Raw genomic sequence first — 288358 nt, forward strand, 5'->3', positions numbered from 1 at the left:
CTCCCCAGGGAACCGCCAGCCACACTAGTCTGTCCACCAGTACTTCTGCAACCGAACCCCCCCCCCCCTTGAGTCCTCCGTCTCCAACACCTGGCATTTTTGCATGGTATTATGTTTGTTTCTGCTATCTCCCCTCCAGGCTGCTCCAGACGTGACCCTCCATATTGGATCCTCCTCCAGCCTTCCTTCCCACTGGAAGCTTCACCTTTGGTAAGTGCACTGGACTGACTTGCTAGTTGCTTCATGAATTGCAAAGTAGATTGTGTACTGGTCCCTGGTAATGCTCCCTGGGCAGACGGCTCCTGCTGCCCAAAACCCTGCATCAACATGCTTCTCCACTCGTTTTCTCTATGCCCTTCAAAGCTTGCTCTGACCCAGTCTTTATAGGGGCCCTTGGAACATGAGCCTGCCATCCTTTCTAAATTAACATACAGTTCTTTCAAAGGATTTGGATCTGGGCCCTTTTTCAATCTGTTCAATAAAAGGTTCTTTAGACTGCAACATCTTTGTTAATCTGCCTTCCTCTTCTCATACATCTTCCTGTGCTGTCCTGGGGCAAACTTACACAACGTTTTTGGCCATCTTCAAACGTTTCCCCAGTTCCCCCACTTCCCTCTCCACCAGCTTAATACGCTTCACCCATGTTCACACCACCCTGCTGGCTGGATCATCCGGATCATAACTAATTCAAGCAAATCCTCCTCCTCTTCTGAGGAGTCCTATCCTCGCTGGCTTCTCTTCGGACTCTGACAGCATTTCTTGACTAACTTCCATAGCCTTCTCGCTCTTTGTTTCTGCAGACCTCTCTTCCCGGGCCTTCACCAGCTCTCCTCCCCCCCCTCACCTTCTAGACTTTGCCAGGGCATTGGGGGGGGGGGGGGGGTACCGGACTGGCTACCTCCCTTGGATGTCCGCTCCCGTCCTGTCCAGAGGACTTCTTTCCCCTCTTCTCCAGCGCTCGACCAGACCGGGAACTGCTCCTACAGGCCTTCTGGTCCCTCTTGGCCTCAGCCAGCCCGATGGCCTGGGCCTTGCCTGAGGCCCTCTCCCCAGGGCCCTTCCTCATCCTTGGGGAAGGAGCTAGGCCGCACTCCCTTCCCCCTGGAAACCTGCAGAGCTTCTAGCAGCACTTCCTCCTCCTGCCAAATCTGAACAGCAACTGACTTGGATGCCCTCCCCGCGGGAGGTGGTGGAGATGAAAACGGTAGCGGAATTCAAGCATGCATGGGATAAACATAAAGGAATCCTGTGCAGAAGGAATGGATCCTCAGAACTTAGCAGAGATTGGGAGGCGGGGCTGGTGTTTGGGTGGTGGGGCTAGTTCTGGGCAAGACTTCTACGGTCTGTGTCCTGATAATGGCAGATACAAATCAAGGTAAGGTATACACAAGAAGTAGCACATATGAGTTTATCTTGTTGGGCAGACTAGATGGACCGTGCAGGTCTTTTTTCTGCCATCATCTACTATGTTACTATATAATTGCATTCACTCTGCAGCTCCTCAGTACCATCTCCACTCATCTCGCCCTACACCTCCTCCCCGGGAACTCCGCTCACTGGGCAATATCTCTTATTGAGGCAGTGGGCATAATTATATACATATATAAGAAGCCATATTAATTCTGTTTAAAGTTTGGTGGTTAAATTCTGTTTTAACTTTTCAGTCCTGCAAGTGAAGGAATGACAGCTGGATTTAATTACTTAGAAAGTTTTGGCTAAGCTAAGGTTAGAAAGGTCAGAGACAGGAATTTCTTTCACCCCTTGTGATTGATGGATTGCTAATGCAAACACATAGGTACAGTGGTGGAAATAGTATTTGATCCCTTGCTGATTTTGTAAGTTTGCCCACTGACAAAGACATGAGCAGCCCATAATTGAAGGGTAGGTTATTGGTAACAGTGAGAGATAGCACATCACAAATTAAATCCGGAAAATCACATTGTGGAAAGTAGATGAATTTATTTGCATTCTGCAGAGGAAATAAGTATTTATCCCCCACCAACCAGTAAGAGATCTGGCCCCTACAGACCAGGTAGATGCTCCAAATCAACTCGTTACCCTGCATGACAGACAGCTGTCGGCAATGGTCACCTGTATGAAAGACACCTGTCCACAGACTCAGTGAAATCAGTCCAGACTCTAACCTCTACAAAATGGCCAAGAGCAAGGAGCTGTCTAAGGATGTCAGGGACAAGATCATACACCTGCACAAGGCTGGAATGGGCTACAAAACCATCAGTAAGACGCTGGGCGAGAAGGAGACAACTGTTGGTGCCATAGTAAGAAAATGGAAGAAGTACAAAATGACTGTCAATCGACAAAGATCTGGGGCTCCACGCAAAATCTCACCTCGTGGGGTATCCTTGATCATGAGGAAGGTTAGAAATCAGCCTACAACTACAAGGGGGGAACTTGTCAATGATCTCAAGGCAGCTGGGACCACTGTCACCACGAAAACCATTGGTAACACATTACGACATAACGGATTGCAATCCTGCAGTGCCCGCAAGGTCCCCCTGCTCCGGAAGGCACATGTGACGGCCCGTCTGAAGTTTGCCAGTGAACACCTGGATGATGCCGAGAGTGATTGGGAGAAGGTGCTGTGGTCAGATGAGACAAAAATTGAGCTCTTTGGCATGAACTCAACTCGCCGTGTTTGGAGGAAGAGAAATGCTGCCTATAACCCAAAGAACACCGTCCCCACTGTCAAGCATGGAGGTGGAAATGTTATGTTTTGGGGGTGTTTCTCTGCTAAGGGCACAGGACTACTTCACCGCATCATGGGAGAATGGATGGGGCCATGTACCGTACAATTCTGAGTGACAACCTCCTTCCCTCCGCCAGGGCCTTAAAAATGGGTCGTGGCTGGGTCTTCCAGCACGACAATGACCCAAAACATACAGCCAAGGCAACAAAGGAGGGGCTCAGGAAGAAGCACATTAGGGTCATGGAGTGGCCTAGCCAGTCACCAGACCTTAATCCCATTGAAAACTTATGGAGGAGCTGAAGCTGCGAGTTGCCAAGCGACAGCCCAGAACTCTTAATGATTTAGAGATGATCTGCAAAGAGGAGTGGACCAAAATTCCTCCTGACATGTGTGCAAACCTCATCATCAACTACAGAAGACGTCTGACCGATGTGCTTGCCAACAAGGGTTTTGCCACCAAGTATTAGGTCTTGTTTGCCAGAGGGATTAAATACTTATTTCCCTCTGCAGAATGCAAATAAATTCATATACTTTCCACAATGTGATTTTCCAGATTTAATTTGTGATGTGCTATCTCTCACTGTTACCAATACCTACCCTTCAATTATGGGCTGCTCATGTCTTTGTCAGTGGGCAAACTTACAAAATCAGCAAGGGATCAAATACTTATTTCCACCACTGTATACTATTATGAATGAACAAGCATGAGCCAGACATACTGTAGTTTAAAGCTGGTTAAATAATTCTAGATGTTCTTGATATTTAGAATTGTAGATTCTAGATATTCTTGAATTCTGATTTCTGTGTATTTTAATATGTTTTTCTGTGTAATTCATATGTAGAATATCCTTTCAATCCAGTGTTACATATTTGCCTGACTCTTTAAAGTGAGCCTTTGTCTGCTGTTTAAGAGGTCAAGCATCTGGTTTGACTTAGCCACAGTCCTAGCTAGTTCTGTGAAGGAGTTAATAGGTGAAAAGAGGTCAAGAAAAGTCTTGATTAATTATAGGTAAATGTAGGACTGGGCTTTCTGAAAGAAATAACAAATTACGTATGTGTGCCATTAAGTAAGACTGGCCCTTGACCCCTTAATGAATGCCAGAACCCAGTTAGTATGAAGTTGACTAGGAATATGAGAATGTCCCTTAGTCCCTAAATGATTTAGTTAAGCTATAGCTGAGAAATTAATCATAATAAAATGCCAAGAGAGGGGAGCCAAAATGTCTGGTCTGAGAGGCCCAGGTCATGGGTCAGTTTGAGAAATATTAACCTATGTAACTGATATTTTTAGAGTATATGTATGGTAATAATTAGTTCAGACAGGGTAATTAAATCTATTCTTTACCATCTGGAGAGTAAGGGGGGCTAGGAGGGGGCTTAGGACTGTATTTAAGTGGGAGCAGAAGCAGCTTACGTCAGAAAGAGAGCAGAAGGAACAGACAGAGGAGAAGAGAGCTGAAGAAGACAGACAGCAGAAGAGAAGCAGCTGAGACAGAAGCCATAACATCCAGAGAGCTGAGTGAGGAGAGAAGAGAGCTAGAACTGATGTCCTGCTTTGTTTGCTGGCAAATAAAGAAGATTTCTCCCTCACTCTGGTGTGTGCTGTTTTGACTCCTGAAGTACCACAAGATTCTGCTAACAATAGGGGTAATTCATGCATCCATTCCTGCAACAATTCTTGGTGTCAGAAGTGGGATTTCGAACCCTGCAGCGATTTCTGACACCCAACTGACTGAGAAACATTTGCCGGGTATGTAATTCTGTATTCTGTATTGTAATCCTAGCTAGGAAACTGTAAACCAGCCCCTCAAAAATTGAGGGAAGGGGAGTCTGATCACTCTCAGCGAAGGGCCTTAGTAACTTTTAGTCTAGTGGAGATTAAGAAGCGAAACCGCTTGAGCTTATCTGTATCTGAGAAATTTGAAATTGTTGGGTGGATTTTCTGTATGGAATGTGTGATGCTTGAATGATTAACTGAGTGCGGACTTCTTATAGCTGCATTTCCAATTACCGCGAGTTCAATTGGCCAGCGACAGGAAGGAAGCGATTGTGTTTGTGTTACCTAGTGTCTCGAGAGTGTAGACCCCTTACTGCACTTCAAAAAAACTCCCTCCCTTTTGTGTGTGAACTGTAAGCATTATGGAGGGAAATCGTCTAGACAAATTGATACTCCCCTAGATTGTATGCTTAAGAATTTCAAAAAAGGGTTTTTAATTAATGATTATGGACAGACTTTAAGCTCAAGTACTCTAAGAACCTTGTGTGAAGTTGAGTGGCCATCTATGGGAGTGGGGTGGCCCCCTAGTGGCAGCTTAGATATTGAAGTAATCCGGAAGGTTACAGCATAATTAGTAGGAGAACCAGAATATTCTGAACAACTCCCTATATAGATTCCTGGGACAGCCTTGTGACTGACCCTCCCTCGTGGTTGAAAACTTATATGGGATCCCCAGTAAAATTCATGTTAGGGCCGTGTTCAAAGAAGATTAGAAAATCTAAACTAGAAGAGGGAAAGAGCCCCAGGAAAGCCTACCACCCAATCGTGGCTTCCGCCCCTACCCTGTCCGAGAAAACCCATACTCTCTGATGACCCCTCAGACCTTGAGCCACCACCTTATGGCCCATTGTTGGGGTTCCGTGCCACCCCCTAGAGATCCACGCCGCCCAGCCAAGCCTCTCCAGCACAGGCTTCTTCCGGATAGTTCCTCTTCTGTGCAAACCCCACCACATCCTAGGGTGGACTTTCACCTGGCCTCTACCCTCTGTGCCACATCCTCTCCTGTTAACCTCCGAAGACCCGCTTTGGGCTGCCACTCCCTGACTCCTCAACTCCTGACAGCCCAGCCTCTCCCTCTAGCACCCTACCCACTCATTAGGGGCCCGGCATCCCTTCAATGGACTGAATCACCTGTGACCACCTCTCAGTCTATGAGTACCCCTCCCCATCCCTCAGGGTTCACACACCTCCACTGAATGGGTTAGACCTGCTGCAATCACCTTTGAGCATGATAGGAGGGTAGCTCCTAGCTCTACCTCAGGTTCCATTCCCACCTCCTCGAGAGTTCTGCCACTTCGTCAGGTAACTACCACTCGACCGGATCCTAATAATGCAGGGTCAGGTTATACAGGCACAGGCCTACCAGTATGTACCCTTCACAACCACCGATCTCCTGAATTGGAAGACGCATTACCCCTCTTATACTGAAAAGCCTCAGGCAGTGGTGGACCTAGTGACTAGCATTATGGCCACCCATAACCCAACCTGGACTGATTGTCAACAACTTCTCCTGACCCTCTTCACAACTGAGGAGAGGCGGAAGATTTTGCAAAATGCTGAGGCCATCACGCGAGAGCGTGTCCCCGGAGAGGACACAGGACCTAGAGGAATGGGTTAGAGCTCGGTTCCCTCGCGCAGCTCCAGCTTGGGATCCAAATGATGAGCAGCACTATGAACTGTTGTCTGCTATTGCCGGGACTTGCTGGAAGGTATGAGGAAAGGCATAAAGAGGCCCATTAATCTGGCAAAGGTCTCTGAAATTCTCCAAGGGGCAACTGAATCCCCTGGGGCCTTTTAGAGCGACTAATTGAAGCCTACAGAACATACACCCCATTTGACCCTGAGCACTAAGAAAATCAGAGAATGGTGAATAGCGCATTGGTGGCCCAGAGTATGCCAGATATCCGAAGAAGTTGCAGCGTCAGGAGGGATTCGCAGGGATGAATACCACCCAGCTAATTGAGATCGCAACTAAGGTTTTCATTAATAGAGATCAGGAGGTGCGCCGAGAGGCTGACCGGAAGATGCAGAAGAAGGGCCGACCTTTAGCGGCAGCCATTACTAATTCCAACCCTTAACCGAGGTCGACCTCTAGCTATGGGAAGCCAAAGTGGGATCCCGGACCACCAGCCAGGCCCCGAGATTCCTTCAATCAATCCCGGCTAAGGTGGGAGAATCCCAGACCAAGATTGGAGAGGGACCAGTGTGCCTATTGTAAGGAAAGAGGGCACTGGAAAGATGAATGCCCCCAGAGGCGCCAGGGACTGAGAAGGGGACCAGGAGATCGAGGAAGCCGAGGCCCGAGTTCGAGAGGGAAGATATGAGCCTCCTGAATCTGACATCATCGGGATAGCCGAGATGGCAGAATGGGACGAATAGGACAGACCGGGTTCCTACAAACTGGGCTCCCAGGAACCTATGGTCAGCTTAACTATAGGGAGCCGCTCAATTCCATTCATGATTGATACAGGAGCTGAACATTCTGTTGTGACGGAGCGATTAGCGCCTGTGTCTGGAAAAACTGTCCGAGTGGTGGGGAGCCACGGGGGTGCAGAACCGGAGGCCCTTTCTGACAACCCGTAGATGCCAATTAGGCTCCACACATGTCACTCATGAATTCCTGTATATGCCAGACTGTCCAATCCCTTTGTTAGGTCGAGACCTGCTGTCCAAGCTTAGGGCCCAAATTTCCTTTGACTCTGATGGCCAGACTTCAGTCTCCTTTCGGCCCCCATATCCAGCCCTAAGGGTATATTGAGTTTCTGCTGCCCTCTTGAAGAAGAATGGCGGCTGCATCAGTCGCAGGGCCAGTTGACCTACCCCTGGCAGACAGCTTTCAGGTCAGTGGGGTATGGGCAGAAGATAATCCCCCAGGGTTGGCCCGAAATATTCCTCCTGTCCATGTAGATTACTTCCAAGTGCCCAGCCAATCCATCTTCGCCAATACCCAATTCCCAGAAAGGCTCTGGAAGGGATTCAAGCACACTTGAATCGTCTGTTATCCCATGGAATTATTCGTCCTTGCCAGTCTCCATGGAATACGCCACTAGTTGCCAGTCAGAAGCCAGGGACTGAGGACTATCCGGCCAGTCCAAGACTTACGAGTGGTCAACAAATCCACTATCTCATTACACCCTGTAGTGCCTAATCCATATGTCCTGCTAGGATTGATACCTTCTGGAGCTACCCATTTCACAACACTAGATCTAAAAGATGCCTTCTTTTGTATTCGGGTGGCCCCAGCCAGTCAATTGCTTTTTGCCTTTCAATGGGAAAACCCAGTAACAGGAAGGAAGCTTCAGTATACATGGACCCGCCTGCCACAGGGGTTCAAGAATTCCCCCACCATTTTTGGGACAGCCCTAGGGCAAGACCTTAAGACTTTTAAATCTGAGCCTTCCAGGCGAGTTTACTCCAGTATTAGATGACCTCCTGATTGCAGCAGTGACCTCAGGAAGAGTGTTTTGAGGCTACCAGAGAATTGCTGGAGCTACTCTTGGATGCAGGCTATAAGGTCTCAACGCTCAAAGGCCCAACTTTGTCAGTCAGAAGTGAAGTATCTGGGCTTTTGCATTTCCCAGGGAAGTCGGAGACTGGATGCTAGTAGGAAGCAAGCAGTTGCTGCAATTCCCCAACCCAAGTCCAGAAGGGAAGTTAGGGAATTTCTGGGAGCAGCCGGATTCTGCAGAATTTGGATTCCAAATTTTGCATTGATGGCGAAACCCCTTTACCAGGCCACAAAGGGGGGTGAAAAGGAACCATTTGAATGGGGACCTACTGCTCAACAATCCTTCATTGCCATAAAGAAAGCCCTACTCCAAGCCCCTGCGTTAGGCCTTCCTGATGTGGAGAAACCTTTCTCATTGTATGTCCATGAGCGACAGGGGGTTGCTCTGGGTGTGCTGACCCAGATGATGGGATCCTGGCAGAGGCCTGTTGCATACCTGTCTAAACAGCTGGATGGAGTGGCTAAGGATGGCCAGCCTGCATGAGGGCCATTGCAGCAACAGCCTTACTGGTCCAGGAAGCTGATAGTTGACCTTGGGGCAAGAACTGGTTGTTAAAGTCCCCCATGCAGTTCTCACCCTCATGGAGTATAAGGGCAACCACTGGTTTACAAATAACCGCATGGTTAAGTACCAAGCTAGCTTGTGTGAGAATCCACTGGATACACCTGGAAACAGTGGCTACATTCAATCCTGCCACTCTTTTGCCAGCATCTGAGGGACCACCGGATCATGACTGTATCCAAACCATGGATGAAGTGTACTCCACTCGACCAGATCTTAAAGATGTTCCTTGGAGGGACCCAGATGTAATTATTTCACAGATGGAAGCAGTTATGTGGAGAACTCCAAGCGATTGGCAGGCTATGCTGTGGTGACAGAGGACAAGGTGATAGAAGCAAGAGCCCTGCCCCAAGGAACTTCAGCCCAGAAAGCAGAACTTGTGGCCCTCATACGAGCTCTGGAGCTAGCAGCAGGACTGGTAACTAACATTTATACTGATTCCAAGTATGCCTTCACAACTCTACATGCTCATGGAGCTTTGTATAAGGAAAAGGGACTCATAAATGCTGCAGGCCAACCTGTTAAGTATGGACCCTGAAATACTTCAGCTGCTAGAGGCTGTGTGGGCCCCTAAGAAGGTAGCTGTCATTCACTTGCAGGGGACACCAAAGGAATAGATACTCCAGTGGCCCGAGGGAATCGCCATGCTGATCGGGGTGGCCAAGGAAGCTGCTCGAGGACCCCTTAGCAAGTACTGTGACTCCCCTGTTCCAAATCGACTGCAAGAATGGACACCTATGTATACCCAAATGGAAGAGAATGGGCTCAAGAAGGAAGGTGCAGTAAGGAGACCTGATGGCTGGTTACATCTCCCTGATACCAGAGTTCTGGTGCCACGCCACCTAGCTTGGCCTGTAGTGTCTCAAGCTCATGACCTATCACACTTAGGGAAAACAGCACTAGCTCGCCTACTCAGTCGAGTAGTGGTGCTGGAAGGATGGATAGTCTGGTTGCCACTGCCTCTGCCCGATGTACTCTCTGTGCCCAGAATAATGCCGTCAGGGACCCCGTATTCACCAGGAGTTCAGTCCTAGAGGACTAACACCCTTGAGTCTCTAGTTATAGACTTCACAGAAATGCCCAGGAGCGGTAGGCTCCGATACCTCTTGGTCATGGTCTGTACCTTTTCTGGGTGGGTGGAAGCATATCCTACAGTCACTGAGAAAGCCACAGAAGTAGCTCGAGCCCTCCTTAGGGATGTCATCCCCAGGTATGGACTGCCCCTTGCCATAGGTTCAGATAATGGTCCCGCCTTTGTTGAAGCTACACTTCAGGCCCTGTCCCGCATGCGCATTACCTGGAAATTGCATTGTGCCTATCGTCCCCAGAGTTCAGGGCAGGTTGAGCGAGCAAACAGAACCTTGAAAAATAGCCTAGCAAAGATTTGTCAGGAAAACCCAACTGAAATGGCCACAGGCACTGCCACTAGCCCTCTTCCGCCTCCGATGCACCCCAACTAAAGAACAGCCCTCTCTCCCTTTGAAATTGTGTATGGGAAGCCCCCAGCCATTTTGCAGGGAATTAAGGGAGACATAGGGATTTTAGGGTCTAGCTCAGGTGCAGGAGCAGGTAGCCCTCTTGGGCAGGATAATTTCTGAGCTTCAGTCTTATGTGAGAGAAATAAACCCTGTCCCCTTCCAGGCTCAGGTACATTCCTTTCTGCCAGGGGATAGAGTTTGGGTGAAAGACTGGAGGCTCCAGCCTTTGTGGCCCCGGTGGAAAGGACCTTTTACTGTTTTGCTTTCTACCCCTACAGCTGTGAAGGTCGCAGGGATACTCCATGGGTCCATTAGTCTCGAATTAAGTCTGCTGACCAGACTGAGCCCAGCATGGATCAGACGGAGCCTAAACAGTGGAGAGCAGAAAGTGATCCAGCGGAGCCATTGAAGTTGCGCTTGACCCGAACCAAAGAATCTACTAGCTGAAAAGAAGGGTCAACTGTCATACTGCAGGAGCTGCTGAACTTCGGCTTCACACTGAGACTCTTTCTTGTCCAGATTCTGGCTTTCTTGGAATTTGAGAGCTTGATCCTTGTCAGTTGAGGGTCTATCCCAACTGGTATAAGAACTCAAAGACTGAGAACATTATATTAGAGTAATCTGTGACTAGCACAGACTGTTGGAATATTATTGCTTAATTAGTTTGCTGTATTTGTTTTAGATTAGGAAGAAAGAAAATGTTAGTAGTTTGGATGCTTTTGTTGTTTTCTACTCCTTGCCTCCTTGTTCCTAGTACCCCAACTCGCTCCAACCTTTGGTTACACTCTGTCCAGGAACTAATTAGCCAGGCAAAGATTACTTCCCCTTGTATTGTGTGTTCCCGATTTTCTCCTTATACTACAGATGTCCCAGCTGTTACCTGTCCCTGTGCAACTCCCAGCTCTTATACCTCCCTACTTTTCGAGTTCAGGTCCTTGGAGCCAGGATTATACTTGGTGGTCCTTTTATAATGCTACTTCCCCCTCTGAATCTTCTCTAAGGACCAGTCTTTTACGTCTCCCTATCCAGCTTCTGGAGTGTTTTGTTTAACAAGAAGCATCTCAACTGTTCTTCCCATTCCCTGTAACTATACTAATGTTCTCCCAGAAAAAGGAGAATCTGTGTGGGTAGTTCTCCAGGTACTCCTATGTGCCCTACTACCGTACCTGCAGATTATGACCAAGGTGATTATCTGGCTCCTAACCTTACTACTGAGAAGACTATAGTGTCCAGGCCTATTTTCTACTTTCATAAGTCCCCGGGGTATGAAGGGTTTGCACCATATGAGCAGCCTGTCACAATCGGGGATTGCCCCTATGGTGTACAAAGTCTCCATTTCGTCTTAGTTCCCCCTGGGATAGGGGCTCGCATTATGGGCATCCTAGTGTCCATCCTGTGCCAACATTTATTGGGACTTTCCTCGCCCTCTCCTTGGTCATTACTGGCTCTGTGATATGTCCTCCACATGATTCTTCCCCCCACATATGATTTTGTGTATTGGTAACTTTGAATTATTTCCTAAAGTTATTCCTCTCCTCAGGCCACCATCCCCGCACCGTTCTAAGCGAGAGGCCTTGTCCTTACCTTCCTCCGTTGCCACAGAGGATGAGGCGATTGAATTAGCTCTCCAGTATATCAACTCTACTTATCCTCTGACTAAAAAGAGACTTGTAGCCCTTTCTGCCACGGCCTGGATTCCAATTGGGGGCCCGGTAGCGGGTATTACTGAACTAGGCATGGCTACCCGGAGACTTCATCCCTACTCCATGTTTTAGTTCATGAGCTGAACGTGGTAGTCAATGCATTGCAGGATCAAATTAATGATTAAGTATAGTTTCTCGGTATAACCGTATGGGTCTTGACTTATCTCTTTGCAGCCCAGGGTGGCCTCTGCACAGTGCTAAATTCTTCAGAGTGCTGTACTATTGTCATAAATAGGACGCATGTAGTTAGGCATGCCAATGGATAAAGTCCTACAGTTGGCCTAGCCTTAATGTGGAGGATTACCGAGGAGGATTAGACCTTACCTCCTGGTGGTGGTCATTGACCTCATGGATACGTCCCTTGTTCATTTCCCTAATAGTCTTAGTTTTAGCAGGGTTGTTGTTTTGTTTCCTGGCCTCATGTGCTTCGGCAGTATGCCGTCGGACCTTAACAAGTAGGGTAATGGGTGATTCACAAGCCTATTCTTAGTTAGGATCACTATAATCGCCAGAGTTTGAGTTGTGAGACTTATCTCTGCATAAGCTGATTTTAGTCTCAAAGGGGGGAATGAGGCAGTGGGCATAATTATACATATATAAGAAGCCATATTAATTCTGTTTAAAGTTTGGTGGTTAAATTCTGTTTTAACTTTCAGTCCTGCAAGTGAAGGAATGACAGCTGGATTTAATTACTTAGAAAGTTTTGGCTAGCTAAGGTTAGAAAGGTCAGAGACAGGAATTTCTTTCACCCCTTGTGATTGATGGATTGCTAATGCAAACACATATGTATACTATTATGAATGAACAAAGCATGAGCCAGACATACTGTAGTTTAAAGCTGGTTAAATAATTCTAGATGTTCTTGATATTTAGAATATGTAGATTCTAGATATTCTTGAATTCTGATTTCTGTGTATTTTAGAATATGTTTTTCTGTGTAATTAATATGTAGAATATCCTTTCAATCCAGTGTTACATATTTGCCTGACTCTTTAAAGTGAGCCTTTGTCTGCTGTTTAAGAGGTCAAGCATCTGTTTGACTAGCCACAGTCCTAGCTAGTTCTGTGAAGGAAGTTAATAGGTGAAAAGAGGTCAAGAAAGTCTTGATTAATTATAGGTAAATGTAGGACTGGGCTTTCTGAAAGAAATAACAAATTACGTATGTGTGCCATTAAGTAAGACTGGCCCTTGACCCCTTAATGAATGCCAGAACCCAGTTAGTATGAAGTTGACTAGGAATATGAGAATGTCCCTTAGTCCTAAATGAATTTAGTTTAAGCTATAGCTGAGAAATTAATCATAATAAAATGCATTTCACGCTATCCAAAATACTAGGACTAGAGGGCATGAGTTGAAGCTACAGTGTGGTAAATTTAAAACGAATCGGAGAAAATTTTTCTTCACCCAACGTGTAATTAGACTCTGGAATTGTTTGCCGGAGAACGTGGTACGGGCGGTTAGCTTGACGGAGTTTAAAAGGGGTTAGATAGATTCCTAAAGGACAAGTCCATAGACCGCTATTAAATGGACTTGGAAAAATTCCGCATTTTTAGGTATAACTTGTCTGGAATGTTTTTACGTTTGGGGAGCGTGCCAGGTGCCCTTGACCTGGATTAGCCACTGTCGGTGACAGGATGCTGGGCTAGATGGACCTTTGGTCTTCCCAGTATGGCACTACTTATGTACTTAAGTACTTATAAATGTCTGGTCCTGAGAGGCCCCAGGTCATGGGTCAGTTTGAGAAATATTAAACCTATGTAACTGATATTTTTAGAGTATATGTATGGTAATAATTAGTTCAGACAGGGTATTAATCTATTCTTTACCATCTGGAGAGTAAGGGGGGCTAGGAGGGGGCTTAGGACGTATTTAAGTGGGAGCAGAAGCAGCTTACGTCAGAAAGAGAGCAGAAGGAACAGACAGAGAGAAGAGAGCTGAAGGAAGACAGACAGCAGAAGAGAAGCAGCTGAGACAGAAGCCATAACATCCAGAGAGCTGAGTGAGAGAGAAGAGAGCTAGAACTGATGTCCTGCTTTGTTTGCTGGCAATAAAGAAGATTTCTCCCTCACTCTGGTTGTGCTGTTTGACTCCTGAAGTACCACAGATTCTGCTAACAATAGGGGTAATTCATGCATCCATTCCTGCAACATTATCTCCACCCTTCTCCTCCACCGCTAACTCCAGACTCCGTTCCTTCTACCTTGCTGCACCATATGCCTGGAAATACACTTCCTGAGCCGGTACGCCAAGCCTCATCTCTGCCATCTTCAAATCCTAAGCTAAAAACCCATCTCTTCGATGCTGTTTTTAACTCCTAAACCTAACCCTTCAACTGTCCCCTATCCCTGATATGTCCTGTCTGTCCTAACCCTTATCCCTTACTTGTCCTGTCTGTCTGTCATAATTAGATTGTAAGCTCTATCGAGCAGGACTGTCTCTCCATGTTCAAGTGTGAAGCGCTGCGTACGTCCGGTAGCGCTATAGAAATAAGTAGTAGTAGGATCAAAACAGTGTGTTCTGTAAGAGACTAGGATTCAGTTTACAGACACATTAATATATGTTGAATAGATTTGCACCTCTATTGCTTGTAGTTGATTGCACAAACAAGTTATTCTTCTTAGTTGTTGGATGGCTGGAGTATTTTCTTATGAGGCTGATGTATTACTTGGCTGCTTTCACCTATATAGTAGGATCAGCTTTGAGTTTCTGGTGCTAAGGAGAGTAGAAGTATGTTTGGGTGTTGAGTTGTCATGGCTAAAGTTGCTAAGATACAATGTTACCATATTCACATTCTACCATAGTGATCAGAATCTCTTAACTAGAAGCAACTAAAGCTCTCTAGTAAGTTTGGCAGTGCACATAGCCTGTGCACATAAGATTTTCCACTGCTGTAGGGGTTTCTTCATCAAAGATACATGACACTGGATTACTGGGGGAAATTAGGCAGGTAAGAGCTAGCACTGCTTGTTGGAGACAGGTCCAAAAATGTGGTTAAAGTGCCTCTGCTAATATCAATCATAAGTGATTTATATGTCTGGTTTTTGGTTTTCATTCTTAAGGTATTTCTGATTTGGTCAGTCTGGGGTTTCCATGTTTGTCTTTTCACTGCCTAAACTGAAAGAAAAAGAATCTAGAAGCACATATTGGATCGAAGAAAAAAAAAGCAGTTGCATTCATGGATTGCCTAAGGGTATCTGATACCTTGGCATGGTTTTAGAGAAGAATTGATGGACCCCCAGGGACAGCCACAGAAAGCAATGAAGGGATCTCTGAGTGTGTAAAGTATATTATCAAATACTATGTACATCTGTGCAACAGAGGAAGAAGACATACAACAGTATGTGCAATGAGGGGGGGGGGGGGGGGCGACAAGCCACTTTTAGATGTGTTAGTGATAGAAGGAAGTGCAAAAGTGGAATTGTGAGACACATGGGTGAAGGCTGACTTGCTTAACAAACATTTCTATCTGTGTTCATAGCTAAAGGGCCGGGAAAAGGACCTCAAAACACTAACACAAAATAAATGGAGATGTGATAGACCCTGAACATCTGCTCACACTTTCCCATGCACTAAAAAAAAAACTTTTATTTTTTAGCATTGGGGATATGTTTGGGAGGCACAGAGTAGGCATGCCCAGTGCTAATCAGTTAGGGCAGCCACATTGTTGCATGCCTACCAATTAGTGCATGGTTAGCACATGAACCCTTTCCACCTACTAAATACGTGTCAATAAGGACTCACATGCTAATTGCCACGTGCTAATTAGGAAATTAGGACGTGACCATTAATTGAGGAAATGAAAATTGGCCATTTTACAGCTGCACTACAAGTGGCTTCGGTTCACAGGGAAACCCACACGCTAGACACAGTGCAGGCCACATTTTAGTGCAGCTTAGTAAAAGGACTCCTATGTCTGGCAGTGGAAAAAGTTCCTTATTCTACACCCATTGTTAAGGGTGTTTCTGTGGAAACAACATATATATACAGAATTTGAGGTGTGCAAAGTATATTGGAGTGTCCCATCCTGTATAGACCACTCCCACCTAGAAGTGATTAAATTTGCCACTGAATCATTTTAAAGGTAGTTTTTACTGAGTGACTGAAATTTGGCTGGAAGGTAGAAGGCCCCTGAAACATATTGTTGCAGTGTCTTTATAGCCAATTTAAAGTACCCCTCCACCCCCATCCCAAATTAAATGGCCTAGGTAAAGACTCTCTCTGAGATTAAGTGATTAGATATCCATAGCCCTTTAACTTAGTTTGACTTGATGAGTTTATTGCATCTATCAAATTTGCTGAGGCTGAGTGCAACAATTGTGAAGGTGGGCCAAAATTATGAAATTAATTGCCTCACAATATACGTTCAATGAAATCTCTTGATATGTTTAAAAAGCTTTTGAAACATTTTTATTTCAGCAGGCCTTTGGTAACAGTCTGACTTCTGTTAAAAATATCTCTTGAAATTAAATGAGTTTTTTTAATGCAATGCAAATTGTGAATTTTGTGTGATAATTTTAGTTTTGTAATTTGTATTGTTTGCATGTATATACTATGCTATATTTTATTTTTATGTATGTGATTTTTAAAATCTGTTTAGCATCCTCAGATAATGCAGAATAGAAAATTTATAAATAAAAAAATAATAGGGAGGTGAAATTTCTTGATGAAATCAAGGACAGCTTCATGGAACAGCTGGCTCAGGAGCCCACAAGAGAAGGAAAAATACTAGACTTAGTCATTACTGGAGCTCATGATCTGGTGCGGGGGGGGTAACGGTGCGAGGGCCGCTTGATAACAGTGATCATAATATGATCAGTTTTGATATGGCATTGAAGTAAGTGAACTTAGGAAATCAAATACACTAGCGTTTAACTTTAGAAAGGTGATTACGACAAAATGAGAAAAACAGTTAAAAAAAAACTGAAAGGAGCAGCTCACAGGGTTAAAAAACTTGCATCAGGCGTGGATGCTGTTTAAAACACCATCCTGGAGGTACAGGACAAATATATTCCGCATATTAGAAAAAAGGGGAAAAAAAAGACCAAACGTCAGCCGGCGTTGCTAAATAGTAAGGTAAAGGAAGTCAGTAGAACCAAAAAACAATCCTTCAGAAAGTGGAGAAGAGAACCGACTAAAAGTAACAAGATGAAACATAAGGAATGCCAAGCCAAATACAAAGCGGAGATAAGGAGGGCAAAAAGGACTTTGAAAAAAAGTTAACGTTAAAGCAAAAATACATAGTAAATTTTTTTAGATACATTAAAAGCAGGAAGCCGGCTAAAGAATCGGTTGGGCCGCTGGACGAAAATGGGTGTTAAAGGGACGATCAAGGAAGACCAAGCCATAGTGGAGAAATTAAATGAATTCTTTGCTTCGGTCTTCACCGAGGAGGATTTGGGAGGGACACTGGTGCTGGAAAGCGTATTTGAAGCAGGCGAGTCGGAGAAACTAAACGAATTCTCTGTAAACTGGAGGATGTAATGGGTCAGTTCTGCGAACTGAAGAATAGTAAATCACCAGGACCTGATGGTATTCATCCCAGAGTATTAATAGAACTGAAAAATGAATTTGTAGAGCAATCTATCTCTAAAATCGAGTGTGGCACCGGAAGACTGGAGAGTAGCCAATGTTACGCCGATTTTAAAAAAGGTTCCAGAGGAGATCTGGGAAATTTATAGATTGGTGAGTCTGACGTCGGTACTGGGCAAAATGGTAGAGGCTATTATTAAGAATAAAATTACAGAGCACATACAAAAACATAGGCTGATGAGACAAAGTCAGCATGGATTTAGTGAAGGGAAGTCTTGCCTCACCAATCTACTGCATTTTTTGAGGGGGTGAACAAACGTGGACAATGGGGAGCTAGTGGATATTGTGTATCTGGATTTTCAATAGGCATTTGACAAAGTGCCTCATGAAAGACTCCTGAGGAAACTGGAGAGTCATGGGATCGGAGGTAGGGTATTACTACGGATTAAGAACTGGTTGAAAGATAGGAAGCAAAGAGTAGGGTTGAATGGCCAGTATTCTCAGTGGAGAAGGGTAGTTAGTGTGGTCCCTCAGGGGTCTGTGCTGGGACCGCTGCTTTTTAACATATTTATAAATGACCTTAGGATGGGAGTAACTAGTGAGGTAATTAAATTTGCAGATGACACAAAACCTATTCAGGGTCGTCAAGTCGCAGGAGGAGTGTGAAAGATTACAGGAGGACCTCGCGAGACTGGGGGTTGGGCGTCCAAGTGGCAGATGAAGTTCAGTGTTGACAAGTGTAAAGTGATGCATGTGGGTAAGAGGAACCCGAATTCATGTCATGCAAGGTTCCGCTTTAGGAGTCACCGATCTAGAAAAGGGATCTGGGAGTTCATCGTTGATAAGACGTTAAAAACTTCTGCTCAGTGTGCTGCTGCGGCTAAGAAAGCACACAATGTTGAGTATTATTAGGAAAGGGATGGAAAACAAACACGAGGATGTTATTAATGCCGTTGTATCGCTCCATGGTGCGACCGCACCTCGAGTATTGTGTCTAATTTCTGGTCGCCGCATCTCAAAAAAGATATAATGGAATTAGAGAAGGTGCAGAGAAGGGTGATAAAAATTATAAAGGGAATGGAACGACTTCCCTATGAGGAAAGGCTGAGAAGGTTAGGGCTCTTCACCTTGTAGAAAAGGTGGCTGAGGGGTGATATGAAAGAAGTCTACAAGATAATGAGCGGATTAGAGCGAACAGATGTGAAGCGTTTGTTTACACTTCAAACAACAACAAAACCAGGGGCCACAAGATGAAGCTAGAATATGGTAGATTTAAAACAAATAGGAGAAAGTTTTTCTTTACTCAGCGGTGTAGTTAGACTCTAGAACTTGTTGCCGGAGAATGTAGTGACAGCAGCTGGCCTTATGGAATTTAAAGGAGGTTTGGGACAGATTCCTGAGGGAAAAGTCCATTGAACATTATTAAAAAAAAATTTTTTTTTTTTTTTTGGGGGGGTTTGCCAGGTTCTTGAAGCCTGGATTGGCCGCTGTCAGAGACAGGATGCTGGGCTTGATGGATCCTTGGTCTTTTCCCAATATGTGGTGCTTATGTACTTATGTAAATACATGTATATTGAAACATAGAAACTGATGGCAGATAAAGGCCATATGACCCATCCAGTCTGCCCATCCTCTGTAACCCCTAACTCTTCCTTTTCCTAAGTGATCCCACATGCTTATCTCATGCCTTTTTAATTCTGGAACAGTTCTTGACTCCACAACCTCCTCCAGGAGACCATTTCATGTCTCCACCACCCTTTTTGTGAAATAGTACTTCCTTAGATTACTCTTAAGCCTATTCCTTCTTAACTTCATTATATGCCCCCTCATTCCAGAGCATTCCTTCAGTTGAAAAAGGCTCTCTTCCTGAACATAAAGCCCTTGAGATATTTAAACATCTCTATCATGTCTCCTCTCTCCCTCCTCTCTTCCAGCGTATACATGTTGAGGTTCATAAGCCTGTCTCTATAATTTTTGCATTCAAGACCGCATATAAAATTTGTAGCCGCCCTCTGGACGACTCCACCCTGTTTATATCTTTCCGTAGGTGCGGTCTCCAGAACTGCATGCAGTACTCCAAATGGGGCCTCACTAGAGACTTATACAATGGCACTATCACCTCCTTTTTCCTGCTGGCATGCCTCTCTTTATGCACCCAAACATCCTTCTGGCTTTGGACCGTTGCTTTTTCTACCTGTTTGGATGCTTTAAGGTCATCAGACACAATCACCTGCAAGTCTCGCTCTTCCTTCATACACTGAAGCACTTCACCCCCTATACTGTACCGTTCCCTCGGATTCTTGCGGACCCAGAGCAAGACCCTACATTTTTTGGGATTAAACCTTAGTTGTCAAATATTGGTCCATTCCTCCAGTTTCACTAGGTCCTTCCTCATGTCATTCATGCCCCTCTAGGGTGTCCACCTGTGCAGAGTTTGGTATCATCCACAAAGAGACAAATTAAAATTCAATGCGAAGAAATGCAAGTGATGCATTTAGGGAGTAGAAACCCACGAGAGAGACTTATGTGTAGGCGGGGAGAGTCTGATAGGTACTGAGGGGGAGAGGGATCTTGGGTGTGATAGTATCCGAGGATCTTGAAGGCGACGAAACAGTGTGACAGGGCGGTGGGCCGTAGCGGAAGGTTGCTAGGCTGTATAGAGAGAGGTTGTGATCAGCAGAAGAAAGGAAGTGTTGATGCCCCTGTACAAGTCGTTGGTTGAGGCCCCACCTGGAGTATTGTGTTCAGTTTTGGAGGCCGTACCTTGCGAAGGATGTTAAAAAAATGGAAGCGGTGCAAAGAAAAAGCTACGAGAATGGTATGGGATTTGCGTTCCAAGACGTATGACCAAAGACTTGCTGACCTGAACATGTATACCCTGGAGGAAAGGAGGAAACAGGGGTGATATGATACAGACGTTCAAATACTTGAAAGGTATTAATCCGCAAAAAAATCTTTTCCGGAATGGAAGGGCGGTAGAACGAGAGGACATGAAATGAGATGAAGGGGGGCAGACTCAAAAAGATGTCGGGAAGTATTTTTCACGGAGAGGGTGGTGGATGCTTGGAAATGCCCTCCCGCGGGAGGTGGTGGAGATGAAAACAGTAACGGAATTCAAACATGCGTGGGATATGCATAAAGGAATCCTGTGCAGCAGAATGGATCCTCAGAAGCTAGCTGAAATTGGGTGGCGGAGCAGGTGGGGGGAAGAGGGGTTGGTGGTTGGAGGCTAGGATAGGGGAGGGCAGACTTGTACGGTCTGTACCAGAGCCGGTGATGGGAGACGGGACTGGTGGTTGGGAGGCAGGAAATACTGCTGGGCAGACTTATACGGTCTGTGCCCTGAAAAAGACAGGTACAAATTCAAGATATGAGTTTATCTTGGCAGACTAGAGGACCATGCAGGTCTTTTTTCTGCCGTCATCTACTATGTTACTATGTTACCATAGACCGTTATTAAATGGACTTGGGGAAAATCCACTATTTCTGGGATAAGCAGTATAAAATGTTTTGTACATTTTTGGATCTTGCCGGGTATTGTGACCTGGATTGGCCACTGTTGGGAACAGGATGCTAGGCTCAATGGACCTTTGGGTCTTTCCCAGTATGGCAATACTTATGTCTTATGTCAGCCTTCCGCAATATTGCTCACAAAGCGTTAAAAGAGCCAGCCCTAGGACCGATCCCTGCGGTACTCCACTGACAACATCCTTTTTCTTCAGAGCAAGCTCCATTTACACTACCCTCTGTCTCCTTCAACCAATTTTTAAACCTATCAGTTACTCTAGGTCCCATTACCGAGGGCACCAATCTATTTATCAGTCGCCTGTGCAGAACTGTGTCAAAGGCTTTGCTGAAAACCAAGTATACAACATCAAGCGCCCCTCCCATGTCCAACTGTTGGTCACCCAGTTGAAGAAGACAGATTTGACTGACACGACCTGCCACTAGTGAAGCCATGCTGCCTCGGGTCCCGCATTCCATTTAGTTCAAGAAATGTCACAATCTTCCTCTTTAGAAGCGTTTCCATTAGCTTCTCACCACTGAGATCAGATTGGACAGGTCTGTAATTCCCAACCTCCTCCTTCCACTCTTGTGCAAAGCAACCACATCCGCCTTCTCCAGGCCACCGGGACCACTCCAGTTTCTAAGGAAGCATTGAAGAGGTCCATCAGTGGAGTTCCTGAGCACCCTCGGATGTATCCCATCTGGCCCCATCACTCCGTCTGGGAACATGTTATGGCATACTACTTAATGGCAGGTACGCATGTACTGTATGTTTAAGCATGTGCATACTTTCCCCTTAGAAAATTAGTATAACCTAAGCACACACAACTGCCTCCAGTTTAGGAAACATGTTATATAATCTCCCCAAAGTGTCTGGCAGTGGAGTGAGGTTGTGTTGCCCTTATTGAGGTGACACCACTCATCTTTTCCATGGTTATTTGCAAAAGAGAATATTAATGTGCCTTGTTTTCAGGGAAATTTCTCTGGATGTATCTTCTATTGCATTTGTACAGAGGGGGCATAATCGAACTGGGCGCCCATCGTTACAGGTGCCCCGGCGAAGGGCGGGGCATCCCATATTATCAAAACAAGATGGGTGTCCATCTTTCATTTAGATTTTGTCCTTCCCTAACTCATCACAATGTTACCCATAATCGTATTGTAACAAATTGTACTTCCATCATTCACAATGTATTGTAAGCCACACTGAGCCCGCAAATAGGTGGGAAAATGTGGGATACAAATGCAATAAATAAATAAAATAAATAAATAAATAAATGTGGGTCGAGGTCGGCCAAATCTCAACATTTTAGGTCGACCGAAATTTTGAGATTCGCCACCTTAGAGATGGGCGGCCTCGGTTTCGCCTATAATGCAAACCGAGGACGCCCATCTCAAAAAATGAACCAAATTCAAGGCTTTTGGTCATGGGAGGAGCCAGCATTGGTAGGGCACTGGTCCCCCTCACATGCCACGACACCAACCGGTGCACCCTAGGGGCCTCTGCAGTGGACATCCAAATTGCTTCCAGCTGCATAGCTCCCTTACCTTGTGTGCTGAGCCCCCCAAAACCCACTACCCACAACTCTACACCACTACCACAGCCCTTAGGGATGAAGGGGGGCACCTACATGTGGGTACAATGGTTTTTGGGTCAGTTTTGGAGGGCTCACATTTACCACCACAAAGTGTAACAGGTGGGGGGGGGGGGTGCCTGGGTCCACCTGTCTGAAGTGCACTGCACCCACTAAAAACTGCTCCAGGGGACTTGCATACTGCTGTGATGGAGCTGGGTGATATTTGAGGCTGGCATAGAGGCTGGCAAAAAATGTTTTTTAAATTGCTTTTTTTTTGGGTGGGAGGGGGTGGTGACCACTTGGGGGAGTAAGGGGGAGGTCATCCTCGATTCCCTCCGGCTGGTCATCTGGTCAGTTTCGGGCACCTTTTTGAGGCTTGGTCGTGAAACAAAAGGGACCAAGTAAAGTCGACCAAATGGCTCGTCAGAGACCCCTTCTTTTTTCCATTATCAGCCAAGGATGGCCATCTCTTAACCACGCCCCGTCCCGCCTTCGGTACACTGGCGACACGCCCCCTTGTACTTTGGCCGTCCCCATGACGGAAAGCAGTTGAGGGTGGGCCAAAATCAGCTTTCGATTATAATGCAATTGGCCGGCCCTGAGAGAAGGACTCCATCTCCCGATTGTGTCGGAAGATGGGCGCCCTTCTCTTTAGAAAATGAGCTGGATGGACTCCAGATTTCACTCCCATGTAGCAGATAGCTTGAATGAGGTTATTCAATATTGTATAATTGTGAGTTTTTACTGGTGGGCTCAAACTAATGTATTTTATAGCCTATTTAAAGGTGGGGGATGGATACAATGTGTGGAAATGTCAGTTTGACTTACCGCCTCCATATGTAGGTTGCCCCCCCCCCCCCCCATTGCTTTCCCAATTCTTTTGTCTAGAGATGCACTGTTTCCATAGTGGCTGAATCATTTATTGTTTTATACTTCCAGGATAAAAATAAGTCCTGTTGGTTCACATTATAAAAGCAGAAAAATAACTCCGAATAGGAAGAAAGAAAGAAAGAAAGAAACAAACACATTTTTAAAAGACACCCAATCATGCAACAAAGTACATCAAATACTATGAATCATCAGGTACACTCCACTAGTCTCCATTCCTCACCTCCTTATTCAATCCTAAGTGCCATAAACACAAACAAAAATATGAGTCTTTAATACAATTTTAAATTTTTTCAATAAAGTCAGCATGAGTGGGAATCTGTAGCTACTCCACAACATAGGGCTCACCAAAAAAAAAAAATGCGTTTGCCTGTCTGATTCCTTTCGGTCTTACAAGAGAAGGTTACACAAACCTGTGATCTGGCCTGATGAGCAAAGTAATCTACCAGGAATATAGGGAGCCACAAATGTGGTATGATAAGATGGAGTATTTTCATATATCATCACTACATGTATAGTAACATAGTAATATAGTAGATGACGACAGATAAAGACCTGTACGGTCCATCTAGTCTGCCCAACAAGATAAACTGGTATGTCATACTTCATATGTATACCTGGTCTTTATTTGTCCTTGCCAATTTTCAGGGCATAGACCATAGACATCTGCCCAGCACTGTCCCTGTCTCCAACTTCTGAAACTGAAGCTGAATCTGTCCAGCCACGATCAGAGCACATACCGTAAAAGTTTGCCCAATACTAGCTTTGCTTCCCAGTTACCGGTGTTGCTTCCTAATCTCTGCTAAGCTTCTTTGGACCCATTCCCTTCTAAACAGGATTCCTTTGTGTTTATCCCACACATTTTTGAATTCTGTTATCATTTTCATCTCTACCACCTCCTGCGGGAGGGCAAATCCAGGTACATACCACCCTTTCCATGAAAAAAATACTTCTGACATTATGCCTGAGCCTGCCCCCTTTCAGCCTCAATTCATGTTCTCTAGTTCTAGCACCTTCCTGTCTCAGGAAAAGGTTTATTTGCAAGATTAATATCTTTCAAATATTTGAACATATGTATCATATCACCCCTGCTTCTCCTTTCCTCCAGGGTATACATGTTCAGGTCAGTAAGTCTGTCCTTGTACATCTTGCAACACAAATCCCATACCACTTTCATCACTTTTCTTTGCATTGCTTCGAGTCTTTTTACATCCTTAGTAAGATACAGCCTCCAAAACTGAACACAATTCTCCAAGTGGGGACTAACCAATGACTTGTAGAGGGGGCATCAACACCTCCTTTCTTCAACCCCTCTCTATGCAGCCTAGCATCCTTCTGGCTATGGCCACTGTCTTATTGCATTGTTTTGTCACCTTGAGATTCCTCAAGACACCCATCACCCCAAGGTCAGTCTTCTAAACCGAGCTTATCAATCTCTCCCTTCCTGTCTGGCACAACTCTTTTGGATTTCTTCACCTCATGGGCATTACTCTGGACTTCCTGGCATTAATTTTAACTGCCAGACCCTTGACATCTTCCAATGTTTGGAGATCGCTTCTCATAGTTTCTACTCCCTCCAGGGTATCCTCTCTGTTGGCTATCGTTGAGTCAGATGCAAAAGGCAAACGTTTTCCTTCCAATCCTTCAGTAATGTCGCTCACAAATATATTTCTTCCAATGTTGAGAGCGCTTCTCATAGTTTTCTACTCCCTCCAGGGTATCCTCTCTGTTGGCTATCTTTGAGTCAGATGCAAAAAGGCAAACTTTTCCTTCCAATCCTTCAGTAATGTCTCTCACAATATAATTAGACAGAATCAGCCCCAGCACCGACCCCTCAGAGCATTAGAGAGATTTTTGGTGACCGTAGAGACATATATTTATCCGTGGCCACTAACTTAAATCCCTTTGGTTCTGGTTGTTTTTATTTTTGGGTGGAAAACAAACAAGCAGATTCAGTATAATATCCAAAAAAACTTTATTGAAGATACCGTGTATAAGACAATGCCCGATACAGGCCGTGTTTCACCCAATGATAGGGCTGCATCAGGGGCTAGTCTGTATCTTTCTCAAATAAGAGCGGTATCAAATAATATAACAGGACAAGGAATTTGCTTCATAAAAAACCAGCATGAGCAGCTCAAAATAGCATATCCTGCAGACTATTATCCATTATCATGGTGTCACGCAGGATATGTTATTTTGAGCTGCTCATGCTGTTTTTTTTATGAAGCAAATTCCTTGTATCCTTGTCCTGTTATATTATTGAGAAAGATACAGACTAGCCCCTGACGCACCCCTATCGTTGGGCGAAACACGGCCTGTTTCGGGCATTTGTCTTATACACGGTATCTTCAATAAAGTTTTTTGGGGATATTATACTGATCTGCTGTTTGTTTTCCACGTTGGATTTGCAGATTGGTTGCCTTGCTGTTTTCTGGGACCCTGTTTTTTATTTTTGTACACTGCCATGGGCCTTTTATGAATATGTGGTTAGAATATAAAGAATAAATAACTGTACTCTTATTTGGATATGATACATTATGTTTATTGCATTGTTAAGTGTGACAAAATAGAGGATTTATGTGCTGCCTGATAAAACTTTCCATGCAATCTTTGAACTGACAGGCAGGTGGCAGCCTAAAACCTATCCTCTAGGCTTGCTTGTAGGTTTTTTTGCACCTGCAAAACTGTAACTCAGAGAGAGTCCTGACTATAGACATAGGTTGACTATTTAATTTGGGTGGGGTGGAAGGGTACTTTAAATTGGCTATAAAGACACTGCAATAAAATGTTTGAGGGCCCTTCTACCTCCCTGCCAATTTCAATCACTCAGCAAAAACTACTTTTAAAATGATTTAATCATTTCTAGGTGGGAGTGAAGTCTGGGTTCTATACAGGATGGGACAGAACTCCAATATACCTCTCACACCTCAAATTCTGTACATATACGTTGTGTTCCCAGAAACACCCTTAACAATGGGTGCAGAATAAGGAACTTCCTCCACTGCCAGACATAGGGGCGCTTTTACTAAGCTGCGCTAAAAGGTGGCCTGCACTATGACTAGCGTGTGGGTTTCCCTGTGTGCTGAGGCCACTTTTAGCGCAGCTGTAAAATGGCCAATTTTTATTTCCTCAATTAGTGGCCATGTGCTAATTTCCCTTATGACATTTATTTAGTAGGTGGAGAGGGCTCATGCGCTAACTATGCACTAATTGGCAGGTTGCGACATGTGGCTGTGCTGATTCTCCGAGGACAAGGAGGCTGGACATCACCACACATGGGTCGTTGTCCGCGACGGCCCAGGAGCTCCGGAAATTAAAAAATACTTCTAGAAGCAGCGCGACGGGTGCGGGGACAACGCACCGTGCATGCGCGAGTGACTTCCTGCCCGCGATGCCCACGCGCTTATCTCAGTTTCCATTTTCTGCTTCGCGAAGAAGGGTTGTTTTTCTGCTGCTCCTCACTTTGTTTGGGCCCAGGAGATGTTTTAGCTTCGCGTTTACGCGCTCCGGTTCTTCTTTTTGCCCTTTTTTTCTTCTTAGTCGAAAAAAAAACCCCCATTCTTATTTTTATTGTTTTTTCGACTTGGTAAGTTTTCTTTCTCCCATCGGCGGCGGTCACCTTTAGGCTGCCCGGTCGAGTACCTTCCTTTTTTGTGCCTTTTCATCGGCACCATTGAGCCGTTTGATTTTTCGTCCGCTATTTTTCCTCCCATGTCATCGAGGACTCCCAGCGGCTTCAAACGCTGTTCCCGCTGCAACCGGACCATCTCGTCGACCGATCCTCACACTTGGTTTCTCCAGTGCCTCAGGCCCAACCATTTACCTGCTTCATGTAAGCTTTGTAAATTAATGAAAAAGCGGACCCAGGTGTCTCGAGAGGCTCAGCGTGAGAAGCTTTTTCCAGATCGGTCCGGACCTTCAACGTTGGCATCGACATTGGTACCGAGGTCGACGGCATCGAGATCGGCGTCGAGGGAAGCGACATCGAGAGTCCAGGTAATGGCTGCAGAGAGACCTGTTACCGCTGGGAGCAGCGAGGCATTGAGTGGGTCTCCACCCGTCTTGAGGCCTACTGCTATGCAGGCCCCCCGGGACCACTCTGAGTCGGACCTGGCCCCGAAGAGGCGTGGGGGTTCCACGTCCTCTTCATCGGTACCGAGGAGTGTCGATGATGGGCGTTGGGCGCAGGCTAAGAAGCGTCACCATCAATCTCCCTCCCGTCACGGTACCGAGAGCTCCAGGGAGCCGAGGGAGTCGGCACCCGAGAAGCGTCGGCACCGGGTACCGCTTGCGGTGCCTGAGCCGGCTGCCACCCGGGTGGACTGTCCCTCGACATCGGTGGAGGAAGCTTCGCCGGAGTCCAGGCAGGGGTCTACTTCGGTCTGCTCTTTGAGAGCTATTGTCCGATACTGAACAGGTGCGCTCATGGAGTGAGGAGGAAGACCCCAGATATTTTTCGGAGGAAGATTCTCAGGGGCTTCTGTCTGATCCCACTCCACCTACTGAGGTTAGGCAATCTCCACCTGAGTGTCTCTCCTTTTCATCTTTTGTGGGGGAAATGTCTAGGGACATTCCTTTTCCCACGGAGGCTGTGGATGAGCCCAGGGCCGAGATGTTCGAGGTCCTGGATTATCCTTCTCCACCAAAGAGGTTGTAATGGCCCCCCTGCACAATACACTCAGGGAAGTGATGTTGCGGAATTGGTCTTGCCCTCTATCTAATTCAGTTGTCAACAAGAAGTCCGAGTCCCAGTACAGAGTCCATGGTGAGCCTGTGATGGTGAAGGCCCAACTTCCTCACGATTCCATGGTGGTGGACTCTGCTCTCAGAAGATCCAAGAGTACTAGGGACTATGCTTCGGCGCCCCAGGGCAGAGAGTCTAGGACCTTGGATTCTTTTGGGAGGCGTACGTATCAGGCCGGAATGCTCGCCGCCAAGATTCAAACATACCAGCTGTCTACCAGCATCCACTTACGGAACTCGATAAAGCAACTGTCCAGTTTAGTTGAAGCTCTTCCTCCTGAGCTTGCCGAGCCTTTTCACCAGGTGGTCAGGCAGCAGAAGGCGTGTCGCAAATTCCTGGCCAGGGGAGCTTTTGATTCTTTTGACGCTGCATCCCGGGCGGCTGCTCAAGGTATTGTGATGCGCAGACTCCCCTGGCTGCGTGTCTCGGACCTGGATCAGAAGACCCAGCACCCTATGGCGGATGTTCCTTGCTGGGGGGAACAATCTCTTTGGAGAGAAGGTTGAGGATATGGTTGATTCCCTCAAAAAGCATCATGATGCTATGGATTCTCTTGCCTGCCGGATGCTTTCTGCTACTACCTCCTCCTCTAGGAGGTTTTTTGGAGGGAGGCGGAGTGCTCCCTATTCCTCTGGCAGGCGTAGGTACACTCCTGCCTCCAGACAGCCTGTTCAGGCTCGGCCCCAGCAACCCCGCTCTCGTCAGCGACGTGCGCCTCAGGCCCCTGCGGCTCCCCAGCAAAAGCAGGGACGCGCTTTTGACTGGCTCCAGAGAAGCATAGCCGACATCAAGGTATTGGTGCCGGACGATCTTCCTGTCGGACGGAGGCTTATATTTTTTCACCAAAGGTGGCCTCTGATAACCTCCGACAGGTGGGTTCTTCAAATAGTCCGGTCCAGATACGCTCTCAATCTGGAATCAATACCTCCAAATTGTCCACCGGGAGCTCAATCCTTCAGTTCCCACCACAAGCAGGTAGTTGCAGAGGAACTCTCCGCCCTTCTCAGCGCCAATGCGGTCGAGCCCATTCCACCCAGGCAAGAAGGGCTGGGATTCTAATCCAGGTACTTCCTTGTGGAAAAGAAAACAGGGGGGATGCGTCCCATCCTAGACCTAAGGGGCCTGAACAAATTCCTGGTCCGAGAAAAGTTCAGGATGCTTTCCCTAGGCACCCTTCTCCCCATGATTCAGGAAAATGACTGGCTATGCTCACTGGACTTGAAGGACGCCTACACTCACATCTCTGTGCTTCCAGCTCACAGGCAGTATCTCAGGTTTCGCTTGGGAACTCAGCATTTTCAGTACTGCGTACTGCCCTTTGGTCTTGCATCTGCGCCCAGGGTATTCACAAAATGCTTGGCAATTGTCACAGCATCGCTACGCAGACTGGGAGTGCATGTGTTCCCTTACCTCGACGATTGGCTGGTAAAGAACATCTCGGAGGCAGGAGCTCTGCAATCCATGCGGTTCACTATCCAACTGCTGGAACTTCTGGGGTTTGTCATCAATTATCCCAAGTCCCATCTGGTTCCCGTTCAGAAATTGGAGTTTATAGGAGCTCTGTTGAACACACAGATGTCTCGAGCCTATCTACCCCAGGTGAGGGCAGACAACCTTCTGTCCCTAGTGTCCTTGACTTGAGCGTCGCAACAGATCACAGCTCGGCAGATGTTGAGACTTCTCGGCCATATGGCCTCCACAGTTCATGTGACTCCCATGGCACGACTACACATGAGATCAGCTCAGTGGACCCTAGCTTCCCAGTGGTGTCAGGCTACGGGGAATCTAGAGGATGTCATCCATCTTTCCACCGAATTTTGCAATTCCCTTTACTGGTGGACCATTCGCTCCAATTTGGTCTTGGGACGCCCATTCCAAATTCCTCAGCCACAAAAGGTGCTGACAACGGATGCATCCCTTCTAGGGTGGGGAGCTCATGTCGATGGGCTTCACACTCAAGGAGTTTGGTCCTTCCAGGAAACGCATCTTCAGATCAACCTCTTGGAATTACGAGCGATCTGGAATGCACTGAAGACTTTCAAAGATCGGCTGTCCAATCAAATTATCCTAATTCAGACAGACAATCAGGTTGCCATGTATTACACGAACAAGCAGGGGGGCACCGGATCTTGCCCTCTGTGTCAGGAAGCCGTCAGGATGTGGCTTTGGGCTCGCCAGCACGGCATGCTTCTCCAGGCCACATATCTGGCAGGCGTAAACAACAGTCTGGCCGACAGGTTGAGCAGGATAATGCAACCTCACGAGTGGTCTTTGAACATGGACGTTGTCCGCAAGATCTTCCGAGCGTGGGGCACCCCCTCAGTGGATCCTTTTGCCACTCAGTACAATCACAAGGTTCTTCAATTCTGTTCCAGGCTTCAGGCCCACGGCAGACTGGCATCGGATGCCTTTCTCCTTCATTGGGGAGGGGTCTCATGTACGTGTTTCTTTAGTAGGGAAAACTCTGCTGAAACTCAAACAAGACTGCGGAACCATGATTCTGATAGCACCTTTCTGGCCCCGTCAGATATGGTTCCCTCTTCTTCTGGACTTGTCACTCGAGAACTAGGGTCACTTCTACATCCCAACCTCCAGCTCCTGGCTCTCATGGCCTGGATGTTGGGAGCTTAGAAGTGCCTCTTTAAGGCCTCTCAGAGGGTGTCTCCCGAGTCTTGCTTGCTTCCAAGAAAGATTCCACGAAAAGGAATTATGGTTTTAATGGAGGAGGTTTGCCGTCTGGGTGACAGCAAGGCCCTAGATCCTTTCTCTGTCCTACACGGACCCTGCTTGAATACCTTCTACACTTATCAGAGTCTGGTCTTAAGACTAACTCAGTAAGAATTCACCTGAGTGCAATCAGTGCTTATCATCACCGTGTAGAAGGTCAGCCTATCTCTGGACAGCCTTTAGTTCGTTTTACTGAGAGGTTTGCTTTTGTCAAAGCCCCCTGTCAAACCTCCACAGTGTCATGGGATCTCAAATGTTGTTCTCACCCAGCTGATGAAACCTCCTTTTGAGCCCTGAATTCCTGCCATCTGAAGTACTTGACCTGGAAGGTCATTTTTCTTGGTGGCTGTTACTTCAGCTCGTAGAGTCAGTGAGCTCCAAGCCCTAGTGGTTCAGGCTCCCTACATTAAATTTCATCATAACAGGGTAGTTCTCCGTACTCATCCTAAGTTCCTGCCGAAGGTGGCGTCGGAGTTCATCTGACCCAGTTCAAATTGTCTTGCCAACATTTTTTCCCCAATTTCATACCTGCCCTGGTGAGGACAAGTTGCATACCTTGGACTGTAAGAGAGCATTGGCCTTTTACGTGGAACGGACTAAGCCCTACAGACAGTCCGCCCAGTTGTTTGTTTTGTTTGATCCCAACAGGATGGGGGTTGCCATCGGAAAACGCACAATCTCCAATTGGCTAGCAGATTGCATTTCCTTCACTTATGCCCAAGCCGAACTGACCTTGGAGGGCCATGTCACGGCTCATAATGTTAAAGCCATGGCTGCGTCAGTGGCTAACTTAAAGTCAGCTTCCATTGAAGAGATTTGCAAGGCTGCGACATGGTCATCAGTCCACACATTCACATGCCATTACTGCCTTCAGCAAGATACCCGACGCGACAGTCGGTTTGGGCAGTCAGTGTTACAGAATCTGTTTGGGGTTTAGAATCCAACTCCAGCCTCCTAGGCCCATTTCTGTTCTGTTCCAGGCTGCACTCTCACTTAGTTGTTTGTTTTCAGGTCAATCTCAGTTATGTCCTCGCCGTTGCGAGGCCCAATTGACCACTGTTCATTGTTTTGAGTGAGCCTGGGTGCTAGGGATACCCCATGCGTGGTGATGTCCAGCCTGCTTGTCCTCGGAGAAAATGAAGATACTTACCTGTAGCAGGTATTCTCCGAGGACAGCAGGCTGGACATCACCACAACCCTCCCTCCTCTCCTTAGGAGTTGTTCTGTTGTAGTTTGCTTGTTATATAACTGAGGGAAGCGCGCGGGTGTCGCGGGTGGGAAGTCACTCGTGCATGCGCGGTGCATTGTCCCTGCGCCCGTCGCGCTGCTTCTAGAAGTTTTTTTTGTTAATCACCCATGCGTGGTGATGTCCAGCCTGCTGTCCTCGGAGAATACCTGCTACAGGTAAGTATCTTCATTTTAGCGCTGGGCATGCCTACTCTATGACCCCCAAACATACCCCCCAGTGCTAAAAAATAAAAAGCATTTTTTAGTGTGTGGGAAGAGTGTGCAGATGCCAACACTACCGCAGGACTCCTGAGTACACCCCGCAGTAGTGCATTTTCCCACATGGTAAGCACGCGTTAATGCTTACCGCCACTTACTATAAGGGCCCCATAGTATGAGATAATACAAAACTCTATCACTACAGGTTTCTATGAACACACTCTTAAACAAAGGAAACCTCAAACCTCCCAGTAGGGGATTTTAAATTAAATAATTTACCCTCTACTATATTAAGAGTCCAGTCCTATCACTGGTTTCAAATCCGAAGGCAAAACGAATCAACAGAAAAAAAATTCTCCATGAGAGAAAAATAATTGATTTCAAAAGAACCCTCTGATGTTATTTAACGCAGAATACCTCAGTGAATGTGCTTAACATAAAACCAAAAGATCCAAAGTGCAATTATCCCACACATACAAATTGAAATAAAAAATCAGCAGTATTGCTATAATATTAAAAATGCTACTTAGCTGCCCATAAGAAACCCGGGATTCTCATCTTCCTTCCAGCTCTATATTTATCTATTTCTCCATCGGGACCATACAGTTCCATTCGTATTCAAGCATGAAGGTGCGTTGAAGACAGAAGAAAGGTTATATTGAGTGCATTGGTATTTATTTCTAAAATTTGGTTGTTTCTGGATTTTTCTTTTCTTGTCATAGTGTAGAACCTATTCCTTAGTTATATTTAGAATGCAATATTTTCAAATTGTTATAAATAAATAATAAATAAATACAAATAATAAAAAAAATAATTTTATCTGTAGCCCCAGAAAAGTTCTTCAAACAGATGTTCGTGGGGGGGGGGGGGGGGGGGGGTTCCGCAACATCAAAATAGCATTAGCTCTTAGGATTCAAAACCCAACAACCCTAACTAGGAAAAAGCAACACTGAACTTGCAAGTATTACAATGGGCTCTAGAACATCAAAACATTCTGGGAAAACAGAGTGCGCTAGAACCACACACAGAAACTACACATTAGAAGAATCTCTCACCCCAGTCACACATGCAGAATACAAACCAGGATCAGAGTAAGGGATCAGATTATTAGAAATAGGTAGAGAAAAAGTAAACTAGAAATCCTATAAAAACTGCTTTTGTATGCAGTTCAATGCTGAAGAAGAAAAATACAAAATAAACAGATAACATATGTATATTCCCAAATCTGATATACTCTATTCACCAAACTAAAAATATTTTTCTACCTCTGTTGTCTGGGTATCTTGTTTTTCTAACTGTGTTGATTCCAGTCTCTCTTTTCTATGTTTTTCATCTGTCTTTTCCCAAGATCTTGATAATTTGTGTTTCTTTTCTCTCCTCCTGTCTTCTCCCTCAACAACTTCACATCCACATGTGGGTGGATATGATGCAATTTTCCCCTTGTCTAAGTTGGAGACAGACAAGAATAACCAATTATTAACAGTCCAATCTCTTATCTGTCTACTAGCTTTCCATATCCCACTATCACCTTCTTCTTAGCTCACTCCCCTGCTGCTCCACTCCTTCCCCAGTCTCCCATTCTCCATCCCACCCTTTATACTCATCTCCTTTCCAATCCTCAAATACTTTCTCTGCTTCTAATCCATTCACCAGTAATAGCTCCCTTTCCTACCTCTAGGCTCTTTTTTTCTGTCTTTTATCCCTTATCAACCCTCCTAGTACCCCTTTTTCATTTCCTCCCCAGCCCCATTCCTACCCTTTCTCATTCCTTTCCTTTCTAACCCGCCTATAGTGCTTTCATCTTGTTACATTGCTTCTTAATCTTTTCCCAGTCCTCTGTCATTCATTCCACCTCAACCCCACTCCATCTCTTTTACCCTCACTCATACCTCTATCCCATCTACCCCTCTTGTATCCACCCAATTGCCAAGTTCCCCTTCCCTCCCCTAAATCCTCACTCAGTTTCTGATTCCTAATTCTCTTTGTACCCAAGTTCCTTCTCTGTTCTCCCAGCCTACCTTTAGGTCCCCAGGCTCCTCTTAGGCCCTGAGCCTCCATCATTCTTACTCTGTTTTTCTGTCCAGCATGCATGACAATGCTGTCTCCTTAATCTGTAACACTTATTTATTCTTCTTTCCCCTTCTTTGCCCACTGTCCTTCAAATCCCTAATTCCTTGCTCTATCTAGCTCAAGTGCAAAGTGATGCATGTGGGAAAGAGGAATCCGAACTATAGCTACGTCATGCAAGGTTCAGCGTTAGGAGTCACGGAACGAGAAAGGGACCTGGGAGTCATCATTGATGATACGTTGAAATCTTCTGCTCAGTGTGCTGCTGCGGCTAAGAAAGCAAATAGAATGTTAGGTATTATTAGGATAGGGATGGAAAACAAAAATGAGGATATTATAATGCCACTGTATCGGTCCATGGTGCGACCGCACCTAGAGTATTGTGTTCAATTATGGTCGCTGCACCTAAAAAAAGATATAGTGGAATTGGAAAAGGTGCAGAGAAGGGCGACAAAGATGATTAAGGGGATGGGACAACTTTCCTATGAGGAAAGGCTAAAGCGGCTGGGGCTCCTTAGCTTGGAGAAAAGGCGACTGAGGGGTGATACGATAGAGGTATATAAAATAATGAGTGGAGTGGAAAAGATAGATATGGAGCGTCTGTTTACGCTTTCAAAAAATACTAGGACAAGGGGGCATGCGATGAAGTTGGAGTGCAGTAAGTTTAAAACAAATAAGAGAAAATGTTTCTTTACGCAGCGCTTAATTCGACTCTCGAATTCGTTGCCGGAGAATGTGGTTAAGGCGGTTAGCTTAGCAGAGTTCAAGAAAGGTTTGGACGACTTCCTGAAGGAAAAGGCCATAGAATGTTATTAAATGGACGTAGGGGAAAATTCATTATTCCTGGGACAAGCAGTACAAAATGCTTTGCTCCGTGGATCTTGTCGGGTGATTGTGACCTGGATTGGCCACTGTCGGAGACAGGGTGCTGCACTAGATGGACCTTTGGTCTGTCCCAGTGTGGCGATGCTTATATCTTATCTCTTGTTTTAAGTTCCTCTGCTCCCCCTTTCTCTTCCCTTGGACCTTCCACAGGCACTAGCTAAAGTAAATCCTAAGTAGCTAGTCTTTATTGTACAATGCCCTTTTCATTCTCTTTTTGTTGATAGCTGTTATAACTTTTACAGTTCACTTTAATATTTTTCCGTAAAAACTTGTTTAGTTTGTTAGCCCTGAGTCTATGTCTGATCAGTGATCCCAGCATTATGTTTTTGTATTTGGTCTCTAGGTGCATTTCTAGGAAATGATCCCTGAGGTTCATGTAGATTTCAGGGAGACAATAGGGAATAACTTGTAGGGCAGGCTACTTGTCCAGAAACAATCCAGTTGGGGGGTGTGGGGGCGAGTATAGTGTAGGTGCACATATATAGATGCAGGTGGGGCATGAGAAAACATAAGCCACACTGGGTCAGACCAATGGTTCCAAACAGTGGCCAAACCAGGTCACAAGTATCTGGCAGAAACCCAGTTAGCAGCAACATTCCATGCTACCAATCCCGGGGCAAGCAGTTGCTTCCTTATGTCTGTCTCAATAGCAGACTATGCACTTTTCCTCCATGAATTTGTCCACCTTTTTTAAACCCAGATACGCTAACCTCTGTTACCACATCCTCCAACAATGAGTTCCAGAGCTTAACTATTCATTGAGTGAAAAAATATTTCCTCCTATTTGTTTATAAGTATTTCCATGTACAGTGGTGGAAATAAGTATTTGATCCCTTGCTGATTTTGTAAGTTTGCCCACTGACAAAGACATGAGCAGCCCATAATTGAAGGGTAGGTTATTGGTAACAGTGAGAGATAGCACATCACAAATTAAATCCGGAAAATCACATTGTGGAAAGTATATGAATTTATTTGCATTCTGCAGAGGGAAATAAGTATTTAATCCCTCTGGCAAACAAGACCTAATACTTGGTGGCAAAACCCTTGTTGGCAAGCACAGCGGTCAGACGTCTTCTGTAGTTGATGATGAGGTTTGCACACATGTCAGGAGGAATTTTGGTCCACTCCTCTTTGCAGATCATCTCTAAATCATTAAGAGTTCTGGGCTGTCGCTTGGCAACTCGCAGCTTCAGCTCCCTCCATAAGTTTTCAATGGGATTAAGGTCTGGTGACTGGCTAGGCCACTCCATGACCCTAATGTGCTTCTTCCTGAGCCACTCCTTTGTTGCCTTGGCTGTATGTTTTGGGTCATTATCGTGCTGGAAGACCCAGCCACGACCCATTTTTAAGGCCCTGGCGGAGGGAAGGAGGTTGTCACTCAGAATTGTACGGTACATGGCCCCATCCATTCTCCCATTGATGCGGTGAAGTAGTCCTGTGCCCTTAGCAGAGAAACACCCCCAAAACATAACATTTCCACCTCCATGCTTGACAGTGGGGACGGTGTTCTTTGGGTCATAGGCAGCATTTCTCTTCCTCCAAACACGGTGAGTTGAGTTCATGCCAAAGAGCTCAATTTTTGTCTCATCTGACCACAGCACCTTCTCCCAATCACTCTCGGCATCATCCAGGTGTTCACTGGCAAACTTCAGACGGGCCGTCACATGTGCCTTCCGGAGCAGGGGGACCTTGCGGGCACTGCAGGATTGCAATCCGTTATGTCGTAATGTGTTACCAATGGTTTTCGTGGTGACAGTGGTCCCAGCTGCCTTGAGATCATTGACAAGTTCCCCCCTTGTAGTTGTAGGCTGATTTCTAACCTTCCTCATGATCAAGGATACCCTACGAGGTGAGATTTTGCATGGAGCCCCAGATCTTTGTCGATTGACAGTCATTTTGTACTTCTTCCATTTTCTTACTATGGCACCAACAGTTGTCTCCTTCTCGCCCAGCGTCTTACTGATGGTTTTGTAGCCCATTCCAGCCTTGTGCAGGTGTATGATCTTGTCCCTGACATCCTTAGACAGCTCCTTGCTCTTGGCCATTTTGTAGAGGTTAGAGTCTGACTGATTCACTGAGTCTGTGGACAGGTGTCTTTCATACAGGTGACCATTGCCGACAGCTGTCTGTCATGCAGGTAACGAGTTGATTTGGAGCATCTACCTGGTCTGTAGGGGCCAGATCTCTTACTGGTTGGTGGGGGATCAAATACTTATTTCCCTCTGCAGAATGCAAATAAATTCATATACTTTCCACAATGTGATTTTCCGGATTTAATTTGTGATGTGCTATCTCTCACTGTTACCAATAACCTACCCTTCAATTATGGGCTGCTCATGTCTTTGTCAGTGGGCAAACTTACAAAATCAGCAAGGGATCAAATACTTATTTCCACCACTGTAAGTTCTTCGAGTGTTCCCTAGTCTTTGTACTTTTGGAACGAGTAAAAAATCGATGTACTTCTACTCGCTCTACACCACTCAGGATTTTGTAGACCTCAATCATATCGCCCCTCATCCGTCTGTTTTCCAGGCTGCTTGTTCTCACAACTGGGTTGACGTCCACGGCAGCCCCCTCCAACCGGAAAAAAACTTTGCGGGAGGTCCCGCACGCAGGGCACGCCTACCGCACATGCGCGGCCGTCTTCCTGCCTGTGCGCGACCGCTCCCGCTCAGTTTTTTCCTTTCCGCGCTGGAGAGAGACGCTTTTTCGTCCCTCTCCTAGTCAGCCCCGGAAACCGGATTGCGGCCTAGCCCGTGTTTCTTTTCTTGTTGTTATGCGTTCGCTTTTCTTTTAGTGTTAAAAAAAAAAAATAGTAAAGAAGTTTTCCCCTCGTCTTTCTTTAGTTCGCGAGGTCGCATCGTCGTGGCCTTGTGGCCGCGCAGTCTTTTCTTTTCTTTCTTCTGGTGTGCTTTTCACCGCCACCATCGACGATTTTGACTTCGCTGACGCGATTTTTCCGTCGATGTCCTCAAAGGTCCCGAGCAGATTCAAGAAGTGTGGTCGGTGCGGCCGGCAGATCTCGCAGACCGATACTCACTCTTGGTGCCTCCAGTGCCTCGGCCCGGAGCATAATTCCAAGACATGCACCTTGTGTCTCGGCTTACGGAACCAGATGCAGGTGGCGAGGCAAGTTCTTCGGGACCGTCTTTTTGGAACTTGCGCCGGCCCTTCGACGTCAACCTCGACGGCATCGGTGTCGACGGCTGGGTCTTCGGTACCGATGTCGATGGCGTCGGCGCCAACTATGGCATCGATCCCAGGAGCACAGGTTCCCTTGGCCCGATGACCTGCCAGCAACGGCGGTGGTGAGCGGCCGCGTGGGCAGTCTGCCCCGGCCACTCCCGCTGCTCAGGGCCATCGGGACCCAAACCCTGTCAGATCCGATACCTCGAGGCCGTGGGGACTCCACCTCCTCCTCGTCCCTTCCGCGGAGCGCTGATGACGGACATCAGAAGAAAGCCAAAAAGCACCATCATCGGTCCCCCACGGCACATGGGACTGGCCGCTCTGGGACATCGAGAGAGGACTCGACCCCCCAGGAAGCGGCAGTGCCGGGAGGAGCGCTCTCCCTCGGTCGAAGAGGTGTCGATGCGCAGGTCGTCGGGTACCCTCGGTACCGTCTCCTGGACCCGGGCAGCTTCCAGTACCGACGCCACAACAGGCCCCCCTGCCTTTCCCGACAGCGGGCCTAGACGAGTGCCTCCGAGCCATCCTTCCGGGGATTCTGGAGGGCTGATGCGCCAGGCTCTGCCGGCACCGGGGGTGCTTGCGCCCTCAGTGCCGTAGATGGAGGCACCGGTGGGCTCTGGTCCGATGATGAGGCCTCCGACGCCACTTGCGGCACCGGTGTCGACTGCCACTCAAGTGGAGTCCCATCGACGTCGATGGAGGAAGCTTCGTCCCCGCCGGCGCGGGAGTCCACCTCTCGACGCCATCATTGAGGACGTGGTTCCTCGCAGTCGAGACGGGCCCGGTTGCGGTCTGAGCTGAGAGAGCTCATGTCCGACACCGAGGAGGAGGCCTCGTGGGGGGAGGAGGAGGACCCCAGATATTTCTCCTCAGAGGAGTCTGTGGGCCTTTCCTCCGACCCCACTCCTTTACCGGAGAGGAAGCTCTCGCCTCCTGAGAGCCTCTCCTTTGCCTCTTTTGTCAGGGATATGACTATCAGCATTCCCTTCCCAGTGGTTACTGTGGATGAGCCGAGGGCGGAGATGCTCAAAGTCCTCGACTATCCATCACCACCTAGAGAGTCTTCCACGGTACCGTTGCACAATGTCCTTAAAGAGACATTGCTTCGGAACTGGTTGAAGCCACTATCTAATCCCACCATCCCCAAGAAAGCGGAGTCCCAATACAGAATCCACTCAGACCCAGAGTTGATGCGGCCACAATTACCTCATGACTCGACGGGCGGGAGTCTCGCACTCTGGACTCATTTGGGAGGAAGGCCTACCAATCTTCCATGCTCGTGACCAGAATCCAATCATACCAGCTCTATATGAGCATCCACATGCGGAACAATGTGCGACAACTGGCGGACCTGGTCGACAAGCTCCCTCCGGAGCAGTCCAGGCCATTTCAGGAGGTGGTCAGGCAGCTGAAGGCGTGCAGAAAGTTCCTGTCCAGGGGTATCTATGACACCTGTGATGTGGCATCCCAAGCTGCGGCCCAAGGTATAGTGATGCACAGACTCTCCTGGCTGCATGCCTCTGACCTGGACAACCATACTCAGCAGCGGTTGGCGGATGTCCCTTGCCGGGGGAATAACATTTTTGGCGAGAAGGTTGAGCAGTTGGTGGACCAATACACCAGCGGGAAACCGCTCTCGACAAGCTCTCCCACCGGGCGCCTTCAGCATCCACCTCCGCATGGTGGACGTTTTTCCCGGGCCTGGCAGGCTGCACCCTACGCCTACAGCAAGCGTAGGTACACCCAGCCGGCCCGAAGGCCTCCTCAGGCACAGGGACAGTCCCAGCGCGCTCGTTCCCGTCAACAGCGTGCGTCTAAGCAGCCCCCTGCGCCTTCACAGCAAAAGCAGGGGACGAGCTTTTGACTGGATCCATGGGAACATAGCCGCCATCAAAGTAGCCGTGCCGGACGGCCCTGCGGTCAGGGGAAGTTGCAAGTTTTTCACCAAAGGTGGCCTTTCATAACCTCCGACCAGTGGGTTCTCCAAATAATGCGGTGCGGATACACCCTGAAGTTGGTCTCCACCCCACCAAATTGTCCACCGAGAGCTCAATCCTTCAGCTCCCATCACAAGCAGGTACTTGCAGAACTCTCCGCCCTTCTCAGCGCCAATGCGGTCGAGCCCGTGCCACCCGGGCAGGAAGGGCAGGGATTCTATTCCAGGTACTTCCTTGTGGAGAAGAAAACAGGGGGGATGCGCGCCCCATCCTAGACCTGAGAGGCCTGAACAAGTATCTGGTGCGAGAAAAGTTCAGGATGCTTTCCTTGGGCACCCTTCTACCCATGATTCAGAAAGACGATTGGCTATGTTCCCTGGATTTAAAGGATGCTTATACTCACATCCCGATACTGCCAGCCCAGAGACAGTATCTCCGATTCCGTCTGGGGACACGTCACTTTCAGTATTGTGTGCAGCCCTTTGGGCTCGCCTCTGCACCACGGGTGTTCACGAAATGTCTCGTGGTGGTTGCGGCGTACTTATGCAAGCTGGGGGTGCATGTGTTCCCGTATATCGACGATTGGCTAGTGAAGAGCACCTCAAAGGCAGGAGCTCATCGGTCCATGCAGTGCACTATTCAACTTCTGGAGCTGCTGGGGTTTGTGATAAATTACCCGAAGTCCCATCTCCAGCCAGTCCAATCTCTGGAATTCATAGGAGCTCTGTTGAATTCACAGACGGCTCAGGCCTATCTTCCCGAGGCGAGAGCTCAGAATCTTCTGTCCCTCGCTTCCCAGACCAGAGCGTCTCAGCAGATCACAGCTCGGCAGATGTTGAGACTCCTGGGCCATATGGCCTCTACAGTCCATGGACTCCCATGGCTCGTCTTCACATGAGATCGGTCTCAATGGACCCTGGCTTCCAGTGGTGCCAAGCCACCGGGAATCTAGAAGATGTCATCTGCCTGTCCATCAGTTGCCGCAATTTGCTGCGCTGGTGAACAGTCCGGACCAATTTGACCCTGGGACGCCCATTCCAAATTCCCCAGCCCACAAAGTGCTGACGACGGATGCATCTCGCCTGGGGTGGGGAGCTCATGTCGATGGGTTCACACCCAGGGGTGTGGTCCCCCAGGAACAAGATCTTCAGATCAACCTCCTGGAGCTCCGAGCGGTCTGGAACGCACTGAAGGCCTTCAGGGATCGGCTGTCCTACCACATTATCCAAATTCGGACAGACAATCAGGTTGCAATGTATTACATCAACAAGCGGGGGGCACCGGATCTCTGTGTCAGGAAGCCGTCAGGATGTGGCGTTGGGCATGCCAGTTTGGCATGCTTCTCCAAGCCACATACCTGGCAGGCATAAACAACAGTCTAGCCGACAGGCTGAGCAGAGTCATGCAACCGCACGAGTGGTCGCTCCATTCCAGAGTGGTACACAAGATCTTCCGAGAGTGGGGCACCCCCTCGGTGGACCTTTTCGCCTCCCAGACCAATCACAAGCTGCCTCTGTTCTGTTCCAGACTGCAGGCACACGGCAGACTGGCGTCGGATGCCTTTCTCCTCCATTGGGGGACCGGCCTCCTGTATGCTTATCCTCCCATACCTTTGGTGGGGAAGACCTTACTGAAGCTCAAGCAAGACCACGGCACCATGATTCTGATTGCGGCTTTTTTGCCCCGTCAGATCTGGTTCCCTCTTCTTCTGGAGTTGTCCTCCGAATAACCGTGGAGATTGGAGTGTTTCCCAACTCTCATTTCGCAGAACGACGGAGCGCTTCTGCACCCCAACCTTTAGTCTCTGGCTCTCACGGCCTGGATGTTGAGGGCGTAGATTTTGCTTCGTTGGATCTGTCTGAGGGAGTCTCCCATGTCTTGCTTGCCTCTAGGAAGGATTCCACTAAAAAGAGTTACTTTTTCAAGTGGAGGAGGTTTGTCATTTGGTGTGAGAGCAAGGCCCTAGAACCTCGTTCTTGTCCTGCACAGAACCTGCTTGAATACCTTCTGCACTTATCAGAGTCTGGTCTCAAGACCAACTCAGTAAGGAATCAACTTAGTGCAATTAGTGCTTACCATTATTGTGTAGAGGGTAAAGCCATCTCTGGAGAGCCTTTAGTCGTTTGATTCATGAGAGGTTTGCTTTTGTCAAAGCCCCCTGTCAAGCCTCCTGCAGTGTCATGGGATCTCAACGTCATCCTCACCCAGCTGATGAAACCTCCTTTTGAGCCACTGAACTCATGCCATCTGAAGTACTTGACCTGGAAGGTCGTTTTCTTGGTGGCAGTTACTTCAGCTCATAGAGTCAGTGAGCTTCAAGTCCTGGTAGCTCATGCTCCGTATATTAAATTTCATCATAACAGAGTAGTGCTCCTCACTCACCCTAAGTTCCTGCCAAAGGTGGTGTCGGAGTTCCATCTTAACCAGTCAATCGTCTTGCCAACATTTTTTCCCAGACCGCATACCCGCCCTGCTGAACGTCCGTTGCACACCTTGGACTGCAAGCGAGCGTTGGCCTTCTATCTGGAGCGGACACAGCCCCACAGACAGTCCGCCCAATTGTTTATTTCTTTCAACCCCAATAGGAAGGGGGTCGCTGTTGGGAAACGCACCATCTCCAATTGGCTAGCAGATTGCATTTCCTTCACTTACGCCCAGGCTGGGCTGGCTCTTGAGGGTCAAGTCACGGCTCATAGTGTTCGAGCCATGGCAGCGTCAGTGGCCCACTTGAAAGCCACTATTGAAGAGATTTGCAAGGTTGCATCGTGGTCATCGGTCCACACATTCACATCACATTACTGCCTCCAGCAGGATACCCGGCGCGACAGTCGGTTCGGGCAGTCGGTGCTACAGAATCTGTTTGGGGTTTGAATCCAACTCCACCCTCCAGGACCCGATTTTATTCTGTTCAGGCTGCACTCTTAGTTAGTTGTTCTTCGTAGGTCAATTTCCGTTATGCCCTCGCCGTTGCGAGGTTCAATTGACCTGGGTTCTTGTTTTGAGTGAGCCTGAGAGCTAGGGATGCCCCAGTCGTGAGAACAAGCAGCCTGCTTGTCCTTGGAGAAAGCGAATGTTCTCCGAGGACAGCAGGCTGATTGTTCTCACCTACCCTCCCTCCTCCCCTTTGGAGTTGCGTTTTCCTCATTGTTTGCTTGTCATTCAACTGAGCGGGAACGGTCGCGCACGGGTGGGAAGATGGCCGTGCATGCGCGGTGGGCGTGCCCTGCGTGCGGGACCTCCCGTGAAGTTTTTTTCCAGTTGGAGGGGGCTGCCGTGGACGTCAACCCAGTCGTGAGAACAATCAGCCTGCTGTCCTTGGAGAACACCTGCTACAGGTATGTATTATTCGCTTTCTCAGGAGTCTCTCATGAGGAACTTTATCAAAAGCTTCCTGAAAATCTAGATACCCTACATCAACCGGCTCACCTTTATCCACATGTTTATTCACACCTTCAAAGAAATGAAGTAAATTGGTGAGGCAAGACTTCCTTTGCTGAACCCATGCTGACTCTGTCCCATTAAACCATGTTTGCCTATGTGTTCTGTAATTTTATTCTTTATAATAGTTTCCACTCTTTTGCCTGGCACCATGTCAGGCATACCGGTCTGTAATTTCCTGGATCACCATGAGAACCCTTTTTAAAAATTGGTGTTACATTGGTCACCCTCCAATCTTCAGGTACTATGGACGATTTTAACAACAGGTTACATATTACTAACAGCAGATCATCAATTTCATGCTTGAGTTCTTTGAGTACCCTTGGATGTATGCCATCCGGTCCAGGTGATTTACTACTCTTTAATTTGTCAATTTGGATCAGTACATCTTCCAGGTTCACTGAGATTTCTTTTAATTCCTCCGCATCATCACCCTTGAAAACCATTTCTGATAAAGGCAGATCTCTTACATCTTCTTCTGTAAAGACTGAAGCAAAGAATTCATTCAGTTTCTCTGCTATGGCCTTGTCCTCCCTGAGTGCTCCTTTGGCTACTTTGTGATCTAATGGTCCCACGGATTCTCTCGCAGGCTTTCTGCTTCTGATGTACCTGAAAAAGTTGTTACTGTGAGTTTTAGCATCTGCAGCAAGTTTTTCTTCATGTTCTCTTTTAGCCTTCTTTATTAATGCTTTGCATCTGACTTGCCAGTGCTTATGTTGCTTCTTATTTTCTTCATTTGGATCCTTTTTCCATTCTTTGAAGGACAATCTTATGACTATAATAGCCTCTTTTACTTCACCTTTTAATCATGCTGGCTGTCATTTTCTCTTCTTTCCACCTTTGCAAATACATGGAATGCATCTGGACTAGGCTTCCAAGATGATATTTTTGAATAATGTCCATGCCTGATTTAGTGTCCTAACCTTAGCAGCTGATCCTTTTAGCTTCTTTTTAACCATTTTGCTTATTTTATTATAGTCAACCTTTTGAAAATTAAATGCAGCTACAGTAGATTTCCTTTGTGGATTCATCCCAGATAGTAACTTGATCATTTTATGATCATTGTTTCCCAGGGGACCCAACACCACCACCTCTCGCACAATGCCCTGCACGTCTCTAAGGACCAGATCCAAAATGGCTCCCCCTCTCGTCGGGTCCTGGACCAGTTGCTCCAAGAAGCAGTTGTTTGTTACATTTAGAAATGCTATCTCCCTGGTACTCCTTGATGTAATATTTTTTCCAGTCAGTATCGGGGTAATTGAAATCACCCATTATTATAGTGTTGCCCAATTTGCCAGCTTTCCTAATCTCTATAAACATTTCTTCATCTGTCTGTTTTTTCTGTCCCGGTGGACAGAAGTACAGCCCTACAAGAATAATCCTTCTCTTCACACATGGAATTTCTATCCATAATGAATCCACGCTGCTGTTTGATGTGGAATGTTTATTTTATTTGACTCAATTCCCTCTTTAACATATAGCGCAACCCCCCCCCCCCATCCAATTTGTACCCTGTTAACACAGTGTCCCATTGATTGTCCTCTTTCCACCAAGTTTCTGAGATGTCTATTATATCTACCTCATTCACTTCTTATTTTTTAGGCTTCTAGCATTTGTATACAGGCACTTCAAATTGTGCTTTTTCATTTAATCTACAAGCAGCTTAGAAGTTGAAGGGGGATAATGTGCATCCTTTATTCTGCTCTCTCAGTAAGCATACCTGGCTTACTTTCAGCATTGTTGAAACCTCTCTACTGGGATTCCCTAAATGTCCTGTTTCAATAGTATCATTACTTTCAGCATTGTTGAAACCTCTCTACTGGGATTCCCTAAATGTCCTGTTTCAATAGTATCATTCAAGGATAATCCACACCAAACCATGTGCTCCAGGGCGACTGTCAGCACCCCCCCCCCCCCCAGTTTAAAAGCTGCTCTATCTGTTTTTTAAAAGTTAGCACCAGCAGCCTGGTTCCATCCCAGTTAAGGTATAGTCCATCCTTTCGGAACAGTCTCCCCTTTCCCAGAATGTTGCCTAGTTCCTAACAAATCTAAATCCCTCATCCCTGCTCGTCTCAACCACACATTGAGACCTTAGAGCTCTGCCTGCCTTTTGGGTCCTACACATGGAATGGGGAGCATCTCTGAAAATGCTACCTTGGAGGATATGGACTTCAGTTTTGTATCTAAGAGCCTAAATTTGGCTTCCCTCCAACATTTTCCTATGCCATTGGTACCCACATGTACCAAGACAGCCGGCTCCTTCCCAGCACTATCTATGATCCTCTCTAGGTGATGCATGAGGTCCGCTACCTTCACACCAGACAGGTAAGTGACCAGGCAATCCTCAGGTCTATCAGTCACCCAGCTATCTACATGCCTAATGACTACTACTATTTAGCATTTCTATAGCGCTACAAGGCGTACTCAGCGCTGCACAAACATAGAAGAAAGACAGTCCCTGCTCAAAGAGCTTACAATCTAATAGACAAAAAATAAATAAAGTAAGCAAATCAAATCAATTAATGTGAACGGGAAGGAAGAGAGGAGGGTAGGTGGAGGCAAGTGGTTACGAGTCAAAAGCGAGTGGTTACGAGTCAAAAGCAATGTTAAAGAGGTGAGCTTTCAGTCTAGATTTAAAGGTGGCCAAGGATGGGGCAAGACGTAGGGGCTCAGGAAGTTTATTCCAGGCGTAGGGTGCAGCGAGACAGAAGGCGCGAAGTCTGGAGTTGGCAGTAGTGGAGAAAGGAACAGATAAGAAGGATTTATCCATGGAGCGGAGTGCACGGGAAGGGGTGTAGGGAAGGACGAGTGTGGAGAGATACAGGGGAGCAGCAGAGTGAGTACATTTATAGGTTAGTAGAAGAAGTTTGAACAGGATGCGAAAACGGATAGGGAGCCAGTGAAGGGTCTTGAGGAGAGGGGTAGTATGAGTAAAGCGACCCTGGCGGAAGACGAGACGGGCAGCAGAGTTTTGAACCGATTGGAGAGGGGAGAGGTGACTAAGTGGGAGGCCAGCAAGAAGCAGATTGTAGTAGTCTAAACGAGAGGTGACAAGGGTGTGGATGAGGGTTTTGGTAGAGTGCTCGGAAAGAAAGGGGCGGATTGAATCACTGACTACAACAGCTGTCCTAACCCTTCCCACCTGGGCATAAGTTCTTGGAGACATATCCTCAGCGAGAGAGGATAATACATCCTCTGATGGGCAGGTTCTGGCTACAGGAGTACTTCCTACTTCACCAGGGTGATGCTTTCCTTCTAGAAGACCTCCCTCCTGCAAGGCAGCACGGGCTGCCAGACTGGAGGTGGGACTTCTCTACACTGTCCCTGTGTTATGATTCTGCTAGATAGGCAGGGGAAGGTTTGGAACACACTCCTGATTGGCTTGTCAGGGGCTGAGCCAGAAGACATCAGAAGCCTGATCCATTTAAGCCTGCCTCTTCCCTGCAATCATTGCTTTGGCGTTGATTACTTTGCTGAAGCCAGCCTGTATTTTGGCGCCTTTATTCACATTGGAGTATTAGCCTTTCACCTCTCGCTTGCTGATTCTGTGTGTGCTGGGTATTCCCAGCATGAGCCTGATTGCCTCACTTCCCCCACCTGGCTTGCTTCTCCTGTTCTAACGCTGTGCTGTCTGGGGTAAGCTGTTGCCTTGAGTTGTTTCAGTTTATTTTTTTAGCCTTCTCTCCCTCGGTGTTCCCTTTGTTGTGCTGAGCTGCTGCTCTGCTCCCTGTGGCTTTGCCTTCCCCTGTCCTTGTATTTTGCTCCTGTTTGTTTTAGTTCTCTTTTGTTTGATGTAGCTGTCTCCTGTGTTCATAAGAGTAGCCATACTGGGTCAGACCAGTGGTCCATCTAGCCCAGTATACTGTTTTCCAAACAGTAGCCAAGCCAGGTCACAAGTACCTGGCAGAAACCCAAATCGTGGCAACATTCCATGTAGAACCCCAAAGAACAGCAAGATTCTGGAATCCTAAAGAGTGACAAGATTCCATGCAGAATCTCAAAGAGTAGCAACACTCCATGTAGAACCCCAAAGAATAGCAAGATTCTGGAATCCTAAAGATCATCTACACTTTTCATTGGACAGGAATCAAAATATTTTTTCAGATTGGTAAGAGAAATCCCACAACTTCTAACAGGAGTTATCATCTGAAAGGCTGAGATCACACTCAACATACCGAGTTGAGTGTGGTTCACTCGTGTTATGGTATTGCAGTGTGTATTTGGAGAGCAGCATTCCTGTTCTGGTCTGTGTGTGTCAAGGCAGCTTCCTCTGTTTGTTTATTCTCCCCTTATCCTTGTCTACTGAGTAGTACTCCCCTGTTCTTTCCCTTTAGCAGTTCCTTTTTCCCTTGGGGGTTGTGGGGCCAGTTTGTGTATTCCTTAGGTAGTTCTCCCTTTTCCTTTATGTGCTGTAAGTGCAGCCTTGCTCCCTTGTGTGCTGATTGGTTCTGCCTAGAGTATATTCCTATAGTTGGTTTCCTTTTTCCCTGAGTGCTGTGTTGTTTCAGCCTAGAGTATATTCCTATAGTTGGTTTCCTTTTCCCTGAGTGCTGTGCTGTTTAAGCCTAGAGTGTTTCTTTCTGGGGCTTCCTGTATTCTTGTTCGCCTGTGGCACAGCTTTGTTTTCCTGTAGAGGCTTCTGCCTTTTCTCTGTGGATTTACCCTGCATTGTGTGCACTGCAGTTCTGTGTGGAACCCTTTTTATTCTTTCCCCCTTCCCAGAGTGTGACTCGGTTCCCAGTCTGTCGTGAGGCCCGCTTGCTTGGTCTCTGTGTGAGTGCGTTCCCGATAGGCCACGAGGCCCACCTGAATGCTCTATCTTCCCCTTTCTTGTGGTACCTGTTGGTTATTGCGAGTGTGCGGGGTTTGGTGGCTGGGGTGGTGCATAGGGCCTGTTCAGTCTACCCTAGGCCTTGGCCTAAATTCTATACTTCCCTACACCCTTCCCTACACCCTTCCCTACACCCCTTCCCGTGCACTCCGCTCCATGGATAAATCCTTCTTATCTGTTCCCTTCTCCACTACTGCCAACTCCAGACTTCGCGCCTTCTATCTCGCTGCACCCTACGCCTGGAATAAACTTCCTGAGCCCCTACGTCTTGCCCCATCCTTGGCCACCTTTAAATCTAGACTGAAAACCCACCTCTTTAACATTGCTTTTGACTCGTAACCACTTGTAACCACTCGCCTCCACCTACCCTCCTCTCTTCCTTCCCGTTCACATTAATTGATTTGATTTGCTTACTTTATTTATTTTTTGTCTATTAGATTGTAAGCTCTTTGAGCAGGGACTGTCTTTCTTCTATGTTTGTACAGCGCTGCGTATGCCTTGTAGCGCTATAGAAATGCTAAATAGTAGTAGTAGTAGTAGTAGTATACTAGGCCTCGGCCTGGGCTCAAGGGCTCACGTCCAGAGAACAGAACGCCAAAGCCATGAGCTCGACTGAACCCTCCACTACGCAGTTACTCCAGCAACTGCATGCTCAGATTCACCAGGTTATGGGAGCCGATGCGCTTAATCATCTGGTAGACACTCTTACTGCTACTGGGACTAGTGGGAACCCTTCAACCCCTAGGCCACAGGGTCCTGTGTTGGGTGGCCTGGGCATTCAGGTAGCCCAGCCCCCTTGTTATGATGGCAATAGTAGGACTTGTCGGGGCTTTATAAATCAATGCCAAATTGTTTTTGAGCTACAGACCCAGGATTTCCCTTCAGATCGAGCACCGCCATACTGGGAAAAGACCAAGGGTCCATCAAGCCCAGCAACCTGTCTCCGACAGCGGCCAATCCAGGCTTCAAGAACCTGGCAACCCCCCCCCCCCCCCCAAAAAAAAAAAAAAACAATAAATTTTTTAAATAATGTTCAATGGACTTTTCCTTCAGGAATCTGTCCAAACCCCCCTTAAATTCTGTAAGGCCAGCTGCTGTCACTACATTCTCTGGCAACAAGTTCCTGAGTCTAACTACACGCTGAGTAAAGAAAAACTTTCTCCTATTTGTTTTAAATCTACCATATTCTAGCTTCATCTTGTGTCCCCTGGTTCTATTATTGTTTGAAGGTGTAAACAAACGCTTCACATATGTCTGCTCTACTCCGCTCATTATCTTGTTGACTTCTATCATATCACCCCTCAGCCACCTTTTCTCCAAGCTGAAGAGCCCTAACCTTCTCAGCCTTTCCTCATAGGGAAGTCGTTCCATCCCTTTTATAATTTTCGTCGCCCTTCTCTGCACCTTCTCCAATTCCTTTATATCTTTTTTGAGATGTGGCGACTAGAATTGGACACAATATTCAAGGTGCGGTCACACCATGGAGCGATACAACGGCATTATAACATCCTCGTGTTTGTTTTCCATCCCTTTCCTAATAATACTCAACATTCTATGCGCTTTCTTAGCTGCCGCAGCACACTGAGCAGAAGTTTTCAACTTCTTATCAATGATGACTTCCAGATCCCTTTCTAAGTCTGTGACTCCTAACGCGGAACCTTGCATGACATAGCTGTAATTCAGGTTTCTCTTATCCACATGCATCACTTTGCACTTGTCAACATTGAACTTCATCTGCCACTTGCTGTTCCAGTCCGTCTGCTCCAGCTGCTCCAGTCCATCAGTTCCAGCTGCTCCAGTCCGTCTGTCCCAGCTTGTTCCAGTCCATCCGTCTCAGCAAGTCAAGTCCGTCTGTTTCTACTTGTTCCAGTCCATCTGCACCTGCTTGTTCCAATCCGTCTGTACCAGCTTCATCTAGTCGTCTGTTCCAGCTTCTTCCGGCTTGTTCCAGCTTCCTCCAGTCCGTCTGCTCCAACTTCTTCCGGCTTGTTCCAGCTTCCTCCAGTCCGCTTGTTCCAGCTTCCTCCAGTCCGCCTGTTCCAGCTTCTTCCGGCTTGTTCCAGCTTCCTCCAGTCCGCCTGTTCCAGCTTCTTCCGGCTTGCTCCAGTCCGCCCATTCCAGCTTGTTCCTGTCCTTCTGCTCCAGCTTGTTCCAGTCCGTTTGTTCCAGTTTGTTCTGCTTGTCAGTCCATCAACTTGCCAGTCCATCAACTTGCCTGCCTATCAGCAACCAACCTACCTACCAGCAACCAACCTGCCTGCCTGCCTGTCCATCAACTTGCCTGCTTATCAACCCACTAACTACCTCCCTGCCATCTAGCCTGCTCAACCACCTAACTGCCTCCCGCCTGTCACCTGCCTTCAAGCCTGCACAACTATCTGACTGCCTCCCCGCCTCCCAGCTTACCAGCCCATTAACCCACCTGTCTACCAGCTCACCCATCACCTGCCTGCCTACCTGACCATGGCCCCTATACACATTCTCTTCATCGCCCTATCCCTTCCTAATCTTTTCCCCCTCCCCCCACCGCTGTCTACCGTAGGAACTCACTGCCCATCCATGTCCTCTCCCATTCTGCTCACTACTGCATTACCCTACCCACCCCGTCCCTCACCACCCCACCATCTCTCCTATCCTCCCCCTCCCTCCTAGCTCTCTACATTCAACACTTCCTCCCTGCCATTAGCCTATCCCCATTCCTACTAAGCTCATCCCGTCTTCGTCGCCTTCGTCACCCTACCTCCCCCGCCCTCCTCTGCACTCTCTTGCTCCTCCTCCTACTCTCTGCTGGAAACATCAATCCCAATCCAGGCCCCCCACACACGTCCTCCTCCTATCCATGCAAACGATTCCGTGATGTCTCCAATCTCATCTCTGTTCCCCTCCTTCCCCCCTCTTCCCTTCCCTTCTCATGTGCCCTGTGGAATGCCCACTCGGTCTGCAACAAACTGCCCTTCACCCACGATCTCTTCCTCTCTCATTCCCTTCAACTGCTCGCCCTAACTGAAACCTGGCTCTCCCCAGACGACTCTGCCTCAGTCGCTGCCCTTTGCCATGGAGATTATCTCATCTCCCACACTCCCCGCCCAGTTGGCCGCGGCGGAGGCGTCGGGCTACTACTCTCGCCCTCCTGTAGCTTCCAACCCCTCCTCCTACCGCAGTCTCACTGCTTCTCATCCTTTGAAGCACACTCCATCCGGCTATTCTACCCATTGCCACTCAGAGTGGCAGTCATTTACCGCCCCCCTAATAAATCCCTCCCTTCCTTCCTCACCAACTTCGATGCCTGGCTTTCCGTTTTTCTTGAACCCTCATCTCCGTCCCTCATTCTCGGAGACTTTAACATACACGTTGATGACCAATCCGACCCTCACGCTTCCCAGTTCCTCACTCTAACATCCTCTTTCAACCTCCAGCTATGCTCCACCACCCCTACTCACCGAGACGGCCATTGTCTTGACCTCATCCTCTTCTCTACCGGCTCTCCCTCCAATTTCCACGCTTCAGCTCTTCCTCTCTCCAATCATCACCTGATCACCTTCACACTTCGTCACCCCCCCCCCCCCAGCCCCATCCAACTTTAACCACTACTTCCAGAAATCTCCAGGCTATTGACCCCCTCACCTTATCCTCTAGTATTTCTAATCTCCTCCCCTCCATCGTGTCCTCCGAGTCTGTCGACAAGGCTGTCTCCGCTTACAATGCCACTCTCTCCTCTGCTCTGGACACCCTCGCACCATCCATCTCCCGTCCCACAAAGCGTACTAATCCCCAGCCTTGGCTGACCCCTTGCATCCGTTACCTTCGCTCCTGCGCCCGATCTGCTGAATGCCTCTGGAGGAAATCTCGCACCCACTCAGATTTCCTTCACTACAAATTCATGCTATCCTCCTTCCACTCCTCCCTATTCCTTGCAAAACAGGACTATTACACCCAATTGACCAATTCTCTCAGCTCCAACCCCCGTCGTCTCTTTGCCACCCTTAACTCCCTCCTCAAAGTGCCGTCCGCTCCCACCCCCCCTCGCTCTCTCCTCAATCACTGGCCAATTACTTCCGCGACAAGGTGCAAAAGATCAACCTTGAGTTTACTACCAAGCTATCTCCTCCTCCTCTTCACCCTTCAACCCTCTGCAACCAACCAACCCAGGCCTCCTTCTCCTCCTTTCCTGACATCACCGAAGAGGAAACCGCTCGCCTTCTTTCCTCCTCGAAATGCACCACCTGTTCCTCTGACCCCATCCCCACCAACTTACTTAACACCATCTCTCATACTGTCACCCCCTCCATCTGTCATATCCTCAACCTCTCTCTCTCCACTGCAACTGTCCCTGACACCTTCAAGCACGCCGTAGTCACACCTCTCCTCAAAAAAACATCACTTGACCCTACCTGTCCCTCCAACTACCGACCCATCTCCCTACTACCCTTCCTCTCCAAAATACTTGAGCGTGCCGTCCACAGCCACTGCCTTGATTTTCTCTCCTCTCATGCCATCCTTGATCCACTTCAATCCGGTTTTCGCCCTCTACACTCGACAGAAACAGCACTCTCTAAAGTCTGTAATGACCTGTTCCTTGCCAAATCCAGAGGCCACTACTCCATCCTCATCCTCCTCGATCTATCCGCCGCTTTTGACACTGTCAATCATGATTTACTTCTTGCCACACTGTCCTCATTTGGGTTCCAGGGCTCTGTCCTCTCCTGGTTCTCCTCCTACCTCTCCCACCGCACCTTCAGAGTTCACTCTCATGGATCTTCCTCCACACCCATCCCCCTACCTGTTGGCATTCCCCAGGGATCTGTCCTTGGACCCCTTCTCTTCTCAATCTACACCTCTTCCCTGGGCTCCCTGATCTCATCTCATGGCTTCCAGTATCATCTTTATGCTGATGACACCCAGCTGTATCTCTCCACACCTGATATCACCGCAGAGACGCAGGCAAAGGTATCGGCCTGCTTATCCGACATTGCTGCCTAGATGTCCAACCGCCACCTGAAACTGAACATGTCCAAGACCGAGCTCATCGTCTTTCCACCAAAACCCACTTCTCCTCTTCCCCCACTTTCTATCTCAGTTGATAACACCCTCATCCTCCCCGTCTCATCTGCCCGCAACCTTGGAGTCATCTTCGACTCCTCCCTCTCCTTCTCTGCGCATATCCAGCAGATAGCCAAGACCTGTCGCTTCTTCCTCTTTAACATCAGCAAAATTCGCCCTCTCCTCTCTGAACATACCACCCGAACTCTCGTCCACGCTCTCATTACCTCACGCCTTGATATTTGCAACTTACTCCTCACCGGCCACCCACTTAGCCATCTATCCCCCCTTCAATCTGTTCAGAAGGGGGGATAGATATTCCGCCAGAACCGTTATACTCATATCACCCCCCCCCCTCCTCAGGTCACTTCACTGGCTTCCAATCAGATAGCGCATTCAGTTCAAGCTCCTCCTTCTTACCTACAAATGCACTCAGTCTGCTGCCCCTTGCTACCTCTCTACCCTCATCTCCCCTTACGTTCCCGCCCGAAACCTCTGCTCACAAGACAAATCCCTCCTCTCAGTGCCCTTCTCCACCACCGCCAACGCCAGGCTCCGCTCATTCTGCCTCGCCTCACCCTATGCTTGGAACAACCTTCCTGAGCCCTTACGCCAAGCCCCCTCCCTACCCATATTCAAGTCTTTGCTGAAAGCCCACCTCTTCAGTGGTGCTTTCGGCACCTAACTCTTACCTTTCAGGAAATCCAGACTGCCCAATTTGACGGCTCCTATCGGACTGACTGTTCATTTGTACTTTAGATTGTAAGCTCTTTGAGCAGGGATTGTCTTTCTATGTTAAATTGTACAGCGCTGCTTAACCCTAGCAGCGCTTTAGAAATGTCAAGTAGTAGTAGTAGTACTTGGACGCCCAATCCCCCAGTCTCGCGAGGTCCTCCTGTAATCTTTCACACTCCTCCTGCGACTTGATGACCCTGAATAACTTTGTGTCATCTGTGAATTTAATTACCTCACTAGTTACTCCCATCTCTAGGTCATTTATAAATATGTTAAAAAGCAGCGGTCCCAGCACAGGCCCCTGAGGGACCCTACTAACTACCCTTCTCCATTGAGAATACTGACCATTCAATCCTACTCTCTGCTTCCTATCTTTCAAGCAGCTCTAAATCCATTGTAATACCCTACCTCCAATCCCATGACTCTTCAGTTTCCTCTGTAGTCTTTCATGAGGTACTTTGTCAAACGCCTATTGAAAATCCAGATACACAATATCCACTAGCTCCCCACTGTCCACATGTTTGTTCACCCCCTCAAAAAAATGCAGTAGATTGGTGAGGCAAGACTTCCCTTCACTAAATCTGTGCTGACTTTGTCTCATCAGTCCATGTTTTTGTATGTGCTCTGTAATTTTATTCTTAATAATAGCCTCTACCATTTTTCCCGGTACCAACGTCAGACTCACCGATCTATAATTTCCCGGATCTCCTCTGGAACCTTTTTTAAAAATCGGCGTAGCATTGGCTACCCTCCAGTCTTTCGGTACCACACCTGATTTTAGGGATAGATTGCATATTACTAATAGTAGCTCTTTCCCTCTCCCAAACATCATTATTCATTCTTCTTTAATTTACAACACACTATCCCAATTTACACACTCTTCCCACTTCCTCCTCTACCATCTTCCTCTCTCTTACCCATCTTACTTACCCACTTTTATTGTTCACCTCTTTATTTACTATATTTAGCTGTTTTATCCTTTTTGTGTTTTCTTGTAAACCTATTATATATTATGTAAGCCGCATTGAGCCTGCTAATAAGTGGGAAAGCACGGGGTATAAATGTTACAATACAATGCAATACAAGTTCATTTTTCAGTTCTATTAATACTCTGTGATGAATACCATCTGGTCCTGGTGATTTACTACTCTTCAGTTTGCAGAACTGACCCATTACATCCTCCAAGTTTACAGAGAATTTGTTTAGTTTCTCTGACTCGCCTGCTTCAAATACCCTTTCTGGCACCGGTGTCCCTCCCAAATCCTCCTTGGTGAAGACCAAAGCAAAGAATTCATTTAATTTCTCCACTATGGCTATGTCTTCCCTGATCGCCCCTTTAACACCAATTTCATCCAGCGGCCCAACCGATTCTATAGCCGGCTTCCTGCTTTTAATGTATCTAAAAAATGTTTTACTATGTATTTTCACTTCTAACTTTTTTTCAAAGTCCTTTTTTGCCCTCCTCATCTCCGCTTTCCATTTGACTCGGCATCCCTTATGTTTTATCTTATTATTTTCAGTCGTTCTCGTCTCCATTTTTTTAAGGATTGTGTTTTGGCTCTAATGGCTTCTTTTACCTTACTGTTTAGCCACGCCGGCTGACGTTTGGTCTTTTTTCCTCTTTTTCCAATACGCGGAATATATTTGTCCTGTACCTCTAGGATGGTGTTTTTGAACAGCATCCACGCCTGATGTGAGTTTTTTACCCTGTGAGCTGCTCCTTTCAGTCTTTTTTTCACAGTTTTTCTCATTTTATCGTAATCACCTTTTCTAAAGTTAAACGCTAGTGTATTTGATTTCCTAAGTTCACTTCCTTCAATGCCAATATCAAAACTGATCATATTATGATCACTGTTATCAAGTGGCCCTTGCATCGTTACCCCCCACCCCCCGCACTAGGTCATGAGCTCCACTAAGGACTAAGTCTAGTATTTTTCCTTCTCTTGTGGGCTCCTGAACTCAGCTGTTCCATGAAGCTGTCCTTGATTTCATCAAGAAATTTTATCTCCCTGGCGTGTACCGATGTTACATTAACCCAGTCTATATCCAGATAATTGAAATCACCCATTATTATTACATTGCCCATTTTATTTGCTTCCTTAATTTCCTTTGACATTGTTGCCTCCGTCTGCTCGTCCTGGCCATGCGGATGGTAGTACACTCCTATCACCATTTTTTTCCCCTTTTCACGTGGAATTTCGATCCACAAAGATTCCAATAGGGGTTTTGTATCCTATCTGAGTAAAGGTTCTCATTAATATACAGTGCTACCCCTCCTCCAATCCTATCTACCCTATCTCTACGATATAATTTGTAGCCCGGTATGACTGTGTCCCACTGGTTATCTTCCTTCCACCAGGTCTCGGAGATGCCTATAATATCCAATTTTTCATTGTGTGCAATGTATTCCAGCTCTCCCATCTTATGTCTCAGGCTCCTTGCATTTGTGTATAGACATTTCAATGTATGCTTGTTGCTCAGTTTTATATCATGTTTAATACATGGCGTTATTAATATGTTATCTTCTGTCTGGTTATTATTAATTTTACTTAAGGCCATCTGATCCACTATGGTTTCTTTGACATCCTTACTTACAAGGAACTTTTTCTTCCCTGTTTGGGTGATTTCCTCAAAAGATACCTTATCCTGAACCATGTGCTTTTGAGCGACTGTCGGCCTTCCCCCCCGTTTCTAGTTTAAGAGCTGTTCTAGTTCCTTTTTAAATGTTGACACCAGCAGCCTGGTCCCACTCTTGTTAAGGTGAAGCTCATCAGATCGGAATAGGCTCTCCCTTCCCCAGAATGCTGCCCAGTTCCTGACAAATCCAAAACCCTCATCCCTGCACCACCTTCTCATCCATGCATTGAGACTCCGGATCTCTTCCTGTCGCTTGGGCCCTGCGCGTGGAACAGTTAGTATTTCAGAAAATGGTACCCTAGAGGATCTGGATTTGAGCTTCCTTCCTAAAAGCCTAAATTTGGCTTCCAGAACCTCTCGCCCACATTTTCCTACGTCGTTTTTTCTTTTTTAAATGAAAATAGTTACAGAACAATGCTTTATAGAGGGATCGCTTTGCTCTAAGAGTGTTAACCTAAGAAACATTGTGTAAAAATACATGCCAAAATTATGAGTACAATGCAAATAGGCACAATAATAAAACACATGAAAAAACATTTTTGAGTACATTAGACAAGATGTGTGGAAATAATCAGTAGCTGTATGGCAGTGTGCTGAAATTTTGAACCACAACCCGTTTATCATATATAACCCTTTCGATTTTTTAAGCACATGACTTTCTATGCTCCATTGGACTTTGTTCCTGACAATCCCTTTTTGCTGGATGGATATTTTTGTTTGTACAGCCGTTATTGCCCTTGGATTGTAATCCATAACCAGCTCCTTTAGACTGCAAAAAATTATTTTTTCGCTGTTTTCACTGTTAAGTGTAATTTCTTTTACCTTCAGGCGGGTCTCCTCATTGGAAAACCTATACTTTTATGTTTTGGGCTGGCCGAGACAAACTGTTACCCTTAGGGATCTCGCTTGTTAATTCACCTAAATAATCTCCCAACAGAGGATTCCACTCACCCTCCTTGCTCACAAAAATCACAGAGTCTGTGACATGTACAGCTCCGGACGTGCGTGCGTGGTTGTACAAGAACCTGTGAAGATGTTCAAAGATAAGATCCATTCAAAGTTGTCAAAATACATGTGGATTGTGAAAAATTGCAGGACAACTATAGGAAACTGGAAGACTGAGCATCCAAATGGCAGATGAAATTTAATGTGGACAAATCTAAAGTGAAGCACATTGGGAAGAATAATCCAAATCATAGTTACCTGATGGTAGAGTCTACCTTAGGAGTCAGCACTCAAGAAAAAGATGTAGGTTTAACTTGTATACAATACATTAAAATCTTTTGCCCAGTGTATGGCGGCAGCCAAAAAAGCAAACAGGATTTTAGCAATTATTAAGAAAGGGATGCAAAATAAGACCAATATTATAATGCTTCTGTATTGCTCCATGGTGTGACATCACTTTGAGTATTGTGTTCAATTCTGGTCGCTGTATCTCAAAAAAGATATAGTAGAATTAGAAAAAGTTCAAAAAAGAGTGACCAAAATGATAAAGGGGATGAAACTCCTCCCATATGAGGATAGGCTCAAGATGTTAGGGCTCTTCAGCTTGGAAAAGAGACAGTTGAAGTGGGGATATGATTGAGGTCTATAAAATCCTGAGTGTTTTAGAACAGGTAAAAGTGAATCGATTTTTCATGCTTTCAAAAAGTACAAAGACTAGGGGAGACACAATGAATTTACATGGAAATACCTTAAAAACATATAGGAGGAAATATTTTTTCACTCAAAGAATAGTTAAGCTGTGGAACTCGCTTCCGGAAGATGTGGTAACCGCAGTTAGCATATCTGGGTTTGAGAAAGGTTTGGACAAGTTCCTGGAGGAAAGGTTCATTGTCTGTTATTGAGATGAACAGGGGGGAAGCCACTGCTTGCCCTGGGATTGGTAGAATGGGATGCTGCTTCTAATCGGGCTTCTGCCAGGTACTTGTAGCCTGGATTGGCCACTGTTGGAAGCAGGATACTGTGCAAGATGGACCCAGTATAGCTGTTCTTATGTTCTTAAGTACATTCACTCCACACTTGACACAAACTCAAAACTCAAGAGAGGCTTCCCACTTGACATAAGCTAAATGGCCAAAAGCCTAAGCCTTGAGCACATACTCAATAATAAACAATCCACCACCAAAATCACTCCACACACACACTTGGGTAGGGCTTCCCAAACCAGTTCTGGGGGCCCCACAGCCAGTCAGGTTTTCAGGATATCTACAATGAATTTTCATGAGATCAATTTGCATGCACTAGGTCTCAATATTTGCAAATCAACCTCATGCATTTCTCATTGTCAATATTTTGAAAGTCCACCTGGCTCTGGAGTCCCCAAGTCAGGTTTGGGAAGCAGGGAGTGTCTGACTTAAATAAAGGTGGACAGAACAACTATAACCATTCCATAATGGGAATGCTGTAACCAAATTATACACACTTCCTTTCTACATTGGTTGATGATGGGCAGCCCAAAAAGTCCGTTCTTTGCAGCATTGTTTTGTTTTGCTTAATCTTCATTTTTGTTTGATTTGCAATGTCATTAAAAGTTTGCCCTCTTTGCAAATAGTGCACACCAAAGAAGTAGAGGATGACTCACGACTTTCACATGTGAATGGAGAACAGAAGATCTTTACTGAAGCACAAGATCAAGACCCAAGGTCTTCATTTGGTGCTTCAATAAAGATCTTCTGTTCTCCATTCACATGTGGAAGTTGTGAATCATTGCAAACACCATCCCATCCCTACTTTTGGTATGATCCTGAATGCAGAAGCATACTGGGCTAGTGAGGGTCCTGAAAGAATCTTACATATGCATGACAGAGATTTGTATGTGACGGAAGTAGTAGTCATGCAAATCCTTCTCATTGAATTCATTAGGGATATCCTGAAAACCTGTCTTGCTGGTGAATCTTAAGGACTGGGAGTGAATATCAAGGCCTTTGACTATGCTTTTCTTAATGATGCAATGATGGCAAAAAAAACAAAAACTACTCAACTTCCTTACATTTTCAGAGATGGCCTTACCATCAAATGATCTGAGGACTGGAACAGCAGGCTGTTTTCTCATGTAAAAACCTGAAGGTCTAAGTTACAGCTGACCTTCACAAGCAAATGGTCTTTGTTGACTTTTGGGCTTCTTGTCTTAAAATTCGCATTTTGTATAATTTATCCTTTGGCACACTTCAGACCATATCTTGGCTCACAAGATTTACCTGCTCCTTTATGTCTCTCTTGCTTCTGTAGCTTATTTCATTGAATCTTTGCCTCAGTGATTAGTCCAGGAACACAATGGGGCGACTTCCTATGGGCTGTGTCTCACCGTATGTGAAGACAAGTACTGGAGGGAAGGTAAACCCTCTGAGATTCTACTCCACCACCTACTGTGTATCGTATGGTGAGTGCAACAGTGGTGGACTATCTAATCATTTGTGTTTTTTATTTGATGTAGTACTCTGGTCAAGTTACACAGGCAATGACTGAGCACCCTCATGTTAAGGACCTTCTTGCTGCCCCATGAGCAAGTCAGGCAACACCACACTCTATTGTTCTCATTCCCTTTATACTTCCCCATCTTTCTCTCACCCTATTCATGTTCTTATGTTTGTTTTCTCACTCATCTCAATTTTCATGGGATTTTGCCTGATGATTGCTGTCAGGTTTGGACATGAAGCCTCCATATTTGAACCATTAAAAGTATCTGTAGGATTTGTGCTACAGAAGCAATTGTAATTCCTCTATCCAGGCTTAAGCGTATCACCTGTCCAGAAGTATATTTGTTGGTTTCTGTCTGAAACATAGTCCATTTAAGAATATAGAAATTTAGATGGTGGTGCATATTTAACCTATGCTTTCTTCTGTCAGGCCAAGAAGGGTTCAAGCCCCGAGGCGTCTCCTGCTCTGGTACAGGTTACCAATCCAATTTGCGACCTATGGCTTGTTATGATCCCAGTCTGGACAGGCTTGATAATCCTGCCATGGGGTAAGTAAAGTTTGCTGGTTGAGTGTGGGAAGAGGGGGAAGAGTTTTCACTTTAGTGCCCTTGATATGGGCACTAAAGTGTCTGACTGGGTTAAAAACTGGTTAAGTGTAAGGAGACAGAAGGTAATGGTAAATGGAGTTTGCTCTGAGGAAAAGGATGTTATCAGTGGTGTATTGCAGGGATCGGTCCTTGGGCCAGCTCTTTTTAACATATTTGTGAGTGATATTGCGGAAGGACTGTCTGGTAAGTTCTGTTTCTTTACGGACAATACCAAACTCTGTATTGGATAGACATCTCAGAGGGTTTGGATAGCATGTGGAGGGATCTGGCGAAGCTTGAAGAATGGTCCAGTAATAGGCAACTCAGATTTAATGCTAAAAAATGCAGGGTCATACACTTAGGGAATGGTATAGTATAGGGGAAGAAGTACTTCTATGTATGAAAGAAGAGCGGGACTTGGGGGTGATTGTATCTGATGATTTCAAGGTGGCCAAACAGGTAGAAAAGGCAATGATCAAAGCCAGAAGGATGATCGGGTGCATAGGGAGAGGTATGGCCAGCAGGAAAAAAGAGGTGATAGTGCCCTTGAATAAGTCTCTGGTTAGGCCCCATTTTGAAACTGTGTGCAATTCTGGAGATCGCACCTTCGAAAAGATATAAACAGGATGGAGTTGGTCTACAGGGTGGCTATAAAGTTGGTCAGTGGTTTCTGTCATAAAGAGTATGGGGACATAAGTACATAAGTATTGCCATACTGGGAAAGACCAAAGTTCAGTCGAGCCCAGCATCCTGTTTCCAACAGTGGCCAATCCAGGTCACAAATACCCGGCAAGATCCCCAAAATGTACAAAACATTTTATACTGCTTATCCCAGAAACAGTGGATTTTCCCCAAGTCCATTTAATAACGGTCTATGGACTTTTCCTTTAGGAAGCCGTCCAAACCTTTTTAAAACTCTGCTAAGCTAACTGCCTTCACCACATTCTCTGGCAACGAATTCCAGAGTTTAATTACACGTTGACTGAAGAAACATTTTCTCCGATTCGTTTTAAATTTACTACATTGTAGCTTCATCGCATGCTCCCTAGTCCTCCTAGTATTTTTGGAAAGCATGAACAGACGCTTCACATCTACCCATTCCACTCCACTCATTATTTTATAGACCTCTATCATATCTCCCCTCAGCCGCCTTTTCTCCAAGTTGAAGAGCCCTAGCCACTTTAGCCTTTCCTCATAGGGAAGTCGTCCCATCCCCTTTATCATTTTCGTTGCCCTTCTCTGCACCTTTTCTAATTTCACTATATCTTTTTTTGAGATGTGGCAACCAGAATTGAACATAATATTCGAGGTGCGGTTGCACCGTGGAGCGATACAAAGGCATTATAACATCCTCATTTTTGTTTTCCATTCCTTTCCTAATAATACCTAACATTCTATTTGCTTTCTTAGCCGCAGCAGCACACTGAGCAGAAGGTTTCAACGTATCGTCAACGACGACACCTAGATCCCTTTCTTGGTCTGTGACTCCTAACGTGGAACCTTGCATGACGTAGCTATAATTCGGGTTCCTCTTTCCCACATGCATCACTTTGCACTTGCTCACATTAAATGTCATCTGCCATTTAGACGCCCAGTCTCCCAGTCTCGTAAGGTCCTCTTGTAATTTTTCACAATCCTCCTGCGATTTAACGACTTTGAATAACTTTGTGTCATCAGCAAATTTAATTACCTCGCTAGTTACTCCCATCTCTAGGTCATTTATAAATATGTTAAAAAGCAGCGGTCCCAGCACAGAGCCCTGGGGAACCCCACTAACTACCCTTTTCCATTGAGAATACTGACCATTTAACCCTACTCTCTGTTTCTATCTTTTAACCAGTTTTTAATCCACAATAGAACACTACCTCCTATCCCATGACTCTCCAATTTCCTCTGGAGTCTTTCATGAGGTACTTTGTCAAGTGCCTTCTCAAAATCCAGATACACAATATCAACCGGCTCCCCTTTATCCACATGTTTGTTCACCCCTTCAAAGAAATGTAGTAGATTGGTGAGGCAAGATTTCCCTTCACTAAATCCATGTTGACTTTGTCTCATTAATACATGCTTTTGAATATGCTCTGTAATTTTGTGTTTAATAATAGTCTCTACCATTTTGCCCGGCACCGACGTCAGACTCACCGGTCTATAATTTCCCGGATCTCCTCTGGAACCTTTTTAAAAAATCGGCATTACATTGGCCACCCTCCAATCTTCGGTACCACGCTTGATTTTAAAGGATAAATTACATATTTCTAACAATAGCTCCGCAAGCTCATTTTTCAGTTCTATGGATCTCAATATGTATACTTTGGAAGAAAGACGGGAGAGAGGGAACATAATAGAAATGTTTAAATACCTCTGTGGCATTAATGTACAGGACGTGAGCTTCTTTCAAATGGAATGAGAGGGCACAGGATGAACTTAAGAGGAAATAGGCTCAAGAGTAATCTAAGGAAATACATTTTTATGGAAAGGGTGGTGGATGCATGGAATCGCCTCCCGGTGGAGGTGGTGGAGACGAGGACTGGGTCTGAATTTAAGAAAGCATTGGACAGGCTCATGGGATCACTTAGAGAAAGGAGGAGATAGTGGTTGCTGTGGATGGGTAAATTGGATGGGCCATTTGTGTATTATCTGCTATCATGTTTCTATGTTTCACAGCATCATGTGGTGGAGGCAGGAGAAAAAAAGGCTGTTATTAAGGCTAGGAACATATTATCATAGTAAACCATATTCCAGGTTATGCTCGGTGTTATAGTCATACCCAATGGATAGGACTGTTCCATTTTTCATATTCCAGTTTTAAACTAATTTTCTTATGTTACAGCCTCCTTCTTCAGGATAGTCACCTATCCATTACCAGCAAACATTTCACACCCCCTGAGGTTCCCAATGGCACTGAGGCACTGCCATCAAGACTGCATCAGACAGGAAGTGGATTCAGGAAAAGCACACCTGTTACTCTCCCTTACCGTAGAGTGGTAAGGGGTCTAATGAGAGCTACCCAGTCATAAGAATGCTCATAAAACCAGGGAATGTATTTGCAATAGTATGACTGCAGGAGGAAAGATATGAGAGTGAGTCAATGGAAGTTCGACCTGGGCTATAAGGGGCGTGCATTCGTTAGTGCACCATAAAAATGTAGTGCATGCTAAATAGATTTAATACACACTAATCAGCTTAGCACTCCTTAATTTGCCTGTGTGTGTTAAATGAATGTTGGCATGCACTACAAATTCCCTATTAGAATTAGAATATTTATTTATACATCGCCTTTATCCAAGGCGGAAATTCAAAGATAATATGCATAATAAAAATACAAACAAGGACGTATTCAGGCAGTAAAGGACCATTGTAACATTGGCAAGAATACCAGTTTGAAGTGAGTCCTTGAGTTCATAAAACAACAAAATCAAGAAGGTGCAAAAAACTGTCAAAGTGCATAATCCCTCAAAGTTTTCTTAAAAGAGGCAAGCCTTGATTCAACCGTCATTCATAAAGACAACTTGTTCCATTTCACAGGCACTATAACAGAAAATGCACCAGATCTTGTTAAATCCAAATTAAAATATTGTAAAGCAGGTACCACAAGATTACGTTGCTTTCGCGATTGCAACATATGTGGCCAAAACTAACTGAAAAAAACACCCCAAAACTGGGAAAAATTTGTGATAAAAATGAAAACCAATTTTTTCTTGCCTATGCACATTCCTCTGAGTTATGATTTCATATGTCTAATGTGCATATATAAGTAATCCATGTGTGTCTACATATATAATTTGTATTCATGTCTCAGTGTCTGTCCCAGTACAGTGCCTGCAGTCTCAGTTCCTTGTCCTATGCAAGTCCTGTCTTTATTGAATTCAAGGTTTCAAGGTTTATTCAGAATTTGCTATCCCATATATCAATAATCAATGTCTATGCGGCTTATAATGATATAACATTTAGGGAACAAAAAGAGATTAGAAACAGAAAGGAAAAGAGGGGATAGATCAGGGAGGGGTAGAAAAGGAACTTCATTATCAAATAGTAAAGAAAAGTAAATATGACATGGAGGGGATAAAGGGGGCATGTCTATACTGATCCATCAATCTCAATATATTGGACAGTGTTTAGGATGACAGAAAAGCATCTTTGAATAAAAAGGTTTTAAGAGCTATTTTAAAATGTGTCATTGAGGTCTGTGATCTGAGCAATAGTGGCAATGCATTCCAGAGGGTAGGACCAGCAACAGAAAAACTGGTGTCTCTGGTGGCCTCATGTCTAATATGACGAAAAGATGGAACAATCAGGAGGTGTTGATCAGCTGAGCAAAGGGCACATGTAGGAGCATAAAGGGTTAGTAGTCTTGCTAAGAAAGGAGGTGATCCAGAGAGTATTATTTTAAAACCCAAAAGGAGAATTTTATAGGTAATGCAGTGCATGAGCAGTAGCCAGTGTGCATTTTTGAGAAGAGGTGTTACATGGTCAAATTTCCACAAAACTGTAATTAATTTTATTGATGTGTTCTGTATCATTTGTATATGCCATAGTTCTTTCAGTCTCAAACCTTTATAGAGCTTGTTACAATGAGTGAGTTTAGATATAACTAGGGAATGGACAAGAATGTTGAGGGCTGAGGAATGTAGGAGTGAGCTGATGGAGTGAATCATATGTAATTGGAAAAAACAGCATTTTATAAGAGAGGAAAGTTGTGGTTGAAAATTTAGGGTATCATCAATGAATACTCTCAGTAGTTTCATAGAGGTGACTAGTGGAATTTGCATTCCAGAAAGCAAAATTGGACTTGATAATTGGGGGTTTTTTATTTGGAAAAAGCGAGAATACATACATACATCAATGTCAATGTACATGTTTTTATATGTACCCCTTGATGTTTAGTGTTTTTCCGAGACCTCTATGTAATCTTTTAGGAGGGCTTAGGTTGCATTATAGAATATATACTGATGATATTCAATTTTTCTTTAAATTTGAATCAACTGTTGAGGAAAATTTTGAATTACTGTGTCTCCATTTGCGAACAATTGGTTGTTGGTTGAAAGCAAACCGTTTAAAGTTGAATGCTTCCAAAACACAGGTTATGTTTCTAGCTTCCTATCCTGTATACCTACATCGTTTTCTTTGAATGGAGTAATCATTGAGTTGATTAAGGTGATTAAATCTCTTGGTGTGATTCTTGATCCTGTGTTGACAATGAGGGATCAAGTATGTAAGACTGTAGGTCTTATTTTTCAAAGCTGAAATTAATAAGACGTTTGAAAGATTATCTTATTGTTGAGAATTTTAGATTGGTTGTACTGAATATAATAGCCCTGAATTTTGATTATTATAATAGTTTATTACTTGGCTTGCCTACAAAAGCTTTATGATGTTTATAGATAGCACACAAATCAACTGCGACTATTATGTGGCTTATCTAGGTTTGAGCTTATCTGGTGTTTATCAAACTTCACCAATTACCTATTGAGTTTCATTTTCAATATAAAATACTATAGCTGGTTTTAAAGTATTATCCAGTAAAGTATCTGTAGTGATTGCATCAGCTCTACACCTACATCAACCTACTCGATCTTTACGGTCAGGTGCTATGAATCTGTTGGATGTTCTATCTTTTCAGTCTGTGTACGCAGATGAATATAGGTCATCAATTTTTTTCATAGCTGGGCTTATATTATAGAATGCTCTGCCATTGCAACTTAGAGTATTGGGATAGGTAGAAGACTGTAAAAAGGGTTTGAAGACCTTTAGTGCACCTTTAGAGAGGAACAATGAGTTTTAGAGCTTATTTTCAAATCTGTGTTCTTGTTGTTTTGCATTGTAAGTTTACAAATGTTGTTTTATCTATTTTAAATGATTGTGTATATATTTTTGTAGTCTGCCTAGAATGGTAAATAGAGTAGAATAAATTTTAAAAATAAATAAATGTGCACATTTGCACTCGCTTTGATTCTTTTCTGTATGTACCCTCACATTCATGCTTCCCTGCATACAGGTATCTTGAAGTCTTTACACCTAAATGCCTATATTTGTGTTTGTGTTTATATATATATATATATATATATATATATATATATATATATATATATATATATTAACAGCTGGCAATAATGACCATGCGGCTTCTTCATTACAGGTAAAGAATGTCCATTTTGACACCCAAGACCATGGACCTTATGCCATAGCTGGGCTCACACCTAAGCATCAACCCCTTCTTTTCCAAGCTAAAGAGAAGGGATTTGAGGAACAAGAGAATTTTCGATATGTGAGTGAAATGCAGTCCAGCTATTCTTTTGTACCTTCCATGTTTAGGCAGGATATGAACTTTTACACAAGTTAGGGAATTCTATATATGGCACCTAACGTTATGCACTATTTCTGCAAAAATTTATCATTGTGGAAAAGAGTTATAACAGAAGCAAGGCACCGAAATGGGCCAAAAATGGCAGATCAGTGCAGAACTACACTTATGCACACAGTTATAGAACAGTGCCTAAGTGTGTTTCCATGCAGATCTGAAAAGGGGGCATAATGATGGAAGGGACATGGGCAGGTCAGGGGCATTTCCTTAAAATGGGTGCAGTGTTATAGCATTAGGGAGATTCGTGCCTAATTTGCATGTTTGGATTTATACCTGGTTTCAGGTGGGATAAATCATTGTACCCAAAGTTGGGTGCAGATTCCAGCGCTATCCCCTGGATTCCATGTAGCACACCTAGAGATCTGCATCAAAATCCAGGTGGATTCTATAACAACATATGTAACTTAATTAGCTTAAGAAGCTAATTATCGTTGATAACAGAACCTAACATGCAATAATGAGCACTAATTGGCAATAATTAGACTTTATGCGCACAACTCGCTAAGTGTATTCTGTAACGCACTGCACCTAACTTCTAATGTGCCCAGACATAAGGGGGCATGGTTAGGGGAGAGGAAATGGGCGTTTCGTGGGCAATCTGAAATTTACGCGCATAGTTATAGAATATGGCCCTCTGTGCCTAAATCTATATGCTGGGATTTACGCCATGTTTTCGTTGGTGTAAATGGACGTGTGTAGTTTTAGGTGCTGGGATATCAACTAAGCATATTCTATGTACCGTGCCTAAATGTAGGCGCCACATATAGAATATGCTTAGACAAAAATGTTTTCCTTGTAGATTTTTTAGGTGCCATATATAGAATCCCCTCTATGCGCTATTCTATAAAGAGCGCCTATCCATAGATGCCCTTTATAAAATACCATTTAGTGCTGATTTTTTGGCACTATATACTGAATCTAGCCCAAGATCATTTTCTTCTTTTTGCTGTATGCATAGGTAATCTGTTTTCTCATGATTCTTGGAGATTGCTCATTAAATTGCTTCATTTGTTTTGTGGTTTCTTAGGGACCATATTACATGTCAACAGATTATAAAACAAAGTTCAGAATGGACCCTCCAGTTCTGTCAGGTAGAGTAAAATAAATACACAGGACTTTATACTAATTTGAATGCTCCTGTTCCTAACTCTGTAGACCTACCTCTTCATCTTCATGGAGCAGGGAGCAAGGAAGGGAGAAGGAATTGGGGGAAGGGATTAAGGAGATTGTGAAGGACAAATGAAGATGGAAGAATTTCATAGTGAAACATTAGATTTTTCTGTAACCCCCTTATGTTTCAGTACAGTCAGAATCGGTTATGAATATCTCCATACACAGATGACAGGAAAACTGAATGTTTTGGGAAATGGGAGTAGAATGTATGTGGGAGAAGAAAGGAAATGCATAAAGAGAGGTTTTACAAACTGAGGCAAGTGCCTCTTTTTGCTCCTTTTTCTTTACTCTCATCTTCTTTCTTTCTCTTTGTCCTTTTTCCTTTATGTCTCTCTCTTATCCCTCCCATTTTTCTCTCCTCAACCATTCTCCAGGATTTTTACAGGGAAAGTCTGTTGGAGCTTTGGAAGATACTGGGTTCACTGAAGGTTCAGACTTGGAGCCAATAACATATCTACCACCATCACAATATCGTCAGGACATTCCTGTGAGTATAACATCTGCCATTTACTAGCGAAACCCACAGACATCGTAACACAGATACACACACCTTCCACCATCTGAGGCTCATCAAGACTTTTTATGAGTAAAGCCTTTTTGAAGTCACTAAAATATTTGCACCTACACAAACAGAGTATATCAAGTACTTTTCCTTTTCCCCCTTTTTTTAGCAATTCAGAATGAATAAATATTTGTTTTGTAAATAGAAAACAAATCTTTTTCTAGCTTGATTATTTCTTTGTTCCAGTCCTTTCGTTAAGCTGCTCTGTTTGTAATGGCTGTATTCACAGGCATGTTATTTCCAGTCGAGTAATCCTGGTAGTTTGCTGTAAGACATAGTTCACTTTACACATTAATCTCTTGCCAGTTATCACTGTTTACATGAGACGATTCTTGTGATACAGTGATGGTAAAAGGTACAAGACTGCATGTTGCTAGGGTGTATGCATTGTGGGTGACTGAAGTTCCCTGGCAATACTATGATGATGGAAACTATCCCCCTGGGCATGCCTTACTATGCAGCTGAGGGGTCAAGTGCCAATATATAGATAAGGACAAGTTGAATAATGCAGAGTCAACTGGGATAAATAGAAGGGTGGCTAAACCCCCTCCAAATCACAGCTCCTCCTACATTGCTCCACTTTTGTAAATAGGCAACACTACTCAAACCACTTTTAAAGATATCTATTAAGACAAACCTTGATTCAGGCTGATTTGAACTCAAATTGTTGCATGAAAATTCCAAAGGTAAAGCATTCCATAGCTCCGGTCCTGCAATATAATAGACTGAAGATTTGTATTCATCCAGTCTGACATGATGGAATTCATCCATTGTGCTTTACCTTTGGAACTGTGCAGCAAACAATTAAAGGCTTATTTTTTTGAAAAAGCCTTTAATTGATTGAGGGTCCTGTTTACTAAGGTGTGCTAGCATGTTTAACGCACACTAAAATTAGCACGCGCTAAATGCTAGAGTCATCCATATATTTCTATGGATGACTTTCCTGAATCAGGAATATCTACAGTTATATTGCATAATATTTGGCCTTGTATGTAAGTATGAATATTTGTGTCCAAAGAGTTTTGTGATATTTATTTATTTTTTGTTTTATTTTATGTTGATTTTATTGTGTATGTTTTATCATGAACTGCTTAGAGTTTTAAGATAATTTATAGCCCAAACTATTTAAATACATAAATAAATAAATAAACATTTTAATGGCTTCCTGATGCTATGGATGTCATAGAGGGGCATAATCAAACGGCGCCGGCCATCTATATGGCCGGCAATCTATATGGCTGGCACTGCAAACAGCGGTTCTGAACCGTATTATCGAAAAAGATGGCCGGCCATCTTTCGTTTCGATAATACGGTTGGGGCTGGCCAAATGTTTGAGATGGCCGGCATCGGTTTTCGCCAATAATGGAAACTGATGCCGGCCATCTCAAACCCGGCCAAATCCAAGGCATTTGGTCGTGGGAGGAGCCAGCATTTGTAGTGCACTGGTGGTCTCCCTCACATGGCAGGAGACCAACCGGGCACCCTAGGGGGCACTGCAGTGGACTTCAAAAATTGCTCCCAGGTGCATACCTCCCTTACCTTGGGTGCTGAGCCCCACAACCCCCCCCCCAAAACCCACTACCCACAACTGTACAACACTACCATAGCCCTAAGGGGTGAAGGGTGGCACCTACATGTGGGTACAGCACCCAAGGTAAGGGAGGTATGCACCTGGGAGCAATTTTTGAAGTCCACTGCAGTGCCCCCTAGGGTGCCCGGTTGGTGTCCTGGCATTTGAGAGAGACCACCAGTGCACTACAAATGCTGGCTCCTCCCATTTACCACCACAAGTGTAACGGGTAGGGAGGGATGGGCCTGGGTCCACCTGCCTGAAGTGCACTGCACCCACTAAAAACTGCTCCAGGGACCTGCATACTGCTGTCATGGAGCTGGGTATGACATTTGAGGATGGCAAAAAAATGATTTTTAATTTTTTTTTTTTTTTTTTTTTTGGATAGGAGGGGGTTGGTGACCACTGGGGGAGTAAGGGGAGGTGATCCCTGATTCCCTCCAGTGGTCATCTGCTCAGTTGGGGCACTTTTTTGAGTCTTGGTCCTAAAAATAAATGGACCAAGTGAAGCCGGCGAAGTGCTTGTCAGAGCTGGCCTTCTTTTTTCCATTATCGGCCGAAGCCGGCCATCTCGTAACCACGCCTCCGTTCCGCCTTCCATAGCCTGCCGAAACGTCCCCTTTAACTTTGGCCGGCTCTGCGACGGAAAGCAGTTGAAGCCGACGAAAATCGGCTTTCGATTATACCGATTTCACCGGCTTCAGGAGATGACTGGCCATCTCCCGATTTGTGTCGGAAGATCGCCAGCCTTCTTGTTCGAAAATAAGCTGGATAGTTTCTCAAATAAAATCCTCTTTTTCTATTACAGGTTAGTCCCATTCACTGCTTGAAAGGAGTCAGTATTACCAAGACAGATTATTTACCTACTGTCGGCCCAAATGTAAGTTCTCCATCCTCAGCTGGGACAGATCTTGAACAATACGTGATGGCGAAGAACAAAATAATATAAACTAAGAACTATACAACCAAAAATGATGAAAACAAAGTGTCCTCAATACAACAGAAATTGCCTCATGCTCTCATTGAAGGGGACTCACTGTTACCCAGCCACCTAGCTTCTCTTGTGGTAGGGAAAAATGTCTATTATTTCCTCAGTCAAGAGGATCTATTTTCTTCCCAGTTGTTCAGAAGGGGTTGTTAGTATGGATGGTTTGGATTTGGTGTTGATAACATTGACAGTGCCCATTGTTTTCTCACCAGGGGAGCGAGTACATGCCTACCATAGCTGGGAACTCAGAGCGTGATGGTGGGTTTTGGCAACAAATGGACAAGCATATTATTCCTGCTGTAAGCTGCATCTCTCTCTTCATTTCTTTATGTCTCTCTCTCTCTCTCTTTCTTTCTCCCTCCTTCTGTTTCTGATACCATATTTTACATTTCCAATTAGGAAAAGCTGAGGACACAGATGCGTAAGAGTGAGATGCATGACAAGTTTGAGGGACTATACAGGGAGAGGAGGACACATTTGGACCTCCTAGACAGACATCACATTGGGGAGAAGGTAGGTTTGGCTCACTGACAGTTCCCATGACATGAGAGGGGGATCACTGCATCAGATGTACCTCTTCTCTCCTTGTAGGACCCGACTGGTTACAGTACTAACAATAAACCATTGCATTTGACTCCAGCTCGTCTTCCTGAAGGGTCTGACCACTTCTTGACAAATTACAAACTCTGGTAAGTTTCTTCTGCCATGTTCTGATGATCCTTTCTACAAGTATTCTGAGATAACCGCCTCTTTCATGGCATTTTCTTATGGTTCATTCTTCTGGCAGTCTGAGGTATTCTTTTCTTATTCTGTAATAGCCACCTTCCCTCTCAGCACTCTCTGACCTATGTCCCTTTCTTAGAGTGTTCTCTAGCAGTCAGCTCTCATCTTGCACTCCTTCAAATATCTTCCTGCCCTAGTAGCGTCTGGTTTGTGCCTCTTGCAATGTGCTGACTGGCATGTTGTGATACTTCTATCTCTGACACTGCCCTTTCTCTCGTGGCACTCTTCTTGAAGTTCAGCTCTCTTTCTCATGGCACTGTCATATTTACCTCCTTTCTGGCACACATTAATGGCCCTATTCTTTTAGCATCTTAAAACATTCTCATTTTCCCACTTGACACTCTTTATCATATAGCTTACCTCTTTGGTGGAGGCTAAAATGATTTAATTTAAACTAAACAGACATTTATATGCCATATGTACCCCATCACTAGGATTTAAAACTGTTTATATTTATGTTTATTTAGGTATCTACCAACATTTGATTATACACATCACCATAAAGGTCGAGAAAGCGTGGGATACACACAGATGATCCTGAGTTGCATAGAGTAGAGAGACAGCAGAGGCACATATTTAAAATGTTTTTTATGAGCAATTCAGCAATGAGTATTAAGGGGTAAATTAAAGAAAGGGTGCCAAAATTTAGGCGCCAGGATGATCTGCACTAATGCCAGATTCTGTATAGCGTGCCTAGCATTCCGTGCTGAAATTTAAACGTATTCCATAACAATGCATGTAACTTAATTGGCTTAACAAGCTAATCCTTTCCTGAAGTTACTATAGAGGAAACTACACTTCTCCTTTCTTCCTCAAAATGTACCACCTGTTCCTCTGATCCCATTCCCACCCACCTTCTTAATGCCATCTCACCTGCACTTATTCCTTTTATCTGTCACATTCTCAACCTCTCACTTTCCACTGCAACTGTCCCTACTGCCTTTAAACATGCTGTGGTCACACCTCTCCTTAAGAAGCCTTCACTCAACCCTACTTGTCCCTCTTTTTTTTTTTTTGAAAATATCTTTATTATTAGAAGAAAAGACATGTAACATTTGAACATCACATTTCGGCTCAATGAAGCCAACTAATTCCAATATTTCCAATATCTAGCAGCCGATAATAACCTATAAATACAATGAATACATTGACTATATGTGTCAGCTAACAAACCTTGTTGTATAACCTTAACATAATACAACTATCAAAATGAGGCCATTTTAAACATAAATATATCTCTTCTGCCCTTCCCTCTAACTTTTTAGTTTATACCCGTCTAACCCCCACCCCCCTCCCCGCTCCTGGAGATTCCTTCTTTGCAGAATACAGTACCTCAAACAGCTTCCATAAAGAACCATATGCCTGACCTCTCCCTCCAGTGGACTTACTGCGTTCCGTTTCCCATCTAGCCATCTGCAGCATTCTAGTCCACCACTGGTTGATAGCCGGCGGGTCTTCCAAAATCCAGTGTGCTAATACCGTTTTTCGTGCCAGCATCAGCGCTACACATACAAACCGGACCTGAGATGGCTGCAACCCCTGTTCTCGCAACTGAGACTCATCCCCCAACAGCAAAATCCGGTAGGACCACTCTACAGCCTGTGCCAACAAATGCTCCAACACTTGCAGCACCCCTTTCCAGAATACATACAACTCAGTACACTCCAAAAAGGTATGTACTAAGGTGCCTTTGCTGTGTTTACATCTTATGCAAGTGTCATCTTCCCAAAGCCCCATCCGCTTTCCTTTCTCTCTTGTTATAAAAGCACCATGTAGCAACCGAAACTGCATCTCCTGCAAATTTGCACTAGTTGTCAATTTAAATGACGCTGCAAAGTAGGTTGCCAACATGTTACCCGTGATTTCCTCCCCCACTTGTTCACCCCACCATTTTGCCAGGCCAGCAATGAAGAAGTCCTCCTTTTGCTCCCTTCCTATAGAATACCATACCGCCAATTTGTTTGCAGCGTTCGGCATCTGACAAAACATCTTATCCAGCCGCGAAAAACTAGGCCCCCCCTCTTTCCTAGAAGACAAGGTCGCACAATAGTGCTTCAATTGAAGAAAAGGGAAATAATCTTCCTGTCCCAAGCTCCAAGAATTCCGAGCCTGCTCAAATGTGGGGAATATCCCCTGTCCCTCCACCGTAAAATGTCCCACATAACGACACCCATTTTTGGCCCACACTTTGAACCGCGACGCCCCCTGACCCGCTGGAAATGAGGGGTTATCTACTACTGTCAGAAACGGAGATGGTCCTGTGGCCTTTCCCAGTCCACCCCGCCACCAATTCCAGGCCTTTCTCAGAGGCTGAAGCAAACACTGGAGGTCTCCTTTCGAGCTTCCCTGTACTTGTAAACTATTAAACACTGAATACGGCAGCACCTCACCTTGCCAGATACCTTTTGGGGCATATTTAGCAGACCCAGAATGGAGCTCAAAAATCCACCTAAGTAGCGCTGCCACATTGTATAACCGCAGGTCCGGAAGATTTAATCCTCCCTTATTCCTAGCAATCGTCAATTTAGCAAAACTTATCCTGGCCCGCTTTCCCGCCCAAAGAAAAGTACCAATAAACCCCTTATAGTATAGTTCATCTTTTCGTGTTATCCAAAATGGCATCATCTGTAAGGGGTATAGAATCTTGGGCAACATAACCATTTTTACTAACGCTACACGCCCCAATAAAGAAAGGGGCAAATCTCTCCATCTGTGGCACAATTTTTTAATACCATCTAGCTTGTCCTGTATATTGCGACGATATACCACTCTCATATCCGCGTGCAAATACACTCCTAAATATTTTAAAGTTCCGGTTGACCAAGCTAAGGGAAACGTGTGGAGCTGCCTACACGCACAAGGGGAGGACACCGGCAAAGCCTCAGACTTATCAAAATTAATACATAGACCAGAGAAAGACCCAAATTGGACAATTAAGTCTATAAGAATAGGAACAGTCACGGATGCTCTATCTAGATATATAAGCATGTCATCTGCAAACAGATTAATTTTAAATTCTTGGGATCCCATTTTAATTCCCTGAACTTTGTCCGTCTGTCGAATTTTGATAGCAAAGGGTTCTAAGGACAGCACAAATAGCATCGGGGAGAGCGGGCACCCTTGCCGTGTGCCCCGCTTTAAGGAAAAGACAGATGACAATGCTCCATTTATTAATATCTGAGCTGTGGGATGGCTATATAAAGCGCGGATTCCTCCTAAGAAAGCTCCCATGATACCAAATTGCGGTAACACCCAAAATAGATAGTCCCACAAGATCTTATCAAATGCTTTTTCCGCGTCCAAACTTGTAATGATCGCATCTCCGGGTTTGCCCCCCCCTTTCTGCAACACTGTCAAGGCTCTCATAATATTGGAAGATGCATATCGGCCTGGCACAAATCCCGCCTGATCCGAGTGAACCAGGCCAGGTAAGACCCTCCCCAACCTATTTGCCATAATATTGGCAAAAAGCTTTATGTCTTGATTAAGGAGTGATATGGGCCTGTAGGAACCCAGCAATTCCTCATCTCGCCCAGGCTTAGGGAGTACCACTATGTGTGCATGTGTAAGTCTACCGCCCGCCTCCCCAGTTGTGCAGAGATGATGACATAATTCTTGAAAAGGGGGTCCTACGTTGGCACCTAATATCTTATAAAATTCAGGCCCTAGGCCGTCCGGACCGGGGGCCTTAGCCAACTTAAGGCGTTTCACTGCCTGAAGTACTTCCTCTCCCTTCACCGGCACATTTAACTGATCTCTCTGCTCCTGCGATAACTGCGGTAAAGGAAGATTCTGAAAAAATAATTCCCGCTGGGTCCGATCTGTCTCTCCTGCATTATACAGTGCCTGATAGAATTTGACAAACTCTTCCTGGATGCCCTCAGATGTGGCCACTACCTGCCCTCCAGGAGATCTCACCTTCGTTATAATTTTTTTGGCCCCTCTGCCTTTTACCAGGGTCGACATCAATCTCCCCGCCTTATTCCCCCATCTATACAAATTAAATTTATACAAGCTGATATCCTGAGCCGCCCGCGCATTCAAAATATCATTAATTTGCCGGCGAGTGTCCAAATATTCCTTTTTTATCTCGTCTTCCCTCTGCCGTACATGCCTCCCCCTCAACTGTTGCAGATGGCTCGATAAGGCAATTAATCTACTATTACGCTCCCTGTTTAATTTTGCCCCATAGGCGATAATATGCCCCCGCATCACGGCCTTCCCCGCTTCCCAATAAGTTATAGGGTCTACTGATTCCGGGTTATTTTCCATTAGATAATTGTCCCACATCTTCAACAAAAAACTACGAAACTCAGGCTCCAAATACAACGTTGGATTCATACGCCACATCCTTGATGCACTGCCTTGGTGCCACTGGATGTCTGCCCAAATCAAACAATGATCCGACACTGCCCCGTCCACTATATCTGCCGCCTGCACTTTCGACATAAGGGTTGCATCAACTAGTAAATAATCGAGCCGTGCATATACCCCATGTACCTGAGAAAAAAAAGTGTAGTCATATGATTCTGGATGTAAGATCCGCCAGATATCCAGGAGCCCTAGCTCTTGTACTAGAAAGTTAATCCCTTTATCTTTCCATGCTGGAGGCCGCGGCTTTGCTGGCTTGCAATCTATCAAGGGGTCTGCAGTAATATTAAAATCTCCCCCCAGCACCAATTTGTACCCACTAACTGATACCAAATGAGCTAAAAGACCAGAAAAGAAAGAGTGGGAATATACATTTGGCGCATATATGGAGCATAAGGCCACCCTCTGCCCTGCAACCTCTCCCCACCATATGACAAACCGACCCTCTGGGTCTTGTACTAATTTATGCATGCTAACATGGTGCCTTCTATGGAATAATATAACCACCCCCCTTTGTCTGTTATTAAAGGAAGATGACACTATCTCTCCAACCCACCCTTTTTGTAACTTCCGATGTTCTTGTTGTGAGAGATGAGTCTCCTGTAAAAACATCACATCAACTTTCATTTTATTACAGTATGCCAAAATTTTAGTCCGCTTAACCGGTGAGTGAATACCATCAACATTTAATGATCCTATTCTCAAACTACCCATCTGTCAGATCGAAAGGCGATATGCAGCCTTATGTCCGAGAACAAGGGGTGATGTCCCAGCTCACCACCCCCTCCCTTTCCAGGTGTTGCCTCGGTACCAATCTCCTCCATGTAACAGTATTCCTTATTTCTCCAGGAGCCTTCCCCCCACCCCAGCCCCTCCCCCTCCCCTCCCTCTCTTTCCCATCCCTGTCCCTCCCTTCGTTTGCTACATCCACACTCTGTGTACCATTCACTCCATCCAGTCAAATAGCTCCTTCCTCCCACTTCTCCCCTCCCATGTCCCTTCCCACCCTCCCCTTTAGAACAACCAGTGTTACAACCCTCTCCTAAGAGAAAGCTACTCCCCTCCCTTCCTCCCCCCCCCCCCCCCCCCCGAAAAGGACCTTCAGCTTGCCTGAGCGCTGCATTTCCCTTTCTTAAACACCCACCACCCATTTCAACATTTTCCCTTCAACTCCCCCAATACGACAGCAGAAAAGTAAAACGATCCCATCAGAGGCAAATTATACAAATAACAGTACCCCTCCAAACTTGTTCAAACTATAGTCCATTGTGTTCCTTTATTTTCTCTCTCTCTACCTCGTGCAGCCTATAAAAAAAGAACACAGGCTTCACTGCAACAAGCCTCTTTAAATTACAAATCGTCCCCAGGCAACTCACAACTTCCCCACTGAGTCTTCAGTCTTCTAGCTGGCATCCAGATAAAGCTGGGAAGAAAAAAAAAAAAAAAAACCACAAACAGCCTCTCCTTCCAAATCAACAATGTCTCCCGTTTAAGAATGCCCCGGGCTCCACTCCTTGTTGTTTACAGTAATCAATCTTTAATGGTTCTGCTGCTTGCAATCCCCTGCACCTCAAAAATAACAAGAAATAAATCCTAGCCTGCCTGGCATAATGTCTCCGGCGGCTCTCCACGTGTCATCAAAGGTGTTTTCAAGCCGGCTCCCTTCAACCACTCTAACATTGCACTCTATCACTGCAACCGCTCCAGAAATGAGCGCAATTCTTCTGGCTGCTCCATGAATAGAACACGACCTTCATGCAGCACTCTCACCTTTGCTGGGTATTGCAGCGAGAACCGGATCCCTTTGTTGTAGAGCTGAGAGCAGTATGGAGACACTCGTTTTCTTAGCTCTGACACCCGCGGCGAGAAATCTTGAAACATCAGCACGCCTGTCCCCTGATCAGTCAGGGTTCTCTTCTGGCGATACTTTTCCATCAGCTGGGCTTTCTCAGCATAGTTGAGAATACGAGCAATTACCGGGCATGACTTACTGCTATGTTCTTTAAGCGCTCCGATCCGATGCACCCGCTCTGCTTTGAGACGTTGCCCTTCTGACTCAATCCCAAGCTCTTTCGGCAGCCAGACTTCTACCAAGTCCCAGAGCTCTTTATCTTTGACCGATTCCGGTATTCCCACCAGCCTGATATTATTCCGCCTGCTCCGGTTCTCATGATCTTCTACCCGCTCTTCCAGCAGTTTACACCTCTTCTCCAGAGCAGACATTTGAGAACTCACATTATTCACCAGATCCTCTTGCTGTGATATTCGTTCCTCTGCCAGTTGTATGCGGGTGCTTTGTGCCGCCATGCTTTCTTTCATCTCGTCCATAAAGACATGCAGCGCCGACAGCTTGTCATCCAGAACTGCTGCCATGTGCTTCATTATCTCTTGTATCGCTGCGTCTTGTATGGCTACCACCGGCAGATCCTGACTCTGGGTCGCCTCTCCTTTCTCCTTTCCAGACGCCATCTTAGCCACGTGGGGGGTTCCGCGCCCTTTCTGAGTACGCGGGGTCTTTGCCGGCATACCCTGAAAGCAGCTTCTGATCTTTCTCCTTTATTGCTCAATCGATGCAGCCCACGCTACCTTGTACTGGACGATGTTTTGAGGGACCAGATCGGGGGTTTGAGCACATTAAATCAGCTGATTTATAAGCGATGAGGAGGAGAGCAGCCTCGAGACGTCCGTCTAGGCTCCTGCCATCACGTGACCCCCCTACTTGTCCCTCTAATTACCGACCCATCTCCCTCCTCTCTTTTCTCTCCAAATTACTTGAGCGTGCTGTTCACCACCGCTGCCTTGATTTTTCTCTCCTCACATGCTATTCTTGACCCACTACAATCTGGTTTTCACCCTCTCCACTCAACCGAAACTGAGCTTACTAAAGTCTCCAATGACCTATTACTGGCTAAATCCAGAGGTCAATATTCCATCCTCATTCTTCTTGATCTTTCCGCTGCTTTTGACACTGTCGATCACAGCATACTTCTCGATACCCTGTCCTCACTTGGATTCCAGGGCTCTGTCCTTTCCTGTTTCTCTTCCTACCTCTCCCTCCGCACCTTTAGTGTTCACTCTGGTGGATCCTCTTCTACTTCTATCCCTCTGCCTGTCGGCGTACCTCAGGGTTCTGTTCTTGGTCCCCTCCTCTTTTCTATCTACACTTCTTCCCTTGGTTCATTAATCTCATCCCATGGCTTTTCCTACCATCTCTATGCTGATGACTCCCAAATCTACCTTTCTACCCCTGATATCTCACCTTGCATCCAAACCAAAGTTTCAGCGTGCTTGTCTGACATTGCTCTCTGGATGTCTCAACGCCACCTGAAATTAAACATGACCAAAACCGAGCTTCTCATTTTTCCCCCCAAACCCACCTCCCCACTCCCCCCGTTTTCTATTTCTGTTGATGGCTCTCTCATTCTCCCTGTCTCCTCAGCTCGAAACCTTGGGGTCATCTTTGACTCTTCTCTCTCCTTCTCTGCTCATATCCAGCAGATCGCCAAGACCTGTCGTTTCTTTCTTTACAACATCTGTAAAATCTGCCCCTTTCTTTCCGAGCACTCTACCAAAACCCTCATCCACACCCTTGTCACCTCTCGTTTAGACTACTGCAATCTGCTTCTTGCTGGCCTCCCACTTAGTCGCCTCTCCCCTCTCCAATCGGTTCAAAACTCTGCTGCCCGTCTCATCTTCTGCCAGGATCGCTTTACTCATACTACCCCTCTCCTCAAGTCGCTTCACTGGCTCCCTATCCGTTTTTGCATCCTGTTCAAACTTCTTCTACTAACCTATAAATGTACTCACTCTGCTGCTCCCCAGTATCTCTCCACACTCGTCCTTCCCTACACCCCTTCCCATGCACTCCGCTCCATGGATAAATCCTTCTTATCTGTTCCCTTCTCCACTACTGCCAACTCCAGACTTCGCGCCTTCTGTCTCGCTGCACCCTACGCCTGGAATAAACTTCCTGAGCCCCTACGTCTTGCCCCATCATTGGCCACCTTTAAATCTAGACTGAAAGCCCACCTCTTTAACATTGCTTTTGACTCGTAACCACTTGCCTCCACCTACCCTCCTCTCCTCCGTCCTGTACACATTAATTGATTTGATTTGCTTACTTAATTTTTTGTCTATTAGATTGTAAGCTCTTTGAGCAGGGACTGTCTTTCTCTATGTTTGTGCAGCGCTGCGTACGCCTTGTAGCGCTATAGAAATGCTAAATAGTAGTAGTAGTGATAACAGTACCTAACAAGCAATAATGAGCACTGATTGGCAATAATTAAAATTTACATGCACAACTTGCTAAGCGTATTCTATAATGTATTGCGACTAAATTTTAATACACGAATTTCAAAAGGGGTATGGTTATGGGCGGGAAAATGGGTGTTTCATAGGCGTTCCAAAATTTATGCACATACTTATAGAATATGGCTCAGTGTGCATAAATGTACGCATAGGGATTTACGACACATTTTTGTTGGTGTAAATGGAGGTGCGTAGTTTTAGGCACTGGGATATCAACTAAATGTATTCTATATACCGTGCGTAAATCTAGGTGCTGCTTATAGATTATGCTGAGCTGGAAATGTTTACCGCGTGGATTTTTTAGGCGCCTTATATGGAATCTGGCCCTAAGCATGAATTCTATAATTGTAGTTTCGCACAGACCTGCTGTTATAGAATACTAGTGAAATCTGCAGTTCTGTGCCCAACTGTGGGTGCATGAATTTACACCATCTAAAAGGCTGATGTAAATGCTGGCACTGAACTGTAGGCAGTTAGGCATCTAAGTGATAGTTTCTATAACCCATGTATGTAACTCCTGGGCATACCTCTGACCCATCCAAGCATCTTCCAGGTCCATATTTCCCTTGCAGTTATGGACCCAGTCGATAGAATACCGATTAAGGTCAGTTATGTACCTAACTGCCAATTAGAGCCAATTAACACCAATAATTGGCAATTATTGGTTGTTAAAGCTAATTAGCAGTTCATCAAACCATTAAGTTAGGTGTGAAACTGCCCTTATTCTATAAATTGTGTGCACAATTTTGTGTGCTAAACCCCAGATTCTATATATGGTGCCTAAAATTGGTTGTAATCTGATTTGTACCCCGCGCTTTCCCACTCATGGCAGGCTCAATGCGGCGGTTAGCTTAACAAGCCAATCAGCGCTGATAATTGCCATTTAACAAGTAATTATTGACATTAATTGGCATTAATTAGAATTTACATGCAGAACTAAGCGTTTTCTATAACCTGATGCACATAAATTCTAAGTCGCATAGTTGAAAAGGGGGCGTGGCCATGGGTATTTCTAAAATCTATGTACGTTGTTATAGAATACACCTGGTCTGTGCCTAATTTAGGGGTCAGCATTTACACCAAGTTTTACTTAGCATAACTGCCTGTGACTAAATTTAGTTGTGTGGACAGGCGCTCAGTGCATTCTATAAACTACCGTATTTTTCGGACTATAAGATGCACTTTTTTTCCTCCCAAATTTAGAAGGAAAATGTTGGTGCGTCTTATAGTCCGAATTTAGCCCCCCTTCCCCGTTACAGGCACCTCCCTCACTCCGTTACAGGCTCCCTCCCAACCTCCCTCCGTTACAGGCACCCCTCTCTCCCTCCATTGGAATTTTAAAACTCCTCACTTCGTCGGTGTGACTCGCGGTAGCAGCAGCGCTTCAGCGTGCACATCGCTCTTCACTCAGCCTTCTCTCTCTCAGCTCTCTGGTCCCGCCCACAACAGCTCTCTGGTCGGGCGGGACAAGAGAGCTTAGAGAGAGAAGGCTGAGTGAAGAGCGACGTGCACGCTGAAGCGCTGCTGCTACCGCGAGTCACACCGACGAGGTGAGGAGTTTTAAAATTTCAATGAAGGGAGAGAGGGGTGCCTGTAACGGAGGGAGGGAGGGAGCCTGTAACAGAGGGAGGGAGGGAGCCTGTAATGGAGGGAGTAAGGGAGTGCCTGTAATGGAGGGAGTGCATGCCTGTAACGGAGGGAGGGTGCCTGGAACAGGGAGGGGGCCTGTAACTATTTTTCGGACTATAAGATGCACTTTTTTTTTCCTCCAAATTTGGTAGGAAAACCTAGGTGCGTCTTATAGTCCGAAAAATACGGTATGTGGAAATTTAGGCCTATTCCATAAATTATGCCTAAATTTTAAATCAAGGCACTTTGTATTATCTTCGTTCTTTATATACAGTGAATCTGCATGATTGTTAAGTAAATACTTTTCTACAGTAGTAGCACTATATCCACATCCCCTATGTGCTTTTGAGAAGAATATTGTTTTGCCTCTCTCACCTTCTTTTCCAAATATCTTCACAATGGTGATTGTTTTTTCTTATATGTCTGTTGTTCACCCTGATTACCATTTACAGGATGGCTACTCTGTTTCTACAGTGTCTCCACATCAATGTAGTTATTTTTAACTCATCCTAATACCTTTATTTTTTCTGGTATCCAGACTACTTAGATGATCCTCTAGTGACTATTCCTTTAATCGATTTCCTATCACTACAATTAAACACAGTTACTAGACGCATTGACAATTCCTGGTGAGTCATGCCCATTCCATTCATCATCTATACCAATGTCCACTTCCAGCATAATTTAGGGCACTAGGCCGTATTAGCTGTTTTTCCCATTCATCCTTATTGGCATGATTTGCATCATATTTCCTTGAATTGATCTTAAGTACGTATAGACATTTTTTTTATCCTTTATTCAATTGTCCATTTACCAGTCCATTTAATATAATTCCACTATGATCATTCATCCATTTATCTTTTTATTTATTTTTCACTTCATTCTTTTAATACATACATAGTAACATAGTAGATAATGGCAGAAAAAGACCTGCATGGTCCATCCAGTCTGCCCAACAAGATAAACTCATATGTGCTACTTTTTATGTATACCTTACCTTGATTTGTACCTGTCCTTTTCAGGGCACAGATCGTGTAAGTCTACCCAGCACTATCCCCGCCTCGCAACCACCAGCCCCGCTTCCCACCACCAGTTCTGGCACAGAACATATAAGTCTGCCCAGCACTATCCCCGCCTCCCGCCACCGGCTCTGCCACCCAATCTCGGCTAAGCTCCTTAGGATCCATTCCTTCTGAACAGGATTCCTTTATGTTTATCCCATGCGTGCTTGAATTCTGTTACCGTTTTCCTTTCCACCACCTCCCGCGGGAGGGCATTCCAAGCATCCACTACTCTCTCCGTGAAAAAATACTTCCTGACATTTTCTTGAGTCTGCCCCCCTTCAATCTCATTTCATGTCCTCTCGTTCTACCTCCTTCGCATCTCCAGAAAAGGTTCGTTTGCGGATTAATACTTTTCAAATATTTGAACGTCTGTATCATATCACCCCTGTTTCTCCTTTCTTCCAGAGGATACATGTTCAGGTCATCAAGTCTCTCCTCATACGTCTTGTAACGCAAATCCCTTACCATTCTCGTAGCTTTTCTTTGCACCGCTTCAATTCTTTTTACATCCTTCGCAAGGTACGGCCTCCAAAACTGAACACAATACTCTAGGTGGAGCCTCACCAACGACTTATACAGGGGCATCAACACCCCCTTTCTTCTGCTGGTCACACCTCTCTCTATACAGCCTAACAACCTTCTAGTTACGGCCACCACCTTGTCACACTGTTTCGTTGCCTTCAGATCCTCAGATACTATCACCCCAAGATCCCTCTCCCCGTCCGTTCCTATCAGACTCTCCCCACCTAACACATACGTCTCCCAAGGATTTCTATTCCCTAAGTGCATCACTTTGCATTTCTTCGCATTGAATTTTAATTGCCAAACCTTAGACCATTCTTCTAGCTTCCTCAGATCCTTTTTCATGTTTTCCACTCCCTCCCGGGTATCCACTCTGTTACAGATCTTAGTATCATCCGCAAATAGGCAAACTTTACCTTCTAACCCTTCGGCAATGTCACTCACAAATATATTGAACAGAATCGGTCCCAGCACCGATCCTTGAGGCACACCACTACTCACCTTTCCCTCCTCCGAGCGAATTCCATTCACCACCATCCTCTGGCTTCTGTCCGTCACTACTACTACTACTATTTAAAATTTCTAAAGCGCTACTAGGGTTACGCAGCGCTGTACAATTTAACATAGAAGGACAGTCCCTGCTCAAAGAGCTTACAATCTAATGGACAAATGTACAGTCAGTCAAGTAGGGGCAATCAAATTGGGGCAGTCTAGATTTCCTGAAAGGTATAAGGTTAGGTGCCAAAAGCAACATAGAAGAGGTGGGCTTTGAGCAAGGATTTGAAGATGGGTAGGGAGGGGGCTTGGCGTAGGGGCTCAGGAAGTTTATTCCACTCATAGGGAGAGGTGAGGCAAAATGGGCGGAGCCTGGAGTTGGTAGTGGTGGAGAAGGGTACTGAGAGGAGGGATTTGTCCTGTGAGCGGAGGTTTCGGGTGGGAACGTAAGGGGAGATGAGGGTAGAGAGGTAATGAGGGGCTGCAGACTGAGTGCATTTGTAGGTAAGAAGGAGAAGCTTGAACTGTATGCGGTATCTGATTGGAAGCCAGTGAAGCGACCTGAGGAGAGGGGTGATATGAGTATATCGGTTCAGGCGGAATATAAGACGTGCAGCAGAGTTCTGAACGGATTGAAGGGGGGATAGATGGCTAAGTGGGAAGCCAGTGAGGAGTAGGTTGCAGTAATCAAGGTGAGAGGTAATGAGAGCGTGGATGAGAGTTCGGGTGGTGTGCTCAGAGAGGAAAGGGTGAATTTTGCTGATGTTAAAGAGGAAGAAGCGACAGGTCTTGGCTGTCTGCTGGATATGCGCAGAGAAGGAGAGGGAGGAGTCGAAGATGACTCCGAGGTTGCGGGCAGATGAGACAGGGAGGATGAGGGTGTTATCAACTGAGATAGAGAGCGGAGGAAGAGGAGAAGTGGGTTTTGGTGGAAAGACGATAAGCTCGATCTTGGCCATGTTCAGTTTCAGGTGGCGGTTGGACATCCATGCAGCAATGTCTGATAAGCAGGCCGATACCTTGGTCTGGGTCTCCACGGTGATGTCTGGTGTGGAGAGATACAGCTGGGTGTCATCAGCATAAAGATGCACAACTTGTTCCTCAGTTCACCACTTCGGGTCCTATCTTCAGCCCATCCAGTTTATTTAAGAGCCTCCTGTGGGGAACCGTGTCAAAAGCTTTGCTGAAATCTAAGTAGATTACGTCTATAGCTCGTCCCTGATTCAATTCTCCTGTCACCCAATCAAAGAATTCAATGAGATTCGTTTGGCACGATTTCCCTTTGGTAAAACCATATTGTCTTGGATCTTGCAACTTATTGGCTTCCAGGAAATTCACTATCCTTTCTTTCAGCATCGCTTCCATTACTTTTCCAATAATCGAAGTGAGGCTTACCGACCTGTAGTTTCTTTTTTTTTTTTAACTGTTTTTTTTATTAAGTTCCAATTTTACAAAACAATGCTCTCATTTACATCTTATCATTCACAACATAATGCTGAACTTCTATGCCAACTCTTGCTATTATTCCTTCTCCCCCCTCTCCCCCCCCCCCCCCCCCCGTATCATGGTGGTGCTATTGTCTGTTCATGTAAGTGTTCATATGGTTGCCACACTTTGTTAAAGGCTCCCATTTGCCCTCTTCTCATAGCTGTCAGTTTTGCCATCTGGTATAGGAAGTCCACTCGTTGCAGGACCCTCCTCATCTCAGGCGGCTGTGGGTTTTTCCAGTCTCTGGCTATAGCAAGTTTGGCTGCCACCAAATATTGTGTGGCTAGCTTGTGCTGAGGCCCTGTCGTTGAAGCCGGTTTGAAATGAAGAAGGCAATGCGCCGGCATGCAGGGGTAGGGGCATTGAAGAACTGTCGTTATCAATGTAATCACATTCTTCCAATAGTCTATTATCTTGGAGCATTCCCACCAAATGTGCATAAATGTGCCTCTAGCCCCACACTGTCGCCAGCAGTCTCCTGATGTCTCTGGGTATATTTGCTGTAATCTGTCTGGCGTATAGTACCACCAGTAGTAAATTTTAAATCCATTTTCAATTGCATTTTGGGCCATAGAGGGTTTAAACAGATAGCGATAGCCCCTTTTCCAGCACTCCCTTGAGAATGTACCCTGCAATACTCCTTCCCATCTATTAATATAAGTTCTTTGGGGATCTGTGCGCTGGAGTAGTGCTAGATATATGCGTGATACACTTCCCCTTCCCCCTCCTTTCCCCAGCGCTAATTCCAAAGATGTTTCCCCCAATTCCAGCTCTTCTCGGGCCTTGGTCTGCATGTAGTTACGTATACAACAGTAAAACACCTGATCTCTAGCCTGCAACCCATATTCCTCCTGTAGTTCTGTAAAGCTTATTATCTTGTCAGCATCCCACAGTTGGCCCACCTTATGGAGCCCCGCCCGTGCCCAGTGTTTGAAGGTTATCTCAGTGGCCCCTAATGGAAAACCTGGCGCCCTGCAAATTCCTGTCTGATGGAAGTATGTGCGTTCCGGGAACCACTGTTTCCTAATTTGGTACCAGGTGAATAAAATGTGCCTAAGTCCAATGGGTATTCTTCGCCCTATATTCCTCAGTTCCTTACTTGGTATCCATAGGAGATCCCCCACCTCTCTCATCCCAAGCCAGGCCCTTTCCCAGTGTAACCATTTTTTATTAACTGCTGGATGCCAATCGGCAAGGATTCTTAATTGGGCCGCCTGGTAATATAAAAAGAAGTTGGGGACTCCCATCCCACCCTTCTCTTGTGGTTGAAACAGTATAGCATGCCTCACCCGTGGGGGCCTTTTCCTCCATATAAAAGCAAACATCTTTCTATTGAGGCGTGTAAAGAAACTCCGAGGGATAGGAATAGGGAGCGCCATAAACAGATATAACATTTTAGGCAGCAGCATCATTTTAACGGCGCTAATGCGACCCTTCCACGAAATATTTACACCTTCCCACCTATCAAGTTCAGCTATTAGCTCTGCTATTTTCATCGGGAAATTTGCCTCATAGATATCCTCTACTTTAGAGGTGATCTGTATCCCCAGATACTTAATAGATTTTGTGGCCCACACAAACGGGAATGCCGCCCTCATCTGCTCTATCTCATGGTCAGGTACTGTAATATTAAGTAGCTCTGTCTTATTAATATTCACCTTAAATCTCGACCTTTCCCCATATTGTGTCATTAATTCTATAGCCCGCCGCACCGATGGTTCAGGGTTCGTCAATGTCATCAGCACATCATATGCAAACAGCATTAGCTTATGTTCCCTCTTTCCTCGTACTACTCCTTTTACTCCTGTATCCGCTCTTATAATACAGGCCAGTGGTTCAATTGTTAGGGGAAACAATAGTGGTGAAACTGCACAGCCCTGTCTTGTACCTCTTTGGAGTTTAATAGGCTCTGAATTGGAACCATTGACTTTTAATACCGCCAATGGAGCCTGGTAAAGTAATTCTCCGAGGACAAGCAGGCTGCTTGTTCTCACTGATAGGGTGACGTCCACGGCAGCCCCTCCAATCCGGAATCTTCACTAGCAAAGTCTTTGCTAGCCCTCGCGCATGCGCGGCCGTCTTCTCGCCCGAAACCGGCTCGTGCCGGCCAGTCTTCTTTTGTCCGCGCTCGGTACGGTCGTGTTTCGCCGTTCGCGCCCCTAAAGTTGACCTCGCGCGTCTCCTTTTTTGGTTTCGCTACAAAAAAAAAAAAGATTTGGAAGAGGACCTTTCCGGTCTTTTTCCCTTCCCGCTACTTCCAGTTTTTGCCCCGGTAAGTTTTCTTTCGTCTTCGGGGTAGGCCTTTTTTCAGGCCTCGGGTCGAATTTTTTCTTCCCCTCATTTTTGGTGCCTACCGCAATTACGAGTTTCGATTTCGCCGGCGAGATTTTTCCGCCCATGTCATCGAAGTCTCCCAGCGGCTTCAAGAAGTGCACCCAGTGCGCCTGGGTAATATCGCTCACTGACAGGCACGCGTCGTGTCTTCAGTGTCTGGGGGCTGGGCACCGCCCGCAGGCCTGTAGTCTCTGCGCCCTTTTACAAAAGCGGACTCAGGTAGCGAGATTGGCCCAGTGGAACGTTTTGTTCTCGGGCTCTTCGTCGGCATCGGCACCGGGGGTATCGAGTGCATCGACGTCTCCAGCGTCCAGACCTTCATCCTCGGCCGCCAGTGCATCGAGGCATCGACCCTCTGCATCGGCGCTGAGACATCGGACGACTGTGTCGACGTCGGTGGTACCGGGACCTCGTCTGCTGATGTCGTCGGACGGTGGTGCTTCGTCTGGAGTGCAGGTGAGGGCTGTCCATTCCCCTGCTGGTGGCGGTGAGCCTTCGGGTGGGTCTCCCCCTACCCTGAGGGCTCCTGCGGTACAGCCCCCCCGAGACCGACCTTCTTCGGCCTCGGCCCCGAGGAAGCGACGGCTGGATTCTACGTCCTCCTCGTCGGTGCCGGGAAGCTCCAGTGACGTGCTTCGTCCCAAGAAGTCGAAGAAGCATCGACACCGGTCCCCTTCCCGTGTCGGCACCGAGAGCTCTGGGTTGCCGAGGGAGTCGGCACCCAGCAGGCATCGGCACCGAGAGGACCGCTCACCCTCTGTTCAGGAGGTGTCGATGCGCTCCACTCTGGACAGCCCGGAACAGCCTCCACGCCCGGAACAGACTCTGACATCGACACCTGCATCGGCTTCCACGTCTTACTCCACAGCCGCTCTGCACGAGAGTCTCCGGGCCGTTCTCCCAGAGATTCTGGGAGAGCTGTTGCGCCCTTCCCCTCCGGTACCGGGGGTGCTTGCGCCCCCGGTACCGTCGAGTGAGGCGCCGGCTGGCCCCTTGCCCGGGGTGAGGTCTCCGACATCGGTGCCGTTTGCGGTACCGACTGCGGTCGCCTCCCAGGAAGGCTCCCCGACTACGTCGGCGGAGGGAGCTTCGCCGGTGCGGGCGCGGGAGTCTACCTCTTGACGCTCCCACCGTGGCCGGGGTTCCACGGAGTCGAGCCGGGCACGGCTTCAGACACAGGTTCGTGAACTTGTGTCTGATACCGATGGTGAAGCCTCGTGGGAGGAAGAGGAGGACATCAGATATTTCTCTGACGAGGAGTCTGATGGTCTTCCCTCTGATCCCACTCCCTCTCCTGAAAGGCAGCTTTCTCCTCCCGAGAGTCTGTCTTTCGCTTCCTTTGTCCGGGAGATGTCTACGGCCATCCCCTTCCCGGTGGTTGTGGAGGACGAGCCCAGGGCTGAAATGTTTGAGCTCCTGGACTATCCTTCTCCACCTAAGGAAGCGTCCACAGTACCCATGCATCATGTCCTCAAAAAGACATTGCTGGCGAACTGGACCAAGCCATTAACTAACCCCCACATTCCCAAGAAGATCGAGTCCCAGTACCGGATCCATGGGGACCCAGAGCTGATGCGCACTCAGTTGCTTCACGACTCTGGAGTTGTGGATTTGGCCCTAAAGAAGGCTAAGAGTTCTAGGGAGCATGCTTCGGCGCCCCCGGGCAAAGACTCTAGAACCTTAGACTCCTTTGGGAGGAAGGCCTACCATTCCTCTATGCTCGTGGCCAAAATTCAGTCGTACCAGCTCTACACGAGCATACACATGCGGAACAATGTGCGGAAGTTGGCGGGCTTGGTGGACAAGCTCCCCCCTGAGCAAGCCAAGCCTTTTCAGGAGGTGGTCAGGCAGCTGAAGGCGTGCAGAAAATTCCTGGCCAGAGGGGTGTATGACACCTTTGATGTTGCGTCCAGGGCCGCTGCTCAAGGTGTGGTGATGCACAGACTCTCATAGCTGCGTGCCTCCGACCTGGAGAATAGACTCCAGCAGCGGATTGCGGACTCGCCTTGCCGTGCGGATAACATTTTTGGAGAGAAAGTCAAGCAGGTGGAAGAGCAGCTCCACCAGCGGGATACCGCTTTCGACAAGTTCTCCCGTCGGCAGCCTTCAGCTTCTACCTCTACAGGTAGACGATTTTTTGGGGGAAGGAGGACTGGTCCCTACTCTTCTGGTAAGCGTAGGTACAATCCTCCTTCTCGACAGCCTGCGGCCCAGGCTAAGCCCCAGCGCGCTCGCTCTCGTCAGCAGCGTGCGCCTCAGCAAAGCCCCTCGGCTCCCCAGCAAAAGCAAGGGACGAGCTTTTGACTGGCTCCAGCAGAGCATAGCCGACATCCAAGTGTCAGTGCCGGGCGACCTGCCAGTCGGAGGGAGGTTGAAAGCTTTTCACCAAAGGTGGCCTCTCATAACCTCCGATCAGTGGGTTCTCCAAATAGTCCGGCAAGGATACACCCTCAATTTGGCCTCAAAACCTCCAAATTGTCCACCGGGAGCTCAGTCTTACAGCTTCCAGCACAAGCAGGTACTTGCAGAGGAACTCTCCGCCCTTCTCAGCGCCAATGCGGTCGAGCCCGTGCCATCCGGGCAAGAAGGGCTGGGATTCTATTCCAGGTACTTCCTTGTGGAAAAGAAAACAGGGGGGATGCGTCCCATCCTAGACCTAAGGGCCCTGAACAAATATCTGGTCAAAGAAAAGTTCAGGATGCTTTCCCTGGGCACCCTTCTCCCCATGATTCAGGAAAACGATTGGCTATGCTCTCTGGACTTGAAGGACGCCTACACGCACATCCCGATACTGCCAGCTCACAGACAGTATCTGCGATTTCAGCTGGGCACACGTCACTTCCAGTATTGTGTGCTACCCTTTGGGCTCGCCTCTGCGCCCAGAGTGTTCACGAAGTGCTTGGCTGTAGTAGCAGCGGCACTTCGCAGACTGGGGGTAGACGTGTTCCCATATCTCGATGATTGGCTGGTGAAGAACACATCCGAGGCAGGAGCTCTACAGTCCATGCAGATGACTATTCGCCTCCTGGAGCTACTGGGGTTTGTGATAAATTATCCAAAGTCCCATCTTCTCCCAGTGCAGAAACTCGAATTCATAGGAGCTCTGCTGGATTCTCGGACGGCTCGCGCCTATCTCCCAGAGACGAGAGCCAACAACTTGTTGTCCATCGTCTCGCGGGTGCGAGCGTCCAAGCAGATCACAGCTCGGCAGATGTTGAGATTGCTGGGCCACATGGCCTCCACAGTTCATGTGACTCCCATGGCCCGCCTTCACATGAGATCTGCTCAATGGACCCTAGCTTCCCAGTGGTTTCAGGCTGCTGGGGATCTAGAAGACGTGATCCACCTGTCCACGAGTTTTCTCAAATCCCTGTATTGGTGGACGATTTGGTCCAATTTGACTCTGGGACGTCCTTTCCAAATTCCTCAGCCACAAAAAGTGCTGACCACGGATGCGTCTCTCCTGGGGTGGGGAGCTCATGTCGATGGGCTTCACACCCAAGGAAGCTGGTCCCTCCAGGAACGCGATCTGCAGATCAATCTTCTGGAGTTACGAGCGGTCTGGAACGCTCTGAAGGCTTTCAGAGATCGGCTGTCCCACCAAATTATCCAAATTCAGACAGACAACCAGGTTGCCATGTATTACATCAACAAGCAGGGGGGCACCGGATCTAGCCCCCTGTGTCAGGAAGCCGTCAGCATGTGGCTCTGGGCTCGCCGTCACGGCATGGTGCTCCAAGCCACATATCTGGCAGGCGTAAACAACAGTCTGGCCGACAGGTTGAGCAGGATTATGCAACCTCACGAGTGGTCGCTCAATTCCCGTGTAGTGCGACAGATCTTCCAGGTGTGGGGCACCCCCTTGGTAGATCTCTTCGCATCTCGAGCCAACCACAAAGTCCCTCAGTTCTGTTCCAGGCTTCAGGCCCACGGCAGACTGGCATCGGATGCCTTCCTCCTGGACTGGGGGGGGGGGGAGGGTCTGATGTATGCTTATCTTCCCATACCTCTGGTGGGGAAGACTTTGTTGAAACTCAAGCAAGACCGAGGCACCATGATTCTGATTGCTCCTTTTTGGCCGCGTCAGATCTGGTTCCCTCTTCTTCTGGAGTTGTCCTCCGAAGAACCGTGGAGATTGGAGTGTTTTCCGACCCTCATCACACAGGACGAAGGGGCGCTTCTGCATCCCAACCTCCGGTCCCTGGCTCTCACGGCCTGGATGTTGAGAGCGTAGACTTTGCCTCTTTGGGTCTGTCAGAGGGTGTCTCCCGCATCTTGCTTGCTTCCAGGAAAGATTCCACTAAGAGGAGTTACTTCTTTCTGTGGAGGAGGTTTGCCGTCTGGTGTGACAGCAAGGCCCTAGATCCTCGCTCTTGTCCTACACAGACCCTGCTTGAATACCTTCTGCACTTGTCTGAGTCTGGTCTCAAGACCAACTCTGTAAGGGTTCACCTTAGTGCGATCAGTGCATACCATTACCGTGTGGAAGGTAAGCCGATCTCGGGACAGCCTTTAGTTGTTCTCTTCATGAGAGGTTTGCTTTTGTCAAAGCCCCCTGTCAAGCCTCCTACAGTGTCATGGGATCTCAATGTCGTTCTCACCCAGCTGATGAAACCTCCTTTTGAGCCACTGAATTCCTGCCATCTGAAGTACTTGACCTGGAAGGTCATTTTCTTGGTGGCAGTTACTTCAGCTCGTAGAGTCAGTGAGGGTCTAGGCAGGCAGCAAAACAGTGGGTAGTCAAGTTCAGTTCAGTAGTCAGGTAAGCAGGGAAGTAATAGCAAAACACACGATAACGAGCACCAAACCTCTAAAGTAATAGAAGCCGAAGCAAAGATGGTGACTCAGGCCAGCTCTTAAATAGGCCTCCAATCAGAGGATCCTGGTCTCAGCTGTGAGGCAAGAGCTCCCATAGGGCACGCCCAAAAGATACTCAAGATGGCTGCCTCCTAGTGAGCTACCTAAGATGGCTGCTCCTCAAATGATCCTTCCAAGATGGCTGCCCCTCAGATGATCTTCCCAAGATGGCTGCCCCTCAGATGATCTTCCCAAGATGGTTGCTGCTTAGATGATCCTTCCAATATGGTCGCCGCCAGACGAACAAGGTAGGGTTGCAACACCCAGACTGGATTATTGTAATGCACTCTACACTGGTCTGATTACAAAGGGTTTGTACCAGCTCCAATTGATTCAGAATACTGCAGAAAGACTAATAGAAGTTTGTAAGTGATGTGACCACATCACACCTTTTTTGCATAAACTTCACTGGCTACCAGTTCAACATAGAACCAAATTTAAAACTCTGTGTTTGACTTTCAAGGCCCTTAAACGAAATGACCCAGAGTACTTGAAAAACAGGATCTCCCTCTACACACCTTCAAAGTTACTAAGGTCCTCCCAAGGAGTTTCTCTAACCACACCCTCTCCAAAGGACATCACACAATGTGATACCTGCAAGCGAGCCTTCTCCGGATTAGCCCCCACGCTCTGGAATGCACTCCATGAAAGGCTTCGCTTTTCAACCAGGCCTTTAACAGAAGAAGTAAATGACACTGGCTGCACAAATTATAGCAGGACAATTTTATCCACTCCTACCCTAGTGAGGATAATGTTCAAGCACCTTTCTGACCTCATTTGCAACTCTTTAGCTAGTCCCTTATTTTCTTACTCCTGTCACTCTATCTAATCTATCTATATGTTCCATCTTTGCTTATACCCTATGCTGTCTATTAAAATGCTTTATTGTGTATTGTATTGGCATTGTAATGTAGCATACTATGCCATACTTTGTATTGTTGTTTGAATATTTTTACTGCTGTAATTGTCTATTGCTTATGTTTGATTTATTCTTGCTGTACACTGCCTTGAGTGAATTCCTTTAAAAAGGCGGTAAATAAATCCTAATAAATAAATTTCTAAAGCCCGTTGGGGGTCTACTTGTTCAAGTAGTATCTTTAGTCTTGCTCCTGTTTTATGGAAAAATCTTCCTAAATAGATTCGCCAGGAAATTAATTTTAAGAAATTCAAGATTTTATTGAAAACTAATTTTTTTATAATAGCATTTTGTATTTTTCCTGGAGATGAAAAAAATATATATTGATGAGTCTGTGAAACTTGATATGAATATATTACAAGCAATTCATTTTTTTAAGAGGATGAATTATTCTTCAGTGTGGAATGTTCAAGTAGTCAAAGTTCAAGGTTCAATTTTATTTCATATACTGTGTATTCTAATAAAAAAACATAGCACATACATAAAGACAGAGACATCACAGAAACAATCTCAGAAGGAATAATAAAATTACAAAATAATCATATAAAAATAAGGCTTAAAAATAAAAATTCATTCACATAAATAAAAGAAATATAAGGAAGAGAAAGAGTAAGATGTTTATCCTGGCTCTTCTCCAAACAAACAAACAAAAAAAAAAAACAGCACCACGGGCCTTTAAAAATGGAACACAGTTCTTTAATGAATGAGCCTTGACAAAAAGACCCAACACGGGCCGTGTTTCGGTGACTAGCACCTGCGTCAGGGGTCACAGTGATGACGTGGAAAACTTGGGGAATAACTCGAATATATTCTTCTACAATATATTATTCCTTACCCCACGTCTCATGTAGTAAAAGCTACAAAGCACCAAGGCACTTTCACTTTCTGTATCCAAATGGATGCAGAAAGTGAAAGTGCCTTGGTGCTTTGTTATTCCCCAAGTTTTCCACGTCATCACTGTGACCCCTGACGCAGGTGCTAGTCACCGAAACACGGCCCGTGTCGGGTCTTTTTGTCAAGGCTCATTCATTAAAGAACTGTGTTCCATTTTTAAAGGCTCGTGGTGCTGTTTTTTTTGTTTGGACTTTAGTTTGTACTTCGTTCCCTCTCTTTTGTTATATCCTGGCTCTTCTCTCCATTTTGCAGGTTCTATAATAAAAATCCTTTGGGAATAGATAGAGAAGGCTGGACTCGTACTGGGATTCAGAAGCATACATCCAGCAGTTTCTCAGTAAACAATTCATCTAGCAAGCTGACCATGCCTATAGATGTTAAGGAGACACTGAGGAATGCCCATCCACATGTAGGCAGGTAAGGTCTGCATCTCACTTCTGCCCCTCTCCTCATGTACACCTGCACTTTCTTGCTGCCTGTTCAGATCTCTGGCCTATCTGCTTCTGTCTGGGTTCACATCTCAGCACCTGTCTCTTTCCCCTTAGTTTGTCTCAGTCTCTTTCTTTGCAAAACTGTGTGCTTCTTCATTCTCTTTCTGCACAGGACAATAAAAGCAGCTGATCTATTCTATGATGACAAGCGAAACAAGTTATTGAACCCTGCCCAGCTTGCTATGTAACTGGGTAAGTAGCATTGTTCAGAACTCTTCCTACTGGGACATGACGGGGTAAGAAAAGCCCAGTTCCTGAGAGCTGTTGATCAGAGCATTAAAAAACATAGAGGCCAAAGCTGATATCAGAATGCAAATCCTCCTCATTTCAAATGTTAGTGCTGAAACCAGTAGGAACTATGGAGCATTACTTTATTTTCATGGTAATAATTATTATCATCATCTTGGCTGGCAGCTAGTGAATAATATACTTCCCTATTTGTGCCAAATATCTGAATGAATATCTCAATTCTCACCATACTGGAAGAAGCCAGGTTTGGGGTAGAGCAAGGTTGGGTCGAAAAACTATCCAAATAAGAGCCCTCATGCTGATACAACTTATATGTTTAGTTCAGGGCTTCTGAACAGCAGGCCTAAACTAAATGGATAGTGCTGGCATGGTGACCACACTGCACATATATTCAGCATTTCTATCTATACATTTTCCCTCCAATTTAAATACCCCCTCCACCCCAATATTTGGCCAAGTGATGGTCAGTACTGGCACTGAATATTGGGGGCTATAAGTGGGTGGGCTGGGCAGTGGAGCATATGCAAGCCCAGCCAATATTCAGTCGGGGCCCTCATAGCAGTCCAGGACCCAAATAAGCCTTTAAAAAAAAACTTGGAGCCCCCCCCCCCCCAAGCCTTGATGCTTCCCCCTGCCCCCAGCCCATGGCCGCAAGCTACTACCACTCCCCTCTTCCTTCCTCCCCAACTTCCAACACCTCAGTACTTCAGGTAGGCCCCCCAGGCCTACCTTGATCCCTGGTGGTCCAGTGCTGGTTGTTGGAGGCAGAAGCAGAGCCCCCTCACTCCTACCCCTTGCAGCACCTTTGCAGAATGTCTACCATGACCTCTAGTGGCAGCTTGCAGTAGTACCATAAGCTGCCACAAGAGGTCATGGCAGTCATTTTGGGAAGCTGTTGCAAGGGGCCACTAGGGATCAAGGTAGGCCCCGGGGGGGGGGGGGGGGGCACCTGAACTACTGAGGGACAGGGGGTTTCAGGGGGAGTGGCTTGTAGCCATGGGCTAGGAGAGGGGGAGAGGTGGATGCATAGGGAGTTTGGGGGGGGGGGGGGGGGAGAACTCCAATTTAAGAAAAAAAGCTCATGTGGATCCTGGGCCGATATTCAGCCGAGGCCCACATAAGCTAGGGAGGGACAGGCAGGTTCCCTGGAGTTCTGTAGAGCTTGCCTGCTCTCACTATTGAAAATATGATAGTGAAACAGCACACCCCACTGGCAGGACTATAGGTGGAGGATTCCTGCACAACTTAGAGGGAACAGTGAGTGAAAGTATAAATATAGGGGTCCTTTTACTAAGCTGCAGCAAAACCTGGGCTTAGCACATGCTAATGTGGGACTTTCTGGCATGCTCAGTCCATTTTAATGCAGCAGTATTGAGGCCATTTTAAATATTATTTTTGCAGGTCCTGTGCTATTTTTTCCATTAGCAAATGGGACTGCCAAAAAATTAATGTGGGAGTACTTACTGCCTCCTATTTGGGAGGTGCTAAGTGCTCCCACATTAATTTAGTATTTTCCAGTTAGCATGTGCTAATGTGAACACACTGGCTGGATAACACTTCCATACCCATACCCCCACGCATGAAACACTTCCTCCCAAGAAATTCAATAGCGTGCAACTGGCGTACGCTGACAAATTGCTACAAAACACTTTAACATGTTTTGCAGTAGCCCGCAGATTCTATATATGGAGACTAAAGTTGCAGGTGGAAATTAGAAAGTATAGCCGATTCACACATGCAACTTAATTGTTTAATAGCAAACAATTATTGACACTAATTGGCACTAATTATAATTTATGCATGCAACTGTCTAAGTGTATTCTGTAAAGTGGTGCGCGTAAATCCTAATGTGCAGATCACAAAAGGGGGTGTGGCCATGGGTGGGTCATGTGCATCCCTGAAATTTATGCACACTCTTACAGAATATGCCTGATCCGTGCCTAAATAAGACATGGGCATTTACACCAGGTTTTGGTTGGTGTAAATGGCTTTGCCTAAATTTTAGTCACGGGGACAGCTGCTACGTGTATTCTATAAACCGTGCCTAACCGTAGGTGAGGTTTCTAGAATACTGCTAAGCATGTTTTTTTCACACCCATTTTTCTGGCACCATATATTGAATCTGGCACTAAACCTTTTTTAAATGCCTTTTAGTGAAAGAGCCCCAAAGGAAGTACTGTAGTCTGACTCTCAGCTTTGAAGTGACTTTCCCAGCTTTTTCAGCAGCAGGCCATGTGATCAAAAGTGAAATGGACGTAAAAGGGAATTGAAGTCAGACACAGTCCACAGTGGTTTTATAATGGTACCTGTATTTTAAAAAAGCAGCTTCATTGTTGTGATTTGCCTCTGTTTATTTTTACTTTTTGGACTGTCATGAATTTTCTTAGTGTGCTATAACATGATTCACACTCATCTACATCTGTTAATCTCCCCTGACACTGTGACTTCATCTCCACCAAATTGTTGTACAGTTCCATCAACTGTGCTAGCTAATTAGCTGAAAAGATTTTGCTAAAATTCTAAAGCAGGCCTCATGCCAAAGTTCAGATGGGCCACATTTAATTTACAGGTTGAACACGACACCCATGTTTTAAGAGCTGTACAGAGATGGATGGAGCTGGTAACCATCCTTGGGAATGTCTAGGGGCTTCAACCTCACTACTGATATAAAATCAGAAGCGTAGCCAGATTGTGATGCCAAGGGGAGCAGAGAGTGGACTGCGTAGGTGCATGCGCGCACTACGTAGATTTGACAGACTGCTGAAAAATAGGCACTGTCGCCATCAGAAGTCTGTGGCGCCTCACCTCTGTACCAAATGTCTTCATGTCATGAGCGATGGGATGAATTGGTTCTTGTTTTCCTATGGACTCATGGTTAATAAGAAAGTCAGAACTATAAAGTCATACTTTCGATGGAACAAAACCAGGACTAGGACTGGTTCAACCTCTTCTCAAAGCATGAAGTTATTTGATGTGCCCATCCACAGCTGTTCAGTCTAAGCACTGTTATACTGCCAGCTCTATGCAATGGGCTAGATTCTTTAATTGGCACTGGAAATTCGGTATAACTTATAACCTTATAAAAATGGACTCTATTTGTAAATCCCCAAGTCTACAAAATAGATCATACATCACCTTGGGCTAAACAATTTTTTTTTAAATTTTCGCTTAATGCAATTTAAAAATAAATCTACACACACAAAAAATTTTTAGTGTATCAAAATGTGCTCAGTCCATTTATACTACTACTACTACTTAACATTTCTAAAGTGCTACTAGGGTTACGCAGCGCTGTACAATTTCACAAAGAGAGACAGTCCCTGCTCAAAGAGCTTACAATCTAATAGACAGGAAGAATATGTGGTCATATCACAGTTGGAACCATCACTGCACATTCGATGTTCCACCTCCCTATTGTATGTACATACATCCAGACCAGATGTAAGGCCTTCACCATATATTGGATAATGTAATAAACTTAGATTAACACATTTTTATATTTATCAGAAAGAAACATTACCCAGCTAAAACCCTGCTAACACAATCTTATACTAAATATATGGAGGTACATGCATATTCAGTGACACTAATGTAGCTGACCACAACCCAAACAATCAGAGTTGTACAAAACAATATGCACAGAAAAATAATATAAACACTTCCCTTGAGGATATCTCGTGCCCATGTTGGTGCTAAAAACATACTCATACATTCATCCACTCTTTCTCACGATCTCAATGCATCTTCCCTTTAATTCTGGCCGAGTTTCACACATCTTCATCAGAAAGGGAAATCATAACAAACCCATTCTAAACCTGTAGCGGACATCAACCCCGAGTGGGTTCGCGTCTGGAAACTTCCCAGGGTGTGGGGGTTTCCAGACGCGAACCCACTCGGGGTTGATGTCCGTTACAGGTTTAGAATGGGTTTGTTATGATTTCCCTTTCTGATGAAGATGTGTGAAACTTGGCCAGAGTTAAAGGGAAGATGCATTGAGATCGTGAGAAAGAGTGGATGAATGTATGAGTATGTTTTTGAGCACCAACACGGACACGAGATATCCTCATGTGAAGTGTTTATGTTTAATAATTTTTTTATTGAATGCATATGTGAAACAATTCCATGCCAATCGGTATAACTTTGGTAATAAACATTTCAAACCTATGCTAATACAGCTAAACAGCTATCATCAACATTTTCTTTTGTTTCCCCCCTAACCTTCCCCTCCCTTCTCCCCTCCCCCCCTTCCTTATTAATATATTGATTAACTTTGGCATATATATGCAGAAGTGCTGTACATAACTATTGTCAAGAAATCTATATAGTGACTTTGAAATGTATCAAGTAGCAACCTGAGCATTTATTCAACAATTTTTTTTTAAATAAAATGTAGACTGCTGACAACATTCTGTGGTCTTGGTTTTGTATTTCATTGCTCTACTAATTTCATTTCTTCCCTGCCCTATACTGTAATTCTGCCAATCAACAATATCATACACTAACCGGGAGAAACACATCGCATCCGTGTGGTGCCACTATCTCTGTCCCACCTCCCAGAAGCTTCCCCCCCTCTATACTGTGCCTACTCTCTCATCCTTCCCCCCTTCCAACCCCCCCTAAGGTATCTTCCATAGATAACCAACCTATAACCTACGCCCGCCTCCTTCAAAATCAAAGGGAATTTAGTACCAGACTTCTACCTCTTGTATGTAGCGACTGAATGTATGGGCCTCAAATGTCCAAGAAAGTCTTCCTCCTCCTAGAGGAGCCTCTTACTCCCCGGCATTCACAAAGCATCAGCTCATGAAATCTATTTCTCCAGTGCCAGAAGTCCAGGAGACCCATTGACAAAGTAGCAACCTCTTACCCACCAAACAGGCCTTACGGATCAGATGCCTCCCGGATGTGCTCTGTAAGACAAAGACCTCATGTCTATCCAGCAGTACACCCATCGGAGAGCATACAATTTTAGAGCCCAGTAAAAATGACAAATATTGCAAAACAGCTGTCCAAAAATGCTGTACCTGAAAGCATTCCCACAAACAGTGGAATAGATAGCCTGGCAATCTCCCACACTTTTCACACAACAGGTCTTCCACCCCTCCCATCTGAAAAAGCTGGGTTTTTGTGAGGTATGCTCTATGAAGAATTCGGTATTGGCATTCATGGAGGCCTGCATTACCGGTCATCTCCGGAATCCGAGAAATCAGTATATCAAAATCTAAGGATAGTCCCGGCCTGGCTAAGTCTCTAGCCCAACGCATTCTAATTAACTCTCTGTCCTTCTTAAGTGGCAGCTTCCCCAATAACTTATACAACTTCGAGACTGAAAGCCAATCCGTTCCCCCTCCTTCCAAGAATTGTCTCATTCGATGACAATGCCTGTCTCTCAAAGCCTCCAAGTCTAAGGACCTCACATAGTGTGTTATTTGATGATAGGCAAAAATGTTGTTCATATCATAACCAATACCTAAAGCTCCCAAATTTAACAGCATCCCTTGCTTATTTAACAGATGCTCCAGACGACTAATGCCTAAGTGCCCCCAAACCTGAAATGTCCTATTATCCATCCCAGGCTTAAAAGATAAGTTTCCACATATGGGTAACATATCCGACGTGTTTTTCGATAGGCCCCAAATACCCATCAGGTCTTTCCAGAGAGACCGCAAAGATGTCAGCAGCAAGCTATTCCTCAGATGTTCCAGAACGCTAGCCCTAGGCGCTTGTAATAGAAAATAAAAATGACAAGGGGCAAAGAACTGACCCTCTATTTTACAGGGTGTATAATCTTCACGGTCAAAAAACCAGTCACCAAAATGCCTCAATAAGCATGCCCTATTATACCATTTCAGGTCTGGTAAGCCCAGTCCTCCCTCCTTCCAGTGGCCCATCAACAGAGGCAGCGGCAATTTGGCCTCCCCCCCCCCCCCCCCCACAACAATACCGTCTAAGCAAGCGATATAATACTTTAAAATCTCGGTGGTAAATAAGGACGGGCAATAACCTTATACAATAAAGCCACCTAGGGAATTCCACCATCCGAAATAACTGAATGCGCCCATAGAGTGTAAGGGGCAAGGTCACCCAACTCTTCAGCCGTGTCTCCGTAGCGCCTAGCAGTCTATTCACATTCAATCGATATATATCAGCCGAGTTCATAGACAGCCAAACCCCCAAATAACAAAACGATCCTTGCGCCCACCGGAGTGGAAAATTCTGCCCCCACTCCCCCTTCTGCTCCTCTGAGGAGGCCAGTGCCAAAGATTTCATATAGTTAAGCTTGAACCCTGCATAATCACCAAATTCTTGAAAGAGTTCTAACAGAGCTGGGAGTGACTGGGAGGGCTGTGTCAAATGTACCAGTAAATCATCCGCAAAGGCCGACAACAAGAACAGCGAGACACTTATCGGCACTCCTTTGATCTCTGGATGGGTTTGTATCGCTCTAACCAGTGGATCTAAGGACAACACAAACAATAGAGGAGAGAGCAGACACCCCTGCCTAGTGCCTCGAAAGATGTTAAATGAGCGGGAGCGAACCCCATTTACCCAGACATAAGCCAAAGGCTCCAGATACAACACCTGAATCGCATCTAGAAAGAACCCCTGAATACCATATTGCTTCAAAGTCTCAAACAGATAGGGCCATCACACCCTGTCAAAAGCTTTCTCTGCATCAAAACTGATTAACAGAGAAGCCAGACGCTTATGTTGCACCGTCTCTAAAGAGGCCAATATAGCACGGAGGTTCCGAACCGCTGTCTTCCCCCTCACAAACCCCACTTGAGCTTCTTCTACCAACTCTGGGAGTACCCGAGCTAGCCAATTTGCCAAAATCTTAGCATACAATTTGGCATCCACGTTAAGAAGGGAAATTGGTCTATATGATCCAGGATCTGCCATATCCTTACCCGTCTTCGGGATACGGGATAACTACAATCTGAGCTACCTTCATCGTTTCCGGCACGGTCCGCTCCTCTACCATGGAATTAAACAAGGCCAAAAGCGGTTTCTTAAGATTTTCATAGAACTGCTTGTAAAACTCCATACGATAGCCATCCGTACCCGGTGTTTTATGAGAAGCACTTTGCTGCAGTGCTAACATAAGATCTCCCTCCACCATGGGCTATTTAACCTCTGCAACTGCCGAGGGGACAATTTAGGGAGCTCTACCGAATCTAAAAACATTTCAGCATTCAGCCCCTCCTCTTCCGGCCTAGCATATAGGGTTTCATAAAACTGGCTAAAACGGTCTGCTATGCTCTGATCTGTTCTCAATAACTGTCCATTTAAAGCCTTCAGTTGCAGAACTCTGGAGGCTCCCCTTTTACTCCGCACCATGTTCGCCAACAATTTCCCTGCCTTGTTGCCATATTGGAATAGTTTATATTTATAATAAAACTGGGACTTGACTGCTCTTTGATGCAACAATTCATTGAGTTCTTTTTGCGCACTCAAAAGCAATGACTTATTCTCATCAGTAGTATTCCGGCCATATAGCTTCCTATAGTTGCGAACCTGCAACTCTAAACGTAAAATCTCCTTATCTCAAAGCCTCCGAGTTCTAGCACAATAAGAAATAATATCCCCTCGCAAGACAGCTTTCTCTGTTTCCCAAAAAAGGGTTGGCTGCTCTCTGTGAATATCATTATGAAATTCATAATCTGCCATCCTCTCTGTTAGAAATATCTGGAATTTCTAATCTCCAATATGTCCAATAAAAAAGGTATCAGCTTATTTTCTTTTCCATGTTTTATTTTGTTTGATTTCTATTGATCTCCTACTAAATCTAAGGGATATCTCCAAAGGCCCATTCCACCCCCCTTCATGGGTCTCCTCCATCTTAGCCATATCAGGGCATGATCTGAAACCTCATAAGGACCAATCTCTGCCTGCACCATCTGCGAGAAGAGAGGGCCCGAGACAAGTAATCTATGCGAGATTGGTACGCATGGGCTCTGGAAAGGTGAGTAAAGTCTCTATCCGATGGGTGTAAAATACACCACACATCCACAAGATCCAATGCCTCACAAAGCAGGGATAAGGCCCGAGCACCCCCTCCCGAACTCCCAGCACCAGAGCCTGATCTATCAAGCCGGGGATTGACCACAAGGTTAAAATCTCCTCCCATGATAATATTCCCTCCTTTGAACTTGGTTAATTTGGATATCAACCCCTGACAAAACTTTTTATCAAACACATTTGGGGCATACACATTCTCCGAGGACAAGCAGGCTGCTTGTTCTCACGACTGGGTTAACATCCACGGCAGCCCCCTCCGACCGGAAAAAAACTTTGCAGGAGGTCCCGCACGCAGGGCACGCCCACCGCGCATGCGCAGCTGTCTTCCCACCCATGCGCGACCGTTCCCACTCAGTTTTTTTCCTTTCCATGCTGGAGAGAGACGTGTCTTCGTCCCTCTCCTAGTCAGCCCCGGAAACCGGATTGTGGCCTAGCCCGCATTTTTCTTTTCTTGTTGTACGCGTTCGCGTTCTCTTTTCTTGTTAAAAAAAAAAAAAAAGAAAGAGAAGTTTTCCTCGTCGTTCTTAGTCGCGAGGGCGCGTCGTCGCGGCCTTGTGGCCGCGCGGTCGTTTCTTCTTTTTCGGGTGTGCTTTTCACCACCACCATCGACGATTTTGACTTTGCCGACGTGATTTTTCCGTTGATGTCCTCTAAGGTCCCGAGCGGATTCAAGAAGTGTGGTCGGTGCGGCCGGCAGATCTCGCAGACCGATACTCACGCTTAGTGTCTCCAGTGCCTCGGCCTGGATCATAATTCCAAGACGTGCACCTTGTGTCTTGGCTTACGGAAGCAGACGCAGGTAGCGAGGCAAGTTCTGCGGGACCGTCTTTTTGGAACTTGTGCCGGCCCCTCGACATCGACCTTGACGGCATCGGTGTCAATGGCCGGGTCTTCGGTGCCGGTACCAATTGTCGATGGTGTCGGCGTCGACTATGGCATCGACCCCAGGAGCACAGGTACCTTTGGCCCACCGGCCTGCCAGCGTCGGCGGTGGTGAGCGGCCGCACGGGCAGTCTGCCCCGGCCACTCCTGCTGTTCAGGGCCATCGGGACCAAACCCTGTCGGATCCGATACCTCGAGGCCATGGGGGCTCCACCTCCTCCTAGTTCCTTCCGCGGAGCGCCGATGACGGACATCGGAAGAAAGCCAAAAAACACCGTCATCGGTCGCCCACGACTCACGGGACTGGCAGCTCTGGGACATCGAGGGACGACTCGACATCCAGGAAGCGGCAATGCCAGGAGGAGCGTTCCCCCTCGGTCGAAGAGGTGTCGCTGCGCCGGTCCTCGGGTATCTCGGTACCGTCTCCTGGACCCGAGCAGCTTCCAGCACCAGCGCCCACACTGGCCCCCCTACCTTTCCCGACAGCGGGCCTAGACGAGTGCCTCCGAGCCATCCTTCCGGGGATCTTGGAAGGGCTGATGCGCCAGGCTCTGCCGGCACCGGGGGTGCTTGTGCCCTCGGTGCCGTTGATGGAGGTGCTGGTGGGCTCTCTGGCCCGGTGATGAAGCCGCCGACGCCGCTTGCGGCACCGGTGTCGATCGCCACTCAGGTGGAGTCCCCGTCGATGGAGGGAGCTTCGTCCCCGCCGGCGCGGGAGTCCACCGCTCGACGCCATTATCGAGGACGTGGTTCCTCTCATTTGAGACGGGCCCGGTTGCAGTCTGAGCTTAGAGAGCTCATGTCCGACACTGAGGAGGAGGCCTCGTGGGGGGGGGGAGGAGGAGGACCCCAGATATTTCTCCTCAGAGGAGTCTGTGGGCCTTCCCTCCGACCCCACTCCTTCACCGGAGAGGAAGCTCTCGCCTCCTGAGAGCCTCTCCTTTGCCTCCTTTGTCAGGGATATGTCTATCAGCATTCCCTTCCCAGTGGTTACTGTGGATGAGCCGAGGGCGGAGATGCTCGAAGTCCTCGACTATCCATCACCACCTAGAGAGTCTTCCACGGCACAATGTCCTTAAGGAGACACTGCTTCGGACCTGGTTGAAGCCACTATCTAATCCCACCATCCCCAAGAAAACGGAGTCCCAATACAGAATCCACTCAGACCCAGAGTTGATGTGGCCTCAATTGCCTCATGACTCGGCGGTCGTGGACTCTGCTCTCAAGAGAGCACTGATTTCGAGGGATACCACCTCGGCGCCCCCTGGGCGGGAGTCTCGCACTCTGGACTCGTTTGGGAGGAAGGCCTACCAATCTTTCATGCTCGTGACCAGAATCCAATCATACCAGCTCTACACGAGCATCCACATGCGGAACAATGTGCGACAACTGGCGGACCTGGTCGACAAGCTCCCTCCGGAGCAGTCCAGGCCATTTCAGGAGGTGGTCAGGCAGCTGAAGGCTTGCAGAAAGTTCCTGTCCAGGGGTATCTATGACACCTGTGATGTGGCATCTCGAGCTGCGGCCCAAGGTATAGTGATGCGCAGAATCTCCTGGCTGCGTGCCTCTGACCTGGACAACCGCACCCAGCAGCGGCTGGCGGATATCCCTTGCCGGGGGGATAACATTTTTGGCGAGAAGGTCGAGCAGTTGGTGGACCAACTACACCAGCGGGAAACCGCTCTCGACAAGCTCTCCCACCGGGCGCCTTCAGCATCCACATCCGCAGGTGGATGTTTTTCCCGGGCCCAGCAGGCTGCTCCCTACGCCAACAGCAAGTGTAGGTACACCCAGCCAGCCCGAAGGCCTCCTCAGGCACAGGGACAGTCCCAGCGCGTGCCTAAGCAGCCCCTTGCACCTCCACAGCAAAAGCAGGGGACGAGCTTTTGACTGGATCCATGGGAACATAGCCACCATCAAAGTAGCCGTGTCGGACGATCTGCCGGTCGGGGGGAGGTTGCAAGTTTTTCACCAAAGGTGGCCTCTCATAACCTCCGACCAGTGGGTTCTCCAAATAGTGCGGTGCGGTTACACCCTGAAGTTGGTCTCCACCCCACCAAATTGTCCACCGGGAGCTCAATCCTTCAACTCCCATCACAAGCAGGTACTTGCAGAGGAACTCTCCGCCCTTCTCAGCGCCAATGTGGTCGAGCCCGTGCCACCCGGGCAGGAAGGGCAGGGATTCTATTCTAGGTACTTCCTTGTGGAAAAGAAAACAGGGGGGATGCGTCCCATCCTAGACCTGAGAGGCCTGAACAAGTATCTGGTGCGAGAAAAGTTCAGGATGCTTTCCTTGGGCACCCTTCTACCCATGATTCAGAAAAACAATTGGCTATGTACCCTAGATTTAAAGAATGCTTATACTCGCATCCCGATACTGCCAGCTCACAGACAGTATCTCCGATTCCGTCTGGACACGTCACTTTCAGTATTGTGTGCTGCCCTTTGGTCTCACCTCTGCACCACGGGTGTTTACGAAGTGTCTCGTGGTGGTTGCAGCGTACCTATGCAAGCTGGGGGTGCACGTGTTCCCGTATCTCGACGATTGGCTGGTGAAGAGCACCTCAGAGGCAGGAGCTCTTCGGTCCATGCAGTGCACTATTCAACTTCTGGAGCTGCTGGGGTTTGTGATAAATTACCCGAAGTCCCATCTCCAGCCAGTCCAATCTCTGGAATTCATAGGAGCTCTGCTGAATTCACAGACTGCACAGGCCTATCTTCCCGAGGCGAGAGCTCAGAATCTCCTGTCCCTCACTTCCCAGACCAGAGCGTCTCAGCAGATCACAGCTCGGCAGATGTTGAGACTCCTGGGCCATATGGCCTCTACAGTCCATGTGACTCCCATGGCTCGTCTTCACATGAGATCTGCTCAATGGACCCTAGCTTCCCAGTGGTGCCAAGCCACTGGGAATCTAGAAGATGTCATCCGCCTGTCCATCAGTTGCCGCAGTTCGCTGCGCTGGTGGACAAATCAGACCAATTTGACCCTGGGACGTCCATTCCAAATTCCGCAGCCCACAAAAGTGCTGATGGCGGATGCATCTCGCCTGGGGTGGGGAGCTCATGTCGATGGGCTCCACACCCAGGGGGTGTGGTCCCCCCAGGAACAAGATCTTCAGATCAACCTCCTGGAGCTCCGAGCGGTCTGGAACGCACTGAAGGCCTTCAGGGATCGGCTGTCCTACCAAATCATCCAAATTCGGACAGACAATCAGGTTGCAATGTATTACATCAACAAGCAGGGGGGCACCGGATCTCGCCCTCTGTGTCAGGAAGCCGTCAAGATGTGGCGTTGGGCATGCCAGTTTGGCATGCTTCTCCAAGCCATATACCTGGCAGGCATAAACAGTCTGGCCGACAGGCTGAGCAGAGTCATGCAACCACACGAGTGGTCGCTCCATTCCAGAGTGGTACGCAAGATCTTCCGAGAGTGGGGCACCCCCTCGGTGGACCTTTATGCCTCTCAGACCAATCACAAGCTGCCTCTGTTCTGTTCCAGACTACAGGCACACGGCAGACTGGCGTTGGATGCCTTTCTCCTCCATTGGGGGAACGGCCTCCTATATGCTTATCCTCCCATACCTTTGGTGGGGAAGACCTTACTGAAGCTCAAGCAAGACCACGGCACTATGATTCTGATAGCGCCTTTTTGGCCCCGTCAGATCTGGTTCCCTCTTCTTCTGGAGTTGTCCTCCGAAGACCCGTGGAGATTGGAGTGTTTTCCGACTCTCATTTCGCAGAACGACGGAGCACTTCTGCACCCCAACCTTCAGTCTCTGGCTCTCACGGCCTGGATGTTGAGGGCATAGATTTTGCTTCGTTGGGTCTGTCTGAGGGGGGTCTCCCGTGTCTTGCTTGCTTCTCGAAAGGATTCCACTAAAAAGAGTTACTTTTTCAAGTGGAGGAGGTTTGTCGTTTGGTGTGAGAGCCAGGCCCTAGAACCTTGTTTTTGTCTTGCACAGAACCTGCTTGAATACCTTCTGCACTTATCAGAGTCTGGTCTCAAGACCAACTCAGTAAGGAATCACCTTAGTGCAATTAGTGCTTACCATTATCGTGCAGAGGGTAAAGCCATCTCTGGAGAGCCTTTAGTCGTTCGATTCATGAGAGGTTTGCTTTTGTCAAAGCCCCCTGTCAAGCCTCCTGCAGTGTCATGGGATCTCAACGTCGTCCTCACCCAGCTGATGAAACCTCCTTTTGAGCCACTGAATTCATGCCATCTGAAGTACTTGACCTGGAAGGTCATTTTCTTGGTGGCAGTTACTTCAGCTCGTAGAGTCAGTGAGCTTCAAGCCCTGGTAGCTCATGCTCCTTATACTAAATTTCATCATAACAGAGTAGTCCTCCGCACTCACCCTAAGTTCCTGCCAAAGGTGGTGTCTGAGTTCCATCTTAACCAGTCAATCATTTTGCCAACATTCTTTCCCAGACTGCATACCCGCCCTGCTGAATGTCAGTTGCACACATTGGACTGCAAGCGAGCGTTGGCCTTCTATCTGGAGCGGACGCAGCCCCACAGACAGTCCGCCCAATTGTTTGTTTCTTTCGACCCCAATAGGAAGGGGGTCGCTGTCGGGAAACGCACCATCTCCAACTGGCTAGCAGATTGCATTTCCTTCACTTACGCCCAGGCTGGGCTGGCTCTTGAGGGTCATGTCACGGCTCATAGTGTTCGAGCCATGGCAGCGTCAGTGGCCCACTTGAAGTCAGCCACTATTGAAGAGATTTGCAAGGCTGCGACGTGGTCATCTGTCCACACATTCACATCACATTACTGCCTCCAGCAGGATACCCGACGCGACAGTTGGTTCGGGCAGTTGGTGCTGCAGAATCTGTTTGGGGTTTGAATCCAACTCCACCCTCCAGGACCCGATTTTATTCTGTTCAGGCTGCACTCTCAGTTAGTTGTTCTTCGTAGGTCAATTTCTGTTATGCCCTCGCCGTTGCGAGGTTCAATTGACCTGGGTTCTTGTTTTGAGTGAGCCTGGGAGCTAGGGATACCCCAGTCGTGAGAACAAGCAGCCTGCTTGTCCTCAGAGAAAGCGAATGATACATACCTGTAGCAGGTGTTCTCCGAGGACAGCAGGCTGATTGTTCTCACCTACCCTCCCTCCTCCCCTTTGGAGTTGTGTTTTTTCCTCATTCCTTTGCTTGTCATTCAACTGAGCGGGAACAGTCGCACACGGGCGGGAAGACGGCCGCGCATGCGCGGTGGGCGTGCCCTGTGTGCGGGACCTCCTGAGAAGTTTTTTTTCCGGTCGGAGGGGGCTGCCGTTGACGTCAACCCAGTCGTGAGAACAATCAGCCTGCTGTCCTCGGAGAACACCTGCTACAGGTATGTATCATTCGCTTTGCAGAGCACCAGTTGCTGGCCCTCAATTTCCATCTGTGCCACAATATAACGGCCCTCCGAACTCCTTAATGTGGAGGTGATCTTTGTTTGTAAACCTTTCCTAAAGAGAATTAGTACTCCGGCCTTCCTCCCTACCGCTGGTGCTTCTAACAAGGATCCTACCCATCCTGTCTTAAATTTTAAATGTTCCCCTGATGACAGATGTGTCTCCTGCAATAGAGCTATATCCACTTGTTGTCTTTTCAACGCCTGAAGCACTTTTGTCCGCTTTATGGGGGACGAAACTCCCCCAATATTCCAAGAGACAATTTTAAGTGACCCTAGTGCACCAGAAATCTAATATCAACATAAAAAAGGTTATACATCTGAACAACATGAGAGAAACCCTCCCAGCCCATGGGGTTCCCCTCTTCAATCCCCTTTGACTCTGTCCCTGAAAACAAAACTCTTTCAGATACCTCCCTCTCACTCCTATCCCCCTCCCCCCCTCCCTACCCTCGAACTTCTCCACTGTGCCACCATGGCCTAGGTTCACGTGAGCTCCCCCCCCCCACCGACACCTCCCTCTATCTTCTACCCAGTATGATACTTTCTTAAGGAACCCCCCTCCCCACTATATCGCAGCATTGAACTCTCTATTAACCCGTTGCCTGTGTTAACCCACAATTACACTATAAAATCCTCCAACCTTAGTTAGCATAACAGACCCTTTTTTCCCTGACATCAGGATCCCACCATCAGTTTTAATAGCACAAATTGTAAAACAATGCCTCTTTCCCTTAAAGTGTAGGTCTTATGCCCCAACCAAACAGTTAACATTTGAAACACTAACAATAAACACATTTGAGCCTTTTCTGCCACTCCACGGTCTGCAGCATGCTACCACACTCTGGGTCACAAAATTACCCAACTTTGCCTCGACTGCATGGTATGTGTGCTCTATTGTGGCTCTCAGGGATCACCATCCTCAATGTTCCATCAAGTCTTCCTCGGACGCCTGTTCCGATATGATCTTCCGCAATCAAGTCTCATTTTATAAATTGCATAGCCTCCATAATTTTCCAGTCCTTTAAGAAGCTGCAGCTCCCTGAGCCATTGAGTATACCGGTCTCTGTCAGAAAAACGTCCTAGTTGTTCAGCTCCACTGCAGTCTCCAGGAATCGCGCTCCTCCAGCAGCCCATCCTACGCCAACTCACGCTGATCCTTCAGCCGCCAAATCTCGCTTCACGAATTTTAGAGCCTTTGTCGCCGAGGAGAACATGGTCTGCTTCCCATCATGCCAGATCTTTAAACGGGCCGGGTATAACAAAGCAAACTGTATTTTCTTGGCAAATAACAGTTGACATACCTCTCGAAAAGCTCGCCGCTGCATCAACACCCCAGCCGAAAAGTCCTGGAAGCAACGCACCGTAGCGTTCTCATATTGCACAGTCCCTGCTTTCCGAAAGGCTCTGAAAATTTCTTGCTTATGAGCAAAATTGAGGACTTTGAAGATAACCACTCGGGGGCATGGGTCTTTCGGGTTTCCAGGCCCCAGCCGGTGAGCGCGCTCCACTCTTAAGGGCGCAGTCAGCGATTGCAACTGTAAAGTTTTAGGGAGCCAGCTTTCCAAAAAGTCTCTCAGTTCTGAATCTTTAATCTTTTCAGGCAGGCCTACCATTCTGATGTTACTTCTGCGGGCCCGGTTCTCCAGATCCTCTATTTTACTTTCCAGTCTTTCCATTTTGCTTTTCAAGTCCTGTTGTGTGGTCTCATGCTGCTGAACTCGATCCTCCACATCTGAGAGCCTCTGCTTATAGAGGGAGAACTCCGATTGTATATTCTCCAGCTTTGCATCAATGCCTCCTAGCTGCTCTGTGATCTTCTGCAGCTTGGTGTCCACCGAGGTGCCCAACATAGCAGAGACCTCCGCTGCCACCTCCGCTGCCCACACGGAGCTTATCGAATTTGGGCCCTCTCCTCCATCCGCCATCTTTGTTTCAGCAGCGTGACTCCATGTCACGTCTTTCTTCGCCTATTTAGCGGCCATCGCCTGCACTTTTGGCTTCGCGCTTTCCTCCAGCGATTCTCCACGCTATCCGCTCTCCCTTGATCTGCGTTCCGCTTATCAAAGCGGCGAAGGTAAGGTTTCTTTTTGCGAAAACAGACGCGAGGGAGGCGGGAGCTCAGCACGACGACACCCGCTCTCTAGCTGTGCATCACGTGATCTCCAAGGGAAGTGTTTATATTATTTTTCTGTGCATATTGTTTTGTACAACTCTGATTGTTTGGGTTGTGGTCAGCTACATTAGTGTCATTGAATATGCATGTACCTCCATATATTTAGTATAAGATTGTGTTAGCAGGGTTTTGGCTGGGTAATGTTTCTTTCTGGTAAATATAAAAATGTGTTAATCTAAGTTTATTACATTATCCAATATATGGTGAAGGCCTTACATCTGGTCTGGATGTATGTACATACAATAGGGAGGTGGAACATCGAATGTGCAGTGATGGTTCCAACTGTGATATGACCACATATTCTTCCTGAGGATATAATGGTTGCACCAGGCACGGACTGAGCACATTTTGATACACTAAAATTTTTTTGTATGAACTGAAAATTCAGTGCCAATAAAATTTGGTACTCAATGCTATTCTATAAAGGCTGCTTTGAGATTATTACTCTTTACAGAATAGTGTTGAGCACTAATCCATCATGACTTCTACTTCCTAGTATCATCCATTCGTTTTTAGTCTCATGCATTACACCATTGGTCTCTAATGTTTCTCATACCTCACACTAACACTACCTGCTTTTGTCTCACCTAGAATGTAAACCGCACTGAACTCTGGAAAGGGGATATTAGCGGAAGAATTGAATTGGGCACTCAGCTTTGGGTGCAAGGACTTACACTAGCTGAAACCCGGTTTAAATCCTGGCACACAGTTTGAGTGTGGATCCCTGCCATTCTGTAACACTGCGCCCATGTTTTGTGAATGCCCCTCCTTTGGCCACACTCCTTTTGGAGTTGCACACGATCCAGTTTAGGGGCCATTGTTACTGAATAGCGAGTAGTCAGATCGGCACCTAAATCATAATTAGTGCCAATTAAGTGCTTGTTAGCTCCAATCATTAAATTGTTGGAGCTCATTAACTAATTATTTGAGCAACCTTTACAAAATCCAGGAGAATATACCCAATATTTTATACCCACGTCTTAATATTCCAAGAGGAGTGCTCAGTGTAATGGCTTCAAACTGCTCACACAAACCAGTAGAGATTCTCATATCTTGCACTAGCTCCCTAAAAGTCTCATCTCCAAACCCTGCCCACTTCAGCACTGCCAAATAACTCAAAGTAGCAAAGAGAAAGATTCACCATAGACAATCAGATTATATCAACTGTGAAGCAGGACAGACATTTGGAAATGGTTTATATGTACAGAATTAAGCACTGTAAAATCTACTGGCACACAAACGAGTCTAGATTCTATAAATGGTGCCTAAAAAATCAGCACCGAAAAACCTGCGCTTAGTGGTATTCTATAAACCTTGCCGGCCATCCTCGCAACTACAATTTAGGCATGACCATTTACACCAGTTAAAACCTGATGTAAATGCCCGTGCCTAATTTAGGCGCAGATCAGGCGTATTCTATAACAGTGCACATAATTTTTAGGATCAGTGAAGACCCGTCCATGTCCCTCCCATGGTCATGACCCTTTTGTGACCCACACATTAGTAACATAGTAGATGATGGCAGAAAAAGACCTGCACGGTCCATCCAGTCTACCCAAGAAATGTGCCACTTTTTTGTGTATACCTTACCTTGATTTGTACCTGTCTTTTTCAGGGCACAGACCGTACAAGTCTGCCCAGCTCTATCCCCGCCTCCCACCATTGGCTCTGGCTCAGACCGTATAAGTCTGCCCGGCACTATCCCCGCCTCCCAACCACCAGCCCCACCTCCCACTACCGGCTCTGTTATCCAATCTCGGCTAAGCTCCTGAGGATCCATTTCTAGAATTTATGTGCGTCACTTTACAGAATGCACTTAGAAAGTTGCGCATGTAAATTCTAATTAGTGGCAATTAGTGCTGGCAATTGCATGTTAGTGGCCAATTATTGCTGCTGATTAGCTTCTTAAGCAATTAAATTGCACTCGTAAATCAGCTACACGCGCTGATTTGCATGTGCAACTGTAGTCACTGTTTATAGAATCCAGGGGATGATTTAGATTTTCCCTTTATTTCTTAGATGGTGGGTTTATTATCTTTAATTGAAATACTGTATTTTGAGAACCACTGATGTGGAGACCTCAGTTTTTTTCAGCATGACTTGCACTTCCTCCTCATCTCTCTGATCCTAAGCAATTCAGTTGTTAAACCACAAATATTCTTAAGGCTGCAAGAGGGTTGGCAAGAAAACACTGACATCAAACTTACTCTGAGGGGTCTTTTCAGCATTTACATTAATCCTTTCCAAAAGCTTGAACTTAGGTATAAAAAAACTCAGGGCCCTGTATTTAAAGGATTTATGGTCCTAACTTTGAGAGTTATGTTCATAAATTGGCCTCTGTGAAAATTTACTAGAGCTGCATGCCTAAGTTTATACACAAAGGGCCTGATATTCAGCCGGTGGTGATCAGTATTTTGCTGACTGCCGCAGATGTTACACCTGTGTCTGGGCACCAGCATTGAATTTTTGGGTTTCTGGAGCTGCGATATTCAGCACTTAACTCGGGCCAGGTTCTGCTTGGCAGCTGGACAACCCCAGGTTTCACCTGCGCTGACCGCCATTCCCCAGAGGTTGAGCCCCTAGGTGCGGGCGGCCTGCAGGCTTACGGATGGAGCGGAAGCAGGGTAATGAATGTATCGGCCAGGCAGGCAGCAGGTCAAGAGAGTAATCCAGGTATAAGCGGGCAGTCAGTAGGCAGGCGGCAGGCAAGATAGTAATCCAGGTACAGGCAAAAGTCTAGTGACAGGTGGCAGGCAGAGAGTAATACAGATGCAGGCGAAAGTCAGTAGGCAGGCGGGTTCTCAGAAGGGTTGAAGGCCCTGGATAGGGCATCAGCTTGCGTATTTTTCTCGGCTGGTTGGAACACCAAGTGGAAGTTAAAACGGGCAAAGAATAATGACAGCCGTGCCTGCCGTTGGTTCAACCTTTTGGCTTCCTGAAGGTCTAGGAGATTCTTGTGATCTGTGATTACCGTAATGGGGTGCAAAGCACCTTCCAGGAGGTAGCGCCATTCTTGAAAAGCCAATTTAGGGGCCAATAGTTCCCGGTCTCTGACGGTATAATTTTGTTTGGCTGGAGAAAATTTTTTAGAGAAGAAAAAACAGGGATGACGTTTGCCAGATTCTGAGGCTTGAGAAAGAAGAGCTCCTGCCCCAAGGGAAGAGGCATCAACCTCCATAACGAGCAGTCTTTTAACATCAGGACTTCGGAGTACTGGGGTGGACAGAAAAGCTCGTTTAATGGTGGTGAAGGCATCTAGGGCTTTCGGTGTCCAGTTCTTCACATCTGCCCCTTTCCTGGTCAACGTGGTGAGAGGGGCAGTGATGATGGAATATCAATGGATAAACTGCCGGTAGTAGTTAGCAAAGCCCAAAAATCGCTGCAAGGCCTGGAGACCCTGGGGCATGGGCCAATCTCGGATGGCTTGGAGTTTAGCAGGGTCCATTTGGAGGCCACTCGAGGAGACGATATATCCCAAGAATGGGATAGACTGTTGATGAAACGAGCACTTCTCCAGCTTGGCGAATAGGCGGTGGCTCCGGAGGCGCTGCGGGATCATACGCACATGATGGACATGGTCCTTAACAGAAGTAGAGAAAACCAGGATGTCATCCAAGTAAACTATGACTGAGGAGTACAGAAGATCTTGAAAAATAAAATTGATGAATTCATGAAACACCGCAGATGCGTTGCAAAGGCCAAACGGCATAACTAAATTCTCAAAATGTCCCTCATGGGTATTAAAAGTGATCTTCCATTCGTCCCCATGGTGAATTCGGACTATGTTGTATGCCCCTCGAGATCTAACTTGGTAAAGATAGATACACCTTGCAGACAGTCGAAAAGTTCTGGAATGAGGGGAAGCGGATACCGATTCTTGATGGTTATTTCGTTCAGACCTCGGTAGACAATGCAGGGTCGCAACGAGCCATCCTTCTTAGAAACAAAAAAGAACCCTGCCCCCACCCGGGATGAAGAGGGTCTGATGATGCCCTTATGGAGGTTTTCTTGAATATATTCCCGCATGGTATTAGAGTCCTCCCGAGAAAGGGTGTCGAGCCAGCCCCAAGGAGGCATTTTGCCTGGGAGTAGCTCAATGGGGCAGTCAAAAGGGCGATGAGGAGGAAGAGAGTCCGCCTCCTGTGCATTAAAGATGTCTTGGAAATCACGATATTCCTTGGGGAGAGAAGCATCACCCGGGATCAAGACCCCCAGGGAGGCCGCAATAGTCCTTGGGGAAGGCACCACCAGCGTGAGACATGTAGCGAAACATTGAGGAACCCCAACTGCCGATATCACCCGTAGACCAGTTGATACTTGGTGTGGTGTAGCCATAACCAGGGTAGGCCCAAAATAACGGGATGAATGGCCGGGGAAGCACCAGAAATGGAATTTCCTTCCTTACGCAAAATTCCAACGCAACATGAGTGATGGAGTAAGGAAGAGTTAAACCTTGAATAGAGGTCACTTGTAGCGTAGGTTTGCAAAGAATTGAAGGAACTCCTAGTTGGTTCAGGAGACAAGCGTCAATAAAATTTCCTCCTGCTCCTGAATCGATCAAAGCCACAGTGTTAATACTGAGTTCCTTCCAGCGCAGGGAAATTGAGATGGAGACAAGATTATCCAGAAGAGGTGAAAAACGACCCAGGGCCACCCCCTTCAGTGGACCCTGGGTCATGGCATTTTCTGGGTTTATTTGGACAATGTCTTAGGAAAGTGGCCGGCCTGCCCACAGTAGAGGCAAAGACGGTGAGCCTCTCCTTCTTAGAGAGGCGATGCTGTCCGATAACCATTGGCTCTTCAGGGAGAAGAAGGGTGCAGCGTCTGGGGAGATGGTCTCTGAGAACAGCGCTGAGCAGAGCGTTCCAGTGACCTTTCTTGAAACCGTACGTCGATACGGACATAGAGGGTGATCAGAGGCATCCAAAGCATTCGGAAGTTCCCGGCTGGGCCAGTTCATCTTTGATCCGGTCCGTTGAGTCTTGCTAGAAAATGGCTGTAAGGGCCTCTTGGTTCCATCTTACCTCTGAAGCTAGGTTCCGAAAGTGAATGCATAGCACCACAGAACAATTGCCTGTTGAACTCATAGAAGTCTGCTGCTGCAGAGGAGGGCTGTCCTGGCACATCGAAAACTAAACGGAAGCGGCAAAGAAATTCTCCAAAATCAGTGAGTAAAGGGTCCCTTTGCTCCCAGAGAGGAGAGGCCCAAGCAAAGTGGATCCAGAGAGTAGAGAGATGATATAGGTTATCTTGAGACTATCCATAGAAAAGGCTGCTGGTTGCATTTCAAACAGCATAAGACATTGGTTGAAGAACCCTTGCAAGCAGAAGGGGTGCCGTAGAACCAGGGAGGCTCAGGAAGCCGCAACCCTGGAGTAGGTAACATGGATTCAGATACGCAGCATGAGGCTGTCGTTGAGATTGAAGGTTTGACATCTTGGAACACACCTCCTGTAGAACTCCGGACAGACAGTTTAGCTTGGGCCTGTTGCTGCTGAAGAACTGGGCCAACTCAGAGCAGTTCGGGTTTGTCCGGCGAACTCATGGCTTCGGCTTACTGTCAGCTTGTGAGTTCTTGACCAAGTAGAGCGCTGCTGAGTCTGGTACTCAGGCTATGTTCTGCTTGGCGGCTGGACCAACCCCCGGGGTTCACCTGCGCTGACCGGTACGTTCCCCAGAGGTTGAGGCCCCTAGGTGTGGGCGGCCTGCAGGACTTATGGGATGGAGCTGGAAGCGGGGTAATGAATGTATCGGCCAGGCAGGCAGCAGGTCAAGAGAGTAATCCAGGTACAGTGGCAGTCAGTAGGGCAGGCGGGCAGGCAGATAGTAATCCAAGTACAGGCAAGTCAGTAGGCAGGCAGCAGGCAAGAGAGTAATCCAGATGCAGGCAAAAGTCAGTAGGCAGGCGGCAGGCAAGAGAGTAATCCAGATGCAGGCAAAAGTCAGTAGGCAGGCGGCAGGCAAGAGAGTAATCCAGATGCAGTCGAAAGTCAGTAGGCAGGCGGCAGGCAAGAGAGTAATCCAGATGCAGGCAAACGTTAGTAGGCAGGCGGCAGGTAGAGGGGTAATCCAGGTACAGGCAAAGTAAGCAATGAGGGACCAGTAGATAAGAAGCAGACTACAGAGTTAGAAACACCTACCAAAGTAGAAGCCGAAGCATGGAGTCCAGGGAGAGCTGAGCTGATAAAGTGCTGGCGTCTGACATCAGCAGGGAGAAGGGACACAGTCATAGGACAAGAGCAGGGGAAGGAGGAACCAGAAGACCAATAGGAGAGAAGCAAGGGAAGCCAGGCAAAGGAAGAGCAGACCCATGTGGGTGGAAGCAAAGCAATCAAGGAGTCTGGAAGCCAGGCAGAGAGAGAGAGCAGAAACAGGTGCATGGAAGCAAAGAAATTAAGGAGACTGCAACCACCGCTCTCTGAACCAACCCAAGAGGACTACACACACAATGGCTCAGGTAGTGCCAGTCAAGTGTGCGGTGTCGACGGGACTCCGCGCAGGCCCAAGGACGCCACTTGCCTTAAGGTAGGGGACATGACACAGTGGTCCCAAACCTAGTCTTGGAGGCCCCCTAGCCAGTCAGGATTTCAGGATATCCACAATGAATATTCATTGTTGTGGATATCCTAAAAACCAGACTGGCTGGGGGGCCTCCAGGACCAGGTTTGGGAACCACTGAGCTATGGGTTACTGCATAAAGATAGCATTCACTTTTATGCGGTCCTATTTATTCAGTTAACCTGGCTGGATAAGTGTTGAATATTAGCACTTAAGGGAATGGGACTTGATATACCGCCTTTCTGTGATTTTGAAACTACATTCAAAGCGGTTTACATATATTCAGGTACTTATTTTTGTACCAGGGGGCAATGGAGGGTTAAGTGACTTGCCCAGATCACAAGGAGCAGCAGTGGTAATCAAACTCATGGGCAGATGCACTAACCCCACGTAAAGAGCCCTTCCCTTACTGATTCCATAGCGAATCGGTAGGGAACGGCAATGCATCAAGGAAAGGGAATGCAAATGAGCTGCTCGCTGCAGCTCACGTGCATCTCTAATCCCTCACAAAACAGTCGGAGATCGGCTGGTAAGCATGCGCAGAGCATCCAAGCTTTATGCTGGATGGACGTCCTCGCCCCGCCCCCGAGTTTGCCGCTGCTCCCCCTCCCCCCTGCATTGAATGACAGTTTCCCTGCCATCCTCCGCACCCCTGTTGCCCCCCTGAGGTCGTTGCTGCCGCCGCTCCCCCCTCCACCTGCCCCCCTCTGTCTGCCAATGGGCCCTCACAGCGCCTCTCACCTCCGTGTGAAGGCGCTGCACCGGCTGCAGCAGGCAACAGCTGATCGCCTTTCTTTGATCTAAAAGTTACTTACGTCAGACGAGGGTGGGCCAGGGAGGAAAGGAGGGAAGTCCGAAGAGAGGCGATCAGCTGTTGTTGCCTGCTGCAGCCGGTGCAGCGCCTTCACTCGGAGGTGAGAGGTGCTGTGAGGGCCCAGTGACAGACGGAGGGGGGCGGGTGGAGGGGGGGAGCAGTGGCGACGACCTCAGGGGGGTGGGGGCGGGGCCACGAGGGTGCGGAGGATGGCGGGGAAGCTGTCATTACAAGGGAGGGGGGGGCGGCGACGACCTCGGGGGGGGGCTGCGGAAAGCTCTCATTTCAATGCAGGGGGAGGGGGGGCGGCGGCAGCGACCTCGGGTGGGGGGGGGCGGCGTTAGAAGGGAAATAAGAAAGCAGTACTCGTCAGAGACACTTGGGATACACAGCTCTTGTTTTATTTTTTTGGCTTTCCCACAGCAGCCCCAGCCTAACAAGAGGTGCAGACCTCACGTTAGGGTTTCCACGGTAAGGGGACTTGGTAAAGTGTTAGTGCAATCTCATTATAATAGCCTTGCAACGGTAGTGCAAGCTCATTATAATGATTTGCCATTCCATTTTCGTTAGCTGTTACCGTGACGGAAAATGGCGTTTGGTGCATGCTACGGTTTACTACTTGCTCATTAATGGCTCATTATTGGCTCGTTAAGTTTAGTGCATCTGGGCCTCAGTTCCCCAGGATCAAAGTCCACTGCACACCACTAGGCTACTCCTCCACTCAACTTAACCGGTCAAGTGCTGACTCCGCCACTGTGACGTCTCCAAGATAGTTAGTTTTCAGTTTGGCACTAACTGGTTAAGTGCCGCTGAAAATTAGCAGTTAGTCCCAGACAGGCGATTTAATCGGCAAGGAACCATTTCTGGCCAGCTAAATTATTTTGAATATCAACCCTAAAATTTCACAAATTCCTAAATTTAGGAGCGTAAAAAGTGGGTGGCAACAGGGGTGGATTTAGGGTAGGGAAAAAAAGGAGATTAGAACAAATTTTGAGCACTAGGCTCATAAATTCTGGCAAACGAATAGCAGGCCTAAATTTATCAACGTAACTTTTAAACTCCTAAATTAAGAGGAATTTCCAGCTGAAAATTTATGTTTATACGTTTGGCTGAAAATAGGGCACGATTTTAGGAGCATACCCTAATTTAACAGCATAAAATTAGGAGCTCAGTTTATTTTTTTTTTAATATTAGGCCCTTACCTATTAGCTCCTGCTGTTCTACTCCCAGAAGGCTCATCCCAGCTATAACTCTCTTACAAATCTAAATTAGAGGGGGCAGTGCCTATGTCTTGCTACCATCCATTTCTGTTGTCCACCGACAGACTGAATCCAGGTACAATACCTGTATCATTCTCCACTGTCCTGCTCTCAAAGGTCGGCCAATCTCAGCTAAAACCATCACCCTCTTACAATTCTAAATTAAAGGGCAGTGCTGCTGATTCCCATATATTATCTTTTTGTCAGCTTAAGCCCAGCATAACACATCCCTGGTTCTAAATCTAGATTAGTTTCTCAGCTTTTAACCCCCTCATGTCTAATCATACCTACTGTACCCGAATGTACACCACTTTGATAGCTTTCAGGTGGTATATAAGACACTAAATAATAAATCCATTTCTTTCTTTCCTATACACTTTTGTGTTTTGCAGTGTGCAAGCTCTGTCTTGGAGTACAATCAGAAGTGTAGTGCTTGGGGCACCAGCAGAAGACAAGATTCCCTCTTCAGAGAGTGACCACATTAATCTGCCACAAAATTAAAAAAAATTTATTTGATGGTCCAACATGTGCTATCATTGATATTGGCATTCTATCACCAACCAGCATTGCCTGTGGGGAAACTGCACAGGCATGTCTGCTGATCACGGCTTCTCAAACCTGTCCTGGGGACCCTAGAGCCAGTTGGGGTTTCAGGATATAAGTACATAAGTATTGCCATACTGGGACAGTTCGAAGGTCCATCAAGCCCAGCATCCTGTTTCCAGCATTGGTCAATTCAGGTTGCAAGTACCTGGCAAGATCCCAAAACAGTACAATATATTTTATCTGCTTATTCTAGAAATAAGCAGTGGATTTTTCCCAAGTCCATTTTAATAATGGTTTATGGACTCTTCTTTTAGGAAGCTATCCAAACCTTTTTTAAACCCAACTAAGCTAACTGCTTTTACTACATTCTCTGGCAATGAATTCCAGAGTTTAATTACAAGTTGAGTGAAGAAATATTCTCTCCGATTTGTTTTAAATTTACTACTTTGTAGCTTCATTGCGTACCCCCTAGTCCTAGTATTTTTGGAAAAAGTAAGCAATTGATTCACGTCTACCCATTCCAGTCCACTCATTCCAGTCCATTCATTATTTTATAGACCTCTATCGTATCTCCCTTCAGCCGTCTCTTCTCCAAGCTGAAGAGCTCTAGCTGCTTTCATCTTTCCTCATAAGGAAGTCGTCCCATCCCCTTTATTATTTTTGTCGCCCTTCTCTGTACCTTTTCTAATTCCACTATATCTTTTTTGAGATGCGGTGATCAGAATTGCACACAATATTCAAGGTGCAATTGCACCATGGAGTGATACAAAGGCATTATAACATCCTCATTTTTGTTTTCTATTCCTTTCCTAATAATACCTAACATTCTATTTGTTTTCTTAGCCCTCGCCGCACACTGAGCAGAGAGTTTCAATGTATCATCAGCTATGATGCCTAGATCCCTTTCCTGGTTGGTGACTCCTAAAGTAGAACATGCATTACATAGCTATAGTTCGGATTCCTCTTTCCCACATGCATCACTTTGCACTTATTCACATTAAACGTCATCTGCCATTTGGATGCCCAGTCTCCCAGACTCGTAAGGTCCTCTTTTAATTTTTCACAATCATCTTGCGATTTAACAACTTTGATTAACTTTGTGTTGTCAGCAAATTTAATTACCTCACTAGTTACTCCCACCTCTAGATCATTTATAAATATGTTAAAAAACAGTGGTCCCAGCACAGACCCCTGGGGAACCCGACTATCAACCTTTCTCCATTGAGAATACTGACCATTTAACCCTACTGTTTTCTATCTTTTAACCAGTTTTTAATCTACAATAGAACATTACCTCCTATCCCAAGACTCTCTAATTTCTTCTGAAGTCTTTCATGAAGTACTCTGTCAAATGCCTTTTGAAAATCCAGATACACAATATTGACTGGCTCACCTTTATCCACATGTATGTTCACACCTTCAAAGAAAAGTAGTAGATTGGTGAGTCAAGATTTTCCTTCACTGAATCCATGTTGGCTTTGTCTCATTAATCCATGCTATTGAATATGCTCTGTAATTTTGTTCTTTATAATAGTCTCTACCATTTTGCTCAATACCGACGTCAAGCTCACTGGTCCATAATTTCCTGGATCACCTCTGGAACCTTTTTTAAAAAAATAAGTATGAGATTAATTTGCATGTATTATGTTTCCAATGTATGCAAATTTATCATGCATGCTTATAGTGGACATCCTGAAAAGCTTGGCTGGCTGTGGGGTCCCCATGACAGTTTTGGGAAGTCCTTGCGTACATGCTTATTATTAAAAACTCCCTATATGTTTGAACACATATATATTATACATATTGTGGTTTGTGTGGATAAGTAATTACTAATGGTTTGCCTGTGATTTTTGAAATAAGGTCTATGGTATGTAGTAGGTTAGGTATGATTGGTGTGAATTGGGTGGTTTGATTTACAGGGGTGAGAGAATTGGTAGATATTGATTGATTTATGTAGGGAATGGAGCTGGTGGTTTGTTGATTTTTAACGTTTATTTGGGTTGTCAAGGGCCTTATGATTTAAATTATATTCAATGGGGTGGATTTCCCTGCGTTATATTGTTGAGGCTGTTGTTATAGGATTACTGATGTGTTTGGACGGGGTTATTTTGTGGTAGTCGGGGTATGCATTTGACATTTATGTTTTTGTTTGATTTTATGATTTTATTACAATGTAGTATTGTAATTTAATTTTTATTGTAGATGTTATATTGTTTATGTATTGAACACTGCTGCAGGCAGTCTAGCTGTTCATGACATAAATACTATCTCTTTGAAACACACCTATAACTGTGCAAGTATATACACATATGCCCATATCTGGATACAAATAACATGGGTCAACAACAACTTAGAAATAGAACGGTGCAAGGCAATGTCTAATTCTTCCTAAAACACCTGAATGGATAGATGAATTCAGCTGCTGCTATAAAGGAAATGGGATTTTGTTGAAAGAGAAATTATATGTAAGCCACATTGAGCCTGCAAATAGGTGGGGGAATGTGGGATACAAAGGCAATTAAATAAATAAATAAATAAAATACAATGTACAGTAGTTAACTATGCAATAGAAGATATTTCTTATGTTGAAAGAGACTTAGATGTGGATTATTCCTCCCTTTCTATTTGCTTTTGGATTAGAAAGTAATGCGCCTGTGTTACTTGTTCACTGGTGTTTCAATCATGCTGTGGATGGTTCCGAGACATGATGTAGGGAGTATACAAATTCACTTAGTGTTGCTCCATTTTGAAGGTTTGGAGGGAGGTATGGAGGTCTGACAGCATGAATTAGTTATGCAGGTGTACCATGAGGAGAAGTGCCAGTACTGTAGAGTCAAGGGCACAGTTGCACATGCTCAGTTACAGCCAAGAGGAGAATGACAAGATCCTGGAAAGCTTTCTAGACAATTACAGCATCCTACTTGGTAAAGATTCAACATAGAAGTCCTTGGATGAAAAAGCACACATTAGGAAAAATATAGCAGCAGAAGGCAACAGCTTAGGAGTGGCGCCCTGGCCCATCAAGCAAATTAAACATCAATACCAGGACTGCAGACATACTATGAAACAGAAGGCAGCTGGGATACTGTAGTGACTCATATGTGGGATGTGTGTGTGGGTAGTGTCTTTTTGGGTTCAGAAAATGTCTGTGTAGCTCTGTAGTCTGAATTTGGTGCATTTCCTAATACCAAAGGCCTCTGAAACACTTCTGGAACTCTTCTGTATTATGTACAATATACTAACAGAACTCAGGGCACAATATGGCCAGAATGTCTCTCAAACTTTTCCCAGTAAGGCCTACCACAGATACAGTGATGCTTGTCCTTATCAGTTGAACAGACTGGAGGAAAGGCTCTGGTATCATGTGACCCGAAACTATCGTTGGTCTCAGGGTACTGGATATCACTACTGAAGTGCATAACAAAATAGTAGGTCAGTAGCTTACAATCCTAAATCACTATCCAATGTCCAAGGCTGTATGCATCTCTAAACATTAGCCTTGTATAACTATTGTGCTTGATGGAAGTTGGGGATGGTCTTATTCCCCTGAAGGAGCAGATGGGAAGAAAGCCTCCTCCTGGTGTTGGGGATGACCCATTCTCTTGGTCATGATCAGATGGAGGATTCCTGTACTCAGGAGTGGAACAACTTTGGTATGTAGCAAGTGTCAGATTTGTGTGCTACACCACCTATGTTTATCTGTTGCTTAATGCATCAATGGGTATTCCTGGTGTCCAGAGCATACACAGCACCTGACAAAAACCAAGTACAGCAGCTCTGGAGAATCAGTATAGGGAAAGGGGAAAGGGAATTGGACTTGATATACTGCCTTTCTGTGGTTTTTGCAACTACATTCAAAGTGGTTTACATAGTATATACAGGTATTTATTTGTACCTGGGGCAATGGAGGGTTAAGTGACTTGCCCAGAGTCACAAGGAGCTGCAGTGGGAATCAAACCCAGTTCCCTAGGATCAAAGGCCGCGACACTAGCCTCTAGGCTACTCCTCTCCTCCACTCCACTCCACTATCCAGCTTATTTTCGAAAGAGAAGGCGCCCATATTTTGACCCAAATCGGGAGATGGGCATCCGTTTCCCGTAGGCGCCCAAATCGGTATAATCGAAACCCGATTTTTGGCGTCCTCAACTGCAGTCTGTCATGGAGACGAACAAAGATCACGGGGGCGTGGCGGAGGCGTGGCGAAGGCAGGACGGGGCGTGGTTATCGGCCAAGGAGTGATGGGCGTCTTTAGCTGATAATCGAAACAAGAAGGGCGTTTTTGACGAGAATTTGGTCCGCTTTATTTGGACCCTTTTTTTTCAGGTCCAAGTCCCAAAAAAGTGTCCCAACTGACCAGATGACCTCCCCTGACTCCCCCAGTGGTCACTAACCCCCTCCCACCCCAAAAAAAACCCACTTTACAAACTTTTTTTCCCAGCCTGTATGCCAGCCTCAAATGCCGTACCCACAGAATGTGTTCTGTCCTCTGACAGCCTTTCCCTGGTTCTGATATGGGTCTCAGGTGAGTGTGATACCTTTTCTGTTAAGGGCACTGCAGAGTCACATCAGCAATGCATTGTGGTGGGTGTAGGGTATTAGGCTCCGTGATTCCACTAGCTTGTGTTAAATGCTCACGATGTTGGTAGTTGGTAGGCTCTACTCCCATGGTGCTTTTCCCTATGCTTACTGGGTCAGAGTGTGCCATGTTTTGTTTCCAGTAGTCCATGAGGTAGTGGCCATTTGTGTAAGACACTTTTAGATCCCTTTCATGTGTTAGCCACGTTACAGCACTTAGTTCTTACCTTGAATGTTGCTGAAAGAGGGCATTGTACACCATTCTGCCAGCTCTGACCTACTGCTAATCTCAGTACCAGCGAGACTCGTTGCCAGTGGGGCATAACCTCTGATCTGCAGTTAACTGTGAGTAAAGGTGCTTATTCAAATAAAGGACGTTTTCAGTGAGATTAGTCTTCAGGTGTGAACTGCTGTGCCAAGGTTATACACCAGCAGCAAGTCCTGTCCCTGGAGCACTTTTAGTGGGTACTGCAGTGCACTTCAGGCAGGCAGACCCAGGCCCCACCCCCTACCCATAACACTTGTGGTGGTAAATAGGAGGCCTCTAAAACCCACTGTACCCACATGTAGTTGCCCCCTTCACCCCTAAGAGCTATGGTAGTGTTGTACATTTGTCCCTCCCACGACCAAATGGCTTGGATTGGGACGTTTCTGAGCTGGGCGTTTTTAGTTTCCATTATCGCAAAACAAAACAAAAAAACACCCATCTCAGAAGGGACCAAATCCATGGCATTTGGTCCGTCCAAACCGTATTTTTGAAACGAAAGATGGACGCCCATCTTTTTCGATAATACGGTCTGTCCCGCCTCTTCACATACCCGTTTTCGGACATAGACGCCCATCGAGATGGGCGTTCGCGTTCGATTATGCCCCTCTATGGGGCTCATTTTCAAAGCACTTAAACTTACAAAGATCCATAGGTTACTATTGGGCTCATTTTCAAAAGAGAAAAATGTCTAAAAAGTGGCATAAAGCAGCATTTGGACATTTTTCTCACAAAAACGTCCAAATCAGTATTTTCAAAACCTATTTTTAGACATTTTTCTATGAAGTCCATCAGAAGTCCTTCCAAATCTCAAGGGGGCATGTCAGGGGTGTGTTCAGGGCGGGACTTGGGCATTCCTAAGACTTGTTTTTCAGCCATAATGGAACAAAACAAAAATGTCCAGGACTAAAACTAAGATGTTTTGAGCTAAACCTGTTTTTATATTGAATAAGGCACAAAAAGGTGCCCTAAATAACCAGATGACCACTGGATGGAATCAGGGGTGACCTCTCCTTATTCACCCAGTGGTCACTAACCTCCTCCCACCCCCCAAAAAATGTGATGAAAAGCATTACTTGCCAGCCTCTATGTCAACCTCAGATGTTATACTCAGGCCCACTAGAATAGTATGCAGGAGTAGTCTAGTAGTGGTGCAGTGCACTGCAGACAGGTGGACCCAGGCTCCTACCTCCCCCTACCTGTTACACTTGTGTAGGAAACAGTGAGCTCTCTGAAACTCACCAGAAGCCCACTGTATCCATATATAGGTGCCCCCTTCACCCGTAAGCTATGGTAGTGGTGTACAGTTGGGGATAGTAGGTTTTTGGGGGGCTCACCAGACAAGGTAAGGGAGCAATGGTGAGATGTGTACCTGGGAGCTTTTTATGAAGTCCACTGCAGTGCCCCCTAGGGTGCCCTATTGCTGTCTTTGGATGTCAGGGGGACCAGTCTACTAAAAAGGCTGACTCCTCCTATATCCCAATGGCTTGTTTTTGTGTGTTTTGCACTTGGAACGTTTATTTTTTCGAAATGGACCAAAAAAAAAAAAACCTGTCCAAAAAACAAAACGTCCAAATCACAAAACAGTATTAAAAAAAAAAAAAAAAAAAGATAGACGTTTTTCTTTTTTGAAAATTACCTTCTTTCCTATTTAGATTTTGGACGTTTTTCAGACTGACGTCATATCGAAAATGCCCCTCACGTAACTTTGTAAGTCTAAAGGGTCCTTTTACTAAGGTGTGCTGAAAATGGCCTACAGAAGTGTAGGCATGGGTTTTGGGCATGCGCAAATTCATTTTTCAGTGCGCCTGTAAAAAAGGCCCTTTTAAAATTTTTCTGAAAATGGGCGTTTCTGCCAGGTACTTGTGACCTGGTTTGGCCACTGTTGGAAATAGGATACTGGGCTAGATGGACCATTGGTCTGACCCAGTATGGCTACTCTTATGTTCTAAAATAAAAATTGGCGCGCGTCCATTTTGGGTCTGAGACCTTACCGCCAGCCATTGACTTAGCAGTAAGGTCTCATGTGTTAACCGCACAGTAATGATCTACACGCGTCAAATGGCACTTGACACACGTAGCTGATGCGTGTCAGCAAATAAAAATTATTTTTCTGATGTGCATAGCGGACGTGTGCCAAAAATGAAATTACTGCATGAGCCACTTGGTATCTCCAAATTGGCATGCGTTGGGCCTACGTGGCATAGTAAAAGCGCCCCTCAATGCTTTGCAAATACGCCTCTATGTTACTTTGTAAGTCCAAGTTCTTTGAAAATGAGCCCCATTAGGTGTGCCATTGTTGCTGATTTCATACCAATTGGTAAAGAGCTATCCTTTTCATTTATTAAAAAAAAATTGGGGTTAAAATGTGTCTCTTACAAATCCTTATGAAGCAATATAAGCAGAATCATGTCTAATATGGAGAGGCATACAAACAGCTTCACAACCATAACAATTATTCACATGTCATACCTGGTTTAATTTTCATAACCACTGCATTACTGTTCTGGTCTCTCATTTGTTTGATGTCCAGCAGATCATGCAGGTTGCCATTGTGTTTTGGCCAGCAGTAAACAAAGATTCAAGAGCCACTACTGCCACAGTTCACCATGATACCATAATTCAGGTTGGGGTTGCTGGTATTAGTGGCCTCCATATCTGGTTCCTGAAATTGCATCTCAGACCCTCATACTCAGATGCCAAACCTAGAGGCTGTATTTAGCTTTGAGATACTCAGCAGCAGAGTTCCTGCCATCCACGGCACCCCACCAGCCTCCTGCAACTAATTCCATTGATGCTTGGACAGATACATCTTGCCACATCATTAGACTCGTTCTACTTTCCATCCAACCAATAATGTTGAGAAAACAGTGCTAGGACAACATAGTTTTAAAAGACTTCAAGTCTTTAGAAAAGATGCATTTGAATACCCATTGGATACAGGAGTTGCTTAAGGCCAGAGCCAACATAACAAAAGTGCTGAATAAACAGTCTGATTGGAATCAGTGCTCCATGGACAGACCAACAGTATTCATTTTGGACCTCAGTGTCACACTCCATCAGGGCTTTGAGAGACAACTGACAACAATCCCCTTGTCTACTGAGTACAAATCAACCAAACCAATCACTGAGTACAAACCAACCACAACACAAAGATAACTCTTTTGAATTCTGACCCCTTGGGTGATAAATTTAGCATGCTCATTATACATAATTTGCTTAATCTTTTGCTGATTAGCATGCAGCATGATTATATGATTTACTGTTTACATACCAAAGTGTTAATTGAATACCAAGGCAGGGGCCTTCTTAGGTACAGACGCACAAGGACTGTGCATCTGTGCCCCAGTTCTATTTAATATCACATTATTGGAGTCATGAAACAGGCTCGGAAATCAGGAGACGAAAGGCAAATTGGTTCCAAAGCAATGCAGCTTTTATTGCTAGCAATGAACAGCACTGAGTTCTCTCTCAGGATACTGTGTGTCAGAAATCACCTGACACCTACATTTATACTTCCCTGCTGGGCCTGCGCATTAGGCCCCTTATACATCACAGTTGACATGCTCAGTACACATTTGTAGTTCACAGTACATACACACGTCATAATACTGAAATGATACTGGCTAGGGAAACGAAACTTAGCATCCTGCTCTACACACACACATAATACAATGCTCCTTTCTGGCTGAGGAGATAAGGTTCGCTAGGCTCAGAGATGCAGGGAAGGGGGGTTGGCAACACCCTCCAAGGCCATCTAGTCATGTGGCATCTGCATGCAGGCTGGTTTCTGTGTACAAGCTTTACCGACTACTGTTACAAGCTGTTTATCTAATGCCCCTGCATCCTGTGTCACACAAATAAGCATCAAAGCAGCAGGAGCTGACAAGTTGTGGTTAAGGCACAGTGCAAGAGAACTTAAATGTCCAATACATTCAAGTATGGAGTATGCCATAAAAAGGCAGAAGCAGAGGTAGTATGCACAAGGGAAAAGTCCATCAGTAGTATGCACAGAGCTTGAGGTTGTCTTGTTGGTCTAGTAGTATCCAGTGTTCAGTGTTCCACTCCTACAATTCCCCCCTTTTGATACTTGAACATCCATTCTGGTGGAGAGTATCATCTCCATAAGCCCTGGAAAGGAAGAGAGAGACAAGAACAGTTAGCAGGGAGAGGCAATAAGAGAGCCCTAGGCCCTTGCGCAGCCGCTGGTTACTTCGCCGGGGTTGAGACGGAGGGTCCCTAGTGGAGTCCCCCCCCTTTGTAGCCGGACTTGTGCTGTCACAAAGGCGTCGGCCCATTGATTGCCTCGGGAGAACAGAGTTCTGCTTCATCCATATCGGATTGCGGTATGGGGGAATACATCTGGAGGGCCATAAGTTGGGCGGCTGCCCGGCGGTCGGCGATGCTTTCCATGGTGGAGCGGAGACACCTGAAGACAAGGGGGAAAGACAAGGGTATTAGTAAGCAGGACAACAAGAACAGGCCACCCATGACAAGGATACTCTTGAGACTCCCAGAGGTCGGTAGCCAGTCGGTTAAAGAGGATGTCCAATCCCAGGCGCTGTTCCAGGTTTGGATAGGGACGTGAGCCAACTTTACCATCCGGTCAGTGATCTCCCTGATGACGTGACTCTGGTCATCAATCTGCAGGCAGCAGTTGCTGAGATTAAATTTGCCGCACACCCCGCCCTCCTGGGCTAAGAGGTAGTCAAGAGCCAGGCGGTTCTGGTATACTGCGGTAATCAATTTGGTGTTTTGTCGCGCCAGGACGTTAAGTGCAAGGGCCGAGTCGTTAGTGAGTATTTCGAGCACTGCCTGCAGACTGATAATGCGATTCAGCATATAGATAGGGGTACGGTACCCATACGTGCCATCTTCAGCCCACGTGGCCGGCCCATAGTAATGAATGATACGTTCTGGTGGCCACTCGTTGTCCTTCCAGTCTCCTATCTGGACCTTGGGCTTGCTGTCTCGAGGGGACCGTTTACGCCTGCCTATGTTTCCAGGCCCCTGTTCCATATAGAGAGGTATACCTAACGTCTCGCCTACGCGCAGGGGCAGGAGAAAGAAACTAGGTCGGACGGTGCCCAAGAGATAGGTGCCGTACCAGCGGGCTGGGAGCTGCTCATAGGCCCTGCGACCACAAATGTAGTAGTAGCCCTCCGGGGCTATCCATTTAAGGGAGGCGTTGCCCCCGTATGTCCAGGTTGTATTCAGTGTGGGTTCGGTCCAAATGGGCACCGGGGCGGGCAGGTTGTCCGTTTGCCACCAAGTGGTTCGGCTTCCATTAAACTGGAGGACCCCCGTGCAAGCGGAATCTCCCACTGGGACGGAATAGCACTTCGAGGGAGCCCGGCTAGCGCAGAGGGTACCTATGATGTTGGTCCTCAGAGCCCATTCATAAGGCCTTGGACGCCGGGGAAAGGTAATGTTGGTAGCGTTGAGGGCGTCCCACATGTGCTGGTGAATCTCCTTCGCCTCCCAGGGCCATTGCTCACCCATATCGGTGCCTCCGCAGACGAAACAATTGGCAATTCCTAGGGAGAGGGCAATGTTTTCGGTCAGGTTGAGGAACATGTTCCGAGCTTCGGGAGAAATGGGGAACTTAGTCGCTGCCTCCTCAGCGCGAGCAATTTCGTCGAATACATCCTGGTACCCGACAACCGTGGTCTGATAGTGTGTGGGTGCCTTCTCCTCAAGGCTCTGGCTGATGATGATGAAGGTTATAGGGTCCATTCCGGCCCCATCGATGCCAAAACCCCAAGTTTGTCTCCAGGGGGTCCCAGGTCCCCTTAGCGGCCATTCAAGGAGCACGGTGTTGTCAGAGCCCCTGCGAATTTCACCTAGACCGGGACATCCGGGGTATCCGCCTCCTGTGTAGGCACACACTCGTTCCCATCCCGAGGTCCGGGTGTCTGCTGCACAAGGTAGCCAAGACCAAGGGGATCCATATCTTCCGTCTAAGGTAAGGGGGCAAACATATTTGTGATCATTCGCGTAGGCCTTGCGCCAAGCTAGACTTCCGCACTTGTGGGACCATGGGTGTCTGTCTATAGCAACACAAACGTCAAAGGTAAGGGTAGCCACAGTTTGAGTACCACCTGCAATAATGCGGGTGGAATTTACGTAATACAGGACGCCATCTCCCTGGACTCCCATAGATCCGACATACTGAGGGAGCCCCACACTGAGGGTGACATTGTAGTATCTTGGCTTGACTGGGCTGTGGCAGATAGTGAGGTTGTTCTGGAGGCACCTGTGGAACTGTTGGGGTCCAGTCGGGGTCGTAATGGCACAGACCGGAAGGGACCGGCAATCGCCTTCCGGAGGCTGTGATTGATGAATGAGGGTGGTGACCAGGTGATATCCCCCCTCTATGCGGTGACGTACTGAGCGCACACACTCAGTACAGTTCTGGCTCAGGGTGGTAGGATGGCTCGGGGCTGGGCAAAGGAGGATGATGAGGAGTAGGTTGAGCATCATATGTACGGGGGGAGGTATCCAAGTCTCTGCAGTAGGAAGATAAGGAGGCTTAGGATGACGGCTCCAATAAACAGGGAGCCAAAGACGCAGTGGGTCCAGTAGCTGAGCTTCTGTTGTTGGGTAGGCATGGACCTGGCTCACTTCCTCGTTAGGGTCAGCCGTAGTGGAGCGTCAGGATGTTGACGGGCCGTCCAAACTTTAGGTGTACCGCCGGTAGGCGCAGCGGGTTTCAGCCTGGTCCAATGTATCCACACGGGACTTCCTGCAATTTTAACAGCGGTTGGGGTAGTTAGGAGAACAAGGGAGGGCCCTTTCCACTTGGGCTTTAGACAGTCAGATTCATCCCACTCCTTTACCCAGACTTCATCCCCCACCCTAAACTGGTGTGTAGGACTAGTAAGGACCAGGGGACCTACACTCTCAGTGTATTGTTGGATGTCCTGCACTACCTCGCGTAGGGCCTTCATCTGTTTTATTAAGGAGCTCTCGCCCTGTATCTGCAAGGAGTCGGGAAAGGAGGGTAGTGGTGGTGGCTTGGCGTACATCATCTCGTAAGGAGTAAGGCCTGTAGCCTTGGGGGTGCACCTAAGATGCAGCAAGGCCAGTGGGAGCAGGTCGGGCCATTTGGCTTTGGCTTCTTGGCATAGCTTGGCTAGCTGGTTCTTCAGGGATCGGTTAGCTCTCTCCACTATTCCACTGCTCTGGGGTCTCCAAGCACAATGCAACTTCCAATCGAGGCCCAGTCTTGTACTGAGCTGTTGTGTAACTTCGCTGGCAAATGCAGGGCCGTTGTCGGAGTTTATCTGCTTGGGGAGGCCGTATCTCGGCAGGATGTGATGGATCAATAAGGAGGTGACTTCTTTAGCCATTTCCGTTCTGGTGGGCTGGGCTTCAATCCATCCGGTGTAGGTACACACGGCGACAAGGATGGCTTTGTAGCCCCGGGCTGGGGGCATATGCGTGAAGTCAATCTGGCAGACGTGAAAGGGGCTGGTGCCCCGGAGGACATGTCCTGGCGTAGGACCGGGTCCCGTCCTTGGGTTGTTACGAGCACAAGTCGCGCATTGGCTGGAAGCGTTTTTGGTCCACAGGGACAGCTTGTTGATGTAGTAGGTCTTCTCGAGCAGGCGCCCCAGGGCGTCCCTGCCCAGGTGGGTGCGGTTGTGGGCCTCTTTGGCCACCGTCCAGGCCAAGGCTTCGGGTATCCATATCCGACCATCCTGTAGTACCCACCAGCCATTTCGCGACTCCAGGCCCTCTTGCCGGGCCCACTCAATTTCTTGTGGGGCATAGATGGGGGTCTCTGTGGGGAGGTGAAGGACGAGTACGGGGTCAGAGGAATGAGAGAGGTAAGGGAGTTGACTTGCCCTTTTTGCGGCATCATCCGCCCGTTGGTTTCCCCGGGCGATAGGGTCCGTCCGGCCGGTGTGGGCCCTGCAATGCATCACAGCTACTTTCTTTGGCTTCCACACTGACTCGAGTAGTTGACAGATCTCAGTGGCGTTTGCGAGTCCCTTCCCTTCAGTGGTTAGATATCCTCTCTCTTTGTACAAGGCCCGTGCACCTGGAGGGTGAGGAAGGCGTATTTGGAATCTGTGTAAATGTTAACAACCTTTCCTTCAGCCCACAGGAGGGCTCTGGTGAGGGCAATCAGTTCCGCCTTCTAAGCTGACGTTCCGGGCGGCAGAGCCATAGCCTCGATCACATGGTCCTCAGACACAACAGCATAGCCAGCCCTTCGAATTCCCTCTATTACTTGGCTGCTTCCATCGGTGAACAGGGTGATGCCCCCTTGCCAGGGTTGGTCCTTGAGGTCAGGTCTGCTAGAATGCACAGTGGCCATTACCTCTTCACAGTCGTGGAGTGGTGGTTCAGGGGCCGTAAGGAGAGTAGCGGGATTAAGGTTAGTTGTGTCCAGGATCCGTACCTCTGGATTTTCGCACAGGAGGGCCTGGTATTTGACCAATCGGGAGTTGGTCATCCATCTGGGTCCGTGGCTCTCGAGTAGGCCGCGAATGGTGTGGGGTGTAGTCACAAAGAGGGTTTGGCCGAACGTGAGTTTATTGGCCTCGTGTATCAGCAGACAAGCCGCCGCAATGCTTCGGAGACACCCCGGCCATCCTCGTGCCACGTTGTCCATGCCCTTGGAGAGATATGCTACAGGGCGTTGCCAGGTGCCGACCAGTTGGGTAAGGACTCCAAGTGCCAGTCCCTTCTTTTCGTCGATGAACAAGTGGAACGGCTTGGTCACATCTGGCAGTCCGAGCGCTGGTGGGGCCACAAGGGCCTCCTTGAGGTCCTGAAGGGCTTTCAGTTCGTGTTTCTCCCACTGGAGGTTTTGGCCCTCGAGTTCAGGTCCTTTCAGTTTGGCGTACAAGTCTTGGGTCAGAACAGCGAAGTTAATGATCCAGATCCGGCAGTACCCAGCTGCTCCTAGTAATGCCCGCAATTCCTTCTTATTTACAGGAGTGGGTTGGTTGCGGATGGCTTGGGTTCGGGGGGGTACCGAGCCTTCGGGTTCCTTCTCGGAGGCGAAAACCCAGGTACTCGACTTCGATCTCACATATCTGGGCCTTTTTCCGGCTGGCTCAGTACCCCTGGGCTTCCAGGGTTTTCAAGAGGTAAAGGGTGGCTTCTGCGCAGTCCGTGTACGTTTCACGGGCCACCAACAGGTCGTCCACGTATTGAACGACCGGCCCGTACTCGTCCTGATACGTTTTCAGGTCCTGGGCAAGTTGGTCACCAAAGAGGGTAGGCGAGTTCTTGAATCCCCGGGGAAGCCGGGTCCATGTAAATTGCTGCTTATTCCCAGTCTGTAAGTCTTCCCACGTGAAGGCAAACAACTTCTGGCTGCCGGCAGCAAGAGGGATGGAGAAGAAGGCGTCCTTCAGATCAATGACACTATACCACTTGGTCTGGGCTGGCACTTGGGCTAGGATTGAGTAGGGGTTTGGTACGAGGGCGACTATGTCGGCTACCTGGTTGTTGACTTTCCTCAGGTCCTGGACGGGTCTGTACTCTGATGTTCCTGGCTTCTTAACGGGCAGCAGTGGGGTGTTCCACGCGGATCTGATCGGTTTAAGGACCCCTTGTTGAAGGAGTTTCTGTAGATGAGTTTGCATACTATGCCGGGCTGCGGTATTGTCCTTGGTTGACGACTTGAGCATTTGGTTTAAGTTCAATCCAGATGGGGATGGCGTTAACGGCCAGTCCACCGGGGTTCACTTCTGCCCATACGTCGGGCACCCCAGCCATTAGGGCCTTCCTCTGCCGTGCGAAAGGGGTGTCCTGGTAGTAATGGCAGTCGTCAGGGCCTGCAATTAGGGGGGCGTGTAGTCTCCATTCTTCCCGCACAGGGCAGATAAGCGTCACCGGTCGGTCTTCAAAGTGAGCTTCTACTTCACCCGTAGTCTTGAACTTCAAGGTGGCTTGGAGCTTGCACAGTAGGTCTCGGCCAATCAGGGGGACTGGACAGTCGGGGATATGTATGAACTGGTGAGACACCATCGTCCCTCCGATCTGGACTTGGCGTTCCTTGAGGAGGGGAGCAGTGAGTGACTTCCCAGAGGCACCCACAATCGGTATGGTTTCTTTCGTGGCCGGGACTATGGCAGTGGTGATAACAGATCGTTGGGCCCTAGTGTCTAGTAGGGCCTTCATCAACTGCGTCCCCACCCGGATCTCCACCAGAGGGTCAGTGGGGACTCTGCCCTCCCGGTCCCTTCATGCAGTATGGTCCCGGGTGGCGTCAAGGGCCATCTGCCATTCCTGTTGTTCGACTCGTCCCCGGCCGCGGCCCCGTCCTCGTTGTCCTTGTCTGGGGCCTCTTGGCCGGTCATCGTCCTCCTCCTCTCTCTTCTGGTCTCGTGGCTTCTCTGGGCAGTCCGCCCACCAGTGCCCTTCTTCCCGGCAATTAGCGCACTGGTTGCGTCCTATGGGGGACCGTGTTCCTCTCCCCCTTCGGCCCCTGCCTCTGCCACACGGTCTGGACCCCAGGCGTTCTTCCAGCACCGTGGCCAGCACATCCGCATTCTTGCGCATCCGTCTGGTCGACTCCTTCCGGGCTTCGGTCTTTTCTTCTTGGTCGCGGTATCCGAATACGCGATCAGCTATGGCTTTCAGTTGGCTGATACTCATCCCTTCAAATCCTTCAGTTCTCTGGAGTTTTCTTCTTATGTCCGGTGCTGACTGACTAACAAAACTCATGACCACTGTAGGGACGTTTTTGGGATCTTCGGGATTTATCGGGCTATGTCTCCTAAATGCATCCATAAGGCGTTCAAGGAAATCCCCTGGGCTTTCGTTCTTCTGCTGGACTACATTGTGGATTTTACCCATATTGGTAATCTTCTGTTTCCCCTTTCTTAGGGCCGCCAGGTATGCCTGCTGATACCGGCGGATGACGGTTTGGCCCTTATCGGTTCGGTAGTCCCACGCAGGGACCGCGGTGGGCACTTCCGTGTCTAGGAGGTTCTGCAAGTTGGCATGGCCCGGGTTGGCATCCCGAACGGCTTGTTCCATATTCTGTTGTAGGAGACGGCGTTCTTCAGTGGTCAGAATGTGGGCGCTCAATTGCCTGAGGTCACCCCATGTGGGATTATAACTGTATATGATGCCTTCCACCAGCTCTATCAGCTGTTCGGGTTTCTGGTCATACGAAGGCCCATGCAGTTTCCAGTTATACAGGTCGGCACTGGAGAAGGGAACGTGGCTGTAGACGGTCGACTGGATGGGCTGGGCTCCTGCCGTCGGGTTAGGGGTATAGGTCGTAGATTGCCGGACCGGGTATAGGTCGGTCACTTCCGCTCTCCGGTTGGAAGGGAGGGTGCTTACCGGACTCGATTGGGGGAATCGAGTAATTTTCTTTACTACCCTTTGGCTCTTCCTGGAGGTTGCAGGACCTGCACCTGTTGTCTCGGGTGTGTTTGGCCGGGAAGTGTCTTCAGCGTCCGACTCGGACTCTGAGGCCTCGGCGTTATCCTGGCCCTCTGCCAAGTCCGCGAGGTCGGGATATATGGGGGCGTAGGGAGGGGGCGCAGCATCATCTTCGTAGGCCTCCATCGTAGCAAGTATTGGGGCCCTCGGAGGTATCTTTTCGGGCGAGCCCTGAACTTTCCCTCGGGTTCCCTTCAGGGGTTTCGTTCTGGGAAGTGTACTGGTGGTACGGGGCGTGGCCTTGGTCTTAGTGATGGTAGTGCGGGGCGTGGTCTCCGGGGCTTCAATGCTGGGGGCGGTCGGCCTTATGGGGGCGGTCCCCGCGGCTTTCGGGACGGCAACGGTTGCCGGGGTTTGGAGAGCGAAGGCAGGGGTCTGCAGGGCCTTGAGTTTAGTTTTGCGCCCCTTTCTTTGGTTTACCACCATGAGGGCGGCCTTTTCTACCTTGCGTTGGGCCCAACCCGGCGGATCCCGGACTACATCCAACCACGCTTCTATATATGGAATGTCCTCGGGACAGCCTGGGTTCCCCTCAACTATAACAATATTCATGACCGCCACCACCTTTTCATACTCAAATGACCCTTCCGGGGGCCATTCAGCAATCCCTAGCCCGGGCCACATAAATTGACATCGCTGTATCATCCCGGCCCTACTGCATTTATCTTGGTCGAACACTTCGCTAAAGTGTTCCGTCATTAAGTCTAAAGGTGTGGATCCACCCCCGCCCATCCTAACCTGAGTGCCAAAGGATAGGAGACAGACAAAGGGGGAAAAGGATGGTGGAGGAGTAAGGGGTCTCGTTCCACCGGACACAAAAGGGTCAACACTCGGCCTGACCGGAACGCGGTCGCCCGGCCCGGAAATGCAAGCCCACTCACACAACTTTCATACGCCACAAGAAACCCTCCCGTTCGGTTCCTTCGCCAAAAGCCTAGTGAGGTTTCGGGACCTAGTCCGTATTAGTCACTGGCTAAGAGGGTGATCAAGCCTCTTCTTCGGTCCTTTACTGGGCCGGTCACTACGTTGAGTATACTCGCCTGTCCGTCGTCGTTGCAGGCCGCGCCGTCGGTGCGCTTCTCTCCGGAGTCGGAAAAGGTGCCTTGCCGGAACCACACAGCCCCACTTTCAGTCGGCCGGAATCGATCGGCCCTCCGCCGGGAGATGGACGCTGAAATCAGCGGTGGCCACTCACCACCTTCTCGGGAGGGGGGTCGGGGACCCAATCCGGCTGCAGTGGGGAGGGGAAAGAATATAATCCGATTTCCCTTTTGTACTCCTGGCTGGCTCGCCACTGAAACAGGCTCGGAAATCAGGAGACGAAAGGCAAATTGGTTCCAAAGCAATGCAGCTTTTATTGCTAGCAATGAACAGCACTGAGTTCTCTCTCAGGATACTGTGTGTCAGAAATCATCTGACATCTACATTTATACTTCCCTGCTGGGCCTGCGCATTAGGCCCCTTATACATCACAGTTGACATGCTCAGTAAACATTTGTAGTTCTGACAGTACACATTTGTAGTTCACAGTACATACACACGTCATAATACTGAAATGATACTGGCTAGGGAAACGAAACTTAGCATCCTGCTCTACACACACACATAATACAATGCTCCTTTCTGGCTGAGGAGATAAGGTTCGCTAGGCTCAGAGATGCAGGGAAGGGGGGTTGGCAACACCCTCCAAGGCCATCTAGTCATGTGGCATCTGCATGCAGGCTGGTTTCTGTGTACAAGCTTTACCGACTACTGTTACAAGCTGTTTATCTAATGCCCCTGCATCCTGTGTCACACAGATAAGCATCAAAGCAGCAGGAGCTGACAGGTTGTGGTTAAGGCACAGTGCAAGAGAACTTAAATGTCCAATACATTCAAGTATGGAGTATGCCATAAAAAGGCAGAAGCAGAGGTAGTATGCACAAGGGAAAAGTCCATCAGTAGTATGCACAGAGCTTGAGGTTGTCTTGTTGGTCTAGTAGTATCCAGTGTTCAGTGTTCCACTCCTACAGTCAGACTTTCCAAAATGTGGTCCAAAATGTAGAGCCAGTAACAGTAGGGCAGAGTCAACATTGTACACTTTGGGTTAAATTCTATATATGGCGCCAAAAAAAGCACTATTCTATAAGCCATGCTTAAAGTTAGGCACGGTTTATAGAATAGCACGTATGCTCGGGAGATGTGCTGAGGTAAGCCAATCTTTTATTTGGAGACTTGTGAACCTTGTTCTGAGGTCTGGCTGGAGCCAGACCTGGAAATCCAAGAGAGAAACTATAATTTGTTTTGGGGCATGGCAATCACAGGCCCTAGACTGTGTTTGGGCCCTGTTGGTTCCAGGCCTCTTCTAGGACTTTTCCCCCTCTAAAGATAACAGATTCTACCTTTGTTCCTAGACCTGTGAAGTAACAGACCTCAGATTTGTTAATAAAGCACTTATTCCATGTACACAACCTTGTTCGGCTGTGTTATTGTGAAGGCCCACCCTCAACCTTTGCTCACAGTATCACACCACCCCTTATTCTATAACAATGTGCTTAAATGCTAGGAATGCCCCAGTTCCACCCATGCTCCTCCTATTTTTGTGCCCCCTTTTTCCGATCACATGTAAAATTTAAGCATGGATCTTGTGCCTGAATTTACGCATGCAAAGGCCAATTAAATTTAATTAGTGTCAATACTTGTTTGTTAAAAAGCCAATTATTGGCACTAATTGGCTTGTTATTCAATTAAATTTGCACACAAATTGGGCACTCACCCAAATTTGTGTATGCAATTTTGGTAGCTTTTATAGAATTAGGGGGTTTGTGGCTATTAAAGTAGCAAATGTGCATATGCTTGCTCATTCTTCCCACAACTGTACTGTTACTGCCTTTATTCACAGTATTGGCTTCTGAATGTCAGAATTGGTGCTGCAAGTAGATGGCAGAGATGCTGTGGAGACAATGAATGCACTGCAGGAAAAGTGAAGGGGAGAGGGGAGCACAGGAGGTGGATCACAGAGGGTGCAGTAGAGTAAATTTGAAGTACAGGGAGGACCAGTGCAATTGAAGAGAAAATGGGGGAAAGATGAGAGCCTGGGAGATGAGTGGGGCTAGGGGTGGATAAATAAAGCTGGGGGGAGGTATTTTGGGAAGGATGATGAGGCTGAAGAGGGGATGAGGTGAAATTTTGCAAGGAAATTTTCATGCAATGGTTCTGGCCAGGAACTCTGCATAATCCTGGCAGAAACAACAGTGAAAATTTATTTTAAAACAAGAGGCACTTCACGTGGCATTTGCTCTTTAAAGGGCGCTTTTGGCTTGAATTATAGGCCCTACACCCTGGAAGGTCAGCAATCCCTTCAAAACCCCCTTCACCAATATTGATACACTACTAAAACGTAAGAGAGACTTCCTGAAACGCCATCCCTTTCAGCCCTGCCCAGTGGCATAGCTAGGTTGGCTGCAAGCCGGGCTGGGTTGCCGCTACGCCCCCCCCCCCCCCACCGGCACATCACCTCCGGCCAGTGGTGTGCTGGTAAATTTTTAACAACAGGCTCTCTCCCCGATCCACCTTGGCGCCCCCCCCATCCACCTCTGCGCCCACCCAAAATTGCAGAGCTGGCTATAGCCGGGGGGGGGGGGGGGGGGGCAATGCATTACTCTCTCCAGGAAAAAAAATGAAATGATCCCAGGTTCCAATCTAATTCATGTTTAAAATGGGATAAAATGCCATAAATAAGTAAATAAATATAAACTTTTAACGTTCAGCACCTGATTCTCAAAGTGGACATATTCCATACACTATAATGAAAATAAAATTATTTTTTTCTACCTTTGTTGTCTGGTGACTTTGTTTCTCTGATCATGCTGGCCCAGTATCTGATTCTGCTGCTCTCTATCTGTTCCCTTGACTCCGTTTCCAGGGCTTACTTTCCATTTATTTCTTTTCTTTCCTCCTTTCTTCTTCATTTCTGGTCCTCCACAGACTTGACTGTACAGTGGATCCAGCTTCTGCCTATTTTCTCCATCCATGTGCAGTTTCTCTCCTCACTTCATTTTCCCTCATCTAATCTCCTTCCTCTATCTTCCCTCCATGTCCAGCATTTCTTCTCTCTCCCTCCCCTCCATCCATGTCCAGAATTTCTCTTGCCCTCCCCTCCATCCATGTCCTGAAACTCTCCTCTCTTCCCTGTCCCCCTCTAGCCATCCATACCCAGCAATTCTCTTCTCTCCCCTGCCCCCCTACCCCCCTACCCATCCATGCCCAGCAATTGTCTTCTCTCCTCTTCCCCCCTCTACCCATCCATGCCCAGCAATTCTCCTCCCTCCCCTTCCCTCCCACTCCCATCCCGCTCCCATCCATGTCCAACGATTTTTCCTCCCTCCCCTGCCCTCCCCTCCTGCTCCCATCCATGTCCAATGATTTTTCCTCCCTCCCCTGCCCCCCTCCCGCTCCCATCCATGTCCAGCGATTCTCCTCCCTCCCCTGCCCTCCCCTCCCGCTCCCATCCATGTCCAATGATTTTTCCTCCCTCCCCTGCCCCCCTCCCGCTCCCATCCATGTCCAGCGATTCTCCTCCCTCCCCTGCCCTCCCCTCCCGCTCCCATCCATGTCCAACAATTTTCCTCCCTCCCCTGTCCTCCACTCCCGCTCCCATCCATGTCCAACAATTTTCCTCCCTCCCCTGTCCTCCACTCCCGCTCCCATCCATGTCCAACGATTTTCCTCCCTCCCCTCCTGCTCCCATCCATGTCCAACGATTTTCCTCCCTCCCCTGCCCTCCCCTTCCGCTCCCATCCATTTCCAGCGATTATCCTCCCTCCCCTCCCCTCCCGCTCCCATCCACGTCCAGCGATTCTCCTCCCTCCCCTGCCCTTCCCTCCCACTCCCATCCATGTCCAATGATTTTCCTCCCTCCCATGTCCAGCGATTCTCCTCCCTCCCCTGCCCTCCCCTCCCGCTCCTAAACATGCCCAGCGATTGTCCTTCGCCCCACCGTCCCCTTCCGCTCCCATCCATCTTTTTTAAATACCTCCTCCGTTGAAGCGCTGCGTTAAAGCCCTGCTGCCCATCTCTAGCTTTCCCTCCCTGTTTGCTTCAGTTCGTGAACTTCATGCCCTTAGTCCCGCCTTCTGACGTCATACCTCAGAAGGCGGGACTAAGGGCACGAAGTTCATGAACTGAAGCAAACAGGGAGGGAAAGCTAGAGACGGGCAGCAGGGCTTTAACGCGGCGCTTCAACGGAGGAGGTATTTAAAAAAGATGGATGGGAGCGGGAGGGGACGGTGGGGGCGAAGGACAATCGCTGGGCATGTTTGGGAGCGGGAGGGGAGGTAAGCATGGTGCCCTCCTGCCGCCATGCTTACCTCCTGCAATGGAGCCGGCTCGCCCCGAAGAACAACCGGCTTGCAAGAGCTGTCAAAATTTAACAAGCGACTCTTGCGAGCCGGAGCAAGCCGGCTCCAGCACACCACTGCCTCCGGCGCATCACCCCCTTCCCTCAAAGCGCATCATCCTCATCACCTGGGGGTACACCAAGTAGTTGTGTGGCTGTCGGCTTCTCTGGTCCCCTGCCCCAGAACAGGAAGTGTCAGAGAGGGCAGGGAACCAGCAGAGCCGACAGCCACGCGACTGTTCCATGCACCCTCTTGCTGTCTGCACCCAGGGTGGACCGCCCCTACCACCCCGCCCTTGGTATACAACTGGCCCTGTCCCTTACATTAATAAATCTGAGGGACAACCTGCCCCCTAACTCTGGGACCCCTAATTCAGGAGCAACCTCCACTTGCTTCTGCCCTAGTGGCTCCATCAAAATGGTTGCTGTTGACCCCTAGTGGTAGTCCTGTGAAACTACCATTAGGAGTTAGGTGGCAGAATCTGCTATCAAAATGGCTGCCACCTAACTCCTAATATATATATAAACAAACTACTATTTAAAAACGTTCTCAGGCAGAACACTTGTTGTAAAAGTCAGAAAATGTATTGTGTATGTTAAAACGGAGGAGTGGTAAAATCCTTGGCAGTTAAGATTTAATGCAAGAACACAGAAACATGCATTTGGGTTGCAGAAATCCAAAGGAACATGACTATGTGATAAGGGATGAAATGTGGATGTTTATAAGCACTGATATTAAATTATTACTGACCAGAACCTAGAGTGGATGTGTATGATGATCTCAAGGTAGTGAAACTGTCAACTGTGTGACAAAGCAGTGGCTAGAGCCAGAGAGACCTGTGCAAAGCACAGCCCACAGTATGTTTAATAATGTTTTTAAAATTCAAGGGAAGCAATTAAGTTGGGTGAATGGCAGCAGAAAAGTATATGGGTATTAGATTGCATCATGTATAATGGTAATGTGAACAAAGGTGGGCCTAGAGCCCAGATAAAACAGAGCTGAATGAAAATAATATTTATTAAAGGTATTAGGAAGAGGGTCCCCTTCAGTTCATAGGCAGTGGAGAAAGTAAATACAAAACTAATCCTTAAATGTAAGAACGTCCTCCTGTGGCCTGCTCCTGCAGGGCCATGGTGTGCATTACCAGGGCTGCCGAGAGATAAAGCTGAGCCCAGGACAAGCACCCCTTGCCTCCCCCATCTTGCATGGCCCCCCCTACCTTGTCTCCTGCTCCTGTGTGCCGGTAGTGCACTAACTCTGCTCTGCTGCACAGGTGCTTCTTCCTGTCGTGTCCCCTCCTGTATTTGCGGAAACAGGAAGTACTTCACACAGGAGGTGGAACAAGGCAGGAAGAAGGACCTGTGGCTGGCAGAGCAGAGTTAATGCAATAATGTGATAACCCTGCACTGTGGCACACAGGAGCAGGAGACCAATCAGCCAAGCTGGTGCCAGGGGGGCCTTCCTTGGAGGCCGGGCCCTGGGGAAACTCCCTCTCGGCGGCCCTGTGTACTACTGTCTACAAGGTTTCAAGTTCAACTTTTCCTAACCGACTATTGCGGTTGCAGTTCACACATACAGTGGGGGAAATAAGTATTTGATCCCTTGCTGATTTTGTAAGTTTGCCCACTGACAAAGACATGAGCAGCCCATAATTGAAGGGTAGGTTATTGGTAACAGTGAGAGATAGCACATCACAAATTAAATCCGGAAAATCACATTGTGGAAAGTATATGAATTTATTTGCATTCTGCAGAGGGAAATAAGTATTTGATCCCCCACCAACCAGTAAGAGATCTGGCCCCTACAGACCAGGTAGATGCTCCAAATCAACTCGTTACCTGCATGACAGACAGCTGTCGGCAATGGTCACCTGTATGAAAGACACCTGTCCACAGACTCAGTGAATCAGTCAGACTCTAACCTCTACAAAATGGCCAAGAGCAAGGAGCTGTCTAAGGATGTCAGGGACAAGATCATACACCTGCACAAGGCTGGAATGGGCTACAAAACCATCAGTAAGACGCTGGGCGAGAAGGAGACAACTGTTGGTGCCATAGTAAGAAAATGGAAGAAGTACAAAATGACTGTCAATCGACAAAGATCTGGGGCTCCACGCAAAATCTCACCTCGTGGGGTATCCTTGATCATGAGGAAGGTTAGAAATCAGCCTACAACTACAAGGGGGGAACTTGTCAATGATCTCAAGGCAGCTGGGACCACTGTCACCACGAAAACCATTGGTAACACATTACGACATAACGGATTGCAATCCTGCAGTGCCCGCAAGGTCCCCCTGCTCCGGAAGGCACATGTGACGGCCCGTCTGAAGTTTGCCAGTGAACACCTGGATGATGCCGAGAGTGATTGGGAGAAGGTGCTGTGGTCAGATGAGACAAAAATTGAGCTCTTTGGCATGAACTCAACTCGCCGTGTTTGGAGGAAGAGAAATGCTGCCTATGACCCAAAGAACACCGTCCCCACTGTCAAGCATGGAGGTGGAAATGTTATGTTTTGGGGGTGTTTCTCTGCTAAGGGCACAGGACTACTTCACCGCATCAATGGGAGAATGGATGGGGCCATGTACCGTACAATTCTGAGTGACAACCTCCTTCCCTCCGCCAGGGCCTTAAAAATGGGTCGTGGCTGGGTCTTCCAGCACGACAATGACCCAAAATATACAGCCAAGGCAACAAAGGAGTGGCTCAGGAAGAAGCACATTAGGGTCATGGAGTGGCCTAGCCAGTCACCAGACCTTAATCCCATTGAAAACTTATGGAGGGAGCTGAAGCTGCGAGTTGCCAAGCGACAGCCCAGAACTCTTAATGATTTAGAGATGATCTGCAAAGAGGAGTGGACCAAAATTCCTTCTGACATGTGTGCAAACCTCATCATCAACTACAGAAGACGTCTGACCGCTGTGCTTGCCAACAAGGGTTTTGCCACCAAGTATTAGGTCTTGTTTGCCAGAGGGATCAAATACTTATTTCCCTCTGCAGAATGCAAATAAATTCATATACTTTCCACAATGTGATTTTCCGGATTTAATTTGTGATGTGCTATCTCTCACTGTTACCAATAACCTACCCTTCAATTATGGGCTGCTCATGTCTTTGTCAGTGGGCAAACTTACAAAATCAGCAAGGGATCAAATACTTATTTCCCCCACTGTACATGGTGGTGTATGCAATCAGGTGTTGCTGCTTCCCTCTGGGCCTCCTTAATCTAGCTTTTATTCTTCCTGGACCACACCCTTTTGGTTCCTCCCCTCCTATGTTCTTTCCTCCCTGGATGTGACTGTGAGTTTTAAGGTGGTTCTGACACTGTGAGGGAGTATCATTAAGGAGGGAGTGGTAGTGTCTTATAGACTTCTTCATAGGAATCTTATATTATTTCTGGAGCTATAGTGAAAATTCAGCTTATAACCACATCATCATTTTAAATGGGTACAATTGGTGCATTGCATAAGAGGGGCCACGATTCATCTTCAACAGTTGGAGGAAGAGCCAGATTTAATGTTGGTTGCCATACAGCTACTGGCCTCAGCCAAAAAAGATGTCTGCATTATATGTAATGCTTGTATGCCAACCTTGCAGGCCTAGTGGTGGAGTTGAAGGGGTCTCTGGGAATCTGAATGTCAGGAGTATTGAACGTTAAGAATTGGCCCTTGGTTTGGTTCCAATTAGGGATGGGCAGCCAGAAAGTTTTCCTTTGGGTTGTTTCCCATGTTGTTTACAGGAATTTTCATTTTATTTGGGCTTGTCTAGTCATTTTGACAGTTTCCAATATAATGTACACTTGTTGGAAACAGTGTATACCATGTGGAAAGAGGGCAAACTCTTTTCCCGACATGGCACGCATGTGCACTAGTTTGCACATATGCAATGGTTCATGCATGCATGGTGGTTCCACTATTGGGAAAGTGTGTACTTTTTCTAAAACCATGCGATTTCTAAAGAATGTGCACGATTTTCAGCAAACAACAAAACATGATGGGGCCGATATCCAGACCATGAGCTGCCTCCCATGATCGGCACTGAGCCTGGATATTCAATGCTGGGCCATTTCTGGTGAACGCCACTGAGAATCCGGGTGTTTTTTAGCCAGTTTAAGTTTAACTGGCCAAGCTGATACTCAGTGCTAGCCAGTTAAGTTTAAACCAGCCAAAGATATTCCAACTATTTTTGTGGCCTAATTTGGCCGCCAAACTTAGCTGGTGATGCGCTGAATATTGGTGGATAGTCGGTTATATCGTGCAATATAACCAGCTATCCGCTATGTGCTAACTGGCAATATTTAGAAGGAGATAACTAGCTATCTCCCACTGAAAATTGTGGGATAACCGGTTAAGTGCCATTTAACCAGCCAGGAGCCGTTCCTGGCCAGTTAAATGGTTTTAAATATCAGGTGGGAAATGTCATGTTTTTTTTCTGCTCATTTTTGTTTGGTAATGACATACAACAACATAGGATATGTCATTGACCTTTCCTATGTCACTGTAAACAACAATCCATCCCTAGTCTCAATCGGTTTGGGCCTCCTTGTCTGGTTCCCTGTCACAAACTTCCTACTTCATAGCACATCAGACAGTGTAGACTCCCTCTAAGGTGGTCAGCAATCTGCTGGTCTTCTAACATTAAGAAAAGGACTTTTCACATATGTTTTTTCCAGTGGTATGCTGCAGGAGTACTGGCGTGGGGCTGGGGTAAGGTTTGTTCAGTATTACAGATACAAGAAGGCTTCAAGTTTATGCATATCATCTGGAAGTCTAGGGGCTTATCTCAGACCCTTTCAACTCCCTGTGCAAAGTACTTTGATATCTATAAGCATTGCAATTGCTGTTGCTCAACTGAAAGGACTGTTCCCAAATCGATGATAAGATCTGGTGGGAATCAGGTTTGCACAGTATTTAAATATAAATCAGTTGCAGCTGAAAGATCTCAGAGAAAAGAAACCTTTGTTAAGGTGTGCAGGTATATGAAAGGGGAAGGGGTACAACTATAATATCAGGCATGTTGCTTTTTTTTGTTATAGATGATGTCCATCATTGTTGTTGCTATTTTTGTACAAAATCAATGAAAAAAACAGTACCCAAAAAAGGAAATGCATTTTATTTATTCATTTACAAGTGTCTTGTTCACCTATCAAATATCTAAGCAGAATACAAATATAATCAATGCATAAAATCAAACAGAAATAATAACAATTTCTAAATAAGACAATACACAATAAACAACAGGCACAATTTGACAAGTGCTGCTGACTGTAACTCTTATTACAGTCTATGTAAGCAGAAACCTGCTTTTCTGGTATCTTTTTAACTTAGACTCAGATGTGGCAGTGTAGGCACACAGAGCTCCAGCAACTGCCTCTGCATTGACATCAGCACAGTGCGGAAAAGGCAGGGAAAGCAAGAATAAAAATAACATTTCTATGCTAAGAAGGTTGATGGAAGGCGGTATGTCTCTGCATTATAATCTCTCATGGCATAAGATGCTTGAAAGTGGGTCAAACTCCAGCTTTAGTTCTCTCAACTCTTTTCAATATTCTTTCAATAACAGATCATGAGAATTCAGTGTCAACATTTGGAGCAGACCCCAGCTGTGGAGGGGGCAACTTTATAAATGACTGGAACATGTAGAACAGTGCTTTTTCCATTCAGATGGGTACTAATAAAATTTATCAGGAGTATATATGTATAAAACTAGATACTCAGAAAACACAATGTCCACTTTTATGCATTTAGGCATTCCTGAGGGCAGAGAAAGGGTGGGTGGGGTGGATACAGGATTGGCACTTTTGTGTGTATTTTATAAAATATATCTATTTCTACTGGGCACAGACATGCACAAACTTACTCCTTCCTTGGAGCAGGCACAGGGCAGGATAAAGGCAAACTAGGCATGTGCCTAACACTAAGGGCTCTGTTTACTAAGCCGAACTAGCATAAACGCTAGAGATGCCTATAGGAATATATGGTTGTCTCTAGCATTTAGCTAGTTAAATGGCACCCTGTTATAAAATTACTTCCCTCAAGAGAAAGGAACTGCATTAATGATGAATTAGGAATCTGTCCATGGGGGGTGGGTGGGGTGGGGTGTGCATTGGTGCTTTGATGCTTCTGGCGTGGAGGGGTGCATTGATGCTTCTGTAATAGAGGATATACTAATGAGAGACTGACTGAGCAGTGGACACTAGTGCCCTGGATCTGTGGTGCATTTATAAGACAGGATGCACTCCTAGTACATTGGGAAATTGTGACATATCTGTGGTAACAGATACACTCAGCAGCACATTACAAAGCTGGTGCATGCAGTGTGTGACATGTACATATCCCACTTTGATCTCTCCTACCCAGCGGTCTGAGCTGAAAAGCTGAGCTTATGGTGGATATTACAGTGGTAACCTAAAGCTGCTTCATGCTGTTTGCAAAGAGCTGAAACCTGATCAAAGGCCAATCCAGCTAATATTCATTATTAATTAAGAAATCTTCACTGGAGAGAGTCAGGTGGGTATCAGTGATATCTGTTGCATACTGCTTTTAGCATGAGAGGGCATAGGATGGGGAGCCTTCACAAATACAGTCAGACCATGGTTTTGAAGTGAACACAAATTTTTAATTGGATTTTTCAAAAGGAAAAACATATAGGAACCTGTTCCTCTTACAGACTGTTACCTCAGGAGTATATATAAAATAGTGTGGAGTTCAATAGGAAACAAAATACTGGATCTGGTTCATACCAGACCACAAGAGAATCACAGTGTGCACAGAGATTGCTGGGAGATTGGCTGTGATATGTCTGTTTAGTGGACACTAGGATAGAGCCCTGGATCTGTGGTGCATTTATAAGACAGTATGCATTCCTAGTACATTGGGAGATTGGCTGTGACATACCTGTGATAACAGGTACACTGAGCTGTACATTACAAAGCTGGTGCATGCAGTGTGTGACGTGCATGTCCTACTTTGATCTCTCTTACTCCTACAGTGATTTGAGCTGGAAAGCTGAGCATATGGTGGCTATTACAGTGGCTCATGGTTACCTCTGGTTCTTCAAATATTTGTCTTGTAATACTCTGAAAGTCTGCTTCTTCCTGCTCTGGGCCTCTCTGTCTTCCCCTAGCCCTGGGATTTTATTTCCCCTGGCTGAATCACACCCTCCTGGCTGAGCTTCCCAGAGCTAGACATCTTAATGTGACCTGTGAAGGAGTGTGCTTAAGGGGGACCAATTTCTTCTTAAACATTCCATCATACATATCCTGTTCAATCTAAGAGGTTTACAGTGAAAACAATGTAAGGGGTAGTGTAACAATAGGACAGGAAAACAACAGAAGGAACTCATATTACAATCATCATATTATTAATAAGAACCAACAGTTTTATAACTTCTCAATGGCCATAAAATAGGAGGGGTGGGCAGTGCTGTCGACATAACACAGACAGCATCATATGGTGCTACTGCCAGGGTCATCACATCAAACACAATCAGTCAGGTAGAAATGCCTGAGAGAAGTACTAGGTTTTCAGCCCTATCGTAAACCTCTGATAAGAAGTTTCAGCATGAAGATACAGTAGCAAAGCATTTCACAGCGTGGGAGCAATCACGCTAAAGCAGGAGTGGTGCACATGTTCCAATTTAATTGTCAAATGAGATAGTACCAACAAAAGAGACATCTGAAAGGAGTATAATATAAGGGATGGAATGTATGGAATATGAGCATTACAAAAGAAATTGCAGGGATACAGGATGGTATGCAGGAAGGCAAAAGTGAGGGATACCTGTGTGTGCATGGAGAGCAAGAAGTGGTTAGAGTCACTCAGCAGTACTTACAGAGTTTGTCAGAACGAGGAAGAAAACAGAAGGGAAAAGAAATTGACAAGAAAGTTGTGATGGATGGATTGATGAAGTGGGATATGCAGGAAGGGAGGAGGAAACCTTAGGAAGGCAGGAAGAGAAGAGATCTCTGGGTAGTATACAGGCTTAATTTGATTTGATTTATTGATTTGATACACCACATTTACACCAACGGGCAGCAAAGTGGTTTACAATACAAAAGCGGCAGTCACAATATATCAATTATACAATAATTATAAAGAAAAATATAACAACGTTACTGCAATACCATATTATCATCGCTCTGCAGAAGCTAATAGCACATCAATGAAAAATCAGTCACATCTCTCTCAGCTTACATAAAGACAAGTTTTCAAAGGTTTACAAAACTGCAAATAGTGGCCTAGTGGTTAGAGCACTGGTCTTTTAATCCAAAGGTGGCCATTTCGAATCCCACTGCTGCTCCTTGTGATCTTGGGCAAGTCACTTAACCCTCCATTGCCTCAGGTACAAACTTAGATTGTGAGCCCTCCTGGGACAGAGAAATATCCAGTATACCTGAATGTAACTCACCTTGAGCTACTACTGAAAAAAGTGTGAGCAAAATCTAAATAAAATACATATCTGTACTTATTATTTCCTCCACAGATGAGGGCCCAAATAACAAAAGGCACGATTCATAGTTGATGATAACTTGGCTAGACACAAGGATGGAAGGTCCATCAAGGTCCATTGTGAACACTGGCAGGTTACCTTCAGGCTTCTTTATTCAGCTTTTTTGGAACTTGGCATATAAATCCTCATGAGATCAAAGGGTGGCAGGAGTGAGGTTGGGATTCTAATTCCAAGCATTATCTGAAACCTTATAATAATAATGATAATAATAATTATTATTATTTTGCAACAGATGCTTCACTAATGTGTGCATGTCCTAGTCCCATGGTGTTATATCCTTTATTACATTGAATGAATACGAATTACTACCCTACAATTCTCCCAATGAAGAAAATATGCACTATTTAATACCATAGAGTTATCATTTATACATATACACCTGTGAAGGTATCAAAAAGTCTCCAGACAATGCTTAACACATGTGGAGGGGCATTTTCGATATGACATCTAAGTCCAACTTTGGATGTTTTGCAAAAAACGTCCAAAATCTGAATAGGAAAGAAGGTAATTTTCAAAAAAGAAAAACGTCTATCTTTTGTTGTCGAAAATACTGTCTTGAACAATGTTTGTGATTTGGATCTTTTGTTTTTTGGTCCATTTTCAAACAAAAAATGTCCAAGTGCGAAACGCACAAAATCAAGCCATTGGCATGTAGGAGAAGCCAGCATTTTTAGTAGACTGGTGCCCCAGACATCTCAGGAAAGCAATAGGGCCCTCTAGGGGGCACTGCAGTGGACTTCATAAAATGCACCCAGGCACACATTTCACCATTGCTCCCTTATCTTGTTTGCTGAGCCCCCCAAAACCCACTACCCCCAACTGTACACCATTACCATAGCCCTTATGGATGAAGAGGGCACCTATATGTGGGTACAGTGGGTTTCTGGTGAGTTTCAGAGGGCTCACAGTTTCCTCCACAAGTGTAACAGGTAGAGAGGTATGGGCCTAGGTCCACATGTCTGCAGTGCACTGCACCCACCACTAGACTATTCTAGGGACATGCAAGCTGTTCTAATGGACCTGAGTAAAACATCTGAGGTTGGCATAGAGGCTGGCAAGTAATGTTTTAAAATCACATTTTTTGGGGGTGGGAGTTAGTGACCACTGGGGAAGTAAGGGGAAGTTACCCATGATTCCCTCCAGTGGTCATCTGGTCATTTAGGGGACCTTTTATGCCTTATTTGTTATAAAAAACAGGTCTAGCTCAAAATGTCTTAGTGTTAGTCTTGGACAGTTTTGTTCTGTTCCATTATGGCTGAAAAACATCTAAGTATTAGGAACGCCCAACTCCCTCTCTTAACCAGGGGCGTATCTGAACTGCGGCGGTAGGGGGGGCCAGGGCCAGAGAGGGGGGGCACATTATAGCCCCCCCCCCCCGCCGCCGCCGCCGCCGCCGCCGCCATTGCCGATCCCCCTCCCCCCAGCCGCTGCCATTGCTAACCCTCCCCCTCCGTTGCTCGCCTACCTTCGCTGGCGGGGGACCCCAACCCCCGCCAGCCGAGGTCCGCGTCCTCCTGCCGCTGCCGGCTGCCTTTGGTCCTTTCATTCTTCCATTGAAGCTGGCGCCGACGAAAAAGTTTCTTTTGAATCTGACGTCGCTGCACGTTGCACGTTGTACGTGCAGGACGTCAGACTCAGAAACAATTTCTGAGTCTGACGTCCTGCACGTACAACGTGCAGCGACGTCAGACTCAAAAGAAACTTTCGTCGGCGCCAGCTTCAATGGAAGAATTAAAGGACCAAAGGCAGCCGGCAGCGGCAGGAGGACGCGGACCTCGGCTGGCGGGGGTTGGGGTCCCCCGCCAGCGAAGGTAGGCGAGCAACGGAGGGGGAGGGTTGGCAGCGGTAGGGGGGTCCAGGGCGAAATCTGCGGGGGCCCAGGCCCCTGAGGCCCCACGCAGATACGCCCCTGCTCTTAACACACCCTCTTGTGAGTTGAACGCACTTCTGAAGGACTTCATAGAAAAACATCTAAAAGTTGGTTTAGAACATACCAGTTTGGACGTTTTTGTGATTTGGTGCAGTTTATAGAATACACGCTTAAGCGTAGAGTCATGCATTAATTTAGGCAAAGTCTTTTGTACCAATGAAATCTTGGATCATTACTCTGTAATTACACGTGTAACTCAAAGCCATACCCCGTTCCGCCTTGAAATGCCCATGACCCTCCCATTTCTGCCCCCTTTTTTGGACTGTGCGCAAATTTTAGTGCAGATCCTGGGCTTAACTTTATGCATATTGGACCCAATTAAATCTAATTAATGCTAATAATTGCTTGTTAAAAAGCCAATTATTGACACTAATTGGCTCATTACACTATTAAACTGCATGCACAAAATCAGGAACATGCCTAAATTTGCGTGCCCAATTTTTATAGAATCAGGGGGTAAGCCCATTTCTACAGTGCTATAAAATAGCCTTTTTTCTATGTGTTTCATTTCTGGCCTTGTGCTAATGTTAGAATTAGTGTGCAGCCATTTGAAAAAATTAATGCAGGAGCACTTACCGCCTCCTTTTTAGGAGATGCTAAGAGTTCCATGTTATGAACACGCAGTGGTAATGCCAGAGTAATAGCTGATTCGTGCATCCATGCTCATTCTCCACCCTGATACACCCCTCCCCTCAAATAAGAAAAAAATAAATAACAAGCACTTAGGGGGTCTTTACAAAGGTGCAATAGCACACCTTTGTAAAAGGACACCACAGTTTAATCTCTGTGAGAATGCACTGACAGCTAGTGCAATGAAGTCTGCTACTTCTTTTATATAGCACACATGAATGGAAAGTTTAGCTTTTCTATGTCGATTACACAACACCAAATACCCAGATGGGACAGCATTATGCAACATGAGTGGTGTTCAGCTGAAAGGTAAATCAATCTCTCATCAGTGTGGTGATTTCAACATAGAAATTTCTTGTGTTCTACTGCAGGATGCGGCTGATGAGAGCAGAACTGACAGTGTAGGGATGACAAAACTTGATCTTGGGAAAAGTGAGGAAATGCTGGTTGTTGGCAGTAAGGATGGTGCTGGAAAAAGCAAGCACGCTTGACACTGGAAGTTGTTACAGGAATTGGGCAATTGGAATCCGAGATGTTACTCAAGCTGGGATGTAACATTTTTCATTTTGCCTGGTTTGTTCATTTAAAGAGTTATTTTGGATGGATGGAGATTAGTAGGATTACTGGCAAGTGTCCAACTAGGGTAGATGAAGATTGGGATGTTTCTAAATTACTGGTATATGCTTTATGTGGTCTACAAATATATTAAGATAAGATTGCTATGAGAAGATGCATATTGTTCATGATTTACTGGATTAATGTGATCAGGATGGGAGTGTGGGAGAGAGGGGTTTGATTTTATCATTTTGGTATATTAATGTGATTGGGATGGGAAGCGGAGAGAGAGAGTCATGTATTATTATGCTATGCTGTTAATTTTACTTCTTGTTATTTTAGGATATAATCCACTTTGGGGGTGTTTAAGGTTACAAATTAAAAGTTGAACTATCAAATGCGAATTATAAATAACTTTACTCATAGGCGGTCGGTGGCCCAACTGTTAGGGGAGGCTAAAGGGGGCGGGGTTAGGGTTGGGGCCAGGGGTGGAGCTTAAATCCATAATTGTCTGATAACACACAGAAAAAATAAATAAATAAAAATAAAAGTCACAATTAATACCTTTTATTAAATTTAGATATTAGATATGTATCATATGTCAAAGAATAAAGTGGTTGCTCAAAGCATATTCTAAGCACAATCGCTCAACTGCAAAACACTATGCACAACTTTGTGCAAAAACACACTCAGAACCTTACTGTACCATAAATATTACACTGGGCAGAACCTAATACACTAATATACCACCCATACGAAAAATGCAGACCGTCAACAATATGAAACAAGGGATCATATCATCACAATTCTCATGTAGAGCCACAAAACACCCTAATTCTTGTTTAATGTGGGATAAAATGCCATAAATAAGTAAATAAATATAAACTTTTAATGTTGAGCACCTGATTCTCAAAGTGGACATATTCCAAACACTATAATGAAAATAAAATTATCTTTTCTACCTTTGTTGTCTGGTGACTTTGTTTTTCTGATCATGCTGGCCCAGTATCCGATTCTGCTGCTATCTGTCCTCAGGTGTCAGTGCAAGTCTCTTTGATATGAACTCTCATGTGCAGGACAGGAAGTCATCCTCGTTAAATATCTCCCTGGCAACCCAGGACACCTCCAGCCAACCCCCACTGCTCTCCCAGCAGTAAGGTAAACAAATTAAACAATAAACCAATTTCTACAACTGGTTACACAAGGCTTTCACTGCAGCTCCTGCTGTGAGGATGGAGGTAAATCAACAATTTAAACCCTCCCAGAGCAGTGGGACTCCACAGCTAATCCATCCTGCTGCAGCAGGGGAGGCTTAGCCTCCCCAAGCCTCATATACTGGTCGCCTATGACTTTACTATCTCAATGAGTGGTTGAACCTGAGTACTCCATAAACTAAAGGTTCACCTCTTTAAATTAATGTAAAGAACAAATAAGGGTTTGGGGCTGAGAACGGGAACCTGGAGGCAGAGAACAGGGAGTTACAGGAGGCAGAAGGTGGTGGGGGATGTTACAGGTTAGAAGGGAAAGAACTTGGGAGTTGTAGAAGACAGAATGAGTGGGGGAGAAAGGAAGAGAAGGGGAGGAATTAGGGCGAGTGAAAGGCACATAAATTAAGGAATGAGGAGGGATATCCAATTACACTAACTATTCCCCATACCAGGCCTTTTACCCATCCCTCCCTCCTGCAAATTAGAAAATAATCCTTGACCACAACACTCTGGATGAAAAATTCAAGTGCAATTTTATCAATAAGTATTACAACCCTGGTGATGAACTCATCACTATAATATATATTAGTTTTGCACAAAATCATTACAGAAAATTTCGGCAGCGCCTGACAGGTGCTTGGTCACGTCCCTCATGCCTCATATCTGCCACATTTCTTTTATAAAAGTGTCAATAATTTTTAAAGACTAAAGCAAAAAAAAGAAAATCAATGCATCCCTCTGACAACTCCCCTGAGTCAAACAAACTTGCAGAGTTCCAGTTTTATATAGAAAACACTGAAATCCATTATTCAGGTCCCTGCATCAGCACCTAATTTTCTTTCCATATCTGGTCACCACTGAGAAATGAGCCATCATAAAATATTCAAACCTGGCCTCAGCTGGATCAGAATACTATTTGCCCTTCCTTCTCAGCTTTAGATGAGATAAATCCAGACAACCTACATGCAAATCTATAGACTCGGAAGAAACAAAATCAAATGAGAGTTGGAACAAAGTGGATGCTTTCCAGGTATGGGGGGGGGGGGGGGGGTGTAAAGTGGACCTTACAGGTACCTATTGTTCAACTATTCCTGCTTTATGGAACTGTCATGATAAACAGAAGAGATGGGGATGAGGGGTGAGGAATCAGGTACAAGGCTGGGAATTTGGGGAAGCTGTTGCAAATGTGGAAAAATGAGAAAGAGGAATGTATGGATCAGAAAGGCAGCAGGGATTCTCAATCCAGGACATACCCAGCCAGTCAGGTTTTCAAAATATCCACAATGAATGTGAATGAGGTAGATTTGCACACAATGAAGGCAGCAGTGCATGCAAATCTATTTCTTGCATATTCATGTGGGTATCCTGAAAACCTGACTGGCTGGTTGTGTCCTGAGGACTGGGTCTAGATAACCCCTGGACTGGAAGGATCTTTGCTCTGTGTGATATGGCTCAGGCAGGAGTTCCAATGGAAAGGAAGTTTAAAAAGGAACCATGCATGGGCAGATGTCTGAGCAATATCGATCTGGACAGCAAGGAATGGAAGGTGAGCAGAGGATAGTTTCAGGTAGTGAACAGGATGACCCCATATAGCAGTGGTTCCCAAACCTTCCCGGGGGCTCCCCAGCCAGTCAGGTTTTCAGGATATCCACAATGAATATTCATGAGACTGATTTGCATATACTGCTCCTTGGTATGGAAATCTATCTCATGCATTTTCATTATGGATATATTGAAAATCTGACGGGCTGGGGTTCTCCATGACTGGTCAGCTGAAGGCTGCATTGAAAAGACAACAAAATCTATGGTATAATGTGAGATACCAATTAGTGTAAGGGTGCATTAGAAAAGGTGAGGGTGGACTGATGGGGCCGTGTTTGATATTGATTGGTAAAATAATGCAATGGAATGAGAAAAGAGAATAGTTCCATACTGTTGCACATGAGCAGAGCACAGATGGTTCTGTAGTTGCAGTGGCGTAGCCAAGGGTGGGCCCAGGCCCACCCAGTAGGAGCTGGCAGGGATCCCCAAGCCCCACCAGCTGAAAACTCCCAACAACTGTCCCTCCTGCATATATTATAAATAGCAGATCTTTGTCTGCAGTGAGCAGAGACTGATACATACTGCTCTCACCGACCCCACAGCCTTCCCTCCTATGATGTATTCCCTCCTATGCGGAAACAGGAAGTTGCATCAGAGGGAAGGCTGTGGGGCCAACATGAGCAGTGTGTATTAGTTGCTGCTCGCTGACGAGGGGGGGGGGGGGTGATATTTGAGAGACCATATGGCATAATGGCATGTGGGGACGAGAGAGGGAGAGACAGTTCTATATTGTGGTTTCTGATACTGACTTGGGAGGGGAGCTGACCATTCAAACCATTGCACTGTTGGGAAAAGAACGTTCACTGTTTCAAATGAGGGTACACCAGTTGTAGCAGCCAGATGTGTAATTTTGGGTGGGCCTGATTCCAAAGTGGGTGGCCAGATTTTACCTCTGCTCTCTGTCACCCCCCCCTAACCTCCCACTCAAATTATAAATACCTGAGCAGGCAGGAATCCCCAAGCCTTGCAAGCAGAAGAGGTTCTCCACTGGAGGCCAGAACACTCCCCTATTCTCAGTAGTTGGCAGTAGCATCTATGGGCTGCCAACATGCTGCTACTCCTCAGTGCATAAAACGAGCATGCACAGGGTAGCGGCCTATGTACAGTGCTACTGACTGCCAAGTGAAGAGGAATGTGCTGGCCGCTGGAGGATCGCTTTAAGCCATAGCAAGAGTGCTGCAATTTTGAGTGGGCCTGAGCCCAAAGTGGATGGGCCCAGGTCCAACTGTAGCTATGCCACACTGGCACACACTCAATGACTTTGCTCCTGTGATGATAAATGGCCAAACAAAAATGAATAAAACAAACAATCCCAGAAAAGACACAGAAAAATCACACAAAATTAAAATTTTCTGGCTGCTTATCCCTACTATTTACTAAGCTGTGGTAAAGTTTCACAATTATTTATTTATTAGGAATTTATTCAGGGGGTCTTTTACAAAGGTACACTAGCATTTTTAGCATGCATTAATGATTAGTGTGAGCTAAATGATAGAAACGCCCATAAGAATATATGGGCATCTCTAACGTTTAGCGCATGCTTAGTTTTAGTGCACGCTAAAAACACTAGTGCGCCTTTGTAAAAGGGGCCCTCAAGGTGGTATACAGCAAGAATAAGTCAAACATAGGCAAGACAATTACAGCAGTAAAAATAATCAAATAACAATACAAAGTATGGTGTGGAGGGGCATAATCAAACAGGGCGTCCAAGTTTTCCTGAGGGCATGCTCGCAGGACGTCCCCGCGAAGGGGCAGGGAAACCTGTATTATTGAAACAAGATGGGCGTCCATCCTTCGTTTTGATAATACAGTTGGGGACGCCCAAATCTCAACATTTAGGTCGACATTAGAGATGGTCATCCCCGGTTTTCGGCGATAATGGAAACCGAGGACGCCCATCTCAAAAATGACCAAATCCAACTCATTTGGTCGTGGGAGGAGCCAGCATTCGTAGTGCACTGGTCCCCCTCACATGCCAGGACACCAACTGGGCACCCTAGGGGGCACTGCAGTGGACTAATTGATGCACTAACTGAACGGAAAAAACCCTTCCGTTACCAATCCCTTAGCTATTTGGAAAGAAACGGGCATGCATGAAAGAAATCGCATGCAAATGAGATGCTCACTGTTAGCTCATTTGCACACGTTTTCCATCCTAAGGAGGGGAAGCCAGTGCAGAGCAGCCATGCGTTATGTGTGGCTGCTCTGCGCATACCAAAGACGGCTTCATACACGCAGACAAACTGTCTGTATAATAGCCATCTACAACCTTAGAAAAATACAAGTCCAGGTGAAAATGTCCAAGTGCTTGTCAGGGATGTCTTTTTTTTTTTTTTAGAGTATGGGTGAGGGACGTCCTTCGCTATGCCTCCGTCCCTGCAATGGCAGTTGAGGACATCCAAAATGTGGACATTTCTGTGAGAAGGATATCCATGCCTGGATGTTTTTGTTTATTTGGATTTTGGATCACAAGTAGCAGCAGTGGGATTTGAACTGGCCACCTCTGGATTGCAAGACCAGTGTTCTAACCACTAGGCCACTCCTCCACTCCACTCCACTCCATTCCCTTGAAATCTGGCTGTCCCTGGGGGGGGGGGGGGAGTTCAGGACATCCAAAATGTTTGAAAGAATGATGTCCACGCTTTCGCTATGCCTCCGCTGACACACAAATACCTCCCCTCCCAGGGACCTGCATACTGCTGCGATGGACCTGACTATGACATTTCAGGCTGGCAAAAAAAGTTTTTAAAGTTGTTTTTTTCAGGGTGGGAGGGGGTTAGTCACCACTGGGGGAGTCAATGGAGGTCATCCCCGATTGCCTCCGGTGGTCATCTGGTCAGTTCGTGTACCTTTTTGAGGCTTGATCGTAAGAAAAAATGGACCAAGTCAGTCAAGTGCTCATCTGGGACGCCCTTCTTTTTTCCATTATCGCTCGAGGATGCCCATCTGTTAGGGATGCCCCAGTCCCGCCTTTGCTACATCTCCGACACCCCCCCGGGAACTTTGGTCATCCCCACGATGGGAAGCGGTTGGGGACGCCCAAAATTGGTTTTCGATTATGCCGATGTGGGCGACCCTGAGAGAAGGACGCCCATCTCCCAATTTGTATCGAAAGAAGGGCGCCCTTCTCTTTCAAAAATAAGCCTGATTGTATACTACTTACAATAGCAACACAATACGCAATAAAACATTTTAATATGCAACATAGGGTGAAAGAAAAGATGAAACAAAGATCAGTGGTTCCCAAACCTGATTCTGGAACCACCCTAGTCAATCAGGTTTCAGGATATCCACAATGAATATTCAACAGAGACATTTGAATGCACTGCCTCCACTGCATGCAAATCTCTATCATGAATATTCATTGTGGATATCCTGAAAACCTTACTGGCAGAGGTGCCTCCAGGACCAGGTTTGGGAACCATTGATATAGATAGATAAGACAGAGTAACAGGAGTTAGAAAATAAGTGGACTAATTTAAAGAAAATTGAACGTGAGATCAGAAAGGTGCTTGAATATCATCTCAGCTACAGTAGGAGTGGATAAACTCCAGCTATAGTAGCCAGTATCACTCTTTGTGTCTATGTGTGACTAGCAGATTAGTTACTTCTTCCATTAAAGGGCCCTTCCTGGTTGAAGGGCCAAGCTTTCACCTGCTTCCTGAAGTAGAGATAGTCTTGTGTTAAGGGATGTGCATTCCAGAGTGTGGAGGCTACTCTGGAGAAGGCTCGGTGTCGTGTCCTTTGGAGAGGACATGGTTTGGGACAGTGGCGTAGCAAGGGCGGGGCGGTGGGGGCGGTCCGCCCTGGGTGTCATCGGGTGGGGGGGGTGCTCCGCTCCCGCTGCTCCGCCTTTAAATTTTATTTCGAAGCGCCAGAGAGTGGCAGGCAGCGCGCCTCGCGTCTGCCCTGCTAGTAAAGAAGATCTCGCTGACGTTGTCGCCCTTCCCACATTGAGTCCTGCCCCCATCTAAGGCAACTTCCTATTACCGCGAGGGCGGGCGGGACTCAGTGTGGGAAGGACGACGACGTCGATGAGATCTTCTTTACTAGCAGGGCAGACGCGAGGCGCGCTGCCTGCCACTCTCTGGCGTTTCAAAAAAATTTTTTTAAAGGCAGGACAGGGTAGGAGCAGCAGGAGAACGGATCTCAGCTGTCGGGTCGGGGGGGGGACTCAGAGGGGAGAAGGGGATTGGGGAGGGGTGGGGGAGCTCAGAGAGGGGAGAAGGGGATTGGGGAAGGGTGGGGGAGCTCAGAGGGGTGCTTAAAGGGGATTAGGGAGGGTGGGGGAGCTCAGAGAGGGGAGAAGGGGATTGGGGAGGGGTGGGGGAGCTCAGAGGGGTGCTTAAAGGGGATTAGGGAGGATGGGGGAGCTCAGAGAGGGGAGAAGGGGATTGGGGAAGGGTGGGGGAGCTCAGAGGGGTGCTTAAAGGGGATTAGGGAGGGTGGGGGAGCTCAGAGAGGGGAGAAGGGGATTGGGGAAGGGTGGGGGAGCTCAGAGGGGTGCTTAAAGGGGATTAGGGAGGGTGGGGAGCTCAGAGAGGGGAGAAGGGGATTGGGGAGGGGTGGGGGAGCTCAGAGGGGTGCTTAAAGGGGATTAGGGAGGGTGGGGAGCTCAGAGAGGGGAGAAGGGGATTGGGGAAGGGTGGGGGAGCTCAGAGGGGTGCTTAAAGGGGATTAGGGAGGGTGGGAGAGCATCAAGGAGGGGAGAAGGGGATTGGGGAGGGGTGGGGGAGCTCAGAGGGGTGCTTAAAGGGGATTAGGGAGGGTGGGGAGCTCAGATGGGTGCTCAGAGAGGGGAGAAGGAGATTGGGGAGGGAGGGGGTGCTCAGAGGGGGGAGGGGAGTGCTCAGATGGGAGAAGAGGTCTGAAGCTGGAACTGGGGTCTGACAAGGGGGCAGGAGGGAAAATGGGTCCATGATTGGGGCAGATGGGAGAATGGGTCTGGGGCTGAAAAGGGGGGATGCAAGGCATGTGGTGGATGAAGGGGGCTGAAACTGTGGGGACTAGGGGCTTTAAAGGGGACAGGGAGAACTGGCTGGGGCTGAAGCTCGGGACTGGTGAGAGAAAAGGGCTGGGGTTGAAACTAGGGGCTGAAAAGAGGACAGGGAGAAGTGGCTGGGGGCTGAAGCTCGGAACTGATGGGAGAAAAGGGCTGGGGACTGGTGGGATAGTGGGGCTGAAAAGGGGGGCAGGTGGGATATTATTTGTTTAATTTCTATTTGTTAATTTGTAAAGTGGTGATTGGTATTTGTTAGTTTTTTCAATTTACATCTGCTGTCTTTATATTTTGCAGAGTACTAGAGGACATTTTCTGTTTCTGTGGTGTTGCATTGTATGCAGAGTCTGGCATCGGGGGTTCAGTTTAATTTTTGTCTAAATAGAAAGTTTATGATTACTTATTCTATAGTGGATTAGGGTGTATCTGTATTTGTGAAAAAGACATGGCTTTCGGTTGGCATTGACTGTGCAGGATCAACGATCTGTACTAATCTGTCTGGTTTTGTTTTACAATAGGTGAATTGATGTTCTAGTGCTCACTGTAGTGTTTAAGATGCTTTCCTTTTCCTTGTGTGACTCGTACAAATTACTGCTTATGGTATGGTAGAATTGCTCTATAGGTCCTGAGTGTTTTGTATTCTCGGTATGCCTAGTACTGGATTTCGGGGGGGGGGGGGGGGGGGGGGGGTTAAAAAATGACCAGCCCCGGGTGTCAACTACCCTAGCTACGCCACTGGTTTGGTATACTCCTTGGGAGGACCGTAGTGACCTTGGAGGTGTGTATAGAGGGTGATCCTGTTCTTCAATTACTTGAGGCCATTTCCTTTGAGGGCTTTGAAGATCAGATACAGAGTTTTAAATTTGGCCCTGTATTGTATTGGTAGCCAATGAAGTTTTTGCAAAAAAGGTGTGATGTGGTCATATTGCTTGCTGCAGCATTCTGAATCAACTGGAACAGGTGCGGACACTTTGTAGTCAGACCACTGTAGAATGCATTACAGTCATCCACTCTTGATTACTGCATGGTAATTATAAAATTAATGTGCCATAATGTAAAATATCTGTGTTTACTGTTAGGGGCACTTCCTGCATCTTTCCATTCAGTTAATATAGAAGCAATTTAGTTACTAATGTTATTTGAATAGCAGATTAATGTGATGCAATTAGCTACACTTCTCAGTTGACATTAACTGCTCCATGTTATTTGCTGCATCACCAGATAATGCATGGTAACTACCTCTGCATTAGCTTTAAAGTTCCACATCCCCTTCTGCATTAACTGTTTAATGAAGGAATTATCGTACACTTTTAGTGCGTGTTCATTCCTAATGCAACTTAGTAAATTGGGGTCTTTGTGTTTAAGCTTAATAACATCTGGCTTTGTTTTGTTTAAATGAATAAATGTTAAGAAGATGAAATCATATCTTTTTGAAGTGGCGCTGAACAGCACGGATTACGGAACAGAGTTTGGCAGTTTTAACTAAATATAGGGTCCTTTTACAAAGGTGTGAGAAAAAGTGGCCTTATTGTGCCCTTGTCCTTTGCGCTAAGGTCACTTTCTACCGCAGCAGTAAAATGGACAATTTCCCATGTTTTAAAATGAATGGCCATGTGCTAATGTTGTCATTATGCACGGCCATTAAAACAAATTATCATGTGAGCACTTACCAACACCTATTTTGCTAATCAGTTAGCATGCAGTGCACTAACTGATCAGTGATGGCATGTCCACTCTCTGCTGACATGCTTCCTCTGCCATAGCATGCAGTTTGCGCAGGCTATGTCAGACTTACCGCAGGACCTCTCACAGTAAGCCCTTTTAAGTTGTGGTAAGCACACGCTAGCGTTTACCGCAGCTTAATAAAAGGACCCCTACATTTAATTTGATATATGTGGAGGGGCATTTTCAATATGACGTCCAAATGGTGAAATAAACGTTTATTGGAAAACATTTAGAAACTGAAGTCCATAATGGAAGAAAAAACTATATGCTTTCCGATATTCGAAAATGCACAACAAAAAAACGTTTTCAAAGAGGACGTATTGAAAACTTCCTCGACGTTTGGAGATAAATATTTCCATCAACTGAAAATACACTACACAAAACTTGCAATGGCGGTACTAGTCCCTGTGTTGAAAAAACGTCCATGGCAATGGCAGGACGTTCCCTCCATGTGCAAAACATGCAATGACGGTATCGGTCCCTGCATTGAAAAAACATCTGTGGCAATGGCAGGACATTCCCATCACCTGCAAAACGTGCATATATACCTCTGCACATGGAGGAATGTTCCTCAGAGTGCCCAGCCATGTCTCTGAGAAGGGAACTAAAATTCTCTGTGGAGGACACAGAGCTACTGGTCCTGACAAATAATGATGCATCACCAGCCCCCACACAATGTCTCCATTGCAGACTAAAAAGATGAGTGTGAAGCATTTCCATTGCAGGCAGAACAAACCTACTTCATACACACTACAAGTGATCCCTTATGAATACTTAAATAAATATATATATATGTGTGTGTGTCAAATAGAATTTCTTGTATATTCTAAAGGAAACTTTCACACTTATCTGAGCCAAAGTGTGATCACTTTTATCAAGCAGCCCCAGCACCATTACTTTCTGCACCAGATCATGAACTCCACTAAGGACTAGGTCTAGAATTTTTCCTTCTCTCGTCGGCTCCTGTACTAGCTGCTCCATAAAGCAGTCCTTGATTTCGTCAAGGAGTTTTACCTCCCTAGCATGCCCTGATGTTACATTTACCCAGTCAATATCGGGGTAATTGAAATCACCCATTATTATTGTGTTGCCCAGATTGTTAGCCTCCCTAATTTCTGATAACATTTCTACCTCTGTTTGTTCATCTTGGCCAGGTGAATGGTAGTACACTCCTATCACTATCTTTTTCCCCTTTATACATGGAATTTCAATCCATAGGGTTTCCAAGATGTGTTTTGTTTCCTGCACAATTGTCAATCTATTTGATTCAAGGCCCTACTTAACATGCAAAGCTACCCCTCCACCAATTTGATCCACCCTATCACTACAATATAATTTATACCCTGGTATGACAGTGTCCCACTGGTTATCCTCCTTCCACCATGTCTCAGAGATGCCTATTATATCTCATTTTTCATTTAGTTATTTAGACATTTCAAAATATGTTTGTTCTTCCTATTTACATCTTGCTCAGTAGTTGACAGTGTTAATTTGCAATCTTTTGTCTGATTTTTATTTAAGGACACATGATCTACTATGGTCTCTTTTGCAACCTCACTATCGGGATACACTATCTTCCCTGCTTTGGTGATATCTTTGAAAGATACCTTGTTCCAAACCATGCACAATTGAAGGACTGTCGGACTTCCCCTAGGCTCTAGTTTGAAAGCTGCTCTATCTCCTTTTTAACTGCTGATGCCAGCAGCCTGGTCCCACCCTGGTTAAGGTGGAGCCCATCCTTCTGGAATAGGCACCCCTTCCCCAGAATGTTGCCCAGTTCCTTACAAATCTAAAACCCTCCTCCCTGCACCATTGCCTCATCCATGTATTGAGACTCCGGAGCTCTGCCTGTTAATGCTGTGGCAGAAAATTCAAGTTTTGACTAGCTAATAAAGTTGCTTTTTTTTTTTTTTAATTCTGTGTTTATCCAATATCCTACAATTCCTCTTTTACACCCAATCTTTAAGTTACCAAGCACAGAATAAAATACTGTCACTTACCCACAGAAATATCCTCTCAAAACTTCTCAGAAAGAAAGTTAAGTGGGACCTTTCCTCTCTATATAGTTTGGATTCTAAAAGGAGACTATTTCAAACAAACCCTTTGGAGCTAGCCCAGTAATCAGATTGCCCTTAGTAACCTTTGCAAATATTCCACTTCCTCACACCTTAATTAACACCTAATTCACACCTAATTCAGGACAGCAGCAGTGCTACCACTCCATCAGGCAATACATGTTATTGTTTTTCATAAGAAAAAAAGAACATTGCTGAAATAAGAATGTACAGAACATCCAATGACAAGAAATTATGGGGCCCCCCTCCACTAACTATGCAATGCTAAAATGAGGGGCAGCATATATTCTGGACCCCATAACTCCCCCTCCCTTACATCCTGGCCCTTGCCTAGATACTGATGGAAACATTGGCAGCAGTTCACTAAAGTACATTGGAGCCACCCAAAGACACGTCTGCTTTACCCCACTGCCCATCCCCACCTCCAAGTAACAGTACATATGCTCCACAGAAAGGTCACTATCCTGCTTATTTTCGAAGGAGAAGGGCGCCCATTTTCCGACACAAATCAGGAGATGGGCGTCCGTCTCCTAAGGTCGCCCAAATCGACATAATCAAAAGCCGATTTTGGGTGTCCTCAACTGCTTTCCGTCGCGGGGACGACCAAAGTTCATGGGGGCATGTTGGCACTGTAGTGACGGTGGGACTGGGGGTATGATTAAGAGATAGGCATCCTTGGCCGATAATGGAAAAAACAAGGGCGTCACTGACGAACACTTGGTCCATTTGTTTTCACGACCAAGCATCAAAAAGGTGCCCAAACTGACCAGATGACCAACGAAGGGAATCGGGGATGACTTCCTGGCTCCCCCAGTGGTCACTAACTACCTCCCACCCTGAAAAAAACATCTTCAAAAACTTTTGTCTTTTTTAGAGTATGGGTGAAGGATGTCCTTTGCTATGCCTCTGTCCCTGTGATAGCAGTTGAGGATGTCCAAAGTGTGGATGTTTCTGTGAGAAGGATGTCCATGCCTTTACTATGTCTCTGACACCCCCTTTATTTATTTGGATTTTGGATCAGAAGTAGCAGTAGTGGGATTTGAACTGTCCACCTGTGGATTGCAAAACCAGTGCTCTAACCACTAGGCCACTCCACCACTCCTTTGAAATTTGGCCATCCCTTTGTGTGTGGGGGGCAGTATGCAGGTCCCTGGGGGGGGGGGGGAGGTATGTGTGTGTGTCAATGGAGGCATAATGAAGACATGGACATCCTTCTTTCAAACATTTTGGATGTCCTCAACTGCCCCCCCCCCCCCCCCCAGGGACAGCCAAATTTCAAGGAAGGTGCAGAGTGAAGGAATGGTCTAGTGGTTAGAGCAATGGTCTTGCAATCCAGAGGTGGCCAGTTCAAATCCCACTGCTGCTACTTGTGATCCAAAATACAAATAAATAAAAGGGGTGTGAAAGGCATGGACATCCTTCTCAGAGAAACATCCATATTTTGGACATCCTCAACTGGACACTTAGTGAAGGACATCCTTCACCCATACTCTTAAAAAAAAAAAAAAGACATCCCTGACGAGCACTTGGATATTTTCACCTGGACTTATATTTTTCTAAGGTTGTAGACGGCTATTATACATGCAGCTTGTCTGCATGTATGAAGCCGTCTTTGGCATGCACAGAGCAGCCGAGCATTACGCTTGGCTGCTCTACACTGGCTTCCCCTCCTTAGGAAGGAAATCGTGTGCAAATGAGCTAACAGCGAGCAGCTCATTTGCATGCAATTTCCTTCATGCATGCCCGTTCCTTTCTGAATTGCTAAGGGATCGGTAAGGGAAGGGCTTTTTCCGTCAGTTAGTGGGACCAGTGCACTACGAATGCTAGCTCCTCCCAAGACCAAATGGCTTGAATTTGGTCGTTTCTGAGATAGGTGCCCTCACTTTCCATTATCGCAGAAAATCGGGGACGACCATCTCTAAGGTTGACCTAAATTTGCTGATTTGGGCGTCCTCGACCGTATTATCAAAAGGAAAGATGGACGCCCGTCTTGTTTCAATAATACGGGTTTCCCTGCCTCTTCGCCGGGATGTCCTTAGAGATGGGCACCCTTAGAGATGGTCGTCCCCGTTTGATTATGCCCCTTTATGTCATCCTCTGTTCCCGTGCCTGTGTAATGCATACCCGCCCCTCAGTCCCCTCTCAATCTATCTGTTGCCATCTGTTACAGGCTATGTGAGGAGCACAGAACAAAAATAATAATGTATGTGACACTAAGAAGGCCCATCACCTGAACCCTATCTCCACCAACTTGTGTTTTGCAGATGCTTTGGACACTTAGAGTCACTGTGGCGCTGGTACAGGCATGACCAGCATGAGGATCCTGCCCTAATCTGGCACATGTGGGAGCATCTCAGGACCCAACGTAAGTGCCACATACATAGCCCTTATAGCAGCTCTTTCCCGATCAAGGCCTGTCTATACAGCTACCCTTCTTACAACCCCCATATCTACTAGAATGTGTTGCAGCCAACCCCCCAAACTATGAGATGACATGGAAAAGAAGGGAGAAGGAGGGGAAACCCTTTGGTCAGCATCCTCCAGCGACCAATACAAAAGTGCCCAGCATGTGACACACACATCTATCTAGCACATTGCAACCGCTATGGCAGGGGAAATTAAACAGTCACCCCAAACATCCACAACACCCCAGGCCAGTGGGGCAATCAGGAGGCTAGGCCTTTCAGGGGCAACACACACTCCCTTGCTGGGTGCTGGGCTCAGCAGCAGATCTGACACCCGGCCAGTAACGTGGCCAGATTTTCAGGGTGCAGCAGAGGCAGCAGGATGGAGTGATGACTGTGAGGACAGTGGTAGCCCCATAGAGGAGGAATCTAACACACTTTCTGTTCCTGCAAGGCCCAGGCCATCGCCAGCAGCTTGGGGATGGGGTGGGTGAGGTGGATCCCAGAGGGTAAGGGGGAGGGGAAAGTAAGGCTTTAAGACACCCAATTGCCATGCTGTGTTGGTGTGTCCTGGAGGAGGGGTGGGGGTATGTGTGCTGGGAAGAGGGTGTGTGTTTGTGTATGTGTGCGTGTATGTGTGTGTGCAGGGGGAGGGGTGGTGATGGTGGTGGTGGTGGTGGGGGGGGGGGGTGTTAGAGTGTTGTGCACAAATAAATAGAGGAAATCCAGAAGAGGAAAACAAAAGTTCTGCAGAAAGAGCAGTTCAGTCAACAAAAGTAGAACACACATCTTCTAATAGTTAAAAAGGCTTTTATTCTTGCCACTTTAAAACATAACCCGATGTGGCCATGTTCTGCCTCTCTGGAGGCTGCATCAGGGATTATCAACTATTAGAGTCCCAAAGGGTACAAACACCTAACAGTTAATAGATGTAGCAATGAAAACAGCTTAGAAACTAGATAAAAAGAGTGTCTCCTCCTTTCTCAATAGTATACATTGGAGAAAGGAGGAGACACTCTTTTTATTCTGCTTGCTAGCTGCTGAGCTGTTTTCTTTGCTACATCTACTAACTATTAGATGTTTGTGTCCTTTGGGACCCTAATAGTTGATAATCCCTGATGCAGCCTCTAGACAGGCGAAATGTGGCCATGTCGGGTTGTGTTTTAAACTGGCAAGAAGCCTTTTTAACATAGTAACATATAGTAACATAGTAGATGACGACAGATAAAGACCTGTATGGTCTATCTAGTCTGCCCAACAATATAAACTCATTACATATGGTATGAAGTGTTACATCATATGTATGTTTGTTCTTGATTTATCCTTGCCATTTTTAGGGCATAGACCGTAGAAATCTACCCATCACTGGCCTTGTTCTAAAAGTTCTGAAGTTGTTGTCAAAGCACCCGAAAAGTTCCACTCCAGCCCATCCAAATCTACTCAGCCTCCATCAGGGCACACACTGTAGAAGTCAGTCCAGCACCGGTTTCCCTACCTAATCTCCCCTAAAATTCTTTGGATCAGATCCTTCTATCTGCACTTGGTCCCTCAGCTATATTGTATACTGTATTATAGAAAATCATTAGCATCAAATCTATGTTAGTTGAATGCTCTAATGCAGTGATGGCGAACCTATGGCATGCGTGCCAGAGAGGGCATGCAGAGCCCTCTCTGTTGGCACGCACGCTGCCCGTCGCCTCAGCCCTCCCTCCCACCCACCCTGCGTCAAGCATTCCTTCCTCCCTCCCTCCCACCTGGCACCAGCCCGCCCGGCCTCCATCCCTCCCTCCAAGCACGAAATTTAAAAGTCTTCCCTTGTCGGGGTTAAGGCGGCGTCAGCAGAAGCAGTGAAAAGCGTGCTGCTGGTTCAGCGCGCCTTCAGCCTTCCATCTCTCAAACTCTGGTCCCGCCCTCATTTCCTGTTAGGGCGGGACCAGAGCTTGAGAGACGGAAGGCTGAAGGCGCACTGAACCAGCAGCACGCTTTTCACTGCTACTGCTGACACTGCCTTAACCCAGACAAGGGGACTTTTAAATTTCGTGCTCGGAGGGAGGGATGGAGGCCGGGCGGGCTGGTGCCGGGTGGGAGGGAGGAATGCTTGACGCCGGGTGGGTGGGAGGGAGGGTGGCCTGGTGCCTGCTGCTGGGTGGGTGGGAGGGAGGCCTGGTGGCCTGGGTGGGAGCCCTGGTGCTTGGGTGGGAGAGAGGGAGGCCTGGGTAGGAGGCCTGGTGCTTGGGTGGGAGCCCTGGTGCTTGGATGGGAGGGAGAGAGGCCTGGTGCTGGGTGGGAGTGCTGGGTGGGTGGATGGCCTGGTGCCTGGTGCTGGCCTGGTGCCGGGTGGGAGGCCTGGTGCTGGGTGGGTGGGAGGCCTGGTGCTGGGTGCTGGCCTGGTACCTGGTGCTGGGTGGCCAGGAGGGAGGCCTGGTGCTGGGTGGCCTGGTGCTGTGTGGGAGGGAGGCCTGCCTGCCTGGTGCTGGGTGGGAGGGAGGCCTACCGCTGGGAGGGCAGGGGGGAGAGGAGGGTGACTGGACATGGGTGGCTGGAGGGGAAGGCAGGCGAGAGAGGAGGGTGGCTGGACATGGGCGGCTGGAGGGGAGAGGAGGGTGGCTGGACATGGGTGGCTGGAGGGGAGGGCAAGGAAGAGAGGAGGGTGGCTGGACATGGGCGGCTGGAAGGGAGAGGAGGGTGGCTGGACATGGGTGGCTGGAGGGGAGGGCAGGGGAGAGAGGGGGGTGGCTGGACATTTGTGGCTAGAGGGGAGAGGAGGGTTGCTGGACATGGATGGAGGGCAAGAAATGAAGAAGAAAGGAGGAAAGTAAAGAAATAAATGGAAAGGAAGCCCTGGAAATGGAGTTAAGAGAACAGATAGAGAGCAGCAGAATCAGCGACTAGGACCAATATGGATAGAAAAACAAAATCACCAGACAACAAAGGTAGAAAAAATCATTTTATTTTCATTTTAGTTTTTGGAATATGTCCAATTTGAGAATTTACATCTGCTGTCTTATTTTGCACTGGGTATACTGGAGCTGTAACAACTTACAGAAAAGCGAAATTTCTTACCTGAAGCAGGTATTCTCCGAGGACAAGCAGGCTGGATATTCTCACATGTGAGTGATGTCACGTCGGCCCTGGAGGATTTTCAGTAAAAAATCTACAGAAGTCTCTTCTGGAGAGTTCCACCGTGCATGGCGCTCGAACTGCGCATGCGCACACGTAGTTTCCTGCCCGTCGCGCGGTCACGCTCCTCAGTTGAATTCAATAGTTAAACAGAAAAACAACTCCAAAGGGGAGGTGGGAGGGTTTGTGAGAATATTCAGCTTGCTGTCCTCGGAAAATACCTGCTTCAGGTAAGAAACTTCGCTTTCTCCGAGGACAAGCAGGTTGATATTCTCACATGTGGGGTATCCCTAGCCCCCAGGCTCACTCAACACAACAAACATTGGTCAATTGGGCCTCGCAACGGCAAGGACATAACTGAGATTGACCTAAACTTATCTAACTAAATGAGAGTGCAGCCTGGAACAGAATAAAAATGGGACTAGGAGGGTTGGAGTTGGATTCTAAACCCCAAACAGATTCTGCAGCACTGACTGCCAAACCAACTGTCACGTGGGCTATCCTGCTGAAGGCAGTAGTGAGATGTGAATGTGTGGACCGATGACCACGTCACAGCCTTGCTGATCTCTTCAATAGTGGCTGACCTGAGATGAGCCACTGACACAGCCATGGCTCTAACATTATGAGCCGTGACATGGCCCTCTAAAGTCAGCCCAGCTTGGGCGTAAGTGAAGGAAATGCAATCTACTAGCCAATTAGATATGGTGCGTTTCCCGACAGCAACTCCCCTCCTGTTGGGATTAAAAGAAATAAACAACTGGGCGGACTGTCTGTGGGGGCTTGTCCGCTCCACGTAAAAGGCCAATGCTCTTTAGCAGTCCAAAGTGTGCAGCTTGCTTTCGCCAGGACTTGTATGAGGACGGGGAAAACATGTTGGCAAGACAATTGACTGGTTCAGATGGAACTCCGACACCACCTTTGGCAAGAACTTAGGGTGCATGCAGAGGACTACTCTGTTATGATGAAATTTAAGGTAAGGAGCATGAACTACTAGGGCCTGAAGCTCACTGACCCTACGAGCTGAAGTAACAGCCACCAAGAAAATGACCTTCCAGGGTCAAATACTTCAGATGGCAGGAATTCAGTGGCTCGAAAGGGGGTTTCATCAGCTGGGTGAGAACGACATTGAGATCCCATGACACTGGAGGAGGTTTGACAGGGGGCTTTGACAAAAGAAAACCTTTCATGAAGCGAACTAAAGGCTGTCCAGAGATAAGCTGACCTTCTACACGTTGATGGTAAGCATTAATCGCACTAAGGTGAAGTCTTACGGAGTTGGTCTTGAGACCAGACTCTGATAAATGTAGAAGGTACTCAAGCAAGGTCTGTGTAGGACATGAAAAGGGACCTAGGGCCCTGCTGTCACACCAGATGGCAAACCTCTTCCATTTAAAAGAGTAACATCTTTTAGTGGAATCTTTCCTGGAAGCAAGCAAGACTCGGGAGACACCCTCAGAAAGACCCAAGGAGGCAAATTCTAAGCTCTCAACATCCAGGCCATGAAAGCCAGAGACTGGAGGTTGGGATGTAGAAGCGCCCCCTCGTTCTGAGTGATGAGGGTTGGAAAACACTCCAATCTCCACGGTTCTTCGGAGGATAACTCCAGAAGAAGAGGGAACCAGATCTGACACGGCCAGAAGGGCGCAATCAGAATCATGGTTCCGCGGTCTTGCTTGAGTTTCAGCAAAGTCTTTCCCACTAGAGGTATGGGAGGATATGCGTACAGAAGACCTGTCCCGCAATGAAGGAGAAAGGCATCTGACGCTAGCCTGCCATGGGCCTGAAGTCTGGAACAGAACTGAGGGACCTTGTGATTGAATTGAGTGGCAAAAAGATCCACCGAGGGGGTGCCCCACGCTCGGAAGATCTTCCTGGCGACAGCCATGTTGAGTGACCACTCGTGAGGTTGCATTATCCTGCTCAATCTGTCGGCCAGACTGTTTTTTACGCCAGCCAGATTAACGGCTTGGAGAAACATGCCGTATTGACGAGCCCAAAGCCACAACTGCATGGCCTCCTGACACAAAGGGCGAGATCCGGTGCCCCCTTGCTTGTTTGTGTAGTACATTGCAACCTGATTGTCTGTTTGAATCAGAATAACTTGGTTGGATAACCGATCTCTGAAAGCCTTTAGAGCGTTCCAGATCGCTCGCAACTCCAGGAGGTTGATCTGAAGACACTTTTCCTGAAGGGACCAAGCTCCTTGAGTGTGAAGCCCATCTACATGCGCTCCCCACCAGAGGAGGGATGCATCCGTCGTCAGCACTATTTGTGGCTGAGGAATTTGGAATGGGCGCCCCAAAACCAGATTGGATCGAATTGTCCACCACTGAAGTGAATTCCGAAAGTCGATGGACAGCTGGATCACATCTTCTAGATTCCCTGCAGCTTGAAACCACTGGGAAGCCAGGGTCCACTGAGCTGATCTCATGTGAAGACATGCCATGGGAGTTACATGAACTGTGGAAGCCATGTGCCCCAGAAGTCTCAACATCTGTCGAGCCGTGATCTGCTGAGACGCTTGAACCCTGGAGACTAGAGACAGAAGGTTGTCCGCTCTGGGCTCGGGAAGGTAGGCACAAGCTGTCTTCGTACACAACAGAGCCCCAATGAATTCTAATTTTTGAACTGGGTTGAGATAGGACAAACCCTAGAAGCTCCAGCACTTGAATAGTCATCTGCATGGACTGTAAAGCTCCTGCCTGGGAGGTGCTCTTCACCAGCCAATCGTCCAGATAAGGGAACACATGCACTCCCAGTCTGCGTAGAGATGCTGCAACGACTGCCAAGCACTTGGTAAATACCCTGGGCGCAGACGCCAAGCCAAAGGGCAGCACACAGTACTGAAAGTGCTGCATTCCCAGCCGAAACAACAGATACTTCCTGTGAGCTGGAAGTATCGAGATGTGAGTGTAAGCGTCCTTTAAGTCCAGAGAGCATAGCCAATCGTTTTCCTGAATCATGGGGAGAAGGGTGCCCAGGGAAAGCGTCCTGAACTTTTCTCGAACCAGATATTTGTTCAGGCCCCTTAGGTCTAGGATGGGACGCATCCCCCCTGTTTTCTTTTCCACAAGGAAGTACCTGGAATAGAATCCCAACCCTTCTTGCCCTGGTGGAACGGGCTTGACCACACTGGCGCTGAGAAGGGCGGAGAGTTCCTCTGCAAGTACCTGCTTGTGTTGGGAGCTCAAGGACTGAACTCCCGGTGGGCAATTTGGAGGTTTGGTTTCCAGATTGAGGGTGTATCCTAACCGGATTATTTGAAGAACCCACCGATCGGAGGTTATCAGAGGCCACCTTTGGTGAAAAAATTTTAACCTCCCCCCGACAGGCAGATCGTCCGGTACGGACACATTTATGGTGGCTATGCTCAACTGGAGCCAGTCAAAAACCCATCCCTGGTTTTTGCTGGGGAGCCGCTGTTGACGAGAACGAGCGTGCTGTGGTAGAGCCTGAACCGGCTGTCGAGAAGTAGGAGTGTACTTACAGCCCCTAGAGGCGTAAGGCGCACTTCTCTTCCCTTTAAAAAACTTCCTGGATGAGGAAGTGGATGCAGAAGGCGCCCGGCGGGAGAGAGAGTCCATAGCGTTATCACGCTGATAGAGATGATCAATCGACTCTTCGACCTTCTCTCACCGAAAAGATGATCCCCCCGGCAAGTGATATCCGCAAGGGATATGTGCAAATGTTGCAGCACCACTTCAATGAAATCTGGAAAAATAGCCTTGATGCGCTCATCTACAGAAGCTGCCGGGGAAGGCTGCGGTGCCGGTGTGGGCATCAGAGGCAGAATCTGCAGAGGCTGGGGAGCCGGTACCGGGCTGCCAGACGACCTGCGTGTCGATACCTCCATAACAGAGGGAGAGCGATCCTCTCAGCACCGACGCTTCTCGGGTACCGAATGCCTCGATGATCCGGAGCTTGCGGTACCGTGTCGAGGAGAACGATGACGGTGCTTCTGGCCTTCACCCGATGCCCGTCATCGAGACTCCTCGGTACCGGTGAGGAAGACGAGGAATTCACACGCTTCCTCGGGGCTGGGTGCAATAGAGGTCAGTCCCGGGGGGCCTGCAAAGCAGGAGGCGCCGAGGTGGGTGGAGACCCGCTCGATGCATCACTGCTCCCAGCGTGCATCGGTCTCTTGGCAGCCTGTACCCGGTCTCCCGATGCCAATGCTGCCCTCGACATCGACGGTACCGATGTCGACGCCGACATCGAGGTACCGGACCCAAAAAGCTTTTCTCTTTGGGCCTCTCAAGAAAGTTGAGTGTGCTTTTTCATTTTCAGGCACAACTTACAACTTTCCTGAAGATGGTCGGGCCCAAGGCACTGAAGGCACCATGAGTGCGGATCAGTGCCAGAGATGGTCCGGTTGCAGCGGGCGCATAGCTTAAAGCCGCTGGGCGTCTTCGATGACATCGCGGGAAAAATCGCCTCCGCAAAATCAAAGGACGCGATTGTGTCAGAAAAAGAGACACACAAAAAAAGGGGAAAAATACCCGGTCGAGTGACCTAAGAACAGTTGCACGAAAAAAGAAAAGAAACTTAGAAAAATGAAAAAAAAAAACTACGAGAGTAAAGGATTTTTTTTTTTAAACAACACCCGAAAGGTAAAATGAACTCGTGAAGAGAACTTCCACTCCGAAGGCCTGGGAAAAACACAAAGCGCTTGACAGAACTCCGTGTCTCCTCAGACGCGGAAAAGAAAGAACTGAGGAGCGTGACTGCGCGACGGGCGGGAAACTACGTGCGTGCATGCGCAGTTCGAGCGCCACGTGCAGTGGAACGCTCCAGAAGAGACTTCTGTAGATTTTTTACTGAAAATCCTCCGGGGCCGACGTGACGTCACCCACATGTGAGAATATCAGCCTGCTTGTCCTCGGAGAATGATTCATAATGAAAGAAAATCATGTTATTTTTTTCTCCTATACTAGTATAATATTTTCAATGATGTCTGTTTATATGCGCCACGGCTGGTGTAAGGGGGTGTGGCTATCATAGGGGTGAAGTCATATGTGGTGACCCCGCCCATAATGAGTACCGGCACTTTGAAATAAATAATTAGATTTTGGGTTGCTGTTTGGGCACTCGGTCTCTGAAAGGTTCGCCATCACTGCTCTAATGCATGCTTATTAGGTGTATCATTAGTATATGCTAACACTGTATTATATCTCAGGTATTTGAATTTCAGTGTTGTTAAATGTGTATATTTTTAATACGGTGTCATGGTAGTTCTATAATTAGGTTTCAGTTTACTGTTTTCAAGTTTACCTAATTTATTGTATTTATGTTTATACTTGGTTATTTACTATTATTAACCTGTTAACAAAATTGTAAGCTTTATGTTAAACTGTACCTGCTGAACACCACCTTGGGTGAACCTCTTCACATAAGGCGGTTAATAAATCCCAATAAATAAATAAATAAAACAGGATTCCTTTGTGTTTGTCCCAAGCATTTTTGAATTCTATTACCGTTTTCATCCCCAAACCAAAGTCCATATAAATCTTGAAATAATATATAGAAAACAGAATATCAGAACAAATTGCTGTCAGTACAACAGTTTCTCCTTAAAAAATGCATCTTCTGGTTCATAATCTCTTCAATAAATCTTCAAAAAGCTAGATCTTCAAATTCTTTCAACACAAAATTTAACTAATCTCCAATTATAAATCAGTAGGAAGAGAATTCCAGATCACTGGCGCTGTTACAGTAATTGTTTTATTCCCTCACTGATGGTTCCCTCAATCTAACATCTGATTGTAATCCAGTGATTCCCAAACCTGTTCTGGAGAAATCCTAGCCAATCAGATTTTCAGGATATCCACAATGAATATTCATGAAATTGATTTGCATACACTGTCTCTTTGGTATGCAAATCTATCTCATGTATCTTCATTGTGGATATCCTAAAAACCTGAGTGGCTGGGATACCCCAGGACAGGTTTGGGAATCACTACTGTAATCTAAGAGGCCCTTTTACTAAGCTGCATTAGAGCTAATGTGTGCCTAACGCAGCTTAAAATGGTGTAGGATGTGCTCAGGAATCTTGAAGTAACTGCCAAATTAAGGGGCCCTTTTACTAAGCAGCAGTAGGGCTAATGCGAGGGTAGTGTGTGCCAAATTCACATTACCACTGGGGTAGCACAGGTGCCAGGCGGTAATTTTGAAGTTCACAAGCACTGATTCCCGAGTAGAAAATATTTTTCTATTTTCTACCTTGCATAGGCGGTCAGTGACTCAGATGTTTGGGGAGGCTAGGGCGGAGTGGGGTGGGGAGGGGATAGAGCAGAATGGGAGGGGCTAGGGCAGGGTGGGAATGGGATAGAATATGGCATGGCAAGTTTCAATCCTTGGGGTGGCAACACCTGTGTCAGCAGTTCTGAACATAGCAAGGAAGGACCCCTTCACTATGTCCCTCTGCCCTTGTCCCTCCCCCCCCCCCCCCCATATCTCTGTTAATAATTGTAACATGCAAGATAAATACACTCAAGAGAATTATCTGCCCCAAAAATATTGCCTCATCTCTCTCCACCCCTCAAAATCCAGCATCACCCCTGTCTCTTTCCCCTCCCACCATCATCCAGTCTCTTTCCTCCAACCCTCTATCAAGTACTACCTCATTTCATTTCCCCTTACCCTACCATCCAGCAAAACCTCATCTTTCTCTGTGTCCCCTGTCCCAATATCAACCAGCACCATTACCCCCCTCCAATATTCAGTCCTTCACCGGCACCTCTGCCGGACTACTACTCTACAAGAAATACCTTCTCCTCCATGCATCCCACCCGTTTCCTCGCTTGCTCACTCTACCTGCTGGCTGCTGATTCTCAAACTTCGTAGTTCCAAATAATGAGAAACCGCAGGACCTTAGCTCTCCGTGTGCCACTAGCAGCTCAGTAGGCAGGCAGAGCGAACAAGTGAGTGAGCGGGTGGAACATATGGAGGGGAAGGTTGTGATTTATTGTTGCCTTTCAAGGAGAGCAAGCGGCCACAGGGAGGGGAAGGTAGTGGTTGGGGCTGGGGAGGCCTCCCTAAGCCTCTTATACATGGCGCCTATGCTACTGTGGGGGGCATTCCTAGTGGTAATTGGCAGTGCGGCCACACTGGCACGTGTTGCCTGATTACCGCATGAGTAGCGCTTGAGCCCTTATTGCTAGGTCAATGGGTGGTGGTAAGTACTCAGGCAGTAAATAGCCGCGCACTACTTTTAATTTTAGCGGATGGCCATTTACTGCCCCCATTGAAAAAAGCCTTTTATCCCAGCTGTGGTAAAAAATGGCCCAGCATGCGCCAATTTCATGTGTACAAAATATCACACGCCACTGTTTACTGCTGCTTAGTAAAAGGGCCCCTAAGTGTTCACTAATCTGGGTACTAAAAAATATTTGTAATTTTTTTGGAGGGAGCATGTTGGGGGGGAGGCGCAGAATGGGCCTTCCTGTGCTAAATAGTTAACACATCCACATTAGTGCACATTAAATGGCTAGCGCAAGATTACTGTGTGAGTCCTTACCAGCAACACAATGGGTGGTGGTACATGCTCAGACAGTAATCTCTTTTTAATGGCCACATACTAGAGCATTAGTGCATGGCCATTAATACAAAAAAAAATAGAAAATCGGCTATTTTATGACTGTGGTAAAAATGACATAAGTACGTGGGAAAGGCTTAAGGGTGCACTAAGGCCAGTTTGCCATAGCTTAGTAAAAGGACCCCTAAGAGATCTAACTGGTCTATACTTGGCCACAAACCCCCAGATTCTGTATAGACCACCTAAATTTGGGCGCAGATCCCAGATCTGTGCGTCAACTAATTAGTCAATTAGCAGCAATTAGGAGTTATGCCTTATACGCTATTCTATAACGTGCATGCCTAAATTTCATGGTGTGTAACTCTAAAGGGGGTGAGGCGATGGGCGGGTCAGGGGCATTCCCAGAAATCTGACGCAATATTACAGAATACCTGGATTTGCGCGCCTAACTGCCATCAATTGGTTGTCAGCATTTACACAGTCTTCGGCAGGTATAAGTGCTCGCATACATAGTTAGGTGAAAAATGCGTGATAAGCTAGTGTTTTGTAAAGGTCGCTCCCTGTATAGAATCATCCTACTTTAGTGCAAATCATCTCGGCACTTAATTGTGGGTCTCAAGAACTGGAACAATGATACAATCGTTAAAAAAAAGACCCGACACGGGCGCGGTGGAGCGCCGAAACACGGCCCGGCCCGTGTTGGGTCTTTTTTATTAAAGATTGTATCATTGTTCCAGTTCTTGAGGCCCTTTTGTGCTTTTTTTTTTTTTTGCTGCTTGACTTTGAGGCTCATTTTCAAAGCACTTAGCCTCCCAAAGTTCCATAGAAACCTATGGAACTTAGAGGCATATTTTCAAAGCACTTAGCCTTCCAAAGTTCCATAGAAACCTATGGAACTTTGGAAGGCTAAGTGCTTTGAAAATATGCCTCTTGGCCTCCCAAAGTGCTTTGAAAATATGCCTCTTTGTGTACTTTTGGACCCTCTCTTTGATTGCTCACTTAATTGTGGGTGCCATTTATTGAATCTAGCCCTAAATATTTTAAAAGTAATCCACAAATCAAATGGTAGCCAGTGTAAAGAGATCAGAAAAGAGAGTAGCATATTCATACCTCTTTCTCTTGCTTCAGTATTCTGCATCGGCTAAGCTCTTTAGATTTTATGGTAGATGAATATTAAAAGTCATATGGAATTAGTGTTTTATGTTATTGACTGATATTTGGAAAGTGGATTATAAATACATAATTAATGGTAACAAATAGAAAGCTGTAATAACCATTGTGCTATTTTGCCTAGTTTCAGCTTTACCTAGGCAGGAGACGCAGGGGACTGACTTGGTAATTAATAATTTTGTTGTCTAAGCAATATGAACTATGGTCTCTCAGAAGCACATTTAACATTATTCTTCTTAAACATGCCCTTATGTGATGTGAAAGATTAAAGTAGCAGAGTAAAACCTCTGATAGAATGGGACACTAGCACCAGTTTTTTTTATTCCTGGCTTTGTTTCTCTTTTGGGGAAAGCTTTCATTTCATAAGATGCTTTATATCTTAAAACTTTATACTTTTTAGATAGTGTGATTACACTCCTGAATTTACTTCCAACAGAGAGAGTGGGCAGTGAGGCAATCGAAAAAAAAAAAAGTCTGCCAATGCCAGGTGACATGCAACTGGTCTCTGTGGACAGCCCTGCCAGCTGCTGCTCCTGGTAATTTTGGGCAGCGTTTGTTCTGTAATTCAGTTTTCACATGTATCTGTGTGATGCCCACATGGAGTTCTGACCACAGTAGCAGCACATTTTACTGATATTCTCTACAATGAAAATATGGGCAGTCAAGTACCCTCTCCTTGGGAGTCCAACAAAATGAGAAAAAAATAGGCACCATTATGATTTCATTTGTCATAAATGTCAACTAAATTTTATATGCGGAGGAAATTTTATTCTGAAACAAAAACATAAGCCTTCATTTGTAACAACAAAAAAAGACAGGCTTTGTGTTTTGTTCTCTCTATGTCTTTGCTTCTCTTTCTCATATCATCAACTGGATGCATCATAGTGATACCAGTGGGACTACCTGGATATGCTGCTACCTGCAGTTCTTCATTATTGTGTGTTCCCCTGTCAAGGATAGATTTTTATTTTTGTTTGGGGTAGGTAACCCTGCAAACATATTTCTCATTTTTCTGTCACAGTCTACTTAATGAAGTTTTAATGTAGGGAGGTGATGTGGAGGAGCATTTTCGATATGACGTCTAAGTCCGACTGAATAGGAAAGAAGTTCATTTTCAAACAAGAAAAAAGTCTATCTTTTGTCTTCAAAAATACTGTTTCTAAAAAGGTTTTGTGCTTTGGACGTTTTGTTCTTTGGTCCATTAAAAAAAAAAAAAAACGTCCAAGTGAAAAACGTAAAAAATCAAGCCATTGGGATATAGGAGGGGCCAGCATTTTTAGTAGACTGGTCTCCTAGACATCCCAGGAGATAAATGGGGCACCCTAGGGGGCACTGCAGTGGGCTACAAAAACATGCTCCCGGGTACACATTTCACCGTTGCTCCCTTATCTTGTCTGCTAAGCCCCCCCAAAACCCACTGACCACAACTGTACACCACTACAATAGCCCTTATGTTGGGGGCACCTATATGTGGGTACAGTGAGTTTCTAGTGAGTTTTGGAGAGCTCACAGTTTCCCACACGAATATGACAGGTAGAGGGAGATAGGGACCAGAGTCCCCCACTCCATGGTGCACTGCACTACACTGACCACTACACTACTTCAGGGAGCTGAATACTGCTCTAATAGACCTGGCTCTAACATCTGAGGCTGTCATAGAGGCTGCTAAATCATATTTGTATTCACATATGTGTGTGTGTGTGTGGGGGGGGGGGGAGTGACCACTGGAGGGGTATTGGGGGGAGGTCACTCCTGATTCCCTTCAGTGGTCATCTGGTCATTTAGGGTACCCTTTTGTGCCTTATTCGTTATAAAAACAGGTCTAGCTCAAAACGTCTTAGTTTTAGTCCTGGACACTTTTGTTTTGTTCCATTGCGGCTGAAAAACGTTCAAGTATTAGGAACGTCCAGATTCCACTCTTAACACGCCCCTGACATGCCGCTTGTGATTTCAATGCAATTCTGATGGACTTCATAGAAAAACATCTAAAAATTGGTTTTGAAAATACCAATTTGGACGTTTTGTGAGAAAAACTTCCAAATGCAGATTTATGCCAAAATTCTCTTTTGAAAATGAGCTGCTTAGTTTAATAAAATTTAATTCCTGGGTTTAAACCCTCTTCCCATTTACTCATACTGTAGCTAATAGTGATATGATACAAAACTGAAGATGGAAATCTCCATGATATTAAATTATTTTGGACCCTTTGAAACCTTGGTGCTACTCTTGCATGCACAACCTGCTTCCCTTCCAATATTTATGCTATTTGTCTCTTTGAGCACTATGGGACCATTTCCTTTCATATCTCTCGTGGGGTGTGATCAAATGAAAATAGAGGTGCTAATATGTAGCCCTTTTTTTTTTAATGACAACTTGGAAAGTACATACTGGTTGGCAAACTTGGGCATCTCTGTATGGAGAGCTGGTGACCAAAATCTGATGACGCATGTCTCAGTAGGGTGGCAGGTGGTATGTGAGGTGTATATAAAAACATAGAAATGGCAGATAAAGGCCAAATGGCCCATCAAGTCTGTCCATCCTCTGTAACCACTAACTCTTCCTTTTCTTAAGGGATCCCACATGCTTGTCCCACGTTTTCTTAACTTCTGACACAGTCCTCGTCTCCACGACCTCCACCAGGATGCAATTCCATGCTTCCACCACCCTTTCCATGAATGAATACTCTGCTTCAGCTGCGGCCCTGTGTCATGGAGGTTACCTTTTTTCTCATACTCCTCGCCTGGTTGGCCGTGGAGGTGGTGTCGAGCTACTACTCTCACCCTCTTGTAGATTTCAGCCTCTTCTTCCACCTCAGTCTCACTACTTTTCTTCCTTCAAGGTATACTCTGTCTACTCAGTCCTCTACTTCTCTGAGGAGCTGTCATTTATCGACCCCCTGATAAGTCTCTTTCTTCTTGAACTTTTGACTCCTGGCTTTCCTTCTTTCTTGAACCTTCATCTCCTTCCCTCATGCTTGGAGATTTTAACATTCATGGTAATGATCCCTCTGACTCTTATGCTTCTCAGTTTCTCACTTTAACATCCAGAATGGCCACTGTCTTGATCTTATCTTTTTCTCCAAACTGCTCACTCTCCAGTTTCTGCACCTCAGCTCTTCCCCTCTCTGACCATCATCTGATAACTTTCACACTTAAACACCCTCCACCCCCCCCCCTTCCCATTCAATCTCCACCAATTCATTTAGGAGTCTTCATGCTATTGACTCTTCTACTCTGTCCTCCAATGTTTCAAACCTCTTGTCAACCACTATGTTATCCAAGTCTGTCAATGAGGCTGTCTCTTCCTATACTATTCTCTCCTCTACTCTGGATACTCTTGCTCCTCTAATTCACCGTTCTGTAAGGCATACCAAACCCCAGTATTGGCTGACCTCTAGAATCTGCTACTTACGTTCTTGTGCCCGATCTGCCGAATACCTTTGGCTGAAATCCCATATCCATACTGACTTCATACATTTCAAATTCTTGCTGGCCTCCTTCCAGTCTGCTCTTTCACTTGCCAAACAGGACTACTACATCCAGTTGACAAACTCTCTTAGGCTCAAACCCTCGGTGTCTCTTTGCCATACTGAACTCTCTTCTCAAAGTGCCTTCCCCTTCAACTCCCCCCTTCACTTTCTCCCTAGACTCTGGCTGAGTACTTTTATGATAAGGTTCACAAGATTAATCTTGAATTCTCAACTAAGTTATTTCCATCTCTTCTTCCCTCAGTCCATTCTCTCAACCCCCCTTCAACCCCTGCCTTCTTTTCTTCCTTTCTGAAATTACTGAAGAGGAAACTGAACATTTTCTTTCCTCCTCCAAACTCTGTTCCTACCCATCTACTTAGAACTCTCTCTCCTACTGTCATTCCTTCTATCTGACATATCCTCTATCTTTCACTTTCCATTGCAACTGTTCCTGATGCTTTCGAACATGCCATAGTTACACCATTCCTCAAAAACCTTCATTAGACCCAACCTGTCCTTCTTACTATCGCCCCATCTCCCTCCTCCCTTTCCTATCCAAGATACTTGAGCTGTTTGCCGTTGTGTTGACTTTCTTTCATCTCAAGCTATCCACTTTTGCCCTCTTCACTCAACTGAAGCAGCCCTTGCTAAAGTCTCCAATGACCTGTTCTTAGCCAGATCCAAAGGTCTCTATTCTGTCCTCATCCTTCTTGATCTGCAGCTTTTGACACTGTTGATCATCACCTACTCCTTGATACGCTGTCCTTACTAGGATTTCAGGGCTCTGTTCTTTCCTGGTTTTCTTCTTATCTCTCCCATTGCACTTTTAGTGTACACTCTGGTGGATCCTCCTCCACTTCTATCCCACTATCAGTTGGTGTACCCCAGGGCTCTGTCTTGGGACCGCTTCTTTTTTTAATCTATCCTTCTTCCCTTGGTGCTCTGATCTCATCCCATGGTTTTCAGTATCACCTTTATGCTGAGAACTCCCAGATCTACCGCTCCACACCTGAAATCTCAGCAGGAATCCAGGCCCAAGTATCAGCCTGCCTGTTTGACATTGCTGCCTGGATGTCTCACCACCATCTGAAACTATACATGACCAAGACTCAGCTTCTTGTCTTTCCCCATAAACACACATCTCCTCTTCCCCCATTCTCTATCTCTGTGGATAACATTTTCATACTCCCTGTCTCATAACCTTGGGGTTATCTTTGACTCCTCTCTCTCTTTCTCTGCACATATCCAACAGACTGCTGAAATCTGTCGTTTATTTCTCTATATCGCCAAAATTCATCCTTTCCTTTCTGAGCATACTACTAAAACCCTTATTCACACTCTTATCACCTCTCACTTAGACTATTGCAACTAGCTTCTCAAAGGTCTCCCACTAAGCCATCTTTCTCCCCTTCAATCTGTTCAAAATTCTGCGACACCACTTATATTCTGCCAGTGGCTCCCTATCCATTTCCACATACAGTTCAAACTCCGCTTATTGACTTACAAATGCATTCACTCTGCAGCTCCTCAGCACCTCTCCACTCTTATCTCTCCCTAAATTCCTCCCCGGGAGTAATTAGTGAGGTAATTAAATTTGCTGACGACACAAAGTTATTCAAAGTTGTTAAACTGCGAGAGGATTGTGAAAAATTACAAGAGGACCTTATGAGACTGGGTGTCTAAATGGCAGATGACGTTTAATGTGAGCAAGTGCAAAGTGATGCATGTGGGAAAGAGGAACCTGAACTATAGCTACGTAACGCATGGTTCCACATAAGGAGTCACCGACCAAGAAATGGATCTCGGCGTCGTTGTTGATGATACGTTGAAACCCTCTGCTCAGTGTGCTGCGGTGGATAAGAAAGCAAATAGAATGTTAGGTATTATTAGAAAAGGAATGGAAAACAAAAGAGGACATTACAATGCCTTTGTATCAGTCCATGGTGGGGCCGCACCTTGAATATTGTGTTCAATTCTGGTCACTGCATCTCAAAAAAGATATGGTGGAATTAGAAAAGGTACAGAGAAGGGCGACGAAAATAACAAAGGGGATGGGACGACTTCCCTATGAAGAAAGGCTGAAGCTCCTAGGGCTCCTCAGCTTGGAGAAAAGACAGCTGAGTGGAGATATGATAGAGGTCTATAAAATATTGAGTGGAGTGAAACAGGTATTTATTTATTTTATTTATTTGTTGCATTTGTATCCCACATTTTCCCACCTCTTTGCAGGCTCAATGTGGCTTACAATACATCATGAATAGAGGAAATGAGAAGAGAATGGACAATTGGTGTTACAGAAGAATTTTGGGTTACATGATAATGATAAAGCATAATAGTGAGATAACAAGAAAACATTAAAAGATAATTCTGGGTACATGTGGGGGATTTCACATGTGATGATCTTAGTGATATGTCTTGTTGAAGAAATGAGTCTTCAGTAGTTTGCGGAAGCTGGTTAGTTCGTAGATTGTTTTTAGGTTGCGTGGCAGCACGTTCCAGAATTGTGTGCTCATATAGGAAAAGGTTGATGCGTGCATTAGTTTATATTTTAGACCTTTACAGTTGGGGAAATGAAGATTAAGGAATGTGCGAGATGATTTTTTAGCATTCCTGGGTGGTAGGTCTATCAGGTCTGACATGTAGGCTGGGGCATCACCATGGATGATTTTGTGAACTAGGGTGCACACGTTGAACGCGATGCGTTCTTTGAGTGGGAGCCAGTGTAGTTTCTCTCGTAGGGGTTTAGCACTTTCATATTTTGATTTCCCGAATATGAGTCTAGCTGCAGTGTTCTGGGCTATCTGGAGTTTTTTGAGTATTTGTTCTTTGCAGCCAGCGTAAAGTGCATTACAATAATCTAGATGACTGAGTACCAATGATTGAACCAAATTACGGAAGACGGTCCTTGGGAAGAATGGTCTTACTCTTTTTAATTTCCACATTGACATGAATTGTTTGTTTACTCTTTCCAAAAATAATAGGGCTAGGAGGCATGCGATGAAGCTACAAAGTAGTAAATTTAATTTGAATCAGAGAAAACTTTTCTTCACTCAGCGTGTAATTAAACTCTCGAATTCGTTGCCAGAGAATGCGATAAAGGCGGTTAGCTTAGCAGGGTTTAAAAAAAGCTTTGGATGGATTCCTAAAGGAAAAATCCATAGACCATTATTAAATTGACTTGGGGAAAATCCACTGCTTATTTCTGGGATAAGCAGCGTAAAATGTATTGTTTTTTTGGGATCTTGCCAGGTATTTGTGACCTGGATTGGCCACTGTTTATTTATTTATTGGAAACAGGATGCTGGGTTTGATGGACCTTTGGTCTGTCCCAGTGTGGAAATACTTATGTATTTATGGACCATTCCTCAAGCTTCGCTAGGACCTTCCTGGGCTGGGTTTGGTCTATGTATGGGAGGAGCATATATATATGGACAAACAGATCCTCCATACGATCCGCTCTCGCTTTGCTTCAACCACCTACACAAAGAGCATCACCTACTGAGCAAAGAAATTATGCAACATACAGTTACCATCTCCTTTCCCTTCTAGAATGGCTTCTGAACAATCAATCACACACAGCAATTCAGAGTGCTGATTTTCTGCCAGGTCACCGACCTGGGAGCTCTTACCGCCATCCTGGAACGTTTTTGAACTTGGTTCTTTTCCTGCTTTGCAGCTGGAGCTATGGCTAATATTTAAGGAAATAAACACTGGCAATGCTGTCTGTCTCATGTATCCTCAGACTCAGAATCAACATACACTGAACTCTGGGACGGGTCGGACCGGACACATGAGTCTAGTCATAGCACCGTACGTAATTAGCTAGTGCATCACTGTGTTCCCGCCACCTCCCACACAACATATTCTTAGTCCAACCAATACAGAATGCCGTCCATATCTGACCCGATACTAATATAGTCCCCGGCGCTCTGATTCCGCCTTAATGTCTTGGCGTCACCACCGCACGCTCCAGCAGACTGAATGAAGCAGCAACCGCCCACTGACCTACGAGCGACTCTGCTCCTCCTCCCCCTTTCCCATTGGTCCTTGCTTACGCGTCGCTGGTTTCCAGGGTAACGAAAGCGCGAGGCTCAGTTTCCCCCGTTGCTCTCCACTTAGACTTTAGCCTGTGGAGATCTGTGTAGCGGGAAGTACAGCACGCGGGAACTTCTGGCTACCGGCAAGGCAGTGGAGCGAGCAGCTGGCGATGCTACCGGTCCCCGCGGGTACATCTTCCGGCCGCCGCTCCCGATGATTATGGGCGGCGTGTGCGGCTCGGTTGGTCCCGGGAGTTCGGAGGACGAACCGCTGCCCGACGACGTGGAAGAGCAGCTAAGCTGCGGGGACCTGACGCTGGAACTGAGCGGGCGGCGTCTGAAGCGGCTGCCGGGCTCCGTGTGCGCGGTGCCCGACCTGCAGAAACTTTACATCAGCAGCAACGGCATCCGCCAGCTGCCCGAGGACATCGGGCTGCTGGAGAACCTGCGCATCCTGGCCTTAGACTTCAACAAGCTGGAGCAGGTGCCCGAGGCCCTGTGTTACCTTCCCCGCCTCACCCGTCTCTACCTGGGGGGCAACCGGCTGCAGGACTTGCCCCCCTACTTTGGGCAACTGCAAAGCCTTCGCTGCCTCTGGATCGAGGGTAACTATCTGCATCACTTCCCGCGGGTGCTGCTACGCATGCCGGGCCTGAAGTCTCTGCAGATGGGGGACAACCGCTTGCGGGGGCTTCCCCAGGACCTGTCCACTTCCATGACCGGCTTGCGGGGCCTCTGGCTCTATGGCAACCGCTTCGAGGAGTTCCCACGGGCGCTGCTCCGCATGGTCCTGTTGGAGATCCTCGACCTGGACCGCAACCGGCTCAGCGCTTTCCCCGATCTCAGCCACCTGCACCGCCTCCGGCTCTTCTCCTACGATCGCAACCCGGCCACGTCGCCCCCCAAGGTGGCCGATGGCGTAACCCTGGTGGGCGAGGGAGCCCAGGAGGCGATGGAAGTTCGGGCTCAGCGCGAGCGGAAGCGCAGAGAACTGGAGGAGGAAGAGAATCGGCAGGTGGAGGTCCTCCACGGCATCTTGAAAAACGGCTCCTCGTTAGCGGCAGAGGACGCCGCCGACAGCTTCTCCGCCCTGGAGGAGGACGAGTTTGGCGAGGAGATGGAAGACCCGGCCGAAGAGGAGACCTGACGGGGAGACCTTGATGCCACCGCTGGACAGGACACTGGTCACTCATTGGCCGGGCAGATGGGCCGTGGCCCCTCGCCACTTTAAGGGCAAGGGCCGGGCGAAAGGTGGGGGCCCTCCTGTCAAGAATGGGGGCCACGAGCACCTGAAGGTAGAGGATTGGGGAGGGTGGGGGCGCTCGCTCCTCGTCTGAGGGAACGGCCTGCTTGGGAAATACCTTCCCCCCACTCTCTGGAGAAGGACGAGGCACCGGGACACCGTCGACGAATAGGAAGGGCTAAGCTTGCGATCAGGTCAGCAGGGGCGAATGGGTTCTATCTCTGTCTGTTCCCCGGAGGAATGGTCAGTGTGTGTGAGTCTGATAGCCCTAAAATACATCCATGGATGAGACAGTATTGAGTATTCTCCTGATTCTAACTAAAGCAACACTCTTGTGAGCAATACAGAACGCCACCTGAGGAGAAATCTGCTGCTGCTACTTTAATTTTTAATTGCAATACAAAGTTTAATACTAGAAGGCGATGTTTTTTTTAATTATTTTTAATTTGAGGTGATGATCTCCTTTTAGGAGTTCTACCTTTTGCCACTGTATTCTAGTGCCTGGAGAGACCCCCAGGCAATTTTCCCAACTTGTCAGCTTTGAAAAATAAGCGGATGCTGGACCTTGTTGTGTAGAGTTCAGGGAAAATCTGCCTGCAGGCTTTGTATGTGGGAGCATGAGCTTGCTTGCTGCCACCACCCAGGATTTTCCATTCCCATAAATGGGCACAGAAACTCTGAAACTGGTATCCAACTTGGGTGTGTGGGTTTTCATGGGTTGGTGTGCAGCAAAAGGGGCTTCTGATTGTTTTTATCTGGGGGAAGATGCTCTTGCATTTCCTGGAGGTCATAAGATCCTTGTGATAACCATTTGTACAAATAAGAATAGTAAAGGCAAAAGCACAGTATGTATCAATGGAAGAATTTTGATCCTCAGGGAACCCGGCCAGAGAGAGAAAACAAATGACAAAAATAAAAGTATCAGTTCTGAGTCACTTGACATCTTCCTGCTGAAACTGCTCAAATTTCTCACTTTTCTTAACTGTTTTATTTTTAACAGGTTGGGAATCTGTCTGTGCTCTCAATCTTCACGTCCACATTCACTCAGGGATCTGCAGCACCTCAGGGTATGACATCACAGTCCTGTATCCATGGCAATGCCTGATGATGTCATACACTGGGGCTGGAAGGTCAGCCTTTGCCCAGCAGGCCTGGGAGGGCGGGGGAGGGAGGAAAGCAATGGGGAACATTTCTAGCTTCCCAGCCAGTGGCAAAGCAGTTTAGTCCATTGTTAGGTGGTTTCTGTTAGAGCAGAGAAAGATACAGGCTCCTCTCTGGCTGGTGTATTCCTCAGCTCTCTAACAGGCCTCCTTTTTTTTTTTTTGTATTGTGCTTGTTCTGTTTTAACTTTTTCTTTTGAAATACAAGGTGCATTTATTATAATTACTCGGCTTGTTTTAACGTTTTCTTCCCTGACTGTGCTGTTTAGCTCTTTTGCTATATTTTAGTGTGGTATCTGTATGGGGTTCAGTTCAGAATCAGCAGCAGAACCAGCTCCATGATTTCTTTTGAATTATGATGATTAGGAGAAGCATTCAAAATTTGAAATACTATTCCTAATCTCTAAACACTTATCTTGAAACCCAGGTCTGCTCTGCTATAGATCATAAATATTGCAAAATCCCCTCAAGGTACCACTGAGACAATGTTGATTCTGTAAGGGGATGATTCTGTAAGAAATTGCCCTTTTTTACGGCGGCATGCCTCTTATATAATACCAACTAGTAGAAGAGTATGTGCCGTGCTTTGATGGTGGTACATTGACAGTTTTACACTGCGGATTGTTTTTTTTGTGATATCTTTTGGGGAAATAACAGCAATGTCAAATGTGTAAGTGCTGATATCTGCTTCCCTGTTCTCTGGGAGTTGATCTTGCTCTGGGTAGGAAACTAACCAGGAGGTGCTAATATCATTTGACCACTTATTGGGATTTTGCTTTTCCTTCAAATGGGATGGTATATTTTAGCACTCTGCATGTTCACACTAGTTTAAGGTTGTCCAGACAAGCCCTTTATCAAATGGATGGTCTGTTGTTATTTTATAATACATACATAGTACCATAGCAAATGATAACAGAAAACAACCAATTAGCCCATCTCATCTGCCAAGTTTATTTCTAATTATGAATCATTTTTGCTTAATATCATCTTAGGATATTCAGAAGTAGCATTCTTACTTCACTTAGGGGATCATCTTGTAGTGAAAAGAGTGCATCACTAGTAGCACAGTATTGTCACTGCAGGGCAGGGAGGAAAGTTGTCACCAATTGAAAGTCAGAACATTTGGGCCACAATTCTAGAAATTGGTGCCTCATTTTAGGTGCTACAAAGGTGCATCTAAGCCATTATAAAATATTTGCATACCAAAAGTTAGGCGCACCTACTTATGCCCAAGTCAATGGTTGCCATAAGAGGGTATACCAAAGAGTGCCATGCAATGAACGTAACTGGTAGTTTCCATAGCATCCCTCCAGACTGGCACACCTGAGTTATGCACTCTGACCAGCAGATGGAGACTGAGAACTACCCTGTGCCGGTCTGGAGGGCCTAAAGGAAAGTAAATTAGCATGTAAGGCCTAATTTTACCATTCTATAAGTCGTGTGTATCATTTGGCAATGTACTCATGCTCCACCCCCCTTGACAGTTGTGTGCTAAGGAATTTAGGCACATTGTGCTAGATTCAGTAAATGACACCCAGCACTATCCTCGAGCGCTCCAGGAGTGCTTTTATAGTATAGCAGGGGTGCTGAATTCTGCACCCAAGTTTGGATATGAGGACTTACACTAGTTGAAATGTGTCAATCCTGATGTGCAAGCTGGGTGCATATCTGCGGTATTTTGTAAAACTCTGCACAATTTTTCAGAATTCCCCTTCCATGGGAACGCCCCTTTTGTAGTTACGCCTGAAGACACTTAAGTGCTATCCTATAACTGGGTGCGTAAGTGTATTTTGGTGCCAGTTTGCGATTTTAGCCACATTTCAGTTCCTTGCATCCGTTAGAATGCGGTTTCTGCACTGGGAGTCGAGTGTGTAATTAGCGCCTGATTTTAGGCACCGTTTTAGAATTCCTCAGACTGTTTATAGAATAGTGCCTAGCACTTATAGGTGTAACTAGAAATTATTGGCACCAATCGTGCACATAAGCACTACTATCAACTAGGTGCACTATTGGTGTGTAAATTTATGGCACTGGTTATAGAATAGAGAGCTGACCGGGGTTAGTAGGAATACTGTGGTTATCCCCTCCGGGTCCATGGGACTCTCGCGGAGATGGACGCATTTCCTTCGGGGTTCCAACTGAAGTGTAGTACCAGGCCAGCCTATCTATCCTCTCCTTGTGTTTCTAAGCTGCCTTAGCAATTATAATAGCACTAATTAATGGATATGGTTGATAGTATTGAAATCACCATAGCACTGACAGGGGAAATTATCAACATGGGATGTTGTTAATTTTGGGTTATTTTACCACAAGTCGAGTATATTGGTACAGGGGACGGGCAGGACTGATGAAATTTCTGTCCCCATGTAGCGCTCTATTATAGAATTGTCATTTGTGTCCTTTTCCATTATTATCCTTCTGCTTTATAATGTGCAAGGAGTCTCTAAAGGAAGGATGGACCAACTGGAACCTTGGGCTTGATAGGATTTAAGATGGCCTTGGAAGGCTGATTAGTTGCATTCAGCTTTGGTGGCAGGGCCCCCCTTGGAAGTTTGATAATTTAGTTTAATTTAGAGTTCCTTCATTCTGCCTAACCTTCAAAGCTTGAAGCGGATCACAGGATTTATAGACATACTATACCATACAATATAAGAATTCAGTTCAGTTATAGTAAAATAAAACATATCCATCCAAGAACCAGTTTAACGAATCATATTTGTGTCACTTTACCCTAAATTATAAATTGTTTGACAAAATAGCCAGACTCTTCAAAACTTATAGAAATGTTATAAAGAAAATTAATATGGTAATTCATGGTAATGAATCCAGTTACGTGATTCCCCATCCTAAAGATGATCTTTATCCTATCATCGCATAAGTGGATATCCTTTGATATGGAAGTTACAGACTAATGTCTATTGAGTGACGATTCTTACGAGGGATATATAGAGAAGCTCATTTTCAAAGCACATAGACTTACAAGTTACATAGGTTAATATAGGGCCTTTTACAAGGTACGTAAGGGCTGCGCGCACCAATCAGCATTACTGTCTGGCTACTGCATGCCCTGGCGGTAATTCCGAGTTGGCACATGCCGAAAACACACAGAAATCTTTTTAATTTTCTACGGTGGGCACTTACCCGGCATTGGCGCATGCTGCATGTTTACCGCCGCTCGGTAGTGCGTGAGATCTTACCGCTAAATCAATGGGTGGCAGTAAGGTCTAAGCTGAAAATGGACGCTGCTGGTTTCATTTTACTGCATGTCATTTTCATGCTCATTTTTAAAAAATTCCTTTTTTTCCAGATGCAGTACTATAAGGGTCTGGCGGTGCCTCAAAAAATGCGCCCACAGTTCCACAGGCTACTTTTTGGTGTGCCTTTGTAAAAGGGCCCCTATGTATTTTGTAAGTGTAAGTACTTTGAAAATGCGCTTCTATGTAACTTTGTAAGTTTATGTGTTTTGAAAATGAGCACCACAGCAACTGGAAGCCAATGAAAGGAGTGTAAAAATGGAATAACATAGTAGATGGCAGCAGATAAAGACCTATACAGTCCATCCAATGGCCCAATCTATTTCTTTACCCCCAGGGATCATCTTTGCAGCAGTATTTTGTAAAACCTGAAACCTACAAAGACGCTTTATCTGGTAACCCTGACAGTGCATTATGTAGAGTACAGGTTTGAGGTCGGACTTTCTTAATGCCAAAATGTGGCTTTGCACTTGAATTCCCCCCCCCCCCCCCCCCCATGTTCCCATTGAAATGACAATTCATCTTCTTGGTCTGAAGAATGAAACAGCTTATAGAAAAGAGTTGTCTCAGCTATATTTAAGTATCCAGAAGGAGCGGCTATGTTTCCAGAGTTGTCCTTTGCTTTAAGTCCTACTCGTGTGGTTTTTTTTCCCCCCGAGAGTCTGCTGCTGGGAATAATATGGCTGTACGATAGGATATGACAAAAAAGATGAGCTGGGAGGCAGAAAAATTTTAATTCAAAGAGATTCTGTTTGGATGAAACTGGTAAAATGCAAGCTTGAAAAGTTTGCCTCCTAGTGGGAGGGAGGGAGGGAGGGTGTAAACCTATCTTCATGTCTTTCTAGATTTCTATTTCTGTTGGGGCTTTTTTCAGATGGGAAAACATCCAGCGGCAGTCTTGCTTCTAAATTAAATGTATCTACAGAGAACAGATCAAATGTAGCTGAGCTCCCAAGTGAAAGGGGGGTTAAGAGGTCTAATTGCACAGAATATAGGATACTGTATAAATCATATGGGAAGCCTGCAGAACTAGTTCATTTGCCTTAACCATCACAAAGAATGTCTAGGCACACTTCAGTATGTTGCCTGTATGTATTACACCTTACAGGCTCTAGAAGGAAGTTCTCTGTGGCACTGAGGTACTATTAACAAGAGCACTCCGCAGGTAAATCTGAGAGATTAAGATCAATAACCAACTTACTAATCACACACATACACACACAAAGAGTAACACTGGCTGCACGTACTATATAGGACATGCTTATCCGCTCCTACCCAAGCTGAGATAATATTCAAGCATCTTGCTGACCTCAGGTGCACTTTCTTGAAATTAATCCCTTGTTTTATTTATTTATTCATTCTTATATCCCACAATTAAACAGTTTCGGTTCGATGTGGCTTGCAATTGATGTTGAAAGCAGTTACATTGTTTCACAGTTTCAATTACAGTTGCAGATATGTGCCACAAATAGGTATGGGCTTACAATTAATAATTACGAGAGGTTACAGTGTTGTTCTGCAGTTTCAGTTATAGTTGCAAATGTTATCGCTCCTTTTGTCCTGTGTGTTTATCCATAGAATTTCTTGAAAAGATATGTTTTTAAATCTTTTCTGAACTGAAGAATAATCAGTGATGCTTCTTATGGCCTGTGGAATCCAGTTCCACCATTTGGAGCTTAGGTAACTGAAACCAGCAGTAATATATATGGATTTGTAAGTTATCTTTCTGCAGTTGGGTAAGTGGAGTAGTAGGTAGTCTCTGGTTTATGGACTTGCATTTCTTGGTGATAATTCGATCAAGTCTAACATGTAGTCAGGTGACATGCCAAACAAGATTTTGAAAATAAGAGTGCTAGATTTAAATAACAACTTGGCCTTGATTGGGAGCCAGTGTAAAGTCCTGTTACACTTTCTTATCTGGCTATGAAGCTCATTTTCAAAAGAAAAAAAGAGTCTTAAAAATTGACATAAAGCTGCATTTGGACATTTTTCTCACAAAAAATCCAAATCAGTATTTTCAAAACCTATTTTTCAGATATTTTTCTATGCTGTTCATCTGCAGTGCGTCCAAATCTCAAAAGGGCATGTTAGGGTGGGATGTGGTCAGTGAACTATGGAGTGGGGGACCAGGTCCCTATCTTCTCTACCTGTCACAATTGTGGTAGAAACTGTGACCCCTCCCAAAGTCACCAAAACCCTACTGTACCCACATATATGTGCCCTCTTCACCCATATGGGCTATTGTAGTGCTGTACAGTGGGGGGCAGTAGGTTTTGGGTGGGTTTCGGAGAGTTCAGGGACAAGATAAGGGAGCAAAGATCAGATGTGTACCTGGGAACATTTTTATGAAGTGCACAGAAGTGCCCTCTAGTTTGCCCCATTGCTCTCCTGGGATGTCAGGGGAACCAGTCTTCTAAAAATGCTGGCTCCTCCTATATCCCAATGGCTTGATTTTCTACATTTTGTACTTATTTGTTTTGGGGTTTTTTTTGAAAATGGACCAAAAAACAAAATGTCCAAAGCACAAAACCTTCTTTCAAAAAGTGTTTCATCTTTGCTTACACCCTATGCTGTCTATTAAGGTGTTTTATTGTGTATTCCCCCAGATTCTATATAGTGTGACTTGACTTTTGTGTGCAATTCTGGTCATGTTCTGTATTGCACACTCAACTTAATTATCTTAACAAGCCGGTCAGTGCTGATAATTGCTCTAATTGGAACTGCTAAGCATGTTCTGTAAATGATGCACATAAATTCTAATGCTTGCTGCTGAAAAGGAGGTGTGGCCACGGTTGTGGAATTGGCGGTTTGTGGGTGTTTCTAAAAATTATGTGCGCTGTTGTAGAATATCCTGCATTTACACCAAGTTTTACTTAGCATAAATTCTGCAACTAATTTAGTTGCACTGACAGGCCCTAGGTGTATTCTATAAACTTGCACTTAACTTTAGGCGTATTTTTTTTTTTCGGCACCGATTTTTACGGCACCATATATAGAATCTAGTCACTATGTTGTCATTGTAAAATAGCACCTGTGCCATACTTTGTAGTGTTATTTGAATATTTTTACTGCTGTAATTCTGTTGCTTATACTTAACTTATTCTTGCTATACACCGCCTTGAGTGATTCCTTCAAAAAGGCGGTAAATAATGCCTAATAAATAAGTAAATACCCAGTATAAGAACACAAGAGCAGCCATGCTGGTTAGAACAAGGTCCCTCAAACACAGTATTCTGTTTTCTAACAGCAGAGCTACCAAATCACACCAAATTACAATAGACCTGAGATACATGCACAGTGCCCTTCCTCTCTTGCCTCTGAGAGCTGAATAGTGAGACTGATGCATTTAAAGAGAGAGGAGATTGGTATAGTGCTTGAAGCCACAGAAATTAAAAGATTAAAAAGTGGCTGGAAGGGAGAGAGGGTTATGTCTTTGAACTTGATCACAAGGGAGTGGAAGGGCAGAGTAAATTGCAGGTAAGCAGCTGAAGGCTGGAGAGAATTGTAACTTTGGGTGCAGGTTTAGAATATATATTCTGAGGTGATTTTTGTGAGTCTGAAAACTTTGTCTTGGGAGCCAAGGCAGACAAAACATTTTAACAAGCTGCAGATGTCAGCATTGATTGTATTTAGTGTCACCTGGCAAAGAAAGGGAAAATGCCACTTGTTTCCACTGGTACAGGGAGCAGTGCACAGAGGGTCCAGTAGAACTGCGCTGACTCTAATCATAGGGGGCTGGTGGGAGCAGTGCAGAAACCCCCCTTTGTAACTCCCCCCCCACATCCTAGTGTGCTACAGCAGACCATAGGCAGTGTAGCAAAAGTGAATTGACCAACATAGATGCCAAGTTACACAGGTCCAGGTTGGAGGTTGTAGAAAAGTCCTGGATTCGTGACCATCCTACCATGGTTGCATTGTGGGACTTACAGTACTGATGTCAATGGGCAGGATCGGCCACAACCAAATTTCACACTGCTTTGGGATGTCATCTCAGTAACTTGGGCATCTATGGGACATCATGAGCAGCCCACATCATAATAAAATCAGAGAAAACATCAAGTTGGATTGCTAGTTTAGTTTGCAAAGCAATACAGTATTCATATTTTCTCAGATTTATATCCTGGACACACCACCTGAAAAATTTCACTCATTGGGGAAGGGTGGGGGGGGGGGGGGACTTGATATACCACCTTTCTTTGGTTACAATCAAAGCAGTTACATATTATATACAGGTACTTATTTGTATCTGGGGCAGTTGCAGGTTAAGTGACTTGCCCAGAGTCACAAGGAGCTGTAGTGGGAATTAGAACCCAGTTCCCCAGGATCAAAGTCCGCTGCACTAATCACTAGGCTTACTCCTCTACTGGCATTTCGGCTACAGTGGCCAATGCAGGTCACAAACACCTGACAGGATCCCGGAAAGTAGCAAGTTTCCATGCTACTTAACCCTAGGATAAGCAGTGGTTTTCCCAGGGTCTATCTTAATAATAGTTTATGGACATTTCCTCCAAGAGCTAGTCCTCCCTTTTTTAAACCCAGCTGTGCTAACTGCTTCTACCACATCCTCCAATATTGAGTTCCAGAGCTTAATTATGTGTTAAATAATAAATGTTTATTTCTTTTAAATGTAATACTATGTACATCATGCCATTTTACATAGTCTTCTGAAAGAGTAACAACCGATTTGCATTTACTTGTTCACTCCCTAGCTGAAGAGTGAGGTTTGTTCCTAATATAGCAAAATTACCCTCCCCCATCCCCCCTAACAACAGACTTCCGATTGTATGAGACTTAATTTCTGGTTCTGTATTTTGATTCCTGTCAGAATGCAGTTCCAGACATGTAGTTTGACACACTGTATTAAATGGGAATTAGAAAGCAGGGCTGTGTTTTATGATGACCTGAAGTTTTTGCTGCTGACAACTGCGGGGAATTGTTGCTAAGTTTTTCACCCATGAAGATTTCAGGTCATCAGCATTATATATTATTAGCATTAGAGCTGAGTTGAAAACGTCAGCACATGTATTTTGCATTATTGTGCCTATTTTTAAAGCAGTTGTGCAACATAATTTTTTTTGTTTTTTTGGCCTTGGCGGTTGCCTCCAGTTGCTTTGGGCTTCCAGCTCAATCAGAACCAGTCTATATTGGGCTATGATGTCATGAGGCGTCATTCAGAACTAGCCAGGTTTCTTTGTCCACCATTTTATAGGCTTCTGCATAGGCCAACCATTGCAGTGATAGGCCTCCCTTGACCGAATCACTGAACCAAAGCCCGGTTCAAATTCCACTGCTGCTCCTTGTAATATTGGGCAAGTCATTTAACTCTCCATTGCCTCCAGTACAGACTTAGATTGGGAGCCCTCTGGGACAGGAAATACCTACTGTACCTGAATGTAACTCAACTTGAGGTGCTACTGAAAAAGATGTGAGCTAAAGCCAAATAATAATCACCTTAAGGTAGAACAGTATCAAGAGCATCTCAAGGGCTGGGCTTTGAACTTCAGTGTGAGATACCACAATATACGAGTCCTTTAAGAGGTGCTCCATGTTTATGTTTTGATATCATTGTCTTTGGTTTATAGTTACAGGTTTTTTTTTAATGGCATAACGCTAAAGATCAGGTCTGTTTTTGGAGCCTTGTACCTGTGCATCCTGAGACCAGCCAATAGGTGTTATCTAGATTGTAAGCTCTTTGAGCAGGGACTGTCTTTTGTGTATGGTGTACAGCGCTGCGTATGCCTTGTAGCGCTATAGAAATGATAAGTAGTAGTAGGTGTTGCAGTTGTGTGACAGCTGAGACTCCCTCCCCTAGGGGAGGAAAGGCCAGCATTAGGGGGTGGCAAACAGGGCACTTGCCCTGGGCCCCCGTACCTGACTCAAGCTGATGGAGGCATAGGCTGAAGCCTAGCTTTTGGGGTCCCTCCCCAATTTCTGCTCTGTGCCCCTGAATGTCTAACACCAGCCTTGCCCCCAGGGGCTATGAACTGTGCCTCCACTCCATTCCTACATCCACCAAAGTCCAGCAGCATTATGTGTACCTTGTTAGTATAATTAGGTTCTAAATGTCAGCTTCTTGTGGTCTTCAGAACCTTTGGAGGTGGTGTAGATCTGTTTGCAGTCTTTATGACAATGTAAAGATGGATGCTTATGGATTTGCTACATTGGGTAGTAAAAGTAATTAGTTCTATGATTAGAAATTTTTTAAATTTGGTCTCGCTTAACAGAGGGGCCCTTTTACTAAGCTGCAGCAAAAAGAGGCCTTCGTTAGTGTGGGCATGTGTATTAGACGCACTCTGGGCCAGTTTTGTACTGCATCTGCAAAAAAGGGGCTTTTTTTGGGATGGGATAGGGGCATGCGGTAAAACTGAAACCAGCACGTGTCTAAAACTGGCCTGAGCCTTTAATGTCTCCCATTGATCTAACCTTAAGGGCTCATGTGCTACACACATGGTGACAAGTTGGCACATGCCAACTTCTAATTACCACCGCAAACGGCGTGCACAGGAAGAAATAATATTTCCTGGCGCACAGGCGTGTGGCAAATCTGAAAATACCGCCAGGGGTGCGGTAGCCTAGTGGTAGTCTCATTTTGATGCACGCAGATGCATAGAGTCTAATTTGCCTTTGTAAAAGGGCCCCAGAATACAGTAGGGGATTATGTTTTTGGTAATACAATAATTTGTTAGGGAGAAATAATATAAATTCTCCGAGGACAAGCAGGCTGCTTGTTCTCACTGATGGGTGACGTCCACGGCAGCCCCCTCCAATCGGAAACTTCACTAGCAAAGGCCTTTGCTAGCCCTCGCGCGCCGATGCGCACCGCACATGCACGGCCGTCTTCCCGCCCGAACCGGCTCATGTTTGTCAGTCTTCTTTTGTCCGCGCTCGGGACGGTCGTGTTTTGCCGCTGTTTCGTGCCCCTCAAGTTGACCTCGCGCATCTTCGCGATTTTCGCTAAAAAAAAAAAAGAGACCGATCCGGTCTTTACCCTTTTCCCGTGTTTCCAGCTTTTTCCCCACGTAAGTTTCCTTTCGCTTTCGGGACCGGCCTATTTGGCCTCGGTACGGGTTTTTTCTCCCTTCTTTTTGGTGTCTTTCGTCATCGCGAATTTTGATTTCGCCGGCGTGATTTTTCCGCCCATGTCATCGAAGTCTTCCAGCGGCTTCAAGAAGTGCACCCAGTGCGCCCGGGTAATCTCGCTCACTGATAGGCACGCTTCGTGTCTTCGGTGTCTGGGGGCTGGGCACTGCCTGCAGGCCTGCAGTCTTTGTGCTCTTTTGAAAAAGAGGACTCAGGTAGCGAGATTGGCCCAGTGGAACGCGTTGTTCTCGGGCTCTTCGACGACAACAGCACGGGCATCGAGTGCATCGACGTCGACAGCATCGAAGTCTTCGACCTCGGCATCGACTGCATCGAGGCCTCTACCTCCTGCATCATCGGTACCGAGACATCGAAAGGCTGCGTCGACGTCGGTGGTACCGGGACCTCAGCTATTGCTGATGTCGGACGGTGGTGCTTTGTCTGGGGTGCAGGTGAGGGCTGTCCATTCCCCTGCTGGTGGCGGTGAGCCTTTGGGTGGGTCTCCCCCTGCCCTGAGGGCTCCTGCGGTACAGCCCCCCCCCCCCGAGATCGACCTTCTTCGGCCTCGGCCCCGGGGAAGCGACGGTTGGATACTACGTCCTCGTCAGTACCGGGAAGCTCCGGTGACATGCTTCGCTTGAAGAAGTCAAAGAAGCATTGTCACCGGTCTCCTTCCCGTCTCGGTACCGAGAGCTCTGGGTCGCAGAGGCAGTTGGCACCCAGTAGGCATCGGCACCGGGAGGACCGCTCACCCTCTGTTCAGGAGGTGTCGATGTGCTCCCCCTTGGACAGCCCGGAACCGCCTCCACGCCTGGAACAGACTCTGATATCGACGCCTGCATCGGCTTCTCAGTCTTTCTCCACAGCTGCTCTGCAACGAGAGTCTCCGGGCCGTTCTTCCAGAGATTCTGGGAGAGCTGTTGCGCCCTTCCCCTCCGGTACTGGGGCTGCTTGCACCACGGTACCGTTGAGTGAGGCGCCGGCTGGCCCCTTGCCCGAGGTGAGGTCTCCGGTATGGTACTGCTGCCTCCCAGGCAGACTCCCCGACGACGTCGGCGGAGGGAGCTTCGCCGGTGCTGGCGAGGGAGTCCACCTCTCGACGCTCCTACCGTGGCCGTGTTTCCACGGAGTCGAGTCGGGCACGGCTTCAGACGCAGGTTCATGAACTTGTGTCTGATACCGATGGTGAGGCCTCGTGGGAGGAGGAGGAGGACATCAGATATTTCTCTGACAAGGAGTCTGATGGCCTTCCTTCTGACCCACTCCCTCCCCTGAAAGGCAGCTTTCTCCTCCCGAGAGTCTATCTTTCGCGGCCTTTGTCCGGGAGATGTCTACGGCCATCCCCTTCCCGGCGGTCGTGGAGGATGAGCCCAGGGCTGAGATGTTTGAGCTCTTGGACTATCCTTCTCCACCTAAGGAAGCGTCCACAGTACCCATGCATCATGTCCTAAAAAAGACATTGCTGGCGAACTGGACCAAGCCATTAACTAATCCCCACATTCCCAAGAAGATCGAATCCCAGGCATAAAAAACAGTCTGGCCTACAGGCTGAGCAGAGTTTTGCAACCTCATGAGTGGTTGCTGAATATGGACATTGCCCGTGAGATCTTCCGAGTGTGGGGCACCCCCTCAGTGGATCTCTTTGCCACTGAACTAAATCACAAGGTCCCTCAGTTCTGTTCCAGGCTTCAGACCCACGGCAAACTAGCGTCAGATGCCTTTCTCCTACATTGGGGAATAGGCCTTCTGTATGCATATCCTCCTATATCTCTGGTGGGGAAGACTTTGCAGAAACTCAAGCAAGACCGCGGAACCATGATCCTGATTGCGCCGTGTTGGCCATGTCAGATTTGGTTCCCTCTTCTTCTGGAATTATCCTCAGAAGAACTGTGGAGATTGGAGTGTTTTCCAACTGTCATCACTCAGAATGAGGGGTCGCTTCTACATCCCAACCTCCAGTCTCTGGCTTTCATGGCCTGGATGTTGAGAGCATAGAATTCGCTTCCTTAGGTCTTTTGGAGGGTGTCATCCCGGGTCTTAGGCTTGCTTCCAGGAAAGATTCCACTAAGAGGTGTTACTCTTTTAAATGGTAGAGGTTTGCCATCTGGTGTGACAGCAAGGCCATAGATCCCCTTTCATGTCCTGCACAGACCCTGCTTGAATACCTTCTACACTTATCAGAGTCTGGTCTTAAGACCAACTCCGTAAGGGTTCACCTTAGTGCAATTAGTGCTTATCAGCGTGTAGAAGGTAAACCTATTTCTGGACAACCTTTTAGTTTGCTTCATGAGAGGTTTGCTCTTGTCAAAGTCCCCTGCCAAACTCCGCCAGTATCATGGGATCTCAATGTCATTCTCACCCAGCTGATGAAAGGTCCTTTTGAGCCACTGAATTCCTGCACTTGATGTGGATGGTCATTTTCTTGGTGGCTGTTACTTCAGCTTGCAGGGTCAGTGAGCTTCAGGTCTTAGTAGTGGATGCACCTTATACTAAGTTTCATCACAACAAAGTAGTTCTTCACATGCACCTTAAGTTCCTGCTGAAGGTGGTGTCGGAGTTCCATCTGAACCAGTCAATTGTCTTGTCAACATTTTTTCCCTGTTCTCATGCCCACCCTGGCGAAAACAGCTTGCACACCTTGGACTGCAAGAGAGCTTTGGCCTTTTACATGGAGCAGATGAAGCCCTTCAGACAGTCTGCCCAGTTTATTGCTTTTGATCCCAACAGGAGGGGAGTCGCCATCGGAAAACACACCATTTCCAATTGGTTAGCAGATTGCATTTCCTTCACTTATGCCCAAACTGGGCTGACTGGAAGCTAAAAGCCCACATTTTTGATGCTGCTTTTAACTCCTAACCCTTGTTCACTTGTTCAGAACCCTCATTTTATCATCCTCACTTTAATATTCCCTTATCTGTTGTTTGTCCTGTTTGTCCTAATTAGATTGTAAGCTCTGTTGAGCAGGGACTGTCTCTTCATGTTCAAGTGTACTGCGCTGCGTACGTCTAGTAGTGCTATAGAAATGATAAGTAGTAGTAGTAGTAGTAGCAATGTATTGTCAGAGCCATGGCTGTGTTGGGGGCTCACTTAAAAGTAAGCCTCCGTTGAAGAGATTTGCAAAGCTGCGGTGTGGTCTTCCGTCCACACATTCACATCACACTACTGCCTTCATCAGGGTACCCGATGCAACAGTTGGTTTGGGCAGTCGGTGCTGCAGATTGTTTAGAATCCAACTCCACCCCCCTAGGCCCGTTTTATTCTGTTCCAGGCTGCACTTTCAGTTAGTTGTTACGTCCTCGCCGTTGCAAGGCCCAATTGACCAACGGTGGTTGTTTTGAGTGAGCCTGGATGCTAGGGATACCCCACTTGTGAGGATTATTCAGCCTGCTTGTGCTTGGAGAAAGTGAAGATACTTACCTGTAGCAGGTATTCTCTGAGGAGAGAAGGCTGATAATCCTCACAAACCCACCCACTTGCCCTTGGAGTTGTCTCCTCTTTTTTTACTCTTCACTTAACTGAGGAGTGTGGATGCGCGGTGGGCAGGAAGGCACTCGGCGCATGCACAGTTGGATGCGCAGCACGCTCAGAAAGCTCCAGCAAAAGTCTTTGCTATTTCAAATGCTGGTTCCTGGGCTGGCGAAGATCGCCGACCCACTTGTGAGGATTATCAGCCTGCTGTCCTTGGAGAATACCTGCTACAAGTAAGTATCTTCGCTGTGTCTGAGGTACCTAGAAATAAGGGACAACAACATAGTTGTAGGTGATAACCTTTTTATTGGACTGACTTCATTCATTTGAACTCTTCTACCTTCATCACATCAATGCAGAAATCTTTTTAGTGGAGTCCAGCCCTTTTCTGGGAATTTAGGATAAAATTATGTTTAGAGTAAAAGTAGCAATAAAAACTGGGCTGTTGGTAAAGAGTTTATAAATTGTATAAAGATTACTATATTGACCTCAAAAGAGATTGATTATGTAAAGGGATCATCTTTCATCAAAGTTAACTCTTCACATCCTAGTGATAAACACTTCATATGGTTCCACAGACCTGACATCATTTTATCCCCAGTCTGGTAATCCTATAATAATTCTCACGTCCAACGTTCTAATGTGCCTGGGACCGTGCCTCCCTCGGAGGTGGTCTGCTAGGCAGGCACGCATTCTCCCTGCCACTTCGGAGCAAGTGGCAGGGAGTGGGGCAACACAGACCCCCCCTCGCCGCATCACCAACTCGCCCCCCCCCACCTGACGAGCATGAACACCCCCTGTCCCCTCACGCAACTCCCACCGAGTTCCACACTCCGCCCTCCCTCCGATTTCAACACCCCCCCGCGTTATGGCCCCCTGTACCCCCCTTCTGCGACCCTGTCGACCCCCCTTTCCCGCTGAAAACCGTCCCCCACTGCCGTGAAGTACCTGTGCTGACAAGGGACCCCAACCCCCATCAGCCGAAGTCCTGTGCTGGCCTTTGCGGCACTGCTTCTTCAATGAAGCAACGCCGCGAAGGCCAGCACAGGACTTCGGCTGATGGGGGTTGGAGTCCCCCGTCAGCACAGGTACTCCACGGTGGCAGGGGATGGGTTTCACCGAGAAGGGGGGTCGACAGGGCCACAGAAGGGGGGTACAGGGGGCCATAACGCGGGGGGGGGGGTTAAAACGGAGGGAGGGCAGAGTCTGGAACAGCGAGGGAGGGTGGGGGATGGCCTTGCTAGTGCCCGTTTTTTTCCCTTAAGAAACGGGCCTTTTTTACTAGTACAAAGTATAATTTGCACCAATAAATTTCTTTTTAGATTTTTTTTTTTTTTTTTGCAAGAATGACAAATGTCAATTATTGTGGTATTTTTCTTTTTCATTTTCAAATTGTTCAGACAAGCAAGGAACAAAATAACAGATGCCACTTGTCTTAGCATTGTTTTTGTGAATGTTACTTCCTCATTGTTGATGTCCAAAACAATTGAAGAGGTCTCTCTTAAGTTGACTTTTATTAATCTCTCATCACTCTAACACGGCCAGTGTTTCAAATACACTCTGTTTTGGGGAAATCTTCAATGGTATGTTCTGGAGGAAGGTTATTACAGTGAATGTCTTTGTGAACATGTACCTTTGAAGATTCCCCTGAAGCAGAGTGTATTTGAAACACTGGCCATGTTGAGATGAGAGATCAACGAAGGTCAAGTTAAGAATGTTTTTGAGTATGACCTACTAGTATTGTCCAATGTTGGAGACAGGATACTGGGCTCAATGAACCTTGATCTATCCCAGCATGGCCTTTCTTATACTTGTAAGCAAAGAGGCCAATTGGTTATATTGGTCTAGGGGAAAACTGGAGCCTTTTCAGATTGTGATATCTATTATTTTATCTTAAGAATTATCCATAGATGTTCATTATGTTGAATATTCTTACATTGGATGAATATAAGATAAGAATCCAACATTCTAGGGACAGAAATCTGAGCATGGTTTTTCTAGAGGTAGGTCTTGTTAGATGAATCTGATTAATTTCTTTGACTAGGTGACCATAGAATTGGATTGGAGGAGAGCACTAGGTTCCACATAGACAACTTATAAATAAATTGAATGCCCTTGGTATGGTCCCTAAAGTGACTCACTTAGAAACTGGTTGAATGGAAGGTGACAGAGGATAGCTGTAAACAGATGTTACTAATAATGTCCTGCAGGGATTGGTCTTAAGTCCAGTTTTTTAAAACATTTTTATTGCTGGTATTGTGGAAGGACTGTTTGGTAAAGTTTGCTCTTTGCAGATGATACCAAACTCTATAATATGGTAGACACCCCTAATTGTTGTGGTTGTCATGAAGAGGAATCTAGTGAAACTTGAAGAATGGTCTAGAATTTGGCTGCTAAGGTTTAGTGCTAAATATAATGCAGGGTCATGCATTTGGACTGCAAAATCTCAAGGAAGTGGCAGAGTATAGGGGGTGAAATATTTCTGTGCGAAGAAGAGCGAGATTTGGGTGTGATTGTATCTGATGTTCTTAAGGTGGCCAAACAAGTAGAAAAGGTGACATCGTATGCCAGAAGGATACTTGGGTGCATAGAAAAAGGAATGTCCAGCAGGAAAAAGGGGGTGATGTCTCTGGTGAGACTTCTTTTACAAAGCTGCGTTAGCGATTCCCACGTAGCAAATGAGAGGAAGCCCATAGGAATTCAATGGGCTTCCTGTCTTTTGCCGCATTGAGAATTGGTAGTGAGGCTTTGTAAAAGAGGCCCTTAGAGTAGTACTGTGTGCAGTTCTATAGACCACACCTTCAGAAAGATATAGATAGGATGGAGTCAGGCCAGAGAGCGGTTCTAAAATGGTCAGTGGTCTTGTCATAAATCCTATGGGGACATTAAAGATGCCAATATATATTTTTTTGGAAGAAAGATGAGAGAAGAGAGATTTAATAGAGACATTTAAATACCTCTGTGGCATAAATGCACAGGAGGTGAGTCTCTTTCAACTGAAAAGAAAGTTTGGAATGAGGGAGCAAAGGATGAAGGTGAAAGGGGTTAGAAGTAATCTAAGGAAATACTTTTTTATGAAAGGGTGGTGGGTGTGTGGAATGGCATCCCAGTGGAGGTGGTAAAGATGAAGACTGTGAATTCAAGACATCATTGGACAACCACATAAGATTTCTTAGGAAGAGAAAGGAATAGTAGATGGTATGGATGGGCAGAGTGGATAGGCCATATGATCTTTATCTACTGTCATTTTCTGTGCTACCTATGAGCATGCTGATGAGTAGCTAAACAAATAACCCATAATTAATTACATTTTTTATTATACTATTTTATCAGTGTACTTTTGTCTCACTGAGCTGAATCTCATCTTTCTGCCCCACCTCTTCCTTCGTAAATATTATTTAGGGACAGAATGATATTTTTGTTTAATGCAGTGTTTCTGTTGATTGTGTTGTCATTCTTTGCAGTGGAATGAAAAAATCCAGAACTGGATCTGAATCTTGCATTGACTTAGAGCAGAGTTAGCAAAGCAGGTAGTCAAATATGGGTTAATTTATGCCATGTTAAAATTTGCTATTTTGGGAGCAAAGAATAATGCAAAAATTATACATAAAGAGGCCTAAATATTTTGACACGTGCTCAGGGTTATACTTCTGTTCCCTTCAATTTTTTTCTAATCTCTTCCCTCTGAGGGTCAGTCAAAGAATAGTCAGAAACTGGAAGCAGAGCTTAGTTTCTGGGAAAATCTTGTTCTGCCACTTTTTTCAGACTCCAGAGCTAGAGAAGCAAGAGTGTTCTGCTCTAACTGCCTCCCTTCTAGGTAGCCTGCAGGGAAGATGAAGGAAGGGGATGAGCCTGGAGTGGAATAGAGAACACTTACTTTGCTCCCTAATCTAGCCTGTCTAGTACTGAACAGTGTACTCTTGTGCACACATGCAAAAGATGTAGCATGCACTAGATTGAAAACAAATCTGTTTTATCAGACTAACAGAAATCAAATGAAGTAATCAAAAGCTGAGGTTAAGCTAGGACCAAGCCCAAATGAAGGTTCGCAAAACATGAACCATATCGGTGTGGGTCCATTAGTGATATAACAAGCTAAGTAGCTTTTTTATGCTTAAAGATTAAAAGTATTTAATTATTAACAAAGATTTAAATATAAAATTATAATTGAAACATTTAATGACCAATGATGAGATTAGTGTATCAGTAGTACCTCTGTGTGAAACGAGGTCTGAAAAGCAAGTTACTCACATGTAGAATTAATAGGTGCTGGTTTGAAAAAAAAAATAATTAGAATGAAAAATAAAGCATTTTTACAGTGGGTGTAGACCAAAGTGACACATATCATGATACATCATCAGCATTACTTCTAAACAGAATGACTCATTCCATATTTGCTGGATGAAATATTAGAATCCTACATAAAGCCCTCAAATGAGAGAATAGTTGTAGTTTGCACAGTGATATTGCTGCTGCTTTCCTTGATTCCAGTCCTATGACCTTTGCTTTTAAAGGTATTCCTAAGTTGGAGGAACATTTATGTATTTATATTTAGCTCGGATCTTTGTCAGTAGCAGTTCAAGTTGATGTCAGTACTGGGCAAAATAGTGGAAACTATTATAAAGAATAAAATCAGTGAACACATAGACAAACGTGGTTTAATGGACAGAGTCAACATGGATTTGGGCATTTTGTTTCATTTCTTCAAATGTATGACTAAACATGTGGATAAAGGTGAGCCAGTTGATATAGGACCCTGTTTACTAAGACGTGCTAGCATTTCTAACACATGCTAACTGTTAGCATGTGCTAATGCTAGAGACACCCATATATTCCTATGGGTGTCTCTAGTGTTAGCGTGCGCTAAACAGCGGGGCTTAGTAAACAGGGCCCATAGTGTATCTAGATGTTCAGAAAGCATTTGACAAAGTCCCTCATGAGAGACTCCTGAGAAAATTTTAAAAACAATGGGATACGAGACAGTGTTCTGTTGTGAATTAGGAATTGGTTGATGGATAGAACACAGAAAGTAGGGTTAAATGGCCAGTTCTCTCAGTGGAGGAGGGTGAATAGTGGAGTGCTCCAGGGATCTGTACTGAGGCCGGTGCTACTATTAATGGTCTGGAAATGGGAACGACAGGTGATTTAATTTTGCAGATGACACAAAACTATTCAAAAATTTTAAAACGTGGATTGTGAGAAATTGCAGGAAAACCTTAGGAAGTTGGAAGACTGGGGATCCAAATAGCAGATGAGATTTAATGTGGACAAGTGCTAAGTGATGCGCATTGAGAAGAACAATCCAAATCATAGTTATTTGATGCTAGGTTCCATCCTAGAAGTCAGCACCCAAGAAAAAGATCTAGGTGTTATTGTGGACAATATGCTGAAATCTGCTCAATGTGTGGTAGCAGCCAAAAAAGCAAACAATGCTAGGAATTATTAGGAAAGGGATAGAAAATAAGAGAAAAAAAATTATAATGTCTCGTTCTCTGAGGACAAGCAGACTATATTATTCTCACAAGTGGGTAGATGCTGTTAATATATGGCCTAGCTTTGGATCTACCACTGGAATAGTGAGGGCCAAGGCTATGAAGCCTAAGATAACTAAAGTACTGACTAGGCCAAATATCTGTAAAAAGCAGGTCTGAACCATGAGTTCTGACACAAACTGGTACAGCTGTCACTTTAAATCAGATGAACAAAATGGAGTCTATGAGTTTTGTATAAAAGGCAGCAGAGGTTATACAGGGTTATACAGAGTTCTTAAGATGGTGTGAAAAGTATGTGAAAACTATTGCAACAGGGAACAGGTGTCTCAGAAATGAGATGTGAAAAAAAGAACTTGTTCCCAAAACATACTGATAAGCCCGCGTGGGAACGTATCATCTCAGAAATTGAGAGCTAGGTTTCCCACCATTGACTTCTATGGAGAGGTTGTGTATAAAAGAGGGGACAATCTGCCATAGCTTTGGTGTCTGCCCCAACGCTTATCTCAGACGGCGAAGCTCTGTCCGATTGTACCAAGAATCTGTCTGCTGAATGTACCTGATTAAAGTCTGATGTCTGTATTTGTACCAACTTGAAGACTTGTCTTTGGGTAAGAAATAAAATGTATCTATCTATTTAAACCTATCTCTGTCTTTATTCTATCTTCTCTTTACCTTACATTTAGTTTACAAGGCAGATCACATACACTCAGTTTCTGGAGAAACTTAGACAGAATTTTAATGAGCATTATCTGGGAACATAAATGGCACAGAGTATACCTAGATCCAGGAAGACAGAAAGCAGTAGTTATGGGAATTAGAATTCTATTACAGCCCCTAATGCAAACCCAGAGCAGACCTCCTTGTGATTGGGTGACAATGGAGGTTGGAGAAACCATGCAGAACCTGTTATGTAAAATAGGTATCTTTAGTCCCCCGTGTTATCTGGAGTCAGAAAGAGGTCCAAGAGGGGGAAATTAAAACAGTGGTGACCAGCCGTATGCTGACCGTTCACTCTATCCTTCTTTCTCTTGTTTTTTTGAACGCAAGAGGGGATACTTATATCGTTGTGCGTTCAAATGTTCTATGTCATCTGTCCATCTCTTTTTCTCTTTTTCTCTTATCTCCCTGCTGTTATTCCTTCATTTTTCCCCTATCACGGACACTGCCCACTTCAGGGGTATTGGGCACCAATGTTCTGTCCGTTTTCACCCCTACTTTAAATACTCTTCTATTCTTCTGTCTTTTTACTTTCTTCCCTGAATGTCTCCATGCCCTGCGCTGAACTAACACACCTGCTTCTCTGCCCTTTTCTGTGCTGATCTCTTTCCCTAATTGTTAACCCAGTGGGGAGTTCAGACTCTCATTTCTGTTTTTCTATATTCTGTTCTGTTCTTTCTCACCCCCTTTTCTTTCTCCTATTCTGTCCATTTCTTTGATTTGCGTGATGTACGCAAGACTGTGCTTGTTGTGTGAAAGATGCATAACAACGAATCCAGGCGACTGCGATTTGGGGTTTGCTGTAAGTTTATTTCAATGTTCAAAATTTTTGGATTGGTCTCTATGCTAGCATTCTCGCTTAACAATCCTTAGAAATTGGGCATTTTCTGTTTCCCATTCCATCTTGTGTTCTGTCTTAATCCCCCCTTTTCAAATCCCTGTCCCCCTGTTCTTACTATGTATTCTGTTTTTTCTTCTTCTGTCGTCCCCCCCAATCCCTTTCCCTGCTCTCCTGCATCCTAACTTCCTCTGCCTACCTCTTCCTATTAATCCCCTGGCTCTAATCCTGCTCTGTTCTTCTCTGTATACTCCCGGATCGGGGGAATTGTCTTTATTCTGGGAGAACAGCACGCTCTCAGATTGCTCCCTTCTAAAATCTTCCTAGTACTTACAGCCCCCACCTTTCCACATCTGCTATTACCTTCACTCTGTGTGTGCGGCACATACTTTTGCTTATGCTGACACAGTTATCCTTGAGTTTTTTTTTATGTCTCGGGACTGTTCCTTTTACTCTATGCCTTTAGGAGGGTATCTTCCTATTGGACTTCCTACAACTTTCTTTATGCTCAGCTTTGTAGCTGCTTACCGCTGTCTAACTGCTGCTTTTTCCTTATCTCTCTAAGTATAAATCAGTTCCTTCAGTCCTCTGAACTATGCTTTTTCTCTGATTATTCAGCCCAGAGCCCCCCTCCTGTCTACATTTCTCTCGCCTATTCTTCCTTACGCTGCATTATAACCTCTGATTTCCGTTTCTCCTTACAGATATATAGTTTCTATCTTATACTCCGGTGCTCCGGTGCTATCTTTTCAGCTGTTATGAATGACTGCGTAGTATCTCTTATTCCGTCCCTTTTTTCTTTTGCATCCTTTTGTATGTCTCTTATCTGCGGTTGTCTTAAACTTCCCTGCTTCTCATGACTTTGATTTGTCACTCTATTTGTCCAGCTGATAAGTGCAAGAATTGTATATTCCTTCAGTTCTTTGCCATCCGTATCCAAACCTTTGTGCACTACACTTCCCAGAATACCCCCATTTTAACCTTTAACAGCCCCAGGCCCTTTCTTCTTATATTTTTCTTAGCGCTGTATTACACCCTCTGATTTAGTGCTATCGTTTCACATGTTACACACATTTCCTGCTCTTTTATAAATAACTGCGTAGTGTCCGCTCCTTTTCTTTTGCATTCTTTCTGTATGTTTCTGCACTCCGTCTGATTTATTTGCTGCGTAGTTCACCTAATTGTCCTTTTTCACTGCTGCTCAGTCCTGTGCTCTCACCCCACCCCCATAGCCATTTCTTTTTTCCTTAAATCCAATCTGAATTCCTTCCTAATCCTCCCTGCCCTCTTCTCTGATGCTCCGCCGACTGTTCGTGGTCCGTGGAGAGTTTATAGGGATGTGGCCCGCACGATACCAATTGGGGTAACTTAACCCCTTACATACACCTTTTTGGCCTCTTGTGCATTTCTTTCCGGAACATCCTGCTTTTGTAAATCTATTTAAACTTGCCCGAAGAGCTGAAGTTCTAAACCCTTTTCTTTTTCCCTCACATATCCTTATCCAGGCTTCCGAAACTGCCATTTCTTTCTGTAACTTTTAAGAGTTTTCCCTAATAAGCGCTGTAGCTCACTATCTCAAGGACACGACAATCTGGGAAGCTTGCCCACTTTAGCTGCCTTATCAGTTCAGAGGAGGCTCAGTTCATTTTTAAATGCTAAGAAAGTAATTTTTTCCCCTTCTCCGTCCGTTTTTTCTGTTCTATGCTGAAGCGGTACAAGTTAACCGGTCATTTATCCTCCTAAATTCATCTAACTATATCTAATTCTCTGGTATATTTCCTTAGCAGGTATCATAATTGTTAAATGACTTATCTTTTCATGCCTCATGCTGCCAAGTCCGTTATAAGGGCACCTCTGAGGATGTAACAATGTACGGATGTATTCTTTTTCTTTCACTTTTAAGATTATGACACCGCATCTTAGTCTAAGACTCTGCATTCTCCTTTTATTAGGACGTTGTCTCCCACTCCCCAAAATTTATGCTCATACTGCTTTGACTTTTGTGCGTTGCCCTCTATTTCAGCTTACTTCCCTTAAACAATAGATACTCTAATGCTTTCTCACTCTGTCTCTAAGTCATGATTTTAAACCCGAGACAGGTTTCTTTATTTTTGCGCTGCTAGTGACAGCCTGATAGACTTCATTGTGCTATACCATGTGCCTACAAAGTGTTAAAAAGGTATCTTTCCTTCAAACATGCATAACTTACCCCTTGCAAAACCGGCTTTTTCCCTTTTTGTCCTACTGCGGCTTTCTGTGATTACATTGCAATGCTTCTTTAATCTGTTTTTGGTAGTATGCTGATTGTCCATTTACGTGGCCCCCCATGATTTATGCTTCATGATCCTGGTTTTTGCACTTTAAATGGTATTATTCTATTCCTACAGATGTTACTTTCTTTTGCCCTGCATAGATATATGTCTTAATGTTCCACTATCATGTCACATTTACCTTAGTATGATTAATACGCATGTATTTCTTGTTGGATGTTCAACCGGTAGTGTTTTAGGAAGACTGTTGCATATTTTGGTTATATTGTTGAGAAGCAACTGTTTTTGTTACATTTAAATGCTATCCTATTGTGCTTGTGCTCTATAATACAGGAATATAGTGTGATTTCCAGAGCATGCTAGCTACAGACTTTTTCTTGTAAAAATATTTGTGCTCAAATGTTCATGACTTTTACTTCTATGATGGCAGTGCTGGTCCGCTGCCCATCTATAATCTTTAACACTAAGCTACGTATGTCAAAACTGTCCTACAAGGTTTAGTATTTCTCAGTCTTTTTCAGCTTTGTTCGCCTTGCATGACTAAGTTTGTACCGCTTGCCCTAGCTTCCTTTCTGTTCTGCTCTATTACCCTCAAGCTTTCCTTTCATAATTTGCTGTGTGGCAACCTTTGTATACACTGTAAACTAAGGTGCCTTACCCGAAGAGCTCACATGTTTTTCTCCCTTTAAAACAAAATTCTTTCTTGCTACCTTTCTAGCTGTGAACCACACTTCCTGCATTCTATTTAAAACTGCACAGCTACCTTTGTTTCCTCTTGTTATTACAGTTTCGTTCTGTGCACACCCCTGATAAGATTGCTGTTCGGAGTGTGTCCCTTTTTCCTCGTACCCGCTTGTATGTCTCCTTATTTTATTTGTTTATTTATAACTTTCTTTCACCGTTAGCTGGATGCACCGATTACGGCGTTCAGCTCTCTAGCCACTTTTGTTTTACTTCTCTCTAATAAAGGAAAGGTCTGTTTCCTCTCTACGGCTGTTTTCAAGTTCTCAGCTTTTTATGACTGAGACTTCTCGCCCTATAACTGCAGTCTCATTTCTCTGTATTTTTGCTTTCCCCATTTACAAGTGCATAGCTGTCTATTTTTCTTTTTTTCTGTGGCTGTTTTATAAATAACTTCCCTTCCATTCTCTGCCCTCTCTGTCTCTCGTATCTGTTAATCTCTAGCTTTGGAATGTATTATCCTGTTTCTAATAATCTCCGGTAATAACCTTTCGCCCTGTACGGCAACGGCACCCTTCTTTTCTCCTGACTATGTTTCCTGCTCTTACATACAACCTGTCTGTCTGTAAGGTTACGTTCTCTTTTCTGCCACTCATCCAAATATATTTCTTTTTAATTTTGATAGTCTCTTGGCTACTATTTTCAGTTGTTTTATTAAATTTGTACTTGTCCTAGCAGTTGTTATCACACCCTTTTAATTTACAATTTATTTTGGGATAATGTTATACTCTTAATTAATGCTTAAGGTTTGTTATTTATTCTCCTATTTGAAATTTGCTTAGACGCTATATGGATTATATCTTGCTCCCGTTATAAGCTAGGCGCTATGCCCATCAGTTTCTACAAAAGCTTTCTGCCATTGCATTGGGGTTTATTTTGTTTATTTTGTTTACTTTGTTCCTTTTCTGAGTGTCTTTCTTGCCTTTTGTTGAAATCGGTCTTTCTTTTCACTGGATTAGATTTCTGAGGTTCTTATTTGCTTTTTCCTTTTTCTCTTTATTTCTTAATTTTTTTTATTTATTTAATTTCCTTCTACTAGTGTCACGCCATTAACTTCGATACCGATGTCTGGGACTCACATCCATCGAAGGTGCTCCTTCAATGGATGACGGTATCTTATTTATTAGATTTTAAGCAGATTTCCATTCCATTATCGGAGTGGCCTGCGGATTCGGCATTATTGCCCACCTATGAGTTACTTGTATAGATGAGCGCGGGGTTAATAAAGAGACGTCTAACGACTTTCGTTGCGATTGTGTACAAGGTGATTCGGGCGTATCTAAATTCTTAAAGGTATTTTGGTTGTTTGAATTGAGTAGAATCTTCAGTTGAATAGAGCAGAATCTTCAGTCTAAATTTTTACCTGTATATTTAAAATATCCGATGGAGGTTAGTCGAATTGAGCGGAATCTTCATTTGAATAGAGCAGAATCTTCCTATCCAGCGAAAATCCAAAGGGTATCTGTTCTCCCAGTTCAGGGAACTAATTTCGCAGTTTCCTGAGCACTTTCAGGGGTAGTAGTCTCCCCTCCTTTGAGGGTTCCACCATTGGAGCGAATCATGGCCAATGGAGCTGACTCTTGGCGGCTGGTAGAGCAGAATCCTAGTTGTAGGAAGCCTACCCTGGGGAAACAGTTTTTTTGATTTTAACATAAGAAACATAAATAAGCAGATACTAGGCATTTATTTATTTATATACCTTTCTGAAGCATATATTGGACTACATTATACACATAATAATAAACACCACTTGTTCCTATCTAATTTCTTACGTATTCCCTTCACCTTTGCTACTATTGTTCGTCTATGATTCTAATGTGCGGCAAAAGCATAGGGCTTTCCGCCAATTGGTAATTTATATTCTAGGTTCTGTTACTGGGACGCTCTTGAAGACACGTGAGTATAAAGGTGTTTTCCATACGCATGATGCATGTTTTCCTTTGAATGATCTACCCTTGCACGTTTTATAGATATATTTATAGAGGTACCTATTATAATTCTTTGAACTAGGATCCACCTTGAGACTTAATTTGCCATTTTACACTGCACACCTTCACCTATGTGGATTGCTTTCCCCTTACTCCTAAATCCATTATGTCCGCTCAGTCCTCTACTAGCCCCCTGGAAAGAGTTCTTAACTTTTTCCCCGCTGATAAAAAAGAACTTTCTCGTTTATGTCAGACCTGGCACACCGTTTGGTCCGCTAAAGACCCAGGACTAGAATGGCCAACAAAGGGTTCATTTGATCAGGGTAAGCTCCAAGCTTTGATCTGCTACAATGAATCCAACAAAACAGGAAAATCTAGGGATAAGCACTTAGCTGCTATTAATAAATTCATACTTATTGCTCAAAATCAGCACGATAGGAGTCTAGCTAAATCCGATACCGATCAAGCCCCTTACCAAGATCCAGTAATACCTACGGCCCCACCACCTTATAATGCTGCAGGTACTACCAAGCTTCTACCATGCGCAGTGGGATATACACCAATACCCCCGGGATATTGTGATAAACCTCAGCTACAGATTTCTCAGGGATCTCAGACGCAGACCCCCTCATCTCAAGGATCACAGACAGCGATACCTTCGCTGCCTACGGTATCTCCCACTCCTATAAGATTTGACCCACCTACTACCGTGCACATTGCCGGCGTAGTTGATCTATCTCTTCCTTCATCACAAAAAGACCCAATTCCAATATCTCAAGGGTCAGTACAAACCCAGACGCCCTTAACCCCTTCAATCACCGCCCAATTGCCTACTATTACTGCTGCTCCAATGATGCAAGCAACTACCCAGACGCTAACCCCACTACCGCCTCATGTATATCGTACTATCGGAGGCTATGAAATTGAGATACCCCCACCCATTATTGAGCAATATCCTTGTGTCCCGCACCCATTGGTTCCGGTCACTGTCCAGCACCCTGCCATCAGTCAAATTGATGCGGCTGCCCAGACCTCTACTTATCCTGAGCTAGGATCAGAATTCACTTCACACATGAACACCCAAACAACTCCCTACCCACATATGGAGCACACAACTCAAACATTACCTCCACCACCACATTCAGACTCCCATGTCCAAACTGGTCCCTTGCCAACTGAATCCCTACAGTCTATCCTGTCCCAATTACGACAGATGGGTTTCATTCCATGTAGTCCTGCCACACAAGCGCGGGCTATTTGTCAGGAACTCCATGATCGGGGTTTCCTTAAAGCACCCCCTATTCCAGTGAGCTCTTCTATGCCTATTCTAGAACCTGAGTGTTCTACCCCTCCTGGCTGGGATCAATTGGGTGCACGCCCTAAGGGTAAAATACCCCAATTAGCAGAGGATCTGGCTCTTCTCCGCCGTCCTCTCATACCTCCAGCCAAACCAGGTACTGGGGGTCTACCAAAAGTAATATCTTCCCCATTAGAAAAAGAATGGGAAATTTTAAAACAACAACTTCCAATTCAAATGGATATTCGAAAAGAACCTCCCCCACTATTAAGTCTCTCCTCCTCTATGGAAGGAGATTCATCTCACCTTGATCTGCCTAAGACCCTTCCCCTGGACACCCCGATTCCTTCAGGTGCAGGCTGTATACCGCCACCTGGCCTCGCACTGGCCAGTATGGGAGATGATCTCGCATTTGTTTCAGAAGGACTTCGTTCCCTACGCAAGTCCATTTCGGCACTCCCTGACACTATTGCATCTGCTGTATCAAAATCTACAAAACCCCAACAACAGGATGTTATTTCTCATCATACCAGACAGCGTCATCCTCACAGTTATCTTACTGATGAAGGATCTAACCGCTGCCTTGCAGTTATTGACAGTTCCCCACACCCTACCACACCTAGCACACCTGCTCAATATGTGGCATTACATGAGAATTCATGGCATTATGTTCAACCATGGGTTGATAACCTTGCAGGATGGTCTGAGGCACTCCAGCCCCAGTCCGCTCTTTTCCCACGTGAAGGATCCCTACGATCAGACAAGCTCTCATTAGTGAGAGATCTCATTTATGATCACCCTGACCCTCATTGGGATCAGAAAACAACACTTTATCTAATCCAGGGCTTTCAGGTTTGGAAAAAGTATGAGAATCAATTTCCCCCAACCGCCACGAAGCCATTGGAGAAAGTAAACCTTCTTCCCCTGTTAAATAAAATGTCCGGAGGTGTCCCTCATACGGAATACACTCCACTTTCAGCTGTAGAATTGAATACCCTCATACTACAGCTCCCAGATATTGCACAGGGAGGTAACCGATGGTTGAAGAAATTACAAGACATAACCCTGGGGACCACTCTGTCAGTCGGCGACATGAAAGCGCTCCTTGGCAGAACCCCACACGCTAGTGTCACTGACATATTCACTCAATCAGGCTATGCAAAATTTGTCACAGATACTCAATATGATGGCAATCCTTTAACAGAGATTCAGACCAAAATATTTCAAGAAATTCGGACCATGTATCCGACCCTGAAAGATTTTTCAGTTATCACTTCCCAAAGATGGGAAATGGATTCAGAGGCTATTGAGGCTTATTTACTCAGACTCCAAGGTCTTTATAAGGAAGAGACTGAGGAAAAATTTGACTCTGATAATGCTCTTCCAGTATTCTATCATTTACTGAAGGGAACCTTACCTTCAGAAATTAAACTAAAGTTGGAGAACACCGTGGGTCTCCACCTGGAAAAATGGCCTAAAATTCGTGAACACATCCTTCATCATTGCAGACGGCTCATTAAAAGCAAGCAAAATGAAGCCCAACACCGTAAGACAGTACACACTAACTTGGAAGTGCTACAGACTGAAGATCTCAAAGAGAAAAGAGCTCCTAAAAGCTCTGACACAGATCCTAATGCCCCTGAAACCTCTCCCCCTGTTATTGTCATGTATGCAGACCAACGATATGACAATGACACCCGCAATCAGGGCCCACGGCCATACCGCCCAGACCGTAGACCTCTTTACCCAGAAGAAAGAGGTCGGCGAGGGCAACCGCAGCGAGGTCCCATACGGGGCCCTCCCGGTGATAACAGACGATTTCGAAACGATTATTCCCGGCCTAGTCCAGATCGTTATATAGATGTTCAATGTTATCGTTGCCAACAATTTGGTCATTATGCTGCTCAGTGTCCTCAACCGCCATCCCATAGAGCTATAAGACAGCTCCGGCAAAATCCTCCAAAACGCCAGTCTTTCCCTCTATGGAACCCAGATCAACGCCGCCCACAGTGACTAGGCGTAGTCCGAACTGCTGCAGGATTGGATGATCCAATGATCACCCTGCTTATCTGTGAGGTTCCTGTCCCCTTCTTGATTGACACAGGCGCTTCTCGCTCTGTGTTAGCCCACGTCCCACACAAACTACAGAAACTTCTTAAAGTTTCCCCAGACAATGTTACCACCACAGGATTTGATGGTGTTCCTACGGACACACCACTGCTTGAGCCCCTGCCAATTAAATATGCCGATCAACAACTATCTGCTCCCTTTTTGTATGCTCCGCTGTGCCCTGTTAATTTACTTGGAAGAGATCTATTGACATTGTTTCATTTTGAAATTCATTTTGATCCTTCCCCTACTGAAACCACTTCACTCTTGATGGCTGTCACCTCTATGGTTGAAAAACAAATAGAAGAAGCTTTGAATACTTTACCGGGTTTTCTATGGGCCACACCAGAAAAACCCTATGGTGAAGTTGCAGGCCCTCCCCATCGTATCCAGCTGTTACCTAGTTGTACAGGTCCTAAAATTGCCCAGTACCCTTTGAAACCTGAAGTCATTGCTGGAGCTCAAAAACAAATTGATTCCCTATTACAGCAAGGTATCATTGAAAAATGTAATTCACCATACAATACTCCATTATTCCCTGTTCCAAAGAAGGAACCTGGCGCCTTCCGTATAGTACAGGATTTACGCGCGCTAAATGACCTTACTTACGCGGTATTCCCGAATGTGGAAAACCCAACTACACTCCTCAATAGTATCTCCTTGCAGACATATCATTCCACCATTGATTTATCCAACGCCTTCTTTTCCATCACCCTTGACCCCGTAAGCCGCCCGCTAACGGCTTTCCAATTCAATAATACCACATATCAGTGGACCCGTCTCCCTCAGGGATTTACTGACAGTCCTACAGTCTTTTCTCAGACTTTAGCAGGACACATACAGGAATTCAAACAGTACAGATATGATCTCCCACCCCAAACTTCCATTGTTCAATATGTGGATGACATGCTCATCACCTGCCCTGACTTCAACATGTGTGTGCAAGTCACCTGTGACTTTCTTGCCTTTCTTGCTACGAAAGGTTACAAGGTCAACAGAAAAAAATTAAAAGTTGCTCAGACACATGTTACCTTCCTTGGCCATCACATTGGCCCCCGTCAGAAGGGCCTAGGTCCTGATACTCTCCAACATGTCTCCTCCTTGCGTATGCCCACCACCATTTCGGATCTCAGAGGTGTCCTTGGCATGTTAAATTTTTGTCGCCTGTGGATACCAAATTATTCTGCCCGGACTCAGCCCTTTTATATGAAACTACAAGGCAAACAAAAAGAAAAACATGAACCCGTCCTCTTCACACCCCAAGAAACAGCTGATTTAATGGCCCTTGTGAAGGATGTTATGCTCTCCACACCATTAGCGACTATTGATGTTTCTCAGGATGTGCACCTTTGGGTTGTGCATACTGAGAATACCTGGTCTTGCCTGATCACTCAAGAACATGATGATCTTGCCTGTGGTTATCTTTCAGGTACTTTTTCACCTGTTGAACGAGCTTTTGCTACTTGTGAGAAAGGCCTTGTTGCCGCCAGCACAGCTGTGACAAAATTATACAGCTACATTCCTCACCTTCCGGTGATTCTTCACACATCCCATGATGTTAAATATCTGTTAGATAAACAGATTAGTCACATGACTGTCTGCCGCTTACAAAAGTATCAAGTGCTTTTGTTCAGCGTGGTGCACTCTATCCACCCATTAACTTTAACTGACCTCCAGCGCTTAGATCCACTACTCACTGTAACAGAAACAGCACAGAGTGCTATTTTTCCCCATGAGTGCACTACCCAATTGTCTGTACCCGCATCTCTCCATCTGCATTCAGAAATCTTGCAGAGTGGCGAGGTCTGGTTTACAGATGGTTCTCAGCAAAACGGAATTGCCGGCTTTGCCGCCCTCCGTTATACACCAGAAGAAGATATTCTGGATCCCGTACAATTCAGGTTACCTGATTCATTCACAGCACAGACCGCAGAACTTACAGCGGTTTTGTATGTTTTACTGTTTAAAGCACTTCACTCAGATTTAAGCATTGTCACCGATTCGGACTATGTTTTTGCTTCCTTACATTCCCATATTCGTAAATGGAACCAGAGGGGTATGATTTCCTCTACTGGACAACCTCTCAGTCACTTACCTTTGTGGACTGCTCTTTTTGAAGCACTGGAGAAGCGCCATCAAAAAGGCCTTCGCACCAGTATCTCCTGGATTAAAGCACATCAGGAGACATTTTTCTCTTTCGCCATTAATGGTAACCATGCTGCAATTAAAACAATGCCATCCCACGTTTCCCGTTTTGGCAAAATTGCCAGAGGAAAAATCTAGAGCTTTCAGGAGCTTGAGCCATGCTCTAGCGTGCATGCGCAAGTGCCTTCCCACCTGCTGCGTGATTGTGCCACTTCGGTTTTGTTTTTTCTATGTGAGAAGCAGTTGTGTTTTTTTCTGCTCGCTTCTCACACGCCCGGTAGAGCGATTTTTATTTTGAGTGCCTTTCGGCGCTTTCATACCCACTTACCTTCTTCTCTTTCTTTTCATTGTTTAAAAAAATTATTTGAACCTTTTATTTCCTAGTTATTTGCCCTGCATCTAAGTTTCCTTTCATTTTCAACACGGGCCATTTTTAGGTCTGCCTGGTCGGGTCTCTCTTTTTGTGCCTTTCCCCTTTTTAGGCACTATTGTGACTTTTAAATTCGCCGAAGCCATTTTTCCTTCCATGTCCACGAAGACTCCCAATGGCTTCAAATGTTATACCTGGTGCAACCGGACTATCTTGGGAAAAGACACCCATTCTTGGTGTCTTCAGTGCCTTGGGCCTGACCATAGCCCTGCCAACTGTGTCCTTTGTCTTCGTATGAAGAAGAGGACTCAGGATTCCTGAGAGGCTCAACGCAAGAAGATTTTTGGAGCCTGGTCCAGTTCTTTGACATCGGCATTGAGGTTGGAGGCATCGGTGTCAACATCGAGTGTTCCACCGGCATCGGGAGTCACAGTAGGGATGGCTGCTTTGAGACACTGGGAGCAGTGAGGCATTGAGTGGGTCTCCACCTGTCTCGGCCTCCTGCTATGCAGGCCCCTGGGATCATCTAATGTCAGACCCGACCTCGAGTTGACGGGAGGATTCAACATCATCCTCAGCACCGAGGAGCATGGGTGACATGCATCAGGCGAAGGCCAAGAAGCACCATCTCCAATCTCCACCGACACTGCCAGGAGCTCTGGGGCGCCGAGTGATTCAGCACCCGAGAAGTGGTGATGCCAGGAGGACCACTCCCCCTCCATCCAGGAGGTGCCGATGCATGCATCTCCTAGCAGCCAAGATCCTGCTGCCGCACTAGCCATGGCGGTTTTGCAGATTGCACCCCAGCTAGTTCCACAGCCTTTCCCAATAGCAGTCCTCAAGTGCATCCGGGCCTTGATCCCTGAGCTTTTGGGCGGCCTCATGTAGTGATGTGCGTCAGTATCAGGGGTGCTTACGCCTGCCATACCTCCTGCTGCGGCCTTGCCTGGTCCTCAGCCTGCAGTGTGGCCTCCAACGCTGGCACCTCTTGCGGCCATCCAGGCCGGCACCCGTTCAACATTTGTGGAGGAAACTTCACTGGAGTCAAGACATGAGATGGTTTGTCAATTCTCCTCTTGAGGACATGGTTCCTCGGCATTTAGGTGGGCCTGGTCTTGGACATCCCTGAGGGAGGTGCTATCCGACACTGAGGAGGAGCGCTCATGGGAATCAGAAGAAGATACCAGGTACTTTTCCTCCAATGAGTCCTATGGGATCCCTTCTGAGCCCCTCCCCTCCACCTGAGAGAAGACTGTCTCCAGCTGAGAGCCTCTCTTTCACCTCATTTGTAAGGGAAATGGCTGATGTCAATGAGGACTGTTCGAGCCTACCTGTGTCTGACCCTGCCGCCTCGCTGGTGCCCCACAGAACCAGAGGGTAGCCCGATGCGACATCGGAGACGAGGCGGGAGCCACTATAGGAGCGGACGCCAAGACATCCTGGGGCTTGGTTGACGGTGTTCACGACTTGGCTGTCCGCAGCGGCGGGGAGGAGCGGAGAAATGGGAACAGCGCGGCAATTGGCTGGAGCGCCCTGATCCGGATGATTGTTACAGCGGTGTGGAGCGGAGCAACAGGAGCACCCTAGTTGCCCTGATTACCTCTTGAGCAGGTTCATCTAGGCTGCTTTTCTTCCTTCTTCTATGGAATACAATTGAGTAACCCATGAGCAAACTCACCTGGGCTGCTTTTCTCTCCTCTTCTGTGGATACAGCATGAGAGAATGGTGCCCTTGAGCATAGTCATCTAAGTTGCTTTTCTTCCTTCTTTCCGCAGAATGCAGCATGAGAGCTTCGTGGCAGGATCATCTGAATTTTTTCTCCCTTTCCGTGGAATGCAGCATGAGAATCTTGTGAGCAGGATTTACTTTCCTCCTTCTTTTTATGGAGTGCTACCTCCAACCAGCAAAACGCTAGCCAGAATTGCAGAACTCATCTAACAGGCAGTCAAATCGCACTGTACGCCCTCTCTAATGAAACCTCTCTGTCTCCAACCAGCAAAACACTGACCAGAATTACAGGACTCTGCTCCCAGGACACCACCCTGAGCATCTGACTGTGAGTAACCTATCTATCCCAAACTGACACCAATATGAATGTAGTCAAAATACTCCTAGCAATATACTCACTCACATTGACCTACCTAACACTATCCATCCCACTTACAGAATATAATACTATACCTATTGTACAAAACCACCAAAAACTGATCAAACACTCTACACTCCATCAAACAGATACCCACCAAATCAAAGGAAAATTATCCAAACATGGTCAATACCAACAAAATGATACGAATGATCACAACAAACATCCAACGAACGACAACTTACACAAATCCATATAGCACCAAACCTAACAGCCCAATACCAAAATATCCAAGTAGGCTACATTAATGCCAGATCCATAGTTAACAAAACAACAACAATATCAGACTGGATCAATTCAGAAAACCTTGATCTTATCTTCCTCAGTGAAACCTGGATCCACAATCAAAAATACCTCATAATCCTCGAACTATGTCCTTCAGGATATAAAATCACCCACTGGACCAGATCGGAAAAGAGAGGTGGAGGCATTGCACTAATATATAGAGAACAATTCACTACCGAAACCACCACTGAGTCCATAACACCCCAACTAGAAATCGCCTCACTCAGAATCCAAAACAAATCTCTGATCGATCCATTGAATTGCATCTTGTTCTACAGACCACCCGGCAATTGGAATGAAAGCCAACCAATCTTCACGGACTTCATCTCAAACACTTGTTTTAATAACTCCAACACACTAATACTAGGTGACATAAACCTTCACCTAGAAGATCCCAACTCTGCCAATGCACGTGAATGTAAAGAATTCTTACAGTCCTGGGATCTCAAATGGCCTCAAATACAAACTAGCCACATTAAGGGACACACACTGGACCTCCTAGCACACAAACTGTACACAGATCATAACCTAGTAATAACAAACATCAAATGGTCAGAAACACCTTGGACCGACCACTACAAATTGAACCTATCCCTAAACTGGCGAAAGAAGGGATTAACTCGCACATCAGAACAAACAACTTATACTACGAGAGGGCAAATAGATTCCCAAACATTCTGGCAACAGATATATGACAACGGTTGGATAACAAGATCTGACTTCTCACATTACCTCAATCAATGGAAGAATAGATGCAGAACCATACTAAACGAAATAGCACCTTTAAAGGCAAGAACATCAAGAAGACAAAACTGAATACCTTGGTACAATGATGAATTAAAAAACTCAAAACACAAACCAGAAAACTAGAACGAGCATGGAAAAAAAGCAAAAGATGGAACACACATTCAATGCATGGAAACAAATACACAGAAAATACAAATATGTAATTAGACAAACCAAAAGGTCCTATTACAAAACCAAACTAGGACTGGACAACAAAGATCTCAAGAAACTATTTAAGCTCGTAAATAAACTATTAGACACCACCCCTGTCACCACATCCAACACAGACATCCCACCTGCAGACAAACTGGCCACCTACTTTAAAGACAAAATAACAAAACTATGCAGCACCCTTCCTCATCATAACACCAATATCGAAAACTTCTTCGACAACCTGGACCTAATCCCGGGCGGATACTCCGCTGACCGAACCTGGTCAACATTCAACCCACTCACCACCGAATCAGTCACACAAGTGACCCATAGGTTCGCCAACACCCACTGTAAACTGGACTCATGCCCCAGTCACCTATTAAATACACCCCCAACCGATTCATACAAGACCTCACAACCTATCTAAACTTCATGCTACAACAAGGCTCCTTCCCTAAGGAATATAGCAACATCCTACTTACCCCAATACCTAAAGACACCAAGAAAAAAACAAATGATCTCACCAATTATCGGCCAGTTGCGTCTATCCCTCTAGTAATAAAATTGATGGAGAGCTTGGTAACTAAACAGCTTACGGAATATTTAGACAAGTTCTCAATACTGCACGACTCACAATCAGGATTCCACTCCCACCATAGCACTGAAACCGTACTAGTTACTCTCCTGGCCAAATTCAAGCAGGAAATAGCTATAAGTAAAAGTATACTTCTCCTCCAATTTGACATGTCGAGCGCATTTGACATGGTAAACCACAACATATTACTGAGACTCCTTGGCCACTTTGGGATTGATGGAAACGTACTTAACTGGATCAAGGGCTTTCTTACCACCAGAACATACCAAGTAAAATCAAACTCAAATATATCACCACCATGGAAAGCACCCTGCAGAGTTCCTCAAGGATCACCATTATCACCAATACTCTTCAACATGATGATGATCCCATTGGCAAAGTCCTTGTCCAATTGAGGCCTGAACCCATTCATCTATGCAGATGACGTTACAATATACATTCCCTTCAGACAGGACTTGAAAGAAATAACCAATGAAATTAATGACGACCTTAACATCATGGACTCCTGGGCAAACTCATTGCAACTGAAACTGAACACTGAAAAAACACACTGCCTCATCCTCTCATCACAACACAACAAATACAAACCCGCAACTATAAGCACCCCAGGACACACACTCCCTACTACAGACAGCTTAAAAATACTCGGTGTCACACTTGATCGCAACCTCACACTCGAGAACCACGTAAATACTGTAATAAAGAAAATGTTCTATGCAATGTGGAAACTCAAATGAATAAAACCTTTCTTCCCAAGGGAAACTTTCTGAAACCTAATTCAATGGTCCTAAGCCATGCAGATTACTGTAATGGAATCTACGCGGGATGTAAAGCACAACTCACAAAAAAACTCCAGACCGCCCAAAATACAGCAGCCAGATTGATATATGGCAAAACACGATTCAAAAGTGCTAAACCTCTACGAGAAAAGTTGCACTGGCTACCAATCAAAGAACGGACCATCTTCAAAATCTGCACCTTGGTACACAAAATCATCTACGGCGTAGTACCAGGATACGTGATAGACCTAATAGATCTACCAACCAGAAACAGAATCAGATCAAGATCATACCTAAACCTACATTATCCAAACTGTAAAGGACTAAAATACAAAACAACTTACGCATCCAGCTTCTCCTACATAAGCTCACAACTATGGAACGGGCTCCCAAATGCTGTGAGAGCAATCCATGACCATTTAAACTTCAGAAAATCTGTCAAAACTCACCTCTTCAAAAAGGCCTCTCCCACCGATCCAACATAAAATTCCAGCACCCAGCAACACAGCATAACTAATGATCTTACTGGACAATTTATAATCTTCACTTCTTTCAACCCCTTGATGGCTGATCCACACCTACCTCATCTGATCACAATACAACTTTGTATCTGTTACCAACCGAATTGGCAACAGCCTCTACGGTGCTATGTAAGCCAGATTGAGCCTGCAAATAGGTGGGAAAATGTGAGGTACAAATGTAACAAATAAATAAATTCCTCCTGGAGACAAGGGCGGATAATCTTCTCCCTGGTGTTCAAGGTTTGGGCATTGCAGCAGGGCACAGCGCGGCAGATGTTGAGATTATTGGGCCACAAGGCTTCCACAGTGTAAGTTATACCCATAGCACACCTGCACATGTGATCTGCTCATGGACCCTGGCTTCTTAGTGGCATCAAGCCATGGGGGATCTAGAGGATGTCATCCAAGTGTCCCTGGAGCTTGTACACGCTATCTTCAATGGTGGATAATTTGGCCCAATTTGACCTTGGGACTTCCATTCCAAATTCCTCAGCCACAAAAAGTGCTGATGATGGATGCATCTCTCTTAGGATGGGGAGCTCATGTAGGTGGGCTTCTCACTCAATAAGCTTGGTCCCTCCAGGAAACGAGTCTTTAAATCAATTTCCTGGAGCTTTGAGCGATCTGGAATGCTCTAAAGGCTTTCAGAGATCAGCTGTCCCATCAAATTATTCTAATCCAAACAGACAATCAGGTTGCAATGTATTACACCAAGAAGCAGGGGGGCACAGGATCTCGCCCTCTGTGTCAGGAAGTCATTCAGATGTGTACATAAGTACATAAGTAATGCCATACTGGGAAAAGACCAAGGGTCCATCGAGCCCAGCATCTTGTCCACGACAGCGGCCAATCCAGGCCAAGGGCACCTGGCAAGCTTCCCAAACGTACAAACATTCTATACATGTTATTCCTGGAATTTTGGATTTTTCCAAGTCCGTTTAGTAGCGGTTTATGGACTTGTCCTTTAGGAAACCGTCCAACCCCTTTTTAAACTCTGCTAAGCTAACCGCCTTCACCACATTTTCCGGCAATGAATTCCAGAGTTTAATTACACGTTGGGTGAAGAAAAAGTTTCTCCGATTTGTTTTAAATTTACTACACTGTAGTTTCATCGCATGCCCCCTAGTCCTAGTATTTTTGGAAAGCGTGAACAGACGCTTCACATCCACTTGTTCCACTCCACTCATTATTTTATATACCTCTATCATGTCTCCCCTCAGCCTTCTCTTCTCCAAGCTGAAAAGCCCTAGCCTCCTTAGTCTTTCTTCATAGGGAAGTCGTCCCATCCCCGCTATCATTTCCGTCGCCCTTCGCTGCACCTTTTCCAATTCTACTATATCTTTCTTGAGATGCGGCAACCAGAATTGAACACAATACTCAAGGTGCGGTCGCACCATGGAGCGATACAAAGGCATTATAACATCCTCACACCTGTTTTCCATACCTTTCCTAATAATACCCAACATTCTATTCGCTTTCCTAGCCGCAGCAGCACACTGAGCAGAAGGTTTCAGTGTGTTATCGTTGTCGACACCCAGATCCCTTTCTTGGTCCGTAACTCCTAACGTGGAACCTTGCATGACGTAGCTATAATTCGGGTTCTTTTTTCCCACAAGCATCACCTTGCACTTGCTCACATTAAACGTCATCTGCCATTTAGCCGCCCAGTCTCCCAGTCTCATAAGGTCCTCTTGTAATTTTTCACAATCCTGTCGCGAGTTAACGACTTTGAATAACTTTGTGTCATCAGCAAATTTAATTACCTCGCTAGTTACTCCCATCTCTAAATCATTTATAAATATATTAAAAAGCAGCAGTCCTAGCACAGACCCCTGAGGAACCCCACTAACTACCCTTCTCCATTGTAAATACTGCCCATTTAACCCCACTCTCTGTTTCCTATCCTTTAACCAGTTTTTAATCCACAATAGGACATTTCCTCCTATCCCATGACCCTCCAATTTCCTCTGTAGCCTTTCATGAGGTACCTTGTCAAACGCCTTTTGAAAATCCAGATACACAATATCAACCGGCTCCCCTTTGTCCACATGTTTGTTTACTCCTTCAAAGAATTGAAGTAAATTGGTCAGGCAAGATTTCCCCACACAAAAGCCATGCTGACTCGGTCTCAGTAATCCATGTCCTCGGATGTGCTCTGTAATTTTGTTTTTAATAATAGCCTCTACCATTTTCCCTGGCACAGACGTCAGACTCACCGGTCTATAATTTCCCGGATCTCCCCTGGAGCCTTTTTATTTTTTATTTATATTTTTTTCTGGTTTGAGTTAGAGAGACAAGGGTTGGCACTCTCTCTCCAAGGGAAACCAATGTGTCCAGCAGAATTAACAAATTACCTAATTGCTTTCCCTTGTAAAACCTCTAATTGGTAAAAAGAAATTATAAAAGATTAGCAAATAATTAACACCTGTTTGCAGCTTATTATATTCCTATAATTAATTGATTGTACATGCCTGTTGTCAATCACTGATTTGACTTATACCTTGGCAAATAAACTCCTCATTCCAAATGATGATTTGTGGGCTTCACTTAATGATCAAAGGCTGTAAGTATAAATGCATTGTATAGTTTGTCATAAGGCTGGTATCTTTTCCTTAGACCTAACTTCTCCCTTAGAGGCAATAACTCCCTGATTACCCCAGTACTAGTGTTATTTAGAGATGGAGTCAGATTAAGGTCACTCTAGCCTTCCTGGGGGGGGGGGGGCTCGGGACCCCCCAATTCTCAACAATATCAATACAACAAAATTTTTACATCTCTTGATTAGAACCATAAATCTAAGGGAGAAACATAGGGAACGTATTCCAAAAAGGTTAAGGAGAACCTATCACAAATAACTAATTATCAGAAACTGGCCTGACCGTTTAATTCTCTCATTTTATATTTTCCAACTTCTCTCACTTCTTGGGTCCACTGGGTATACTTTTTGAATCTAAGAAAGCTTTAAGTTGTTCCAGCTCCCAAAAAATATATTTATTGTCCAGATATCTTATTATACATTTACAGGGAAATGTTAATAGAAACTTCGCTCCTATCAAATTTGTTTCTTCTCGAAGAGCCAGGAATTTCCTCCTGTCCTGAGTAGATTTTATGACATCTGGATAGATCCAAATTCTGTGTCCACAAAACGTTTTTGTACAGTTTTTAAAGTACAACTTTAATACAGAATTTAAGTCCTGCTCAAATACAAAGGAAGCCATTAATGTTCGTCTCAGAGTAACTTCATTTAGCGAATCTTCTAGCAAGGCAGAAATATCATTTAAAGTCTGATCATCTTGTTGAGTTTGTATCATATGCCCGGGGGTCCCCTGTTCTTCTAGATTTCGCTTAGGTAAAGGCAAGTAGTAAATTTTATTCAAAGGGGGAACTGCTGCCTCAGGAAAACGTAATATCTCCATTAGATATTTTTTAAAGAGCTCCATCGGGTTAAGAGCAGGAACCATCGGGAAATTTAAAATTTTAAGATTTAAACGGCGATTGTAATTTTCAATTTGCTCCAACCTTCTACGAATCAATGTCACATCTGATATGATAGCATTGGTTGTATTTGTGCCACTTGCTGCGTTGTTTCCTTTTTTATTTCGTCTATTGAAGCCGTCAGAATATCTACCTTGTTAACCAGTTGGGTCATATCTTGAGCAGTAGAAGTAGTCACAGTAATTAAACGTTGCAGAGCTCCCCAAATGGACTCCAAAGTGATCACCACGGGAGCAATCTTTGCTTCCATTTTCTTCTCCTCCGCGTTTGGATTAGAGGCCCTGCCAGCGGAAGCTAAAACAGCATCGACATCCGAATCTGTTATGCTTCCCGCCTCGCCTCCTGAGTACGCGGGACGTGGTGGAGGGTTGGGAGTCGGAGGAGACAAAGATGTTTCGTTCCCCAAGAGGGCCGAGTCTCCTTTTTCGGACCCTTCAGTGGGGATCTCCACTCCGGTAAGAGAACGGGGTGTTGCATATCGGTCCAGCGTCTGCTGGACTGGGGAAGAGGTTCTGTCTGATGGCAGTCGAACTTTCAGCAGCCCCTTTCTTTTAGTATGTGGCATTAGGAAAACGATAAAGAAACACCAGCAGCTAAAATTGGACCGTTAGCAAACACTCACGGCCGCCATTTTGACACGCCCCCCCTGGAGCCTTTTTAAAAAATGGGCGTTACATTGGCCACCCTCCAATCTTCCGGTACCACGCTCGATTTTAAGGATAAGTTGCATATCACTAGCAGTAGCTCCGCAAGCTCATTTTTCAGTTCTATCAGTACTCTAGGGTGAATACCATCCGGTCCAGGAGATTTGTTACTCTTCAGTTTGCCGAACTGCCCCATTACGTCCTCCAGGTTTACCGTGAAGTCAGTAAGTTTCTCCGACTCGTCCGCTTGAAATACCATTTCCGACACCGGTATCCCACCCAAATTTTCCTCGGTGAAGACCGAAGCAAAGAATTCATTCAGTCTCTCCGCTACGTCTTTGTCTTCCTTGATCGCCCCTTTTACCCCTCGGTCATCCAGCGGCCCAACTGATTCTTTTGCCGGCTTCCTGCTTTTAATATACCGAAAAAAAAAATTTTACTATGTTTTTTTGCCTCTAATGCTATCTTTTTTTCGTAATCCCTCTTGGCCTTCTTTATCTGCGCCTTGCATTTGCTTTGACACTCCTTATGCTGCTTCTTGTTATTTTCAGACGCTTCCTTCTTCCATTTTCTGAAGGCATTTCTTTTAGCCCTAATAGCTTCCTTCACCTCACTTTTCAACCAGGCCGGCTGTCTTTTGGAGTTCCATCTTTCTTTTCTAATTTGCGGAATGTGTATGGCCTGGGCCTCCAGGATGGTATTTTTGAACAGCGTCCACGCCTGTTGTACAGTTTTTACTCTCTCAGTTGCCCATGTGGCATTGGGCTCGCCAACATGGCATGTTTCTCTAAGCCACTTATCTGGCAGGCATAAACAACGACCTTGCCGACAGGCTGAGAAGGATAATGCAACCACATGAATGGTCTCTAAATATGGGCATAGCCCACAAGATGTGAGCGTGGGGCACCCCCTCAGTGGATCTTTTTGCCACTCAGATCAACCTCATGGTCTCTCAGTTCTGTTCCTGGCTTCAGGCCCATGACAGACTAGTGTCAGATGCCTTCCTTCTACATTGGGGGACAGGCCTTCTGTATGCGTATCATCTGATACCTCTGGTGGGACTTTGTTGCAGTGGCGTAGCCAAGGGTGGACTTGGGGCCCACCCATTTTGGGCTCAGGCCCACCCAGTAGCAGCACACCTATGATGAAGCTAGCAGGGATCCCCAAGCCCCGCCAGCCGAAAATTCCCAACAACTGTCCCTTGAAATAACAGATCTTTGCCTGCGGTGAGCAGGGACTGATACATACTGTTCACACCAGCCCCACAGCCTTCCCTCTGATGTATTCCCGCCTATGCGAAAACAGGAAGTTGCATCAGAGAGTAGGTTGTGGGGCCAACATGAGCAGTTTGTATTAGTTGCTGCTCGCTGCAGGTGAAAAGATGCTATTTAAAAGGTATGCAGGGGAGAGGGGATGTTTGAGACTATATGGCATGCAGGTGAGAGAGGGAGAGACCAAATCACTTGTGAGACAAGGCGGAGTTCTGCCCACCCATCTTGGGCCCAGACCCACCCAAAATTGGGTGTATGGCTATGCCCCTGCTTTGTAACTCAAGCAAGACCACAGAACCATGATTCTGATCGCGCTGTACTGGCCACACCAGATATGGTTCCCTCTTCTGGAATTGTCCTCCGAAGAACCATGGAGTGTTCTCCAACCCTCTTCACACAGAAAGAGGGGTCGCTTCTACATCTCAGCTTCCAGTCTCTGGCTCTCATGGTCTGAATGTTGAGAGCCTAGAATTTGCTTACTTGGGTCTTTCGGAGGGTGTCTCCTGGGTCTTTCTGGCTTCCAGGTGTTACTCTTTTAAATGGAGGAGGTTTGCCATTTGGTGTGACAGCAAGGCCATAGATCCCCTTTCTTGTCCTACACAGACCCTGCTTGAATACCTAATACACTTGTCAGAGTCTGGTCTCAAGACCAACTCTGTAAGTGTTCACCTTAGTGCAATTAGTGCTTATCATCAGTGTGTAAACCTAACTCTGGACAGCCTTTCGTTTGATTCATGAGAGGTTTGCTTTTGTCAAAGCCCCCTGCCAAACCTCCACCAGTGTCATGGGATCTCAATGTTCTCACCCAGCTGATGAAAGCTGCTTTTGAGCCACTGAATTCCTGCCATCTGAAGTACTTGACCTGGAAGGTCATTTTCTTGGTGGCTGTTACTTCAGCTCGTAGGGTCAGTGAGCTTCAGGGTTTAGTAATGGCACCTTATACTGAGTTTCATCACAACAGAGTAGTCCTCTGCATGTACCCAATGTTCCTGCCGAAGGTGGTGTCAGAGTTCCATCTGAATCAGTCGGTTGTCTTGCCCCAACCTCATGCCTATCCTGGTGAAAGCAGCTTGCACACCTTTGACTGCTAGAGAGCGTTGGCCTTTTACATGGAGCAGACGAAGCCTTTCAGATAGTCCACCCAGTTGTTTGTTTCTTTTGATCCCAACAGGATGGGGGGGTCACCATCGGGAAACGCACCATATCCAATTGGCTAGCAGATTGCATTTCCTTTGCTTATGCCCAGGCTGGGCTGACTTTGTAGGGTCATGTCAGGGCTCATAATGTCAGAGCCATGGCTGTGTTAGTAGCCCACTTGAAGTTGGCCTCCATTGAAGAGATTTACAAGGCTGCGACGTGGTCTTCAGTCCACACATTGACATCTCACTACTGCCTTGAGGAGGACACCCGACTCGATAGTCAGTTTGGGCAGTCAGTGCTGCAGAATCTGTTTGGGGTCTAGAATCCAATTCCACCCTCCTAGGCCCATTTTATGCTGTTCCAGGCTGCACTCTTATCTAGTTTGTATATAGTTTCAGGTTGCACTCTCATCTAGTTTGTATATAGTTTCAGGTTAATCTGCATTTTCTTCACTGTTGCGATGCCTAATTGACCAATGTTTGTTGTTTTGGGTGAGCCTGGCTGTTAGGGATTCCCCACTTGTTAGAATAATACAGCCTGCTTGTCCTCGGAGAAAGCAAAGGTACTTACCTGTAGCAGGTATTCTCCAAGGACAGCAGGCTTCTTTTTCTCATAATCCCATCCATCTCTCCTTGGAGTTGTCTCTTCCATGTTTTTATTTGGTTTTTACATTTGTATTAAACTGAAGCAGCATGTTTGTGCGGTGGGCGGGAAGGCACACTTGCATGCGCACTGGAGCGTGGCTCACGCCTCTGAAAGCTCTAGATTTTTCCTCTGGCAATTTTGCTGATCTGGGTGATGCGGGATGGTGTCTACCCATTTGTGAGAATAAGAAGCCTGCTGTCCTCGGAGAATACCTGCTACAGATAAATATCTTTGCTGTATTGCTCCATGGTGTGACCACGCCTTGAGTATTGTGTGCAATTCTGGTTGCCATATCTTTAAAAAGATATAGCAGAATTAGAAAATGTTCAAAGAAGGGCAACAAAGTAATTAAGGGGATGAAACTCTTCTCATATGAGAAAAAGCTTAAGAGGTTAGGACTCTTCAACTTGGAAAAGAGATGACTGAGGAAGGATACGATAGAGGTCTAAAAATACTGAGTAGTATAGAATGGATAAATGCAAATCATTTTTTTACTCTTTCAAGAAGTACAAAAACTAGGGGGACACTCAAGGAAGTTACATGGTATAACTTTTAAAACAAATGGCTAAGCTCTGGAACTTGTTGCCAGAAGATGTATCTGGGTTTAAAAAAGATATGGATAAGTTCCTGAAAAGTCTGTTTTTGAGACGACATAGGGAAAGCCATTGCTTGTCCCTGGCATCAGTAGCATGAATCTTGCTACTATCTGGGATTCTGCAGGTATTTGTGACCTGAATTGGCCACTGTTGGAAGCAGGATACTGGGCTACATTGACCATTGGTCTGACCCAGTATGGCTATTCTTATGTTCTTACAGTCAGGTACACTAAATATTTTTCTGTCTACAGAGGGCTCACCATGTGAGGAACTTGAAAGTGAGAGAGTTACTTCATGATATAAAATTTTTAAAGATATTTTGCTTTGTTGAATGTTTATTGCTAGCAAGAGTGAGTTTGTAGTACAGATAACTAGAGTGTAGTGTAGTATTGGCACAAACTGGATAAGTCACTATCCCTACCATACCACTATTCTGGCTTGTAGTGCCCTCTGCTGTTCCAGGTCCACCATTGTACTTCAGCTCTGTCCTATCCTTCTGTTAGTTCATTCGTTACTGAGACTTTATGCAGCTTGATCAATCCACTTCAGTCCCAATAGCTACTTGGGCTCATTTTCAAAAGAGAAAATTGGCCAAAAAGTGGCATAAATCTGCATTTGGATGTTTTTGTTACAAATATGTCCAAATTGGTATTTTCAAAACCAATTTTTAGACGTTTTTTTATGAAGTCTGTCAGAAATGCATTCAAATCACAAGGGGGCATGCCAGGGGCATGTTAAGAGTGGAATCTGGATGTTCCTAGCACTTGGATGTTTTTCTGCCATAAAGGAACATCCAGGGCTATAAGTTGGAAGTTTTGGTCTAGACCTGCTTTATTAATGAACATACCACAAAAAGTGCCCTAAATGACCAGATGACCACTGCAGGAATAAAGGAATGACACTTCTTTACCCCTTTAGTGGTCACTGACTCCCTCCCACTCCACAAAGGAGTACATACCAGCCTCTATGACAGCTTCAGATGTTATGGTCAGTCCTATTACAGCAGCAAACAGGTTCCTGGAATAGCCTAGTGGTCTGTGCAGTGCACTGCAGTGAAGGTGACTCAGGCCCATAATCCACTCTATTACACTTGTGGTGGAAAATGTCAGCCTCCCCCCCCCATAAAAAAATCCCCCAAACCTACCGTACCCACATATAGGTAACACCTGCAGCCACAAGGGCTATTGTAGTAGTGAATAGTTGAGTAGAGTAAATATTTCGTGGGTTTTGAAGGGCTCACCATACAATATAAGGGGGTAATGGTGTGATGTGTTCCCAGGACCTTTTATGTGAAGTCTACTGCAGTGCCTCGTAGGGTTCCCCACTGCTCTGCTGGGATGCATGTGTAGCCAGTCTACTAGGAAAGCTGGGTCCTGCTATGTCCTAATGGCTTGATTTTGTGCATTTTTCTCGCCTTTTTTTTTTTTTACATGGTCCAAAAAAACAGACATACTAAGCACAACAACATCTAGGAAATGGTCATTTTAACTACTTGATTTTTGGACATTTTCAGGAAAACATCCAAGGTTAGATTTAGAATAATAGACAACATATCGAAAATGCCCCTCCACGTAACTTTGTATGTCTAAGTGCTTTGAATAATACTCCTCACTGTGTTTTAAGTGCACTATTCTTTGTCAAAATTAATCTTTGTAGTTTTGTCAAACCACCTCAATTGTGATCTTCATCATCACTAGTCAGTACTGATTCTCTCTTTATAATTTAATATTCAAGCTTATAATTATTACAGTTATAGAAAACAGATTACCACAAATTGATACCCTCTCCTATCCCATTTTCACCCCTAAAATTCTGTAAAATTTAACTCAACACTAGCACGGTTCCAAAATCATTACATGGAATAATGCCATATCATGATCATTTAAACAACTGATTATTTAATATTAGGGCTGCATTTTGATTAAAACTTTAATCATTAATTGTGTGATTAAAGATATGTTTCCCCCTGCAGCTGCTTGTGACTCTAGACAAGTCACTTAACCCTCCATTGCCCAGAGTCACAAGGAGCTGCAGGATGGGGGTGGGGGGGGGGGGGGATAACATACCTTTTAATTGCACAATTACAAATTTTAATTAAAATGCAGTCTTAAATAAATTAAAGAATAAAAAGTAATGAAAAGATAAGAAATACAAATTGACAAATTACAAATGAAAGAATCTAAAACAGCATGCTGAATAGCTATAAATAGCCCTACAATTTGCACAGTCTGCTCAGAAATGCAGCCCTATTTAAAATACTCCTTAAAAAGCCATGTTTTGAACTTGATTCCTATAATTAAGATAATCTGTGGTATTTTAAAGTCCTCTGGCAATTTGTTCCACAATTGAAGAATTTCCCCAAAGAAGTGACTAATGTGTCTTTACTAACCAAAACTTTTTAATTAGTACTAGTGACCAATTTATTGAACCACTTTTATTTTTCTGATATCAACAAAGCCTTTTCTCAGCATCGCCACCAAAATGAGCTGTGACTCTATGCACTACACACATGTTAGCACTAAAGGGTGTTAAGTGCTAACATGTGAGTATCACATATGAAAATGGTTTACTGCAATGGTAATCTTTTAGCATGTGCTAAGCATGTGCTATTTATTTTTTTCACATTTTGTTTTTGCTGGAATGTGGTATGGGTGGGGAAGCATTAACCAGATAACATGTCCACATTCATGCACACTATCCAGAAAATGGTGGCTTAACACTTGAACCTTTAGCACCTCCTAAATTGGAGGCAGTAAGTACTCCCTCATTAATTTCTTTTTCAGGTAATGCATGATAATGCAAATATTAGTGCATGACATGAAAAAGAATAATTGAAAAACGCCTTATGTCCTGGGCATGCTAGAAATGGGCTTAATATGTGGTAAACTTCTGAATTATCATTCACTAAGACCATTTCATAGAGGCCTTTAGTAGACATACCCCTATGTGTAGGTTATACAGCTCAAAGCTGCATGCATCACTCTTGCTATTCGAGAACTGAAATCCCATGCATAGCTGCATGGAATTTCAGAATTGTGGTCTACAGCCTCCATCTCAATCCTTTCTTCCAAGATTTTCCCTGTGCATTGCTGCCAAGCCCAAATATATTATCAGCTTTTTGTGGGCCAAACCCACCTTTAGTTTGTGCATGTTTACTTTGGGGAGATGAGTGGAGGATGCTCCTGTAAGATGAATGACCAGCTCCAGTTTTCAAGGGCAGAAACAAGTCTTGGGTATCTAAAACATGTATTCATGTCATATTGGTGCATGCATCAGAAGAAAGAAATGCCAGATCTTTAAGGCCAAGGTGTAAAAGAAAGATTCAATGAACTTGGTCTGGAAAACAAAAATATGAAACCAGTTAGTGACTTTATGTGGAGGAACTTCTCTTCCCATGGAGATGCAGTTTATCAACAACTTTGTTACCAGAATATTTTTATTTTCAGTCCTATGCACTCTCTTTCATCATGTCTTCCTCTTCTATTTTCCTCTCTCTTTCTTGGCATATTTCCCTCTTTCCTCTCCTGCTTTATTGTCAGCATATAATATTATATTGAGAAGAGTGCTTGGTCTCATACAAGTTCATTTTTAAAAAGTTTTAATATTACGTTATAGAGCATGTATATAATCATAAGCCTAAGGGTTGGTAATGTTGATGCTTCCATCTCCTAATCCATTTCATGTTGTGTCTTCAGGGCTTGAACTTTCTGTTTGAATGGCATGGTGATGAACTGAGTAATAACACCATGCTGGAATGAGTTGATCTCTATGAAGGGTGCTGAAAAACAGAGGAGCTCCTGAAAGCAAAGTGCAACTCTGTAGCCTATGAAGAATGGGGGGCAAAACAGCGAAGATGACTAACAAAAACAAAAATAATCAAAAATTAAAAACAAGAAAAGATCAATTTTGTATTTAAAAATACAATTATATAAAAAATAATAAGTGATAAAAATATGAAAAAGACGACACTTATTTGTAAAAAATTAAAACACTTTATTAACCAAAGGATAGCAGGGAGAAAGGGACTCGACACAGCTGTGTTTCGGCCATACAGGCCTGCGTCAGGAGTCTATTCAAATCAAAACATAATAAATAACATAAAATGAATAAAAGTATATCAATGTAAAGAGACATTACAAATATTTGAAACATTCACCTATTACAAGAGAGGTTGTCAGATGAACATAAAAACAAAATATGATGGTCAAATATTAACTAAACTGTCCTATCACACATCAGAAATATTAATACCTCTGGAGAAATACATAATATAGAAGTAAAATAGGAACAATATATGGATAGTGTATGGATAACAAAAACAGAAAGATTCTGCAAATAATATTCTATTAATCGTACGTAAGATGATATGTGTATCTCTAATAATTATCAAGCACAATGAGCAGGCAACAATACAGAATAAGTAAAGAACTGATAAGACTCAAATCAATGTCCAATAACAATAATAGAAAATTAATAGGCATTATTGTTATTGGACATATATTGTTCCTATTTTACTTCTATATTATGTATTTCTCCAGAGGTATTAATATTTCTGATGTGTGATAGGACAGTTTAGTTAATATTTGACCATCATATTTTGTTTTTATGTTCATCTGACAACCTCTCTTGTAATAGGTGAATGTTTCAAATATTTGTAATGTCTCTTTACACTGATATGCTTTTATTCATTTTATGTTATTTATATGTTTTGATTTGAATAGACTCCTGACGCAGGCCTGTATGGCCGAAACACAGCTGTGTCGAGTCCCTTTCTCCCTGCTATCCTTTGGCTAATAAAGTGTTTTAATTTTTTACAAATAAGTGTCGTCTTTTTCATATTTTTTATCACTTATTTTTTATATAATTGTATTTTTAAATACAAAATTGATCTTTTCTTGTTTTTAATTTTTGATTATTTTTGTTTTTGTTAGTCATCTTCGCTATTTTGCTCCCCTTTTGTTGGTGTTTTTTGTGAAGACTGGTTTCTTCTGTTTTTTTTTGTACTGCCTATAAAGAATGGTACAGAGAAAAGAAAATGTTTAGAAATGTACTTCAGCCCTAATCTCAGTGCACTACTGCCTGTGCAAAAGGGATGAGCCTTAAAAATGGCTCTGGTATACTTTTCTTGCCTGTAAGTTTACAAATGAAACATTTATTAATTAGGATTTATTTTACCGTCTTTTTGAAGGAATTCACTTAAGGCTGTGTACAGCAAGAATAAGTCAAACATAAGCAATAGCTAATTGCAGCAGTGAAAATATTCAAACAACAATACAAACTAGGGCATAGTATGCTACATTACAATGTCAACACAATATGAAATAAAACATTTTAATAGACAGCATAGGGTGTAAGCAAAGATGGAGCATATAGATAGATAAGAGAGTAACAGGAGTACGAAAATACGGTACTAAGTTTAAAAAGTTGCAAATGAGGTCAGAAAGGTGCTTGTATATTATCGTACTTAGAATAGGAGTGGATAAATATGTCCAGCTGTAGTGTGTGCTGCATCTGTCTGTGTCTGTCAAGTTAATTACTTCTTCCATTAAAGGCCTGGTTGAAAAGCCAAGTTGCTTCCTGAAGTAGAGATAGTCTTGGGTTAAGTGAAGCTTTTCAGGGAATGCATTCCAGAGTGTGAGGGCTACTCCGGACCGGAGAAGGCTCGCTTGCGGGTGTCACATCATATGATGTCCTTTGAAAAGGGTGTGGTTAGGAATACTCCTTGGGAGGAACTTAGAGGAGTGTAGAGGGAGATCCTGTTCTTCAAGTACTCTGGGCCATTTCCATTAGGACATAAACATCTTGTAAAGTGGGGCCCATAGCATTCCAATAAAGAGACCTGACACTGGGCAAATCTAATGTTAATTATGAATAGTGGACAACATTGGGCCTGAAATATGTGACATGACAACTAACTAACGTGGCAGCTCTACAGGTTTCCAAAGCAGTATAAAAAGGTACTAGAATAGTTTGTGATTTGTTTCTGATTTGCTTGGACTCTAGTGTGGGCCTAATATAGTTCAGGCCTATTTTACTTGCTTTCAGTCTTTTGGCTAACGTAGAATTCTTCAGACTTGGGACAATGATAAATCCTTGTGTGCTCCTTTTATCTCTAGTTTGAAGAGATGCTGCTGCTTGTTTGTCTCCTCTCCTCTCACCCTTCCTCATGCTGATTAACTTTGACAGGAGAGCTTTGTCCCTGGGTGCTTACAGCTGGTTCTGACACACTCACAATCCGTGGAGCCTGTCTTATTAGTGTGAATTATTGAAACACAGGCAGCCAATCAGTCTGTGACTTTAATAGATGTGTAAGACTTGGCACTTAGATACAGACATGACCTGCATTTCATCCCCTCATAAAACAGGAAGCCTGTTAAAAACTAAAGTGTTTAGAACATTATAAACAGCAGTGCTTTTGTATAGCTGGGCTTCTGTTGCTTTGCCAGGAGTGGTGATGCTAGATTGTTGCTCTCATAGCAGTCTCTGAGCCTGCTGATTTCCAAATGAGCTTGGTGGTGTCTTTTTTTGGAGGCAAAGAGGTACAATGTTTCTATTTCTATAGAGTAAGTGCAATAGTATTTATATAAGATTTAAGTCATAACTCATGCCTCCTGCCTTTTCAGTAGTAAGCAACAAGAAACATTTGAGTAGAACAAGTTACATTCAGGTACGCTAGGTATTTCCCTAGCCTTAGGGTGGGGGAGCTTACAATCAAAGTTTGTACCTGAGGCAATGGAGGGTTAAGTGACTTGTCCAAGATCACCAGGAGTAAAAGTGGGATTTAGGCATGAAATGACATTAACGTCTGCAGAGACAAAGGGACTGAGAAGAGAATGACCTGATTATGAGGGAGTAGTGAGGTGTCGAGACAGAAATATTTGGGAATCAATTAGATGTGGAGGAGGCAGTGGTGTAGGAAGGGGGGGGGGCGGTCCGCCCCGGGTGCATGCGCTGGGGGGGGGGGGGGGGGGGGTGTGTCGGCTCACTGGTTCCCTGCTCTTTCTGCCCCGGAACAGGTTACTTCCTGTTCCGGGGCAGAGAAAGCTGGGAAGCAGCAGAGCCGACGTAGCTCCCAGTGACTTGCACTGGGGGCGGATCGGCCCTCCCGCCTGCCCCCCGCTGAAAGGTGGGGTGCGTTTCGGGGGGGGGGGAGTGCTCCAGGGGGGGGCGCTGTGCCCTGCACCTCGGTGGGGGGGGGGGGGGGTGTGCAGCGGCGACCCGCCCCGGGTGTCAGGCACCCTCGCTACGGCACTGGGAGGAGGGTGAGCCATTTCCACACGTTATGGGCTGGATTCTGTAAATGGTCCCCAAAGTTAGGTGCTGTTAAATTCACGTAAAGTGCCAGTTCTATAAAGGTCACTTAGTGCTAAACAATCTTTACAGACTAACACTTAAGAGTGGATTCCTGAGCCCAAGGGTGTGAGGACTTACGTCTGCTGAAACCTGGTGCAACTCCTTTTGCCAACTGATGGCAGTTGGGTGCAGAAATCCAAGTATTCTATAACATGGTACCTAATTTCTGGGAATGACCCTGACCCACCCATGCCCTCCTATGGTCACGACCCCTTTTGAATTGCACGCTATGAAATTTAGGCACCCATGTTATAGAATAGGGTGTAGTGGAAGAGTGGCCTAATGGCTAGTGCAGTGGGTTGCGGACCTGTGGAACCGGTTTGATTCCTACTGCTGCCATCAGTCAGCAGTGGGTTAAGATCCTGGGGAACTGAGTTCAATTCCCTTTGCAGCTCTGTGTGACTCTGGGCATGTCACTTAGCCCTCTGTGCCCCAGGTACAATATATACTACTTAGATTGTTAGCCCATTAGGGACAGTGCTAGTACCTGTATAGAAAATTGTACTTATTAACTGCTGTATGCCTATGTGAAGGCCTTGGTGTATCAAAAGCACTAAAATAAATGAACCTGCAACTAATTATTAGTGCTAATTAGCTCTAATAATTGATTGTTGGTACCTAATTGACTAAATAGTTTTCATGTGCATCTGGGATCCATACCCAACTTTGGGTGACCTTTCTAGAATTTGGGGGTATATGCATACCTATACCACAGCCCCTGCCTTTTCTGCCTGCAGTATTGGTGTGCACCTGTCTGATAATGCTATAAATGTTTGGAAACAATCACAAACCAGGATGATCCAAGGTGGCCAAAAGCCTTTAATTGATAGCTTAACACATGCAGACTCTGGTTAATCTGGATACAAAGGTTCAGATGAAACAGGATTCTACCACATACAGTCTCAGGTAAACTTGGGTACAAAGGCCATGTTTCAGCTTCTCAGCCTTCCTCAGGAGTCTTTTATAAGGATATCCTACAAAGTAAGAATTTGTTTGACTCGCTTACTTTGTTGGGTATCAAGGTTACTAAGGACTCCTGAGGAAGGCTGAGAAGCCAAAACAAGGCAATTGTTGAGTTGTGTACATTTTTCTCAGATTTACCTGAGATTGTATGTGGTAGAATCCTGTTTTACCTGAACCTTTGTACCCAGATTCACCAGTGTCTGCATGTGTTACAGCTATCCGGCTTTTTTTGTGCCGGTACGTGCCGGTACAGTGTACTGGCACTTTTTTTTTAGGTCCGAAGTTGTACTGGAGCCGGCTCTCCTCCGTCCCTCCCCCGAGCTAGCCTGGAGTCCCTCCGCGCCGCCAGACGACCCTTCTGCCACCTGACCCGGCCGGCACCTGACCCAGCATTTTTAAAAAATCTACAAGCGGCGGTGCGGTGCCTCGCGTCTGAGTAAAAGAAGAAAAATCGCTTCATCGGCCGGCCTTCCCTCACTGTGTCCCGCTCTTGCGGAAGTTACATCAGAGGGCGGGACACAGTGAGGGAAGGCCGACTGATGAAGCGATTTTTTTCTTCTTTTACTCAGACGCGAGGCACCACACCGCCGCTTGTAGATTTAAAAAAAATGCTGGGTCAGGTGCCGATCGGGTCGGGTGGCAGAAGAGGGTCGTCTGGCGGCAGGTGGGGACTGGGCAGGGAGGGGGGTTCAGATGGGAGGGGGGCTCAGATGGCTCAGGTGGCTGGAGGGAGGGGGAGCAGGGAAACGAGGAGAGTCGCTGGACATAGGTGGAGGGCAGGGGGGACAGGAGGGGCACTGGACATGGGTGGATGGCAGGGGAGGGGGGTTTCTGGACATAGATGGATGGCAGGGGGACAGGAGGGTCGCTGGACATGGGTGGATGGAGGGGAGGGGGTTTCTGGACATAGGTGGATGGCAGGGGAGGGCAAGGGGGACAGAAGGGTCACTGGACATGGGTGGATGGCAGGGGAGGGGGTTTCTGGACATAGGTGGATGGCAGGGGAGGGCAGGGAGAACAGGAGGGTCACTGGACATGGGTGGATGGCAGGGGAGGGGGGTTTCTGGACAAACTTGGATGGCAGGGGGGATAGGAGGGTTGCTGGACATGGGTGGATGGCAGGGGAGGGGGGTTTCTTGACATAGGTGGAGGGCAGGGGAGGGCAGGGGGGACAGGAGGGTCGCTGGACATGGGTGGATGGCAGGGGAGGGGGGTTTCTGGACATAGGTGGAGGGCAGGGGGGACAGGAGGGTCACTGGACATGGGTGGATGGAGGGGAGGGGGTTCTGGACATGGATGGCAGGGGAGGGCAGGGGGACAGAAGGGTCATTGGACATAGGTGGATGGAGGAGAGGGGGTTTCTGGACATAGATGGATGGCAGGGGAGGGCAGGGAGGACAGGAGGGTCGCTGGACATGGGTGGATGGCAGGGGAGGGGGGTTTCTGGACATAGGTGGATGGCAGGGGAGGGCAGGGGGGACAGGAGGGTCCCTGGACATGGGTGGATGGAGGGGAGGGGGTTTCTGGACATAGGTGAATGGCAGGGGAGGGCAGGAAGGACAGGAGGGTCGCTGGACATGGGTGGATGGAGGGGAGGGGGTTTCTGGACATAGATGGATGGCAGGGGAGGGCAGGGGGACAGGAGGGTCGCTGGACATGGGTGGATGGAGGGTAGGGGAGTTTCTGGACATAGGTGGATGGCAGGGGAGGGCAGGGAGGACAGGAGGGTCGCTGGACATGGGTGGATGGAGGGGAGGGCAGGGGGCAGAGGAGGGTTGCTTGCTAGACATGGGTGGATGGAGGGAAGGGCAGGGGGAGAGGAGAGGAGGGTTGCTTGACATGGATGGATGGAGGAGAGGGAAGGGAGAGAGAAGAAATTCTGGACATGGGTGGATGGAGGGCAGGGGAGAAAGGAGGGTTGCTGGACATGGGTGGATGGAGGGGAGGACAGGGGAGAGGAGGGCTGCTAGACCTGGGTGGATGGATGTCACGTTTTCAAAGCTGGAAACTGGGTTGTGAGCCCTTGGGCCACTGCCGAGGAGCGGCAGTGGCAGGCAAAACCACCCCACACCGGAGACTAGGCAAATCTCAGGCAAGTAGTTAGGCTTCACCTGCACTTGGCTACTTTTCACCCAGAGTTGAGCTCTGGGCTTCAGGTGGCCGGCAGGACTTGTTGGACAGGGCAGGACTGGATACAGCAAGGCAGCACAGGGACTGAGGGTCAGAGGGGAAAGGGAGGAACATGGGCAACAAGGCAGGAGACTGGGCAAGGAAGGGAAAGCTAAAGGGCAGAACAGAAAGCTGCAGAACAGCCAATAAACAGGGAACAAACACTGACTAACAAGACACAGAACTAAGAGCTGCAAGCAGCCCCAAAGCCAGAACACAGACAACCAGAAACTAAACACAGAATTACAAACAAGAAACCAGGCTAGGAAAGCAAGCAAACCTAAACTAAACACAGACTAACAAGAAACAGGCAAGAATCTCAGGCAACAACCGAACTAGCAGAAGTGCAACAAGCACCAACATACCAGGGCCTTAGACGCAATGCAAAGGCAAAGGCAGAGAGGTTCCAAATGGCTAATAAGCCCAGCAGGCAGCTGAGACTCAGGTGCAACAATCACCAGGCAACTAAGGGTCAGGCAGCCTGGAAGATCCAGACTGGACTGAGCTGAAATCTGGAACGGGTGACAGCACACCGACAATCTAATACAGCCAGCACACAGAGACAGAACTATTCACAAAGAACAGACAGAAGCCAGCTCAGAAGCTGACCACAGGAAATAAGGTGAGTCTGAGAGGGGTCACAGCCACAGATGTGACAATGGAAGAGAGAGAAGAAATGCTGGGCATGGATGGAGGGGAGGGAAGAGAGAGGAAGGAGATGAGATGAGGGAAAAGGAAGAGAGGAGAAAAACTGCACATGGATGGAGAAAATAGGCAGAAGCTGGATCCACTGGACAGTCAAGTCTGCAGAGGACCCAGCTTTTACTTATGGATATAGAGCAAGAAATGAAGAAGAAAGGAGGAAAGTAAAGAAATAAATGGAAAGGAAGCCCTGGAAACAGAGTTAAGAGGACAGATAGCAGCAGAATCAGGTACTGGGCCAGCATGATCAGAAAAAGAAAGTCACCAGACAACAAAGGTAGAAAAGATCATTTTATTTTCATTTTAGTGTCTGGAATATGTCCAATTTGAGAATTTACATCTGCTGTCTTATTTTGCACTGGGTATACTGGAGCTGTAACAGCTTACAGAAATTATTTATAATGAAAAAAAAATTCGCACTATTTTTTTCTCCTATACTAGTATAATATTTTCAATGATGTCTGTTTATATGCGCTATTGCTGGTATAAGAGTTGTGGCTAATGTGGGTGTGGCTATAATAGGGGTGGAGTCATATGTGGTGACTCTGCCCACAGTGAGTACCGGCACCTTTTTTTCTACAAAAAATGCACTGCAGCTATCAATTAAAGGCTTTTGACCATCTTGATTCTTGAATCATCCTGCTTTGTGATTGCTTCTGCTCCTTTGCCCTATTGTTGACTATTTGTGGAAGTGCTACTTTTCTTTTTTTTTTTTGTTTGGAAAGCTATAAATGTTACCAGGGCCACAGTAAGGGATTTTTGGAAGCAGATAAACTGTCAGTTTGATGGTGTTCATCATCCCTGCTAGCTGAAAGGATAAGATCACATGGATGCAGCCTCAGGCAAGATCCTGGAGTACTAAAGGGGTATACACTCAGTCTTATTATCTTCAACATCTATGTCCCTGATCTTCCCATACTACTGAAGAGACTGTCAGGGTTGAAACTAAATAACTCAGAAATCAAACAATCTGCCATCATTTTATTTCCTCTGCCTTTCACCCGTTCACCAGCTTCAGCTCTTTCCCTGTAATTGTCCCCTCCTTTACCTCCAGGTCATCTTCTGTTTCTTACTTTCAAATCCTGGTTCTTATAAGAGAATCTGGAAAGAGAAAACTATGATTTTCTAGAAAAGTCCCCCAAAAATCTCAGAAACAAATTTTTCCCTAAATAATCAAGAAAGAGAGCATAGGCTAGACTATATATAATTTGGCCCTTATAAATGGAGGACAGTTCTATAAATGGGCTGGTAGTACTGTGAGGCTGCTGTGAGAGGTCATAGTAGCCATTTTGGTGATGCAACTGCTAGGGGCAGGAGCAAGTTGGGTTCACTCCTGCCCCCTTTGCCTTCACTGGACCACCAGGGTTCTGAGGTAGGCCCAGAGGATCTATCGTGACTGGGGGGGGGGGGGAGAATTGGGGGATGGGTCTTGATGTCATGGGCTAGGGAGCAGGGGGACCAGAAGGAGGAGGGATATTTCGGGGGGGGGGGATTGGAGGAGCTGCAGCACCATATTTAGGGTTGTGTGGATCTTGGCTGATGTTTAGCTATGGCCCATATAACTGTCTTATGCAGACCCTAGCTGAATATCAGTTGAGACTCACATAAGCTCTGGTGGCCACTACCAGTGCGATTAGCACCAGATAATATAACATAAGTTAAAATATTCAGTGCCAGTTGGGTTTTTAGAATATCTGCAATGACTATGCATGAGATAGATTTGCATGTACTACACATACATTTATCTCATTCATAGTCATTATGGATATCCTGAGAATCTGACTGAGTATCACCCATGACTGATTTGGGAATTACTGCACCAAGTACATGCTTGTTGGCATGTTGGGGGTACTAAGCTGCAGTAAAGGTAAAGTCCCCTGTGTTCAAGTCATGAAAACTTATGGGGGCTGCCCTTTGCATGACAGTTTCATAGCAAACTATTAGTGGGGTGCTTTGCAATTGTCTTCTCCAGTAATTTTTCCCCCCAGCTAAGGTTGAGTACTTGTTTACTGACTGAAAGTAGATGGATGGCTTAGTTGTCCAGAGGGTGGTTACCTGATAGAAATCCCAGTATTGTATTTGAACTTAGGGAATGGATGCAGTAGACAACTGGCCTACCGATTGTACCACAAAGCCTTGATTAATTTACTGCAGGGGTCTCTAACCTGCACTAATTCAGTACTGCAGGTTAGCAACTCACACATTAAATTAATAATGCAACTTGTGATTAACCTCCCAGACTGCATTATTTTTCCTTCCCAAGGAGCATCAAGCCACTAATAGGTGACCTAATGCTCCTGGAGGCAATCTTAAAGGGGCCAGAGGTGCAATAAGTACTGCAAGGACTACCCCTCCCCCTCAAAAAAAAAGATCCCCCCCCCCAACTCATGGATCCCTCCCTCCCAAGACAGCACCTCAGACCTACTAGCCTATCCTTAGCATCCAGTGTGGAGAAGGATACAGGAATGATTCCCAGTCTCTCCTACTCCCTAAACTGCCAGGTTCAAAATGGCACTGGTCAACCCATTGAAGTAGCCTTACAGTACTGTTAAGAGGGTATTGGATGCTTGGAATCAGCTGCCACCAGAGGTGGCAATAAAACCATGACCAAAAGATATTTCTTAAATATCTCCAAAGGATGAGCCATTACGGGACCTGGGAAAGTTAATAAACCTTAGATTTACTTCCTTGATTAATTTTCCAGATGACTACCGGAGGGAATCGGGGATCACCTCCCCTGACTCCCCCAGTGGTCACTAACCCCCTCCCACCCTCAAAAAAACAACTTTAAAAACTTTTTTTTTGCCAGCCTCTATGCCAGCCTCAAATGTCATACTCAGGTCCATCGCAGCAGTATACAGGTCCCTGGAGCAGTTTTAGTGGGTGCAATGGACTTCAGGCAGGCGGACCCAGGCCCATCCCCCCCTACCTGTTACACTTGTGGTGGAAAACGGGAGCCCTTCAAAACCCACCTGAAACCCACTGTACCCACATGTAAGTGCCCCCCTTCAACCCTTAGGGCTATGGTAGTGGTGTATAGTTGTGGGGAGTGGGTTTTGGGAGGGTTTGGGGGGGCTCAGCACCCAAGGTAAGGGAGCTATGCACCTGGGACCAATTTGCGAAGTCCACTGTAGTGCCCCCTAGGGTGCCCGGTTGGTGCCCTGGCATGTGAGGGGGACCAGTGCACTAAGAATCCTGGCCCCTCCCATGACCAAATGCCTTGGATTTGTTCGTTTTTGAGATGGCCGGCTTCGGTTTCCATTATGGGTGAAAACCGAAGCCGGCCATCTCAAACCCGGCGATCTCAACATTTATGTCAAGATTTGGCTGGCCCCAACTGTATTATCAAAAAAAAAGATGGCCGGCCATGTTTTTCGAAAATATGGTTGGCTCCGCCCCTTCGCGGCACCGTCCTCGGAGATGGGCACCCTTAGAGATGGGTGTCCCCGGTCAAAAATGCCCCTCTGTGTTGAATAAATACTAACCCCCCTGCTTGTAAGAGTAGATTAGAGTGAACTGGGATTTATCCAAATAATGGCGGCTGTTACATGGATAAGTGACTGTGGAAAATTCCACTGAAAATCCATACAGACTGCTTCAGCATTATATGGATAGCGCCAGAACAATCCAGGGGCAGATCCTGGGCACAATTTTCCATTAGCAGCAATATTCAGTCCACAACTAGATAACTATTTATGTAACCTAATTGCAGGCTCAATGTGGCTTACGTAGTACCGGAGAGGCGTTTGGAGACTCCGGTTTAAACAAATACAAAGTGATGTTGTGGTAAGATATAGTTCATGTGGCACAACCACATTAGGGAATCGTACAACGGAAGAATTGTGGTATGTTCATTATGTACTTTAGTTTTGTTGTGTTGCAGGGATCAGACATTTATGTTGGATTGGTGGGGTATGCCTTTTTAAACAGGTTAGTTTTTAGTTTTTTTCCGGAAGTTTAGGTGGTCATACGTAGTTTTCAGGGCTTTTGGTAATGCATTCCACAGTTGTGTGCTTATGTAGGAAAAACTGGATGCGTAAGTTGATTTGTATTTGAGTCCTTTGCAGCTTGGGTAGTGCAGATTTAGGTATGTTCATGTTTATTTTATTTTATTTTATTTATTTATTGAATTTGTATCCCACATTTTCCCACCTATTTGCGGGCTCAGTGTGGCTTACAATACATTGTTAATGATGGAAATACAATTTGTCACAGTACGATTATGGGTTACATTGTGAAGAGTTATGGGAAGACAGAGTCAAAGTCAAAAAATATCAATTGGGAATAGAACAATGGAATGTAACAATGGAGAAATGATAGGGCGATAGAACAATAGCAAGAGAACATTAGGGTGTAACAATTTTGTCTGTGGGTAGAGTTTTAAGTGTGGTGAAAGTATGGGGGAAGAGAATTCAGAAGAGAGTGTATTGATGCATTTCTATTAGTGTGTATGGATTTCATGTGTTTTGATCCTTGCAGTAAATTTTCTCAAAGAGATGAGTCTTCAATAGTTTGCGGAAGTCGGTTAATTCGTAGATCGTTTTCAGGTTGCGTGGTAGTGTATTTCAGAATTGCGTGCTCATATAAGAGAAGGTTGATGCATGCAGTACTTTGTATTTTATGCCTTTGCACTTAGGGAAGTGGAGATTGAGGAAAGTTCGGGATGATCTTTTAGCGTTTCTGGGTGGCAGGTCTATTAAATCAGACATGTATGTAGGGGCTTCACCGTGAATGATTTTGTGAACTAATGTGCATACTTTAAAGGTGATGCGTTCCTTGAGTGGGAGCCAGTGTAGTTTCTCACGTAAAGGTTTTGCACTTTCGTATTTTGGTTTTCCGAAGATGAGTCTGGCTGCTGTGTTCTGGGCTGTTTGAAGTTTCCTCAGTATTTGCTCTTTGCAGCCTGCGTATAGTGAGTTGCAGTAGTCCAGATGACTGAGTACGAGTGATTGCACTAGGCTGCGGAAGACAGATCTTGGAAAGAATGGTCTTATTCTTTTCAGTTTCCACATGGAGTAGAACATCTTTTTGGTTGTGTTATTCGCGTGAGTCTCAAGTGTTAGGTGGCGGTCAATAGTGACTCCAAGGATTTTTAAAGTAGTTCGGATGTGTTTCTAGTTGGTAGGTTGATTAAGTCTGTTATGTATTCCGGGGCTTCACCGTATATAATTTTGTGAACCAGAGTGCAGATTTTGAAAGCAATGCGTTCTTTGATTGGGAGGCAGTGTAGTTTTTCGTGGAGGGGTTTTGCGCTTAATGCAGATGAAGGGGCCCTTTTACTAAGCCATAGCAAAATCTGGGCTTAGCATGCGCTAATACAGGACTTTGCTATGTGCTAAGCCTTGATTTACTACAGCAGTATAATAAAATGTTTTTTTTTTTGCAGGCCCATGCTAATCTCTACTTGCTAAAAAATAATATGGGAGCACTTCTGCCTCCTATTTAGGAGGTGCTAAGTGCTCCTGCATTAAGTCCATGTTATCCAGTTAGCATGCACTAATATGCATGCAATAGCTGATAAGAATTCCATGCTCATTCCCTTCCAATGCTATGCCCCATCCCAAAAAATAAACGCAACCCCCCCAAAAATAGTGCACAATTACTGTGTGCTAAGAGGCAAACTACCACAAAATGCTTTAATGCATCTTGCAGAAGGCCTTTTTTCCTGCTTTAAGAGTCCATTAGCTTTAATGCAATGGCGTAGCTATGTGGGGCGACGGGGGCCTGGGCCCCTCCAAATTTCCTGTGGGCCCTTGATTTTGCATGCTCAATTTCACTAAAAGGAGAATGCCGGACATGAGGGGAAGACAGAGCAGGGCAGGCAATGTGGCAGTGCCAGAGACCGGCGCTGGACAATGCTTCAACTGGCAGGGGTTGAGGACCCCTGCCAGCCAAGGTATTTGCTGTGGCAGTGGGTGGGAACTGGCAGGGTGGTGGGGGTGGGGGGTGGCAGCGGGGCAGCAGACCAAAATATGCCCCCAACCTTGGGCTCTGGCCTCCTCCCACCGCGAGGTCTGGCTATGCCCCTGCTTTAATGTATCTTGTGGTAGGCCTTTTTTCCTGGATTAACTGTGCATTAAGTTTTAATGCATCTTGCTGTAGGCTGTTATTCCTGCATTAAGCATCTGTTAGTTTTAATGCATCTTTGCAATAGGCTTTTTTTCCTGCATTAAGTGTCAGTTAGCTTTAATGGATCTTATGGTAGGCCTTTTTTCCCGGATTAACTGTGCATTAAGTTTAATGCATCTCGTGGTAGGCTTTTTTTCCTGCATTAACCGTGCATTGTTTAATGCATCTTGTAGTAGGCCTTTTTTCCAGCATTAACCATGCGTTAAGTTTAATGCATCTAGCTGTAAACTTTTTTTCCCAGCATTAAGCATACATTAGCTTTAATGCATCTTGTGGTAGGCCTTTTTTCCCATATTAACTGTGCATTAAGTTTAATGCATCTTGCAATAGCCCTTTTTTCTTGCATTAAGCATTCGTTAGCTTTAATGCATCTTGCGGTAGGCTTTTTCTCTCACATTAACCGTTCATTAAGTTTAATGCATCTTGTAGTTGGTCTTTTCCTGCATTAACTGTGCATTAAGTTTAATGCATCTTGCGGTAGGCCTTTTTTCATGCAGTATGGGGTCCTTTTACAAAAGTGTGGTACTATTTTTAGCACACGCTATAAATAAGTGTGTGCTAAATGCTAGAGATGCCCATATATTCCTATGGGCATCTCTAGCGTTTAGCGTGCACTAATCATTAGTGTGCACTAAAAATGCTACTGTGGCTTTGTAAGAGACCCCATAACTGTTCACTAGCACTTAATGCAGGTTAGTAAAAATGCCTCATAAGAATATAACTGTTGCCATACTAGGACAGACCGAAGGTCCCTCAAGTCCAGTGTCCTGTTTCCAACAATGGCCAATATAGGTCACAAGTACCTGGCAAGATCCCAGAACAGTAAAACAGATTATAAGCTGCTTATCCTAGAAATAAGCAGTGGATTTTCCCAAGGCCATCTTAATGATGGCTCATGGACTTTTCTTTTAGGAAAGTATCCAAACGTTTTTAAACCTTGCTAAGCTAACTGCTTTGACCATATTCTCTAGCAACAAATTCCAATGTTTAACTTAACATTCAGTTCTAGTTCAATCTTGGGAAGGTAAAAATGCTGTTATAACATTAACCATTTTGCTATCCGGCTTGTGAGCTGCCACTGACCTCCCTATCTAGTTGTTCAATGCTGGCTATTATCCAGATACCAATACTGAATGTTTTGATAAAATGCCGATGCTGTGATTCAATATTGATCCATCTCTTTCTTTCTCTGAAATGTTGTTTGTTTTTATTGTACCACATGATTGCCTGAGTGATTCAGGAAACTTTGCTGCAGCAAAAGACTCCTCTCAGGCTGAACCACCTGGGGCAGAAGAAATTTCACCCTGCCCCAGATACATGTCCACAAATAGTAAACATTACTTTTTGAAGGCAATTCCATAAATTGGCACCTATAGTTAAGCACCTCTTACATGTGTCATTGCCAAGAAAAATTGGCATAGGTGTGTCAGTGTGCTAAGTGCTATTCTGAAAAGGCACATGCAACTGGTTTGGTGCATATGTGCTAGGGGACATGCTAATGGGCGGAGGTGCCAATTTATTTAATATCCTCTTTTTAGATCCACCATTCAAGTTGGTGTACAATGAAAACAAAAGCAGAAATAAAATAAAACACAGTAAAAAAAATAAGTACCTAAAACAAAATTAATTTATCAAACCCCCGAAGAGATATTATATTAAGTATATCAAATTACAAAACAATGGATTTCTTTTATGAAACGGCGCTACCAATTAGTGTGCGCTGATTGTGAAGAAGCCCATGGGAATTGAATGGGGTTCTTTATATTTAGCGCACACTAATTCATAGCACTGCTTCAAAAAAGGAGCCCAAAGTTAGTTGTACTTATTAATGTATAGATATAATAAGTGACAAATGCTCAGATATAATGTTGTCACTTGCAAACTGGCATTGCTTAGATGACATTTATATAAATCACTGCATTTATCACATTATTAATGCAGCTGATGCAGCCAAAATCACTTGTTCAAACTGCACCGACAAGAGAAGTTTTTATAGTATTTATCTTTAGAAAAAAGGCTCCATATGGGCAAGAAAATTATCCTTCAAGTGCGATGAAAAAACTTGCTGCCAACTGACTTTGGTGATCCAGTGTTCATAAAGTGAAAATGCGTAAAATTTCACATACTTTGTAATCCACATGTAAAGTTAATGCCCTCACAAATATAGCCTTTAAAATCCAGTCACCTTGAAATCTTCAGCTGCTCTCTACACGTGACCATGTTTCACATATACAATGTCTTCCGTTGATAAAATATTCTGTGCAAATAACAGCAAAAAAATAGCTCATTCTCTTAATATCTTTTACACATTTTGGGGCTAGATTCTATATATGGTGGCAAAAGAATCAGTGCTGAAAAAGCACTATTCTATAAGCCATGTTTAAAGTTAGGCGCAGTTTATAGAATAGCACTTATGCCCGGGAATCACACCTAAGTTTAGGTGCAGTCATTTGCATCAACTGAAATGTGGTGCAAATGTGCATGTCTAAATTGGGAAAAGCAGAAAGAGTGGGAAAGTCCTTCCACAGCAGTTAAACAAGCTATAAATGGGGTGGAGGAATGTTCCAAACAACGAACAGAAGTTGAATTTTCCAAGAGGTTAATTCTCCTTAAAAAGTCACATGAATCATCTGGACCCGACACGGTCTATGTTTCGGCTGTTATACTTTCTTCAGGGGTTATAGCTGAGGATATGTGACCATAGTAACTTTGAGAAAATACCTAATCTGAGATAAAACAAATACTGTAATTCTTGGAAGTATAAAAATGTACATAGGGGCTCTTTTACAAAGGTGCGCTGAAAAATGGCCTGCGGTAGTGTAGATGCCTGTTTTGGGCGCACGCAGAATCATTTTTCAGTACACCTGTAAAAAATGCCTTTTAAAAATTTTTGCCGAAAATGGACGTAAGGCAAAATGAAAATTGCCATGCGACCATTTTGGGTCTGAGACCTAGTGGTAAGGTCTCACGCGATAACCAGGCAGTAATGGTCTACATGTGTAGAATGATGATTACTGCCCAATTACCGCCCATGCACCAAAAAAATATATTTTCTGGCACGCCTAGCGGACACGCATCAAAAATGAAATTACTGGAAGGGACACGCGGTAGCTGGGCATTAACTCAAAATTGATCTATGTTGGGCACAAGTTGGGCACATATAGGTGCCTATCCAGCTCATTTTCAAAAGAGATCCCCGGCCATCTTCCAACGCAAATCGGGAGATGGCCGGCGATCTCCTGAAACTGGCCAAATCGGTATAATCGAAAGCCGATTTTGGCTGGCTTCAACTGCTTTCTGTCGTGGAGCCAGCCAGGGCCGTGACAAGGGTCTGTGGTGCCCCCCTGCAGATGATCAGTTGGCACCCCCCCCCCCGCAGATGAACAGTTGCACGCCCCCCCCCCCCCCCCCCGTGAAGGTGATCGCTGCCTTCCCGCTCCCTGGGCCATGTCCCAACTGCCCGCCCTCTTCTCCCCCCCCAAGATCCCTTTTAAATTTACCTCCGGCAGCGAACGAAGGCGCAGCATCAGTGAAGGAGGCGGCGCTCCCAACGTCTCTAGTCATCCCTTCGCTCAATGTCCCGCCTTCTTCTGACGTCATTTCCTTGACGTCAGAAGAAGGCGGAACACTGAGCGAAGGGAAGACTAGTAGCGATGTCGGGAGCGCCGCCTCCTTCACTGACACTGCGCCTTCGTTCGCTGCTGGAGGTAAATTTAAAAGGGATCTTGTTGGGGGGGGAGAAGAGGGCGGGCAGTTGGGACATGGGAGAGGGCGAGGTAAGCATGGCGCGGTGGGGCGCCCCACAGAGGACGGCGCCCTCCTGCCGTGCTTACCTCGCTTACCGTATTGGCATGGCCCTGGAGCCGGTGAAACTTCAAGGGGGCGTGTCGGTAGGGTAGTGAAGGCAGGATGGGGGCGGGATGGGGCAGGACGTGGGCGTGCTCATGAGATGGCTGGCTTCGCCTGATAATGGAAAAAAAGAAGCTAGGCTTGACGAGCATTTCGCCGGCTTTACTTGGTCCCTTTTTTGTCACGACCAAACTTCAAAAAGGAGCCCCAAATGACCAAATGACCACCGGAGGGAGTTGGGGGATCACCTCCCCTTACTCCTCCAGTGGTCACTAACCCCCTCCCACCCTCAAAAAAACAACTTTAAAAACTTTTTTGCCCAGCCTCTATGCCAGCCTCAAATGTCATACTCAGGTCCATCACAGCAATATGCAGGTCCCTAGAGCAGTTTTAGTGGGTGCAGTGCACATCAGGCAGGCGGACCCATCCCCCCCTACCTGTTTCACTTGTGCTGGTAAATGGGTGCCCTCCAACCCCCCCCCAAACGCACTGTACCCACATCTAGGTGCCCCCCTTCACCCATAAGGGTTATGGTAATGGTGTAGAGTTGTGGGGAGTGGGTTTTGGGGAGATTTGGGGGGCTCAGCACCCAAGGTAAGGGAGTTATGCACCTGGAAGCTATTTTAATTTTTTTTTTAACTTTTTAGAAGTGCCCCCTAGGGTGCCCAGTTGGTGTCCTGGCATGTCAGGGGGACCAGTGCACAACAAATGCTGGCTCCTCCCACGACCAAATACCTTGCATTTGGTTGGGTTTGAGATCACCGGCATTAGTTTCCATTATCGGCGGAAATCAATGCCGGCCATATCTAAAGTCGGCCAAAATGCTGAGATTTGGCCGGCCCCGACCGTATTATCGAAACGAAAGATGACCGGCTTAATTTCGATTATAGGTTGGGAAATATGGATGGCCCCAGCTGCTCTGTTTTGAGTGTCCTCACTTCGATTAAGGGTGATAATGATAAACGTCCGCAGCTGCTCTTCCCATTTGGAAGCTTGCTCTTGCTTTATTGGCACCTCTTTAAAACAGCTTACTCTGTGCTTGCACTTCAGAGGTATTTCTTTACATTATGGGGTGGTATTTGAAAGCGTTTTAGCTCCAGTTATAGTAAACCTTGTTTTTCCCACTGTATGCTTGTGTACACTTGTTTGTTTGTGGTTTTGGTTTTTTTTGGGGGGGGTGGGGACTTTTTTGCCAATTCTTGAAAGATAACTGGTGTGTGGGTTTGGCTTCAGACTAGGTGTTAGCTGGTAGCTTAGCATATACTCTGCATTTTCTACATGTGACTAACTCTCCATTCTCTACCCTCCAGGAGTTCATTGCTGTGTGTGATGTGCTCCCTCACTGCCCCCCATTCTCTCTCTCCTTTGTTGAAGCAGGCAGCCTCTGGTCCCTTGGAGCCAACAGATTCTTGCACCACAAGTTCAAGGTAAGCTCATACCTCTCAGCCACCTCTTCCCTTTCTGCTATGTAGGTGCTAAACAAACACTTCTTGCATCTTGCAGGACAGCTGGTCAAGAAGAATGCAAGAGATAGCAGTGGACTGTAATACACTGGACCCTGAGAGCCATGATTGTTTCTACCCAATTCATTGTATAGATGTCTTGTTCTCTATTGGACACATTCGGTTGTGGCTGCCTGTGGGGTGCCAGAGGGGAGGAGGCCCTGAGAATGAATGGATGTGTGCATCCCTCATGGTCAAGGGCTCTCCATTCTGTCTCTGTTCTTTGCATTCAAATCTTACTTCTATTTTCACCAGGTTCACGGGTATCCACAGCAGGTAGTTTTTCTCCCGCTTTCCACCTCATGTGTCTCCCCGATAGGTTCCATCCTTCTTTATGTGGTGAATCCCAGTCCTCTTTTATGAAGTGCCCACCCATTCTTATTCAACACAGTCCTACAATCCTCCATAGTTATGGAACAACAACATTTCTAAATTCTAGCCTGGCTGCAAACTATTTTCAAGGTGGCCACAGGTACTGAGCCCTTAAGTCATGGTGAGGGAGAGGGTTTCTGGTTAAAGTTACTAATCCAAATTACCTGCAGGTGGCTAAAGCATGGTGGCTGGAGTGGCCTAGTGGTTAGAGCACCAGTCTTGCAATCCAGAGGTTGCCAGTTTAAATCCCACTGCTGCTCCTTGTGATCTTGGGCAAGTCACTTAACCCTCCATTGCCTCAGGTGCAAACTTAGAGCCCTCCTAGGACTGAGAAATATCCAGAGTACCTGAATGTAACTCACCTTGAGCTACTACTGAAAAAGCTGTGAGCAAAATCAAAATAAATACAAAAACATATATTTATGTCCCCTAGCCTGTGCCCTTCTGTACCTGTTGTATTATATTGCAATTGTGATAAAGTAAACATCCATCTAATGCTTTTACCATTGTTTTCCCTTTTCTCCTCACTACTATATACCAGTGCTCAATGTGAAAAGATGACCCAGCTGTTTGTAGCTCCTTTGTGGCCCCCACCAATGTGGTTTGGTTGTGGGTAAATGTGTCTGGTGATCAGAGAGCAAACATCGTCTAGTCGCTACATATCGTTATCTCCAAATTTCTACTTGGCAGCTCACTAGTGCTAGACAACATACCTATTATTTACACAACTCTGTGCTGTGGAGCTCTATGGTAAGGGGGGGGGGGGGAGAAGAGCCTGGATGGGCATTTGTGTTCCTCCACAGAAACGCCCACCTAGCCCCCCCCCCCCCTTACCATACAGCCATGCAGTTTGGAAGGAACAGGTGACCTTCTGTATGGCCACACATCACACATATGTCCCAAAGTTTCTCTGTCACAGTTCACCTGTCATGCAATCCATATTGCTGCCTCCTCTCACATCAACCCCAGCATTTGATAATATGTAGTGCACAAAGAGACACACACCCTGTTATATAAAAAATCTTCTCGCACACCCCTTAATCTTCATCCTCCCAAGTGTAAGGGTCTGAAATACAAATCAATGCATGCATCTACCTTTTCCTATACGAGAACGCAGCTCTGGAACGCGCTGCCACGTAACCTGAAAACGGTCTATGAATTGACCAACTTCCGCAAACTATTGAAAACTTATCTCTTCGACAAGATATATCACAAAGATCAACATCTGTAACTGTATAATCTTTAAAACTTCTAGAACTGTCTTATAATGTTTTTTTTTTGCTTTAACACTATCATGTATTTCGCCACCATGTAACACAAAACCCAATATAAATTAATTGTATATTTACTTCTATTTCCAGTATCCATGATGAATTGTAAGCCACATTGAACCTGCAAAGAGGTGGGATAATGTGGGATACAAATGCAATAAATAAAATAAATAATAAAATATGAAAAATATGGAACGTGTATTAAAATAAACCAAACAGAACTATTTACATTTCCTGCCCTCCTCCCCCCAAATGTCCTTTACTGGTGGCCACGTCCTCCTCCCTGAATGGCCGTGTGCAGCAGGCTAATGAGCAGCACCAGGAGCAGCCTCACTGCCCTACGGTGCTGCTCATTAGCCTGCCACATTGCCCCCATCTCCTGCCTCATTGCTGACACCTCCTGCAGCAACTGGTTTTGCCCATCAACCAGTTGCTGCAGGAGGTGCAGTGCTGGGGATGGGGCTGGGGAGGGGAAAGGGGCAGGGGATGGACCTGGTGATGGGGATGGTTCTGCGAGGGCTGGAGGTGATGGGGCCTCCTCCTCGACGACCTCCTCCTCCTCCTGGGCCTCCTCGACCGCCTCCTCCTGCTGCTGCTGGCACCTTGTGTATGTAAAAGGATTGTCTTTGAGATCAGCACATCCAACATGGCTTGCATAGTGCAGGAGCTGGCTGGCCTGAGGCGGGGGGATGGGGAAAGGTGTAGGGGTGGGGTGTGAGATGCACGAGATGACATGACAGGGAACCCTGGATGCTGGTCTGACACAGAGTACACAGGCAGACCACACTCATTGCTCAGCAGCATGTTTACATTATGATTTGTGACTATGGTTGGCTGACCATTTTGGGTTTGTGTTATTTTTTGGGGGGGAAGCACATAACTTTAATATGAGGCAATGACATCCACTAAGAGTAGGACCTCAGGCAGGAATACCATGAAACAGTATCCACCCCAGAAAGGGGGATACAGAAGTGAGGCATGTCATCTCATTCATCTCAGAGGAGGTTAGTTGGAAGTTGCAGCCACACTCATGGGAGGGTAGCTGCAACCTCAGGCCTTGATCTGGGACAGAGGTGTTATGACGTACTAGTTGCCTATTAGCCACATGGAAACTGATATTGGATAGGACATTTGCATTATTAAATACATACATTTACAAATGAGTACAGGTACCCTGTTTATAATACTTACATTGAGCCCTGATGCGCCATCTCGCTGCCCTGATCATGTCAGGGCTGTTGCTCCTGATTCGGCGGAACCTCTGCCGGAGGGACTCAAGGTTCCTCCGAATGCCAAATCTTCTGCAAGATATAAGTTTGTACACCAGGCGTCAGGGGATGACCCTTCTTGCCTTCAGCACACACATTCATTTGGAAATCAAATAGGAGAGACTCACAACACTGATTGGGGACGACGACGACACATTACATAGCTACAGATGATGTCATTGAGGTGGACGCTAGGACAGAGAGTACCATTTCTGTTTTTGCTTTCTAGTACATAGATTCTATTAATGAATGTGCATGTGCACATATCACTGCTTACCCTTGAATGCAGACTCCAGTTTGTGCTCACACTGCTGAGGAAGCTCTTATATGTGTAGCTACAGGAGGGGTCCCTGATAGGCCAGGAGGGGGGGGGGGGGGAAGCAAACACTTACCTCTCCAACCTGTCCCTTATCTCAGTCCAGGCTTGGATGGAGAGAGTCCTGGGGGGGCAGGTGGTGGTGGTGGGGAAATAGAATTCTCCTGTGCCTTACGCACAGGTACACCAGTAGCAGATTTTCTGCTATGCTGAAATTAGGTTCTCTCCGGAGAGTCATTTTCCCAGTGAATAGCCGTTGGAAAGCGTGCATCGCCTTATATGGACTGCCATGCGTGATGGCCGTCCTTACACGCACGGCTCCATATATGGTTCACCATTCCATATATGGATAGGTCAGTAAGTGCGCGTCTTCGCATGTATAATGGCTCCACACATGGCTGGCTGTGACGCATGGCTGTCCATGGACTCTGTCATCATGCGTGCGTGGCCTACGTGCAGTTTTCCTTATATGGGAGTTTTCCTTATATGGATCATTATCAAGTGTGCGAACTTCATATATACACAATAAAATGAGTATGTTCGTTATATTTCCCATAGCTGCATGTTCTGCAAGTACAGTGCATTTAGTTGCGGACATCCAGGTAGGGGAAAAATATAAGGAACATTGAGAAGTATAAAGTACAGTAACACGTTTCTCACATAACTGCCATATTTTTCCTATACTTTGGGTGCACCTGATTTAGCCGTGATCAACTACGATAATGGAATAGTTGAGGCCAGTCTGTTTCCTATACTTTGGCCGTCCCTGATCTGGCCGGTTCCCACCGTATTATCAGAATGAAAGATGGCTGGCCATCTCGTTTCGAAAATATGGTTGGCTCCTCCCCTTCGTGGCGCCGTCCTCGGAGATGGCCGTCGCCGTTCGATTATGCCCCTCTATGTGACTTAGTAAAAGGGCCCCATAGTGATTACAGTGGTGAAGTGTCTATGAAACAAACTGAAAAAGGTAATTCATGTGACTTTTTAAGGAGAAAAAACCTTTTGGAAAATTTGACTTCTGTTAGTTCTTTGGAACATTCCTCCACCCTGTTTGTTACATGCCTAAATTTGGCACATATCTCCCCTTATTCTATAACAATGCGTGTAAATGCTAGGAACACCCCCATTCCACCCATGCCCCTCCCATTTCCACCTCCTTTTTTTTGCTCTTGTGAAAAATTTAGGTGCAGATCCTATGCCTAAATTAATGCATGTAATCTCCAATTAAATCTAATTAGTGCCAATAATCAGCTTGTTAAAAAAACCTATTAATTAGCCTGTTATTCAAGTAAATTGCACACACCTGAATTTGCATACACAATTTTTGGTGACTTTTATAGAATTAGAGGGCTTATTCTATTCTATTTTCTTGGAGTCTTGTATATCACCTATTTTCCAAAAGGATTCATAGCAGTTTACATTGCAAGAGGACCTCAACAGTAGAGGGATGTTAACATCACAGAACGATAAGTGTTAAGGTGAACAGAGGATGAATTACATAAGTAAGTACAGCATTTAACACTTGCTTTACTGTTTGTCAAACAGGGTAGGTCTTCAAGGTGGTCCTGAAGGAGTGGCCTAGTGGTTAGGGTGGTGGACTCAGTTCCTGAGGAACTGAGTTCAATTCCCACTTCAGGCACAGGCAGCTCCTTGTGACTCTGGGCAAGTCACTTAACCCTCCATTGCCCCATGTAAGCCGCATTGAGCCTGCCATGAGTGGGAAAGTGCGGGGTACAAATGTAACAAAAAAAAAAAAAAGAAGAGTGTTTTAGATCTGGTGGTAGTGCATTCCAAAGTCTCGTTCCAGTGAAAGGGAAGGAATTTTCTATCATGGTCTTGAGGTGAATATCCTTCAGAAAGGGAAAACCCAGTTTTAATGTCTTCAGAAAGTCTAAATTCCTGTTCAGGTATGGTACTTCAAACAATTCACCTAGTCCCTCTGGGTTCAGACCTAATATAGATTTAAAGATTAAGCAGATTACTTTAAAATTAATACACTGATTGATTAGTAGCCAGTGTAGGTTTTGTCTGTGAGATGACATACTATCGCAGTAGCCCAGACCACATACTAGTTGAACGGCGGTGTTTTGTAGTAGTTGTAAAATATACTTTCAATACTACACAACTGATCCAATACACAAACAATGCTTATAATACAATAACTTCAAAAATAAATTAAATGCTTGGCAACCTTCCAGCTGGGCACTCTTCTGGGATGCAGCCAAAAGCAACTGACAAAAAAATGTCAAAGTTTTATGTGCTGGGAGTGCACATGCTGAAGTAAAAAACAGCTAAGGTCTTTGATTGGTTCTAAACAAACTATGTAAAAAACTAAAAACTGAAGATCACACAAGTGACAAGTCCACTCTACTTCTTTGTGGAGTCCTTTTAGCTGTACAGTATCCCATGAATATATGAAACGTTCTTTAAATAACAAAATTTGAGAAATGTTTCTCCCTTGCAGGACTCCAGCTTGCAACAGAACAGCAAATCATTAACTGGCCCTTTTCCTAAACGGCAGTAAAAGGTGGCCCGGTGTGGCAAAGGTGCGTGGGATCACCACGTGCTGAAGCCACCTTTTACTGCTATGGGTAAAAGTGATTTTTTTAAAGGAGCAGTTAATGGCCACATGATAATTAAAAATAATTGCCGTGCAGCTATTTACTGCTGGAGTCCTTACCATCTCCTATTTCAGAGATGGTGAGGACTCTGACGGTAACCTTGCAGTAATTGGGCAACAGTTACCTCCAGGCACATCCACTCCAGACCACCAACATTAGAAAATGGTGCATGGCAGGCCTGGAGCTACCACCGGGCTCCTGGGCGAGCCCGGCAGCAGGGCTGATTTGCCATGCGCAATCCCGGTGGTAGCCCTACTTCCAGGTGATAAAAGGGCACTTAAGTGTTTAAGAGTATGTTGATTACTCTGCCAGTGAGCCACCAGTGGAGCTTCCCATTTGCCCTTCCTGATACACCTCAAATGCTCAGCTATCTTATCTTCCACTGGGTGACCTGTTTGCCCAATAAAGAGCAAATTACAAGGACATCTGATACAATAAGTCACGTTCGGAATTACACTCTGTGTGCTCCCTTAACATAATATATGTACCTGGATTAGGAATCCTAATCATTACCCAGACATACTGACAGTAAACACATTCTTTACATTGAAAGTGGCCTGAAGTGCCTTCACAAATTTGAGTAAATGATGGCTTTTTTTGTCAGTTGCTTTTGGCTGTATCCCAGAAGAAAGCCCCAGCTGGTAGGTTGCTGAGCATTTATTCTTTTAAATTTATTTTTGAAGTTATTGGATTATAAGCATTGTTTGTTTATATTAGCTCAGTTGTGTAGTATTGAAAGTATATAAAGTAAATAAATACTATAAAAACTTCTCTTGTCAGTGCATATTGAGCAGGTGATTTTGGCTCCATTATGTCCTGTTGCGGTTATTGGTGAGCCCTTAGGTTCCCTGAGGCCCGGTACGACCTCCGAGGACCGCCGCGCACCCCGAATCTTCACCCGCGGCGACCGCCGTTCACCGAGGGTTGAGCCCCCAGCTGCAGGCGGCCAGCAGGACTGCTGGAACCGCGGGGGACGGTCGGCCTGGCTGGTAGTCAGCAACTCAGTCTCTAAAGGGCAGCTAGCAAGGACGGCTAGCGCAGAAAAGGAATGCAGTCACTGAGGATGGCTAGCAAGGACGGCTAGCTGGAAGAGGACACAGTCTCTGAAGGGGGCTAGCAAGGACGGCTAGCTTGAAGAGGAACACAGTCTCTGAAGGTGGCTAGCAAGGACGGCTAGCTGGAAGAGGACACAGTCTCCGAAGTTGGCTAGCAAGGACGGCTAGCTTGAAGAGGAACACAGTCTCTGAGGGCGGCTAGCAAGGACGGCTAGCTTGAAGAGGAACACAGTCTCTGAAGGTGGCTAGCACGGACGGCTAGCTGGAAGAGAAACACAGTCTCTGAAGGTGGCTAGCAAGGACGGCTAGCTGGAAGAGGACACCGTCTCTGAAGGTGGCTAGCAAGGACGGCTAGCTTGAAGAGGAACACAGTCTCTGAGGGTGGCTAGCAAGGACGGCTAGCTTGAAGAGGAACACAGTCTCTGAAGGTGGCTAGCACGGACGGCTAGCTGGAAGAGGAACACAGTCTCTGAAGGTGGCTAGCACGGACGGCTAGCTGGAAGAGAAACACAGTCTCTGAAGGTGGCTAGCAAGGACGGCTAGCTGGAAGAGGACACCGTCTCTGAAGGTGGCTAGCAAGGACGGCTAGCTTGAAGAGGAACACAGTCTCTGAGGGTGGCTAGCAAGGACGGCTAGCTTGAAGAGGAACACAGTCTCTGAAGGTGGCTAGCACGGACGGCTAGCTGGAAGAGGACACCGTCTCTGAAGGTGGCTAGCAAGGACGGCTAGCTTGAAGAGGACACAGTCTCTGAAGGTGGCTAGCAAGGACGGCTAGCTGGAAGAGGAACACAGTCTCTGAAGGTGGCTCTTCCGATCCACTGTGTGGGCTTCTGACATACGAAACGGAAGCACTGGACTCTTCCCGTTCCGTTGTTTAAATCCCCCGCCAGTCCATCTCCTTCCAATCAGCTGGAGCTAATCCCCCCGGCCTAGGCAGGCAAGGGACGCCTGGATTGGCCAGCCTGCCAGGCAGGCAGGGTCTCCTCATCAATGCGCCAATCCGGCGCGAGTAGGCGGTGCTGGCTCGCTGGTCCGCTCCAGCGCAGGGAGACGACAACGCCGGCGCCGCCATCTTGGCCGGCGTATCCCCTTCTCCGAGGCCGGCGCTCGCTCCAGCGGATCGCCGGCCTCGGAGCGGCCCGCGGCAGCGCCGGCCTCGGAGCGGCCCGCGGCAGCGCCGGCCCCGTCGGCGGCTCCTCTTCACCGCCCTGGATCCCGCGGCCTCCGTCGACCTTCGCTCCCCGCTGCGGGAGCCCAGGTAAGGGCCCGGAACGGGACACATTAGCTTTATTAGTAATGTGATAAGTGTGGCGATGTATATAAATGTCATCTAAGCAATGTCAGTTTCTGAGTGACAACACTATATCTGATCACTTTTCACTTATTGTCATGAATTCAAGGATAGTGATCCCTTGGACCGCAGCCCAAGCTGCAGCAGAGAAGTCACCTAGGCTGGCACAAGGCAGGAATCAGAACAAAACAGGACTAGAATAAACCAGGAGACTAGACTAGGCAGGACAGAAGTAACAAGGCAGTATACAGGACAAGGACCGGATCCAGACAAGTCAAAATGCCAGAACTAGAACCCAGGCAGGACAAGGCAAGACAAGACTCAGAACTGGATTAAAACTGGGACTAAGATCCAGGCAAGGCAGAACAAGGCAAGACACGGAACTAGATTAAAACTGGGTCCAGAAAAGGGCAAGACAAGGACAAGGCAAGGACTGGATCCAGACAGGACAAGACGAGATGAGCAAGGCTAGGCACAACTGGACAAGACAGACAGACAGGACTATAAACAAGGCAGAAACAGGACTTGGCTTGGCAGAATGAGGAACCAGGAACAGACTTGGCTTGGCAGGATCAGGACCAGGAACAGACTTGTCTTGGCAGAAACAGGATTCAGAAACAGGATTCAGAAACAGACTTCAGAAACAGACTTGACTTGGCAGGATCAGAAACCAGGAACAGACTTGGCTTGGCAGGATCAGGACTAGGAACAGACTTATCTTGGCAGGAACAGGATTCAGAAACAGACTTGGCTTGGCAGGAACAGGATTCAGGAACAGACTTGGCTTGGCAACAGGAACAGGATTCAGGAACAGACTTGGCTAGACAGGAACAGGATTCAGGAACGACTTGGCAACAGGAACAGAATTCAGGGACATACTTGGCTTTAGCAGAAAGCAGGAACAGAGTATAACTATATCAAGAGTCTAGAGCAGGGCTAGGGTTAGACTACAAGCAGGAGTCAGAGGTACAGTCAACTGTAACAGACACCAGGAACATGGTTCAGAAACAACACATTCAGAGACAAGACTCACAGGAACAAACCCAGGCAGGAAGCAAGACATAGGAATAAAGCCAAACAGGACTTGGATCCAAACAGGGAACACAAAGACAAGGTTACAAGACTTGTTGCAAAGGCAACAGATGAGAGTTCCAAGATGCTTTATAAAGAACTTTGCTGATGATGTCACTTGGAATGAGGCTTGATTGGATAGCAGGAACACCAAAGCAAGGCTTGAAGCAAGGCTTGGATAGCAGGAACATCAGACAGCGGATACATCAATGTAGGGATGAAGCAGTCTGAAGAAGCCACAGACCCAGATCACTGGAAAAAGGTGAGTCTGGACGCAGGGGCACAGCCACAGCCATGACAATTATATTTATACATTAATAAGTAATCAACTAACTTTATTTTGTAAATTGATTTTAATTGTATTAGTTAGTTGTTTTCCAATAATAATTTTTCCTATTTTATACATTTTTTATATTTTGTATATCATAAGACAAATCATTCTACCTCTCTACAGCAAACTGTCTGAAAGCCTTTCTCCTCCATAACTGATTCCTAAAAACAAACTTATCTGGGACCCAGTGGCGTAGCCAGAACTTGATGTGTGGGGGGGTCCAGAGTCCAAAGTGTGGAGTGGCACATTTTGGCCTGCCTCCTCACTGCTCCACCTTGCTCCCGCTGCCTCATATACCTTGGCTGGCGGGGGTCCACAACCCCTGAAAGCTGAAGCATTTGTCCAGCACTGGTGTCTGCCGCATTGCCTGCCCTGCGCTTTCCCTCACGTTACATACACACTCGTTTTAATGAAATTGAGCATACATGAAGTGTTGCACATGCTCAATTTCACTAAAACAACAATTCACGTGACGTGAGAGGAAGAGCAGGGCAGGCAATGCGGTGGAGAGCCACAGACCAGCATTGGACAAACACTTCAGATGGCGGGGGTTGGGGACCCCTGCCAGCCAAACCAGGGTCCCCAGAGCCAATTTGGGGGCTCAGGCCCCCATGGTCCCCTGTAACTATGCCACTGCTGGGACCCTTAATAATCTTTCCTGTGAGAGGTGAAAAGCCCATCCTGGCCCATCCTGTATTCACTTGCCCTTGCCAATTTACACCATGTATATGGCAGGCGTAACTGATGGTGCATTTCATTACTATTTTTTTTACTAAACAATGAATATTTTTATTGTCATTTTACACTTTATAGCTGGAACTCTGGGACCTCAAACACAACATTTTTGTTTCATTTTCATGTTTTTGTACCCCGCCTTATCCAAAACATGTTTGGTTCAATATGGCTTACATCGTAACATTAAACATTATAACAATAAGCAGTGAAACCATAGAACAGGGTGAAGCTTAACACTTAGACTTGGGTTAGCATCATTGGAGCCGACTCTGTGGGTGCTGTGGGTGCTTGAGCACCCCCAATATTGAGAAAATTCCTTGTATGTGTCCAGGGAGGAGTTATTTCCATTGGACTTAGCACCCCCAATAATTTTGAAAAGTTAGCTCCTATGGTTAGCATTGTATCATTAGTTGACATTGGAGAAGATATGGGCAATTTTGTGTCATGAATGGCTAGTGGGACAGGTAAAAATAGAAATTTTAGGACTGTGGGTTGGGTTGGTGAGCTCCCATCCTGATGAGGGTGTCTGTAGCATGTGATAGAAGATTTGTACTACTACTGTGTGACTTGGTTTTATGGTTTACTGGAGAAGGAAGTACCCCGCTACACTTAAAGCTTTTTGGGATGGCCGTTGGACAGCTTATACCTCTCATCTTTGACTGTTTCAACCTTGTGTTTAACATTGTTCTGCTCTGCTTTGTCCAGGTGGACTTTTATGAGCCTGCTGCTGTCCAATTTCACTCGAATTCTCTTGCCCACAATTTCACTGTGAAAGACCAAGTCTTCCAGAATGGCATCGTGCACTGTAGTCAGTTTGTGGCTCCTGGGACTCTTCTGCTTCTTTTTTAACATAAGTATATACAGTACGTACATAAGTAATGCCACACTGGGAAAAGACCAAGGGTCCATCGAGCCCAGCATCCTGTCCACGACAGCAGCCAATCCAGGCCAAGGGCACCTGGCAAGCTTTTGTATGACTTTTCCTTGTTGGTTTGGGGAAAATCCTCCTCTGAACAATAAACACCACATGTTTACCACTGGGAACTTCTTCTCCAGTTAACACACTAACCTCACCTGGATCTTCTGGAAAGATTCAGCTGAGGAACTGGAACAAAGATGATGATTGCTTTTCTACCCCCACCAACTTCAATTTCCTTAGCTGCAGTGATGTTCAGCTCCCTTAATTGTGCTTTTTCAGAATTCATTTTCAACTCCAGGAGAGCCTGGAGAGATGCTAGACTGAAACTCATCTGGCTTCTCGCTGGAGCTGAAGATGGCCTTTCTCTCACATCATTTTGTTACATATCTGTCATGTCAATGGTGGCATTTGCTAGTATTTTTAATGCAATCTTGGTACTAATATCCCATTATATAAGTGGTGCTCAGTGTGTGCTGATGGAGAGCCAAAAGTGGTGCACAACTTTATTGATTTATCTCCTTTATTTCAAAACACTTATTTCAAAAAATATCTACTAAAACTGGGATCTTGGTGTGTCATGAGCCCTCATTTGCAACCACTCAGGCTATTTTTCATATTTATAACTTTCCTAATGTATGTTTGTGTAGGGGGTGAAGAGGGAGAGTGCTTAAGGAATTTACAGTGCTAAATTCTATGGCCTTAGAGGTTAGTCTCTCAGAGGTTTGACACTTCAGGTTTAATAATCTAAGGCCTAGCACCCTGAGCTTCCTGTCTATAGCCTCACTAGCATTTCTCCCTACTAGAAACTAGGCTAGAGGACTATGTAATGGTAGGGAACTAGGCCTCAATTCCACCTCCAGCCTTTGAAGCCTCTGGTCTAGGTTGAGGTATATACTATGCTTTTTCCTTTCAGAAATATAGAATTATAAAATACAGCAAAAGGGAAAATATAAGCAGCTTTACCTTGGCTAATGATAGCTCTCAGCAACTCACTCTGCAAGAGCCTTTCTTCACTCAAAATGATGTCAGCTAGTAAAGAGCATTTGGCCCACTCACACTGCCCACTTGTCTGTGCCTACTTCTCTAGTTAAGGATATCTTCCAAGTGTCAATCTTTCAAGCATGACTGCCTTCAAGAGACCACTTTTATCATTTCCCCCTTTATTGTCCACTATTGTTCTAGGTACTTTTTCAGAAAACAGAGCAAACCTATTCTGCCATTGTTTGTGAGAGAACAGAGTAGAACCCAGCTGACTGTTTGTGAGAGAGAAGTGCTCTGCTGACAACAGCTGTATGAGACAGCAGAATAGAGCCCAGCTGCCAGCATTTCTAGGAGAGCAGATCATTGCTGACAACACATGAGGGAGAGCCAAACTAAGTCATACTGATATCATCTGTGAGGAAGTACAGCCATGCCACCAGGGTCTGTGAGCCAGAAGAATAGCACCTATGAAAGAACTGAACTGTGCTGACAGCTTCTGTGTGTAAGCAAAATCTGCTTGTGGGCGAACAAAAGTACACAAGCAGACAGGGTGTGAGCCCATTACTAATATTATCATTTATTTAGTTATCACATTTATGTTTCACTGAAACTATTTGGTTTCAGTGGATTACAAAATTCAACATACAATACACTACAGAAAAACACACAATAAGCAGGACAGTTTCACAAAGGATCATAATAGACACAATTAGCTACCTATGAAGGCCTACAAGAAGAAATAATGTTTCATCTGCATTAAGAAAATCACATAAGAATCTAGTTGGTGAATTTCAAAGGGCAACGTGTTCTATATACAGTGGTGGAAATAAGTATTTGATCCCTTGCTGATTTTGTAAGTTTGCCCACTGACAAAGACATGAGCAGCCCATAATTGAAGGGTAGGTTATTGGTAACAGTGAGAGATAGCACATCACAAATTAAATCCGGAAAATCACATTGTGGAAAGTATATGAATTTATTTGCATTCTGCAGAGGGAAATAAGTATTTGATCCCCCACCAACCAGTAAGAGATCTGGCCCCTACAGACCAGGTAGATGCTCCAAATCAACTCGTTACCTGCATGACAGACAGCTGTCGGCAATGGTCACCTGTATGAAAGACACCTGTCCACAGACTCAGTGAATCAGTCAGACTCTAACCTCTACAAAATGGCCAAGAGCAAGGAGCTGTCTAAGGATGTCAGGGACAAGATCATACACCTGCACAAGGCTGGAATGGGCTACAAAACCATCAGTAAGACGCTGGGCGAGAAGGAGACAACTGTTGGTGCCATAGTAAGAAAATGGAAGAAGTACAAAATGACTGTCAATCGACAAAGATCTGGGGCTCCACGCAAAATCTCACCTCGTGGGGTATCCTTGATCATGAGGAAGGTTAGAAATCAGCCTACAACTACAAGGGGGGAACTTGTCAATGATCTCAAGGCAGCTGGGACCACTGTCACCACGAAAACCATTGGTAACACATTACGACATAACGGATTGCAATCCTGCAGTGCCCGCAAGGTCCCCCTGCTCCGGAAGGCACATGTGACGGCCCGTCTGAAGTTTGCCAGTGAACACCTGGATGATGCCGAGAGTGATTGGGAGAAGGTGCTGTGGTCAGATGAGACAAAAATTGAGCTCTTTGGCATGAACTCAACTCGCCGTGTTTGGAGGAAAGAAATGCTGCCTATGACCCAAAGAACACCGTCCCCACTGTCAAGCATGGAGGTGGAAATGTTATGTTTTGGGGGTGTTTCTCTGCTAAGGGCACAGGACTACTTCACCGTATCAATGGGAGAATGGATGGGGCCATGTACCGTACAATTCTGAGTGACAACCTCCTTCCCTCCGCCAGGGCCTTAAAAATGGGTCGTGGCTGGGTCTTCCAGCACGACAATGACCCAAAACATACAGCCAAGGCAACAAAGGAGTGGCTCAGGAAGAAGCACATTAGGGTCATGGAGTGGCCTAGCCAGTCACCAGACCTTAATCCCATTGAAAACTTATGGAGGGAGCTGAAGCTGCGAGTTGCCAAGCGACAGCCCAGAACTCTTAATGATTTAGAGATGATCTGCAAAGAGGAGTGGACCAAAATTCCTCCTGACATGTGTGCAAACCTCATCATCAACTACAGAAGACGTCTGACCGCTGTGCTTGCCAACAAGGGTTTTGCCACCAAGTATTAGGTCTTGTTTGCCAGAGGGATTAAATACTTATTTCCCTCTGCAGAATGCAAATAAATTCATATACTTTCCACAATGTGATTTTCCGGATTTAATTTGTGATGTGCTATCTCTCACTGTTACCAATAACCTACCCTTCAATTATGGGCTGCTCATGTCTTTGTCAGTGGGCAAACTTACAAAATCAGCAAGGGATCAAATACTTATTTCCACCACTGTAGTTGAATCTGTGATATAAAAACTTTGGATCTTGTTTCTATTTGTTGGGCCACGTTCGGCAACAGCACAGATAACAGCAGCTTAGTGGCAGTCTACAGATGTGATGGAGTATATTCCACTGAGGTTGTAAAATGAGGCAACATCATTGAAAACTCTGTAGACTAGTGTTACAAATGTAAATTTGATCTTCCAACTAATAGGCACCTGGTGGGGACTCTCATAAGTTACATCCACTGAGAACACGAGCAACAGAATTGAGTTTGAATTAACTAAAGAACATCAAGGATGAAAGATCAGCAAACAGCACAGTGCAGTAAGGGGTCATGGATGTGATATGTGGTACAACCAAAGCAGTGAGCCACCTGGATGAGCCAGTAAGTGCATTTATGATAGTATGATAATGTTAGATTTTGAGAGTTTTTAACTATGATGTATATTAGGTAGGATTATAGTTAACCCACTGTTATTTTGTTTAGAATTCAAGACCCATGATGACGCTTTAATACCGAAACATGAGCATGTCGGGTCCTGGTCGTATGGTGGAATACCAAAAGAATATGAGAGAGTGAAACTCTAAAAAGAAGTGCAATAATGATTTCAAAAAAATGTATATATCTGGAACAATAGATATTGTTAACAGTGAAGATGGGCATCTTGGATATTTATGACTGACATCATCATTGATTGCTCATGATTTATCACTGACATTATGATGGTCTGTTGGAAGAAAGAATATTATCCACAAGTTGATGATTCTGATTCATTGAATGTGATTTGAAGAAAGGTTGCTCTGGTGGGAGACTTCAGAGCACTGGATTAACAAGTGACTAAAAGAACTATGATCACATATTGATGCAAAATATTGCCAGATATATGTTATTTAATTGTGTATTGAAATAGTATTTTGGAGAATTGTGTGCAATTTTAAATGTGTTGGTGAATGTGAGTGTGTATGGATTGGTTTGGTGTAACTATGGGTTAAGGGAATGGATTTAATTTTAGGAAGATTATATTGATTTATTAATAAAGAATTTTTAAAAAATGTTAAACGGTTACTAGAGAGTAATTTGTAATTCAATTTCTTCTGGAGTCTTTCATGAGATGCTTTGTCAAACGCCTTTGGAAAATCCAGATACACAATATCAGCCGGCTCACCTTTATCCACATGTTTGTTCACCCCTTCAAAGAAATGTAATAGATTGGTGAGGCAAGATTTCCTTTCACTAAATCCATGTTGGTTTTGTCTCATTAGTCCATGCTTTTGAATATGCTGTGTAATTTTGTTCTTTATAATAGTCTCTGCCATTTTGCCCAGCACCGACGTCAGGCTCACCAGTCTATAATTTCCCGGATCTCCTCTGGAACCTTTTTTAATTATTGGCGTTACATTGTGTGACAAATGTGAAGGGCCAGGCAGATAGATCTGCCTGGCCCTTCACATGTGTCACACAATGTAACGCCGAACTGAAACTCCAGATCGGGGTGCTGGAGAGGCAGGCGTGGGTGGGAACTATTGAGGGACTATCACTCCCAGCTTCCCTGGGGAGGATCAGCTGATTACTCTAGAAAGGCCAAACCGCAGTGCAATGCCCCAGATTCCCAGAGGAGGCCACTAGACTCCCTTAGAGAAGATGAACCAGACTACAACTCCCAGGTCCCCAGGGGAGAGGCACAGGAAGCCTTTGAGCAAGCTCATGCCAAAGACTAGGAGCAGCTGGGGAGGTGAGGAGGACAAATAGAACCTATGGAGTGGTTGAGAACCTATGGAGTGGTTGCCAGAGGAGGTGATTCTAGAGACCAAAGAGGTAGATGGAGGGGCGGGGGTAGAGCCCATGGATACTTCTGCTCTAGCCCAGGTAAGAAAGGGGCAATCTAAGAGCCTGCTAGCAACCTTGATGGACAATTTAATTCAATACATTGAGAGAAAAGCCCATGGAAGTATCTGAGCAGGTTCCATGGAAACGTAGCTACCACCTGCCCTCAAATGTGACCCATGGGGAGGATACCTGGAGTTATTGGCTGGTATGAAAGGGAGGGGGTCCCCTTTCCTCAGGTTGTTCTCTGAGGGGAGGGTATAGATGACTTGAGTTGGGAGGGAGGCAGAACCTTTTGTTGAATGAACTTTTGGGAACCTTTTTGCTGGGCAAAGTGTTGGAACTTTTGCCCAAGGGGTTTTGTTGACTTGTTTCGGGGACTGAAGGGCTTGGACTGTGGAGCTGAGGGCTACGTTAATACCCGTTGGAAAAGAGGTTTTTTTTTGCCTTTTCTTTTCTTTTGCTAATTTGAAACTATAAGCGTGCTGGGGTTATGTACTAAGCCATGAGAGGCATATAGCCCAGGGAGCAGACTATTCTCAATAAAATACAGGATATTTTCTGACTTTTTTACTATTGTTTGAGCTGCCGGGTAATTAAGCGTTACCTAGAGAATTTGGCCTGGAGTTGTGCCCATGACTGAGCAAGGCAAAGCACAGCCAAATGGCGTGGGAAGTACTCACAATTGGCCACCCTCCAATCTTCCGGTATCACGTTCGGTTTTAAAGGTAAATTACATATTACTAACAATAGTTCTGCAAGTTCATTTTTCAATTCTATCAGTACTCTGGGATGAATATCATCCGGTCCAGGAGATTTACTACTCTCCAATTTGTCAAATTGCCCCATCGCACCATGAAGCAATGCAGTATTCTTGGTCTTATTTGCAATCCCTTTCCTAATAATTCCAAAAATTCTGTTTGCTTTTTTGGTTGCCACCGCACACTGGGCAGAAGATTTCAGCATATTGTCTACAATGACACCTAGATCTTTTTCTTGGGGGTCAGCACCCAAGCATCAGGTAGCTATGATTCAGATTATTCTTCCCAATGTGCATCACTTTGCATTTGTCCTCATTATATTTCATCTGTCATTTGAATGCCCATTTTCCTAAGGTCTCCTTAAAATTTTTCACAGTCTGCATGTGTTTTAACAACTTTGTTTTAACAACTTAGTTTTGTGTCATCTATAAATTTAATCACCTCACTTGTCATTCTGATTTCCAGATCATTTATAAATAGGTTAAATATCATCGTTTCTAGTACAGATCCCTGCGGCACTCCACTATTCACTCTCCTCCATTGCGAAAAATGGCCATTTGACCCTACCCTCTGTTTTCTGTTCAGTAACCAATTCCTAGTCCACAGAGCCTACTGGACCCCTGCTAGAGTAGCTAGGATCACTAAAAGTGTTACCTACAAATGTTGGTCTTGTCAAGGCCCAGATGGGTCACTAGCACACATGGTTTTTTTCTGTAAGAGCATACTGGCAACTTATTTGGGCAAAAATGTGTCTTGTTTTTCATCTGCCTATGTCCACAGCAATCTCTTATGAAATAGTGATTCTGAGAGCCTCATCTCCTTCTATCTTTATTTTGGAATCAGATAAGAAATTGTTCAGCATCCTATTAGCTGTTGCCTTGCATTTAATTGTCTCCAATTGGAAAAATAATGTACATTTAAATTATAATGAATGGTGGAGCTATGTATGTGTGATCAGAAAATATGAAATGATTTTGGCTCACAAACATCATAGAGTTAAGTCTGTATTAAAGACCTGGGCCCACTTTATTTTGTCAAGATCCTCCTGTCACTAACTAACCTTGTATATTCCTGCTGGTATCTAGGGATGGAACGCTGATAATGCTCTGTTCATTTATTTCGGCTTCTTTATTTGCCATGGATTGTTAATTTTGTTTGATTTTCTGTCTGTTTTATGTTTGACACAAAAAACCATTAATAAAAATATGAATTAAAAAAAAAGCTTTCTGAAAAGCTAGATACTATACATCCACCTGGTTCACCTTTATCGACATGTTTATTCATGCATTCAAAGAAATGAAGCAAATTGACGAGACAAGATTTCCCTTGTCTGAATCCTTTCTGACTGTCCCATTATTTTTTTTTTGACTGTGTCCCATTAAACCATGTTTGTCTATGTGTTCTGTATTTTTATTCTTTATAATAGTTTCCACTATTTTGCCCGGCACTGATGTTGCAGGCTTACTCTAATTTACTGGATCATCCCTGGAACCCTTTTAAAAAATTGGCGTTATGTTGGCCACTCTCTAATCTTCAGGTACTATGGACGATTTTAATGATAGGTTATAGATCACTAACAGTTTGAGTTCTTTCAGTACCCTAGGGTGCACGTCATCAGGTCCAGGAGATTTATTACTTTTTAATTTGTTGATTTGACTCAGTACGACTTCCAGGTTCACCAAGATTTCTTTTAGTTCCTCCACATCTTCACCCTTGAAAACCATTTCTGGTACAGGTAGATCTCTAACATCTTCTGTAAAGACTAAAGCAAAGAATTCATCCAGTATCTCCGCTATGGACTTATTCTCCCTAAGTGCCCTTTTTGCTTTTTCATGATCCAACAGTCCCATGGATTCCCTCACAGGCTTTCTGATTCTGATGTACCTGAAAAAGTTGTTATTGTGAGTTTTTGCCTCTGGGGCAAGTTTCTCTTTGTATCCTCATTTAGCCTTCTTTTTCAATGCTTTGTATCTAAGTTGCTTCTTATTTTCTTCATTTGGATCCTTTTTCCATTCTTTGAAGGATGTTCTTTTGGCTCTACTAGCCTTTTTCAATTCATCTTTTAACTATGTTGACTGTCGTTTGCTCTTCTTTCCATCCTTGTAAATAAGTGGAATGCATCTGGTCTAGGCTCCCAAGATGGTATTAAAAAAAAAATGTTCATGCCTGGTTAAAAATCCTAACCTTTTAGCTTTTTTAAAACCATTTTCCTCATTCTATTATAGTCGCCCTTTCGAAAATTAAATGCTGCTACAGTAGATTTTCTTTTCCTCCAGATTATTAGCTCAAATTTGACCATGTTATCTAATATAACTCCCCCTATTGTCTGTTCCTAGACCAGTTGCTCCAAGAAGCAGTCATTTATTACATCTAGGAATTTTATCTCCCTAGCACTCCCTGAAGTAACATTTATCCATTCAATACTGGGGTTATTAAAATCACCCATTATTATACTGTTGCCCAATAAGCTTTCCTAGTTTCTGTAAACAATTCTTTATCTGTCTGTTCATTCTGTCCCAGTGAATGGTAGTACAACCCTACCAGTATACTCCTTCCCTTCACACATGGAATTTCTATCCATGCTGTTTCATGTAGAATGTTTATTTTGTTTGACTCAATTCTCTCTTTAACTTGTAGTGCAACTCCCCCTCCAATTTGATCCACTCTATCATTGTGATATAATTTGTACCCTGTTAACACAATGTCCCATTGATTGTCCTCTTTCCACCAGGTGTTTGAGATGCCTATTATATCTGCCTCTTCATTTAGTGCTATATACTCTAACTGCCCCATCTTAGTTTTTAGGCTTTTAGCATTTGTATATAGCAATGGCGTTCCTAGGTCTGCTGCCACCCAGGGTAGATCACCGCTGCAGACCCTCCTGGCACATCACCTCCACCCTCCCTGGCACATAAGCTCCAACCCCCCACCCACCCCGGTGCATTACCTGTACCACCCCAGCGCATTGCTCTTACTTCCTGGGAGTACTGGGAGCAGTCACGTGGCTGTCTGCTCCACTGGTTCCCTGCCCTGGAACATGAAGTAATATCAGAGGGAGAAAGGAACTGGTGGAGCCAACAGCCACGCAGCTGCTCCCTGCACTCCCTTGCAGTGTGCACCCAGGGCAGACCACCCCCACTGCCCCACCCTTGGTATGCTACCGGTATACAGACACTTCAAACTGTGTTTTTTCCTTGTATCTACAAGCTGCTTAGAAGTTGACAAGGATAATAAGCATCCTTTACTCTGCTCTTCCCTTAAACATTCCTGGCTTTCTTTCACCATTGTTGAAACCTCTCTATTGGGATTCCCTAAATATCCTATTTCAATAGTATCCTCTACACCAAACCATGTTCCCCTGGGGGACTGTCGGCTTTCCTCCCCTTTCAGTTTAAAAACTGCTCTATCTCCTTTTTAAATGTTAGTGCCAGCAGCCTGGTTCCACTACAGTTAAGGTGGTATCCATCATTTTGGAATAGGCTTCTCCTTTCCTAGAATGTTGCCCAGTTTCTGTCACAGTTGTGGCCATGCCCTTATGTTTAGACGTACTTCTTCTCTGTATCTAGCTCTGTGACCTCTCCAGTCTGCCTTTTTTCCTGTTGTTGTTCTTCCTGTTAGCCAAGCCTCACTTTGGTGTCCCTGAAGCCAAGCCTCGCTTTGGTCTCCCTGCTTCTGCTTCATTTCCTACTTGTGACATCATCAGCCTACTCCTTTATAAGGACCCAGGGAGCTTTCCTGCATTGCCTTTGCAACAGGTCTATTTTCCTTTTCTTGTTGTACTGTTGTTTGATTCTGAGGGAACCGGTCTTCTTGTTATGCTGTCTCTTTGGGCACAGCCCTGAGCCCTGTGTGAGTGGTTTGGGTTTGAATCTGTATGGATTACTTTCCTGTTAGGTTTGCTCTCAAGCAAAGCCCTCTTTTGTTTCTCTGTGTGTGTTGTTCTGCTTTAAACCTGTATGGATTACTAGCCTATTAACTTTACTTCCAAGCAAAGCCCTATTCTGTTTTTATGTGTTTGTGATTTTGTTTTGAACCAGAATAGATTCTTTTCTTGTTGTCTAGGCTCTCCAGCTCAAGCCTGTTCTGTTTCCTTGTGTGGTTTCCCTTGTTACCTTCCACTGTTCAGAGAGCCAGTTGTTGCCAGCCAGCTGCTTTCTTTGATTACCTTCCGTGCAGCTGGGTGTGATCTGTCTCTGCCTGCCTTTGATTTCCCTTCCTGGCTGACATCTGGTAAGAACATTGTGTGTTTATCCCTTTGTTTGCTTTAAACCTTTGACTGCAGTGTAAGCCCTGCTTCTTTCTGATGTGTTTTAGAAGCAGCCCTTCCCTTTAGCCTGCTTTAACTCTTTGTCTGCTGTGTTTGTCTCCTGATTCTTGTGAGCATTGCTCCTTATCTGATCTGTGTATGTAAAGGCAGCTTTGCTTACTTTTCCCTTTGTCTCTAGTGTCTGTTATTTGACTCTGTGGCACAGCCTTGTGTATTCCTATAAGCGGCTTCCCTTTACCCTTGTGTGTTGTGTGGCCAGCCTTGTGTATTCTTATGAGTGGGTTTCCTTTATTTTTGAGTCCTGTGTGGTCAGCCTTGTGTATCCTTATGAGTGGATTCCATTTACCCTTGAATGCTGTATGGTACAGCCTAGAGTGTTCCTATGAGTGGCTTCCCTTTTCCTTTAAGTGCTGTGTGGCACAGCCCAGTGTATTCCTATGAGTGGCTTCCCTTTCCCTGAGTGCTGTATGGTACAGTCTAGAGTGTATTCCTAAAGTTGGCTCCCCTTTACCCTTGAGTGCTGCGTGGCCAGCCTTGTGTATTTTATGAGTGGTGTCCCTTTTCCCTTGAGTGCTTTGTGGCACAGCCTAGTGTATTTCTATGAGTGGCTTCCCTTTTTTCCTCGAGTGCCTAGTGGCACACCCTCGAGTATTTCTTTGAGTGTCTTCCCTTATCCTTGAGTTCTGTATGGCATAGCCCTGAGTGTCCTCTATGTTTGGTTTTGTTTGTGCTTGAGTGGGTGGTTCTTCTGTTTAGCTGGGACTACTAGCCCAGCCCTGTGCTACCTCTCTGTGTGATTTCTGTTGACTTGGTTAGGATTATTCATTTATAGCTGTGGATCTAGCATGGCCCTGAGTGTCCTCTCTGTGCTTGAGTGGGTGGATCTTCTGTTTAGCTGGGACTACTAGCCCAGCCCTGTGCTACCTCTCTGTGTGATTTCTGTTGACTTGGTTTATTTATTTATTTATTATTTATTTGTAGCATTTGTATCCCACATTTTCCCAACAATTTGCAGGCTCAATCTGGCTTACATTTGCCGTAATGGCGGTTGCCATTTCCGGGTAACAGAATTACAAATGGTAATGTGTTAAGTTGCATACATACATGGTAACATACATGTAACATAACATACATGACCAGATCATGGTATAGATATATATCATGTGCATATATATGTTAAGGAAGAATAAATTATGGTAATACATGAAAGTTCCTGAGTAAGAAATTGGAAGAATAAATTATAGTAATACATGAACATTCCTGAGTACGAAATTGGGTTGTATCATTCTTTAGGTCATCGACTACGGAGAGACCATATTCGAAATAGAGATTGAAGTGGTTATGCTTATTCATTAGTGGTAAGGAGGTTGATCAGTCAAGTGATAAGATTTCAATTATGTCTATGTCATGTAAAGTCTTATTTTTTGGTGTTTAAGATGGGTGTTTATGGTATGCCTTCTTGAACAGGTCTGTTTTCAGTAGCCTTCGGAAGATAGTTAGGTCTTGCGTTATTTTTATGGCCTTCGGTAGTGCGTTCCATAGCTGCGTGCAGCTGTATGAGAAACTGGTCGCGTATGTGGATTTATATTTTAGTCCTTTGCAGTTAGGGTAATGGAGATTGAGGAATGTGTGTGCTGATCTCTTTGCATTCCTGGTAGGCAAGTCTATAAGGTCTGACATATAGGTCGGGGCTTCCCCGTGAATGATTTTGTGGACCAAAGTGCAAACTTTGAACGCAATTTGTTCTTTTAGTGGGAGCCAGTGTAGTTTCTTTCTTAGGGGTTTGGCGCTTTCGTATTTCGCTTTCCCAAATATGAGTCTGGCTGCTATATTTTGAGTGGTTTGAAGCTTCTTTATAATTTGTTCTTTACATCCAGCATAAATGGCATTGCAGTAGTCTAGATGGCTTAGCACCATTGATTGTACTAGGCTGCGGAACACTTCCCTTGGGAAGAAAGGTTTGATTCTTTTAAGGTTCCACATTGAGTAGAACATTTTTTTTGCTGTATTTTTTGCATGATCTTCAAGTGTGAGATTTTGGTCGATTGTGACTCCCAGAATTTTTAAGCTGTCTGAGACAGTTGTGTCGTTTAATTTTTTCTTTAGGTCTTTGGGTATCGGGGTAAGAAGTATATTTCCTTTGTCCTTGGGGAATAGTCTGTGTTGCAACATGTAATTCATGTGTGATGTAAGGTCTGTTATGAAGCGTTGGGGGGCGAGCATTATTAGGTTGCTGGGACAAATATCCAGTTTGGAGTGAGTTTTGGAGAATTTATTGATTGCTTGACTGATGGTTTCTTTGGTCAATAGATTGAAGTTATTCCAGGTTCGATCTGCTAGGTATTCACCGGGAGTTGGGTCCAAGCAGCCCATAAATTTTTCGTGATCATTGGTATTTAGTGGTAACGTGGATTGTAGTTTTATAATTTTCTCATTGAAGTATTTGGCAAGGTTGTCTGCTGATGGGATGTCTGTGCTGGTTGTGGTCACTGGTGTGGTGTCTGTTAATTTATTCACGAGTTGGTAGAGTTTATGTATGTCTTTGTAGTCTGGCCCTATTTTGGTTTTGTAGTATGCTCTTTTGGTTTGTCTTATTGAGTATTTGTATTTTCTTTGCTGTTGTTTCCATGCGTTGAGTGTATAGTCATCTTTCATTTTTTTCCATGCTCGTTCAAGTCTCCTAACTTGTGTTTTTAGTGATTTCAGTTCTTCGTTGAACCAAGGTATTGAGTTTTGTCTACGTGTAGTTCTTTGTTGTAGTGGTGCAATTATGTCTAATGTCATAGGCGGTCGGTGGCCCAACTGTTTGGGGAGGCTAAAGGTGGTGGGGTTGGGGGCGGGGTTAGGGGCGGAGCTTAAACCCATAATTGTCTGATAACACACAGAAAAAATAAATTAAAATAAGTCACAATTAATACCTTTTATTAAATTTAGGTATTAGTTATGTATCATATGTCAAAGAATAAAGTGGTTGCTCAAAAGCATATACTAACCACAATTGCTCAACTGCAAAACACTTTGCACAACTTTGTGCAAAAACACACTCAGAACCTTACTGTACCATATAAAACAAGGGATCATAATATCATGATACGTGTAGAGCCACAAAACACCCTAATTCATGTTTAATATGGGATAAAATGCCATAAATAAGTAAATAAATATAAACTTTTAATGTTGAGCACCTAATTCTCAAAGTGGACATATTCCAAACACTATAATGAAAATAAAATGATCTTTTCTACTTTTGTTGTCTGGTGACTTTGTTTTTCTGATCATGCTGGCCCAGTATCCGATTCTGCTGCTATCTGTCCTCTTAACTCCGTTTCCAGGACTTCCTTTCCATTTATTTCTTTACTTTCCTCCTTTCTTCTTCATTTCTTGCCCTCCATCCATAAGTAAAAGCTGGGTCCTCCTCTGTGGAATTGACTGGAGGAGGTATAATGTGGCTCCAGCTTTTGCCTATTTTCTCCATCCAGCACCAGGCATCCCACCCAGCACCAGGCATCAGGCATCCCACCCAGCACCAGGCATCAGGCTGGCCTCCCTCCCTCCCTCCCACCCAGTACCAAGCCTCCCTCCCACCCAGCATCAAGCACCAGGCACCCCTCTGTCCCTCCCACCCAGCACCAGGCCTCCCACCCAGCACCAAGCATCCCTCCCTCTCTCCCTCCCTCCCTCCCACCCAGCACCAGGCAGGCAGGCAGGCAGGCAGGCCTCCCTCTCACCCAGCACCAGGCATCCCACCCAGCACCAAGCACCCCTCCCTCCCTCCCTCCCACCCAGCACCAGGCATCCCACCCAGCACCAGCCATCCCTCCCTCCCAGCCATCATCAAGCACCAGGCATCCCATCTAGCACCCCTCCCACCCAGCATCAGGCAGGCAGGCCAGGCCAGGCACCCCTCCCTCCCACCCACCCAGCATCAAGCGGCAGGCACCCTTCCCTCCCTCCCACCCACCCTCCCACCCAGCATCAGGCCTTCCTCCTTCCCTCCCTCCCACCGAGCACCAGGTCGCATGCGCGCCGTCCAGTTCCCATCCCCCCTCCAAAATTTATAACTTCATACCTGCTCGGGGTTAAAGGAAGGCGGCGTCGGCAGCGACACAGCACGTCAGCACCAGTGAAAAGCGTGCTCGCTCGGTGCGCCTTCAGCTTCCCTTCATTCTGTCTCTCAAGTGCTGGTCCCGCCCTTGCGGAAAGAGGAAATGAGGGCTGGGATGTCAGACTCCGAACTGGATTGAACAGCTATCAACTACAGCCACGGAGGCCGAAGAAGAATTTTAAAGACGTCGGGTCGGCTGGCGGGGGTTGGGGTCCTCCGCCAGCTGAAGAAATATCTTTAAAAGCGGCAAGTGGACCTCGGCTGGCGGGGGGGTTGGGGTCCCCCGCCAGCAAAGGTAAACAACGGCAGCGGGGGAGGGTTGATGGCAGTAGGGGGGTCCAGGGCGAAATCTGCGGGGGCCCAGTCCCCTGTGGCCCCATGCAGATACACCCCTGCTATATGCTGCTTAAAGGTAAATGAATAAAGTTCAGTGGATATCAGCTGACCATCACTATTATCCATTTAGCTATGAGACCTACCCCCGGAACACCTATAACCTCTCCCACACTTATGTGGATAAATTATGACCAAATATTGTGTTGTCTGGATAAAATTTACCTGTTCAGCAGGGTGAGAAGGGGAATTAAAAGTCAGTGATTTGCATAAGAACATAAGAAAAGCCATGCTGAGTTAGACCAAGATCTGTCAATTCCAGCATCCTGTCTCCAACAGTGACCAGTCCTGGCATGGCAGTACCTGGCAGATTACAAAAAGTAGATCTGTTTCTCATAGTTCATTTCCAGGGATAAGCAATGGCTCTCCCAAGTCTACCTGTTAAAATTTTTTATGGACTTCTCCAGGACCTTGTCCAAACCTCTCTTGAATCCTGCTATCTTACAGGCTTATTTTCGACATAAATCGGGAAATGGCCGGCGATCTCTCAAAAGCGGCGAAATCGGTGTAATCAAAAGCGGCTTTTTTGACAGCATCGCCGCTTTCCCGTCGCCTCGCTGGCGAAAGTTCAAGGGGGTGTGTCGGCGACGTAGTGAAGGAGGGGCATGGGCAGGCATGGGCGTGGCTACCAGATGGACGGCTTTTGCGGATAATGGGGAAAAAAAAGCCGCATTAATCAGTATTTTGCTGGGTTTACTTGGTCCTTTTATTTTCACGACCAAGCCTCAAAAAGGTGCCCCAACTGACCAGATGACCACCGGAGGAAATGAGGAATGACCTCCCCGTAGTCCCCCAGTGGTCACCAACCCCCTCCCACACTAAAAAATACAAATACAAACCTTTTTTTTACCAGCCTGTATGCCAGCATCAAATGTCATACCCAGCTCCCTGACAGCAGTATGCAAGTGCCTGGAGCAGTTTTTAATGGGTGCAGTGCACTTTAGGCAGGCAGAACCAGGTCCATTCCCCCTACCTGTTACACTTGTGGTGGTAAATGGGAGCCCTCCAACCCCCCCCAAAACCCACTGTACCCACATGTAGGTGCCCCCTTCACCCATAAGGGCTATGGTAATGGTGTAGAGTTGTGGGGAGTGGGTTTGGGGGGGATTTGGGGGGCTCAGCACCCAAGGTAAGGGAGCTATGCACCTGGGAACTATTTGGGTATTTTTTAAAAACATTCTTAGAAGTGCCCCCTAGGGTGCCTGGTTGGTGTCCTGGCATGTCAGGGGGATCAGTGCATTACAAATGCTGGCTCCTCCCATGACAAATGCCTTGGATTTCGCCGGGTTCGAGATGGCCGGCATTTTTTTCCATTATCGCTGAAAAACAAAAACGGCGATCTCAAACCCGGCGAACTTGGCATTTGGCCGGGCTGAATCGTATTATCGAAAAAAAGATGGCCGGCCATCTTTTTCGGTAATACGGTTCCAGCCAGCTGTTGCGCCACAGCCAAAATAGATCGCCGGCGACGTTCGATTATGCCCCTCTTAATCACTTTGATCCAGTGGCATAGCCAGACCTGACATTTTGGCTGGGCCCAGAGCTAACATGGGTGGGCACTATATATATATATATATATATATATATATATATATATATATATATATATATATATATATATATATATATATATATAGTAGTGTTTCTTGGAATTCTACAAAATAATGCCTTAGAATGCACTTGATGATGGATTTCTAAGTATTCTGCCCAACAGCAGCCCTGCATCAACATAAACCACATACTTGATAGGCTCCTCATTTCCTAGGCCGGGATAAAATAGATATATTTAATGACTAAATGGCTGGTTTTTTTTTACCCTAGGCAGTGAAGAGCCTACCCCCCATGGGCCATCTAGATGCTCAGCACCAGAGTAATCAAAATGCTGGCTGGTGACAGTGGTGGGTTTCTGGGTGGGGGTGGGCTCTTCACTGCCTAGGGCAAAAAAGGTATATTTTAACCATTAAATATACAATTTTTGCCCTAGGCACTGGCAGTGAAGTGCTTACCCCACCCAGAAATTCCCAACAATAAATTTTAATAGTGCCCAGCTAGCTTAATTTAAAACAAATTACATGATGATGTTAAAAAAAATATGTAAGCAGAACTAGTTCTTCTGGATTCTGTTAATTTCCAGATGTTGGATTTTCGCAAATGTTATGAGACCTTTAGATTACATATTTAAAACTTTATAACCTGGTCATAGTAACATAGTAACATAGTAGATGATGGCAGATAAAGACCTGCATGGTCCATCCAGTCTGCTGGGCAGCTGCTTGCTGATCCATATCTCCAACCTTTCCTTGCACTAGTCAACCCCTGGCAGCAGTAAGCATGGTGCGTGCATGCAGCTATTTTGACCAGCAACGACGAGTGAGAACGAGGCTGAGCATGCCGCGCGGGTGGGGATATACAACAAAACATGACTCGACTCAACTTAACAGCATGCAGCGAAGGAAGGATGCACGGGTCATCAGAGGTCAAGCTGCGACCTACAGTGCGACTGCATATGTGCGAGCCTGTCGTGCCAAGTCTTCCTCTGCTCTGCCTAAAAGGGAGGTGGGTGGTTTCAACATCCAGCCCTCAAATTCAGCAATTTCCCCTCCATTCATATCCAGCATTTCTTCTCACTCCCCTCCCCTCCATCCATGTGCATCAACTTCCTCTGTCTTCCCTCCCCTCCATCCATGTCAAGCATTTCTCCTCTCTTCCTTCCCCTCCATCTGTGTGCATCTCCTTCCTTTGTCTTTCCTTCCCTCCATCCTTGTCTAACATTTCTCCTTTCTTCCCTGCCCTCCACTCCATCCATGTCCAGTATTTCTCCTCTCTACCCTCCCCTTCATCCATGTGCATCTCCTTCCAGACTTTCCTTCCCTCCATCCATCCATGTCCAACAACTCTCCATTCTCCCCTGCCCTCTCCTCCATCCATGCATATCCAGCAAATTTCCTCTCTCCCCTGCCCCCTCCATCCATCCATATCCAGCAATTCTCCTCTCTCCCCTGCCCTCCCCTTCCTCCATCCATGTCTAGGAACTCTCCATTCTCTCCTGCCTTCTCCTCCATCCACCCATATCCTGCAAATTTCCTTTCTGCCCTGCCCCCATTCATCCATCCATGTCCAGCAATTCTCCATTCTCCCTTGCCCTCTCCTCCATCCACCCATATCCAGCAAATTTCCTCTCTCCCCTGCCCCCATTCATCCATCCATGTCCAGCAATTCTCCTCTCTCCCTTGCCCTCCCCTCCATCCATCCATGTCCAGGAACTCTCCATTCTCCCGTGCCCTCCCCTCCATCCATCTCCAGCAAATTTTCTCTCTCCCCTGCCCCCTCCATCCATGTCCAGCAATTCTCCTCTCTCCCCTGCCCTCCCCTCCTCTCCTGTCCAGTGATCTCTTCTCTCCCCCTGCCCTGCCCTCACCTCCATCCATCCATGTCCAGCAATTCTCCTCTCTCCCCCTGCCCCCTCCATCCATCCATGTCCAGCAACTCTCCATTCTCCCCTGCCCTCCCCTCCATCCATCCATGTCCAGCAATTCTCCTCTCTCCCCTGCCCTCCCCATCTCTCCTGTCCAGTGATCTCTTCTCTCCCCCTGCCCTCTCTTCCATCCATCCATGTCCAGCAATTATCCTCTCTCCCTGCCCTCCCCAGCGATCTCTTCTCTGCCCCTGCCCTCCACTTCTCTCCCCCTGCCCTACCCTTCTCTCCATGTCCAGCGATCTGTTCTCTCCCCCTGCTCTCCCCTCCTCTCCATGTCCAGTGATCTCTTCTCTTCCCCTGCCCTGCCCTCCCATCCATGTCCAGCGATTCTCCCTGCCCTCCCTTAGCTCCCCGACAGCCCTCCTCTCCGTTCCTTCATGTCCCCCCATGCGTATAACCCTTTTACTAGGGTTACCATATGGCTCCAGAAAAAGGAGGACGGATTGAGCCAGCTGGGTTTTACTTCCATTGCTTTCAATGGAAGTAATTGAGCCAGCCGGGTTTTACTTCCATTGCTTTCAATGGAAAGCAATGGAAGTAAAACCCAGCTGGCTCAATCCGTCCTCCTTTTTCTGGAGCCATATGGTAACCCTACCTTTTACTCTCCGTGGCAGCGACGATGTCAGTGGAAACAGGAAATGCATCATCGCAGAAAGTGGGACATTGTGTGAAGAGGGAAGGGAGAAGCTGGAGCCGGAGGCGAGCCTGCAGTGCCTTCTTCGTCACTGATGTTGCTGCCACGGAAAGTAAAAGGGTTAAAACACACCCACATGTGGGGGGGGGGGGGGAGGAGGGAGGAACGGAGAGGAGGAGGAGGGCTGCCAGGCAGG

At 45.8% G+C, this 288358-nt stretch overlaps 2 protein-coding genes across 3 annotated transcripts; both read left to right on the top strand.

Annotated features, from left to right (window-relative positions):
- Window positions 1-14576: 14576 nt before the first annotated feature.
- On the top strand, window positions 14577-121767 carry PPP1R32 (protein phosphatase 1 regulatory subunit 32). Of its 2 annotated transcripts, XM_030201167.1 has the most exons (14): window positions 14577-14682; window positions 60150-60300; window positions 60768-60885; window positions 63755-63908; window positions 67061-67189; window positions 68313-68376; window positions 68833-68945; window positions 71399-71470; window positions 71791-71877; window positions 71978-72091; window positions 72170-72267; window positions 95492-95656; window positions 95843-95922; window positions 121481-121767. In XM_030201167.1, the coding sequence occupies exons 2-13, from the start codon at window positions 60195-60197 to the stop codon at window positions 95916-95918; spliced, it is 1296 nt and encodes a 431-aa protein (XP_030057027.1). In that variant the 5' UTR covers window positions 14577-14682; window positions 60150-60194; the 3' UTR covers window positions 95919-95922; window positions 121481-121767. The 2 variants fall into 2 exon arrangements, with proteins under 2 accessions (XP_030057027.1, XP_030057029.1); XM_030201169.1 differs by lacking the exon at window positions 60150-60300.
- Window positions 121768-188406: 66639 nt separating this feature from the next.
- Window positions 188407-189487, top strand: LRRC10B (leucine rich repeat containing 10B). Its single transcript, XM_030199513.1, has one exon. The coding sequence runs from the start codon at window positions 188451-188453 to the stop codon at window positions 189381-189383; it is 933 nt and encodes a 310-aa protein (XP_030055373.1). The 5' UTR covers window positions 188407-188450; the 3' UTR covers window positions 189384-189487.
- The last annotated feature ends 98871 nt before the right edge of the window (window positions 189488-288358 follow it).

Source organism: Microcaecilia unicolor, chromosome 4, assembly GCF_901765095.1.
Source record: "Microcaecilia unicolor chromosome 4, aMicUni1.1, whole genome shotgun sequence".
Classification (NCBI taxonomy): Eukaryota; Metazoa; Chordata; class Amphibia; order Gymnophiona; family Siphonopidae; genus Microcaecilia; species Microcaecilia unicolor.

Bases quoted from the DNA above. Each gene is read 5' to 3' on its own strand.
- LRRC10B (XM_030199513.1), top strand. From the start codon at position 188,451: ATGATTATGGGCGGCGTGTGCGGCTCGGTTGGTCCCGGGAGTTCGGAG.
- PPP1R32 (XM_030201167.1), top strand. From the start codon at position 60,195: ATGGGGCGACTTCCTATGGGCTGTGTCTCACCGTATGTGAAGACAAGT. The intron at 63,909-67,060 runs GTAAGGGGTCTA...TCTTCATTACAG, and splicing joins CTCTCCCTTACCGTAGAGTG to GTAAAGAATGTCCATTTTGA. The intron at 71,878-71,977 runs GTAAGCTGCATC...ATTTCCAATTAG, and splicing joins ACAAGCATATTATTCCTGCT to GAAAAGCTGAGGACACAGAT.